At 45.7% G+C, this 288,358-nt stretch overlaps 1 protein-coding gene and 3 long non-coding RNA genes across 35 annotated transcripts; all 4 read right to left on the bottom strand.

Moving 5' to 3' along the window:
* Positions 1–73,431: 73,431 nt before the first annotated feature.
* Positions 73,432–125,273, bottom strand: LOC137759777 (uncharacterized). Of its 10 annotated transcripts, none has more exons than XR_011073177.1 (7): positions 125,053–125,273; positions 100,227–100,356; positions 99,709–99,840; positions 94,814–97,589; positions 78,252–78,468; positions 77,490–77,524; positions 73,432–77,395 (listed from the first exon to the last, which is right to left on the bottom strand). It is a non-coding gene; the product is annotated as an uncharacterized lncRNA (long non-coding RNA). The 10 variants fall into 10 exon arrangements; XR_011073180.1 differs by lacking the exon at positions 77,490–77,524 and having other exon boundaries at positions 94,814–94,898; positions 95,278–97,589; XR_011073175.1 differs by lacking the exon at positions 77,490–77,524.
* Positions 125,274–133,489: 8,216 nt separating this feature from the next.
* LOC137759776 (uncharacterized) lies at positions 133,490–185,864 on the bottom strand. Of its 10 annotated transcripts, none has more exons than XR_011073167.1 (7): positions 185,644–185,864; positions 160,285–160,414; positions 159,767–159,898; positions 154,872–157,647; positions 138,310–138,526; positions 137,548–137,582; positions 133,490–137,453 (listed from the first exon to the last, which is right to left on the bottom strand). It is a non-coding gene; the product is annotated as an uncharacterized lncRNA (long non-coding RNA). The 10 variants fall into 10 exon arrangements; XR_011073170.1 differs by lacking the exon at positions 137,548–137,582 and having other exon boundaries at positions 154,872–154,956; positions 155,336–157,647; XR_011073165.1 differs by lacking the exon at positions 137,548–137,582.
* An 8,217-nt stretch (positions 185,865–194,081) lies between these two features.
* On the bottom strand, positions 194,082–245,924 carry LOC137759774 (uncharacterized). 7 transcript variants are annotated; one of them, XR_011073160.1, is made up of 7 exons: positions 245,704–245,924; positions 220,879–221,008; positions 220,361–220,492; positions 215,930–218,241; positions 215,466–215,550; positions 198,902–199,118; positions 194,082–198,045 (listed from the first exon to the last, which is right to left on the bottom strand). It is a non-coding gene; the product is annotated as an uncharacterized lncRNA (long non-coding RNA). The 7 variants fall into 7 exon arrangements; XR_011073162.1 differs by lacking the exon at positions 215,466–215,550 and adding an exon at positions 198,140–198,174; XR_011073159.1 differs by lacking the exon at positions 215,466–215,550.
* Positions 245,925–254,139: 8,215 nt separating this feature from the next.
* Positions 254,140–281,059, bottom strand: LOC137759773 (uncharacterized). Of its 8 annotated transcripts, XR_011073155.1 has the most exons (6): positions 280,933–281,059; positions 280,415–280,546; positions 275,984–278,295; positions 275,520–275,604; positions 258,959–259,175; positions 254,140–258,102 (listed from the first exon to the last, which is right to left on the bottom strand). XR_011073155.1 is itself a non-coding variant. In XM_068536388.1 (5 exons), the coding sequence occupies exons 1-3, from the start codon at positions 280,995–280,997 to the stop codon at positions 258,962–258,964; spliced, it is 411 nt and encodes a 136-aa protein (XP_068392489.1). In that variant the 5' UTR covers positions 280,998–281,059; the 3' UTR covers positions 254,140–258,102; positions 258,197–258,231; positions 258,959–258,961. The 8 variants fall into 8 exon arrangements, 3 of the variants coding, with proteins under 3 accessions (XP_068392489.1, XP_068392488.1, XP_068392487.1); XR_011073154.1 differs by lacking the exon at positions 275,520–275,604; XM_068536388.1 differs by lacking the exons at positions 275,520–275,604; positions 275,984–278,295 and adding an exon at positions 258,197–258,231.
* Between the last annotated feature and the right edge of the window lie 7,299 nt (positions 281,060–288,358).

Genomic DNA, 288,358 nt, shown 5'->3' with positions numbered 1-288,358 from the left:
AAGCACAATAGGTACCATAAAGATTAAAAGAAAGTAACTGCATTAAAAATACTTCAGTTTATTAAAAGGAACGGTTCCTATTTTATATGTATACACATCTATTTTTATAGAAAAGAACACATCTATTTTTATTCTAATTTCCATGACTCACTCCCCACCCATTCACCGATGAGATAGATAACAGTTGATCCTATTTTTCACCTTTTAATTTATTCTACCTGGAGAAATAAAATTCATCACTGTCCCATGTTATTTTCCCTCCCCTTTGGACATTTATCCACTAAATAAACATCTACTACCCACTGCTGTTAAGCAGTGTGCTGGGTCCTGGGGCTCCATCCCAGTCTCCTCCGCTGGTTTCCCCTATTTGCCCCAATTTCTAAGCGCTGAAGTGTCCCAGGACTCAGCCCTGTCTCATCCTCAAGTCAGTCTACACATGCTCACTTGGTGGTCTCAGCTAGTCTCCTGGTCTAATTAGCATCTATCCTATGCTGACCACCCCCATATTTATATATACTGCAGACCTCTTTCCTGGGCTCCAGTTTCACATATGGACTCACCAACTCATCCTCTGCCAATAGATGTTTTACAGATCTCGAACGTTTAACAGGCCCAACTAACTCCAGATCTTCTCCACCAAACCTCCTTTCAAAGGATGAACTTGATGACAACTTCGTCCTTCTAGTTAGTTAGGCTGAAATCCTTGAAATCATCCTGACACCTCTTTCTGTCATACCCCACAGCCAAGCTATCAACAAACCTCTCTTGGAAGGCTGGCCAAGGAGACACTTTGACGTAAGCTTCTGCCCAATCCTGACGCCTCTGCCTCCCTCCCACTATGTTGTTCCCAAGGGCACATGCTTACAAGTATTCTACACACTAAACCCTATCTGAGTCTACTTCCCAAATGATCCAAATGCTTCAAGTCTTCACTACAAACATCCATTACAATATTGTGCATACAACAGCTTATCCCTACTAGAAATAAAACAAAGGATGATTTTAGCTGATCTATGTGTAGAATCTTATAGTTATAGATTCAGAGATTAAGGATATTTCTTGTCTTCTTTACAAGGACACTGAATGCCTCATGCTGCCTTACTACTCTTTTTGTTTATCCTCCATGCAGCAATGAAAGGCTTTAAATAAATCTTATCCATTCAAGTCCAACTGGTACTTTTTCTTTCTCTTCCCTGAGGAGCATCTTTTTTCTACACTACCACTTCTCTATTACTTCAGTTATTCACTGCATTTAGTTGTTTATCTTATTTTTTTCAGAAGTATTCCTTCATAACAAGGAGGTGCTAAAAACCTCATTTCACAAGTAGGTATGAAAAAGAAATATCTGGAACACCTTTCCTAAAAAGAAATCCAAAGGTAGCTAATTTAGTACATAAGCCTTTAGGAAAGCATTAGAAGAAAGTAAGACAAAGTCAAATATTAACAATTTACTGAACATAAATTCTCATTACACAAAATAGTATCTCTCCTTATAACTTCAAAATATTAATAGGGCAACACAGCGAAATATCAAGGGTCAGATGCAGCTAGACTACAAAATGTTATGTTTTTATTTTAGAAGTATGATTTTTATTATTGCTGAAACGAGAATTTTAGAAAAAAAACTACCATCAGTTTCTTAACATGTAATTTATTTGTAAAAGTCAACCAAAACAATCTGAATTCAATCATCAGCTCAGGAAGCAGATTCCATGACATTTTTTTCCCCTAAATGCTAAATGACACAGGCAGCGATAAAATATGCAGAGAAAGAACCATGTCACAGAAGATGTGACAATTTTGATAAATGATGATAAACTGTGATGTAGAACAGCCGTTTGTAAGCTGCTGTTTTCAAAAACATGTATTTTAATGATGATTTTTGCCAAATATCATTTTAGAGAGATAGTCTGTAATAAAACCATTGACAAACAAAATTGGTACCTTATTATAAATTAGAACAGAAATGTATTTAAGTTTTCAGCAAACTTGTAATTTTGCTTTAAATGAGAATGCATTTTAGATCCAGTCAGTTCCTTACAATGTTAAACACAGTCATCATCTGACCCAGAAATCCCACTCCGAGGTATAAAACAGAAATTAAAACATACTTTCACACAAACCCTTGAACATGAATGTTCATACATGCAACATTATTCATAAAAGACAAGAAGTGCAAACAACCCAAATGTCCATCAAGTGACATATAATATCAATAGAACAGAATATTATTCAGCAATAAGAAGGAATAAAGTACTGATACATGCTACAATACGGATGAACCTTGAAAATATTATATTAAGGAAGCCAGTCACAGGAGGCTACATATCATTATGTTTATATGAAATATAAATTCTATTGATATGAAATGCCCAGAATAGGCAAATCCATAGAAATAAGATGTAGATAAGTGGTTGCCTAGGGTTGAGAGTGTAGAGGGAATGGAGAATAATTGCTAATGGATATAGGGTTGCTTTCTGGGGTAATGAAATGTTCTAGAATTGTGCACCGTGATGGCTGCACAACTCTCTGGCTATACACAACCTCTGAATTGTACACTTTAAGTGGGTGAACTGTATGTGAACTACATCTCAAAAAAGCTATTTAAAATGCCAGTTAAAAAGGCCAGTCATGGGCGTTCCTGGTGGCGCAGTGGTATAGAATCCACTTGCCAATGCAGGGGACACGGGTTCGAGCCCTGGTCCAGGAAGATCTCACATGCTGCGGAGCAACTAAGCCCACGAGCCACAACTACTGAGCCCAAGTGCCACAACTACTGAAGCCCGCGCGCCTAGAGCCCACGCACCGCAATGAAGAGTAGTCCCCGCTCGCCGCAACTAGAGAAAGCCCACGCACAGCAACAAAGACCCAACGCAGCCAAAAATAAATAAATAAATAAATTTACTTTTTAACAAAAGGGCCGGTCATGTTGTAGGTGTTTATAACTTGTATAGACTTTTCAAAGTCTAAATCCCTAATTATCAAAATATGTTTCTTACTGTCCACAAACCTCATTTCATTTCCTTACATAAAACCACCTGCCTATTCCACTATAAATACTACACGTAGTGAAAGAAAGTGCTTCTAAAATTAAATCATGTTTTCAAAACAGATTTCTCCTTAATATATTTAATTTTAATGATTCGCATGTGCATTATCCACACTTTCCATTAACTATGGTTAAATTTTCAATCTCAGATAAGTATCCCCCAATACAAAAGCACAGTAACAGGCCATTCCTCTCCCAACACAAGCTGTGTGGACTAAACTTTTAACGTATTAGCTTGAATTTTAAAAAGCAAAATTAAGGAGGCAGATCTGTAAGAAAAGCAAGCATATGAAGTCTCAGAATTTTAGAATGGAAAATATTTTCAAGATTGATCCTCTTCAGGACTACCGAAACTTTAGTATCTAAGAACTAACCCCAGGAATTTTGTGATATTCTCATATCACCTTACTTTTTAAATTTTTATTGGAGTATAGTTGATTTACAATGCTGTGTTACTTTCTGCTATACATACCTTACTATTTTGCCTTATTATTTATATTTACATTAAGTTGATTCCTTTCCTTTTTTTTTTTTTTTTTAAACTTAGCAATGTATGACACAACATCAGTGACCTTAGGGGTTTGGTAAGCTATCTGTACTAGTCTAACAAACATTACAATAAATAAAATTTTAAATGGTGATGTGTCTATCACTTAAAAACATCTTGCACATGATCAGTACTACATCTACCACACTTTGGGAAACACTGATCTAGTTTTAGCTTCTAATTTTATGGGTGAGAAAGTTGAACTTCCTGGTGACTCTCAAAAGTCTGTGCACATCAGAACCTCCTGGAGGGTTTGTGTTAAAATAGAGAGTGCCGGGCTCTTCCCCAAGAGCGTAGGTCTGGGGTAAGGTCTGAGAATTTACGTTTCTAACAAATATCTAAGTGGTACTAATGCTGCTGGCCCAGAGACCGCCCTTCAAAAACCACTGACCAAAACCTACTAACCCCAAATTAGTCAGACCAGAATTTAAACTAGAACCCAATCTTCTCTTAGATGCTCTTATAATTATATGCTCTATCAAACATGTTTAATGTTGCTGAATTTTATTCACCTTTCACTTAATTTTACTCTTTTCAATAAAGGTGATTATTAAATGCTAAAGATCAGGTTTATACATTTTTAAGACTTCAGAGTTGTTATAAAATAGTGATTAATAAAAATTTAAGGAAAAGAACATTACAATCACCTTTGAGGACCCTGAATCCCTTTTCTTGGTCACATACCCTCCGTTAGTCCTTTGAGATAAACATTATCTTCAAGTTTGTGTCTCATCATCCACTTGCTTTTCTTGTTAGTTTTCTCATAGCTGTATCTCTAAATAACATATTGTTTAGGGTGTATGTTCTGAGCTTTATACTATATCTTTTTATGCTATTTGCTTTTTTATTCAATATGATGTTTTTGAGATGTAGCCCTCGGTTTTTATCAGTAATTCATTGCTTTCATGGCGGGACACTATTTCATCTACAAGAAAACAGCACTAAAATTGTTGACTTTTTTTTTCATTTTGAAAAAATCAGAGGTAAAAAAGAAGTTGCAAAAATAGTACACAGAAGTCCTATGTATGCTTCATCCAGTTTCCTCCAATGGTTACATCTTACCTAACTATATTACAGTATCAAAACCAGCAAACTGGTTTTGGGACAATGCTTGTGTATAGTTTCATGCCATTTTATTATACATGCAACTCTCAATTTTTAAGTTCTTTTTTTTTTTCTCGCGGGCCGCCCAGGCCGCGAGACCAAGGGCCGCGGGGGCCGGGCCGGCGCGCCGCCCCCGCCCCGCCTCAGGCCGCCCGCGCTTGGGCCGCCGCCCGGCGACGCGAGGCCAGTCCCACCCCGCCCCCACCCCCGCCGCCGGCCCGGGGGCCGCTCACCTTCCGCGTTGCCCCAGACCACCATGCCCGGGCACAGCCGCCTCCTCCGGCCTCGCTGGCCCCGCCGCCGCCACACGGTGCCCTCGCCTGGGGCGGGGAGAAGGGCCGGGGAAGGAGTCGCACCGCCGCGCCGCGGTCCACGCTCGCCCCACACTCGCAGCGGCCACCCTGAGCGCGCCCAATGGCTGCTCTGTCCCTCCCCCTCCGACGGGCGCGCGCGCCGCGGCTCCGCCCCACCCCTCCCCCTGCGGGGGCCGGCGCGCTCCCAGGCTCCTCCCCGCCCTTCCCCACCCGCGGCGGTTCCGGCCCCGGCTCGCACTCCGCCCCGCGCTGCGCAAGTGCCTGCCTCGCGCCTAGCCTCGGGCGACCCTGAACCACCGGCGCGGCGCCCCTCCCAGGCCCGCCCGCGGAGGTCAGCCCCTCCGCTGCACGTGACCGTCTCGCTCGCGGGGGCGGAGAGGAGCGCGGCGCCGGCCCGCCTTCCGCATCCCGAGACCTGCGCGCCTCCCGCTGGGGTTGATGCGCTGTTCTCCTCTCTGCGAGTCCCCGCCCCGCGCTGCACTCCCCAGTCCGGGAGGACACTAGTTCAGGGACTGACCATGCTTAATCAAGATCATTCTAGTGATATTAATGAATATCTGAGTTACTTCCTTTATTCCCCCCCCACCCCCCGCCAATTAAAGACAATGCTCCTACCTATTAGAAAAATGAAAATCCAAACACTGACAGCCCCAAATACTTGCAAGAATGTGAAGTAATAGGAACGCTCGTTCATTGCTGGTGGGAATGCAAAATAGTACAGCCATTCTGGAAGAGAGTTTGGCAGTGTCTTACAAAACTAAACATACTCTTACTATACGATCCAGCAATCGGACTCCTTGGTATTTACACAAAGGAGTTGAAAAATTATGTCCACATAAAAAACCTGGACACAGATGTTTCATAGCAGCTTTATTCATAATTGCCAAAACTTGGAAGCCACCAAGATGCCCTTCGGTAGATGAATGGGTAAACAAACTGGTGCATCCAGATAATGGAATATTATTCAGCACTAAAAAGAAATAAGCCATCAACCCATGAAAAGATATGCAAGAACTTTAAATGCTTATTACTAAGTGAAAGAAGCCAATCTGAAAGGCTACATACTCTTTGATTCCAACTAAGTGATACCATAATGGTGGATAATGTCATTAGTCAAAACCCATAGAACATACAACACCAAGCGTGAATCCTAATGTAAACTATGGACTTTGGGTGCTAATGAAGTGTAAATGTAGATTCATCAGTTGTAACAAATATACTTCTCTGCTGAGTAGTTGATAATGGTGGAGGCTATACATATGTGGGAACAGGGGGTACATGGGAAATCCCTGTACCTTTCACTCAATGGTGTTGTGAACATAAAACTGCTCTAAAAAAATAAAGTCTACAAACTTTAAGCTATAAGATGAATAAGTTCTGAGGTTCTAATGTATAGCATGGTGACTAGTTGATAACACTGCAATGTATAACTATAATTTGCTAAGAGAACTTAAAAGTTGACCCCCAAAACATACACATATATATTTATATATTCCTCTTTACCATAAATGTACGGCTGTGCTCCTGGCTTCTCTAATCTCTTCCAATCATCTATTTTTATTTCTGCTCAGTACCATGCTGTCTTAATTGGTAGAGTTTTATAATAGCGAGTCTTAATATCTAGTAGGTCAAAAATCCCCAATTCACTCTTCCATTTGCTGTTAAGAATCAGCTCGCATGTTCTATGTGGGGGAGGGAGGTGAAGGAAATTCATTTTAGTTTCCTAAAATCTCTAAAACAATTTGGGGAGAATCACATCTTCTGTAGATTGAAATTTTCTATTGAAATAAGATTTATTTCTCCATTCCTTTAGTTTTTCTTAGGTGTCTTTGTTCTATAATTTTCTCCATATAGTTGTTGCCTATTCTTGCTAGAGTTATTCCTAGGTACTTTATAATTGTGATAATATTATAAGTGGTATCTCATTGCCTTTTCTAAATAGTTGTAGCAGAGTACAGAAATGCAATTGATTTTGTATATTGATTTTGTTTGCAGTATACTTGCTAACCACTTTTATTCATTCGAATACCTCATCTGTGGATTCTTTTGGTTTTTCTACAGGGACAAGATATCCTCAATGACTAGTGATAGCAGTTTCTTCTTCTCCAATGCTAAGAATTCTTCTTTTTCTTCCTGTGTAAGACTTCCTATATAATGCTGCAAAGAAGGATTATCTTATCTTGTTGGTGAAAGGTGTCTTATCTTGTTCCCAATATTAAAAAAGAATGTTTTCAATGTTTCACCATTAAATATCACATCTGCTGAATATTTATACCTTCTAATGATAGTCTGTTCATTTTGTATCATGAATAGATACTGAATGTTATGGAATGCATTTTCTACATCTCCTGAGATTAAATTTTTTTTAGATCAAGAATTCAGTGGGGGACAGATGGATTGAGAGTTTGGGGTTAGCAGACGCAAACTATTACATATAGGATGGATAAACAACAAGGTCCTACTATACAGCACAGGGAACTAAATTCAATATCCTGTGATAAACCATAATGGAAAAGTATGAGAAAGAATGCATATATACGCAACTGAGTCTCTTTGCTGTACAGCAGAAATTAACATTGTAAATCAACTGTACTTCAATAAAAAACTTACTCTGCATCCATAATGTGTCACACTGTTCTAGACAGTAGAGGTAAAGCAGTGACCAAACAGATGAAAACACTTGCCCTCAGGGAGTTCACCTTGTATTAAAGGAGAACAAACACAATGAATAAATAAAATGCATAGTTTGTTACATATTGATCAACACAAAAGACAAAAATGAAGTAGAGAGGGGAACAGGTAGTGTGGGGAAGGAGGTCTGCAACTTCAAATGCAGTGGTAGGAATGGGTGTCATTGACAAAATGACATCTGGCAAGAGCCTGCAAGCAGAAACAAGAGCATAGCTTGTATGCAGTAAGCACTGCAAGGCAATATGAAGTTCTGTTACAAATTCTGTGAAGGAAAAGTGAATTTCTGAGTAGGTTCACTGGAAAAGATAAATGTTAACATACTATTTTAGTTGCTAATTCCCTATCACAAGCAATGAAGCTTAAAAATCTTACATCAACTATTAAGTAAATTAAAAAAACCGCTGAAACCATTATAACCACCAGTAGTACCAAAGTAGCATTCTTATTAAAAGTATGAAAATAACCATTTCAATATAGAATACAGAAAGATAACAAAAATCACTCTGTTGTTCAAAGTAAATTATTATAAAATTTCAACTTGGGTCACAGAAGCCTATCAAAAAAATAAGTATGGGAAAAGCATAAATGGAAAAAAGACATATTCACAGGTACAAGACCTAAAACTCATTGTAAGTACTCCCCATAAGTTATCTGACCCAATCCAGGGCTAACACTCTAAAGAAACATGAAAACAAACAGACAATCACTCAGAGACCAGATGACAGAAAGAGGAAAGGAATCGTTTCAAAGATGTGTTACAGAAAGTTCAAGTACAAAATTTTCAAATTAATATTGAGAATGCAAAAGGAAAAAAGACCCAGCAAGTCTAACTAGCAATGAAATAAATAAGCAAAGACAAAAAGAGAAGTACATCTAAACACACAAAGACTGACCAAAAGAGAATAAGGAAACTCCTAAACCAAAAGGTCACAGAGGTGTCCTATCCAACATTAGCTCATGGGATGATGATAGGTGTTTATGCGGGGGGGGGGAATAGGTCAAAGTTAATCTATTAGATTCTTTATGCAGTACATCTCAGAATCTTTCAAAATGCCACTGTGAATTATGAATCACTAACCTACTTTGGGGGTAGGGTATGGGGGGCACAGAGTAAGTACGCATGAGAATGTAGTCTTTCCCATGCCAGCTCACCACGGAACCCTTTATTTTGGCCAAAAACAAAAGTCTGTGAGAAAAATGTTGTCCTAAAGGATGGTAAGACAGATGAAATTCATAAATCGCTTTGTAGAGTTAAAGGAATGCTAAAAAAAAAATTTAAGGACTTTCCGGTTGTTGTTTTTTTCTTTTAGTATTGGTAGAAAGCCAGCCAAGAATCAGTTGGACTTACAAACATGAGTACATGGATGAATAAAAGATAGAAAAGAGAATAAATCAAAATTCTGATATATTTTACTGAAGAGGATATTTGGATACAAATGTTGTTATGAAGCAGTCCAACTATGCTAAAGTAAAGAAAGAAAAATGCAAGGGTTGTACTCGTCCTAACTGACAAAAGTGAAATAAATCACCAGGATGGAATGGTATCCAACCAGAGTTCTGGATGCTCTTGAGGACGACTATGAATTTGTAGGCAAAGTTAGATAGAATCATCCAAATAGCCCCAAATTTGGCTCCTACAAAGGCTCTGGAGAAGACCCAATAAAATAAGATTCATTGTGGATTTGTTGGAAGTATAGGGTAGGTTGATGGAATTTTTAATTAAGAATAGACTCAGACACTGAAGTAAAAATAACCTAATGGAAGAAACACCGTAAAGTGATAGAATCTATAGATATCTGTATTAATTCTATATCTATAGGTAGATTCTGTATCTATAAAGAGAAATAGATATAAAACACCTGAAATTTTTTGAAGTGGTAAATAAACTGAGGCAGGAAATAATGTTTATTTAGACTTTCGACACATCTTAGACAACATTCTTCAACAAAGGCTTAAAATATTAAATCACTATCAAAAGAAATATTCTGCCCCAGATAGGAAAGTGGCTTGGTGGCAGAAAACAAAAGGAAGAAATAAGCAAAATTTCAAATACAGTTTATCTCGGGATATTAGTGAAAACTAGTCTCATTTGTATAATATTGAAAAATGGAGCACACGGCAAATGTTCAGGTTTAGAAATGAGCAGTGAAATGCCAAGCGCCAGAGATAACCGATGGAGAGTTATTTATTTATTTAGTACAGTCCTGGCAATGACAAGGGTCATAGCCAGTATGATCCACGACATTCAAGGAAGCTCTCCACGTGCCAAACACCACCTGAGTCACTGTATGTGCATCACTTTGTTTAGTCTTCACAACTTCCTACAGAAGTAATTGCCATTTTATTCCATGAGTTTACAAGCTAGACAGTAAAGGCTCAGAGAGGAAAGTAACTTCCCCAAAGATCACTAAGGTAAGTAGGTGGCAGTAATAGTAGCTACTAAGTGATAGAGCTAAAATTTGAAACCTGGCAACTGACCCCAGAATCCTCACCTACTTTGGGGGTAGGGTATGGGGGGCACAGAGTAAGGATGCATAAGAATGTAGTCTTTCCCATGCCAGCTGACCACGGAACCCTTTATTTTGGCCAAAAACAAAGCACTGCGAGAAAAATGCTGTCCTAAAGGGTGGTAAGTCAGATGAAATTCATAAATCACTTTGAAAGGTTAAAGGAATGCTAAAAAAAAAAAAAAAAAAAAATTAACTACTGCACCAATGGTTCTCAAACTTGAGCATGCATCAGAATCACCTGGAAGGTGTGTCAAAGACAGACTGCTGGGCCCCATCCCCTCGAGTTTCTGACTAAGCAGATTTTGTGGGTTCCGAATTTCTATTTCTAACAAACTGATGTTTCTGCTCAAGGGCCCACACTTGGAGAAATATGGTCCTAAGCCACAGGTGGTGAAACAAAGAAAGCAAGAGATCACGATAAGAATGGTCTCGGGAAAAGGAGAAAACCTAGGTGAAGAAAGCTGGCGTGGAATTAAGGAAAGGAGGGATGAATCATCCAGTAAATGGGGTCAAGCTAAAATCACATGGAAATTTTCCTGGGCCTTTTGCTCCCTGGGTGGGCAAAGAGTCTTCCTGGGACCTCAAACAGCCTAAAACTATTCAACCCAGCTTCGGGCACAGTATAAATTTAATGGCAAAAGGACGTCCCCACGTTCAGGATCTCTGTACTCTGGCTACCACCACAAACCTTACCCACTGACAATGCCTAGAACTCCTTTAACAGGAAACAAAACGTTTTACTTTGTAGCAAGAAATAGAAGCTTGAGAAGGAAATAAGTCCTAAAAAGTGAATATATATCGCTGTCTACAGATCTCATTCAAAATGTAAATGACTGCTTATAGATTAACCATAGGTCTAATATAACATGGCATGTCTAATATTCTTAAAATTACAAAAATTCAGTGTTATTACTTTGGAGAGGAAGCATGATGCTACATGAAAGGCATCAAATTTGGTGTTAGAAATCCTATATTTGGGGATAAATGACTTCTGACAAGTCTTTTTTTGTTTCTTTGTTTATATTTTATTTTTGGCTGCGTTGGGTCATCGTTGCTGCACGTGGGCTTTCTCTAGTTGCGGCGGGCGGGGGCTACTCCTCGTTGCGGTGCACGGGCTTCTCATTGCAGTGGCTTCTCTTGTTGCAGAGCACAGGCTCTAGGCACGTGGGCTCAGTAGTTGTGGCTCGCGGGCTCTAGAGCGCAGGCTCAGTAGTTGTGGCGCATGGGCTCAGTGGCTCCGCGGCATGTGGGATCTTCCCGGACCAGGGCTCGAACCCGTGTCTCCTGCATTGGCAGGCGATTCCTAACCACTATACCACCAGGGAAGTCCAGACATTTTCTTCATACGTAAAAAAGGAGCAGTAGGGACTTCCCTGGTGGCACAGTGGTTAGGAATCGCCTGCCAATGCAGGAGACACGGGTTCGAGCCCTGGTCCGGGAAGATCCCACATGCCGCGGAGCCACTGAGCCCATGCGCCACAACTACTGAGCCTGTGTGCCACAACCACGGAAGCCCGCGCGCCTAGAGCCCGTGCTCCGCAACAAGAGAAGCCAGCGCAATGAGAAGCCCGCGCACCACAAGAAGAGTAGCCCCCAGCCGCCTCAACTAGAGAAAGCCCACGCGCAGCAACGACCCAACGCAGCCAAAAATAAATAAATATAAAATTAATTTATTTTTTTAAAAAAAGGAGCAGTAATTCCCCACAGAGATGTGAGGATCAAAAGGGATCATATTTGTGAAAGCATTTGGTCAATTATAACTCACTTTTTCAATTATAAGGTGTTAGTTAGGACTACTTCGGGGAGTAACACGTTTTATACAAGCTGTTACTAGATGTGCACTGTATTCAAGTTCAGGGTGCATATTAACGTCCAGTGTCATTTATACACAAGAGATGCCTTCTAGGCTCAAGAGACAAAAGTTACAAGTGATAATCAGGCATTCATGACGCTGGGATTTGATAACGTTTCTCCCAGTCTAAACGCAGTGGGAAAAATCCAGAACTGAAAGTGGACACAAACTACTTAGTATTTTAGGAAAGCAGGAGAGACACAACAGGATTGGGGAGAAGTATCAAGTCTATCAGAAGCTCTCAGGGACGCCTGGTGTCTACCTACAGAGGCTGCAAACAGCATACTCTTAGGACAAAACCCTAAGGCAGTGGGTGGTTTTTTGTTTGGTTTTTTGTTGCCTGAGAGTGAGCTACTGTCCCGCTATCTCACTCTAAAACCTATAAAAAGAGAAGGGCTGTGTTCCTCCAGCTGTGGCACCTCAGGGTAGGGTCCTCTACCTAAGGCTCTGAAAAAGTAAGGAGGGCACAGTGCTACCTCATAGTACAAAAAGGTACATGAAAGACCTATGTTCTCCTTCCTCTGCTGCTGGCAGGCACTAAGATGAGGAAGAGATGCTAAGAAGGCCATGGCATGGTGATGGAGGAGTCCAGTCTGGCTGCGGCACCTTCACGCCCTTAGGAAAACTGTCGGCAAGCTTTCATTAGAGTAGGTTCAGGCCACAACGTGAATATTCATCTTTCATCTGTTTAAACAAGGCACTAAATAGTAGGTGTCACTGGTCACTTCCTATTGAACAGAGCCTACAAGATTTTAGGTAAGCATCAAGACACTGATGTTGGGTCAGGCGAAGATTTCCTAGCTATGACACCAAAAAGTATATTGATAAAAGAAAAAAATAAGCTGGGCTTCATTCAGATAAAAAATAATGCATTTCAAAAGACACCATTAAAAAAGTAAAGACGTGCCATGAACTAGGAAAAAATATTTGAAAATCATATATCCAATAAAGGACTTGTATCCAATAATAACAAGTGTTGGCAAGGATATGGAGAAACTGGAACCCTCATGCATTGCTGGTGGAATTGTCAAATTCGAAACTGCTACTTTGAAACACTGATTCATCATATGACCCAGGTAATTACCCCTGGGTAACCACCCAAGTGAAATTAAAACTACATGCACACATCAGCCAGAGCGGCGAAAACGCGGAAACAAACCAAATGTCCATTAATTGGTGGATGGATAAATAAAATGTAGTATATATCCATACTATAGAATATTCTTTGGCAATATGATACATGCTACTGCATAACCTCAAAAACATTACGCTAAATAAAAGAAGCTAGACACAAGAGACCACATACAGTATGATCCCATTTATATGAAATGTCTACAAAAGGCAAATCTATAGAGGTAAGAAGTAAATTATCGGTTGAATGGGTCTGGGGGTGGGAATGAGAGTGATTCCAAATAGGCACAAGGTTTCTTTTGGAGGGTGATGGAAATGTTCAAAAATTAGATTACATGATAGGTGCATACAACTCTATAAATTCACAGATTTTACTAAAAACCACTGAATTGCATATACTTCAAAAGAGTCAATTGTATGGCATGTGAATTATACATCAATAAAACTGTTTAAAAAATAAAGAAATTTAAAAGAGAAGTCAGGGACAGCCCTGACCCCAAACCTCACTATGAAATGTTAACATATTTACACAGAAATCTGCCACTTATCCTGATGTCGCCCTTCCAGAAACTTGACTCTTAGGATGACAAAGAACACGAACAAAGAGTAAGAGACCTCCAAACAGGGTCTAAGATAGCCGTGGCTCATTTATGCACTTTAGACTACAGGAGAAAATGGAAGTCCTCCCCTCGCCCCTACCCAGCCTGAGATGAAAACTTAATGACTCATAGGTACAAATGCAGGGCACCTAATTTTAAGCTCGATTATCTGGTTTTCCTCAGCAGCTACATTAACTAAGTGACAGTTAATACTGAGGATGGGATCAGAAGCAAACTCTCAAAGCACAGGCCTCTGGGTCTGGTCAGCCCCTTACAACTTCACACCACTGAGGGCAGGGCAGCAACGGTACCCTGGTGGCCAAAAATGGTTACGACATCTGTTATCTGAGGCTGGAAAGAGAATCAGTTTCTCAAAATGAGGTCATCAAAATGGCCATGGGTATGCACCCATTTATGATACAGGTTCTCTTGCCTCACTCAAACCAACTGAATCAGAACCTCCAACAATGATACCTAAGAATCTGCATTTTTAACAAGCCCCTTGATGATTCTTATGTTTTAAATTTTATTGTGCACAAGAGCCCTTTACTTAGAGAATATTAGCGATGGAAGGAACCTTGATGATCATCTAACCCAAAGTTCACATACTGTAGATGAAAACACTGGGGACCAACGATGTAACATGATTTTCAAAGATCAAATAGTTCTTTAAACTCTTTAAAAAAAAAAAACAAAACTATGTCTCTAGTCCTAAAAATTGTCAAGAATACTACTGACAAAAGAGAATATAAAATGTACCTTGGAAATATTTTCTTCAAAGATTGATGAAGATAACATGCTTAATCATTTAAAGGGATATGTTTCTGCTCTCAGGAAAATTCATCCAGAGCACCTCATTACCTGAAGCTGCCAACGAAATGAGTCATCATAACAGTTAAATTATTTTTTCCTTGTTGGTATGTTCAGTTTAATTATTGCCTTTTTTCCCCAAACCTACCTCCCTTGAGAAAATGCATAGGTTATTTGACCCAAAACACCAACATTCTTACAGATCACAAGCATTAAGTCATCATTTCCTCTGAAGCCACATCTCCAGGGCTGCAAGTCATATTTTTATATTAATGCAGCCTGAATTCTCCTGTGCGTGGGTCCTAAATCATGAGCTAGCAAGAGGGAGGAGATATGGGGATATATGTATATGTATAGCTGATTCACTTTGTTATAAAGCAGAAACTAACACCATTGTAAAGCAATTATACTCCAATAAAGATGTTAAAAAAAAAAAAAAGATTACATTCTATTGGAGGAAAACAGTCAATAAACAAATATACAAATTAACTAAAAAAAAAAAAAAAAGTGGGTCTGTTTCCAGGGGCCTATTTAGCCAGTGGGTTCATCACCCGAAACCTCAGGCTCCCTTTCATTATTCCTGCTTGATCCTGCCTTTTGATAATTTCCAGTAAAGCACTGTTGTCTTATTTTCTGCTTTAGACAAGCTTAAGGGAGAGTTTCTTAAGTCACTTGACCAAAATATATTTTGGAGCATGGAAAGAACATAGTTTCTTTGTTTTTGGGGGGGTTTTGTTTTCACAAAAGGATTACTTGGATTCAAAATCTTGTTCACTGACTTGTTAATCGTGATGTAGTGACATGACAAATTTCTCAGCCTGTTAGAGGCTTTAATTTCTTTTTCACAAAATGTAAAGAATAACACCTACCTTGCAAGGTTTTTTGCAAAGATTCTAAAAAACACGTAGTACGTAAAATAGATAATATATGCAACACGAACAGTGTCTATTGTATATATATAATTGTCAATGAAAAAGTGTTGCCTGCCATATCAGTAAACAAAGGATGTTGCAGCCATCAAGCCATCACATTATAGCCGCCCCAAGAGTGAACCCTGAGGAAACTCAGGATGGAAACAGGATGCCCACCATCTAGCAGTCAACTGCCACAGCCTCCCCTGATGGTGCACCCCGAGGGAACTCAGGATGAGAAAGCACAGGATACTGGCCCACATAGCTGAGGTGCATATCAAAGGAAGGATTTCAGTGAGCCCAGACTTTTGCATCTTCCCATACACAGAAAAACACTAAAAATTCATTAACTCGAGATGTCTGGTTTTCTTTAATTAACAGGAATCTTTCGATGTTCCGATTTACCTGGTCTTTGTTGCAAAAACTCCTATAGTTGATGGCGCCTCCCTCTCCTTTTTGGATCAGTCCCTCAGAGAGAGCTGAGAGGCTGTGTCCCAGGCTTAAGTCCTCAGTTTTGCCCACCAAATAAAACATATTTCTCAACTTTGAGGTTGTGCATTTTTTTCAGTCAACATCATATATATGTTAAATATACATATATAGAATATATATACACAAATATACATATATATTAGTGTAGGGGGTAAAAACATGGACTTTTCCTTGTTATTTAACCACTCTGAACCTCAGTTTCCATTTCAGCAAAATAGACATATTAACAGGTCCTAAATCACAGTGTTGTCAGAAGGGCTAAACACACATAAAGCATGTACCCACTGTCTGGCAAACAGTAGGAGCTCAACAAATGTTGTCCAATGGCAAGGCAGCCCTCAAGAGACCAGCGGTCAGTACGTGGTGGGTATTATGATTATTGTTCATTTCTTTCAGGGGCAATCTGGAAGCGCAGAGGCAGAGGTTTGGAGGAATTTTAGGGGTCCACACAATACACCCAGGGGGGAACAACACAGATCCCCTGAGTGGGGTTCAGGGAGCACCTCAGCAGCCCTGGCCCTTCCTGCTCTCTCAGTTGGGAGGGTCTCAATGCTGGACTTTGTATTTTCAAAAGATGGCCCGGGCCTTCTTCAGAGAAGAGGAGGTGACAGACAGCATGATGATGGCTGATGAAGGTGTGGGATGATGAGCGGAGAGTCAGCTTGTACCAGAAACATCAACACTCAACCAACGCCTGGCTCTACTTCCTCACCTGTTGATTGATGGCTAGGCTTTATCTAGTTTCAGGACGAGAGTAAAACACAAGGATTCGAAATAGAGTCACAGGTGTAGAAAACAAACTTATGGTTACCAGGGGGGGAAAGTGGGGAGGGGAGAGGGATAAGTTGGGAGATTGGGATTGACATATACACAACACTACCTATAAACTAGATTACTAATCAGGACCTACTGTATAGCACAGGGAACTCTACTCAGTACTCTGTAATGACCTGTATGGGAAAAGAGTCTAAAAAAGAGTGGATTATATGTATATGTATAACTGCTTCACTTTGCTGTACACCCGGAACTAACACAACATTGTAAATCAACTATACTCCAATAAAAATTTAAAAAAACACACGCAAGGATTCTCCAAAGATCTTATGTTTGGACCTGATTCCTAGATCTTCTTCTGGGAATTGGGGGTGGGAGGAGAGAGAGTAAAGGAAACAGTGGGGTGGGGCGGGGGGATGTGCATAGGGAAATGAGCGCTTCATGGCGGAAGCACTGAAGCACCACAAAAGGAGTTCCATCGATCCTGGAGAAATCCCCTCAAGTCCCCTCCAGGAAAACTTCAAAACTCAGGACTGTCGATTCAGCGCACCTGAAAAAAACAGAGCAGATGGACGTCAGGACCCTGTTGGGATCCTGCAGCTCCATGGCTGCGGCCCCAGCAGTTTTGAGGGCAAACAGCTTACTCCAGAGTATTGATCCAGCCACAGCAAGGTGCAATCTGCTTAAAAAAAAAAAAAGTCTGTTTGAGAAATAGACCCACAGACACAGAAAACAAAATTTCCGTTACCGAAGGGGAAAGGGTGAGGGGAGGGATAAATTAGGAGTGTGGGATTAACAGAGACACACAGATATATGATATACGTAAAATAGATGAACAACAGGGTCCTACTGTAGAGCACAGTATTACTGTGTTCAATATTACTCAATATCTTGCAATAAACGATAATGAAAAAGAATCTGGAAAACAACATATATATGTATGTATGTATACGTATGTATGTGTGTATGCATAACTGAATCACTTTGCTGTACACCTGAAACCACCAACAATGTAAATCAACCATTCTTCAGTTTAAAAAAATAATTTAAAAATAATTTTAAAGTCTGTGTATGTACAGCAACCCTACCCCGTCAAGCCGGGAAGACGAACAGCAGTTACGTGTAGACAGAGGCAACCCACCACATTGTCCCCAGCACGCAACTCCAGACATGGTCAGAAGCCTTTTACTGCCTGAGAGTTTTAGCACATGAGGGGGAAGCTTTTCAACTCAATTAGCATTCAGTGGTCCTGATGCTCAATCACAGGGATCAGCTGGGAAGTTACTAAAGCCATTACCAGGGGCTGGAGTCGCCAGCTGAGTTTGAAATGTCAGTGCCTTTCCCCTGACACCACCTCCCCTCTTCCCACTGTCCCTCCCAATCAGAGGTCCTGATAATTTGGTAACCTTTCACAACAGCAGGCAGTCATCCTTCAGTCTTGGGATCAGGGACTTTGAAATACCCAAGGAGTCAATTACAGCTTGGCTCTGTCCCTGGGAAAAGAAAGCAGCATCCGAGAGGTGGAAGGAATTGGGGTCCTGGGCAACGCGGGCAGGTGAGTTCCGAGGCGCCTTCTCCCAGATGCCGCCTGCATCCCACCAAAGCTTCCGAGGAGACCACAGCCTGTAGGGGTAGAAAGAAGAGCCTGGGAAGACCCAGCTCAAGGTTGCTATAAGCAAAAGAGAATATGAAGGGAGAATTGTCTCGAATTAGAGGAGGATTGCAGGAATGTAACCCTTTGTATTCTAAAGATCTGACAGTGAATTGGTAGGTAGGTAGGACCTTGGCTAGTTGTTAATCAATACTCATTGGCCCTTTCTCTTTGCTGCATCCAGATTCCCTTCGACAGCCCCCTTGCCTCTGGGTGGGGCCCTGGGACGAGCCCTGACCGGTGGACCATGCGCAGAAGCGGCTCTGTCCTCTCTGGGCAGAAGAGGCCAAGAGCGTGCGTGCCTTCTCCAAGCTCCCTTCTTCCAGCGCGGGGCTCTGAGGACCTGAGGAAGGTGACGCCACAATGTTGAAGGACCCTGAGTCCCTCACATCTGCAAAGAACAGAGTCTCCCACTCCAACCCTAGCCAGTAAATCGAGCAAGAAAGAAAACTTGAACCTGTATGGACGAAGAATGTCGCCTGCCCTATCAGTCAACAGAGTGTTGCAGCCATCAAGCCATCATCAGCCATGGCAGCCATCCCCGATGGTGCACCCGGAGGGGATTCAGGATGGAGAAAAGCAGGATGCTGGCTCTAGATAGTTCAAATGCACATCAAAGGAAGGATTCCAATGAGCCCAGACTCCTGCCTCTTCCCATACCTAGAAAAATGCTAAATTCGTTAACTTGAGATGTCTGGTTTTTCTTTAATTAACAGTAATCTTTTGATGTTCCGACTACCTGGTTGTTTTGGGGTTTAATGTTTTGTTTTGTTTTGTTTTTGCAAAACTCCTATATGTCCTGGTTCCTCCCTTCCCTCTTCAGTGCAATCTCTCAGAGCGATCTGACACTGCCTCCCGGGCTTAAGTCCTCAGCAAGTCCACCAAAAAAAAGATGATTCTCAACTTTTAGTTGTGCATTTTTTTCAGTCAACACCTGCTAAGCCACTGAGGTTTTAGGTTGTTTGTTAGTACAGCTACCATCAGTTATCCTGACTGACAAAATGACATAATCAGAATTACAAACAAAAATATCCATCATATATACATATATATATATATATATATATATATATATATTTATAAACAACAAAATAACTGAATTAACTGTCCAAAAAAGGGAGCTGGTTAAATAAAGGATGGTACACGATACAGCCGTTAAGACACGTCTTTAAAATGATGCTAATGACATAGGGATACGATAAAAAGTGAACTTATTGTTTTTTCTACTGCAGAGTAGTAACCAAAAAGTAATTGTAAAATAATTTAAGTACTTTGCTTAGAGTCTTTGAAGGGGATTTATGGATCACAGATTTTTTTTTTTAAATTCTCCCTTTCCCGTCTTACCACAGCACTTGCTCCCACACTTCCTTCTTCAAATATTCTTGCACAAAATCCCCGCCACTAGCCTACTTACCTCTAGCCTCCCCTTCCTTTTTTCCCCAATACTGTACCCCCAAAACTAAAGGACAGTCCACCATGCAGAAAAGGAAGAATAGGTGGAAGGAGGGTAAGCCTGCTAACAGTCATACATCAACGATGCTCACCCAGAACCTCTGGCAAAAGGAACTTCATTTTCCTACATCTTTCCAGAATCAGAATCTTGCTCACCTCTGGCCCAGGCTCAAAGGGAGCTCTTGTCGTCAGAGAAAAATTAAGGAGTTCTCCACTGCCTGTGAAAGTAACTGAGGATGCTTTCTGATACATTGCAGGCACGGAGAGAGAGCATGTTTAGCTTAGTCAAGGCCTCTTTCATGACATGGAAAGAAAAGAGGTCAAAGTTACATTAAAATGAAGAATCAAAGAGTTCTTTGATTTTTGAAAGAAATCATTAATTGCATGACTTTTGATCAGACTGCATGTCTTATCAAATCTGGAGCTCATCCTTGCACGTGGATGAATAATACAAGAGTCCCCACAAGATCCCTCTTCCTCTGCAGCCCCATGTTTTTCTCCCTTTGGCTGGTGACAGTGGTTTTTGTCCTCTACGTGAGTTGGATGGGTTGGGAATGTGTCACTTTGAAAAGAAGATGCCCTAACACCTGTCCATAAAAAAGGCAGAGTTCTGGTTACCTCAGCCCTCCCATCCATTCTGGGCACCCACTCAGGGCTCCAAAATGATCTTGTTGGCTGGACCTTCACAGTAGATAGGTGTGAATTAAATGACGAAGCTCTGGGCTGCGTCAGACAGAGGGGGCAAATCATAGTGTCTGATAGGACAGGTATTTTGCCTGTTTTTAAATTTCTACACAATGGGGGATCCTTTTCTAGGCTGACCCATCTGGAAGTTGCTTCCCCCCCCGCCCCCCCCAGGTATCAAATTCAGCCTCAACAGAACATGGGCCCTCAGAGATGCCACAAACATAGAGACCCCAGAATGAGAAAAAGGAGACCGCTGTAAACCTGGATCTCAAGGAGGACAGAAACAGGCATTTTGCAGACAGCATGAAAGGAAAGCACAGAAAATGACTCCACTTAAAACAGAATTTTGAGCTACAACAGCTCCGGGGACTTGAATTCTCTCCAGTTAGTAAATACATAGTTTGCACCATCTTACCACAGAATAATCTGAGATAAGACGAGAGACGGGGTACTAAAGATCGACAAAACCTAGATTTTGAGTGAGGAGGACTCTGAAATGGGCAAGAATAGAGACATTTGCACTCAATACAAAAAGCTGAGAGCTTTGTCCACCCTTGTGAGGAAGGTGAGTATTAAGAACCTCAGTAAAGGGGCTTCCCTGGTGGCGCAGTGGTTGAGAATCTGCCTGCCAATGCAGGGGACACGGGTTCGAGCCCTGGTCTGGGAAGATCCCACATGCCGCGGAGCAACTGGGCCCGTGAGCCACAACTACTGAGCCTGAGCGTCTGGAGCCTCTGCTCTGCAACAAGAGAGGCCGCGATAGTGAGAGGCCCGCGCACCGCGATGAAGAGTGGCCCCCACTCGCCGCAACTGGAGAAAGCCCTCGCACAGAAACGAAGACCCAACACAGCCAAAAATAAAAATAATAAATAAATAATAAATTAAAAAGTTTAAAACAAAACCAAAAACATAAAATCTGGAAAAAAGTTGAACACCTATATACCCACTGCAGACTTTACAATTAGTATTTTGGAAAAAAAAAAAAAAAAAAAAAAAAAAAAGAACCTCAGTAAAAATGACTTAGAGTCTTCAATTAATCCTTTTCTTAGTAAAATTGGAGGGAGATAAACAACCTTAGTAATCGTTACGGATAATATCCGGACTATGGGTGTGTCATTGGCAATGATATTAGAACCATTCCTGGAGTATTACAATGGGCTGGTCATTGTCAAGGGCACTTTCAAATATTGTGCTGCTCTGCCCGAGCGCACTGCAGTGTAGATGTGATGAGTCCCACTTCACAGAACATAAACTGAGACTCAGACAGGATATATGATGCTTTATAACACCAAATACAGAAAAACTTAAAGAAAAAAATGTCCCGTAGTCAAATCAGTACTGTTATTTTAATCACTTTTTCTGCACTTGTATTATTAAAATTTTAACAAAATGAAATACTCCATCTAGTATTTTGTACCCTGCTTGTACACTACATCTTCCCACCATTAAATATTCTTGGAGAAAATCATTTGTAATGAATGAACTGTTTTCCATCCTTTTTTTAAAAAAAATCTTTATTGGAGTATAATTGCTTTACAATGGTGTGTTAGTTTCTGCTTTATAACAAAGTGAATCAGCTATACATACACATATATCCCCATATCTCCTCCCTCTTGCGTCTCCCTCCCACCCTCCCTATCCCACCCCTCTAGGTGGTCACAAAGCACCGAGCTGATCTCCCTGTGCTACGCGGCTGCTTCCCACTAGCGACCTATTTTACATTTGGTAGTATATATAAGTCCATGCCACTCTCTCACTTCGTCCCAGCTTCCCCTTCCCCTTCCCCGTGTCCTCAAGTCCATTTTCTACGTCTGCGTCTTTATTTTCCATTCTTAAGTTGGGCCATCCGTTATTTAACCACCCCCTATTGTGGGATTTTTAGGTAGCTTCTACTATTTTTTCTATTACACTACTGGCTGAGATGAATATTCTTGAACATAAGTCTTGCACATAAATTTGACTTTCACCTTAGGATAAGATCCTAAAAGCAAAATTACTGGCTCCAAGTGTATGAACATTTTAAGGCTGTTGATACACAAATTGCCAAATTACCCTCCAGAGGCTTCGCACCAATTTCCATCCCCATCAGCAGCAACAGATGAAAACGGCCTTTTCCTTACATCCTTAGCGGCCAATTTTGTGCGTTCTTAAAACTTTCTACCGATTAGATGAGCAAAAAAGAAATAGATTTATAACTTGCATTTCTTTGTTAGGTAGTGAAGTTGAACATCTTTCCATATTTATTGGGGATAAGCTTGTGTTCTATGGTGAATGCCCTGTCGCATCTTCTGCCCGTGTATCTATCACTGTGTTGGGAGATGCTGGGATGCAGAACCTTCTTCGGTGCCTGGTGTGGTTCTGCTCCTGCTGACACAGAGTCCTCTCTCCGTGGAAGATGGCTGCTCCATAGCACTGAGAAAAGTCAGCACCCCTACAGCCTGCCATGGGCCTGGAAGTGATGTCTCAGTGGCTCTGGAGGAATTACATTCAGGTCCCTGGATTTAGCAACTCACCAGCAACCAGAACTGGTACTTCAGGACTAAATGACTCTGCAGTGTATCAGTTCGCATGAACTTGACCTTCTTCCCACCTTTTCACCCAAGTGACTGAATCAGGCCAAGCTGCGGTGGAGACACAGCTTCGTCTCTCTTCTCCCGGGAGTGGGACTGAAAAGCCAGTACAGAGCAGATCATCCCTGCAGACACTCGCTGGGTGACCCCGGGGCACAGCAGGAGGAAAGAAGGGTGATCATCCTCACCCTTCTTGGAGGGTGGAGCCACGTTCCAAAAACAGATGCAGTAAGCACGAACCACACAACCACCCAGATGAACTTGAACTCAGCAGTTGGAATGAATAACCCCTCCTTTCTGCAAGTCACTGCTCACCCTGTGCCTCTCTCCATTGGTGAGTGGTTCCTTCTGGCTTGAAATCACTACTGGTGACTTACCACTGCTGGTGCTTTACATTGTTGTTTCCCCCACGAGAATGTCAAGTTCAGGGCATCCAGTTCCTCCGCGTGAAACCCTTTGTAGTTGCTATGGGTGAACGGATGAGTGAGTGATAAATGAACAAAACAATTTTTCCCTAGCACTTCCATGCTGTTTCTAAATGACAGATTTCCACAGCTCCCTCCCCGATACAACCACAGACTCTTTGAAGACATTTCTCTCTCTCCCCGCATGCCTGGCACAAAGGGGGATAAATGCTAATCGAGGGAATGAATGAAACAAACCTTATCTGGACCACAAGAACGCACGCCTACTTGAGCTCATCTTTTTTTTTTTTGATGTTTTACTTTAAATTTTATTTCCTGCCCCCAAACATCCGTTAAGCGCCCAGGAGAAGGAAAAGGGGATGTGACTAGCAATAGAGAGAAATCTTCTTCACAACAATGGCCATGGCAAGCTTAGGCACTTTTGGTGAAATCTCTCTGGGAAGTACTGGCAGAGGAATAAAAGGCAAACTGACACAGAAGTATTGCTTGGTGTGCATTTCCAGGCTCTGCCTTCTTTCTCATCTCTTGGTGGCAGGCGGAGGAAGAGGAGAAAAGGTTAAACTTTTTTATAAACCGGCAGAATAAGCTTATCACATCCTCTCACTATCTCTGCATAGGTTCTAGTCTCTGCAGCATTATATAAGCTTTGCCCAAAGTAATGAACAGTTGAAAGTCAAATGTAATACTTCACCAAACAACTTAAAAATGCTTGCACACCGGAAAGGATTAAGTTGCAGAGAACACAAATGGACCCAGAGCAACCTTTGCCAAAAGAGAATATTGTGCTAAATGGACAGCCATAGCTCTTTTCCATATGAAGAAACAGTCAGAAGGATACAAGAACTTGGTCAAAATCACACAAGTAAGTAGGACAGAATCTGGTCTGTCTGTCCCAAGGGTTGTGTTCTTTAACCACCAGGCTAGCTTTTCTCGAATCTGATTCATGCATAGCATAACTCTACACCTCTGTTTGCCTTGAATATTCCCTGTTTATACGTATGCCTGCTGCAGTTTTTCACATTGCCCACTTTGACTCCCAAAAGCAACCGAGAATACACAATAATTTGGTCACTCTATCCATGGACCACTGTGGTGGGACTACCCAGGAAGCTCATTAAAAGTGCAGCTTCCAGAGCCCTACTCCAGATCTAGATAAGTTTTCTGAGGGTTGGCTCAAGAATCCAGGTACAAGTCTTTTTAAGTGGTTTTGTGGAACCCCCCAGGTGAGTCTCTCGCTCTCTTAAGTTAATAAACCATTTATTCTGCCTCCCGCAGATGCCCAGCCAGGTCCTGTTGAGGTAGGAGTCCCCGCACCACATCAGAGGGATGCTCCCAGCCAAGTCATCTCTGGAGCCTTGGAGAATCTGAATGGTCTCGTGCTGGCCCACCTGCCATGACAAACCTCTTCCAGAGCATTCCCCTTCACATTTTACCTTCTACCACTCCCAAAGGCAGTCTGCTCCAATGAGGCCTGACTTCGTCTGTCCTAACGAGCACCCGCTCATTCAAGCAGTTTAGGAATGCAAGGTGCTGTGGTTCTCAACCAGGGTGGCCCAACCTCTAAAATAGTAGTCCAAGCAGTCTCTACCTCCTGGGCACATCCCCTCTGCAACAGCCCCAGTAAACGAATGTCCCATCCTTGCTTTTTCAAGGTCGGCAACAGGGAGTCCCCTCCTAAAGAAGGTTCTCTCGCATTGCCACACTCTCAAAGGCTGCCCCCAGTGTGCTTCCTTCCTGTGGGCCTGATCAGGCTAAGGGCAGAGTTGTCTCTTTCCTTCTCTGAGTCGGACCAAATCGTCTTAGTAACACCTCCTCACAGTGGTGACCATGTGTTTCACGGGGGCTGCTGCTGAGCCTTTATCTCATCCTTTCATGGTGGAGAGAGAGAGGATTATAATGATTTTTACTTCTAGGGGAGAGGGGAGTGTAATGATTATGTTGTCATTTTGTATCATGTCCTTTGGTCATGAACTTGTTTTGAATTTCATATGAAAATGGGCCCACCATTCCCACTTTGTGAGGTCATTCAGCACCCTCATTTTGCACCTTTAACATCTCTCTCAGTATCACTTGGAAATGTTTGAAATGGCATGAGCTTGTCCTCACATTCCTATCAGCTGTAAATCCGGAGCCCCAACATGAACCTAACCATTGAGCAGAACACCTCTCCACTACCGTGTAACACTGGGTAGGCCCCTTCGCCTCTTGGTTTTCTTCAGTCCTCAGTTGTGAAAATGTGAGGGTTCTATGAATTTACATTTGGGGCAGGACAAGGTCGAGGAGAGTGTGTCTTTGCTTTTATTCTTCCAAACTGGAATGTCTTCCCTCTCCTCCCCATGGGTCCAAATCTCACTTGTCCTTCAGGCCCACTGCCAAGGAGCCTTCCCTGATTCCCCAGTCCACACAAACCTCTGCCTCTTAGGGTCAGTGCCATACAACCTAGCTGTCTCTTACGTTAATCTTGCCTCTCAAGCCAGTCTCAGAAAGTGGGTCTCTCTTGCCCTCCTGGGGCCCCTGGGGCTGTGCCAGCCCACCGGCACGCCCCACGTGGGGTGTCTGCTAGAGTAGGGCATGGGTGGGGAGGCCCAGGTGTGAGGGGCCAGGCAGAGTACCTCTGCCTCCCCCCCTGCTCTCCTCCACAAAACTGCCCCTCCTCCTGAAGCCTGACCCCCAAGTCACACGTTCCTTATCATGACCTCACTGGGTAGTGATGACCTCACCGGCCTTCTAACAGTTTCCATGGCAGCGTAACTGCCAACGTGCTGCCCTCAGAGAAACTTCCCTGACAGTTCTCCACCAGATACCAATCTCTTTGGTTGTCTGAGAGAGAATGTGTGACCGGATCCTCTATCTTTACTCGAACCTGTGCTCTGTTCCATGGGTGGGCAGTGCGGCAGGTACACCGAGACCGGGCATCTCTACAGGAGGCATGGTGTCCATGCAACCTCACCTGGCTGCCTCATGTTCCTGTGGGGCTTGCCCACTACGTATACCTGAGCGCGGCCCCAGCTGTAAGTAATACCAGTGACCTGGGACACCTTCAGGGACCCACAGTGCTCACTGCTGAGGACAAGTGAAAGGTCATCCCCGGACAAGTGTGCAGGATGGTCCTGATCTTTATAAATGTAGCTTTCCCCTTTGGGCTACAGGATGCTTCCATTCAGACCCTTTCCTGATTGGCCTCTTAGCAAAAGACAAGTGCATTTTTGTTGGCAAATGGTAAATGGAGCAGTTTGAGGAAGAGGGCCACTCCTGAAACACACCTTCAAACCCAGGCACCTCTGTGCTGTCATGTAGACATCTATATCGGTGCCCTCAGACACATCCCATCCTGACCTGCTGAGTACTAGGGGAGAGGGTGGTGCCATATTGATGGGAAGACCGGAAGAACCAAGAGGGCTGTTGAAGTGCTAATGAGACTGGAGGGCTGAGGAGATGGTGTCCCAGGAGGCTGGGTTGATGTGAGCCTAGACTTGGTACCCAGAACGCGGTTCTCAGTCTCCTGATCACTCTGCCTCAGTATTTGGCCTTGTTCTAATCTACATAAGAGTATCAGAGGGCTAGAGTTCAGTGTGGTCGAAACAGGCAGTATAAATGGGGCCCAAGAGGGGTTGCCAAGGTGGGCGGGGTTCTTAACCAATTTATATTAGATTATTTTTTTCCAAAACTTGAAAGACATTTCCATTAAAGCCTCAGAAGTGACAGACTGCAAGAAATGTTTTCTCTGTTGTGGAAGGGAGAGATGGAGAGGCTCATGGTTGCAATGACTTTCGGGTTCTACTGTTTACCCTGGAAACGGTGAAGAGACTTCCTCATGTGCTGCAGCCGTAGGCTCTAGGAATTGCTTTTGCAGCCAGTGTCCCTTCTCTAGGGACCCATAGAGGTGATGGGCCAAGGCTGTGTTTTGGATGTCAAGTCGATTAAAGGTCTTCAGCCAGAAACTGGGAGAGACATGAGAGAGGGAAATTCTGGCAGGAGGCTGTGTACAGCAGAAGTGACTGATCAGTTCTGATTTTCTTTGCAGCAGCAGTGGCTCCCGTTTCTCCCCCTACCCCTGGTCACTACCATGTCCTCTACCGAGGGTGTGGAGAAACGCAGTTGGGCTGGCATGGGGAGACATACTGCCTGGTTGGTGGCTATCGGGCCTACGGGGATGTTCCTTTGGCCACGCCAGCAAAGGTGGAAGCAGAGAAGCCAGTCCCCAGACATGCTCCCAAGAGAAAGCACGCTCCGGAAGAGTCAGACGAAGACCTGGGTTGCCCCAGACCCAAAATCCGGCGATGGGAGCATTCAAGCAGCTTCGGACTACAAGGTGCTTTGATTCTCAAGCAGGGTGGCCCAACCTCTGGGCACATCCCCTCTGCAACAGCCCCAGTAAACGAATGTCCCATCCTTACTTTCTCAAGGTCGGCAACAGGGAGTCCCCTCCTAAAGAAGGTTCTCTCGCATTGCCACACTCTCAAAGGCTGCCCCCAGTGTGCTTCCTTCCTGTGGGCCTGATCAGGCTAAGGGCAGAGTTGTCTCTTTCCTTCTCTGAGTCGGACCAAATCGTCTTAGTAACACCTCCTCACAGTGGTGACCATGTGTTTCACGGGGGCTGCTGCTGAGCCTTTATCTCATCCTTTCATGGTGGAGAGAGGGAGGATTATAATGATTTTTACTTCTAGGGGAGAGGGTGGTGCCATATTCATGGGAAGACCGGAAGAACCAAGAGGGCTGTTGAAGTGCTAATGAGACTGGAGGGCTGAGGAGATGGTGTCCCAGGAGGCTGGGTTGATGTGAGCCTAGACTTGGTACCCAGAACGCGGTTCTCAGTCTCCTGATCACTCTGCCTCAGTATTTGGCCTTGCTCTAATCTACATAAAAGTATCAGAGGGCTAGAGTTCAGTGTGGTCGAAACAGGCAGTATAAATGGGGCCCAAGAGGGGTTGCCAAGGTGGGCGGGGTTCTTAACCAATTTATATTAGATTTTTTTTTTCCAAAACTTGAAAGACATTTCCATTAAAGCCTCAGAAGTGACAGACTGCAAGAAATGTTTTCTCTGTTGTGGAAGGGAGAGATGGAGAGGCTCATGGTTGCAATGACTTTCGGGTTCTACTGTTTTCCCTGGAAACGGTGAAGAGACTTCCTCATGTGCTGCAGCCGTAGGCTCTAGGAATTGCTTTTGCGGCCAGTGTCCCTTCTCTAGGGACTCATAGAGGTGATGGGCCAAGGCTGTGTTTTGGATGTCAAGTCGATTAAAGGTCTTCAGCCAGAAACTGGGAGAGACATGAGAGAGGGAAATTCTGGCAGGAGACTGTATACAGCAGAAGTGACTGACCAGTTCTGATTTTCCTTGCAGCAGCAGTTCCTTTGGCCAGGCCAGCAAAGGTGGAAGCAGAGAAGCCAGTCCCTAGACGTGCTCCCAAGAGAAAGCGCGCTCCGGAAGAGTCAGACGAAGACCTGGGTTGCCCTAGACCCAAAATCCGGCGATTGGAGCATTCATGCAGCTTCGGACTGCAAGGTGCTTTCATTCTCAAGCAGGGTGGCCCAACCTCTGGGCACATCCCCTCTGCAACAGCCCCAGTAAACGAATGTCCCATCCTTACTTTCTCAAGGTCGGCAACAGGGAGTCCCCTCCTAAAGAAGGTTCTCTCGCATTGCCACACTCTCAAAGGCTGCCCCCAGTGTGCTTCCTTCCTGTGGGCCTGATCAGCCTAAGGGCAGAGTTGTCTCTTTCCTTCTCCGAGTCGGACCAAATCGTCTTAGTAACACCTCCTCACAGTGGTGACCATGTGTTTCACGGGGGCTGCTGCTGAGCCTTTATCTCATCCTTTCATGGTGGAGAGAGGGAGGATTATAATGATTTTTACTTCTAGGGGAGAGGGTGGTGCCATATTGATGGGAAGACCGGAAGAACCAAGAGGGCTGTTGAAGTGCTAATGAGACTGGAGGGCTGAGGAGATGGTGTCCCAGGAGGCTGGGTTGATGTGAGCCTAGACTTGGTACCCAGAACGCGGTTCTCAGTCTCCTGATCACTCTGCCTCAGTATTTGGCCTTGCTCTAATCTACATAAAAGTATCAGAGGGCTAGAGTTCAGTGTGGTCGAAACAGGCAGTATAAATGGGGCCCAAGAGGGGTTGCCAAGGTGGGCGGGGTTCTTAACCAATTTATATTAGATTTTTTTTTTCCAAAACTTGAAAGACATTTCCCTTAAAGCCTCAGAAGTGACAGACTGCAAGAAATGTTTTCTCTGTTGTGGAAGGGAGAGATGGAGAGGCTCATGGTTGCAATGACTTTCGGGTTCTACTGTTTACCCTGGAAACGGTGAAGAGACTTCCTCATGTGCTGCAGCCGTAGGCTCTAGGAATTGCTTTTGCAGCCAGTGTCCCTTCTCTAGGGACCCATAGAGGTGATGGGCCAAGGCTGTGTTTTGGATGTCAAGTCGATTAAAGGTCTTCAGCCAGAAACTTGGGAGAGACATGAGAGAGGGAAATTCTGGCAGGAGACTGTACAGCAGAAGTGACTGATCAGTTCTGATTTTCTTTGCAGCAGCAGTTCCTTTGGCCACGCCAGCAAAGGTGCAGGCAGTGAAGCCAGTCCCCAGACGTGCTCCCAAGAGAAAGCACTCTCCGGAAAAGCCGCACAAAGATCTGGGTTGCCCCAGACCCAAAATCCGGCGATTGGAGCATGGTGCCAGGAGGTAGACCCCACAGCATCTTGCTGGCTGAGGCACTCTGAAGAGAGGGCAATGGTTTAACTGCCTAAGGCAGCGAATGCCTCTTCCTGCAGTGACCCACCCCGTCCCCCCACTGCCCACTGCCACAGATCACAACCTGCGTCGTTCTGTTTGAGCCTTCCTCAGCCAGGAGCCTCCTGCCACACTAAATGGCCAAAAGCAAGGAGCCTCAGAAACTGAGGTTTGAAATGAGAGTCTGCCCTGAACATCCCAGGGCTGAAGCTGGCCTGGAAGAAAACGTGACGTTCCTCTGCTCAATCCTCAGGGGCCCCTTTGTCAGCTGAAGACAGAAAAGTCTGCACTCTGCGAGCCGAGAAGAATGCAGGAGCAGAGACAGGGTGCAGAGAAGCCTTAGCAGTCTACCACATGGGCTCCTGCTCTGAGCCATTGTCAGCGGCCACCACCACAAACCAGGGGGGAGCTGGGTTCTTTGAAACTGAAAGCAGCAATCTGTGGCTTCCCAAAGAGCCTCCTGCCTGGGGTCTCAGGAGGCAGGATAGAGAGACCCAGGAAGACCTGCTCCCTGAAGCAAGAACAGGATGGAGAGTCAAGCAGCACGCACCCTGCCCCGAGGTTCACATGCTCCTTTATTCCCAGCCCTTTCTGTCCCCAGGGGGGGTCCCTTACTGCTCAATGTTTTTCTGTAACAGACTTCTAGGGTCGCCAGTGCTCACACTTAGGTCACTACCCCTGCGCTAGGCACTCCTGCTACCCGGGAAAGGTTCCAAAGGTGGAACAGCTCCAGGGGGTGCCAGGGATCAGAGCAAAAACTTGAGAGGCTGGGGATGAAGGAGTTTGGGCACAGTCCCTAAAGCATCTCAGTGGTTGAGCTTCTGTGAGAAGGCACATCCCCTCTGTGTGTGTGTGTGTGCTGGGGGGAGGGGGTCCCCAGAGGAGGCCGCTAGGGGGAGGGCCTGAGGCTGGAAATGGAGAATGGCGTGCGGCCTCTGAGCAAGCACAGGCACTTAGCCCTTGAGGTTTCTGGGAAAGGTAGAGCCACAAGGGCCTCGAGATAAGGCAAGTGTAGCAGCAGAACCCAGGTGCCAGGTCTTTCCTCAGAACCTACACTTCTTCACGAGGCCAGGCCTTCCATGCTGAGGTAGGAGGGATCCTGGCCAGAAGGTCGGCCAGCAGCCCTGGGAGGAAGGTTGCTGCAATGGGGGCTCTGCTGCCATGGAAATGACTTCATTTCCTTCCACTCAAATAGCCTACTGACTGGGTTCCTGCTCTGTTGAGGAAAAGGGTCGTTGACTCTCCCCAGAAGGTGTTCAGTTCACATCCCAAAAGTCCCTCTCTTCAGGCCCTGGGGAGGTGTAGCAGCTCCTGAGGGCGCTCTTTCCTGAGGCTGGCTGACAGAAGTGGGCGGGGGGGGGGTTTCCTGAGAGTTCCCGGGTGCTGGTTGAAGTCCCCAGAGAATGGTCATGCAGGTTGGGGAGTCAAGTAGGTGGAGAGAGAAGGTCGGAGGCAGAGGGCCCCTTCCTGAATCCAGAGCTCACAAGGTTCCCCCCCCCATTTCCAGAAACTCTCTCTTCCCCCACACCAGCCCACATGGCCCCGTACCGGGAGACCGGGAGCCCAGAGCACCTGTGGCCGCAGAGACACTGGCACGCAGCCCTCGGAGTGGGCGGGGCCGGCTGCAGGCAGATGGGGACGCGGTGTGCTCCCGGGAGGCCTCGGGCTGAAGGTGGCCCTCTGAGAGAAGCGGCCCAGCTTGGCCAGGAAGGTTAGAGGCGGGGGAGAGCAGCCTAGGGCGCCCCCTCGGAGCAGTGGGAGTGGGAAGAGGCGCAGGGGCGGAGGGAAGCCGCGACGGGAGGCGAGTGGGCTCTCAGCAGAGGCCAGCTTAGCCCGCGGGAGCTGCCTCTGAGCAGGGGGCGGGAGGGCAGTGCCGCCCCGGGGCTGCCGGGCTTCGCGGATCGCGGCTCTCCGCACACGGCTCGCAGGGCCCTGTGACTCTGTATCCCCTCCCTCACCCCGCCCCCCTCGCGAGGCCGCGCCGCTGGGTGGCCTGTGTGGACGGGCACAACCCCATCGCCCGCCCCTCTCACACCCGCCTCTGCCCACCTGCCTGGCCCTGCGCAGCTTGCGGCCCGGGGGCCTCGAAGGTCCCCGCGCTCTCAGCCAGCGGCCTCTGCTGTGTCTGCTGCTGCTGCTGCTGCTGCGTCTGCTGCTGCGGCCGGGAACCCGCGTCCAGACCACGCCGGGCACCTCCAGCACCCCGAGTCCGCGGGAGCGCACGCGGGCCCTGAGGCGGGACTTCCCGCTTGTGGACGGGGGGGCTGCAGTGTGTGCGGGCTGGTGGGGGCCGGTGGGGGCCTAGCCTGGCCCTGGGCAGGGGAGGAGGTCCGGAGCATGCACAGCTAGTGGGGAGGCTCCCTCACACCACCCCTGGACGTCCTCTCCATCATCTGTGGATGCCCTTCCCCTTCTCTGTCATCCCCTCCCTGGTGGGAACCCCTCAGCCCAGGCCTCAGCTGCTCCTAGTATAGTCTGTGTGACAGTGTGAGGTGGGGGACCCCCCGGCTGGCCCAGGCCAGGCAATGTGTCCTGCCTGATCCCAAGACCTAAGGAGCCCACCCATTTGCCTTGACCTCCCTCCAGCCACAACGACATGCCCCTGGTCCTGAGGCAGTTTTACCACAATGGGCTCCAGGATGTTAATCTGTGCAATTTCAGCCATGGCCAGACCAGCCTGGACAGGCTGAAAGACGGTCTCGTGGGTGCCCAGGTACCAAAGGGACACACAAGGTGCCACCGCGGCTGCTGGGGAATGTGGGGCAGTTTGGGGGCCTCAGAGACCACAGGTGAGTCGCACTGGAACTAAGTTACCATAGTGGCCTAGAAAGTGCCATGCCATGGATGCTGGGGGCTACAGGGGTCACAGCGAGCCAACCTGACGGGCATCCAAGTACCACAGAAAAAGCAACGCATTCCATGTGACTTCTGGGCACAGTGAGTGCTGTGCCAGCTGAGGAGGCTATGAGAAGCCCAAGGAGTTCCAAAGCCCAAACCAAGCCCTGGCCTTCCCTCAGTTCCGGTCAGCCTACGTCCCATGCCAGACCCACGAACGGGATGCTGTGCGCCTCACCCTGGAGCAAATTGACCTCATCCGCCTCATGTGTGCCTCCTATTCTGAGCTGGAGCTTGTGACCTCACTTAAAGGTAGACGGGGGACTTGCCTGGTAGTCCAGAGGTTAAGACTCTACGCTTCCACTGCAGGGGGCTCGGGTTTGATCCCCGGTGGGGGAACTAAGAGCCCTCATGCTGCGCGGCACGACCAAAAAAAAAAAAAAAAAAGGTAAACAGACTGGTGGTGGTAGGTGTTAGGGACTTCAGTAAGCTACCCCTGCCTCTGAAAATGATCATCTGACCTACCTGCCCCCAGCTCTCAACAATACCCGGAAGTTGGCTTGCCTCATTGGTGTGGAGGGCGGCCACTCACTGGACAGTAGCCTCTCCATCCTGCGTACCTTCTATGCGCTGGGTGTGCGCTACGTGACACTCGCCCACACCTGCAACACGCCCTGGTGAGCGCAGTGCAGATGGTAAGGGCCCAGTGAGGCAGGGATCTGCCCAAGATCACGCTGGGGCCCAAAGCAAGTTTACCCCTGGGATCCGGCCCTGAACCTGGGGTGGGGAGGGGAATGGAGGTTCGCAGAACAAGACTGAATCCCCAGAAGGGCCCTCCTACTGCCAGGCACAGCCCAGTTTGGGTCCCTCCTCTTGCACCAGGGAGTTGCAGGTGTAGACGGTTCGACAGAACCTCTTTCTAGGCTCTTGTAGCCAAGTCATGGCCACCAGTCAGACTGCCTCCTGGCCATCCTGCAGGGCACAGAGCTCAGCAAAGGGTATCCACCCCTTCTACAGCAATGTCAGTCGGCTGACCGGCTTGGGCGAGGTAAGGACCCGGGTTCCATACCCTGCCCCACATGAATGTACAGACCCGCCTGTTCCCTACAGATAAATGCACACAAGGTAAATGCAGCCTTGATGCCCTCTCCCCATCCTGTCCCTGCAGAAGGTGGTGGCAGAAATGAACCGCCTGGGCATGATGGTGGACTTGTCCCATGTCTCGATGCTGTGGCACGGCGAGCCCTAGAAGTGTCACCGGCACCTGTCATCTTCTCCCACTCAGCCGCCCGGGGTGTGTGCAAGAACACTCGGAATGATCCTGATGATATCCTGCAGCTTCTGGTGAGAGACTGCCCTGGCCCTCAAACCTAAAGCAAGAGGTTCAAACCGGGAGCCCTTGAACCTGAGCCTCTTCTCCCTCAATTTCCTCAAACCCCAGGTTAAATATCTTCTGCCCCCAAAACCCACGGTCCACAGCCCCTGAACTCTTGAGCCCTAGGTGGGGGTCTAGGTGGTAAGATACTCCACCAAACCCGGAAACCCAGGGCCAAGACACCACCCAGACCAGGGCTGCGGCTCCTCCATTCACACAAACCCAGAGAGGAGACGACTCTGACCTCAACACCTTCCTCACAGGGGCCGAGAGAGTGAACAGGCAGGTGGCTGTGCTGGGGGCCAAGCTGACTGTCCACCGGTCCGCCCCTGCAGAAGAAGAACGGTGGCATCGTGACGGTGCCCTTGTCCGTGCGGGTGCTGCAGTGCAACCCGTTAGCCAACGTGCCTACTGTGGCAGGTGAGCCTCACCCTGGGCTCTCTGAAAACTCTGATTTGGAGCTGAAGCTGGGTCCAAACTTGGGGAGGACTTCAGAAGAGCCCCAGTGGTTTGACCCACCTGTTGGCAATAGGTACAGCTCCCAAAAACCCAATAATGGACGGTACACAGCACCTTGGTGCCATGTGGAACTGGAGCCACGGAATCAAAACTGCGGTACTGATGGGTATCAGGGAGGCTGTCAGACACAGAGCCCGGGTGCTGCCCATCTGTGCCTCTGCAGGGGCTCCTAAAGCGCACTGCCCCTACCTCTGGCCAAGGGACTGGACAGCTCCTTAGGTCTCTGGGGTCTTCATCAGTTGTACTCCTGTTCCTCTCTCATCCTCCACACCCGGGGAAAGGAGCCCCCACAGGTTCTCAAGGAGACTGGGAGGCAGGGTGAATCGTGGGTGGGAAATGGCCCAAACAGGGGGCTCTGGGGTCCACTCCAAATCTGAAGTCCAGTCTAGAGCCAGCTGGGATCACTTCAGACCAAACCTCAGGGCCCTCGAGCTGGTACTCTCGGTGCCAGGCCACGAAGGAACTGGACTGTTTGGCCTACAGGCTGCAAAAAGGGGAATCAACAGAGGCCAGTCATCACCCCCACCCCTGCCCTGGAAGCCCCACACTGCTGACTTCCCATTCTTCAGATCACTTCGACCACATCAGGGCAGTCACTGGATGCAAGTTCATCGGGATTGGCGGAGATTGTGACGGGGCTGGCCGGTGAGTGCTTCCCCATGGCTTGTCTCAGGCTGGCTGGGCAGCAGTGCGGCTTTCACAGCCACCGTGCCCACCACACTGTGGTCCTCATGGCCTTGACCATAGCCTCAGGTGTGCTGGCCCAACTGGTATCTCCCCTCTCCCAGGGTCTGCTTCCTGGGCTCTCCTGTCTGTTTGGCCCTACTCTAGGTCATCATATTTGTCTACAACACCACACAGAGCTCATCTGCCCAGCATCTGCGCCCATCCAGTGCCAGCAGACCCCACGGCCTCTGAGCAGACTCTTAGCAAGGTCTGGGCTGGGCTGACCATCTTCTCTGCCTGCAGCTGGGTCTGTGCATGCAGGGGGGTCAACCCAGTTCTTAAAAAGCTTTTCTTCTCTTTATAAATGGAGGCAAAAATTGCATTCAGTGAAAGGCATAGATCTTAACAGTACAATTCAATGAGTTTTGACGAATAGTCGAGGCGCTTTTGGGGCCTTCCTTTGAAGGATGAAGAGCAGGAGTGAATCATTTACTCTCTCCAAGTCTCCATTTTCCATATCTGACCAGGGCTGGGGTTCAGTGGACCCTGGACACATAGGGCTCTGGTTCTGACTCAGGACCAGGGAACAGGTCTGAGGCCCAATAGCTGGCTGGCTGGCGGCCACACAGGTTCCCACAGGGGCTGGAGGACGTGTCCATATAGCCGGTACTGATAGAGGAGTTGCTGAGGCGTGGCTGGAGTGACGAAGAGCTCTGGGGTGTGCTTCGAGGAAACGTGCGGCGGGTCTTCAGACAGGTGGAACAGGCATGCTGGGCTGGGCAAAAGAGGAGCTCTGAGCAGGTGGTCTGAGCAGGTGTACGTGGGGGTGCTGTGAGAGGTGCTGCCCGCTGAGTGCCGCCTCCAGGTACGGGAGGAGAACGAGGGACAGAGTCCCTTGGAGGATGAGTTCCCAGATGAGCAGCTGGGCAGCTCTTGCCGCTCCGTCCTCCCACGTCTGCATCAGAGAGAGGATCTGGCTCCAGACCAGAAACTAACCAGAGCTGCGGTTCGTGGGAATCCCATTTTGTCACCTAAGTGGGCATTCTCAAAATCTTGCCCCCACATGGGCCCAGGCCTCACAGTTATTGCTGCCTTCCCAGTCCTCATTGTTTGGCTCTGGTGATCCAGTTAATCCTGCCAGATGTCACTTTGGCAGCCACAGATACCCCCCCAAAGTTTCCTTGCATGCGAGCACAAACATTTCCTATGTATTATTCTCTTCTGATAATTCCTTCAATGTATCCCTTCTGGCTTTGTGCAAAGCGATCCTTTGTTTTGTACACGGGGACCACATCTGGGAAAACATCGCCGCACCCTCATAAGTGACAGGGGGAGACCCGAACTGGCCAAGCCATGACAGGAGCTCGCCGCTGCTGAGCTCTACAGATCCCGCCCCTTCCACACAGTTCGCCAATTCCGCGGCGAGCTCATCTTTCTTGATGTTCTTCCCTTAGGAGACGTGTACAATGCAGCAGGATTCTCAACCCGTTCCCCGTGGTCACTTGTGCTAGATGGAGCTTTGCAGTGTTCTGTGCCGGCCGTGGGCCGCTGGTGGAACACTGTGTGACAACTGCCTGCACAGGACTTCAGGGTTAATGAAATGTCTGTCTTCCCAGCCTGACGCTGCTGAAAACCACGCTTCCCAGAGAAGGAGAGAGATCCAGCTGGTCCACACCTGCATACACATTTGTTGACATGTGCAGATGACAGCAGGCTCTAGCAGGACCCACATCAGCCTAAATTCAAGAACTCCGGTGCCAGCCCTTGACAGCAGCTGAAGCGGGGGTTTACAAGGGATGCAACCTCGAACCATACCCTAGGCTGAATCAGAGGTGCTGTTGGAAGAAATAGGCCGTTGTGTCACTTTCCCGAAGAGTTCGGCCACGAGAAAAGTCCCCCAGAGCCCAGCACTGTGGGAGAGGCCTCACCCACAGGGCAGGGCAAGTGTCCCAGGCAGGGTGCCCCGCGCCCGCCACCCCGCCAACGCAGCAGGAAGGTGCCCCCGCTACGCCCCAGACAACGGGAGCTCTCCCTTCCTGAATAATTGAGCTTCTCATCCAAAAGAGGTTCTCTTCCCACCCAAACATTAGAGCTTCTAAATATTTCAGGATCCCTGGGTTGTAGAGGGTCACTCGCCGTGCCCTTTGGATAAAGGAAGCCAACGTCAGCTGCTTCTGGGCTGGCCTTGAACAAAACCATCAAGATGGAAAATCTCTGCTCCTGCCCTTCCTCCCGTCACCCCCCCTCAAGCCTTTCCTGCTGCGTGCAATGACCCGGCTCTTTTGTGAGCAGGTGAAGAACACCCACGGTGCGTGCAGTTCTGTGGTCCCTGCAGAGATGAGGTGGGTGCGGGGGACCCTCAACCATGCTGGCCTCTGCTGCCGTCCCCAGGGCCCTTGATACGGGCTTCAGCACAGCACAGCCAGCCTCAGGAGGCCTGTGGGACCACTGGGGCCCCGGTGGCGATCCCCTGGATGTTCCTGGGAACGCTCCCACGGCTCCAAGGCGAGCTCTGCCAGCACCCAACTCCACCAAGCTGGCACTCCTTACCTTTTCCGGATTCCGTTCGCAGCTCCCTCCTCATACGCATTCTCAAAGCTTCCAAGAGGGGTGACCCCACTTCTCTGCTACAACTCCACCCTGAAGGCAGCCCCCGCCTGACAGCACCGCCCGCCCCCCCGGCAGGGCAGCCCTGAGTAGCTGCCCCTCCACGTGGACTGTCCGTTCCCAGGTCCCACGCCAGCCCGCCGAGGGGTGGAGCCTCCAGGAGAGCCACTGTCCGCTCGCACTGCCCCAGCATCACCACCGCCACTTGCCGCCACTCTGCACTTGCCTCCTGTGTGCTTCCCCACCCCGGTCCCCTGCGTGGGTCCCCCGCTGCGCGTACACAAGCCTGTGCAGAGACAGAGCACAGCCACCAAGTCTGAGCCTCGCCGCTGACGTCTGTGCTTGGAGAGGCTGGAGGAAGCTGCTCCCCAGTCGCCTTCACCGCAGGGTCCTGGTACCCAGTCTGCCTCCAGCAGGGAGGTGATGGGACCCCACGGAAGGATGCCCAGAAGCTCTCCCGGCCTGCGGGGTCTGGGGCTGTTCAGCTCTCTAATGCTGGGTCCTTCGGAGATAAAGTCTTCAGTCACCTGCCTGGGCACCCCATCCCCTCTGAAGATACAAACTAAACCTCCTCCAGGGTCTTGGCCTGGAGGGAGGAGCCGCCCAGGGTCAAAGCCCATCCCTCTCTCTTCCCACCTCTAGACCTGTGGGAAGGGCTCAGGCTAAACTCCCGGTGCCTCTTCTCTCAAACCCTCAAATGATAAGAGAAGAGATATGTCTGTCCACCTTGCAGGGTCCTTACTCCGCCTGCCAGTAGGTGACATGGTCCTGGAGGTGCTTCTTAACTGCCAGTCTCACTGTCTTAGCCTCAGAGTTACACACGCCCAGGAAGGACCCCGGGTACACGGCGTCCCGTTACTCCCAACTCTACTCCTGAGCGTCAGGGTTAGCTGACAGCAGGGGACAACCCATTTCAGGGATTTCTCATTTCCAAGGGCTCTTGAATGCAGAAAGAGCCCTAAGAGTCAAAGGAATTTGGCTCCAGTGGTGAAGTTACAAGTCATCTGGCAAACACTTACAGCTGGAGGGCCAACTAAGCACCCCCTTAAATCTCACCACACAAGACTCTGCTGATCCGGGCTGGCCGGTGTGGTTCTCCTAAGGTTGCTTGTGATATCGATCATCTTGCTGTACCTCCCAGTTAAAGATACAGCCTTAGGAAGATGGCTGGACCCAGACCATCAGGCAATCATATTTACCCATTGACCTACCCTCTTCCTCCCTCCTTCCTCCCTCACTTTGGAAGCTTTAGCGAAACATATTTCACTTCCCACTTTAAAATGAAATCATTAGCCTCTAAATAATGCACCTTGCATGGATAGGAGGGCAGGCAGTCTGCACACACACCTGTGCTGGTCGCTCTGCCCAGTGAAAGGGAGGAGCAGAGTATTCCCCAAGGGGCTTTCTCGGAGCTTCGGAGGCTGAAATTTGAGGGTTGACGGGGTGTACGCGTCAGGAAGTGAAAGAGAGAGACTCCAGCTGCGGGGGAGAAGGGGAGAGACTCTCAGTGGTCTTCCTAGGTAGTGAGCTGTCGGAGCGAGTGGCATTCCTCCCCACCTCGCCCATGAAACTGTAAACACAGCACATGTCTCTGTGTCCTTTTCCTAACAATGAATTATTTTTTAAAATATTTTAACTCTGTGTGTTGTTGTACAGGAGGGTCACTGAGGGATATATTTGAGACTAGGACCCCTAACTCCATGAATTAGTTAAAAAGTTAATATCTGATGCAAAGTTAATATCTGATGCAGCCAGGACGTTGCAAAGCCTCTTGGGACCCCAGGCACCCAGGATCGCTGTGCACGGAAGAGCCAGCTGCCCATTCGCTGCTCATCCCCCTGCAGGCTCCCCTGTCACTTGCTTACCTGGCCTCCTGTCTGTATGTTCCCTGTTGCAGCTCACGGTGCTTGACTAACTGAGCCCGAAGCATTCAGAGCCTCTTCTGCTGGGTGCTCAGAGCACTGATCCCAAGAGCTGCACCACCAAAACAGGATTCTAAGGGTCGACAAAATGGGAAATCTTGCAGTTTATCCTCTTTCTAAGGATCCACTGTACTTTTGGTTAGTAAAGCCTCTTAGGTAACCTTTAAGAAAGACACCTGGGTTTTTTTCCAAACTCACTCAACTTTTCCCATAATGAAATTTTTATTAATATCCTGCAGACTTGTGCTTCACAAAAACACTCAGGAAGTCTTTTCCAGAAGCGTATAGGTCGTGTCTGCAACAGTAGTTCTCGTGCAAATGCAGCAGTGAACTTTGCATGACTGTTTCAAGGATGTTTAATGAAAGCCAAGGGCATGATTCCTAAAATGCAATTCAGTGAAGATAATTATAAATAAACTAATACGGTTCAAGTAACTGGCCTTCTGGTAGACCAGTGAGAGGCATCTGCCTCAGAATGCCTACAGGGGTGGATGGGGCGGGGGACCTTGGATGGTCACTCCTAGAGGGCACTCCTCTCCCAGACTTTGTAAGTACTAAACAGCCCACAATTCGAGGTTAGACTCTCAGAGGGAAATCAAAAGCACTGTTATCTTGCTTTAATAATTGAGGATAGGATCTATATGCTTTGGAGAGGAGAAAAGCAAATGGCAGAGATGCCATCCAAGTAGGAAACTTGGTGAGCTAATCAGTATTCTCCCCTGAATGGAAGTCTCTATCCTCCTCCAGGACTGAGGCAGGGACGGACTTGCCTGAGGTCATATAGTGAGTTGGTAAGAGGAGAAAGTCACATCCAGTTCCCTGACTCTGTTCAGTGATTACTCACCCTACCAACAACCCAAAGACCTCAGCTCTTCTTGACTATCTTGAACTGAGTTGTGGGCTTGTAAGGTGCCCAGAAGTTTTGTATGGTTTTGTGTTATTTCTAGTAAGTAGCTGGAAGTCTGAGACCACGGTTGATGCACAACCAGAGGAAAGGGAAGGAAAAGAGGAAAAAGTAGATGAAGTGCGTCCTCCTGAACTCTTGCTATTTTGGTTTCAAACTTCACTTCTCCGTACTCTAACCATGAAAATACCGATGGTCATGGTGATGGCAGTGGCTGTGCTTTACTGAGCACCCACTCTGTACTATGTCCCGTCTTAAGCAGGCTCTCTTGACTCTCATGCTGGTTCTGTCTCATTTTTCTGACTTTTAAACCTTGGAATGTCCCACCCACTCCTCTTCTCCGTCCTCACTCACTCCCTTGATGATCTCATGCAGCCCCAAGATTGTTAATGAACTACACACTGATGAGCGTATCCCAGCCCCGGCCTCTCCCGGGGCCCCGGATGCTCACACGCCTCTGTCTACCCATCACCTCCACTTGGGTATCCAAGAGACTACTGCTGCTTAATGCGCCTGAAGCCAAATTCTTGGTTCCTGCACCCCACAACCAAAGGGTTCTCCTTTCACCCACTTCTCCGTTTCAATATGTGACAACTCCAGGTTACCCATCGTTCAGGACAAAATCTTTTTTTTTATTGCAAAAGTGTTGTTTCTTTTTTCTTAAATTTTTATTGGAGTAGAGTTGATTTACAATGTTGTGTTAGTTTCAGGCTTACAGCAAAGTGAATCAGTTATACAGATACGTATATCTGCTCTTTCTTAGACTCGTTTCCCGTACAGCCCATTATAGAGTATTGAGTAGAGTTCCCTGTGCTATACAGTATGTACAGTGTGTATGTGTCAATCCCAATCTCAGGACAAAATCTCGAGGTGTCTCTTTGTGTCTCACTATTCACCCAACCCACCCCTCATACTAGCTCATCCTACAGGTTCTACCTACAGAATATTTCCAGATTCTGACGGTCACTTATCACCACGACCACTGCTGAAATCCAAGCTCTCTTCCTCTCTCACCTGGAGATGCAGTCACCTCCGACCTGGTCTTTTGGCTTCTCCACTTACAGTGTTGTTGTTGTTTTTATTGGAGTATAATTGCTTTACAATGGTGTGTTAGTTTCTGCTGTACAATGAAGTGAATCAGCTATAGGTATACATATATCCCCTCCCTCTTGGACCTCCCTCCTCCCCCCCATCCCACCCTTCTAGGTGGTCACAGAGCACCGAGCTTACAGTCTTAAAAGCTACTTTCCACTGAACAACCAGAGTGGTCTTTCTAAAATATACATCAGGTCATTTCTCTGCTCAAGGCCACCAGTTGTTTCCCATCTCACTTAGAGTAACCCTGCCAGGCTGTATGATCCAACCAGCCCCTGCGTGCACACACACACACACACACACACCCTCTCTGCCCTCTTCTCCTTGACCCCCACTTTCCCATCCCTCCAGCCACACAGAGCTTCTTCATGCTCCTTGAACTTGCCAAGCACTCTCCCACTCCAGCACCTTTGAACTAGCTCTTTGCCATACCTGGACATCTATATGGCACCTCATTTTCTTCCAGGTTCTGTTTAAGTATCATCTTATCAAAGATGCCTTCCTTGACTGTCCTTTAAGAAAAGTCACCCCCACACGCATACACTGTCTCCCCTACCCCTCAGCCCGGTCTTTATTTTTCTTCTAAGTATCATAACCACCTGACACAGATGTCATTGCCGTTTTCCATCTTCCCATGTTAGACTATTAACATCCGAAGAGGAGGGACTGTTCTGTTTACTGCTTGATTTCCAGCACCTAGAATACGCCAGAGTATGGGTTTATATGTTTATATTATTTGTTAAATCAATGAGTGCAGGTACCGTGATCCAATTTTACAGATGAAGAAACAGAGACTCTTAGAAGCTGATTACCTGCCAAAGACCAGTAAGCGGTAAGTTCAACCAGTACGTTCATCAGACACTGGAGTCTTTGCCTTGGTGTCCAGTCCCCTGTGGTGCCACCACGTCCATCACATTCACAACAATAAGGCATCTCCTTCTCCCGACCTCTCTTCTGCTGCTTCCGGGAAACAAACTGCTCTCGGGAGGTGTGGTGGGGAAATGCACAAACCAGCAACAGGCAGAGAGAAGTACAGGGTGTGTGCGGTTTTACTGGTGCCACACACCCGGCCTCTTCTGTCTCTTGTAATCGAGTTGCTGAGATGTGTACGGCTGGCCCAGATTCCAGGGCACCTACTCCACAGGAAAAGCGGGGCTTCCAAAGGAGGCTGGAGATGCCCACAGCCACTTTGCTGAGCCTCATCACACGCACTGCTCAGGCTTCTGGGTTAATCATGAGATGTGGAAAAGAGCAGGAAATCTACCTCCGTAACTGCAGCTCAGCTGGGTTCCTTAGGACATTTCCCAGCAGGCAGAGTGATCCCCGCTTTGCCAGTACTGCAGGCCCATCATTAAGCCCAAGATCCGCCATCCCCTCCTGGGAACAGAGTGCCTGACTCGCCCTCCCACCAAGACCTGCCGGGGGAGCCAGTGGACGCCCCTGACCCAGAGCTGCCAACAGATGCCGCCGCCCACCTGGCTGCCACAGGATGGGGCCGGGAGGGACAGGGCAGCTGGCCCCAGTCCGGCTTCCCGCTCCCCCTCCCCCGCCCCTCCCCCCCAGCGCTGACTCCCCCCAGCTCTTGTCAAACAGAACCAGCTCTGCTACTTACCAACTGTATCACCTTGGGCACGTTATTTAATCCAAGCCTCGGTTTCTGTGTGTAAAGTGGGGGTCAAGATCACGCTTACCTCCTAGGGTGGCCGTGAGACTGACTGAGATGAGGTCTACATTGCAGCCAGCACAGTGCTTGACCCGTAATGGAGCTGGGTAGGTGGTAGCTGTCATCAACACAGACTCAGAGGGCTGGCAGGGGTATCAGAAACCTTTCAGCCAGTGGGAGGCACTGCCAACTACACCCCTGGTAGGCAGGGAGAGCTGGACCAGTTGCCAGCCAGCCCATCCCTCAGTCTCTGGGGCAACTGCAGGGGTTCCTACCAGCCCCTCCCTCCTTCCTGCATCTGATTCCGATGCCATCAGCAGTCAGTGAGCCCAGAGGGACTCTCCAAAGCTCCCCTGGGTTTCCAGTTTCTAATTTCTACCATGATAACCTACCGTGGGTCCAGAGAAAGGCAAACTCTTGGCCACCTGAGGGACAGGGAGGCAAGATACCCAGTCTCGCTGTGGCTGATGGTAGAAAGCACGATGGCAACTCAGGTTTCTAAGCTTCCAAAGACAGTGGGGCCAGGCATGTGCCTACCAGCTTGGCTGAGTCTATTGCTACATCTTGGGGAACTGTGTTAGCCGCCTGGCATCTTGTTGGTGACATGACCTGGCTCACAGTGAGAGTGCTAACACACAGAAATCAGCAGATGTTGCCAGTCAAGGTGCCTCCCTTACCCCTACCCTCAAGAGCTGGTGAACGTTTATCAGCCCACCACCCAGCAAGACTGTTCTCGCTCCCCACCCCTGCCTTGGTTGCTTGTAACTATTCCCCTCACACTACACACCCATCTCAAGTGTTCCTGAAATAAACCGCCAGAGACAGGTGATGAGAAGCCACTGGGGACGCGGGCAGGGGGGCTGACCCCCTGAGCCAGCATTAAGGCTCCGCCTCCCTCCTTTCACTGTGCTCCTTCTCGGAAGAAAGTTCACCAGCAGGTATTTGGATGCAAAGACTCATCACCAAGATCTTTGCACCAGTGCTCCGAGGTGCATGTGGAGCAAAGAGGCAACCAGAAAAATGACTCAGAGCCCCGGAACTCTGACCTCTAGGGGACCACCTAGGGTCACAGAGACTTGTGGACTCCGCCCAGACCCCATGGAGAGCCTTGTGAGGAAGAGCTTGTGGGGCCGGTGGAAAAGGAGGGCTATCCAGTGTCAGCCAGCATCAGCGAGCTCAGCACAGACCTCAGCTTCTCTGGGGTCACGTCTGCATCGCCCCTTGAGGAAGCTGAAAGGAATCCAGGGCAGCAGCCTTGAGGCTGAGGGAGACAGAGCATCTCTGCCCCCATGCCCTTCACCAAATGGACACTGGCCGTTCTGTTCCATCAGGAGCATCGCTGAGCAGCAGCAGCTTCTCCAAGGACCCGGGGGCCCCGGATACTGGGAGTGGCACCGCGGGACCCCCGATGGGCATCCCCCTCCCTCCCCCTCTCTCCCCCACGGAACCCCTTTCCTCCGCAGCAGTAGGTTTCTCCCTGAACTTTACCCTTAAGGGAATCTGGTGCATTCTCTCCTACAATATTTATGACCCACATCAATTTTTCATTCATCCCATCACTCAGCTTCTCAGGCGAGTTTGGAAACTTTCCCTCTGAGTTCTCCTTCTGCTGAGGGTGAGATGGGGACCGGAGTAAAGCCCCAGGGACCTGCTGCACCATCCGCCCCGCCATCCTCCTGCCCGGAGAGCCAGTGTCTGCCACGTTAACTGCCAGCCCCTCCGCCCCTCTTTCTAAGCCGCTCACAATCTGATTACACCTCAACGTCCAACCTTACACCCCACCTCTGCGGCCCCTGCCCCCCCCCCCCCCACCTTCTCACTGTGATCTGCAAACACAAAGCTTCCCCTCCCTCTCTGGGTGGGGAAAGGGGTTCCTATTGCTTCTGACCCTGTCCTTCCTTTGGTGCATCTGGCCCTGCCTCATCCTCCAAGCCCAGACTAATTCCACATCTTCCCCCAAGCCACATTTCCCCTCATCTAACCCCCATACCATCTCCTTGCTCATCCCTGTTTCACTTCAGCCAGTAATTAATGACTCAGTATTTAGCTGTTCTTTAACTATTCTCTCTGGCTGAAATGTAAGCTCCCTAAAGACAGAGTCTGCACTTTCACACTTCTGTGGCCTGGTTCCCATGGGGCTTACGGTATATAGCACCAGCTACGTAGCAGGTGCTTCATAAATAACTAGATACAGAAATAAATAGCAAAGAATAAAATAACATAATAAAATGATAAATAATAATATAATTATAAATAAACGATTTAATACATAACTTGGTGGAAATCATTTGGACTTTTCTCTAATTTCTACCATGGGTCTTGGTAGAAGACCCATGGTAGAAATTATTATAATTGGGTCTTGTTTTTATCTGGTCTAATCTCAGATGTAATGATGATAATACAGAGATGTTCTTATCTCTGAGAAATACGATAGTATGTTAATTATATTAATAATAATAACGATTGCTCCAATTTATTGAGCCCTTACTCTGTGCTGGAAGCAGCAAAGTGTTTTGCAGGCACTATCTAGCTGACCTTTCAGGTAAGTGTTGTTATAACCCCCATTTCACAGGTGAAACACAGAGAGGTTGTGACTTGTCCAAGGACACACAGCTAATACGCGTTAGAGCAAATGCTCAACAGCTGTAGCTCAGACCAGGGCCCATGCTTAAACGTCGCCTCGTTCCTGCCACAGCTAGTATCCCTGCATCCCTACATCCCTGCGCACAGTCTCCAGGAGGGCAGCCTGAGGTGTGGACAATGCAGTAGCCACCAAAGGCCGGTGCAACCAGCCCAGCAAAAGAGGAGAACCTTCAGGTAAATATGGGGAATGAGCATAAACACTTATATCTGCTCCCGCCTGAAATACCAGAAATGTTATGTAAAGGAATAACAAAAGGGTCGCTCCCCAAAGACAGGGAGAGGAGGGGAAGCCACAGCATCAACACGACACAACAACGAAGACCCAACACGGCCAAAATTAAATAAATAAAATAAATTTAAAAAAAATTATATCAGAAACGAAAGTACTTCTATTTAGAGACAGATTCAGCAGTAAGGATACTGACAGCAACAGAGAAAAAACAAAAGAAAAAACACATTAAAAATTAGAGAGTACAAAACAATGAGAAAGACACAGCCCAGGTTCATTTAATACAGGGACAACTAGTCCTTAATACCTTACCTGTCTAGTAGAAATCACTACAATGCAACTTATTTTTACTGTGTATAATGTCACTCTAATTTATCTAGAAAGGATTAAATTGTGTTCAGCATTTTCTTTTTAAGAAGCATGAACTCGTTAAATTTAAAAGTTTTTTAGTTAAAATGTTTATAACATAGAATCCTAAAATAGTTTTCTCCTGATAGTCTGCCTTCCTCTATATGTACAAGCAGTCATATGTGATGATCTGACTGGACCTGTTTAGAAAGAAAAGGCAACTTTGCCCAAGAAGCTACTTTGCATGAACCTGAGATGAGGTGGAAGAAGGAAAATCACTGGACTGACTGAAGCAGAGTGATGATTAGGGATCAATGAAAATAGAACAGTAAACTGAGGGCCATGAATCCTGGCACAGCAAACAGGAGTAAATGAAAGTTTTCAGGAAAATAGTTATGTGGGATGCATATGCAGTCAACTAACCTTTGACCATGGTGCCCAAAACACAAAATGGGGAAAGGATAGTCTATTCAATAACTGGTGTTAGGAAAATTGATACCCACATGCGAAAGAATACCATAGACAAAACTTAACTTGAAATGGATTAAGGACTTAAATGTAAGACCTGAAACCATAAAACTTCTAGAAGAAAACATAGGTGGTAAGCTATTTGACATAGGTCTTCGCCATATCTTTCTGGATTTGACACCAAAAGCACAAGCAATAAAAGTAAAAATAAACAAGTAGAACTACATCAAACTAAAAAGTTTCTGCACAGCAAAGGAAACAACAAACAAAATGAAAAGGCAACCTATAGAATGTGAGAAAACATTTGCAAACTACCTATCAGATAAGGGATTAATATCCAAAGCATGCAAAGAACTCATATGCCTCAATAGCAAAATAAAAAAAAAAAAAATCCAATTAAAAAGTGGGCAGAGGACCTGAATAGACAGTTCCCCAAAGAAGACATACAAATGACCAACGGATATATGAAAAGGTGCTCAACATCACTAATCATCAGGGAAATGCAAGTCAAAACCACAATGAGATATGACCTCACTACCTATTATAATGTTTATTATGAAAAAAGACAAGAGATAACAAATCTTGGTGAGGATATGAATAAAGGGAACCCTTGTACATTGTTGGTGAGAATGTGAATTGGTGCAGTCACTATGGAAAACAGTATGGCAGTTACTCAAAAAGTTAAACATAGAACTACCGAATGATCCGGCAATCCCACTTCTGGATACATATCCAAAGGAAATGAAATCAGTATCCCAAAGAGATATCTGCATTCCCATGTTCATTGCAGCATTATTGACAATAGCCAAGATAAGGAAACCTGTGTCCATCAATGAACGAAGAAAGAATATGTGGTATATATATTCAATGGAATATTATTTAGCTATAAAAAAGAAGGAAATCCTGTCATTTGTGACAACATGAATGAACTCGGAGGGCATTATGTTAAATGGAAAAAGTCAGACTGAGAAAGACAAATGCTACATGGTATCACTTACATGTGCAATCTTAAAAAAAAAAAAAAAAAAATTGAACTAATAGAAACAGAATAGAAGGGTCCTTGCCAGGGTCTGGGAGATGAGGCAATCAGGAAAACGTTGGTCAAACGTACAAACTTTCAGTTTTAAGAAGAATATGAATAAGTTCTGAGGATCCAATGTACAACATGGTTACAGTAGTTAATAATACTGTCTTGTATACTTGAAATTTGCTGAAATAGACTTTAAGCATTCTCACCACCAAAAAAAAAAAAAAAAAAAAACAAGGGTATGGGGGTAGAGGGGAACCATGTGAGGTGATGAAAATGTTAATTAACTTCATCAGGACAAGTATTTCCCAATGTCTAGGTGTATCAAATCAGTTTGTACACTTTAAATATATACAATTTTATTTGTCAATTATACCTCAAGAAAGCTGGGAAAACAAGAACTAAATAAATATTTAGTAAATGAAAAAAAGTTATGAGGTAGGTGTTTAGGAAATATTAATTAGGAAACACTGTACAGACAGGACTAGAGCAGACAGGTACTGCAAACAAGGAAGTAATCTCTCTCTTCTTCTATGGCAATAAACTAAGAGTACCCATGCCTGACAGCAATTCATCAGCAATGTCCCAAAATTCAGATTCCCAAGAGAAAGAACAAACGAATAGGAGAGAAGAGATGCTACGTATATCCTCAGCCCATAGCTTTATCTGTTTTCAGTCTACAAACCAGTTTCTTACAGTCCCCTGGGAACAGGAACATGAAACTGCAGGAGGATAATGGCTGCTTTAACATCTCTCTCTAAGCTCATCAACGATGTGCTAATAGTCCATACATTTAAGCCAGACACTTGTAACTCATTTTCAGTGGTGCAATTGTCTAATAAATTGTTTGAAACTTTAAAAAATCTTCAGTGTTCCATAGAAATGGAAGCCTTTTCACAATAATTGAAACCAGTAATGCAAAACAAATGTATTTCCTTGATAAATTTAGTTTTAAGTAAGCTTTAATTTATATGTTAAATTTTTAAATTTAGTTCAAGTTTTGGCAGAGACATGTTTATTTTAATTGTTGGCCTTCAAAACTCTAGCTTAGGAATAAGCATCTGCCTCTTTTCAATTTTCCGCATAAACTGGGTAAATTTCTTCAAGTTGCAAATGAGGGGTGAACATACACTGTATTGCTTCTGGAAAGGTTACAAAATTGCAGCACTTTTTGTGAATCCTTTATGAGAGATCTTACAGCATTACCCTTAAATCTTCACTAGGGTTCTTATAATGTACTTATATTTAAGCTGTTTTCAAAGAACATAATACATTAGCATCTAGACCTTGTGCCCAAATATCGCTCTTTGGGGCACTTGTCGAATACTCTAATAAATTTTGAACTCCTCTCATTGCTTTATAGAGATTCACAAAACACATGGATCCTTTCTCTAAGATGAAAAACCTCCCAGAGGAAAAGCACAAACCCAGCCTCAGCCCACCTATATTGGAGACCCTGTAACCAATCTGACAAATAATAACATACAGTGCGTATTTCTCCAGCTATAGCCTTTGGAGGAAATCAATAAAACTTTCAGAAAATTAAAGTTAGAGCTCTTGAAACACTGTAGGAGGTAACATTCATCCTTTGCAAATACCTTAAGAAAACTGACTTCTGAGAGAATCCAATCCCTATTATAAAATATTCTTCCTTCACCAGTAATGGCAACACTGGTAAAGGCACTGCTAAGCATGGTTGCACCCATCTGAACCAAGCAGGCATAGAATCTAGGTAACAACGCCCACTGGCTATTAATATGATGGAAACTATCTGTGAATTGGGACTCAGTTGATATTAACATGTAAAACCCCTGAAAATCTACAAGAGCATTTTCTTCTGGGGTGTTTTATTTCGTCGGTTTCTTTTTCAGTCTACCTTTTAAGGTATTACCCAATCGCCATGTTACGTATGGTGTCTAGCCATGGTACTGATGTTCATGATTCCATGAAATGGCATCTTTGCTTTACAAAGTATCAGGGTTATAACAGAGAGAGTGGTGAAGGACTAAGAAACATACTTTAATAGAGCCAGTTAACTTGCTGGACACTAACATCCAGTCAGGAGCCTCAAGTAACATCTCTGCCCAAAAGTTTCAATTGCTAAATAGCAAGGGAATAATACCAAGGCCCAATCACAGAGTAGCAAATACCAGAGGCCTGGGAAAATCCCAAGAGAATAGCTTCAATGGCAGTGATTCTCAAATGTTCAAGGTACACAAGAATCACCTGGTGAATGTGTAAAAACAGTTTCTGAGGCCGATCCTCTGAGATTTTAATTCAGCAGGTCAGGCGAGGTCCATGAATTTATAGTTCTAACACGGCTGGCGGAACCAGAGCTGCTGCTCTGAGGAACACACTTTGAGAACCACTGCCCCACCACTATTAAATCAGAGTCAGCAGTCTTGTAAAATGCAAGGTGATTTGCATGTTCATTAAAGTTTGAGAATCACTGCTTTAGGAGATGAGGCAACAGGTTTGTTTGGTTTTTTCCTTCCTCCTGTGATATCAGGATAGGGAGATGGTGAAAAGAGAGGTTTTCAAAAGAAAGTAAGTGCTTAAATCACACTCTTTGTCATGAAACAAACCTATCTGGCCACCTTGCTCACCTTCCTCAATGAAGCATCACTCACTCCTTCCTTTATCCACCTCTCCATCCTCACTGTACCTTACCTAGGGCTCACGAGGAGACAGAGGTCCCATATGAACTTCAGATCGGCATGTTATAGATTTCCCGGGAAAATCCAGAATTCATATAATTGTTTTTCTAGTCAATAAAAATTACACTGGCATTAAACAAAGAATCAAGTTTGAATTACATACGTTTAGAAAACTTTTCATGTAAATAACTTCACAAGAAATTCACAGAAAAATATTTTTTTAGACTGATTGGCAACAGGGCCACGACAAGAGCAAGAAATGTCAACAGAGTGGCCTCCTGTGGTCACCCATGTCTCAGAGATGGAGGAAGGAAAGATAGCCTCTTGACTGATTTGCACTGTATGTAATTTTACATTACATGTAATTACGTGGACTAAACCAAGTGTAACACAGAAGACTAAACATGCTATCGTTCCATGTGATGAGCCTCTACAAAGAGGAAAAAACAGAAGATGTGAAAAAAAAACCACTTTTTTTCTACTTTAATTTTGTACCTATATGAGATGATGAATGGTCACTAAACTTACTGTGATAATCATTTCATGATGTATGCAAGTCAAAGCACTACGCTATATACCTTAAACTTTTACAGTGCTGTATGTCAATTATATCTCAGTAAAACCGGAAGGAAAAAAAAAAGTGGAAGATGTGAATATATCAAGCCTTGGCAATGGGAAAGGCCTAAGTCCACGTGACTCATCACACCTCCTTCTTGCTGATTCATGCTATTGTAGATTCAGCAGCTCCAGCAGCGAAACAGCTTATCTGTTAATAAGCTACAGAAAGAAGAGCCCCAAGTCCCATCACGCACTGCAGAAATGTGATTTGAACTGGCAAACATCTCCCAATCCACCACAACAACCCCTTGCCTCGCTTACCTGAAACTTTCACACATACCACATCTCCCCAATTATTTCCATAATCAGTGAGCCTATTGCTGATCTAAAACCTGACACATACATGAGTAGATTCCAGGTCTGTTAAGTACCAGGAGCAAAGGAGGACACAGAAAAACACCGCATTTAGTCTCATTTTCTCTGAGAAATTCAGTGCACTGCAAGACAGCACTGGACTGAGAACACGGAACCAAGGTTCTAACACCAGTTTTTCTACCAGATACCTTGAAGCAAGTCACTTGGCCTCTTTCATTTCATTTCTTTCGAAATTAGACTACATTATCATTCAGATACTTCCATATCTAGGAGTCTGTGATTATGCTGAGTATCCATGCTATTAGAAAGCCAAAGAAACAGCTACTCAGAAGCACATGGAAAATAACCATCTTGGATGAGACTTAAGAGCTGCAGTGGCACTAGCTCCACACAAGGCATCCTAATCCCAGGTCAGAACTCGGTACTGCAGGCTGCCCAGAAACTGGGGCATATAATAAGGTTTATTCATATGAGCATCCTTCCTAACTTATTCAACCAGAAGTCTTTCATGAATACCACCCAGATGCTGAAATTAGGATCGCCATCCTTAGGTATCAGGGATTAAAGTATGATCCAAAGAGTTCAAGTTGCCTCCAAAATGTCTACAACTGCATGGAAGTTGAAGGCCTCACTCACCTCGTTCCCGCCACATCCTGCAAATCCTTTTCTTAGAAGGAAATCACAAACTCCCTTTCTTGAAGACAGATGGGTAATTCATGTACAACCATCTGTGAGACTGCCTGCATGGGGCCTCCTTGTTTGAAGACTACAGAGATTTTAAATTAAAAGAACCATCTATGTCAACTCTGTCTAGATGATGTGTTCAAAGGGAAGACTCAAAGCAGCAAACTAGAGGGAACTTTTCGTTTACTTATTTCTAAAAAGCCAAATAAACCCTCTAGGAATGGTTATCTGTCATTTCCTTTCTCAGCACCCACTGTTCCTTCTTCTGGCTGCAGTCACAATTTTTATTTGCAAACCATGACTACCGCCCTCAGTGGACCCATGTCTTCTGTCCCAGGCTTCCTTTTCCTCTAAGAATTTTATGATCTGCATGAATCACTTTGCATAGATAACTAAAATTGATCATTAAAATCTGAAATTAAAAAACAAAAAAAGAGCATGCAACACCCTGTTCTTATTTTGCTTCAAGGATACTCCTACTGAGCTCATGGAGCTGAAAGCTGCAAAAACTTGAAGGATCCTCCTCTCAGGTTGAAAGACTAGGACATGAAGTACCCAAGTATGCCACACAGAGTTCAAGAAAAGGAATACAGCCAGATCTTCCATCTAAGTACCAGGAAGAAATCGGAGGTAGGGAAAAGAATTGGGGTAGCTCAGCAGTAGCCTTTTTCTTAACGTCAGAAGCCTGATTTTTATTCCGAAACAAGACTATAAAACAGCATTTCCCAGACATTGTCGCATGCAGGTGTAATCATGTGACTGTGTCTGGGCCAATGACCTGCAAGAACAAGTGTTATGCTGGCTTCCAGAAGGCTCTGGCAAAAGTCCAACTTAATGAAATGAAAATGTCTGATTAGACCTTGACTTGTCCTGACAACTCTGGTCACAGGGAAAGCAGTCTTATTGACTCATCATGTCATTTCGCTCAACTATTGATGCAAGGAGTATCATGAGGAAGAAAGAACTGCTTGCAAATGTACAAAGTAAGCAACAAATACCCCTGTCAACAGTATTAAATTATTTATCAATCACACACTACAGGTTATATCACAGTAGTTACAATGATGGAGGCCACTGGGTCCTCACCAACAAAAAGACTGGCTCTTCCACTTTTAGGACAGTTATTTAGAGCAGGGGTCCCCAACCCCCCAGGAACCTGGCCGCACAGCAAGAGGTGAGTGGCGGGGAGCCAGCGAAGCTTCATCTGCCGCTTCCCATCACTCACATTACCAGCTGAACCATACCCCCAATCCCCCGTCCGTGGAAAAACTGTCTTCCACGAAACTGGTCCCTGGTGCCAAAAAGGTTAGGGACCGCTGATCTAGAGGACTACAGGGCACTCAGCGTTTATCAGGAGTCTGTGCTTTCACAGAATCTACTCTTCAGTAAGTCTACAAATCTTTTATCCTTGGCCCTAAAAGCCAAAATCAGGGTTGTACTTTATTATAATCAAGGTGTTTAGGAATTTCTGGTGAAAATAAAAGTTTACACTCAAAAGTGAATAAATGTTCCTGAATCTACCTTTCATCTTTGGTTAATACGTTTCTTGCTAAACAAGCCAAATTCATAAAGGAAAAGACAGGTTACCTCATAACACTTTCTTTTCAACTAAAGCAGTAAAGACCCACACTAACGCTGCATTTTTTTACTTCCAAATTCTATACATCAGGCTTCTCACAGAAACTTTCACTTCAGCCAGTGGAATACCTTGCAGGAGGCAGGCACTCAAGAAATATTTGTTAAGGTGACTTGAACATAGTAACACATTAGGTGAACATTATAGGAAGTTAGCCTAAGGGCTCTTCACTGAGAAGAAAACAGTTTTTTACCATGTTCTTTATTGCCAAGTGAAAGGATATACATATATAGCCTTCTTCGCTCAAAATGTACCCTCTCCACATCACTGACATCCTGTAAATGGCCATAAATCACAACTGGTCCTTGTCATGAGAAAAAACTGTGTGTGTCAACTTGAGTTTGTCTGCCTTAAAAGACAGGTGCAAGGGTAAAATCAAACATATTTAAGTGCTTGGGAAAGCAACACTGCTCTACAGAAGCAAGGGAATATTAGGGGCAGGAATTACAAACATATACACCTTTTATAGCAATAGACTCCAGACAGGAAATCAGGATGAGACTGGTCTATCCTGGCATTCATTTCATAGAGTTTAGTTTCGTCTGATGAATATTTAAACCCAAAGCACTGCAGTGGTAGTGCCAATATATGTCATATTTTCAGTTGCATCTCCTTTCTGGACTAGGAGCGCCCCTAACTATTCATAAGCCTTAAAATCCTAATTATTGGGTAGACCAGCGGCAGACTGGAGTGACACGAAATTAAGGTTGACTTTTAAGAAAATAGGCACACGTCTTGTACTGCTCTATTAGATACACTTTGGCATTTTGCAGAGCCCAAATGAATTACAGAAGAGACACAGGTACTGTTAATACATCACATGCCTTCTAAAAATTCTGGAAGACGTGGGGAGTCCCACATCATTTCTTTGGGACTAGAGACGTTGCCAAGGACTGAAATTGATGATGCATAGAAGGAGAACCCTCCAAAACTAACTCCTCTGCTTTGCTGACCCAAAGGAAGCCAAAGGAAAGAGACTCTCTCACTCCAAGTAACTCCCTAAACTAACAATGTTTAGAAAAAACAAGTATTTTCAAGATGGTTCAGAGTTGGAGGATAGCAGGCAGAGAGTAGAAACTGACTTGGATTTGATTATGGGGTCACGAGAAAGGATCAGAAATGTTCATTTTTAGTTATTACTGAAGTTTTTATAAAATCCCAAGACATTCACTAGAACTTTACTAATTAAGACACGTAACCCACACACAACTAGACTACAAGTACTTATAATACATGTTTTTGTTTTTTGTTTTTTGAGAAAGAAATCTCAACTACCAAAGGTTCACCAGCTGCAGGACTTCAAAGGCAGTAATAGGAGCAATGGTCTCCAATGACTCAATTTGGAAAGAAAAATCTCTCACACAACCCACGCATTAGACAAGATGACATATACATCTACTTCAGGACACCTTACATTTTGGATGAATAGCCTTGAATTTACTTCACAGCCAATAGCTTGCCAGAGAAAACTTAGAGTTGGATCCTATTACTTAATACACTAAATCCACAGCTCAAAGTCCATCTCACTGGATAATTGAATATAACTAGCGATGGGAATTAAAACTGAGGATGCTAGCAGCCCTGATTTCACTGTTATTATTTGTACTGTGTGAAATGATTTTCGTATTGGCAAGTATGGGATCTCTGAAACTGTGCACTCTTCCTATCTACCATGGTACATACGATTATTTGCCCATGCACGCTCTGAGGGGCAATGCGGTACAATGAAAGGAGCCCTGAGCTTGAGTCAAAACCAGTTCTAGTGCCAGCTCTGCCACTATCTGGCTGAAGACCTTGGACCACACTTTAGGTCTAAGTTTACTCATTAATTTATTTAATAACCATGATTTGATCACAGACCTAAAAGAACACAACATTGCTCAGCTGTAAAAGGGGGGAAACTAGACCTAGTTTATAGAACTGGTGTTAGACTTAAATGAGATAATGGGTGTACTTTGCATCCAAGACACATTGGTGCTAGTCTTCTTCTACCGCAACTATCAGGCACTGTGTTCAGTCTAAAACACCATTGCAGGGAGCACACTGGAAGCCCTCATCTCGTTTGTCATCACTGGGTAAAGCCTCTTGCCTCTTAGTCGGTAAAATCCATGAAGGCCAGGATTTTCTTCTTTCTAATACACAGACGCATCCTCTGAACCTGCATGTGCCTCAGCATCTAGTAAGCACTTAATAAATAATTGTTGAATGAATAAATTCTCTTTTACTCCTTAAAATAACTCTGGATCAACTAATATTTTTACCATTTTACAGTGAGGAGGCTGAATAATGAGATAAACTGTCTATACAATCAGGTGATAAGGCCCTTCCAATTCCACAATGCTATCTATAGTTGTTATATTTTCCAATAGTTCATCATTATATCATTCTTCCTAAATAATTGCTACTTACTCACATTTATTTATTGGTTATTGCTTAAATAATAGCAAGAGTCTCAAACTATAAAATCTACTCCTATCTTTAAAGAAAATAAAATATTTGAACCATAAAAAAAATCATTTGTTTATAAGAAAACTTTATTCTCACATCTACACACGAACTATCTAATGAGGTTATTCTTTTTTTTTTTTTTCTTTTTTTTTTTAATGAGGTTATTCTTAAGAAACTCTTCCGGGCTTCCCTGGTGGCGCAGTGGTTGAGAATCTGCCTGCTAATGCAGGGGACGCGGGTTCGAGCCCTGGTCTGGGAAGATCCCACATGCCATGGAGCAACTGGGCCTGTGAGCCACAATTACCGAGCCTGCGCGTCTGGAGCCTGTTCGTCTGGAGCCTGTTCTCCGCAACAAGAGAGGCCGCGATAGTGTAAGGCCCGCGCACCGCGATGAGGAGTGGCCCCCGCTTGCCGCAACTAGAGAAAGCCCTCGCACAGAAACGAAGACCCAACACAGCCATAAATAAATAAATAAATAAATAAATAAATAAATAAATAAATAACTGATTGAAGGACTTAAAAAAAAAAAAGAAACTCTTCCAAGTAGTTTTCCCAACCTAAACTTCCATATACTTTTCCCCAAATAAGAAGCGAAATAAACAATCAGTCAAGAGTGATATTAAAAACATGGGGGCAATCCTGTCCCTAAAACATTTCTTCACCAAAATTTGGATTCTTTCACTTTAAGAGCAGCAAGATCATCTTTTTTACTATCTTTCAGAAGATAACTGTAGCTTCCCTAGTCTGGGGCCCTAAATGAGAAAGACCTCGGTTAGATGCAGCCAATGTCACAGGGTCTCCTGGCTCTGAATCAGTATTTTCACACACTCCCAATCATAAATGCCCCAGAGACCTCCTATCCCCAAAACTGACACTGCTGTATCTCAAGTTCAGGTTTACAGAATGATGGCCTCCTCCAAGGCCTTCCTTAGAAAACGTATTCCCAAATTTGCCATCTCACCTCATGCTTCCTTCTCCAAAAGCAGCCTACTCTTTACCACTCATAAGTCTTCTCCTCTAAAGGGCTCAACGTACATTGGGGCACTCAGCAGATATTACACTCTACTCCATCAAAAGGATCTCATAAATTTGTTTTAATTTAGTAATTAACATTCCTCTAGACTCGCAGAAGTGTTGAGGGCAAAGTCATAACGCTTTTAATGGCAAAATCAAACTGTAAGCCCAGGTCAGACTTCACATCTAATGCTGTTGCTGGCAGACCCAGTGATTTTGAGACCGAGCAAGATGATTTTATCATTAAGGCATCACCACTGCTGTGCAGGGAATTTCTCTTTCATTACACCTCAGCTCCCTCCCACCTCAAAACGCTGCGTAGAGTTCTAACGTACTCTGAAACCACAGTAACTTATGACAGAGCAGCCATTATGATGACCTGTAAGTCATCAAGATACATATCAACCACTGGCTATGTTATTAATACTTGAAGTATCAAATTTGCTAAGGAAGCAAAAAGGAGCTTCGTTCTTCCTCAAGGGGAATCAGAAACCAGTATGTTCAAGAGAGGATTTCCATAGGAAAACCGCCCCTGCCTCAGACAGCACCTACCATCAACATGTTTATGGGCAAACACAGTATCAGAAAAACATGCTGTGAGTCTTAGAAACAGCATATGCCACATTTCATACGGGCTGCTATGGTGCTAGGCATTGTTTTTTGGTTTTGTTTTTTTTACTGCATTTCAGAGAAATAACCGTAAAATGAAGGTCTATAACCAGCATATAACACAATAAACAACAGCATCAACTTCTGCACCCTTTTTGTGAATGGTTTCCCTATGCTTTAATTGAAAATGTAAGTTTTAATATGCTTTGTGTTTTCTCTCAAAATAGTTTGGGACCAATTCTATTCTAAGACTTCTGTATTTACCATCTCCATCCAAGGTCCAAAGATTACAGAATTTACAAATGAAGGACACCCCCTACACACACACACACACACACACACACACACACACACACACACACACACACGTCAGTCATAGAGGAGCTATGACAACAAAATTCCTGAATGACAGAAAGAAACACAGAGGACAGTGGCTTGAAACAGCAATGGTGGTCACCACAAGCTTTGTCCTAGAGTTCAGCTCAGGTCTTTCTGAAAGCCTGGACCAAAAATTCACAAAAACAAGAAGCAGTAACACAGTTCACATAACTTTCCTGAGCTTAAATGTATAATAGATCCGGGTAACTGTCCAATCTAGGTTGTATCTTCAGGGAATCTCAAACTCTCATAAAAAACCAAGGTTTCTGGCTCAAGGAAAGGCTTAAAGTTAGAGATGAGCATTGTTAAATCACTGGTTCCTATTCACATTTCAACCAACGCTTCACTACTTGTCTCAGTCACCAGCGACTCTAGTCTGTCTTGAGAAAGCTCACACGCCTCCCTGGACTCAGCCATCTCCTTCTCACCGACAGGTCAGGTCCAATACAACCAAAGCTTAATTCACTTTAAAAGATATGTGAACTATTATTCAAGGACAGTAGCTGTCTGTTTACAGAAGCTTCATCCACATCAAGGCAGCTGAGTTTGTGAGCTTGATTTTTGTATTCTTCTTTCATTCTGTCAAAATTCAAGCTTACAGATATTTCTGCTTTCAGTCTATTCTTTAATAAATGTCCCGCTCAGTGTAAGACAGGACTCAGAGTTTCAATGACATAACTGTATATTTTCCCAAGAAAATTGTTTATGTACCTTTCCATAAATGTTTTAACTTTTTCACCTAGAATATAAAATCCTTGAAGAAAATGTCTGTCTTCTATAGTTTAGCAAGATACATGCTCAACACAATTTCCAAATCACCTTTAGTACCAATTTTAACCATGAAGAACACTGAAAATTCTACTGTAAATTATCAAATATATGGTAGCAAATATATAAATGAAATTCTTCTGTCATTTAGTACAAAGAAGAGAGATACAAATATAGGATAATTTCTCAAATGAGTTTCAACTACTTAATGTGCTACTTTAAAGCATATTCACAAACAACAGAAATAATCAATCTGAAGAACTGGATTCATCTCTATACACAGGGGACATTTTTATACAGTTTCTCGAAGAATTAGCCACACACAAGCACAATAGGTACCATAAAGATTAAAAGAAAGTAACTGCATTAAAAATACTTGTTTATTAAAAGGAACGGTTCCTATTTTATATGTATACACATCTATTTTTATAGAAAAGAACACATCTATTTTTATTCTAATTTCCATGACTCACTCCCCACCCATTCACCGATGAGATAGATAACAGTTGATCCTATTTTTCACCTTTTAATTTATTCTACCTGGAGAAATAAAATTCATCACTGTCCCATGTTATTTTCCCTCCCCTTTGGACATTTATCCACTAAATAAACATCTACTACCCACTGCTGTTAAGCAGTGTGCTGGGTCCTGGGGCTCCATCCCAGTCTCCTCCGCTGGTTTCCCCTATTTGCCCCAATTTCTAAGCGCTGAAGTGTCCCAGGACTCAGCCCTGTCTCATCCTCAAGTCAGTCTACACATGCTCACTTGGTGGTCTCAGCTAGTCTCCTGGTCTAATTAGCATCTATCCTATGCTGACCACCCCCATATTTATATATACTGCAGACCTCTTTCCTGGGCTCCAGTTTCACATATGGACTCACCAACTCATCCTCTGCCAATAGATGTTTTACAGATCTCGAACGTTTAACAGGCCCAACTAACTCCAGATCTTCTCCACCAAACCTCCTTTCAAAGGATGAACTTGATGACAACTTCGTCCTTCTAGTTAGTTAGGCTGAAATCCTTGAAATCATCCTGACACCTCTTTCTGTCATACCCCACAGCCAAGCTATCAACAAACCTCTCTTGGAAGGCTGGCCAAGGAGACACTTTGACGTAAGCTTCTGCCCAATCCTGACGCCTCTGCCTCCCTCCCACTATGTTGTTCCCAAGGGCACATGCTTACAAGTATTCTACACACTAAACCCTATCTGAGTCTACTTCCCAAATGATCCAAATGCTTCAAGTCTTCACTACAAACATCCATTACAATATTGTGCATACAACAGCTTATCCCTACTAGAAATAAAACAAAGGATGATTTTAGCTGATCTATGTGTAGAATCTTATAGTTATAGATTCAGAGATTAAGGATATTTCTTGTCTTCTTTACAAGGACACTGAATGCCTCATGCTGCCTTACTACTCTTTTTGTTTATCCTCCATGCAGCAATGAAAGGCTTTAAATAAATCTTATCCATTCAAGTCCAACTGGTATTTTTTCTTTCTCTTCCCTGAGGAGCATCTTTTTTCTACACTACCACTTCTCTATTACTTCAGTTATTCACTGCATTTAGTTGTTTATCTTATTTTTTTCAGAAGTATTCCTTCATAACAAGGAGGTGCTAAAAACCTCATTTCACAAGTAGGTATGAAAAAGAAATATCTGGAACACCTTTCCTAAAAAGAAATCCAAAGGTAGCTAATTTAGTACATAAGCCTTTAGGAAAGCATTAGAAGAAAGTAAGACAAAGTCAAATATTAACAATTTACTGAACATAAATTCTCATTACACAAAATAGTATCTCTCCTTATAACTTCAAAATATTAATAGGGCAACACAGCGAAATATCAAGGGTCAGATGCAGCTAGACTACAAAATGTTATGTTTTTATTTTAGAAGTATGATTTTTATTATTGCTGAAACGAGAATTTTAGAAAAAAAACTACCATCAGTTTCTTAACATGTAATTTATTTGTAAAAGTCAACCAAAACAATCTGAATTCAATCATCAGCTCAGGAAGCAGATTCCATGACATTTTTTTCCCCTAAATGCTAAATGACACAGGCAGCGATAAAATATGCAGAGAAAGAACCATGTCACAGAAGATGTGACAATTTTGATAAATGATGATAAACTGTGATGTAGAACAGCCGTTTGTAAGCTGCTGTTTTCAAAAACATGTATTTTAATGATGATTTTTGCCAAATATCATTTTAGAGAGATAGTCTGTAATAAAACCATTGACAAACAAAATTGGTACCTTATTATAAATTAGAACAGAAATGTATTTAAGTTTTCAGCAAACTTGTAATTTTGCTTTAAATGAGAATGCATTTTAGATCCAGTCAGTTCCTTACAATGTTAAACACAGTCATCATCTGACCCAGAAATCCCACTCCGAGGTATAAAACAGAAATTAAAACATACTTTCACACAAACCCTTGAACATGAATGTTCATACATGCAACATTATTCATAAAAGACAAGAAGTGCAAACAACCCAAATGTCCATCAAGTGACATATAATATCAATAGAACAGAATATTATTCAGCAATAAGAAGGAATAAAGTACTGATACATGCTACAATACGGATGAACCTTGAAAATATTATATTAAGGAAGCCAGTCACAGGAGGCTACATATCATTATGTTTATATGAAATATAAATTCTATTGATATGCAATGCCCAGAATAGGCAAATCCATAGAAATAAGATGTAGATAAGTGGTTGCCTAGGGTTGAGAGTGTAGAGGGAATGGAGAATAATTGCTAATGGATATAGGGTTGCTTTCTGGGGTAATGAAATGTTCTAGAATTGTGCACCGTGATGGCTGCACAACTCTCTGACTATACACAACCTCTGAATTGTACACTTTAAGTGGGTGAACTGTATGTGAACTACATCTCAAAAAAGCTATTTAAAATGCCAGTTAAAAAGGCCAGTCATGGGCGTTCCTGGTGGCGCAGTGGTATAGAATCCACTTGCCAATGCAGGGGACACGGGTTCGAGCCCTGGTCCAGGAAGATCTCACATGCTGCGGAGCAACTAAGCCCACGAGCCACAACTACTGAGCCCAAGTGCCACAACTACTGAAGCCCGCGCGCCTAGAGCCCACGCACCGCAATGAAGAGTAGTCCCCGCTCGCCGCAACTAGAGAAAGCCCACGCACAGCAACAAAGACCCAACGCAGCCAAAAATAAATAAATAAATAAATTTACTTTTTAACAAAAGGGCCGGTCATGTTGTAGGTGTTTATAACTTGTATAGACTTTTCAAAGTCTAAATCCCTAATTATCAAAATATGTTTCTTACTGTCCACAAACCTCATTTCATTTCCTTACATAAAACCACCTGCCTATTCCACTATAAATACTACACGTAGTGAAAGAAAGTGCTTCTAAAATTAAATCATGTTTTCAAAACAGATTTCTCCTTAATATATTTAATTTTAATGATTCGCATGTGCATTATCCACACTTTCCATTAACTATGGTTAAATTTTCAATCTCAGATAAGTATCCCCCAATACAAAAGCACAGTAACAGGCCATTCCTCTCCCAACACAAGCTGTGTGGACTAAACTTTTAACGTATTAGCTTGAATTTTAAAAAGCAAAATTAAGGAGGCAGATCTGTAAGAAAAGCAAGCATATGAAGTCTCAGAATTTTAGAATGGAAAATATTTTCAAGATTGATCCTCTTCAGGACTACCGAAACTTTAGTATCTAAGAACTAACCCCAGGAATTTTGTGATATTCTCATATCACCTTACTTTTTAAATTTTTATTGGAGTATAGTTGATTTACAATGCTGTGTTACTTTCTGCTATACATACCTTACTATTTTGCCTTATTATTTATATTTACATTAAGTTGATTCCTTTCCTTTTTTTTTTTTTTTTTAAACTTAGCAATGTATGACACAACATCAGTGACCTTAGGGGTTTGGTAAGCTATCTGTACTAGTCTAACAAACATTACAATAAATAAAATTTTAAATGGTGATGTGTCTATCACTTAAAAACATCTTGCACATGATCAGTACTACATCTACCACACTTTGGGAAACACTGATCTAGTTTTAGCTTCTAATTTTATGGGTGAGAAAGTTGAACTTCCTGGTGACTCTCAAAAGTCTGTGCACATCAGAACCTCCTGGAGGGTTTGTGTTAAAATAGAGAGTGCCGGGCTCTTCCCCAAGAGCGTAGGTCTGGGGTAAGGTCTGAGAATTTACGTTTCTAACAAATATCTAAGTGGTACTAATGCTGCTGGCCCAGGGACCGCCCTTCAAAAACCACTGACCAAAACCTACTAACCCCAAATTAGTCAGACCAGAATTTAAACTAGAACCCAATCTTCTCTTAGATGCTCTTATAATTATATGCTCTATCAAACATGTTTAATGTTGCTGAATTTTATTCACCTTTCACTTAATTTTACTCTTTTCAATAAAGGTGATTATTAAATGCTAAAGATCAGGTTTATACATTTTTAAGACTTCAGAGTTGTTATAAAATAGTGATTAATAAAAATTTAAGGAAAAGAACATTACAATCACCTTTGAGGACCCTGAATCCCTTTTCTTGGTCACATACCCTCCGTTAGTCCTTTGAGATAAACATTATCTTCAAGTTTGTGTCTTATCATCCACTTGCTTTTCTTGTTAGTTTTCTCATAGCTGTATCTCTAAATAACATATTGTTTAGGGTGTATGTTCTGAGCTTTATACTATATCTTTTTATGCTATTTGCTTTTTTATTCAATATGATGTTTTTGAGATGTAGCCCTCGGTTTTTATCAGTAATTCATTGCTTTCATGGCGGGACACTATTTCATCTACAAGAAAACAGCACTAAAATTGTTGACTTTTTTTTTCATTTTGAAAAAATCAGAGGTAAAAAAGAAGTTGCAAAAATAGTACACAGAAGTCCTATGTATGCTTCATCCAGTTTCCTCCAATGGTTACATCTTACCTAACTATATTACAGTATCAAAACCAGCAAACTGGTTTTGGGACAATGCTTGTGTATAGTTTCATGCCATTTTATTATACATGCAACTCTCAATTTTTAAGTTCTTTTTTTTTTTCTCGCGGGCCGCCCAGGCCGCGAGACCAAGGGCCGCGGGGGCCGGGCCGGCGCGCCGCCCCCGCCCCGCCTCAGGCCGCCCGCGCTTGGGCCGCCGCCCGGCGACGCGAGGCCAGTCCCACCCCGCCCCCACCCCCGCCGCCGGCCCGGGGGCCGCTCACCTTCCGCGTTGCCCCAGACCACCATGCCCGGGCACAGCCGCCTCCTCCGGCCTCGCTGGCCCCGCCGCCGCCACACGGTGCCCTCGCCTGGGGCGGGGAGAAGGGCCGGGGAAGGAGTCGCACCGCCGCGCCGCGGTCCACGCTCGCCCCACACTCGCAGCGGCCACCCTGAGCGCGCCCAATGGCTGCTCTGTCCCTCCCCCTCCGACGGGCGCGCGCGCCGCGGCTCCGCCCCACCCCTCCCCCTGCGGGGGCCGGCGCGCTCCCAGGCTCCTCCCCGCCCTTCCCCACCCGCGGCGGTTCCGGCCCCGGCTCGCACTCCGCCCCGCGCTGCGCAAGTGCCTGCCTCGCGCCTAGCCTCGGGCGACCCTGAACCACCGGCGCGGCGCCCCTCCCAGGCCCGCCCGCGGAGGTCAGCCCCTCCGCTGCACGTGACCGTCTCGCTCGCGGGGGCGGAGAGGAGCGCGGCGCCGGCCCGCCTTCCGCATCCCGAGACCTGCGCGCCTCCCGCTGCGCCTCCCGCTGGGGTTGATGCGCTGTTCTCCTCTCTGCGAGTCCCCGCCCCGCGCTGCACTCCCCAGTCCGGGAGGACACTAGTTCAGGGACTGACCATGCTTAATCAAGATCATTCTAGTGATATTAATGAATATCTGAGTTACTTCCTTTATTCCCCCCCCACCCCCCGCCAATTAAAGACAATGCTCCTACCTATTAGAAAAATGAAAATCCAAACACTGACAGCCCCAAATACTTGCAAGAATGTGAAGTAATAGGAACGCTCGTTCATTGCTGGTGGGAATGCAAAATAGTACAGCCATTCTGGAAGAGAGTTTGGCAGTGTCTTACAAAACTAAACATACTCTTACTATACGATCCAGCAATCGGACTCCTTGGTATTTACACAAAGGAGTTGAAAAATTATGTCCACATAAAAAACCTGGACACAGATGTTTCATAGCAGCTTTATTCATAATTGCCAAAACTTGGAAGCCACCAAGATGCCCTTCGGTAGATGAATGGGTAAACAAACTGGTGCATCCAGATAATGGAATATTATTCAGCACTAAAAAGAAATAAGCCATCAACCCATGAAAAGATATGCAAGAACTTTAAATGCTTATTACTAAGTGAAAGAAGCCAATCTGAAAGGCTACATACTCTTTGATTCCAACTAAGTGATACCATAATGGTGGATAATGTCATTAGTCAAAACCCATAGAACATACAACACCAAGCGTGAATCCTAATGTAAACTATGGACTTTGGGTGCTAATGAAGTGTAAATGTAGATTCATCAGTTGTAACAAATATACTTCTCTGCTGAGTAGTTGATAATGGTGGAGGCTATACATATGTGGGAACAGGGGGTACATGGGAAATCCCTGTACCTTTCACTCAATGGTGTTGTGAACATAAAACTGCTCTAAAAAAATAAAGTCTACAAACTTTAAGCTATAAGATGAATAAGTTCTGAGGTTCTAATGTATAGCATGGTGACTAGTTGATAACACTGCAATGTATAACTATAATTTGCTAAGAGAACTTAAAAGTTGACCCCCAAAACATACACATATATATTTATATATTCCTCTTTACCATAAATGTACGGCTGTGCTCCTGGCTTCTCTAATCTCTTCCAATCATCTATTTTTATTTCTGCTCAGTACCATGCTGTCTTAATTGGTAGAGTTTTATAATAGCGAGTCTTAATATCTAGTAGGTCAAAAATCCCCAATTCACTCTTCCATTTGCTGTTAAGAATCAGCTCGCATGTTCTATGTGGGGGAGGGAGGTGAAGGAAATTCATTTTAGTTTCCTAAAATCTCTAAAACAATTTGGGGAGAATCACATCTTCTGTAGATTGAAATTTTCTATTGAAATAAGATTTATTTCTCCATTCCTTTAGTTTTTCTTAGGTGTCTTTGTTCTATAATTTTCTCCATATAGTTGTTGCCTATTCTTGCTAGAGTTATTCCTAGGTACTTTATAATTGTGATAATATTATAAGTGGTATCTCATTGCCTTTTCTAAATAGTTGTAGCAGAGTACAGAAATGCAATTGATTTTGTATATTGATTTTGTTTGCAGTATACTTGCTAACCACTTTTATTCATTCGAATACCTCATCTGTGGATTCTTTTGGTTTTTCTACAGGGACAAGATATCCTCAATGACTAGTGATAGCAGTTTCTTCTTCTCCAATGCTAAGAATTCTTCTTTTTCTTCCTGTGTAAGACTTCCTATATAATGCTGCAAAGAAGGATTATCTTATCTTGTTGGTGAAAGGTGTCTTATCTTGTTCCCAATATTAAAAAAGAATGTTTTCAATGTTTCACCATTAAATATCACATCTGCTGAATATTTATACCTTCTAATGATAGTCTGTTCATTTTGTATCATGAATAGATACTGAATGTTATGGAATGCATTTTCTACATCTCCTGAGATTAAATTTTTTTTAGATCAAGAATTCAGTGGGGGACAGATGGATTGAGAGTTTGGGGTTAGCAGACGCAAACTATTACATATAGGATGGATAAACAACAAGGTCCTACTATACAGCACAGGGAACTAAATTCAATATCCTGTGATAAACCATAATGGAAAAGTATGAGAAAGAATGCATATATACGGAACTGAGTCTCTTTGCTGTACAGCAGAAATTAACATTGTAAATCAACTGTACTTCAATAAAAAACTTACTCTGCATCCATAATGTGTCACACTGTTCTAGACAGTAGAGGTAAAGCAGTGACCAAACAGATGAAAACACTTGCCCTCAGGGAGTTCACCTTGTATTAAAGGAGAACAAACACAATGAATAAATAAAATGCATAGTTTGTTACATATTGATCAACACAAAAGACAAAAATGAAGTAGAGAGGGGAACAGGTAGTGTGGGGAAGGAGGTCTGCAACTTCAAATGCAGTGGTAGGAATGGGTGTCATTGACAAAATGACATCTGGCAAGAGCCTGCAAGCAGAAACAAGAGCATAGCTTGTATGCAGTAAGCACTGCAAGGCAATATGAAGTTCTGTTACAAATTCTGTGAAGGAAAAGTGAATTTCTGAGTAGGTTCACTGGAAAAGATAAATGTTAACATACTATTTTAGTTGCTAATTCCCTATCACAAGCAATGAAGCTTAAAAATCTTACATCAACTATTAAGTAAATTAAAAAAACCGCTGAAACCATTATAACCACCAGTAGTACCAAAGTAGCATTCTTATTAAAAGTATGAAAATAACCATTTCAATATAGAATACAGAAAGATAACAAAAATCACTCTGTTGTTCAAAGTAAATTATTATAAAATTTCAACTTGGGTCACAGAAGCCTATCAAAAAAATAAGTATGGGAAAAGCATAAATGGAAAAAAGACATATTCACAGGTACAAGACCTAAAACTCATTGTAAGTACTCCCCATAAGTTATCTGACCCAATCCAGGGCTAACACTCTAAAGAAACATGAAAACAAACAGACAATCACTCAGAGACCAGATGACAGAAAGAGGAAAGGAATCGTTTCAAAGATGTGTTACAGAAAGTTCAAGTACAAAATTTTCAAATTAATATTGAGAATGCAAAAGGAAAAAAGACCCAGCAAGTCTAACTAGCAATGAAATAAATAAGCAAAGACAAAAAGAGAAGTACATCTAAACACACAAAGACTGACCAAAAGAGAATAAGGAAACTCCTAAACCAAAAGGTCACAGAGGTGTCCTATCCAACATTAGCTCATGGGATGATGATAGGTGTTTATGCGGGGGGGGGGAATAGGTCAAAGTTAATCTATTAGATTCTTTATGCAGTACATCTCAGAATCTTTCAAAATGCCACTGTGAATTATGAATCACTAACCTACTTTGGGGGTAGGGTATGGGGGGCACAGAGTAAGTACGCATGAGAATGTAGTCTTTCCCATGCCAGCTCACCACGGAACCCTTTATTTTGGCCAAAAACAAAAGTCTGTGAGAAAAATGTTGTCCTAAAGGATGGTAAGACAGATGAAATTCATAAATCGCTTTGTAGAGTTAAAGGAATGCTAAAAAAAAAATTTAAGGACTTTCCGGTTGTTGTTTTTTTCTTTTAGTATTGGTAGAAAGCCAGCCAAGAATCAGTTGGACTTACAAACATGAGTACATGGATGAATAAAAGATAGAAAAGAGAATAAATCAAAATTCTGATATATTTTACTGAAGAGGATATTTGGATACAAATGTTGTTATGAAGCAGTCCAACTATGCTAAAGTAAAGAAAGAAAAATGCAAGGGTTGTACTCGTCCTAACTGACAAAAGTGAAATAAATCACCAGGATGGAATGGTATCCAACCAGAGTTCTGGATGCTCTTGAGGACGACTATGAATTTGTAGGCAAAGTTAGATAGAATCATCCAAATAGCCCCAAATTTGGCTCCTACAAAGGCTCTGGAGAAGACCCAATAAAATAAGATTCATTGTGGATTTGTTGGAAGTATAGGGTAGGTTGATGGAATTTTTAATTAAGAATAGACTCAGACACTGAAGTAAAAATAACCTAATGGAAGAAACACCGTAAAGTGATAGAATCTATAGATATCTGTATTAATTCTATATCTATAGGTAGATTCTGTATCTATAAAGAGAAATAGATATAAAACACCTGAAATTTTTTGAAGTGGTAAATAAACTGAGGCAGGAAATAATGTTTATTTAGACTTTCGACACATCTTAGACAACATTCTTCAACAAAGGCTTAAAATATTAAATCACTATCAAAAGAAATATTCTGCCCCAGATAGGAAAGTGGCTTGGTGGCAGAAAACAAAAGGAAGAAATAAGCAAAATTTCAAATACAGTTTATCTCGGGATATTAGTGAAAACTAGTCTCATTTGTATAATATTGAAAAATGGAGCACACGGCAAATGTTCAGGTTTAGAAATGAGCAGTGAAATGCCAAGCGCCAGAGATAACCGATGGAGAGTTATTTATTTATTTAGTACAGTCCTGGCAATGACAAGGGTCATAGCCAGTATGATCCACGACATTCAAGGAAGCTCTCCACGTGCCAAACACCACCTGAGTCACTGTATGTGCATCACTTTGTTTAGTCTTCACAACTTCCTACAGAAGTAATTGCCATTTTATTCCATGAGTTTACAAGCTAGACAGTAAAGGCTCAGAGAGGAAAGTAACTTCCCCAAAGATCACTAAGGTAAGTAGGTGGCAGTAATAGTAGCTACTAAGTGATAGAGCTAAAATTTGAAACCTGGCAACTGACCCCAGAATCCTCACCTACTTTGGGGGTAGGGTATGGGGGGCACAGAGTAAGGATGCATAAGAATGTAGTCTTTCCCATGCCAGCTGACCACGGAACCCTTTATTTTGGCCAAAAACAAAGCACTGCGAGAAAAATGCTGTCCTAAAGGGTGGTAAGTCAGATGAAATTCATAAATCACTTTGAAAGGTTAAAGGAATGCTAAAAAAAAAAAAAAAAAAAAATTAACTACTGCACCAATGGTTCTCAAACTTGAGCATGCATCAGAATCACCTGGAAGGTGTGTCAAAGACAGACTGCTGGGCCCCATCCCCTCGAGTTTCTGACTAAGCAGATTTTGTGGGTTCCGAATTTCTATTTCTAACAAACTGATGTTTCTGCTCAAGGGCCCACACTTGGAGAAATATGGTCCTAAGCCACAGGTGGTGAAACAAAGAAAGCAAGAGATCACGATAAGAATGGTCTCGGGAAAAGGAGAAAACCTAGGTGAAGAAAGCTGGCGTGGAATTAAGGAAAGGAGGGATGAATCATCCAGTAAATGGGGTCAAGCTAAAATCACATGGAAATTTTCCTGGGCCTTTTGCTCCCTGGGTGGGCAAAGAGTCTTCCTGGGACCTCAAACAGCCTAAAACTATTCAACCCAGCTTCGGGCACAGTATAAATTTAATGGCAAAAGGACGTCCCCACGTTCAGGATCTCTGTACTCTGGCTACCACCACAAACCTTACCCACTGACAATGCCTAGAACTCCTTTAACAGGAAACAAAACGTTTTACTTTGTAGCAAGAAATAGAAGCTTGAGAAGGAAATAAGTCCTAAAAAGTGAATATATATCGCTGTCTACAGATCTCATTCAAAATGTAAATGACTGCTTATAGATTAACCATAGGTCTAATATAACATGGCATGTCTAATATTCTTAAAATTACAAAAATTCAGTGTTATTACTTTGGAGAGGAAGCATGATGCTACATGAAAGGCATCAAATTTGGTGTTAGAAATCCTATATTTGGGGATAAATGACTTCTGACAAGTCTTTTTTTGTTTCTTTGTTTATATTTTATTTTTGGCTGCGTTGGGTCATCGTTGCTGCACGTGGGCTTTCTCTAGTTGCGGCGGGCGGGGGCTACTCCTCGTTGCGGTGCACGGGCTTCTCATTGCAGTGGCTTCTCTTGTTGCAGAGCACAGGCTCTAGGCACGTGGGCTCAGTAGTTGTGGCTCGCGGGCTCTAGAGCGCAGGCTCAGTAGTTGTGGCGCATGGGCTCAGTGGCTCCGCGGCATGTGGGATCTTCCCGGACCAGGGCTCGAACCCGTGTCTCCTGCATTGGCAGGCGATTCCTAACCACTATACCACCAGGGAAGTCCAGACATTTTCTTCATACGTAAAAAAGGAGCAGTAGGGACTTCCCTGGTGGCACAGTGGTTAGGAATCGCCTGCCAATGCAGGAGACACGGGTTCGAGCCCTGGTCCGGGAAGATCCCACATGCCGCGGAGCCACTGAGCCCATGCGCCACAACTACTGAGCCTGTGTGCCACAACCACGGAAGCCCGCGCGCCTAGAGCCCGTGCTCCGCAACAAGAGAAGCCAGCGCAATGAGAAGCCCGCGCACCACAAGAAGAGTAGCCCCCAGCCGCCTCAACTAGAGAAAGCCCACGCGCAGCAACGACCCAACGCAGCCAAAAATAAATAAATATAAAATTAATTTATTTTTTTAAAAAAAGGAGCAGTAATTCCCCACAGAGATGTGAGGATCAAAAGGGATCATATTTGTGAAAGCATTTGGTCAATTATAACTCACTTTTTCAATTATAAGGTGTTAGTTAGGACTACTTCGGGGAGTAACACGTTTTATACAAGCTGTTACTAGATGTGCACTGTATTCAAGTTCAGGGTGCATATTAACGTCCAGTGTCATTTATACACAAGAGATGCCTTCTAGGCTCAAGAGACAAAAGTTACAAGTGATAATCAGGCATTCATGACGCTGGGATTTGATAACGTTTCTCCCAGTCTAAACGCAGTGGGAAAAATCCAGAACTGAAAGTGGACACAAACTACTTAGTATTTTAGGAAAGCAGGAGAGACACAACAGGATTGGGGAGAAGTATCAAGTCTATCAGAAGCTCTCAGGGACGCCTGGTGTCTACCTACAGAGGCTGCAAACAGCATACTCTTAGGACAAAACCCTAAGGCAGTGGGTGGTTTTTTGTTTGGTTTTTTGTTGCCTGAGAGTGAGCTACTGTCCCGCTATCTCACTCTAAAACCTATAAAAAGAGAAGGGCTGTGTTCCTCCAGCTGTGGCACCTCAGGGTAGGGTCCTCTACCTAAGGCTCTGAAAAAGTAAGGAGGGCACAGTGCTACCTCATAGTACAAAAAGGTACATGAAAGACCTATGTTCTCCTTCCTCTGCTGCTGGCAGGCACTAAGATGAGGAAGAGATGCTAAGAAGGCCATGGCATGGTGATGGAGGAGTCCAGTCTGGCTGCGGCACCTTCACGCCCTTAGGAAAACTGTCGGCAAGCTTTCATTAGAGTAGGTTCAGGCCACAACGTGAATATTCATCTTTCATCTGTTTAAACAAGGCACTAAATAGTAGGTGTCACTGGTCACTTCCTATTGAACAGAGCCTACAAGATTTTAGGTAAGCATCAAGACACTGATGTTGGGTCAGGCGAAGATTTCCTAGCTATGACACCAAAAAGTATATTGATAAAAGAAAAAAATAAGCTGGGCTTCATTCAGATAAAAAATAATGCATTTCAAAAGACACCATTAAAAAAGTAAAGACGTGCCATGAACTAGGAAAAAATATTTGAAAATCATATATCCAATAAAGGACTTGTATCCAATAATAACAAGTGTTGGCAAGGATATGGAGAAACTGGAACCCTCATGCATTGCTGGTGGAATTGTCAAATTCGAAACTGCTACTTTGAAACACTGATTCATCATATGACCCAGGTAATTACCCCTGGGTAACCACCCAAGTGAAATTAAAACTACATGCACACATCAGCCAGAGCGGCGAAAACGCGGAAACAAACCAAATGTCCATTAATTGGTGGATGGATAAATAAAATGTAGTATATATCCATACTATAGAATATTCTTTGGCAATATGATACATGCTACTGCATAACCTCAAAAACATTACGCTAAATAAAAGAAGCTAGACACAAGAGACCACATACAGTATGATCCCATTTATATGAAATGTCTACAAAAGGCAAATCTATAGAGGTAAGAAGTAAATTATCGGTTGAATGGGTCTGGGGGTGGGAATGAGAGTGATTCCAAATAGGCACAAGGTTTCTTTTGGAGGGTGATGGAAATGTTCAAAAATTAGATTACATGATAGGTGCATACAACTCTATAAATTCACAGATTTTACTAAAAACCACTGAATTGCATATACTTCAAAAGAGTCAATTGTATGGCATGTGAATTATACATCAATAAAACTGTTTAAAAAATAAAGAAATTTAAAAGAGAAGTCAGGGACAGCCCTGACCCCAAACCTCACTATGAAATGTTAACATATTTACACAGAAATCTGCCACTTATCCTGATGTCGCCCTTCCAGAAACTTGACTCTTAGGATGACAAAGAACACGAACAAAGAGTAAGAGACCTCCAAACAGGGTCTAAGATAGCCGTGGCTCATTTATGCACTTTAGACTACAGGAGAAAATGGAAGTCCTCCCCTCGCCCCTACCCAGCCTGAGATGAAAACTTAATGACTCATAGGTACAAATGCAGGGCACCTAATTTTAAGCTCGATTATCTGGTTTTCCTCAGCAGCTACATTAACTAAGTGACAGTTAATACTGAGGATGGGATCAGAAGCAAACTCTCAAAGCACAGGCCTCTGGGTCTGGTCAGCCCCTTACAACTTCACACCACTGAGGGCAGGGCAGCAACGGTACCCTGGTGGCCAAAAATGGTTACGACATCTGTTATCTGAGGCTGGAAAGAGAATCAGTTTCTCAAAATGAGGTCATCAAAATGGCCATGGGTATGCACCCATTTATGATACAGGTTCTCTTGCCTCACTCAAACCAACTGAATCAGAACCTCCAACAATGATACCTAAGAATCTGCATTTTTAACAAGCCCCTTGATGATTCTTATGTTTTAAATTTTATTGTGCACAAGAGCCCTTTACTTAGAGAATATTAGCGATGGAAGGAACCTTGATGATCATCTAACCCAAAGTTCACATACTGTAGATGAAAACACTGGGGACCAACGATGTAACATGATTTTCAAAGATCAAATAGTTCTTTAAACTCTTTAAAAAAAAAAAACAAAACTATGTCTCTAGTCCTAAAAATTGTCAAGAATACTACTGACAAAAGAGAATATAAAATGTACCTTGGAAATATTTTCTTCAAAGATTGATGAAGATAACATGCTTAATCATTTAAAGGGATATGTTTCTGCTCTCAGGAAAATTCATCCAGAGCACCTCATTACCTGAAGCTGCCAACGAAATGAGTCATCATAACAGTTAAATTATTTTTTCCTTGTTGGTATGTTCAGTTTAATTATTGCCTTTTTTCCCCAAACCTACCTCCCTTGAGAAAATGCATAGGTTATTTGACCCAAAACACCAACATTCTTACAGATCACAAGCATTAAGTCATCATTTCCTCTGAAGCCACATCTCCAGGGCTGCAAGTCATATTTTTATATTAATGCAGCCTGAATTCTCCTGTGCGTGGGTCCTAAATCATGAGCTAGCAAGAGGGAGGAGATATGGGGATATATGTATATGTATAGCTGATTCACTTTGTTATAAAGCAGAAACTAACACCATTGTAAAGCAATTATACTCCAATAAAGATGTTAAAAAAAAAAAAAAGATTACATTCTATTGGAGGAAAACAGTCAATAAACAAATATACAAATTAACTAAAAAAAAAAAAAAAAGTGGGTCTGTTTCCAGGGGCCTATTTAGCCAGTGGGTTCATCACCCGAAACCTCAGGCTCCCTTTCATTATTCCTGCTTGATCCTGCCTTTTGATAATTTCCAGTAAAGCACTGTTGTCTTATTTTCTGCTTTAGACAAGCTTAAGGGAGAGTTTCTTAAGTCACTTGACCAAAATATATTTTGGAGCATGGAAAGAACATAGTTTCTTTGTTTTTGGGGGGGTTTTGTTTTCACAAAAGGATTACTTGGATTCAAAATCTTGTTCACTGACTTGTTAATCGTGATGTAGTGACATGACAAATTTCTCAGCCTGTTAGAGGCTTTAATTTCTTTTTCACAAAATGTAAAGAATAACACCTACCTTGCAAGGTTTTTTGCAAAGATTCTAAAAAACACGTAGTACGTAAAATAGATAATATATGCAACACGAACAGTGTCTATTGTATATATATAATTGTCAATGAAAAAGTGTTGCCTGCCATATCAGTAAACAAAGGATGTTGCAGCCATCAAGCCATCACATTATAGCCGCCCCAAGAGTGAACCCTGAGGAAACTCAGGATGGAAACAGGATGCCCACCATCTAGCAGTCAACTGCCACAGCCTCCCCTGATGGTGCACCCCGAGGGAACTCAGGATGAGAAAGCACAGGATACTGGCCCACATAGCTGAGGTGCATATCAAAGGAAGGATTTCAGTGAGCCCAGACTTTTGCATCTTCCCATACACAGAAAAACACTAAAAATTCATTAACTCGAGATGTCTGGTTTTCTTTAATTAACAGGAATCTTTCGATGTTCCGATTTACCTGGTCTTTGTTGCAAAAACTCCTATAGTTGATGGCGCCTCCCTCTCCTTTTTGGATCAGTCCCTCAGAGAGAGCTGAGAGGCTGTGTCCCAGGCTTAAGTCCTCAGTTTTGCCCACCAAATAAAACATATTTCTCAACTTTGAGGTTGTGCATTTTTTTCAGTCAACATCATATATATGTTAAATATACATATATAGAATATATATACACAAATATACATATATATTAGTGTAGGGGGTAAAAACATGGACTTTTCCTTGTTATTTAACCACTCTGAACCTCAGTTTCCATTTCAGCAAAATAGACATATTAACAGGTCCTAAATCACAGTGTTGTCAGAAGGGCTAAACACACATAAAGCATGTACCCACTGTCTGGCAAACAGTAGGAGCTCAACAAATGTTGTCCAATGGCAAGGCAGCCCTCAAGAGACCAGCGGTCAGTACGTGGTGGGTATTATGATTATTGTTCATTTCTTTCAGGGGCAATCTGGAAGCGCAGAGGCAGAGGTTTGGAGGAATTTTAGGGGTCCACACAATACACCCAGGGGGGAACAACACAGATCCCCTGAGTGGGGTTCAGGGAGCACCTCAGCAGCCCTGGCCCTTCCTGCTCTCTCAGTTGGGAGGGTCTCAATGCTGGACTTTGTATTTTCAAAAGATGGCCCGGGCCTTCTTCAGAGAAGAGGAGGTGACAGACAGCATGATGATGGCTGATGAAGGTGTGGGATGATGAGCGGAGAGTCAGCTTGTACCAGAAACATCAACACTCAACCAACGCCTGGCTCTACTTCCTCACCTGTTGATTGATGGCTAGGCTTTATCTAGTTTCAGGACGAGAGTAAAACACAAGGATTCGAAATAGAGTCACAGGTGTAGAAAACAAACTTATGGTTACCAGGGGGGGAAAGTGGGGAGGGGAGAGGGATAAGTTGGGAGATTGGGATTGACATATACACAACACTACCTATAAACTAGATTACTAATCAGGACCTACTGTATAGCACAGGGAACTCTACTCAGTACTCTGTAATGACCTGTATGGGAAAAGAGTCTAAAAAAGAGTGGATTATATGTATATGTATAACTGCTTCACTTTGCTGTACACCCGGAACTAACACAACATTGTAAATCAACTATACTCCAATAAAAATTTAAAAAAACACACGCAAGGATTCTCCAAAGATCTTATGTTTGGACCTGATTCCTAGATCTTCTTCTGGGAATTGGGGGTGGGAGGAGAGAGAGTAAAGGAAACAGTGGGGTGGGGCGGGGGGATGTGCATAGGGAAATGAGCGCTTCATGGCGGAAGCACTGAAGCACCACAAAAGGAGTTCCATCGATCCTGGAGAAATCCCCTCAAGTCCCCTCCAGGAAAACTTCAAAACTCAGGACTGTCGATTCAGCGCACCTGAAAAAAACAGAGCAGATGGACGTCAGGACCCTGTTGGGATCCTGCAGCTCCATGGCTGCGGCCCCAGCAGTTTTGAGGGCAAACAGCTTACTCCAGAGTATTGATCCAGCCACAGCAAGGTGCAATCTGCTTAAAAAAAAAAAAAGTCTGTTTGAGAAATAGACCCACAGACACAGAAAACAAAATTTCCGTTACCGAAGGGGAAAGGGTGAGGGGAGGGATAAATTAGGAGTGTGGGATTAACAGAGACACACAGATATATGATATACGTAAAATAGATGAACAACAGGGTCCTACTGTAGAGCACAGTATTACTGTGTTCAATATTACTCAATATCTTGCAATAAACGATAATGAAAAAGAATCTGGAAAACAACATATATATGTATGTATGTATACGTATGTATGTGTGTATGCATAACTGAATCACTTTGCTGTACACCTGAAACCACCAACAATGTAAATCAACCATTCTTCAGTTTAAAAAAATAATTTAAAAATAATTTTAAAGTCTGTGTATGTACAGCAACCCTACCCCGTCAAGCCGGGAAGACGAACAGCAGTTACGTGTAGACAGAGGCAACCCACCACATTGTCCCCAGCACGCAACTCCAGACATGGTCAGAAGCCTTTTACTGCCTGAGAGTTTTAGCACATGAGGGGGAAGCTTTTCAACTCAATTAGCATTCAGTGGTCCTGATGCTCAATCACAGGGATCAGCTGGGAAGTTACTAAAGCCATTACCAGGGGCTGGAGTCGCCAGCTGAGTTTGAAATGTCAGTGCCTTTCCCCTGACACCACCTCCCCTCTTCCCACTGTCCCTCCCAATCAGAGGTCCTGATAATTTGGTAACCTTTCACAACAGCAGGCAGTCATCCTTCAGTCTTGGGATCAGGGACTTTGAAATACCCAAGGAGTCAATTACAGCTTGGCTCTGTCCCTGGGAAAAGAAAGCAGCATCCGAGAGGTGGAAGGAATTGGGGTCCTGGGCAACGCGGGCAGGTGAGTTCCGAGGCGCCTTCTCCCAGATGCCGCCTGCATCCCACCAAAGCTTCCGAGGAGACCACAGCCTGTAGGGGTAGAAAGAAGAGCCTGGGAAGACCCAGCTCAAGGTTGCTATAAGCAAAAGAGAATATGAAGGGAGAATTGTCTCGAATTAGAGGAGGATTGCAGGAATGTAACCCTTTGTATTCTAAAGATCTGACAGTGAATTGGTAGGTAGGTAGGACCTTGGCTAGTTGTTAATCAATACTCATTGGCCCTTTCTCTTTGCTGCATCCAGATTCCCTTCGACAGCCCCCTTGCCTCTGGGTGGGGCCCTGGGACGAGCCCTGACCGGTGGACCATGCGCAGAAGCGGCTCTGTCCTCTCTGGGCAGAAGAGGCCAAGAGCGTGCGTGCCTTCTCCAAGCTCCCTTCTTCCAGCGCGGGGCTCTGAGGACCTGAGGAAGGTGACGCCACAATGTTGAAGGACCCTGAGTCCCTCACATCTGCAAAGAACAGAGTCTCCCACTCCAACCCTAGCCAGTAAATCGAGCAAGAAAGAAAACTTGAACCTGTATGGACGAAGAATGTCGCCTGCCCTATCAGTCAACAGAGTGTTGCAGCCATCAAGCCATCATCAGCCATGGCAGCCATCCCCGATGGTGCACCCGGAGGGGATTCAGGATGGAGAAAAGCAGGATGCTGGCTCTAGATAGTTCAAATGCACATCAAAGGAAGGATTCCAATGAGCCCAGACTCCTGCCTCTTCCCATACCTAGAAAAATGCTAAATTCGTTAACTTGAGATGTCTGGTTTTTCTTTAATTAACAGTAATCTTTTGATGTTCCGACTACCTGGTTGTTTTGGGGTTTAATGTTTTGTTTTGTTTTGTTTTTGCAAAACTCCTATATGTCCTGGTTCCTCCCTTCCCTCTTCAGTGCAATCTCTCAGAGCGATCTGACACTGCCTCCCGGGCTTAAGTCCTCAGCAAGTCCACCAAAAAAAAGATGATTCTCAACTTTTAGTTGTGCATTTTTTTCAGTCAACACCTGCTAAGCCACTGAGGTTTTAGGTTGTTTGTTAGTACAGCTACCATCAGTTATCCTGACTGACAAAATGACATAATCAGAATTACAAACAAAAATATCCATCATATATACATATATATATATATATATATATATATATATATTTATAAACAACAAAATAACTGAATTAACTGTCCAAAAAAGGGAGCTGGTTAAATAAAGGATGGTACACGATACAGCCGTTAAGACACGTCTTTAAAATGATGCTAATGACATAGGGATACGATAAAAAGTGAACTTATTGTTTTTTCTACTGCAGAGTAGTAACCAAAAAGTAATTGTAAAATAATTTAAGTACTTTGCTTAGAGTCTTTGAAGGGGATTTATGGATCACAGATTTTTTTTTTTAAATTCTCCCTTTCCCGTCTTACCACAGCACTTGCTCCCACACTTCCTTCTTCAAATATTCTTGCACAAAATCCCCGCCACTAGCCTACTTACCTCTAGCCTCCCCTTCCTTTTTTCCCCAATACTGTACCCCCAAAACTAAAGGACAGTCCACCATGCAGAAAAGGAAGAATAGGTGGAAGGAGGGTAAGCCTGCTAACAGTCATACATCAACGATGCTCACCCAGAACCTCTGGCAAAAGGAACTTCATTTTCCTACATCTTTCCAGAATCAGAATCTTGCTCACCTCTGGCCCAGGCTCAAAGGGAGCTCTTGTCGTCAGAGAAAAATTAAGGAGTTCTCCACTGCCTGTGAAAGTAACTGAGGATGCTTTCTGATACATTGCAGGCACGGAGAGAGAGCATGTTTAGCTTAGTCAAGGCCTCTTTCATGACATGGAAAGAAAAGAGGTCAAAGTTACATTAAAATGAAGAATCAAAGAGTTCTTTGATTTTTGAAAGAAATCATTAATTGCATGACTTTTGATCAGACTGCATGTCTTATCAAATCTGGAGCTCATCCTTGCACGTGGATGAATAATACAAGAGTCCCCACAAGATCCCTCTTCCTCTGCAGCCCCATGTTTTTCTCCCTTTGGCTGGTGACAGTGGTTTTTGTCCTCTACGTGAGTTGGATGGGTTGGGAATGTGTCACTTTGAAAAGAAGATGCCCTAACACCTGTCCATAAAAAAGGCAGAGTTCTGGTTACCTCAGCCCTCCCATCCATTCTGGGCACCCACTCAGGGCTCCAAAATGATCTTGTTGGCTGGACCTTCACAGTAGATAGGTGTGAATTAAATGACGAAGCTCTGGGCTGCGTCAGACAGAGGGGGCAAATCATAGTGTCTGATAGGACAGGTATTTTGCCTGTTTTTAAATTTCTACACAATGGGGGATCCTTTTCTAGGCTGACCCATCTGGAAGTTGCTTCCCCCCCCGCCCCCCCCAGGTATCAAATTCAGCCTCAACAGAACATGGGCCCTCAGAGATGCCACAAACATAGAGACCCCAGAATGAGAAAAAGGAGACCGCTGTAAACCTGGATCTCAAGGAGGACAGAAACAGGCATTTTGCAGACAGCATGAAAGGAAAGCACAGAAAATGACTCCACTTAAAACAGAATTTTGAGCTACAACAGCTCCGGGGACTTGAATTCTCTCCAGTTAGTAAATACATAGTTTGCACCATCTTACCACAGAATAATCTGAGATAAGACGAGAGACGGGGTACTAAAGATCGACAAAACCTAGATTTTGAGTGAGGAGGACTCTGAAATGGGCAAGAATAGAGACATTTGCACTCAATACAAAAAGCTGAGAGCTTTGTCCACCCTTGTGAGGAAGGTGAGTATTAAGAACCTCAGTAAAGGGGCTTCCCTGGTGGCGCAGTGGTTGAGAATCTGCCTGCCAATGCAGGGGACACGGGTTCGAGCCCTGGTCTGGGAAGATCCCACATGCCGCGGAGCAACTGGGCCCGTGAGCCACAACTACTGAGCCTGAGCGTCTGGAGCCTCTGCTCTGCAACAAGAGAGGCCGCGATAGTGAGAGGCCCGCGCACCGCGATGAAGAGTGGCCCCCACTCGCCGCAACTGGAGAAAGCCCTCGCACAGAAACGAAGACCCAACACAGCCAAAAATAAAAATAATAAATAAATAATAAATTAAAAAGTTTAAAACAAAACCAAAAACATAAAATCTGGAAAAAAGTTGAACACCTATATACCCACTGCAGACTTTACAATTAGTATTTTGGAAAAAAAAAAAAAAAAAAAAAAAAAAAAGAACCTCAGTAAAAATGACTTAGAGTCTTCAATTAATCCTTTTCTTAGTAAAATTGGAGGGAGATAAACAACCTTAGTAATCGTTACGGATAATATCCGGACTATGGGTGTGTCATTGGCAATGATATTAGAACCATTCCTGGAGTATTACAATGGGCTGGTCATTGTCAAGGGCACTTTCAAATATTGTGCTGCTCTGCCCGAGCGCACTGCAGTGTAGATGTGATGAGTCCCACTTCACAGAACATAAACTGAGACTCAGACAGGATATATGATGCTTTATAACACCAAATACAGAAAAACTTAAAGAAAAAAATGTCCCGTAGTCAAATCAGTACTGTTATTTTAATCACTTTTTCTGCACTTGTATTATTAAAATTTTAACAAAATGAAATACTCCATCTAGTATTTTGTACCCTGCTTGTACACTACATCTTCCCACCATTAAATATTCTTGGAGAAAATCATTTGTAATGAATGAACTGTTTTCCATCCTTTTTTTAAAAAAAATCTTTATTGGAGTATAATTGCTTTACAATGGTGTGTTAGTTTCTGCTTTATAACAAAGTGAATCAGCTATACATACACATATATCCCCATATCTCCTCCCTCTTGCGTCTCCCTCCCACCCTCCCTATCCCACCCCTCTAGGTGGTCACAAAGCACCGAGCTGATCTCCCTGTGCTACGCGGCTGCTTCCCACTAGCGACCTATTTTACATTTGGTAGTATATATAAGTCCATGCCACTCTCTCACTTCGTCCCAGCTTCCCCTTCCCCTTCCCCGTGTCCTCAAGTCCATTTTCTACGTCTGCGTCTTTATTTTCCATTCTTAAGTTGGGCCATCCGTTATTTAACCACCCCCTATTGTGGGATTTTTAGGTAGCTTCTACTATTTTTTCTATTACACTACTGGCTGAGATGAATATTCTTGAACATAAGTCTTGCACATAAATTTGACTTTCACCTTAGGATAAGATCCTAAAAGCAAAATTACTGGCTCCAAGTGTATGAACATTTTAAGGCTGTTGATACACAAATTGCCAAATTACCCTCCAGAGGCTTCGCACCAATTTCCATCCCCATCAGCAGCAACAGATGAAAACGGCCTTTTCCTTACATCCTTAGCGGCCAATTTTGTGCGTTCTTAAAACTTTCTACCGATTAGATGAGCAAAAAAGAAATAGATTTATAACTTGCATTTCTTTGTTAGGTAGTGAAGTTGAACATCTTTCCATATTTATTGGGGATAAGCTTGTGTTCTATGGTGAATGCCCTGTCGCATCTTCTGCCCGTGTATCTATCACTGTGTTGGGAGATGCTGGGATGCAGAACCTTCTTCGGTGCCTGGTGTGGTTCTGCTCCTGCTGACACAGAGTCCTCTCTCCGTGGAAGATGGCTGCTCCATAGCACTGAGAAAAGTCAGCACCCCTACAGCCTGCCATGGGCCTGGAAGTGATGTCTCAGTGGCTCTGGAGGAATTACATTCAGGTCCCTGGATTTAGCAACTCACCAGCAACCAGAACTGGTACTTCAGGACTAAATGACTCTGCAGTGTATCAGTTCGCATGAACTTGACCTTCTTCCCACCTTTTCACCCAAGTGACTGAATCAGGCCAAGCTGCGGTGGAGACACAGCTTCGTCTCTCTTCTCCCGGGAGTGGGACTGAAAAGCCAGTACAGAGCAGATCATCCCTGCAGACACTCGCTGGGTGACCCCGGGGCACAGCAGGAGGAAAGAAGGGTGATCATCCTCACCCTTCTTGGAGGGTGGAGCCACGTTCCAAAAACAGATGCAGTAAGCACGAACCACACAACCACCCAGATGAACTTGAACTCAGCAGTTGGAATGAATAACCCCTCCTTTCTGCAAGTCACTGCTCACCCTGTGCCTCTCTCCATTGGTGAGTGGTTCCTTCTGGCTTGAAATCACTACTGGTGACTTACCACTGCTGGTGCTTTACATTGTTGTTTCCCCCACGAGAATGTCAAGTTCAGGGCATCCAGTTCCTCCGCGTGAAACCCTTTGTAGTTGCTATGGGTGAACGGATGAGTGAGTGATAAATGAACAAAACAATTTTTCCCTAGCACTTCCATGCTGTTTCTAAATGACAGATTTCCACAGCTCCCTCCCCGATACAACCACAGACTCTTTGAAGACATTTCTCTCTCTCCCCGCATGCCTGGCACAAAGGGGGATAAATGCTAATCGAGGGAATGAATGAAACAAACCTTATCTGGACCACAAGAACGCACGCCTACTTGAGCTCATCTTTTTTTTTTTTGATGTTTTACTTTAAATTTTATTTCCTGCCCCCAAACATCCGTTAAGCGCCCAGGAGAAGGAAAAGGGGATGTGACTAGCAATAGAGAGAAATCTTCTTCACAACAATGGCCATGGCAAGCTTAGGCACTTTTGGTGAAATCTCTCTGGGAAGTACTGGCAGAGGAATAAAAGGCAAACTGACACAGAAGTATTGCTTGGTGTGCATTTCCAGGCTCTGCCTTCTTTCTCATCTCTTGGTGGCAGGCGGAGGAAGAGGAGAAAAGGTTAAACTTTTTTATAAACCGGCAGAATAAGCTTATCACATCCTCTCACTATCTCTGCATAGGTTCTAGTCTCTGCAGCATTATATAAGCTTTGCCCAAAGTAATGAACAGTTGAAAGTCAAATGTAATACTTCACCAAACAACTTAAAAATGCTTGCACACCGGAAAGGATTAAGTTGCAGAGAACACAAATGGACCCAGAGCAACCTTTGCCAAAAGAGAATATTGTGCTAAATGGACAGCCATAGCTCTTTTCCATATGAAGAAACAGTCAGAAGGATACAAGAACTTGGTCAAAATCACACAAGTAAGTAGGACAGAATCTGGTCTGTCTGTCCCAAGGGTTGTGTTCTTTAACCACCAGGCTAGCTTTTCTCGAATCTGATTCATGCATAGCATAACTCTACACCTCTGTTTGCCTTGAATATTCCCTGTTTATACGTATGCCTGCTGCAGTTTTTCACATTGCCCACTTTGACTCCCAAAAGCAACCGAGAATACACAATAATTTGGTCACTCTATCCATGGACCACTGTGGTGGGACTACCCAGGAAGCTCATTAAAAGTGCAGCTTCCAGAGCCCTACTCCAGATCTAGATAAGTTTTCTGAGGGTTGGCTCAAGAATCCAGGTACAAGTCTTTTTAAGTGGTTTTGTGGAACCCCCCAGGTGAGTCTCTCGCTCTCTTAAGTTAATAAACCATTTATTCTGCCTCCCGCAGATGCCCAGCCAGGTCCTGTTGAGGTAGGAGTCCCCGCACCACATCAGAGGGATGCTCCCAGCCAAGTCATCTCTGGAGCCTTGGAGAATCTGAATGGTCTCGTGCTGGCCCACCTGCCATGACAAACCTCTTCCAGAGCATTCCCCTTCACATTTTACCTTCTACCACTCCCAAAGGCAGTCTGCTCCAATGAGGCCTGACTTCGTCTGTCCTAACGAGCACCCGCTCATTCAAGCAGTTTAGGAATGCAAGGTGCTGTGGTTCTCAACCAGGGTGGCCCAACCTCTAAAATAGTAGTCCAAGCAGTCTCTACCTCCTGGGCACATCCCCTCTGCAACAGCCCCAGTAAACGAATGTCCCATCCTTGCTTTTTCAAGGTCGGCAACAGGGAGTCCCCTCCTAAAGAAGGTTCTCTCGCATTGCCACACTCTCAAAGGCTGCCCCCAGTGTGCTTCCTTCCTGTGGGCCTGATCAGGCTAAGGGCAGAGTTGTCTCTTTCCTTCTCTGAGTCGGACCAAATCGTCTTAGTAACACCTCCTCACAGTGGTGACCATGTGTTTCACGGGGGCTGCTGCTGAGCCTTTATCTCATCCTTTCATGGTGGAGAGAGAGAGGATTATAATGATTTTTACTTCTAGGGGAGAGGGGAGTGTAATGATTATGTTGTCATTTTGTATCATGTCCTTTGGTCATGAACTTGTTTTGAATTTCATATGAAAATGGGCCCACCATTCCCACTTTGTGAGGTCATTCAGCACCCTCATTTTGCACCTTTAACATCTCTCTCAGTATCACTTGGAAATGTTTGAAATGGCATGAGCTTGTCCTCACATTCCTATCAGCTGTAAATCCGGAGCCCCAACATGAACCTAACCATTGAGCAGAACACCTCTCCACTACCGTGTAACACTGGGTAGGCCCCTTCGCCTCTTGGTTTTCTTCAGTCCTCAGTTGTGAAAATGTGAGGGTTCTATGAATTTACATTTGGGGCAGGACAAGGTCGAGGAGAGTGTGTCTTTGCTTTTATTCTTCCAAACTGGAATGTCTTCCCTCTCCTCCCCATGGGTCCAAATCTCACTTGTCCTTCAGGCCCACTGCCAAGGAGCCTTCCCTGATTCCCCAGTCCACACAAACCTCTGCCTCTTAGGGTCAGTGCCATACAACCTAGCTGTCTCTTACGTTAATCTTGCCTCTCAAGCCAGTCTCAGAAAGTGGGTCTCTCTTGCCCTCCTGGGGCCCCTGGGGCTGTGCCAGCCCACCGGCACGCCCCACGTGGGGTGTCTGCTAGAGTAGGGCATGGGTGGGGAGGCCCAGGTGTGAGGGGCCAGGCAGAGTACCTCTGCCTCCCCCCCTGCTCTCCTCCACAAAACTGCCCCTCCTCCTGAAGCCTGACCCCCAAGTCACACGTTCCTTATCATGACCTCACTGGGTAGTGATGACCTCACCGGCCTTCTAACAGTTTCCATGGCAGCGTAACTGCCAACGTGCTGCCCTCAGAGAAACTTCCCTGACAGTTCTCCACCAGATACCAATCTCTTTGGTTGTCTGAGAGAGAATGTGTGACCGGATCCTCTATCTTTACTCGAACCTGTGCTCTGTTCCATGGGTGGGCAGTGCGGCAGGTACACCGAGACCGGGCATCTCTACAGGAGGCATGGTGTCCATGCAACCTCACCTGGCTGCCTCATGTTCCTGTGGGGCTTGCCCACTACGTATACCTGAGCGCGGCCCCAGCTGTAAGTAATACCAGTGACCTGGGACACCTTCAGGGACCCACAGTGCTCACTGCTGAGGACAAGTGAAAGGTCATCCCCGGACAAGTGTGCAGGATGGTCCTGATCTTTATAAATGTAGCTTTCCCCTTTGGGCTACAGGATGCTTCCATTCAGACCCTTTCCTGATTGGCCTCTTAGCAAAAGACAAGTGCATTTTTGTTGGCAAATGGTAAATGGAGCAGTTTGAGGAAGAGGGCCACTCCTGAAACACACCTTCAAACCCAGGCACCTCTGTGCTGTCATGTAGACATCTATATCGGTGCCCTCAGACACATCCCATCCTGACCTGCTGAGTACTAGGGGAGAGGGTGGTGCCATATTGATGGGAAGACCGGAAGAACCAAGAGGGCTGTTGAAGTGCTAATGAGACTGGAGGGCTGAGGAGATGGTGTCCCAGGAGGCTGGGTTGATGTGAGCCTAGACTTGGTACCCAGAACGCGGTTCTCAGTCTCCTGATCACTCTGCCTCAGTATTTGGCCTTGTTCTAATCTACATAAGAGTATCAGAGGGCTAGAGTTCAGTGTGGTCGAAACAGGCAGTATAAATGGGGCCCAAGAGGGGTTGCCAAGGTGGGCGGGGTTCTTAACCAATTTATATTAGATTATTTTTTTCCAAAACTTGAAAGACATTTCCATTAAAGCCTCAGAAGTGACAGACTGCAAGAAATGTTTTCTCTGTTGTGGAAGGGAGAGATGGAGAGGCTCATGGTTGCAATGACTTTCGGGTTCTACTGTTTACCCTGGAAACGGTGAAGAGACTTCCTCATGTGCTGCAGCCGTAGGCTCTAGGAATTGCTTTTGCAGCCAGTGTCCCTTCTCTAGGGACCCATAGAGGTGATGGGCCAAGGCTGTGTTTTGGATGTCAAGTCGATTAAAGGTCTTCAGCCAGAAACTGGGAGAGACATGAGAGAGGGAAATTCTGGCAGGAGGCTGTGTACAGCAGAAGTGACTGATCAGTTCTGATTTTCTTTGCAGCAGCAGTGGCTCCCGTTTCTCCCCCTACCCCTGGTCACTACCATGTCCTCTACCGAGGGTGTGGAGAAACGCAGTTGGGCTGGCATGGGGAGACATACTGCCTGGTTGGTGGCTATCGGGCCTACGGGGATGTTCCTTTGGCCACGCCAGCAAAGGTGGAAGCAGAGAAGCCAGTCCCCAGACATGCTCCCAAGAGAAAGCACGCTCCGGAAGAGTCAGACGAAGACCTGGGTTGCCCCAGACCCAAAATCCGGCGATGGGAGCATTCAAGCAGCTTCGGACTACAAGGTGCTTTGATTCTCAAGCAGGGTGGCCCAACCTCTGGGCACATCCCCTCTGCAACAGCCCCAGTAAACGAATGTCCCATCCTTACTTTCTCAAGGTCGGCAACAGGGAGTCCCCTCCTAAAGAAGGTTCTCTCGCATTGCCACACTCTCAAAGGCTGCCCCCAGTGTGCTTCCTTCCTGTGGGCCTGATCAGGCTAAGGGCAGAGTTGTCTCTTTCCTTCTCTGAGTCGGACCAAATCGTCTTAGTAACACCTCCTCACAGTGGTGACCATGTGTTTCACGGGGGCTGCTGCTGAGCCTTTATCTCATCCTTTCATGGTGGAGAGAGGGAGGATTATAATGATTTTTACTTCTAGGGGAGAGGGTGGTGCCATATTCATGGGAAGACCGGAAGAACCAAGAGGGCTGTTGAAGTGCTAATGAGACTGGAGGGCTGAGGAGATGGTGTCCCAGGAGGCTGGGTTGATGTGAGCCTAGACTTGGTACCCAGAACGCGGTTCTCAGTCTCCTGATCACTCTGCCTCAGTATTTGGCCTTGCTCTAATCTACATAAAAGTATCAGAGGGCTAGAGTTCAGTGTGGTCGAAACAGGCAGTATAAATGGGGCCCAAGAGGGGTTGCCAAGGTGGGCGGGGTTCTTAACCAATTTATATTAGATTTTTTTTTTCCAAAACTTGAAAGACATTTCCATTAAAGCCTCAGAAGTGACAGACTGCAAGAAATGTTTTCTCTGTTGTGGAAGGGAGAGATGGAGAGGCTCATGGTTGCAATGACTTTCGGGTTCTACTGTTTTCCCTGGAAACGGTGAAGAGACTTCCTCATGTGCTGCAGCCGTAGGCTCTAGGAATTGCTTTTGCGGCCAGTGTCCCTTCTCTAGGGACTCATAGAGGTGATGGGCCAAGGCTGTGTTTTGGATGTCAAGTCGATTAAAGGTCTTCAGCCAGAAACTGGGAGAGACATGAGAGAGGGAAATTCTGGCAGGAGACTGTATACAGCAGAAGTGACTGACCAGTTCTGATTTTCCTTGCAGCAGCAGTTCCTTTGGCCAGGCCAGCAAAGGTGGAAGCAGAGAAGCCAGTCCCTAGACGTGCTCCCAAGAGAAAGCGCGCTCCGGAAGAGTCAGACGAAGACCTGGGTTGCCCTAGACCCAAAATCCGGCGATTGGAGCATTCATGCAGCTTCGGACTGCAAGGTGCTTTCATTCTCAAGCAGGGTGGCCCAACCTCTGGGCACATCCCCTCTGCAACAGCCCCAGTAAACGAATGTCCCATCCTTACTTTCTCAAGGTCGGCAACAGGGAGTCCCCTCCTAAAGAAGGTTCTCTCGCATTGCCACACTCTCAAAGGCTGCCCCCAGTGTGCTTCCTTCCTGTGGGCCTGATCAGCCTAAGGGCAGAGTTGTCTCTTTCCTTCTCCGAGTCGGACCAAATCGTCTTAGTAACACCTCCTCACAGTGGTGACCATGTGTTTCACGGGGGCTGCTGCTGAGCCTTTATCTCATCCTTTCATGGTGGAGAGAGGGAGGATTATAATGATTTTTACTTCTAGGGGAGAGGGTGGTGCCATATTGATGGGAAGACCGGAAGAACCAAGAGGGCTGTTGAAGTGCTAATGAGACTGGAGGGCTGAGGAGATGGTGTCCCAGGAGGCTGGGTTGATGTGAGCCTAGACTTGGTACCCAGAACGCGGTTCTCAGTCTCCTGATCACTCTGCCTCAGTATTTGGCCTTGCTCTAATCTACATAAAAGTATCAGAGGGCTAGAGTTCAGTGTGGTCGAAACAGGCAGTATAAATGGGGCCCAAGAGGGGTTGCCAAGGTGGGCGGGGTTCTTAACCAATTTATATTAGATTTTTTTTTTCCAAAACTTGAAAGACATTTCCCTTAAAGCCTCAGAAGTGACAGACTGCAAGAAATGTTTTCTCTGTTGTGGAAGGGAGAGATGGAGAGGCTCATGGTTGCAATGACTTTCGGGTTCTACTGTTTACCCTGGAAACGGTGAAGAGACTTCCTCATGTGCTGCAGCCGTAGGCTCTAGGAATTGCTTTTGCAGCCAGTGTCCCTTCTCTAGGGACCCATAGAGGTGATGGGCCAAGGCTGTGTTTTGGATGTCAAGTCGATTAAAGGTCTTCAGCCAGAAACTTGGGAGAGACATGAGAGAGGGAAATTCTGGCAGGAGACTGTACAGCAGAAGTGACTGATCAGTTCTGATTTTCTTTGCAGCAGCAGTTCCTTTGGCCACGCCAGCAAAGGTGCAGGCAGTGAAGCCAGTCCCCAGACGTGCTCCCAAGAGAAAGCACTCTCCGGAAAAGCCGCACAAAGATCTGGGTTGCCCCAGACCCAAAATCCGGCGATTGGAGCATGGTGCCAGGAGGTAGACCCCACAGCATCTTGCTGGCTGAGGCACTCTGAAGAGAGGGCAATGGTTTAACTGCCTAAGGCAGCGAATGCCTCTTCCTGCAGTGACCCACCCCGTCCCCCCACTGCCCACTGCCACAGATCACAACCTGCGTCGTTCTGTTTGAGCCTTCCTCAGCCAGGAGCCTCCTGCCACACTAAATGGCCAAAAGCAAGGAGCCTCAGAAACTGAGGTTTGAAATGAGAGTCTGCCCTGAACATCCCAGGGCTGAAGCTGGCCTGGAAGAAAACGTGACGTTCCTCTGCTCAATCCTCAGGGGCCCCTTTGTCAGCTGAAGACAGAAAAGTCTGCACTCTGCGAGCCGAGAAGAATGCAGGAGCAGAGACAGGGTGCAGAGAAGCCTTAGCAGTCTACCACATGGGCTCCTGCTCTGAGCCATTGTCAGCGGCCACCACCACAAACCAGGGGGGAGCTGGGTTCTTTGAAACTGAAAGCAGCAATCTGTGGCTTCCCAAAGAGCCTCCTGCCTGGGGTCTCAGGAGGCAGGATAGAGAGACCCAGGAAGACCTGCTCCCTGAAGCAAGAACAGGATGGAGAGTCAAGCAGCACGCACCCTGCCCCGAGGTTCACATGCTCCTTTATTCCCAGCCCTTTCTGTCCCCAGGGGGGGTCCCTTACTGCTCAATGTTTTTCTGTAACAGACTTCTAGGGTCGCCAGTGCTCACACTTAGGTCACTACCCCTGCGCTAGGCACTCCTGCTACCCGGGAAAGGTTCCAAAGGTGGAACAGCTCCAGGGGGTGCCAGGGATCAGAGCAAAAACTTGAGAGGCTGGGGATGAAGGAGTTTGGGCACAGTCCCTAAAGCATCTCAGTGGTTGAGCTTCTGTGAGAAGGCACATCCCCTCTGTGTGTGTGTGTGTGCTGGGGGGAGGGGGTCCCCAGAGGAGGCCGCTAGGGGGAGGGCCTGAGGCTGGAAATGGAGAATGGCGTGCGGCCTCTGAGCAAGCACAGGCACTTAGCCCTTGAGGTTTCTGGGAAAGGTAGAGCCACAAGGGCCTCGAGATAAGGCAAGTGTAGCAGCAGAACCCAGGTGCCAGGTCTTTCCTCAGAACCTACACTTCTTCACGAGGCCAGGCCTTCCATGCTGAGGTAGGAGGGATCCTGGCCAGAAGGTCGGCCAGCAGCCCTGGGAGGAAGGTTGCTGCGATGGGGGCTCTGCTGCCATGGAAATGACTTCATTTCCTTCCACTCAAATAGCCTACTGACTGGGTTCCTGCTCTGTTGAGGAAAAGGGTCGTTGACTCTCCCCAGAAGGTGTTCAGTTCACATCCCAAAAGTCCCTCTCTTCAGGCCCTGGGGAGGTGTAGCAGCTCCTGAGGGCGCTCTTTCCTGAGGCTGGCTGACAGAAGTGGGCGGGGGGGGGTTTCCTGAGAGTTCCCGGGTGCTGGTTGAAGTCCCCAGAGAATGGTCATGCAGGTTGGGGAGTCAAGTAGGTGGAGAGAGAAGGTCGGAGGCAGAGGGCCCCTTCCTGAATCCAGAGCTCACAAGGTTCCCCCCCCCATTTCCAGAAACTCTCTCTTCCCCCACACCAGCCCACATGGCCCCGTACCGGGAGACCGGGAGCCCAGAGCACCTGTGGCCGCAGAGACACTGGCACGCAGCCCTCGGAGTGGGCGGGGCCGGCTGCAGGCAGATGGGGACGCGGTGTGCTCCCGGGAGGCCTCGGGCTGAAGGTGGCCCTCTGAGAGAAGCGGCCCAGCTTGGCCAGGAAGGTTAGAGGCGGGGGAGAGCAGCCTAGGGCGCCCCCTCGGAGCAGTGGGAGTGGGAAGAGGCGCAGGGGCGGAGGGAAGCCGCGACGGGAGGCGAGTGGGCTCTCAGCAGAGGCCAGCTTAGCCCGCGGGAGCTGCCTCTGAGCAGGGGGCGGGAGGGCAGTGCCGCCCCGGGGCTGCCGGGCTTCGCGGATCGCGGCTCTCCGCACACGGCTCGCAGGGCCCTGTGACTCTGTATCCCCTCCCTCACCCCGCCCCCCTCGCGAGGCCGCGCCGCTGGGTGGCCTGTGTGGACGGGCACAACCCCATCGCCCGCCCCTCTCACACCCGCCTCTGCCCACCTGCCTGGCCCTGCGCAGCTTGCGGCCCGGGGGCCTCGAAGGTCCCCGCGCTCTCAGCCAGCGGCCTCTGCTGTGTCTGCTGCTGCTGCTGCTGCTGCGTCTGCTGCTGCGGCCGGGAACCCGCGTCCAGACCACGCCGGGCACCTCCAGCACCCCGAGTCCGCGGGAGCGCACGCGGGCCCTGAGGCGGGACTTCCCGCTTGTGGACGGGGGGGCTGCAGTGTGTGCGGGCTGGTGGGGGCCGGTGGGGGCCTAGCCTGGCCCTGGGCAGGGGAGGAGGTCCGGAGCATGCACAGCTAGTGGGGAGGCTCCCTCACACCACCCCTGGACGTCCTCTCCATCATCTGTGGATGCCCTTCCCCTTCTCTGTCATCCCCTCCCTGGTGGGAACCCCTCAGCCCAGGCCTCAGCTGCTCCTAGTATAGTCTGTGTGACAGTGTGAGGTGGGGGACCCCCCGGCTGGCCCAGGCCAGGCAATGTGTCCTGCCTGATCCCAAGACCTAAGGAGCCCACCCATTTGCCTTGACCTCCCTCCAGCCACAACGACATGCCCCTGGTCCTGAGGCAGTTTTACCACAATGGGCTCCAGGATGTTAATCTGTGCAATTTCAGCCATGGCCAGACCAGCCTGGACAGGCTGAAAGACGGTCTCGTGGGTGCCCAGGTACCAAAGGGACACACAAGGTGCCACCGCGGCTGCTGGGGAATGTGGGGCAGTTTGGGGGCCTCAGAGACCACAGGTGAGTCGCACTGGAACTAAGTTACCATAGTGGCCTAGAAAGTGCCATGCCATGGATGCTGGGGGCTACAGGGGTCACAGCGAGCCAACCTGACGGGCATCCAAGTACCACAGAAAAAGCAACGCATTCCATGTGACTTCTGGGCACAGTGAGTGCTGTGCCAGCTGAGGAGGCTATGAGAAGCCCAAGGAGTTCCAAAGCCCAAACCAAGCCCTGGCCTTCCCTCAGTTCCGGTCAGCCTACGTCCCATGCCAGACCCACGAACGGGATGCTGTGCGCCTCACCCTGGAGCAAATTGACCTCATCCGCCTCATGTGTGCCTCCTATTCTGAGCTGGAGCTTGTGACCTCACTTAAAGGTAGACGGGGGACTTGCCTGGTAGTCCAGAGGTTAAGACTCTACGCTTCCACTGCAGGGGGCTCGGGTTTGATCCCCGGTGGGGGAACTAAGAGCCCTCATGCTGCGCGGCACGACCAAAAAAAAAAAAAAAAAAGGTAAACAGACTGGTGGTGGTAGGTGTTAGGGACTTCAGTAAGCTACCCCTGCCTCTGAAAATGATCATCTGACCTACCTGCCCCCAGCTCTCAACAATACCCGGAAGTTGGCTTGCCTCATTGGTGTGGAGGGCGGCCACTCACTGGACAGTAGCCTCTCCATCCTGCGTACCTTCTATGCGCTGGGTGTGCGCTACGTGACACTCGCCCACACCTGCAACACGCCCTGGTGAGCGCAGTGCAGATGGTAAGGGCCCAGTGAGGCAGGGATCTGCCCAAGATCACGCTGGGGCCCAAAGCAAGTTTACCCCTGGGATCCGGCCCTGAACCTGGGGTGGGGAGGGGAATGGAGGTTCGCAGAACAAGACTGAATCCCCAGAAGGGCCCTCCTACTGCCAGGCACAGCCCAGTTTGGGTCCCTCCTCTTGCACCAGGGAGTTGCAGGTGTAGACGGTTCGACAGAACCTCTTTCTAGGCTCTTGTAGCCAAGTCATGGCCACCAGTCAGACTGCCTCCTGGCCATCCTGCAGGGCACAGAGCTCAGCAAAGGGTATCCACCCCTTCTACAGCAATGTCAGTCGGCTGACCGGCTTGGGCGAGGTAAGGACCCGGGTTCCATACCCTGCCCCACATGAATGTACAGACCCGCCTGTTCCCTACAGATAAATGCACACAAGGTAAATGCAGCCTTGATGCCCTCTCCCCATCCTGTCCCTGCAGAAGGTGGTGGCAGAAATGAACCGCCTGGGCATGATGGTGGACTTGTCCCATGTCTCGATGCTGTGGCACGGCGAGCCCTAGAAGTGTCACCGGCACCTGTCATCTTCTCCCACTCAGCCGCCCGGGGTGTGTGCAAGAACACTCGGAATGATCCTGATGATATCCTGCAGCTTCTGGTGAGAGACTGCCCTGGCCCTCAAACCTAAAGCAAGAGGTTCAAACCGGGAGCCCTTGAACCTGAGCCTCTTCTCCCTCAATTTCCTCAAACCCCAGGTTAAATATCTTCTGCCCCCAAAACCCACGGTCCACAGCCCCTGAACTCTTGAGCCCTAGGTGGGGGTCTAGGTGGTAAGATACTCCACCAAACCCGGAAACCCAGGGCCAAGACACCACCCAGACCAGGGCTGCGGCTCCTCCATTCACACAAACCCAGAGAGGAGACGACTCTGACCTCAACACCTTCCTCACAGGGGCCGAGAGAGTGAACAGGCAGGTGGCTGTGCTGGGGGCCAAGCTGACTGTCCACCGGTCCGCCCCTGCAGAAGAAGAACGGTGGCATCGTGACGGTGCCCTTGTCCGTGCGGGTGCTGCAGTGCAACCCGTTAGCCAACGTGCCTACTGTGGCAGGTGAGCCTCACCCTGGGCTCTCTGAAAACTCTGATTTGGAGCTGAAGCTGGGTCCAAACTTGGGGAGGACTTCAGAAGAGCCCCAGTGGTTTGACCCACCTGTTGGCAATAGGTACAGCTCCCAAAAACCCAATAATGGACGGTACACAGCACCTTGGTGCCATGTGGAACTGGAGCCACGGAATCAAAACTGCGGTACTGATGGGTATCAGGGAGGCTGTCAGACACAGAGCCCGGGTGCTGCCCATCTGTGCCTCTGCAGGGGCTCCTAAAGCGCACTGCCCCTACCTCTGGCCAAGGGACTGGACAGCTCCTTAGGTCTCTGGGGTCTTCATCAGTTGTACTCCTGTTCCTCTCTCATCCTCCACACCCGGGGAAAGGAGCCCCCACAGGTTCTCAAGGAGACTGGGAGGCAGGGTGAATCGTGGGTGGGAAATGGCCCAAACAGGGGGCTCTGGGGTCCACTCCAAATCTGAAGTCCAGTCTAGAGCCAGCTGGGATCACTTCAGACCAAACCTCAGGGCCCTCGAGCTGGTACTCTCGGTGCCAGGCCACGAAGGAACTGGACTGTTTGGCCTACAGGCTGCAAAAAGGGGAATCAACAGAGGCCAGTCATCACCCCCACCCCTGCCCTGGAAGCCCCACACTGCTGACTTCCCATTCTTCAGATCACTTCGACCACATCAGGGCAGTCACTGGATGCAAGTTCATCGGGATTGGCGGAGATTGTGACGGGGCTGGCCGGTGAGTGCTTCCCCATGGCTTGTCTCAGGCTGGCTGGGCAGCAGTGCGGCTTTCACAGCCACCGTGCCCACCACACTGTGGTCCTCATGGCCTTGACCATAGCCTCAGGTGTGCTGGCCCAACTGGTATCTCCCCTCTCCCAGGGTCTGCTTCCTGGGCTCTCCTGTCTGTTTGGCCCTACTCTAGGTCATCATATTTGTCTACAACACCACACAGAGCTCATCTGCCCAGCATCTGCGCCCATCCAGTGCCAGCAGACCCCACGGCCTCTGAGCAGACTCTTAGCAAGGTCTGGGCTGGGCTGACCATCTTCTCTGCCTGCAGCTGGGTCTGTGCATGCAGGGGGGTCAACCCAGTTCTTAAAAAGCTTTTCTTCTCTTTATAAATGGAGGCAAAAATTGCATTCAGTGAAAGGCATAGATCTTAACAGTACAATTCAATGAGTTTTGACGAATAGTCGAGGCGCTTTTGGGGCCTTCCTTTGAAGGATGAAGAGCAGGAGTGAATCATTTACTCTCTCCAAGTCTCCATTTTCCATATCTGACCAGGGCTGGGGTTCAGTGGACCCTGGACACATAGGGCTCTGGTTCTGACTCAGGACCAGGGAACAGGTCTGAGGCCCAATAGCTGGCTGGCTGGCGGCCACACAGGTTCCCACAGGGGCTGGAGGACGTGTCCATATAGCCGGTACTGATAGAGGAGTTGCTGAGGCGTGGCTGGAGTGACGAAGAGCTCTGGGGTGTGCTTCGAGGAAACGTGCGGCGGGTCTTCAGACAGGTGGAACAGGCATGCTGGGCTGGGCAAAAGAGGAGCTCTGAGCAGGTGGTCTGAGCAGGTGTACGTGGGGGTGCTGTGAGAGGTGCTGCCCGCTGAGTGCCGCCTCCAGGTACGGGAGGAGAACGAGGGACAGAGTCCCTTGGAGGATGAGTTCCCAGATGAGCAGCTGGGCAGCTCTTGCCGCTCCGTCCTCCCACGTCTGCATCAGAGAGAGGATCTGGCTCCAGACCAGAAACTAACCAGAGCTGCGGTTCGTGGGAATCCCATTTTGTCACCTAAGTGGGCATTCTCAAAATCTTGCCCCCACATGGGCCCAGGCCTCACAGTTATTGCTGCCTTCCCAGTCCTCATTGTTTGGCTCTGGTGATCCAGTTAATCCTGCCAGATGTCACTTTGGCAGCCACAGATACCCCCCCAAAGTTTCCTTGCATGCGAGCACAAACATTTCCTATGTATTATTCTCTTCTGATAATTCCTTCAATGTATCCCTTCTGGCTTTGTGCAAAGCGATCCTTTGTTTTGTACACGGGGACCACATCTGGGAAAACATCGCCGCACCCTCATAAGTGACAGGGGGAGACCCGAACTGGCCAAGCCATGACAGGAGCTCGCCGCTGCTGAGCTCTACAGATCCCGCCCCTTCCACACAGTTCGCCAATTCCGCGGCGAGCTCATCTTTCTTGATGTTCTTCCCTTAGGAGACGTGTACAATGCAGCAGGATTCTCAACCCGTTCCCCGTGGTCACTTGTGCTAGATGGAGCTTTGCAGTGTTCTGTGCCGGCCGTGGGCCGCTGGTGGAACACTGTGTGACAACTGCCTGCACAGGACTTCAGGGTTAATGAAATGTCTGTCTTCCCAGCCTGACGCTGCTGAAAACCACGCTTCCCAGAGAAGGAGAGAGATCCAGCTGGTCCACACCTGCATACACATTTGTTGACATGTGCAGATGACAGCAGGCTCTAGCAGGACCCACATCAGCCTAAATTCAAGAACTCCGGTGCCAGCCCTTGACAGCAGCTGAAGCGGGGGTTTACAAGGGATGCAACCTCGAACCATACCCTAGGCTGAATCAGAGGTGCTGTTGGAAGAAATAGGCCGTTGTGTCACTTTCCCGAAGAGTTCGGCCACGAGAAAAGTCCCCCAGAGCCCAGCACTGTGGGAGAGGCCTCACCCACAGGGCAGGGCAAGTGTCCCAGGCAGGGTGCCCCGCGCCCGCCACCCCGCCAACGCAGCAGGAAGGTGCCCCCGCTACGCCCCAGACAACGGGAGCTCTCCCTTCCTGAATAATTGAGCTTCTCATCCAAAAGAGGTTCTCTTCCCACCCAAACATTAGAGCTTCTAAATATTTCAGGATCCCTGGGTTGTAGAGGGTCACTCGCCGTGCCCTTTGGATAAAGGAAGCCAACGTCAGCTGCTTCTGGGCTGGCCTTGAACAAAACCATCAAGATGGAAAATCTCTGCTCCTGCCCTTCCTCCCGTCACCCCCCCTCAAGCCTTTCCTGCTGCGTGCAATGACCCGGCTCTTTTGTGAGCAGGTGAAGAACACCCACGGTGCGTGCAGTTCTGTGGTCCCTGCAGAGATGAGGTGGGTGCGGGGGACCCTCAACCATGCTGGCCTCTGCTGCCGTCCCCAGGGCCCTTGATACGGGCTTCAGCACAGCACAGCCAGCCTCAGGAGGCCTGTGGGACCACTGGGGCCCCGGTGGCGATCCCCTGGATGTTCCTGGGAACGCTCCCACGGCTCCAAGGCGAGCTCTGCCAGCACCCAACTCCACCAAGCTGGCACTCCTTACCTTTTCCGGATTCCGTTCGCAGCTCCCTCCTCATACGCATTCTCAAAGCTTCCAAGAGGGGTGACCCCACTTCTCTGCTACAACTCCACCCTGAAGGCAGCCCCCGCCTGACAGCACCGCCCGCCCCCCCGGCAGGGCAGCCCTGAGTAGCTGCCCCTCCACGTGGACTGTCCGTTCCCAGGTCCCACGCCAGCCCGCCGAGGGGTGGAGCCTCCAGGAGAGCCACTGTCCGCTCGCACTGCCCCAGCATCACCACCGCCACTTGCCGCCACTCTGCACTTGCCTCCTGTGTGCTTCCCCACCCCGGTCCCCTGCGTGGGTCCCCCGCTGCGCGTACACAAGCCTGTGCAGAGACAGAGCACAGCCACCAAGTCTGAGCCTCGCCGCTGACGTCTGTGCTTGGAGAGGCTGGAGGAAGCTGCTCCCCAGTCGCCTTCACCGCAGGGTCCTGGTACCCAGTCTGCCTCCAGCAGGGAGGTGATGGGACCCCACGGAAGGATGCCCAGAAGCTCTCCCGGCCTGCGGGGTCTGGGGCTGTTCAGCTCTCTAATGCTGGGTCCTTCGGAGATAAAGTCTTCAGTCACCTGCCTGGGCACCCCATCCCCTCTGAAGATACAAACTAAACCTCCTCCAGGGTCTTGGCCTGGAGGGAGGAGCCGCCCAGGGTCAAAGCCCATCCCTCTCTCTTCCCACCTCTAGACCTGTGGGAAGGGCTCAGGCTAAACTCCCGGTGCCTCTTCTCTCAAACCCTCAAATGATAAGAGAAGAGATATGTCTGTCCACCTTGCAGGGTCCTTACTCCGCCTGCCAGTAGGTGACATGGTCCTGGAGGTGCTTCTTAACTGCCAGTCTCACTGTCTTAGCCTCAGAGTTACACACGCCCAGGAAGGACCCCGGGTACACGGCGTCCCGTTACTCCCAACTCTACTCCTGAGCGTCAGGGTTAGCTGACAGCAGGGGACAACCCATTTCAGGGATTTCTCATTTCCAAGGGCTCTTGAATGCAGAAAGAGCCCTAAGAGTCAAAGGAATTTGGCTCCAGTGGTGAAGTTACAAGTCATCTGGCAAACACTTACAGCTGGAGGGCCAACTAAGCACCCCCTTAAATCTCACCACACAAGACTCTGCTGATCCGGGCTGGCCGGTGTGGTTCTCCTAAGGTTGCTTGTGATATCGATCATCTTGCTGTACCTCCCAGTTAAAGATACAGCCTTAGGAAGATGGCTGGACCCAGACCATCAGGCAATCATATTTACCCATTGACCTACCCTCTTCCTCCCTCCTTCCTCCCTCACTTTGGAAGCTTTAGCGAAACATATTTCACTTCCCACTTTAAAATGAAATCATTAGCCTCTAAATAATGCACCTTGCATGGATAGGAGGGCAGGCAGTCTGCACACACACCTGTGCTGGTCGCTCTGCCCAGTGAAAGGGAGGAGCAGAGTATTCCCCAAGGGGCTTTCTCGGAGCTTCGGAGGCTGAAATTTGAGGGTTGACGGGGTGTACGCGTCAGGAAGTGAAAGAGAGAGACTCCAGCTGCGGGGGAGAAGGGGAGAGACTCTCAGTGGTCTTCCTAGGTAGTGAGCTGTCGGAGCGAGTGGCATTCCTCCCCACCTCGCCCATGAAACTGTAAACACAGCACATGTCTCTGTGTCCTTTTCCTAACAATGAATTATTTTTTAAAATATTTTAACTCTGTGTGTTGTTGTACAGGAGGGTCACTGAGGGATATATTTGAGACTAGGACCCCTAACTCCATGAATTAGTTAAAAAGTTAATATCTGATGCAAAGTTAATATCTGATGCAGCCAGGACGTTGCAAAGCCTCTTGGGACCCCAGGCACCCAGGATCGCTGTGCACGGAAGAGCCAGCTGCCCATTCGCTGCTCATCCCCCTGCAGGCTCCCCTGTCACTTGCTTACCTGGCCTCCTGTCTGTATGTTCCCTGTTGCAGCTCACGGTGCTTGACTAACTGAGCCCGAAGCATTCAGAGCCTCTTCTGCTGGGTGCTCAGAGCACTGATCCCAAGAGCTGCACCACCAAAACAGGATTCTAAGGGTCGACAAAATGGGAAATCTTGCAGTTTATCCTCTTTCTAAGGATCCACTGTACTTTTGGTTAGTAAAGCCTCTTAGGTAACCTTTAAGAAAGACACCTGGGTTTTTTTCCAAACTCACTCAACTTTTCCCATAATGAAATTTTTATTAATATCCTGCAGACTTGTGCTTCACAAAAACACTCAGGAAGTCTTTTCCAGAAGCGTATAGGTCGTGTCTGCAACAGTAGTTCTCGTGCAAATGCAGCAGTGAACTTTGCATGACTGTTTCAAGGATGTTTAATGAAAGCCAAGGGCATGATTCCTAAAATGCAATTCAGTGAAGATAATTATAAATAAACTAATACGGTTCAAGTAACTGGCCTTCTGGTAGACCAGTGAGAGGCATCTGCCTCAGAATGCCTACAGGGGTGGATGGGGCGGGGGACCTTGGATGGTCACTCCTAGAGGGCACTCCTCTCCCAGACTTTGTAAGTACTAAACAGCCCACAATTCGAGGTTAGACTCTCAGAGGGAAATCAAAAGCACTGTTATCTTGCTTTAATAATTGAGGATAGGATCTATATGCTTTGGAGAGGAGAAAAGCAAATGGCAGAGATGCCATCCAAGTAGGAAACTTGGTGAGCTAATCAGTATTCTCCCCTGAATGGAAGTCTCTATCCTCCTCCAGGACTGAGGCAGGGACGGACTTGCCTGAGGTCATATAGTGAGTTGGTAAGAGGAGAAAGTCACATCCAGTTCCCTGACTCTGTTCAGTGATTACTCACCCTACCAACAACCCAAAGACCTCAGCTCTTCTTGACTATCTTGAACTGAGTTGTGGGCTTGTAAGGTGCCCAGAAGTTTTGTATGGTTTTGTGTTATTTCTAGTAAGTAGCTGGAAGTCTGAGACCACGGTTGATGCACAACCAGAGGAAAGGGAAGGAAAAGAGGAAAAAGTAGATGAAGTGCGTCCTCCTGAACTCTTGCTATTTTGGTTTCAAACTTCACTTCTCCGTACTCTAACCATGAAAATACCGATGGTCATGGTGATGGCAGTGGCTGTGCTTTACTGAGCACCCACTCTGTACTATGTCCCGTCTTAAGCAGGCTCTCTTGACTCTCATGCTGGTTCTGTCTCATTTTTCTGACTTTTAAACCTTGGAATGTCCCACCCACTCCTCTTCTCCGTCCTCACTCACTCCCTTGATGATCTCATGCAGCCCCAAGATTGTTAATGAACTACACACTGATGAGCGTATCCCAGCCCCGGCCTCTCCCGGGGCCCCGGATGCTCACACGCCTCTGTCTACCCATCACCTCCACTTGGGTATCCAAGAGACTACTGCTGCTTAATGCGCCTGAAGCCAAATTCTTGGTTCCTGCACCCCACAACCAAAGGGTTCTCCTTTCACCCACTTCTCCGTTTCAATATGTGACAACTCCAGGTTACCCATCGTTCAGGACAAAATCTTTTTTTTTATTGCAAAAGTGTTGTTTCTTTTTTCTTAAATTTTTATTGGAGTAGAGTTGATTTACAATGTTGTGTTAGTTTCAGGCTTACAGCAAAGTGAATCAGTTATACAGATACGTATATCTGCTCTTTCTTAGACTCGTTTCCCGTACAGCCCATTATAGAGTATTGAGTAGAGTTCCCTGTGCTATACAGTATGTACAGTGTGTATGTGTCAATCCCAATCTCAGGACAAAATCTCGAGGTGTCTCTTTGTGTCTCACTATTCACCCAACCCACCCCTCATACTAGCTCATCCTACAGGTTCTACCTACAGAATATTTCCAGATTCTGACGGTCACTTATCACCACGACCACTGCTGAAATCCAAGCTCTCTTCCTCTCTCACCTGGAGATGCAGTCACCTCCGACCTGGTCTTTTGGCTTCTCCACTTACAGTGTTGTTGTTGTTTTTATTGGAGTATAATTGCTTTACAATGGTGTGTTAGTTTCTGCTGTACAATGAAGTGAATCAGCTATAGGTATACATATATCCCCTCCCTCTTGGACCTCCCTCCTCCCCCCCATCCCACCCTTCTAGGTGGTCACAGAGCACCGAGCTTACAGTCTTAAAAGCTACTTTCCACTGAACAACCAGAGTGGTCTTTCTAAAATATACATCAGGTCATTTCTCTGCTCAAGGCCACCAGTTGTTTCCCATCTCACTTAGAGTAACCCTGCCAGGCTGTATGATCCAACCAGCCCCTGCGTGCACACACACACACACACACACACCCTCTCTGCCCTCTTCTCCTTGACCCCCACTTTCCCATCCCTCCAGCCACACAGAGCTTCTTCATGCTCCTTGAACTTGCCAAGCACTCTCCCACTCCAGCACCTTTGAACTAGCTCTTTGCCGTACCTGGACATCTATATGGCACCTCATTTTCTTCCAGGTTCTGTTTAAGTATCATCTTATCAAAGATGCCTTCCTTGACTGTCCTTTAAGAAAAGTCACCCCCACACGCATACACTGTCTCCCCTACCCCTCAGCCCGGTCTTTATTTTTCTTCTAAGTATCATAACCACCTGACACAGATGTCATTGCCGTTTTCCATCTTCCCATGTTAGACTATTAACATCCGAAGAGGAGGGACTGTTCTGTTTACTGCTTGATTTCCAGCACCTAGAATACGCCAGAGTATGGGTTTATATGTTTATATTATTTGTTAAATCAATGAGTGCAGGTACCGTGATCCAATTTTACAGATGAAGAAACAGAGACTCTTAGAAGCTGATTACCTGCCAAAGACCAGTAAGCGGTAAGTTCAACCAGTACGTTCATCAGACACTGGAGTCTTTGCCTTGGTGTCCAGTCCCCTGTGGTGCCACCACGTCCATCACATTCACAACAATAAGGCATCTCCTTCTCCCGACCTCTCTTCTGCTGCTTCCGGGAAACAAACTGCTCTCGGGAGGTGTGGTGGGGAAATGCACAAACCAGCAACAGGCAGAGAGAAGTACAGGGTGTGTGCGGTTTTACTGGTGCCACACACCCGGCCTCTTCTGTCTCTTGTAATCGAGTTGCTGAGATGTGTACGGCTGGCCCAGATTCCAGGGCACCTACTCCACAGGAAAAGCGGGGCTTCCAAAGGAGGCTGGAGATGCCCACAGCCACTTTGCTGAGCCTCATCACACGCACTGCTCAGGCTTCTGGGTTAATCATGAGATGTGGAAAAGAGCAGGAAATCTACCTCCGTAACTGCAGCTCAGCTGGGTTCCTTAGGACATTTCCCAGCAGGCAGAGTGATCCCCGCTTTGCCAGTACTGCAGGCCCATCATTAAGCCCAAGATCCGCCATCCCCTCCTGGGAACAGAGTGCCTGACTCGCCCTCCCACCAAGACCTGCCGGGGGAGCCAGTGGACGCCCCTGACCCAGAGCTGCCAACAGATGCCGCCGCCCACCTGGCTGCCACAGGATGGGGCCGGGAGGGACAGGGCAGCTGGCCCCAGTCCGGCTTCCCGCTCCCCCTCCCCCGCCCCTCCCCCCCAGCGCTGACTCCCCCCAGCTCTTGTCAAACAGAACCAGCTCTGCTACTTACCAACTGTATCACCTTGGGCACGTTATTTAATCCAAGCCTCGGTTTCTGTGTGTAAAGTGGGGGTCAAGATCACGCTTACCTCCTAGGGTGGCCGTGAGACTGACTGAGATGAGGTCTACATTGCAGCCAGCACAGTGCTTGACCCGTAATGGAGCTGGGTAGGTGGTAGCTGTCATCAACACAGACTCAGAGGGCTGGCAGGGGTATCAGAAACCTTTCAGCCAGTGGGAGGCACTGCCAACTACACCCCTGGTAGGCAGGGAGAGCTGGACCAGTTGCCAGCCAGCCCATCCCTCAGTCTCTGGGGCAACTGCAGGGGTTCCTACCAGCCCCTCCCTCCTTCCTGCATCTGATTCCGATGCCATCAGCAGTCAGTGAGCCCAGAGGGACTCTCCAAAGCTCCCCTGGGTTTCCAGTTTCTAATTTCTACCATGATAACCTACCGTGGGTCCAGAGAAAGGCAAACTCTTGGCCACCTGAGGGACAGGGAGGCAAGATACCCAGTCTCGCTGTGGCTGATGGTAGAAAGCACGATGGCAACTCAGGTTTCTAAGCTTCCAAAGACAGTGGGGCCAGGCATGTGCCTACCAGCTTGGCTGAGTCTATTGCTACATCTTGGGGAACTGTGTTAGCCGCCTGGCATCTTGTTGGTGACATGACCTGGCTCACAGTGAGAGTGCTAACACACAGAAATCAGCAGATGTTGCCAGTCAAGGTGCCTCCCTTACCCCTACCCTCAAGAGCTGGTGAACGTTTATCAGCCCACCACCCAGCAAGACTGTTCTCGCTCCCCACCCCTGCCTTGGTTGCTTGTAACTATTCCCCTCACACTACACACCCATCTCAAGTGTTCCTGAAATAAACCGCCAGAGACAGGTGATGAGAAGCCACTGGGGACGCGGGCAGGGGGGCTGACCCCCTGAGCCAGCATTAAGGCTCCGCCTCCCTCCTTTCACTGTGCTCCTTCTCGGAAGAAAGTTCACCAGCAGGTATTTGGATGCAAAGACCCATCACCAAGATCTTTGCACCAGTGCTCCGAGGTGCATGTGGAGCAAAGAGGCAACCAGAAAAATGACTCAGAGCCCCGGAACTCTGACCTCTAGGGGACCACCTAGGGTCACAGAGACTTGTGGACTCCGCCCAGACCCCATGGAGAGCCTTGTGAGGAAGAGCTTGTGGGGCCGGTGGAAAAGGAGGGCTATCCAGTGTCAGCCAGCATCAGCGAGCTCAGCACAGACCTCAGCTTCTCTGGGGTCACGTCTGCATCGCCCCTTGAGGAAGCTGAAAGGAATCCAGGGCAGCAGCCTTGAGGCTGAGGGAGACAGAGCATCTCTGCCCCCATGCCCTTCACCAAATGGACACTGGCCGTTCTGTTCCATCAGGAGCATCGCTGAGCAGCAGCAGCTTCTCCAAGGACCCGGGGGCCCCGGATACTGGGAGTGGCACCGCGGGACCCCCGATGGGCATCCCCCTCCCTCCCCCTCTCTCCCCCACGGAACCCCTTTCCTCCGCAGCAGTAGGTTTCTCCCTGAACTTTACCCTTAAGGGAATCTGGTGCATTCTCTCCTACAATATTTATGACCCACATCAATTTTTCATTCATCCCATCACTCAGCTTCTCAGGCGAGTTTGGAAACTTTCCCTCTGAGTTCTCCTTCTGCTGAGGGTGAGATGGGGACCGGAGTAAAGCCCCAGGGACCTGCTGCACCATCCGCCCCGCCATCCTCCTGCCCGGAGAGCCAGTGTCTGCCACGTTAACTGCCAGCCCCTCCGCCCCTCTTTCTAAGCCGCTCACAATCTGATTACACCTCAACGTCCAACCTTACACCCCACCTCTGCGGCCCCTGCCCCCCCCCCCCACCTTCTCACTGTGATCTGCAAACACAAAGCTTCCCCTCCCTCTCTGGGTGGGGAAAGGGGTTCCTATTGCTTCTGACCCTGTCCTTCCTTTGGTGCATCTGGCCCTGCCTCATCCTCCAAGCCCAGACTAATTCCACATCTTCCCCCAAGCCACATTTCCCCTCATCTAACCCCCATACCATCTCCTTGCTCATCCCTGTTTCACTTCAGCCAGTAATTAATGACTCAGTATTTAGCTGTTCTTTAACTATTCTCTCTGGCTGAAATGTAAGCTCCCTAAAGACAGAGTCTGCACTTTCACACTTCTGTGGCCTGGTTCCCATGGGGCTTACGGTATATAGCACCAGCTACGTAGCAGGTGCTTCATAAATAACTAGATACAGAAATAAATAGCAAAGAATAAAATAACATAATAAAATGATAAATAATAATATAATTATAAATAAACGATTTAATACATAACTTGGTGGAAATCATTTGGACTTTTCTCTAATTTCTACCATGGGTCTTGGTAGAAGACCCATGGTAGAAATTATTATAATTGGGTCTTGTTTTTATCTGGTCTAATCTCAGATGTAATGATGATAATACAGAGATGTTCTTATCTCTGAGAAATACGATAGTATGTTAATTATATTAATAATAATAACGATTGCTCCAATTTATTGAGCCCTTACTCTGTGCTGGAAGCAGCAAAGTGTTTTGCAGGCACTATCTAGCTGACCTTTCAGGTAAGTGTTGTTATAACCCCCATTTCACAGGTGAAACACAGAGAGGTTGTGACTTGTCCAAGGACACACAGCTAATACGCGTTAGAGCAAATGCTCAACAGCTGTAGCTCAGACCAGGGCCCATGCTTAAACGTCGCCTCGTTCCTGCCACAGCTAGTATCCCTGCATCCCTACATCCCTGCGCACAGTCTCCAGGAGGGCAGCCTGAGGTGTGGACAATGCAGTAGCCACCAAAGGCCGGTGCAACCAGCCCAGCAAAAGAGGAGAACCTTCAGGTAAATATGGGGAATGAGCATAAACACTTATATCTGCTCCCGCCTGAAATACCAGAAATGTTATGTAAAGGAATAACAAAAGGGTCGCTCCCCAAAGACAGGGAGAGGAGGGGAAGCCACAGCATCAACACGACACAACAACGAAGACCCAACACGGCCAAAATTAAATAAATAAAATAAATTTAAAAAAAATTATATCAGAAACGAAAGTACTTCTATTTAGAGACAGATTCAGCAGTAAGGATACTGACAGCAACAGAGAAAAAACAAAAGAAAAAACACATTAAAAATTAGAGAGTACAAAACAATGAGAAAGACACAGCCCAGGTTCATTTAATACAGGGACAACTAGTCCTTAATACCTTACCTGTCTAGTAGAAATCACTACAATGCAACTTATTTTTACTGTGTATAATGTCACTCTAATTTATCTAGAAAGGATTAAATTGTGTTCAGCATTTTCTTTTTAAGAAGCATGAACTCGTTAAATTTAAAAGTTTTTTAGTTAAAATGTTTATAACATAGAATCCTAAAATAGTTTTCTCCTGATAGTCTGCCTTCCTCTATATGTACAAGCAGTCATATGTGATGATCTGACTGGACCTGTTTAGAAAGAAAAGGCAACTTTGCCCAAGAAGCTACTTTGCATGAACCTGAGATGAGGTGGAAGAAGGAAAATCACTGGACTGACTGAAGCAGAGTGATGATTAGGGATCAATGAAAATAGAACAGTAAACTGAGGGCCATGAATCCTGGCACAGCAAACAGGAGTAAATGAAAGTTTTCAGGAAAATAGTTATGTGGGATGCATATGCAGTCAACTAACCTTTGACCATGGTGCCCAAAACACAAAATGGGGAAAGGATAGTCTATTCAATAACTGGTGTTAGGAAAATTGATACCCACATGCGAAAGAATACCATAGACAAAAATTAACTTGAAATGGATTAAGGACTTAAATGTAAGACCTGAAACCATAAAACTTCTAGAAGAAAACATAGGTGGTAAGCTATTTGACATAGGTCTTCGCCATATCTTTCTGGATTTGACACCAAAAGCACAAGCAATAAAAGTAAAAATAAACAAGTAGAACTACATCAAACTAAAAAGTTTCTGCACAGCAAAGGAAACAACAAACAAAATGAAAAGGCAACCTATAGAATGTGAGAAAACATTTGCAAACTACCTATCAGATAAGGGATTAATATCCAAAGCATGCAAAGAACTCATATGCCTCAATAGCAAAATAAAAAAAAAAAAAATCCAATTAAAAAGTGGGCAGAGGACCTGAATAGACAGTTCCCCAAAGAAGACATACAAATGACCAACGGATATATGAAAAGGTGCTCAACATCACTAATCATCAGGGAAATGCAAGTCAAAACCACAATGAGATATGACCTCACTACCTATTATAATGTTTATTATGAAAAAAGACAAGAGATAACAAATCTTGGTGAGGATATGAATAAAGGGAACCCTTGTACATTGTTGGTGAGAATGTGAATTGGTGCAGTCACTATGGAAAACAGTATGGCAGTTACTCAAAAAGTTAAACATAGAACTACCGAATGATCCGGCAATCCCACTTCTGGATACATATCCAAAGGAAATGAAATCAGTATCCCAAAGAGATATCTGCATTCCCATGTTCATTGCAGCATTATTGACAATAGCCAAGATAAGGAAACCTGTGTCCATCAATGAACGAAGAAAGAATATGTGGTATATATATTCAATGGAATATTATTTAGCTATAAAAAAGAAGGAAATCCTGTCATTTGTGACAACATGAATGAACTCGGAGGGCATTATGTTAAATGGAAAAAGTCAGACTGAGAAAGACAAATGCTACATGGTATCACTTACATGTGCAATCTTAAAAAAAAAAAAAAAAAAATTGAACTAATAGAAACAGAATAGAAGGGTCCTTGCCAGGGTCTGGGAGATGAGGCAATCAGGAAAACGTTGGTCAAACGTACAAACTTTCAGTTTTAAGAAGAATATGAATAAGTTCTGAGGATCCAATGTACAACATGGTTACAGTAGTTAATAATACTGTCTTGTATACTTGAAATTTGCTGAAATAGACTTTAAGCATTCTCACCACCAAAAAAAAAAAAAAAAAAAAAACAAGGGTATGGGGGTAGAGGGGAACCATGTGAGGTGATGAAAATGTTAATTAACTTCATCAGGACAAGTATTTCCCAATGTCTAGGTGTATCAAATCAGTTTGTACACTTTAAATATATACAATTTTATTTGTCAATTATACCTCAAGAAAGCTGGGAAAACAAGAACTAAATAAATATTTAGTAAATGAAAAAAAGTTATGAGGTAGGTGTTTAGGAAATATTAATTAGGAAACACTGTACAGACAGGACTAGAGCAGACAGGTACTGCAAACAAGGAAGTAATCTCTCTCTTCTTCTATGGCAATAAACTAAGAGTACCCATGCCTGACAGCAATTCATCAGCAATGTCCCAAAATTCAGATTCCCAAGAGAAAGAACAAACGAATAGGAGAGAAGAGATGCTACGTATATCCTCAGCCCATAGCTTTATCTGTTTTCAGTCTACAAACCAGTTTCTTACAGTCCCCTGGGAACAGGAACATGAAACTGCAGGAGGATAATGGCTGCTTTAACATCTCTCTCTAAGCTCATCAACGATGTGCTAATAGTTCATACATTTAAGCCAGACACTTGTAACTCATTTTCAGTGGTGCAATTGTCTAATAAATTGTTTGAAACTTTAAAAAATCTTCAGTGTTCCATAGAAATGGAAGCCTTTTCACAATAATTGAAACCAGTAATGCAAAACAAATGTATTTCCTTGATAAATTTAGTTTTAAGTAAGCTTTAATTTATATGTTAAATTTTTAAATTTAGTTCAAGTTTTGGCAGAGACATGTTTATTTTAATTGTTGGCCTTCAAAACTCTAGCTTAGGAATAAGCATCTGCCTCTTTTCAATTTTCCGCATAAACTGGGTAAATTTCTTCAAGTTGCAAATGAGGGGTGAACATACACTGTATTGCTTCTGGAAAGGTTACAAAATTGCAGCACTTTTTGTGAATCCTTTATGAGAGATCTTACAGCATTACCCTTAAATCTTCACTAGGGTTCTTATAATGTACTTATATTTAAGCTGTTTTCAAAGAACATAATACATTAGCATCTAGACCTTGTGCCCAAATATCGCTCTTTGGGGCACTTGTCGAATACTCTAATAAATTTTGAACTCCTCTCATTGCTTTATAGAGATTCACAAAACACATGGATCCTTTCTCTAAGATGAAAAACCTCCCAGAGGATAAGCACAAACCCAGCCTCAGCCCACCTATATTGGAGACCCTGTAACCAATCTGACAAATAATAACATACAGTGCGTATTTCTCCAGCTATAGCCTTTGGAGGAAATCAATAAAACTTTCAGAAAATTAAAGTTAGAGCTCTTGAAACACTGTAGGAGGTAACATTCATCCTTTGCAAATACCTTAAGAAAACTGACTTCTGAGAGAATCCAATCCCTATTATAAAATATTCTTCCTTCACCAGTAATGGCAACACTGGTAAAGGCACTGCTAAGCATGGTTGCACCCATCTGAACCAAGCAGGCATAGAATCTAGGTAACAACGCCCACTGGCTATTAATATGATGGAAACTATCTGTGAATTGGGACTCAGTTGATATTAACATGTAAAACCCCTGAAAATCTACAAGAGCATTTTCTTCTGGGGTGTTTTATTTCGTCGGTTTCTTTTTCAGTCTACCTTTTAAGGTATTACCCAATCGCCATGTTACGTATGGTGTCTAGCCATGGTACTGATGTTCATGATTCCATGAAATGGCATCTTTGCTTTACAAAGTATCAGGGTTATAACAGAGAGAGTGGTGAAGGACTAAGAAACATACTTTAATAGAGCCAGTTAACTTGCTGGACACTAACATCCAGTCAGGAGCCTCAAGTAACATCTCTGCCCAAAAGTTTCAATTGCTAAATAGCAAGGGAATAATACCAAGGCCCAATCACAGAGTAGCAAATACCAGAGGCCTGGGAAAATCCCAAGAGAATAGCTTCAATGGCAGTGATTCTCAAATGTTCAAGGTACACAAGAATCACCTGGTGAATGTGTAAAAACAGTTTCTGAGGCCGATCCTCTGAGATTTTAATTCAGCAGGTCAGGCGAGGTCCATGAATTTATAGTTCTAACACGGCTGGCGGAACCAGAGCTGCTGCTCTGAGGAACACACTTTGAGAACCACTGCCCCACCACTATTAAATCAGAGTCAGCAGTCTTGTAAAATGCAAGGTGATTTGCATGTTCATTAAAGTTTGAGAATCACTGCTTTAGGAAATGAGGCAACAGGTTTGTTTGGTTTTTTCCTTCCTCCTGTGATATCAGGATAGGGAGATGGTGAAAAGAGAGGTTTTCAAAAGAAAGTAAGTGCTTAAATCACACTCTTTGTCATGAAACAAACCTATCTGGCCACCTTGCTCACCTTCCTCAATGAAGCATCACTCACTCCTTCCTTTATCCACCTCTCCATCCTCACTGTACCTTACCTAGGGCTCACGAGGAGACAGAGGTCCCATATGAACTTCAGATCGGCATGTTATAGATTTCCCGGGAAAATCCAGAATTCATATAATTGTTTTTCTAGTCAATAAAAATTACACTGGCATTAAACAAAGAATCAAGTTTGAATTACATACGTTTAGAAAACTTTTCATGTAAATAACTTCACAAGAAATTCACAGAAAAATATTTTTTTAGACTGATTGGCAACAGGGCCACGACAAGAGCAAGAAATGTCAACAGAGTGGCCTCCTGTGGTCACCCATGTCTCAGAGATGGAGGAAGGAAAGATAGCCTCTTGACTGATTTGCACTGTATGTAATTTTACATTACATGTAATTACGTGGACTAAACCAAGTGTAACACAGAAGACTAAACATGCTATCGTTCCATGTGATGAGCCTCTACAAAGAGGAAAAAACAGAAGATGTGAAAAAAAAACCACTTTTTTTCTACTTTAATTTTGTACCTATATGAGATGATGAATGGTCACTAAACTTACTGTGATAATCATTTCATGATGTATGCAAGTCAAAGCACTACGCTATATACCTTAAACTTTTACAGTGCTGTATGTCAATTATATCTCAGTAAAACCGGAAGGAAAAAAAAAAGTGGAAGATGTGAATATATCAAGCCTTGGCAATGGGAAAGGCCTAAGTCCACGTGACTCATCACACCTCCTTCTTGCTGATTCATGCTATTGTAGATTCAGCAGCTCCAGCAGCGAAACAGCTTATCTGTTAATAAGCTACAGAAAGAAGAGCCCCAAGTCCCATCACGCACTGCAGAAATGTGATTTGAACTGGCAAACATCTCCCAATCCACCACAACAACCCCTTGCCTCGCTTACCTGAAACTTTCACACATACCACATCTCCCCAATTATTTCCATAATCAGTGAGCCTATTGCTGATCTAAAACCTGACACATACATGAGTAGATTCCAGGTCTGTTAAGTACCAGGAGCAAAGGAGGACACAGAAAAACACCGCATTTAGTCTCATTTTCTCTGAGAAATTCAGTGCACTGCAAGACAGCACTGGACTGAGAACACGGAACCAAGGTTCTAACACCAGTTTTTCTACCAGATACCTTGAAGCAAGTCACTTGGCCTCTTTCATTTCATTTCTTTCGAAATTAGACTACATTATCATTCAGATACTTCCATATCTAGGAGTCTGTGATTATGCTGAGTATCCATGCTATTAGAAAGCCAAAGAAACAGCTACTCAGAAGCACATGGAAAATAACCATCTTGGATGAGACTTAAGAGCTGCAGTGGCACTAGCTCCACACAAGGCATCCTAATCCCAGGTCAGAACTCGGTACTGCAGGCTGCCCAGAAACTGGGGCATATAATAAGGTTTATTCATATGAGCATCCTTCCTAACTTATTCAACCAGAAGTCTTTCATGAATACCACCCAGATGCTGAAATTAGGATCGCCATCCTTAGGTATCAGGGATTAAAGTATGATCCAAAGAGTTCAAGTTGCCTCCAAAATGTCTACAACTGCATGGAAGTTGAAGGCCTCACTCACCTCGTTCCCGCCACATCCTGCAAATCCTTTTCTTAGAAGGAAATCACAAACTCCCTTTCTTGAAGACAGATGGGTAATTCATGTACAACCATCTGTGAGACTGCCTGCATGGGGCCTCCTTGTTTGAAGACTACAGAGATTTTAAATTAAAAGAACCATCTATGTCAACTCTGTCTAGATGATGTGTTCAAAGGGAAGACTCAAAGCAGCAAACTAGAGGGAACTTTTCGTTTACTTATTTCTAAAAAGCCAAATAAACCCTCTAGGAATGGTTATCTGTCATTTCCTTTCTCAGCACCCACTGTTCCTTCTTCTGGCTGCAGTCACAATTTTTATTTGCAAACCATGACTACCGCCCTCAGTGGACCCATGTCTTCTGTCCCAGGCTTCCTTTTCCTCTAAGAATTTTATGATCTGCATGAATCACTTTGCATAGATAACTAAAATTGATCATTAAAATCTGAAATTAAAAAACAAAAAAAGAGCATGCAACACCCTGTTCTTATTTTGCTTCAAGGATACTCCTACTGAGCTCATGGAGCTGAAAGCTGCAAAAACTTGAAGGATCCTCCTCTCAGGTTGAAAGACTAGGACATGAAGTACCCAAGTATGCCACACAGAGTTCAAGAAAAGGAATACAGCCAGATCTTCCATCTAAGTACCAGGAAGAAATCGGAGGTAGGGAAAAGAATTGGGGTAGCTCAGCAGTAGCCTTTTTCTTAACGTCAGAAGCCTGATTTTTATTCCGAAACAAGACTATAAAACAGCATTTCCCAGACATTGTCGCATGCAGGTGTAATCATGTGACTGTGTCTGGGCCAATGACCTGCAAGAACAAGTGTTATGCTGGCTTCCAGAAGGCTCTGGCAAAAGTCCAACTTAATGAAATGAAAATGTCTGATTAGACCTTGACTTGTCCTGACAACTCTGGTCACAGGGAAAGCAGTCTTATTGACTCATCATGTCATTTCGCTCAACTATTGATGCAAGGAGTATCATGAGGAAGAAAGAACTGCTTGCAAATGTACAAAGTAAGCAACAAATACCCCTGTCAACAGTATTAAATTATTTATCAATCACACACTACAGGTTATATCACAGTAGTTACAATGATGGAGGCCACTGGGTCCTCACCAACAAAAAGACTGGCTCTTCCACTTTTAGGACAGTTATTTAGAGCAGGGGTCCCCAACCCCCCAGGAACCTGGCCGCACAGCAAGAGGTGAGTGGCGGGGAGCCAGCGAAGCTTCATCTGCCGCTTCCCATCACTCACATTACCAGCTGAACCATACCCCCAATCCCCCGTCCGTGGAAAAACTGTCTTCCACGAAACTGGTCCCTGGTGCCAAAAAGGTTAGGGACCGCTGATCTAGAGGACTACAGGGCACTCAGCGTTTATCAGGAGTCTGTGCTTTCACAGAATCTACTCTTCAGTAAGTCTACAAATCTTTTATCCTTGGCCCTAAAAGCCAAAATCAGGGTTGTACTTTATTATAATCAAGGTGTTTAGGAATTTCTGGTGAAAATAAAAGTTTACACTCAAAAGTGAATAAATGTTCCTGAATCTACCTTTCATCTTTGGTTAATACGTTTCTTGCTAAACAAGCCAAATTCATAAAGGAAAAGACAGGTTACCTCATAACACTTTCTTTTCAACTAAAGCAGTAAAGACCCACACTAACGCTGCATTTTTTTACTTCCAAATTCTATACATCAGGCTTCTCACAGAAACTTTCACTTCAGCCAGTGGAATACCTTGCAGGAGGCAGGCACTCAAGAAATATTTGTTAAGGTGACTTGAACATAGTAACACATTAGGTGAACATTATAGGAAGTTAGCCTAAGGGCTCTTCACTGAGAAGAAAACAGTTTTTTACCATGTTCTTTATTGCCAAGTGAAAGGATATACATATATAGCCTTCTTCGCTCAAAATGTACCCTCTCCACATCACTGACATCCTGTAAATGGCCATAAATCACAACTGGTCCTTGTCATGAGAAAAAACTGTGTGTGTCAACTTGAGTTTGTCTGCCTTAAAAGACAGGTGCAAGGGTAAAATCAAACATATTTAAGTGCTTGGGAAAGCAACACTGCTCTACAGAAGCAAGGGAATATTAGGGGCAGGAATTACAAACATATACACCTTTTATAGCAATAGACTCCAGACAGGAAATCAGGATGAGACTGGTCTATCCTGGCATTCATTTCATAGAGTTTAGTTTCGTCTGATGAATATTTAAACCCAAAGCACTGCAGTGGTAGTGCCAATATATGTCATATTTTCAGTTGCATCTCCTTTCTGGACTAGGAGCGCCCCTAACTATTCATAAGCCTTAAAATCCTAATTATTGGGTAGACCAGCGGCAGACTGGAGTGACACGAAATTAAGGTTGACTTTTAAGAAAATAGGCACACGTCTTGTACTGCTCTATTAGATACACTTTGGCATTTTGCAGAGCCCAAATGAATTACAGAAGAGACACAGGTACTGTTAATACATCACATGCCTTCTAAAAATTCTGGAAGACGTGGGGAGTCCCACATCATTTCTTTGGGACTAGAGACGTTGCCAAGGACTGAAATTGATGATGCATAGAAGGAGAACCCTCCAAAACTAACTCCTCTGCTTTGCTGACCCAAAGGAAGCCAAAGGAAAGAGACTCTCTCACTCCAAGTAACTCCCTAAACTAACAATGTTTAGAAAAAACAAGTATTTTCAAGATGGTTCAGAGTTGGAGGATAGCAGGCAGAGAGTAGAAACTGACTTGGATTTGATTATGGGGTCACGAGAAAGGATCAGAAATGTTCATTTTTAGTTATTACTGAAGTTTTTATAAAATCCCAAGACATTCACTAGAACTTTACTAATTAAGACACGTAACCCACACACAACTAGACTACAAGTACTTATAATACATGTTTTTGTTTTTTGTTTTTTGAGAAAGAAATCTCAACTACCAAAGGTTCACCAGCTGCAGGACTTCAAAGGCAGTAATAGGAGCAATGGTCTCCAATGACTCAATTTGGAAAGAAAAATCTCTCACACAACCCACGCATTAGACAAGATGACATATACATCTACTTCAGGACACCTTACATTTTGGATGAATAGCCTTGAATTTACTTCACAGCCAATAGCTTGCCAGAGAAAACTTAGAGTTGGATCCTATTACTTAATACACTAAATCCACAGCTCAAAGTCCATCTCACTGGATAATTGAATATAACTAGCGATGGGAATTAAAACTGAGGATGCTAGCAGCCCTGATTTCACTGTTATTATTTGTACTGTGTGAAATGATTTTCGTATTGGCAAGTATGGGATCTCTGAAACTGTGCACTCTTCCTATCTACCATGGTACATACGATTATTTGCCCATGCACGCTCTGAGGGGCAATGCGGTACAATGAAAGGAGCCCTGAGCTTGAGTCAAAACCAGTTCTAGTGCCAGCTCTGCCACTATCTGGCTGAAGACCTTGGACCACACTTTAGGTCTAAGTTTACTCATTAATTTATTTAATAACCATGATTTGATCACAGACCTAAAAGAACACAACATTGCTCAGCTGTAAAAGGGGGGAAACTAGACCTAGTTTATAGAACTGGTGTTAGACTTAAATGAGATAATGGGTGTACTTTGCATCCAAGACACATTGGTGCTAGTCTTCTTCTACCGCAACTATCAGGCACTGTGTTCAGTCTAAAACACCATTGCAGGGAGCACACTGGAAGCCCTCATCTCGTTTGTCATCACTGGGTAAAGCCTCTTGCCTCTTAGTCGGTAAAATCCATGAAGGCCAGGATTTTCTTCTTTCTAATACACAGACGCATCCTCTGAACCTGCATGTGCCTCAGCATCTAGTAAGCACTTAATAAATAATTGTTGAATGAATAAATTCTCTTTTACTCCTTAAAATAACTCTGGATCAACTAATATTTTTACCATTTTACAGTGAGGAGGCTGAATAATGAGATAAACTGTCTATACAATCAGGTGATAAGGCCCTTCCAATTCCACAATGCTATCTATAGTTGTTATATTTTCCAATAGTTCATCATTATATCATTCTTCCTAAATAATTGCTACTTACTCACATTTATTTATTGGTTATTGCTTAAATAATAGCAAGAGTCTCAAACTATAAAATCTACTCCTATCTTTAAAGAAAATAAAATATTTGAACCATAAAAAAAATCATTTGTTTATAAGAAAACTTTATTCTCACATCTACACACGAACTATCTAATGAGGTTATTCTTTTTTTTTTTTTTTCTTTTTTTTTTTAATGAGGTTATTCTTAAGAAACTCTTCCGGGCTTCCCTGGTGGCGCAGTGGTTGAGAATCTGCCTGCTAATGCAGGGGACGCGGGTTCGAGCCCTGGTCTGGGAAGATCCCACATGCCATGGAGCAACTGGGCCTGTGAGCCACAATTACCGAGCCTGCGCGTCTGGAGCCTGTTCGTCTGGAGCCTGTTCTCCGCAACAAGAGAGGCCGCGATAGTGTAAGGCCCGCGCACCGCGATGAGGAGTGGCCCCCGCTTGCCGCAACTAGAGAAAGCCCTCGCACAGAAACGAAGACCCAACACAGCCATAAATAAATAAATAAATAAATAAATAAATAAATAAATAAATAACTGATTGAAGGACTTAAAAAAAAAAAAGAAACTCTTCCAAGTAGTTTTCCCAACCTAAACTTCCATATACTTTTCCCCAAATAAGAAGCGAAATAAACAATCAGTCAAGAGTGATATTAAAAACATGGGGGCAATCCTGTCCCTAAAACATTTCTTCACCAAAATTTGGATTCTTTCACTTTAAGAGCAGCAAGATCATCTTTTTTACTATCTTTCAGAAGATAACTGTAGCTTCCCTAGTCTGGGGCCCTAAATGAGAAAGACCTCGGTTAGATGCAGCCAATGTCACAGGGTCTCCTGGCTCTGAATCAGTATTTTCACACACTCCCAATCATAAATGCCCCAGAGACCTCCTATCCCCAAAACTGACACTGCTGTATCTCAAGTTCAGGTTTACAGAATGATGGCCTCCTCCAAGGCCTTCCTTAGAAAACGTATTCCCAAATTTGCCATCTCACCTCATGCTTCCTTCTCCAAAAGCAGCCTACTCTTTACCACTCATAAGTCTTCTCCTCTAAAGGGCTCAACGTACATTGGGGCACTCAGCAGATATTACACTCTACTCCATCAAAAGGATCTCATAAATTTGTTTTAATTTAGTAATTAACATTCCTCTAGACTCGCAGAAGTGTTGAGGGCAAAGTCATAACGCTTTTAATGGCAAAATCAAACTGTAAGCCCAGGTCAGACTTCACATCTAATGCTGTTGCTGGCAGACCCAGTGATTTTGAGACCGAGCAAGATGATTTTATCATTAAGGCATCACCACTGCTGTGCAGGGAATTTCTCTTTCATTACACCTCAGCTCCCTCCCACCTCAAAACGCTGCGTAGAGTTCTAACGTACTCTGAAACCACAGTAACTTATGACAGAGCAGCCATTATGATGACCTGTAAGTCATCAAGATACATATCAACCACTGGCTATGTTATTAATACTTGAAGTATCAAATTTGCTAAGGAAGCAAAAAGGAGCTTCGTTCTTCCTCAAGGGGAATCAGAAACCAGTATGTTCAAGAGAGGATTTCCATAGGAAAACCGCCCCTGCCTCAGACAGCACCTACCATCAACATGTTTATGGGCAAACACAGTATCAGAAAAACATGCTGTGAGTCTTAGAAACAGCATATGCCTCATTTCATACGGGCTGCTATGGTGCTAGGCATTGTTTTTTGGTTTTGTTTTTTTTACTGCATTTCAGAGAAATAACCGTAAAATGAAGGTCTATAACCAGCATATAACACAATAAACAACAGCATCAACTTCTGCACCCTTTTTGTGAATGGTTTCCCTATGCTTTAATTGAAAATGTAAGTTTTAATATGCTTTGTGTTTTCTCTCAAAATAGTTTGGGACCAATTCTATTCTAAGACTTCTGTATTTACCATCTCCATCCAAGGTCCAAAGATTACAGAATTTACAAATGAAGGACACCCCCTACACACACACACACACACACACACACACACACACACACACACACACACACGTCAGTCATAGAGGAGCTATGACAACAAAATTCCTGAATGACAGAAAGAAACACAGAGGACAGTGGCTTGAAACAGCAATGGTGGTCACCACAAGCTTTGTCCTAGAGTTCAGCTCAGGTCTTTCTGAAAGCCTGGACCAAAAATTCACAAAAACAAGAAGCAGTAACACAGTTCACATAACTTTCCTGAGCTTAAATGTATAATAGATCCGGGTAACTGTCCAATCTAGGTTGTATCTTCAGGGAATCTCAAACTCTCATAAAAAACCAAGGTTTCTGGCTCAAGGAAAGGCTTAAAGTTAGAGATGAGCATTGTTAAATCACTGGTTCCTATTCACATTTCAACCCTTGAAATAACGCTTCACTACTTGTCTCAGTCACCAGCGACTCTAGTCTGTCTTGAGAAAGCTCACACGCCTCCCTGGACTCAGCCATCTCCTTCTCACCGACAGGTCAGGTCCAATACAACCAAAGCTTAATTCACTTTAAAAGATATGTGAACTATTATTCAAGGACAGTAGCTGTCTGTTTACAGAAGCTTCATCCACATCAAGGCAGCTGAGTTTGTGAGCTTGATTTTTGTATTCTTCTTTCATTCTGTCAAAATTCAAGCTTACAGATATTTCTGCTTTCAGTCTATTCTTTAATAAATGTCCCGCTCAGTGTAAGACAGGACTCAGAGTTTCAATGACATAACTGTATATTTTCCCAAGAAAATTGTTTATGTACCTTTCCATAAATGTTTTAACTTTTTCACCTAGAATATAAAATCCTTGAAGAAAATGTCTGTCTTCTATAGTTTAGCAAGATACATGCTCAACACAATTTCCAAATCACCTTTAGTACCAATTTTAACCATGAAGAACACTGAAAATTCTACTGTAAATTATCAAATATATGGTAGCAAATATATAAATGAAATTCTTCTGTCATTTAGTACAAAGAAGAGAGATACAAATATAGGATAATTTCTCAAATGAGTTTCAACTACTTAATGTGCTACTTTAAAGCATATTCACAAACAACAGAAATAATCAATCTGAAGAACTGGATTCATCTCTATACACAGGGGACATTTTTATACAGTTTCTCGAAGAATTAGCCACACACAAGCACAATAGGTACCATAAAGATTAAAAGAAAGTAACTGCATTAAAAATACTTCAGTTTATTAAAAGGAACGGTTCCTATTTTATATGTATACACATCTATTTTTATAGAAAAGAACACATCTATTTTTATTCTAATTTCCATGACTCACTCCCCACCCATTCACCGATGAGATAGATAACAGTTGATCCTATTTTTCACCTTTTAATTTATTCTACCTGGAGAAATAAAATTCATCACTGTCCCATGTTATTTTCCCTCCCCTTTGGACATTTATCCACTAAATAAACATCTACTACCCACTGCTGTTAAGCAGTGTGCTGGGTCCTGGGGCTCCATCCCAGTCTCCTCCGCTGGTTTCCCCTATTTGCCCCAATTTCTAAGCGCTGAAGTGTCCCAGGACTCAGCCCTGTCTCATCCTCAAGTCAGTCTACACATGCTCACTTGGTGGTCTCAGCTAGTCTCCTGGTCTAATTAGCATCTATCCTATGCTGACCACCCCCATATTTATATATACTGCAGACCTCTTTCCTGGGCTCCAGTTTCACATATGGACTCACCAACTCATCCTCTGCCAATAGATGTTTTACAGATCTCGAACGTTTAACAGGCCCAACTAACTCCAGATCTTCTCCACCAAACCTCCTTTCAAAGGATGAACTTGATGACAACTTCGTCCTTCTAGTTAGTTAGGCTGAAATCCTTGAAATCATCCTGACACCTCTTTCTGTCATACCCCACAGCCAAGCTATCAACAAACCTCTCTTGGAAGGCTGGCCAAGGAGACACTTTGACGTAAGCTTCTGCCCAATCCTGACGCCTCTGCCTCCCTCCCACTATGTTGTTCCCAAGGGCACATGCTTACAAGTATTCTACACACTAAACCCTATCTGAGTCTACTTCCCAAATGATCCAAATGCTTCAAGTCTTCACTACAAACATCCATTACAATATTGTGCATACAACAGCTTATCCCTACTAGAAATAAAACAAAGGATGATTTTAGCTGATCTATGTGTAGAATCTTATAGTTATAGATTCAGAGATTAAGGATATTTCTTGTCTTCTTTACAAGGACACTGAATGCCTCATGCTGCCTTACTACTCTTTTTGTTTATCCTCCATGCAGCAATGAAAGGCTTTAAATAAATCTTATCCATTCAAGTCCAACTGGTACTTTTTCTTTCTCTTCCCTGAGGAGCATCTTTTTTCTACACTACCACTTCTCTATTACTTCAGTTATTCACTGCATTTAGTTGTTTATCTTATTTTTTTCAGAAGTATTCCTTCATAACAAGGAGGTGCTAAAAACCTCATTTCACAAGTAGGTATGAAAAAGAAATATCTGGAACACCTTTCCTAAAAAGAAATCCAAAGGTAGCTAATTTAGTACATAAGCCTTTAGGAAAGCATTAGAAGAAAGTAAGACAAAGTCAAATATTAACAATTTACTGAACATAAATTCTCATTACACAAAATAGTATCTCTCCTTATAACTTCAAAATATTAATAGGGCAACACAGCGAAATATCAAGGGTCAGATGCAGCTAGACTACAAAATGTTATGTTTTTATTTTAGAAGTATGATTTTTATTATTGCTGAAACGAGAATTTTAGAAAAAAAACTACCATCAGTTTCTTAACATGTAATTTATTTGTAAAAGTCAACCAAAACAATCTGAATTCAATCATCAGCTCAGGAAGCAGATTCCATGACATTTTTTTCCCCTAAATGCTAAATGACACAGGCAGCGATAAAATATGCAGAGAAAGAACCATGTCACAGAAGATGTGACAATTTTGATAAATGATGATAAACTGTGATGTAGAACAGCCGTTTGTAAGCTGCTGTTTTCAAAAACATGTATTTTAATGATGATTTTTGCCAAATATCATTTTAGAGAGATAGTCTGTAATAAAACCATTGACAAACAAAATTGGTACCTTATTATAAATTAGAACAGAAATGTATTTAAGTTTTCAGCAAACTTGTAATTTTGCTTTAAATGAGAATGCATTTTAGATCCAGTCAGTTCCTTACAATGTTAAACACAGTCATCATCTGACCCAGAAATCCCACTCCGAGGTATAAAACAGAAATTAAAACATACTTTCACACAAACCCTTGAACATGAATGTTCATACATGCAACATTATTCATAAAAGACAAGAAGTGCAAACAACCCAAATGTCCATCAAGTGACATATAATATCAATAGAACAGAATATTATTCAGCAATAAGAAGGAATAAAGTACTGATACATGCTACAATACGGATGAACCTTGAAAATATTATATTAAGGAAGCCAGTCACAGGAGGCTACATATCATTATGTTTATATGAAATATAAATTCTATTGATATGAAATGCCCAGAATAGGCAAATCCATAGAAATAAGATGTAGATAAGTGGTTGCCTAGGGTTGAGAGTGTAGAGGGAATGGAGAATAATTGCTAATGGATATAGGGTTGCTTTCTGGGGTAATGAAATGTTCTAGAATTGTGCACCGTGATGGCTGCACAACTCTCTGGCTATACACAACCTCTGAATTGTACACTTTAAGTGGGTGAACTGTATGTGAACTACATCTCAAAAAAGCTATTTAAAATGCCAGTTAAAAAGGCCAGTCATGGGCGTTCCTGGTGGCGCAGTGGTATAGAATCCACTTGCCAATGCAGGGGACACGGGTTCGAGCCCTGGTCCAGGAAGATCTCACATGCTGCGGAGCAACTAAGCCCACGAGCCACAACTACTGAGCCCAAGTGCCACAACTACTGAAGCCCGCGCGCCTAGAGCCCACGCACCGCAATGAAGAGTAGTCCCCGCTCGCCGCAACTAGAGAAAGCCCACGCACAGCAACAAAGACCCAACGCAGCCAAAAATAAATAAATAAATAAATTTACTTTTTAACAAAAGGGCCGGTCATGTTGTAGGTGTTTATAACTTGTATAGACTTTTCAAAGTCTAAATCCCTAATTATCAAAATATGTTTCTTACTGTCCACAAACCTCATTTCATTTCCTTACATAAAACCACCTGCCTATTCCACTATAAATACTACACGTAGTGAAAGAAAGTGCTTCTAAAATTAAATCATGTTTTCAAAACAGATTTCTCCTTAATATATTTAATTTTAATGATTCGCATGTGCATTATCCACACTTTCCATTAACTATGGTTAAATTTTCAATCTCAGATAAGTATCCCCCAATACAAAAGCACAGTAACAGGCCATTCCTCTCCCAACACAAGCTGTGTGGACTAAACTTTTAACGTATTAGCTTGAATTTTAAAAAGCAAAATTAAGGAGGCAGATCTGTAAGAAAAGCAAGCATATGAAGTCTCAGAATTTTAGAATGGAAAATATTTTCAAGATTGATCCTCTTCAGGACTACCGAAACTTTAGTATCTAAGAACTAACCCCAGGAATTTTGTGATATTCTCATATCACCTTACTTTTTAAATTTTTATTGGAGTATAGTTGATTTACAATGCTGTGTTACTTTCTGCTATACATACCTTACTATTTTGCCTTATTATTTATATTTACATTAAGTTGATTCCTTTCCTTTTTTTTTTTTTTTTTAAACTTAGCAATGTATGACACAACATCAGTGACCTTAGGGGTTTGGTAAGCTATCTGTACTAGTCTAACAAACATTACAATAAATAAAATTTTAAATGGTGATGTGTCTATCACTTAAAAACATCTTGCACATGATCAGTACTACATCTACCACACTTTGGGAAACACTGATCTAGTTTTAGCTTCTAATTTTATGGGTGAGAAAGTTGAACTTCCTGGTGACTCTCAAAAGTCTGTGCACATCAGAACCTCCTGGAGGGTTTGTGTTAAAATAGAGAGTGCCGGGCTCTTCCCCAAGAGCGTAGGTCTGGGGTAAGGTCTGAGAATTTACGTTTCTAACAAATATCTAAGTGGTACTAATGCTGCTGGCCCAGAGACCGCCCTTCAAAAACCACTGACCAAAACCTACTAACCCCAAATTAGTCAGACCAGAATTTAAACTAGAACCCAATCTTCTCTTAGATGCTCTTATAATTATATGCTCTATCAAACATGTTTAATGTTGCTGAATTTTATTCACCTTTCACTTAATTTTACTCTTTTCAATAAAGGTGATTATTAAATGCTAAAGATCAGGTTTATACATTTTTAAGACTTCAGAGTTGTTATAAAATAGTGATTAATAAAAATTTAAGGAAAAGAACATTACAATCACCTTTGAGGACCCTGAATCCCTTTTCTTGGTCACATACCCTCCGTTAGTCCTTTGAGATAAACATTATCTTCAAGTTTGTGTCTCATCATCCACTTGCTTTTCTTGTTAGTTTTCTCATAGCTGTATCTCTAAATAACATATTGTTTAGGGTGTATGTTCTGAGCTTTATACTATATCTTTTTATGCTATTTGCTTTTTTATTCAATATGATGTTTTTGAGATGTAGCCCTCGGTTTTTATCAGTAATTCATTGCTTTCATGGCGGGACACTATTTCATCTACAAGAAAACAGCACTAAAATTGTTGACTTTTTTTTTCATTTTGAAAAAATCAGAGGTAAAAAAGAAGTTGCAAAAATAGTACACAGAAGTCCTATGTATGCTTCATCCAGTTTCCTCCAATGGTTACATCTTACCTAACTATATTACAGTATCAAAACCAGCAAACTGGTTTTGGGACAATGCTTGTGTATAGTTTCATGCCATTTTATTATACATGCAACTCTCAATTTTTAAGTTCTTTTTTTTTTTCTCGCGGGCCGCCCAGGCCGCGAGACCAAGGGCCGCGGGGGCCGGGCCGGCGCGCCGCCCCCGCCCCGCCTCAGGCCGCCCGCGCTTGGGCCGCCGCCCGGCGACGCGAGGCCAGTCCCACCCCGCCCCCACCCCCGCCGCCGGCCCGGGGGCCGCTCACCTTCCGCGTTGCCCCAGACCACCATGCCCGGGCACAGCCGCCTCCTCCGGCCTCGCTGGCCCCGCCGCCGCCACACGGTGCCCTCGCCTGGGGCGGGGAGAAGGGCCGGGGAAGGAGTCGCACCGCCGCGCCGCGGTCCACGCTCGCCCCACACTCGCAGCGGCCACCCTGAGCGCGCCCAATGGCTGCTCTGTCCCTCCCCCTCCGACGGGCGCGCGCGCCGCGGCTCCGCCCCACCCCTCCCCCTGCGGGGGCCGGCGCGCTCCCAGGCTCCTCCCCGCCCTTCCCCACCCGCGGCGGTTCCGGCCCCGGCTCGCACTCCGCCCCGCGCTGCGCAAGTGCCTGCCTCGCGCCTAGCCTCGGGCGACCCTGAACCACCGGCGCGGCGCCCCTCCCAGGCCCGCCCGCGGAGGTCAGCCCCTCCGCTGCACGTGACCGTCTCGCTCGCGGGGGCGGAGAGGAGCGCGGCGCCGGCCCGCCTTCCGCATCCCGAGACCTGCGCGCCTCCCGCTGGGGTTGATGCGCTGTTCTCCTCTCTGCGAGTCCCCGCCCCGCGCTGCACTCCCCAGTCCGGGAGGACACTAGTTCAGGGACTGACCATGCTTAATCAAGATCATTCTAGTGATATTAATGAATATCTGAGTTACTTCCTTTATTCCCCCCCCACCCCCCGCCAATTAAAGACAATGCTCCTACCTATTAGAAAAATGAAAATCCAAACACTGACAGCCCCAAATACTTGCAAGAATGTGAAGTAATAGGAACGCTCGTTCATTGCTGGTGGGAATGCAAAATAGTACAGCCATTCTGGAAGAGAGTTTGGCAGTGTCTTACAAAACTAAACATACTCTTACTATACGATCCAGCAATCGGACTCCTTGGTATTTACACAAAGGAGTTGAAAAATTATGTCCACATAAAAAACCTGGACACAGATGTTTCATAGCAGCTTTATTCATAATTGCCAAAACTTGGAAGCCACCAAGATGCCCTTCGGTAGATGAATGGGTAAACAAACTGGTGCATCCAGATAATGGAATATTATTCAGCACTAAAAAGAAATAAGCCATCAACCCATGAAAAGATATGCAAGAACTTTAAATGCTTATTACTAAGTGAAAGAAGCCAATCTGAAAGGCTACATACTCTTTGATTCCAACTAAGTGATACCATAATGGTGGATAATGTCATTAGTCAAAACCCATAGAACATACAACACCAAGCGTGAATCCTAATGTAAACTATGGACTTTGGGTGCTAATGAAGTGTAAATGTAGATTCATCAGTTGTAACAAATATACTTCTCTGCTGAGTAGTTGATAATGGTGGAGGCTATACATATGTGGGAACAGGGGGTACATGGGAAATCCCTGTACCTTTCACTCAATGGTGTTGTGAACATAAAACTGCTCTAAAAAAATAAAGTCTACAAACTTTAAGCTATAAGATGAATAAGTTCTGAGGTTCTAATGTATAGCATGGTGACTAGTTGATAACACTGCAATGTATAACTATAATTTGCTAAGAGAACTTAAAAGTTGACCCCCAAAACATACACATATATATTTATATATTCCTCTTTACCATAAATGTACGGCTGTGCTCCTGGCTTCTCTAATCTCTTCCAATCATCTATTTTTATTTCTGCTCAGTACCATGCTGTCTTAATTGGTAGAGTTTTATAATAGCGAGTCTTAATATCTAGTAGGTCAAAAATCCCCAATTCACTCTTCCATTTGCTGTTAAGAAGCAGCTCGCATGTTCTATGTGGGGGAGGGAGGTGAAGGAAATTCATTTTAGTTTCCTAAAATCTCTAAAACAATTTGGGGAGAATCACATCTTCTGTAGATTGAAATTTTCTATTGAAATAAGATTTATTTCTCCATTCCTTTAGTTTTTCTTAGGTGTCTTTGTTCTATAATTTTCTCCATATAGTTGTTGCCTATTCTTGCTAGAGTTATTCCTAGGTACTTTATAATTGTGATAATATTATAAGTGGTATCTCATTGCCTTTTCTAAATAGTTGTAGCAGAGTACAGAAATGCAATTGATTTTGTATATTGATTTTGTTTGCAGTATACTTGCTAACCACTTTTATTCATTCGAATACCTCATCTGTGGATTCTTTTGGTTTTTCTACAGGGACAAGATATCCTCAATGACTAGTGATAGCAGTTTCTTCTTCTCCAATGCTAAGAATTCTTCTTTTTCTTCCTGTGTAAGACTTCCTATATAATGCTGCAAAGAAGGATTATCTTATCTTGTTGGTGAAAGGTGTCTTATCTTGTTCCCAATATTAAAAAAGAATGTTTTCAATGTTTCACCATTAAATATCACATCTGCTGAATATTTATACCTTCTAATGATAGTCTGTTCATTTTGTATCATGAATAGATACTGAATGTTATGGAATGCATTTTCTACATCTCCTGAGATTAAATTTTTTTTAGATCAAGAATTCAGTGGGGGACAGATGGATTGAGAGTTTGGGGTTAGCAGACGCAAACTATTACATATAGGATGGATAAACAACAAGGTCCTACTATACAGCACAGGGAACTAAATTCAATATCCTGTGATAAACCATAATGGAAAAGTATGAGAAAGAATGCATATATACGCAACTGAGTCTCTTTGCTGTACAGCAGAAATTAACATTGTAAATCAACTGTACTTCAATAAAAAACTTACTCTGCATCCATAATGTGTCACACTGTTCTAGACAGTAGAGGTAAAGCAGTGACCAAACAGATGAAAACACTTGCCCTCAGGGAGTTCACCTTGTATTAAAGGAGAACAAACACAATGAATAAATAAAATGCATAGTTTGTTACATATTGATCAACACAAAAGACAAAAATGAAGTAGAGAGGGGAACAGGTAGTGTGGGGAAGGAGGTCTGCAACTTCAAATGCAGTGGTAGGAATGGGTGTCATTGACAAAATGACATCTGGCAAGAGCCTGCAAGCAGAAACAAGAGCATAGCTTGTATGCAGTAAGCACTGCAAGGCAATATGAAGTTCTGTTACAAATTCTGTGAAGGAAAAGTGAATTTCTGAGTAGGTTCACTGGAAAAGATAAATGTTAACATACTATTTTAGTTGCTAATTCCCTATCACAAGCAATGAAGCTTAAAAATCTTACATCAACTATTAAGTAAATTAAAAAAACCGCTGAAACCATTATAACCACCAGTAGTACCAAAGTAGCATTCTTATTAAAAGTATGAAAATAACCATTTCAATATAGAATACAGAAAGATAACAAAAATCACTCTGTTGTTCAAAGTAAATTATTATAAAATTTCAACTTGGGTCACAGAAGCCTATCAAAAAAATAAGTATGGGAAAAGCATAAATGGAAAAAAGACATATTCACAGGTACAAGACCTAAAACTCATTGTAAGTACTCCCCATAAGTTATCTGACCCAATCCAGGGCTAACACTCTAAAGAAACATGAAAACAAACAGACAATCACTCAGAGACCAGATGACAGAAAGAGGAAAGGAATCGTTTCAAAGATGTGTTACAGAAAGTTCAAGTACAAAATTTTCAAATTAATATTGAGAATGCAAAAGGAAAAAAGACCCAGCAAGTCTAACTAGCAATGAAATAAATAAGCAAAGACAAAAAGAGAAGTACATCTAAACACACAAAGACTGACCAAAAGAGAATAAGGAAACTCCTAAACCAAAAGGTCACAGAGGTGTCCTATCCAACATTAGCTCATGGGATGATGATAGGTGTTTATGCGGGGGGGGGGAATAGGTCAAAGTTAATCTATTAGATTCTTTATGCAGTACATCTCAGAATCTTTCAAAATGCCACTGTGAATTATGAATCACTAACCTACTTTGGGGGTAGGGTATGGGGGGCACAGAGTAAGTACGCATGAGAATGTAGTCTTTCCCATGCCAGCTCACCACGGAACCCTTTATTTTGGCCAAAAACAAAAGTCTGTGAGAAAAATGTTGTCCTAAAGGATGGTAAGACAGATGAAATTCATAAATCGCTTTGTAGAGTTAAAGGAATGCTAAAAAAAAAATTTAAGGACTTTCCGGTTGTTGTTTTTTTCTTTTAGTATTGGTAGAAAGCCAGCCAAGAATCAGTTGGACTTACAAACATGAGTACATGGATGAATAAAAGATAGAAAAGAGAATAAATCAAAATTCTGATATATTTTACTGAAGAGGATATTTGGATACAAATGTTGTTATGAAGCAGTCCAACTATGCTAAAGTAAAGAAAGAAAAATGCAAGGGTTGTACTCGTCCTAACTGACAAAAGTGAAATAAATCACCAGGATGGAATGGTATCCAACCAGAGTTCTGGATGCTCTTGAGGACGACTATGAATTTGTAGGCAAAGTTAGATAGAATCATCCAAATAGCCCCAAATTTGGCTCCTACAAAGGCTCTGGAGAAGACCCAATAAAATAAGATTCATTGTGGATTTGTTGGAAGTATAGGGTAGGTTGATGGAATTTTTAATTAAGAATAGACTCAGACACTGAAGTAAAAATAACCTAATGGAAGAAACACCGTAAAGTGATAGAATCTATAGATATCTGTATTAATTCTATATCTATAGGTAGATTCTGTATCTATAAAGAGAAATAGATATAAAACACCTGAAATTTTTTGAAGTGGTAAATAAACTGAGGCAGGAAATAATGTTTATTTAGACTTTCGACACATCTTAGACAACATTCTTCAACAAAGGCTTAAAATATTAAATCACTATCAAAAGAAATATTCTGCCCCAGATAGGAAAGTGGCTTGGTGGCAGAAAACAAAAGGAAGAAATAAGCAAAATTTCAAATACAGTTTATCTCGGGATATTAGTGAAAACTAGTCTCATTTGTATAATATTGAAAAATGGAGCACACGGCAAATGTTCAGGTTTAGAAATGAGCAGTGAAATGCCAAGCGCCAGAGATAACCGATGGAGAGTTATTTATTTATTTAGTACAGTCCTGGCAATGACAAGGGTCATAGCCAGTATGATCCACGACATTCAAGGAAGCTCTCCACGTGCCAAACACCACCTGAGTCACTGTATGTGCATCACTTTGTTTAGTCTTCACAACTTCCTACAGAAGTAATTGCCATTTTATTCCATGAGTTTACAAGCTAGACAGTAAAGGCTCAGAGAGGAAAGTAACTTCCCCAAAGATCACTAAGGTAAGTAGGTGGCAGTAATAGTAGCTACTAAGTGATAGAGCTAAAATTTGAAACCTGGCAACTGACCCCAGAATCCTCACCTACTTTGGGGGTAGGGTATGGGGGGCACAGAGTAAGGATGCATAAGAATGTAGTCTTTCCCATGCCAGCTGACCACGGAACCCTTTATTTTGGCCAAAAACAAAGCACTGCGAGAAAAATGCTGTCCTAAAGGGTGGTAAGTCAGATGAAATTCATAAATCACTTTGAAAGGTTAAAGGAATGCTAAAAAAAAAAAAAAAAAAAAATTAACTACTGCACCAATGGTTCTCAAACTTGAGCATGCATCAGAATCACCTGGAAGGTGTGTCAAAGACAGACTGCTGGGCCCCATCCCCTCGAGTTTCTGACTAAGCAGATTTTGTGGGTTCCGAATTTCTATTTCTAACAAACTGATGTTTCTGCTCAAGGGCCCACACTTGGAGAAATATGGTCCTAAGCCACAGGTGGTGAAACAAAGAAAGCAAGAGATCACGATAAGAATGGTCTCGGGAAAAGGAGAAAACCTAGGTGAAGAAAGCTGGCGTGGAATTAAGGAAAGGAGGGATGAATCATCCAGTAAATGGGGTCAAGCTAAAATCACATGGAAATTTTCCTGGGCCTTTTGCTCCCTGGGTGGGCAAAGAGTCTTCCTGGGACCTCAAACAGCCTAAAACTATTCAACCCAGCTTCGGGCACAGTATAAATTTAATGGCAAAAGGACGTCCCCACGTTCAGGATCTCTGTACTCTGGCTACCACCACAAACCTTACCCACTGACAATGCCTAGAACTCCTTTAACAGGAAACAAAACGTTTTACTTTGTAGCAAGAAATAGAAGCTTGAGAAGGAAATAAGTCCTAAAAAGTGAATATATATCGCTGTCTACAGATCTCATTCAAAATGTAAATGACTGCTTATAGATTAACCATAGGTCTAATATAACATGGCATGTCTAATATTCTTAAAATTACAAAAATTCAGTGTTATTACTTTGGAGAGGAAGCATGATGCTACATGAAAGGCATCAAATTTGGTGTTAGAAATCCTATATTTGGGGATAAATGACTTCTGACAAGTCTTTTTTTGTTTCTTTGTTTATATTTTATTTTTGGCTGCGTTGGGTCATCGTTGCTGCACGTGGGCTTTCTCTAGTTGCGGCGGGCGGGGGCTACTCCTCGTTGCGGTGCACGGGCTTCTCATTGCAGTGGCTTCTCTTGTTGCAGAGCACAGGCTCTAGGCACGTGGGCTCAGTAGTTGTGGCTCGCGGGCTCTAGAGCGCAGGCTCAGTAGTTGTGGCGCATGGGCTCAGTGGCTCCGCGGCATGTGGGATCTTCCCGGACCAGGGCTCGAACCCGTGTCTCCTGCATTGGCAGGCGATTCCTAACCACTATACCACCAGGGAAGTCCAGACATTTTCTTCATACGTAAAAAAGGAGCAGTAGGGACTTCCCTGGTGGCACAGTGGTTAGGAATCGCCTGCCAATGCAGGAGACACGGGTTCGAGCCCTGGTCCGGGAAGATCCCACATGCCGCGGAGCCACTGAGCCCATGCGCCACAACTACTGAGCCTGTGTGCCACAACCACGGAAGCCCGCGCGCCTAGAGCCCGTGCTCCGCAACAAGAGAAGCCAGCGCAATGAGAAGCCCGCGCACCACAAGAAGAGTAGCCCCCAGCCGCCTCAACTAGAGAAAGCCCACGCGCAGCAACGACCCAACGCAGCCAAAAATAAATAAATATAAAATTAATTTATTTTTTTAAAAAAAGGAGCAGTAATTCCCCACAGAGATGTGAGGATCAAAAGGGATCATATTTGTGAAAGCATTTGGTCAATTATAACTCACTTTTTCAATTATAAGGTGTTAGTTAGGACTACTTCGGGGAGTAACACGTTTTATACAAGCTGTTACTAGATGTGCACTGTATTCAAGTTCAGGGTGCATATTAACGTCCAGTGTCATTTATACACAAGAGATGCCTTCTAGGCTCAAGAGACAAAAGTTACAAGTGATAATCAGGCATTCATGACGCTGGGATTTGATAACGTTTCTCCCAGTCTAAACGCAGTGGGAAAAATCCAGAACTGAAAGTGGACACAAACTACTTAGTATTTTAGGAAAGCAGGAGAGACACAACAGGATTGGGGAGAAGTATCAAGTCTATCAGAAGCTCTCAGGGACGCCTGGTGTCTACCTACAGAGGCTGCAAACAGCATACTCTTAGGACAAAACCCTAAGGCAGTGGGTGGTTTTTTGTTTGGTTTTTTGTTGCCTGAGAGTGAGCTACTGTCCCGCTATCTCACTCTAAAACCTATAAAAAGAGAAGGGCTGTGTTCCTCCAGCTGTGGCACCTCAGGGTAGGGTCCTCTACCTAAGGCTCTGAAAAAGTAAGGAGGGCACAGTGCTACCTCATAGTACAAAAAGGTACATGAAAGACCTATGTTCTCCTTCCTCTGCTGCTGGCAGGCACTAAGATGAGGAAGAGATGCTAAGAAGGCCATGGCATGGTGATGGAGGAGTCCAGTCTGGCTGCGGCACCTTCACGCCCTTAGGAAAACTGTCGGCAAGCTTTCATTAGAGTAGGTTCAGGCCACAACGTGAATATTCATCTTTCATCTGTTTAAACAAGGCACTAAATAGTAGGTGTCACTGGTCACTTCCTATTGAACAGAGCCTACAAGATTTTAGGTAAGCATCAAGACACTGATGTTGGGTCAGGCGAAGATTTCCTAGCTATGACACCAAAAAGTATATTGATAAAAGAAAAAAATAAGCTGGGCTTCATTCAGATAAAAAATAATGCATTTCAAAAGACACCATTAAAAAAGTAAAGACGTGCCATGAACTAGGAAAAAATATTTGAAAATCATATATCCAATAAAGGACTTGTATCCAATAATAACAAGTGTTGGCAAGGATATGGAGAAACTGGAACCCTCATGCATTGCTGGTGGAATTGTCAAATTCGAAACTGCTACTTTGAAACACTGATTCATCATATGACCCAGGTAATTACCCCTGGGTAACCACCCAAGTGAAATTAAAACTACATGCACACATCAGCCAGAGCGGCGAAAACGCGGAAACAAACCAAATGTCCATTAATTGGTGGATGGATAAATAAAATGTAGTATATATCCATACTATAGAATATTCTTTGGCAATATGATACATGCTACTGCATAACCTCAAAAACATTACGCTAAATAAAAGAAGCTAGACACAAGAGACCACATACAGTATGATCCCATTTATATGAAATGTCTACAAAAGGCAAATCTATAGAGGTAAGAAGTAAATTATCGGTTGAATGGGTCTGGGGGTGGGAATGAGAGTGATTCCAAATAGGCACAAGGTTTCTTTTGGAGGGTGATGGAAATGTTCAAAAATTAGATTACATGATAGGTGCATACAACTCTATAAATTCACAGATTTTACTAAAAACCACTGAATTGCATATACTTCAAAAGAGTCAATTGTATGGCATGTGAATTATACATCAATAAAACTGTTTAAAAAATAAAGAAATTTAAAAGAGAAGTCAGGGACAGCCCTGACCCCAAACCTCACTATGAAATGTTAACATATTTACACAGAAATCTGCCACTTATCCTGATGTCGCCCTTCCAGAAACTTGACTCTTAGGATGACAAAGAACACGAACAAAGAGTAAGAGACCTCCAAACAGGGTCTAAGATAGCCGTGGCTCATTTATGCACTTTAGACTACAGGAGAAAATGGAAGTCCTCCCCTCGCCCCTACCCAGCCTGAGATGAAAACTTAATGACTCATAGGTACAAATGCAGGGCACCTAATTTTAAGCTCGATTATCTGGTTTTCCTCAGCAGCTACATTAACTAAGTGACAGTTAATACTGAGGATGGGATCAGAAGCAAACTCTCAAAGCACAGGCCTCTGGGTCTGGTCAGCCCCTTACAACTTCACACCACTGAGGGCAGGGCAGCAACGGTACCCTGGTGGCCAAAAATGGTTACGACATCTGTTATCTGAGGCTGGAAAGAGAATCAGTTTCTCAAAATGAGGTCATCAAAATGGCCATGGGTATGCACCCATTTATGATACAGGTTCTCTTGCCTCACTCAAACCAACTGAATCAGAACCTCCAACAATGATACCTAAGAATCTGCATTTTTAACAAGCCCCTTGATGATTCTTATGTTTTAAATTTTATTGTGCACAAGAGCCCTTTACTTAGAGAATATTAGCGATGGAAGGAACCTTGATGATCATCTAACCCAAAGTTCACATACTGTAGATGAAAACACTGGGGACCAACGATGTAACATGATTTTCAAAGATCAAATAGTTCTTTAAACTCTTTAAAAAAAAAAAACAAAACTATGTCTCTAGTCCTAAAAATTGTCAAGAATACTACTGACAAAAGAGAATATAAAATGTACCTTGGAAATATTTTCTTCAAAGATTGATGAAGATAACATGCTTAATCATTTAAAGGGATATGTTTCTGCTCTCAGGAAAATTCATCCAGAGCACCTCATTACCTGAAGCTGCCAACGAAATGAGTCATCATAACAGTTAAATTATTTTTTCCTTGTTGGTATGTTCAGTTTAATTATTGCCTTTTTTCCCCAAACCTACCTCCCTTGAGAAAATGCATAGGTTATTTGACCCAAAACACCAACATTCTTACAGATCACAAGCATTAAGTCATCATTTCCTCTGAAGCCACATCTCCAGGGCTGCAAGTCATATTTTTATATTAATGCAGCCTGAATTCTCCTGTGCGTGGGTCCTAAATCATGAGCTAGCAAGAGGGAGGAGATATGGGGATATATGTATATGTATAGCTGATTCACTTTGTTATAAAGCAGAAACTAACACCATTGTAAAGCAATTATACTCCAATAAAGATGTTAAAAAAAAAAAAAAGATTACATTCTATTGGAGGAAAACAGTCAATAAACAAATATACAAATTAACTAAAAAAAAAAAAAAAAGTGGGTCTGTTTCCAGGGGCCTATTTAGCCAGTGGGTTCATCACCCGAAACCTCAGGCTCCCTTTCATTATTCCTGCTTGATCCTGCCTTTTGATAATTTCCAGTAAAGCACTGTTGTCTTATTTTCTGCTTTAGACAAGCTTAAGGGAGAGTTTCTTAAGTCACTTGACCAAAATATATTTTGGAGCATGGAAAGAACATAGTTTCTTTGTTTTTGGGGGGGTTTTGTTTTCACAAAAGGATTACTTGGATTCAAAATCTTGTTCACTGACTTGTTAATCGTGATGTAGTGACATGACAAATTTCTCAGCCTGTTAGAGGCTTTAATTTCTTTTTCACAAAATGTAAAGAATAACACCTACCTTGCAAGGTTTTTTGCAAAGATTCTAAAAAACACGTAGTACGTAAAATAGATAATATATGCAACACGAACAGTGTCTATTGTATATATATAATTGTCAATGAAAAAGTGTTGCCTGCCATATCAGTAAACAAAGGATGTTGCAGCCATCAAGCCATCACATTATAGCCGCCCCAAGAGTGAACCCTGAGGAAACTCAGGATGGAAACAGGATGCCCACCATCTAGCAGTCAACTGCCACAGCCTCCCCTGATGGTGCACCCCGAGGGAACTCAGGATGAGAAAGCACAGGATACTGGCCCACATAGCTGAGGTGCATATCAAAGGAAGGATTTCAGTGAGCCCAGACTTTTGCATCTTCCCATACACAGAAAAACACTAAAAATTCATTAACTCGAGATGTCTGGTTTTCTTTAATTAACAGGAATCTTTCGATGTTCCGATTTACCTGGTCTTTGTTGCAAAAACTCCTATAGTTGATGGCGCCTCCCTCTCCTTTTTGGATCAGTCCCTCAGAGAGAGCTGAGAGGCTGTGTCCCAGGCTTAAGTCCTCAGTTTTGCCCACCAAATAAAACATATTTCTCAACTTTGAGGTTGTGCATTTTTTTCAGTCAACATCATATATATGTTAAATATACATATATAGAATATATATACACAAATATACATATATATTAGTGTAGGGGGTAAAAACATGGACTTTTCCTTGTTATTTAACCACTCTGAACCTCAGTTTCCATTTCAGCAAAATAGACATATTAACAGGTCCTAAATCACAGTGTTGTCAGAAGGGCTAAACACACATAAAGCATGTACCCACTGTCTGGCAAACAGTAGGAGCTCAACAAATGTTGTCCAATGGCAAGGCAGCCCTCAAGAGACCAGCGGTCAGTACGTGGTGGGTATTATGATTATTGTTCATTTCTTTCAGGGGCAATCTGGAAGCGCAGAGGCAGAGGTTTGGAGGAATTTTAGGGGTCCACACAATACACCCAGGGGGGAACAACACAGATCCCCTGAGTGGGGTTCAGGGAGCACCTCAGCAGCCCTGGCCCTTCCTGCTCTCTCAGTTGGGAGGGTCTCAATGCTGGACTTTGTATTTTCAAAAGATGGCCCGGGCCTTCTTCAGAGAAGAGGAGGTGACAGACAGCATGATGATGGCTGATGAAGGTGTGGGATGATGAGCGGAGAGTCAGCTTGTACCAGAAACATCAACACTCAACCAACGCCTGGCTCTACTTCCTCACCTGTTGATTGATGGCTAGGCTTTATCTAGTTTCAGGACGAGAGTAAAACACAAGGATTCGAAATAGAGTCACAGGTGTAGAAAACAAACTTATGGTTACCAGGGGGGGAAAGTGGGGAGGGGAGAGGGATAAGTTGGGAGATTGGGATTGACATATACACAACACTACCTATAAACTAGATTACTAATCAGGACCTACTGTATAGCACAGGGAACTCTACTCAGTACTCTGTAATGACCTGTATGGGAAAAGAGTCTAAAAAAGAGTGGATTATATGTATATGTATAACTGCTTCACTTTGCTGTACACCCGGAACTAACACAACATTGTAAATCAACTATACTCCAATAAAAATTTAAAAAAACACACGCAAGGATTCTCCAAAGATCTTATGTTTGGACCTGATTCCTAGATCTTCTTCTGGGAATTGGGGGTGGGAGGAGAGAGAGTAAAGGAAACAGTGGGGTGGGGCGGGGGGATGTGCATAGGGAAATGAGCGCTTCATGGCGGAAGCACTGAAGCACCACAAAAGGAGTTCCATCGATCCTGGAGAAATCCCCTCAAGTCCCCTCCAGGAAAACTTCAAAACTCAGGACTGTCGATTCAGCGCACCTGAAAAAAACAGAGCAGATGGACGTCAGGACCCTGTTGGGATCCTGCAGCTCCATGGCTGCGGCCCCAGCAGTTTTGAGGGCAAACAGCTTACTCCAGAGTATTGATCCAGCCACAGCAAGGTGCAATCTGCTTAAAAAAAAAAAAAGTCTGTTTGAGAAATAGACCCACAGACACAGAAAACAAAATTTCCGTTACCGAAGGGGAAAGGGTGAGGGGAGGGATAAATTAGGAGTGTGGGATTAACAGAGACACACAGATATATGATATACGTAAAATAGATGAACAACAGGGTCCTACTGTAGAGCACAGTATTACTGTGTTCAATATTACTCAATATCTTGCAATAAACGATAATGAAAAAGAATCTGGAAAACAACATATATATGTATGTATGTATACGTATGTATGTGTGTATGCATAACTGAATCACTTTGCTGTACACCTGAAACCACCAACAATGTAAATCAACCATTCTTCAGTTTAAAAAAATAATTTAAAAATAATTTTAAAGTCTGTGTATGTACAGCAACCCTACCCCGTCAAGCCGGGAAGACGAACAGCAGTTACGTGTAGACAGAGGCAACCCACCACATTGTCCCCAGCACGCAACTCCAGACATGGTCAGAAGCCTTTTACTGCCTGAGAGTTTTAGCACATGAGGGGGAAGCTTTTCAACTCAATTAGCATTCAGTGGTCCTGATGCTCAATCACAGGGATCAGCTGGGAAGTTACTAAAGCCATTACCAGGGGCTGGAGTCGCCAGCTGAGTTTGAAATGTCAGTGCCTTTCCCCTGACACCACCTCCCCTCTTCCCACTGTCCCTCCCAATCAGAGGTCCTGATAATTTGGTAACCTTTCACAACAGCAGGCAGTCATCCTTCAGTCTTGGGATCAGGGACTTTGAAATACCCAAGGAGTCAATTACAGCTTGGCTCTGTCCCTGGGAAAAGAAAGCAGCATCCGAGAGGTGGAAGGAATTGGGGTCCTGGGCAACGCGGGCAGGTGAGTTCCGAGGCGCCTTCTCCCAGATGCCGCCTGCATCCCACCAAAGCTTCCGAGGAGACCACAGCCTGTAGGGGTAGAAAGAAGAGCCTGGGAAGACCCAGCTCAAGGTTGCTATAAGCAAAAGAGAATATGAAGGGAGAATTGTCTCGAATTAGAGGAGGATTGCAGGAATGTAACCCTTTGTATTCTAAAGATCTGACAGTGAATTGGTAGGTAGGTAGGACCTTGGCTAGTTGTTAATCAATACTCATTGGCCCTTTCTCTTTGCTGCATCCAGATTCCCTTCGACAGCCCCCTTGCCTCTGGGTGGGGCCCTGGGACGAGCCCTGACCGGTGGACCATGCGCAGAAGCGGCTCTGTCCTCTCTGGGCAGAAGAGGCCAAGAGCGTGCGTGCCTTCTCCAAGCTCCCTTCTTCCAGCGCGGGGCTCTGAGGACCTGAGGAAGGTGACGCCACAATGTTGAAGGACCCTGAGTCCCTCACATCTGCAAAGAACAGAGTCTCCCACTCCAACCCTAGCCAGTAAATCGAGCAAGAAAGAAAACTTGAACCTGTATGGACGAAGAATGTCGCCTGCCCTATCAGTCAACAGAGTGTTGCAGCCATCAAGCCATCATCAGCCATGGCAGCCATCCCCGATGGTGCACCCGGAGGGGATTCAGGATGGAGAAAAGCAGGATGCTGGCTCTAGATAGTTCAAATGCACATCAAAGGAAGGATTCCAATGAGCCCAGACTCCTGCCTCTTCCCATACCTAGAAAAATGCTAAATTCGTTAACTTGAGATGTCTGGTTTTTCTTTAATTAACAGTAATCTTTTGATGTTCCGACTACCTGGTTGTTTTGGGGTTTAATGTTTTGTTTTGTTTTGTTTTTGCAAAACTCCTATATGTCCTGGTTCCTCCCTTCCCTCTTCAGTGCAATCTCTCAGAGCGATCTGACACTGCCTCCCGGGCTTAAGTCCTCAGCAAGTCCACCAAAAAAAAGATGATTCTCAACTTTTAGTTGTGCATTTTTTTCAGTCAACACCTGCTAAGCCACTGAGGTTTTAGGTTGTTTGTTAGTACAGCTACCATCAGTTATCCTGACTGACAAAATGACATAATCAGAATTACAAACAAAAATATCCATCATATATACATATATATATATATATATATATATATATATATTTATAAACAACAAAATAACTGAATTAACTGTCCAAAAAAGGGAGCTGGTTAAATAAAGGATGGTACACGATACAGCCGTTAAGACACGTCTTTAAAATGATGCTAATGACATAGGGATACGATAAAAAGTGAACTTATTGTTTTTTCTACTGCAGAGTAGTAACCAAAAAGTAATTGTAAAATAATTTAAGTACTTTGCTTAGAGTCTTTGAAGGGGATTTATGGATCACAGATTTTTTTTTTTAAATTCTCCCTTTCCCGTCTTACCACAGCACTTGCTCCCACACTTCCTTCTTCAAATATTCTTGCACAAAATCCCCGCCACTAGCCTACTTACCTCTAGCCTCCCCTTCCTTTTTTCCCCAATACTGTACCCCCAAAACTAAAGGACAGTCCACCATGCAGAAAAGGAAGAATAGGTGGAAGGAGGGTAAGCCTGCTAACAGTCATACATCAACGATGCTCACCCAGAACCTCTGGCAAAAGGAACTTCATTTTCCTACATCTTTCCAGAATCAGAATCTTGCTCACCTCTGGCCCAGGCTCAAAGGGAGCTCTTGTCGTCAGAGAAAAATTAAGGAGTTCTCCACTGCCTGTGAAAGTAACTGAGGATGCTTTCTGATACATTGCAGGCACGGAGAGAGAGCATGTTTAGCTTAGTCAAGGCCTCTTTCATGACATGGAAAGAAAAGAGGTCAAAGTTACATTAAAATGAAGAATCAAAGAGTTCTTTGATTTTTGAAAGAAATCATTAATTGCATGACTTTTGATCAGACTGCATGTCTTATCAAATCTGGAGCTCATCCTTGCACGTGGATGAATAATACAAGAGTCCCCACAAGATCCCTCTTCCTCTGCAGCCCCATGTTTTTCTCCCTTTGGCTGGTGACAGTGGTTTTTGTCCTCTACGTGAGTTGGATGGGTTGGGAATGTGTCACTTTGAAAAGAAGATGCCCTAACACCTGTCCATAAAAAAGGCAGAGTTCTGGTTACCTCAGCCCTCCCATCCATTCTGGGCACCCACTCAGGGCTCCAAAATGATCTTGTTGGCTGGACCTTCACAGTAGATAGGTGTGAATTAAATGACGAAGCTCTGGGCTGCGTCAGACAGAGGGGGCAAATCATAGTGTCTGATAGGACAGGTATTTTGCCTGTTTTTAAATTTCTACACAATGGGGGATCCTTTTCTAGGCTGACCCATCTGGAAGTTGCTTCCCCCCCCGCCCCCCCCAGGTATCAAATTCAGCCTCAACAGAACATGGGCCCTCAGAGATGCCACAAACATAGAGACCCCAGAATGAGAAAAAGGAGACCGCTGTAAACCTGGATCTCAAGGAGGACAGAAACAGGCATTTTGCAGACAGCATGAAAGGAAAGCACAGAAAATGACTCCACTTAAAACAGAATTTTGAGCTACAACAGCTCCGGGGACTTGAATTCTCTCCAGTTAGTAAATACATAGTTTGCACCATCTTACCACAGAATAATCTGAGATAAGACGAGAGACGGGGTACTAAAGATCGACAAAACCTAGATTTTGAGTGAGGAGGACTCTGAAATGGGCAAGAATAGAGACATTTGCACTCAATACAAAAAGCTGAGAGCTTTGTCCACCCTTGTGAGGAAGGTGAGTATTAAGAACCTCAGTAAAGGGGCTTCCCTGGTGGCGCAGTGGTTGAGAATCTGCCTGCCAATGCAGGGGACACGGGTTCGAGCCCTGGTCTGGGAAGATCCCACATGCCGCGGAGCAACTGGGCCCGTGAGCCACAACTACTGAGCCTGAGCGTCTGGAGCCTCTGCTCTGCAACAAGAGAGGCCGCGATAGTGAGAGGCCCGCGCACCGCGATGAAGAGTGGCCCCCACTCGCCGCAACTGGAGAAAGCCCTCGCACAGAAACGAAGACCCAACACAGCCAAAAATAAAAATAATAAATAAATAATAAATTAAAAAGTTTAAAACAAAACCAAAAACATAAAATCTGGAAAAAAGTTGAACACCTATATACCCACTGCAGACTTTACAATTAGTATTTTGGAAAAAAAAAAAAAAAAAAAAAAAAAAAAGAACCTCAGTAAAAATGACTTAGAGTCTTCAATTAATCCTTTTCTTAGTAAAATTGGAGGGAGATAAACAACCTTAGTAATCGTTACGGATAATATCCGGACTATGGGTGTGTCATTGGCAATGATATTAGAACCATTCCTGGAGTATTACAATGGGCTGGTCATTGTCAAGGGCACTTTCAAATATTGTGCTGCTCTGCCCGAGCGCACTGCAGTGTAGATGTGATGAGTCCCACTTCACAGAACATAAACTGAGACTCAGACAGGATATATGATGCTTTATAACACCAAATACAGAAAAACTTAAAGAAAAAAATGTCCCGTAGTCAAATCAGTACTGTTATTTTAATCACTTTTTCTGCACTTGTATTATTAAAATTTTAACAAAATGAAATACTCCATCTAGTATTTTGTACCCTGCTTGTACACTACATCTTCCCACCATTAAATATTCTTGGAGAAAATCATTTGTAATGAATGAACTGTTTTCCATCCTTTTTTTAAAAAAAATCTTTATTGGAGTATAATTGCTTTACAATGGTGTGTTAGTTTCTGCTTTATAACAAAGTGAATCAGCTATACATACACATATATCCCCATATCTCCTCCCTCTTGCGTCTCCCTCCCACCCTCCCTATCCCACCCCTCTAGGTGGTCACAAAGCACCGAGCTGATCTCCCTGTGCTACGCGGCTGCTTCCCACTAGCGACCTATTTTACATTTGGTAGTATATATAAGTCCATGCCACTCTCTCACTTCGTCCCAGCTTCCCCTTCCCCTTCCCCGTGTCCTCAAGTCCATTTTCTACGTCTGCGTCTTTATTTTCCATTCTTAAGTTGGGCCATCCGTTATTTAACCACCCCCTATTGTGGGATTTTTAGGTAGCTTCTACTATTTTTTCTATTACACTACTGGCTGAGATGAATATTCTTGAACATAAGTCTTGCACATAAATTTGACTTTCACCTTAGGATAAGATCCTAAAAGCAAAATTACTGGCTCCAAGTGTATGAACATTTTAAGGCTGTTGATACACAAATTGCCAAATTACCCTCCAGAGGCTTCGCACCAATTTCCATCCCCATCAGCAGCAACAGATGAAAACGGCCTTTTCCTTACATCCTTAGCGGCCAATTTTGTGCGTTCTTAAAACTTTCTACCGATTAGATGAGCAAAAAAGAAATAGATTTATAACTTGCATTTCTTTGTTAGGTAGTGAAGTTGAACATCTTTCCATATTTATTGGGGATAAGCTTGTGTTCTATGGTGAATGCCCTGTCGCATCTTCTGCCCGTGTATCTATCACTGTGTTGGGAGATGCTGGGATGCAGAACCTTCTTCGGTGCCTGGTGTGGTTCTGCTCCTGCTGACACAGAGTCCTCTCTCCGTGGAAGATGGCTGCTCCATAGCACTGAGAAAAGTCAGCACCCCTACAGCCTGCCATGGGCCTGGAAGTGATGTCTCAGTGGCTCTGGAGGAATTACATTCAGGTCCCTGGATTTAGCAACTCACCAGCAACCAGAACTGGTACTTCAGGACTAAATGACTCTGCAGTGTATCAGTTCGCATGAACTTGACCTTCTTCCCACCTTTTCACCCAAGTGACTGAATCAGGCCAAGCTGCGGTGGAGACACAGCTTCGTCTCTCTTCTCCCGGGAGTGGGACTGAAAAGCCAGTACAGAGCAGATCATCCCTGCAGACACTCGCTGGGTGACCCCGGGGCACAGCAGGAGGAAAGAAGGGTGATCATCCTCACCCTTCTTGGAGGGTGGAGCCACGTTCCAAAAACAGATGCAGTAAGCACGAACCACACAACCACCCAGATGAACTTGAACTCAGCAGTTGGAATGAATAACCCCTCCTTTCTGCAAGTCACTGCTCACCCTGTGCCTCTCTCCATTGGTGAGTGGTTCCTTCTGGCTTGAAATCACTACTGGTGACTTACCACTGCTGGTGCTTTACATTGTTGTTTCCCCCACGAGAATGTCAAGTTCAGGGCATCCAGTTCCTCCGCGTGAAACCCTTTGTAGTTGCTATGGGTGAACGGATGAGTGAGTGATAAATGAACAAAACAATTTTTCCCTAGCACTTCCATGCTGTTTCTAAATGACAGATTTCCACAGCTCCCTCCCCGATACAACCACAGACTCTTTGAAGACATTTCTCTCTCTCCCCGCATGCCTGGCACAAAGGGGGATAAATGCTAATCGAGGGAATGAATGAAACAAACCTTATCTGGACCACAAGAACGCACGCCTACTTGAGCTCATCTTTTTTTTTTTTGATGTTTTACTTTAAATTTTATTTCCTGCCCCCAAACATCCGTTAAGCGCCCAGGAGAAGGAAAAGGGGATGTGACTAGCAATAGAGAGAAATCTTCTTCACAACAATGGCCATGGCAAGCTTAGGCACTTTTGGTGAAATCTCTCTGGGAAGTACTGGCAGAGGAATAAAAGGCAAACTGACACAGAAGTATTGCTTGGTGTGCATTTCCAGGCTCTGCCTTCTTTCTCATCTCTTGGTGGCAGGCGGAGGAAGAGGAGAAAAGGTTAAACTTTTTTATAAACCGGCAGAATAAGCTTATCACATCCTCTCACTATCTCTGCATAGGTTCTAGTCTCTGCAGCATTATATAAGCTTTGCCCAAAGTAATGAACAGTTGAAAGTCAAATGTAATACTTCACCAAACAACTTAAAAATGCTTGCACACCGGAAAGGATTAAGTTGCAGAGAACACAAATGGACCCAGAGCAACCTTTGCCAAAAGAGAATATTGTGCTAAATGGACAGCCATAGCTCTTTTCCATATGAAGAAACAGTCAGAAGGATACAAGAACTTGGTCAAAATCACACAAGTAAGTAGGACAGAATCTGGTCTGTCTGTCCCAAGGGTTGTGTTCTTTAACCACCAGGCTAGCTTTTCTCGAATCTGATTCATGCATAGCATAACTCTACACCTCTGTTTGCCTTGAATATTCCCTGTTTATACGTATGCCTGCTGCAGTTTTTCACATTGCCCACTTTGACTCCCAAAAGCAACCGAGAATACACAATAATTTGGTCACTCTATCCATGGACCACTGTGGTGGGACTACCCAGGAAGCTCATTAAAAGTGCAGCTTCCAGAGCCCTACTCCAGATCTAGATAAGTTTTCTGAGGGTTGGCTCAAGAATCCAGGTACAAGTCTTTTTAAGTGGTTTTGTGGAACCCCCCAGGTGAGTCTCTCGCTCTCTTAAGTTAATAAACCATTTATTCTGCCTCCCGCAGATGCCCAGCCAGGTCCTGTTGAGGTAGGAGTCCCCGCACCACATCAGAGGGATGCTCCCAGCCAAGTCATCTCTGGAGCCTTGGAGAATCTGAATGGTCTCGTGCTGGCCCACCTGCCATGACAAACCTCTTCCAGAGCATTCCCCTTCACATTTTACCTTCTACCACTCCCAAAGGCAGTCTGCTCCAATGAGGCCTGACTTCGTCTGTCCTAACGAGCACCCGCTCATTCAAGCAGTTTAGGAATGCAAGGTGCTGTGGTTCTCAACCAGGGTGGCCCAACCTCTAAAATAGTAGTCCAAGCAGTCTCTACCTCCTGGGCACATCCCCTCTGCAACAGCCCCAGTAAACGAATGTCCCATCCTTGCTTTTTCAAGGTCGGCAACAGGGAGTCCCCTCCTAAAGAAGGTTCTCTCGCATTGCCACACTCTCAAAGGCTGCCCCCAGTGTGCTTCCTTCCTGTGGGCCTGATCAGGCTAAGGGCAGAGTTGTCTCTTTCCTTCTCTGAGTCGGACCAAATCGTCTTAGTAACACCTCCTCACAGTGGTGACCATGTGTTTCACGGGGGCTGCTGCTGAGCCTTTATCTCATCCTTTCATGGTGGAGAGAGAGAGGATTATAATGATTTTTACTTCTAGGGGAGAGGGGAGTGTAATGATTATGTTGTCATTTTGTATCATGTCCTTTGGTCATGAACTTGTTTTGAATTTCATATGAAAATGGGCCCACCATTCCCACTTTGTGAGGTCATTCAGCACCCTCATTTTGCACCTTTAACATCTCTCTCAGTATCACTTGGAAATGTTTGAAATGGCATGAGCTTGTCCTCACATTCCTATCAGCTGTAAATCCGGAGCCCCAACATGAACCTAACCATTGAGCAGAACACCTCTCCACTACCGTGTAACACTGGGTAGGCCCCTTCGCCTCTTGGTTTTCTTCAGTCCTCAGTTGTGAAAATGTGAGGGTTCTATGAATTTACATTTGGGGCAGGACAAGGTCGAGGAGAGTGTGTCTTTGCTTTTATTCTTCCAAACTGGAATGTCTTCCCTCTCCTCCCCATGGGTCCAAATCTCACTTGTCCTTCAGGCCCACTGCCAAGGAGCCTTCCCTGATTCCCCAGTCCACACAAACCTCTGCCTCTTAGGGTCAGTGCCATACAACCTAGCTGTCTCTTACGTTAATCTTGCCTCTCAAGCCAGTCTCAGAAAGTGGGTCTCTCTTGCCCTCCTGGGGCCCCTGGGGCTGTGCCAGCCCACCGGCACGCCCCACGTGGGGTGTCTGCTAGAGTAGGGCATGGGTGGGGAGGCCCAGGTGTGAGGGGCCAGGCAGAGTACCTCTGCCTCCCCCCCTGCTCTCCTCCACAAAACTGCCCCTCCTCCTGAAGCCTGACCCCCAAGTCACACGTTCCTTATCATGACCTCACTGGGTAGTGATGACCTCACCGGCCTTCTAACAGTTTCCATGGCAGCGTAACTGCCAACGTGCTGCCCTCAGAGAAACTTCCCTGACAGTTCTCCACCAGATACCAATCTCTTTGGTTGTCTGAGAGAGAATGTGTGACCGGATCCTCTATCTTTACTCGAACCTGTGCTCTGTTCCATGGGTGGGCAGTGCGGCAGGTACACCGAGACCGGGCATCTCTACAGGAGGCATGGTGTCCATGCAACCTCACCTGGCTGCCTCATGTTCCTGTGGGGCTTGCCCACTACGTATACCTGAGCGCGGCCCCAGCTGTAAGTAATACCAGTGACCTGGGACACCTTCAGGGACCCACAGTGCTCACTGCTGAGGACAAGTGAAAGGTCATCCCCGGACAAGTGTGCAGGATGGTCCTGATCTTTATAAATGTAGCTTTCCCCTTTGGGCTACAGGATGCTTCCATTCAGACCCTTTCCTGATTGGCCTCTTAGCAAAAGACAAGTGCATTTTTGTTGGCAAATGGTAAATGGAGCAGTTTGAGGAAGAGGGCCACTCCTGAAACACACCTTCAAACCCAGGCACCTCTGTGCTGTCATGTAGACATCTATATCGGTGCCCTCAGACACATCCCATCCTGACCTGCTGAGTACTAGGGGAGAGGGTGGTGCCATATTGATGGGAAGACCGGAAGAACCAAGAGGGCTGTTGAAGTGCTAATGAGACTGGAGGGCTGAGGAGATGGTGTCCCAGGAGGCTGGGTTGATGTGAGCCTAGACTTGGTACCCAGAACGCGGTTCTCAGTCTCCTGATCACTCTGCCTCAGTATTTGGCCTTGTTCTAATCTACATAAGAGTATCAGAGGGCTAGAGTTCAGTGTGGTCGAAACAGGCAGTATAAATGGGGCCCAAGAGCGGTTGCCAAGGTGGGCGGGGTTCTTAACCAATTTATATTAGATTATTTTTTTCCAAAACTTGAAAGACATTTCCATTAAAGCCTCAGAAGTGACAGACTGCAAGAAATGTTTTCTCTGTTGTGGAAGGGAGAGATGGAGAGGCTCATGGTTGCAATGACTTTCGGGTTCTACTGTTTACCCTGGAAACGGTGAAGAGACTTCCTCATGTGCTGCAGCCGTAGGCTCTAGGAATTGCTTTTGCAGCCAGTGTCCCTTCTCTAGGGACCCATAGAGGTGATGGGCCAAGGCTGTGTTTTGGATGTCAAGTCGATTAAAGGTCTTCAGCCAGAAACTGGGAGAGACATGAGAGAGGGAAATTCTGGCAGGAGGCTGTGTACAGCAGAAGTGACTGATCAGTTCTGATTTTCTTTGCAGCAGCAGTGGCTCCCGTTTCTCCCCCTACCCCTGGTCACTACCATGTCCTCTACCGAGGGTGTGGAGAAACGCAGTTGGGCTGGCATGGGGAGACATACTGCCTGGTTGGTGGCTATCGGGCCTACGGGGATGTTCCTTTGGCCACGCCAGCAAAGGTGGAAGCAGAGAAGCCAGTCCCCAGACATGCTCCCAAGAGAAAGCACGCTCCGGAAGAGTCAGACGAAGACCTGGGTTGCCCCAGACCCAAAATCCGGCGATGGGAGCATTCAAGCAGCTTCGGACTACAAGGTGCTTTGATTCTCAAGCAGGGTGGCCCAACCTCTGGGCACATCCCCTCTGCAACAGCCCCAGTAAACGAATGTCCCATCCTTACTTTCTCAAGGTCGGCAACAGGGAGTCCCCTCCTAAAGAAGGTTCTCTCGCATTGCCACACTCTCAAAGGCTGCCCCCAGTGTGCTTCCTTCCTGTGGGCCTGATCAGGCTAAGGGCAGAGTTGTCTCTTTCCTTCTCTGAGTCGGACCAAATCGTCTTAGTAACACCTCCTCACAGTGGTGACCATGTGTTTCACGGGGGCTGCTGCTGAGCCTTTATCTCATCCTTTCATGGTGGAGAGAGGGAGGATTATAATGATTTTTACTTCTAGGGGAGAGGGTGGTGCCATATTCATGGGAAGACCGGAAGAACCAAGAGGGCTGTTGAAGTGCTAATGAGACTGGAGGGCTGAGGAGATGGTGTCCCAGGAGGCTGGGTTGATGTGAGCCTAGACTTGGTACCCAGAACGCGGTTCTCAGTCTCCTGATCACTCTGCCTCAGTATTTGGCCTTGCTCTAATCTACATAAAAGTATCAGAGGGCTAGAGTTCAGTGTGGTCGAAACAGGCAGTATAAATGGGGCCCAAGAGGGGTTGCCAAGGTGGGCGGGGTTCTTAACCAATTTATATTAGATTTTTTTTTTCCAAAACTTGAAAGACATTTCCATTAAAGCCTCAGAAGTGACAGACTGCAAGAAATGTTTTCTCTGTTGTGGAAGGGAGAGATGGAGAGGCTCATGGTTGCAATGACTTTCGGGTTCTACTGTTTTCCCTGGAAACGGTGAAGAGACTTCCTCATGTGCTGCAGCCGTAGGCTCTAGGAATTGCTTTTGCGGCCAGTGTCCCTTCTCTAGGGACTCATAGAGGTGATGGGCCAAGGCTGTGTTTTGGATGTCAAGTCGATTAAAGGTCTTCAGCCAGAAACTGGGAGAGACATGAGAGAGGGAAATTCTGGCAGGAGACTGTATACAGCAGAAGTGACTGACCAGTTCTGATTTTCCTTGCAGCAGCAGTTCCTTTGGCCAGGCCAGCAAAGGTGGAAGCAGAGAAGCCAGTCCCTAGACGTGCTCCCAAGAGAAAGCGCGCTCCGGAAGAGTCAGACGAAGACCTGGGTTGCCCTAGACCCAAAATCCGGCGATTGGAGCATTCATGCAGCTTCGGACTGCAAGGTGCTTTCATTCTCAAGCAGGGTGGCCCAACCTCTGGGCACATCCCCTCTGCAACAGCCCCAGTAAACGAATGTCCCATCCTTACTTTCTCAAGGTCGGCAACAGGGAGTCCCCTCCTAAAGAAGGTTCTCTCGCATTGCCACACTCTCAAAGGCTGCCCCCAGTGTGCTTCCTTCCTGTGGGCCTGATCAGCCTAAGGGCAGAGTTGTCTCTTTCCTTCTCCGAGTCGGACCAAATCGTCTTAGTAACACCTCGTCACAGTGGTGACCATGTGTTTCACGGGGGCTGCTGCTGAGCCTTTATCTCATCCTTTCATGGTGGAGAGAGGGAGGATTATAATGATTTTTACTTCTAGGGGAGAGGGTGGTGCCATATTGATGGGAAGACCGGAAGAACCAAGAGGGCTGTTGAAGTGCTAATGAGACTGGAGGGCTGAGGAGATGGTGTCCCAGGAGGCTGGGTTGATGTGAGCCTAGACTTGGTACCCAGAACGCGGTTCTCAGTCTCCTGATCACTCTGCCTCAGTATTTGGCCTTGCTCTAATCTACATAAAAGTATCAGAGGGCTAGAGTTCAGTGTGGTCGAAACAGGCAGTATAAATGGGGCCCAAGAGGGGTTGCCAAGGTGGGCGGGGTTCTTAACCAATTTATATTAGATTTTTTTTTTCCAAAACTTGAAAGACATTTCCCTTAAAGCCTCAGAAGTGACAGACTGCAAGAAATGTTTTCTCTGTTGTGGAAGGGAGAGATGGAGAGGCTCATGGTTGCAATGACTTTCGGGTTCTACTGTTTACCCTGGAAACGGTGAAGAGACTTCCTCATGTGCTGCAGCCGTAGGCTCTAGGAATTGCTTTTGCAGCCAGTGTCCCTTCTCTAGGGACCCATAGAGGTGATGGGCCAAGGCTGTGTTTTGGATGTCAAGTCGATTAAAGGTCTTCAGCCAGAAACTTGGGAGAGACATGAGAGAGGGAAATTCTGGCAGGAGACTGTACAGCAGAAGTGACTGATCAGTTCTGATTTTCTTTGCAGCAGCAGTTCCTTTGGCCACGCCAGCAAAGGTGCAGGCAGTGAAGCCAGTCCCCAGACGTGCTCCCAAGAGAAAGCACTCTCCGGAAAAGCCGCACAAAGATCTGGGTTGCCCCAGACCCAAAATCCGGCGATTGGAGCATGGTGCCAGGAGGTAGACCCCACAGCATCTTGCTGGCTGAGGCACTCTGAAGAGAGGGCAATGGTTTAACTGCCTAAGGCAGCGAATGCCTCTTCCTGCAGTGACCCACCCCGTCCCCCCACTGCCCACTGCCACAGATCACAACCTGCGTCGTTCTGTTTGAGCCTTCCTCAGCCAGGAGCCTCCTGCCACACTAAATGGCCAAAAGCAAGGAGCCTCAGAAACTGAGGTTTGAAATGAGAGTCTGCCCTGAACATCCCAGGGCTGAAGCTGGCCTGGAAGAAAACGTGACGTTCCTCTGCTCAATCCTCAGGGGCCCCTTTGTCAGCTGAAGACAGAAAAGTCTGCACTCTGCGAGCCGAGAAGAATGCAGGAGCAGAGACAGGGTGCAGAGAAGCCTTAGCAGTCTACCACATGGGCTCCTGCTCTGAGCCATTGTCAGCGGCCACCACCACAAACCAGGGGGGAGCTGGGTTCTTTGAAACTGAAAGCAGCAATCTGTGGCTTCCCAAAGAGCCTCCTGCCTGGGGTCTCAGGAGGCAGGATAGAGAGACCCAGGAAGACCTGCTCCCTGAAGCAAGAACAGGATGGAGAGTCAAGCAGCACGCACCCTGCCCCGAGGTTCACATGCTCCTTTATTCCCAGCCCTTTCTGTCCCCAGGGGGGGTCCCTTACTGCTCAATGTTTTTCTGTAACAGACTTCTAGGGTCGCCAGTGCTCACACTTAGGTCACTACCCCTGCGCTAGGCACTCCTGCTACCCGGGAAAGGTTCCAAAGGTGGAACAGCTCCAGGGGGTGCCAGGGATCAGAGCAAAAACTTGAGAGGCTGGGGATGAAGGAGTTTGGGCACAGTCCCTAAAGCATCTCAGTGGTTGAGCTTCTGTGAGAAGGCACATCCCCTCTGTGTGTGTGTGTGTGCTGGGGGGAGGGGGTCCCCAGAGGAGGCCGCTAGGGGGAGGGCCTGAGGCTGGAAATGGAGAATGGCGTGCGGCCTCTGAGCAAGCACAGGCACTTAGCCCTTGAGGTTTCTGGGAAAGGTAGAGCCACAAGGGCCTCGAGATAAGGCAAGTGTAGCAGCAGAACCCAGGTGCCAGGTCTTTCCTCAGAACCTACACTTCTTCACGAGGCCAGGCCTTCCATGCTGAGGTAGGAGGGATCCTGGCCAGAAGGTCGGCCAGCAGCCCTGGGAGGAAGGTTGCTGCGATGGGGGCTCTGCTGCCATGGAAATGACTTCATTTCCTTCCACTCAAATAGCCTACTGACTGGGTTCCTGCTCTGTTGAGGAAAAGGGTCGTTGACTCTCCCCAGAAGGTGTTCAGTTCACATCCCAAAAGTCCCTCTCTTCAGGCCCTGGGGAGGTGTAGCAGCTCCTGAGGGCGCTCTTTCCTGAGGCTGGCTGACAGAAGTGGGCGGGGGGGGGTTTCCTGAGAGTTCCCGGGTGCTGGTTGAAGTCCCCAGAGAATGGTCATGCAGGTTGGGGAGTCAAGTAGGTGGAGAGAGAAGGTCGGAGGCAGAGGGCCCCTTCCTGAATCCAGAGCTCACAAGGTTCCCCCCCCCATTTCCAGAAACTCTCTCTTCCCCCACACCAGCCCACATGGCCCCGTACCGGGAGACCGGGAGCCCAGAGCACCTGTGGCCGCAGAGACACTGGCACGCAGCCCTCGGAGTGGGCGGGGCCGGCTGCAGGCAGATGGGGACGCGGTGTGCTCCCGGGAGGCCTCGGGCTGAAGGTGGCCCTCTGAGAGAAGCGGCCCAGCTTGGCCAGGAAGGTTAGAGGCGGGGGAGAGCAGCCTAGGGCGCCCCCTCGGAGCAGTGGGAGTGGGAAGAGGCGCAGGGGCGGAGGGAAGCCGCGACGGGAGGCGAGTGGGCTCTCAGCAGAGGCCAGCTTAGCCCGCGGGAGCTGCCTCTGAGCAGGGGGCGGGAGGGCAGTGCCGCCCCGGGGCTGCCGGGCTTCGCGGATCGCGGCTCTCCGCACACGGCTCGCAGGGCCCTGTGACTCTGTATCCCCTCCCTCACCCCGCCCCCCTCGCGAGGCCGCGCCGCTGGGTGGCCTGTGTGGACGGGCACAACCCCATCGCCCGCCCCTCTCACACCCGCCTCTGCCCACCTGCCTGGCCCTGCGCAGCTTGCGGCCCGGGGGCCTCGAAGGTCCCCGCGCTCTCAGCCAGCGGCCTCTGCTGTGTCTGCTGCTGCTGCTGCTGCTGCGTCTGCTGCTGCGGCCGGGAACCCGCGTCCAGACCACGCCGGGCACCTCCAGCACCCCGAGTCCGCGGGAGCGCACGCGGGCCCTGAGGCGGGACTTCCCGCTTGTGGACGGGGGGGCTGCAGTGTGTGCGGGCTGGTGGGGGCCGGTGGGGGCCTAGCCTGGCCCTGGGCAGGGGAGGAGGTCCGGAGCATGCACAGCTAGTGGGGAGGCTCCCTCACACCACCCCTGGACGTCCTCTCCATCATCTGTGGATGCCCTTCCCCTTCTCTGTCATCCCCTCCCTGGTGGGAACCCCTCAGCCCAGGCCTCAGCTGCTCCTAGTATAGTCTGTGTGACAGTGTGAGGTGGGGGACCCCCCGGCTGGCCCAGGCCAGGCAATGTGTCCTGCCTGATCCCAAGACCTAAGGAGCCCACCCATTTGCCTTGACCTCCCTCCAGCCACAACGACATGCCCCTGGTCCTGAGGCAGTTTTACCACAATGGGCTCCAGGATGTTAATCTGTGCAATTTCAGCCATGGCCAGACCAGCCTGGACAGGCTGAAAGACGGTCTCGTGGGTGCCCAGGTACCAAAGGGACACACAAGGTGCCACCGCGGCTGCTGGGGAATGTGGGGCAGTTTGGGGGCCTCAGAGACCACAGGTGAGTCGCACTGGAACTAAGTTACCATAGTGGCCTAGAAAGTGCCATGCCATGGATGCTGGGGGCTACAGGGGTCACAGCGAGCCAACCTGACGGGCATCCAAGTACCACAGAAAAAGCAACGCATTCCATGTGACTTCTGGGCACAGTGAGTGCTGTGCCAGCTGAGGAGGCTATGAGAAGCCCAAGGAGTTCCAAAGCCCAAACCAAGCCCTGGCCTTCCCTCAGTTCCGGTCAGCCTACGTCCCATGCCAGACCCACGAACGGGATGCTGTGCGCCTCACCCTGGAGCAAATTGACCTCATCCGCCTCATGTGTGCCTCCTATTCTGAGCTGGAGCTTGTGACCTCACTTAAAGGTAGACGGGGGACTTGCCTGGTAGTCCAGAGGTTAAGACTCTACGCTTCCACTGCAGGGGGCTCGGGTTTGATCCCCGGTGGGGGAACTAAGAGCCCTCATGCTGCGCGGCACGACCAAAAAAAAAAAAAAAAAAGGTAAACAGACTGGTGGTGGTAGGTGTTAGGGACTTCAGTAAGCTACCCCTGCCTCTGAAAATGATCATCTGACCTACGTGCCCCCAGCTCTCAACAATACCCGGAAGTTGGCTTGCCTCATTGGTGTGGAGGGCGGCCACTCACTGGACAGTAGCCTCTCCATCCTGCGTACCTTCTATGCGCTGGGTGTGCGCTACGTGACACTCGCCCACACCTGCAACACGCCCTGGTGAGCGCAGTGCAGATGGTAAGGGCCCAGTGAGGCAGGGATCTGCCCAAGATCACGCTGGGGCCCAAAGCAAGTTTACCCCTGGGATCCGGCCCTGAACCTGGGGTGGGGAGGGGAATGGAGGTTCGCAGAACAAGACTGAATCCCCAGAAGGGCCCTCCTACTGCCAGGCACAGCCCAGTTTGGGTCCCTCCTCTTGCACCAGGGAGTTGCAGGTGTAGACGGTTCGACAGAACCTCTTTCTAGGCTCTTGTAGCCAAGTCATGGCCACCAGTCAGACTGCCTCCTGGCCATCCTGCAGGGCACAGAGCTCAGCAAAGGGTATCCACCCCTTCTACAGCAATGTCAGTCGGCTGACCGGCTTGGGCGAGGTAAGGACCCGGGTTCCATACCCTGCCCCACATGAATGTACAGACCCGCCTGTTCCCTACAGATAAATGCACACAAGGTAAATGCAGCCTTGATGCCCTCTCCCCATCCTGTCCCTGCAGAAGGTGGTGGCAGAAATGAACCGCCTGGGCATGATGGTGGACTTGTCCCATGTCTCGATGCTGTGGCACGGCGAGCCCTAGAAGTGTCACCGGCACCTGTCATCTTCTCCCACTCAGCCGCCCGGGGTGTGTGCAAGAACACTCGGAATGATCCTGATGATATCCTGCAGCTTCTGGTGAGAGACTGCCCTGGCCCTCAAACCTAAAGCAAGAGGTTCAAACCGGGAGCCCTTGAACCTGAGCCTCTTCTCCCTCAATTTCCTCAAACCCCAGGTTAAATATCTTCTGCCCCCAAAACCCACGGTCCACAGCCCCTGAACTCTTGAGCCCTAGGTGGGGGTCTAGGTGGTAAGATACTCCACCAAACCCGGAAACCCAGGGCCAAGACACCACCCAGACCAGGGCTGCGGCTCCTCCATTCACACAAACCCAGAGAGGAGACGACTCTGACCTCAACACCTTCCTCACAGGGGCCGAGAGAGTGAACAGGCAGGTGGCTGTGCTGGGGGCCAAGCTGACTGTCCACCGGTCCGCCCCTGCAGAAGAAGAACGGTGGCATCGTGACGGTGCCCTTGTCCGTGCGGGTGCTGCAGTGCAACCCGTTAGCCAACGTGCCTACTGTGGCAGGTGAGCCTCACCCTGGGCTCTCTGAAAACTCTGATTTGGAGCTGAAGCTGGGTCCAAACTTGGGGAGGACTTCAGAAGAGCCCCAGTGGTTTGACCCACCTGTTGGCAATAGGTACAGCTCCCAAAAACCCAATAATGGACGGTACACAGCACCTTGGTGCCATGTGGAACTGGAGCCACGGAATCAAAACTGCGGTACTGATGGGTATCAGGGAGGCTGTCAGACACAGAGCCCGGGTGCTGCCCATCTGTGCCTCTGCAGGGGCTCCTAAAGCGCACTGCCCCTACCTCTGGCCAAGGGACTGGACAGCTCCTTAGGTCTCTGGGGTCTTCATCAGTTGTACTCCTGTTCCTCTCTCATCCTCCACACCCGGGGAAAGGAGCCCCCACAGGTTCTCAAGGAGACTGGGAGGCAGGGTGAATCGTGGGTGGGAAATGGCCCAAACAGGGGGCTCTGGGGTCCACTCCAAATCTGAAGTCCAGTCTAGAGCCAGCTGGGATCACTTCAGACCAAACCTCAGGGCCCTCGAGCTGGTACTCTCGGTGCCAGGCCACGAAGGAACTGGACTGTTTGGCCTACAGGCTGCAAAAAGGGGAATCAACAGAGGCCAGTCATCACCCCCACCCCTGCCCTGGAAGCCCCACACTGCTGACTTCCCATTCTTCAGATCACTTCGACCACATCAGGGCAGTCACTGGATGCAAGTTCATCGGGATTGGCGGAGATTGTGACGGGGCTGGCCGGTGAGTGCTTCCCCATGGCTTGTCTCAGGCTGGCTGGGCAGCAGTGCGGCTTTCACAGCCACCGTGCCCACCACACTGTGGTCCTCATGGCCTTGACCATAGCCTCAGGTGTGCTGGCCCAACTGGTATCTCCCCTCTCCCAGGGTCTGCTTCCTGGGCTCTCCTGTCTGTTTGGCCCTACTCTAGGTCATCATATTTGTCTACAACACCACACAGAGCTCATCTGCCCAGCATCTGCGCCCATCCAGTGCCAGCAGACCCCACGGCCTCTGAGCAGACTCTTAGCAAGGTCTGGGCTGGGCTGACCATCTTCTCTGCCTGCAGCTGGGTCTGTGCATGCAGGGGGGTCAACCCAGTTCTTAAAAAGCTTTTCTTCTCTTTATAAATGGAGGCAAAAATTGCATTCAGTGAAAGGCATAGATCTTAACAGTACAATTCAATGAGTTTTGACGAATAGTCGAGGCGCTTTTGGGGCCTTCCTTTGAAGGATGAAGAGCAGGAGTGAATCATTTACTCTCTCCAAGTCTCCATTTTCCATATCTGACCAGGGCTGGGGTTCAGTGGACCCTGGACACATAGGGCTCTGGTTCTGACTCAGGACCAGGGAACAGGTCTGAGGCCCAATAGCTGGCTGGCTGGCGGCCACACAGGTTCCCACAGGGGCTGGAGGACGTGTCCATATAGCCGGTACTGATAGAGGAGTTGCTGAGGCGTGGCTGGAGTGACGAAGAGCTCTGGGGTGTGCTTCGAGGAAACGTGCGGCGGGTCTTCAGACAGGTGGAACAGGCATGCTGGGCTGGGCAAAAGAGGAGCTCTGAGCAGGTGGTCTGAGCAGGTGTACGTGGGGGTGCTGTGAGAGGTGCTGCCCGCTGAGTGCCGCCTCCAGGTACGGGAGGAGAACGAGGGACAGAGTCCCTTGGAGGATGAGTTCCCAGATGAGCAGCTGGGCAGCTCTTGCCGCTCCGTCCTCCCACGTCTGCATCAGAGAGAGGATCTGGCTCCAGACCAGAAACTAACCAGAGCTGCGGTTCGTGGGAATCCCATTTTGTCACCTAAGTGGGCATTCTCAAAATCTTGCCCCCACATGGGCCCAGGCCTCACAGTTATTGCTGCCTTCCCAGTCCTCATTGTTTGGCTCTGGTGATCCAGTTAATCCTGCCAGATGTCACTTTGGCAGCCACAGATACCCCCCCAAAGTTTCCTTGCATGCGAGCACAAACATTTCCTATGTATTATTCTCTTCTGATAATTCCTTCAATGTATCCCTTCTGGCTTTGTGCAAAGCGATCCTTTGTTTTGTACACGGGGACCACATCTGGGAAAACATCGCCGCACCCTCATAAGTGACAGGGGGAGACCCGAACTGGCCAAGCCATGACAGGAGCTCGCCGCTGCTGAGCTCTACAGATCCCGCCCCTTCCACACAGTTCGCCAATTCCGCGGCGAGCTCATCTTTCTTGATGTTCTTCCCTTAGGAGACGTGTACAATGCAGCAGGATTCTCAACCCGTTCCCCGTGGTCACTTGTGCTAGATGGAGCTTTGCAGTGTTCTGTGCCGGCCGTGGGCCGCTGGTGGAACACTGTGTGACAACTGCCTGCACAGGACTTCAGGGTTAATGAAATGTCTGTCTTCCCAGCCTGACGCTGCTGAAAACCACGCTTCCCAGAGAAGGAGAGAGATCCAGCTGGTCCACACCTGCATACACATTTGTTGACATGTGCAGATGACAGCAGGCTCTAGCAGGACCCACATCAGCCTAAATTCAAGAACTCCGGTGCCAGCCCTTGACAGCAGCTGAAGCGGGGGTTTACAAGGGATGCAACCTCGAACCATACCCTAGGCTGAATCAGAGGTGCTGTTGGAAGAAATAGGCCGTTGTGTCACTTTCCCGAAGAGTTCGGCCACGAGAAAAGTCCCCCAGAGCCCAGCACTGTGGGAGAGGCCTCACCCACAGGGCAGGGCAAGTGTCCCAGGCAGGGTGCCCCGCGCCCGCCACCCCGCCAACGCAGCAGGAAGGTGCCCCCGCTACGCCCCAGACAACGGGAGCTCTCCCTTCCTGAATAATTGAGCTTCTCATCCAAAAGAGGTTCTCTTCCCACCCAAACATTAGAGCTTCTAAATATTTCAGGATCCCTGGGTTGTAGAGGGTCACTCGCCGTGCCCTTTGGATAAAGGAAGCCAACGTCAGCTGCTTCTGGGCTGGCCTTGAACAAAACCATCAAGATGGAAAATCTCTGCTCCTGCCCTTCCTCCCGTCACCCCCCCTCAAGCCTTTCCTGCTGCGTGCAATGACCCGGCTCTTTTGTGAGCAGGTGAAGAACACCCACGGTGCGTGCAGTTCTGTGGTCCCTGCAGAGATGAGGTGGGTGCGGGGGACCCTCAACCATGCTGGCCTCTGCTGCCGTCCCCAGGGCCCTTGATACGGGCTTCAGCACAGCACAGCCAGCCTCAGGAGGCCTGTGGGACCACTGGGGCCCCGGTGGCGATCCCCTGGATGTTCCTGGGAACGCTCCCACGGCTCCAAGGCGAGCTCTGCCAGCACCCAACTCCACCAAGCTGGCACTCCTTACCTTTTCCGGATTCCGTTCGCAGCTCCCTCCTCATACGCATTCTCAAAGCTTCCAAGAGGGGTGACCCCACTTCTCTGCTACAACTCCACCCTGAAGGCAGCCCCCGCCTGACAGCACCGCCCGCCCCCCCGGCAGGGCAGCCCTGAGTAGCTGCCCCTCCACGTGGACTGTCCGTTCCCAGGTCCCACGCCAGCCCGCCGAGGGGTGGAGCCTCCAGGAGAGCCACTGTCCGCTCGCACTGCCCCAGCATCACCACCGCCACTTGCCGCCACTCTGCACTTGCCTCCTGTGTGCTTCCCCACCCCGGTCCCCTGCGTGGGTCCCCCGCTGCGCGTACACAAGCCTGTGCAGAGACAGAGCACAGCCACCAAGTCTGAGCCTCGCCGCTGACGTCTGTGCTTGGAGAGGCTGGAGGAAGCTGCTCCCCAGTCGCCTTCACCGCAGGGTCCTGGTACCCAGTCTGCCTCCAGCAGGGAGGTGATGGGACCCCACGGAAGGATGCCCAGAAGCTCTCCCGGCCTGCGGGGTCTGGGGCTGTTCAGCTCTCTAATGCTGGGTCCTTCGGAGATAAAGTCTTCAGTCACCTGCCTGGGCACCCCATCCCCTCTGAAGATACAAACTAAACCTCCTCCAGGGTCTTGGCCTGGAGGGAGGAGCCGCCCAGGGTCAAAGCCCATCCCTCTCTCTTCCCACCTCTAGACCTGTGGGAAGGGCTCAGGCTAAACTCCCGGTGCCTCTTCTCTCAAACCCTCAAATGATAAGAGAAGAGATATGTCTGTCCACCTTGCAGGGTCCTTACTCCGCCTGCCAGTAGGTGACATGGTCCTGGAGGTGCTTCTTAACTGCCAGTCTCACTGTCTTAGCCTCAGAGTTACACACGCCCAGGAAGGACCCCGGGTACACGGCGTCCCGTTACTCCCAACTCTACTCCTGAGCGTCAGGGTTAGCTGACAGCAGGGGACAACCCATTTCAGGGATTTCTCATTTCCAAGGGCTCTTGAATGCAGAAAGAGCCCTAAGAGTCAAAGGAATTTGGCTCCAGTGGTGAAGTTACAAGTCATCTGGCAAACACTTACAGCTGGAGGGCCAACTAAGCACCCCCTTAAATCTCACCACACAAGACTCTGCTGATCCGGGCTGGCCGGTGTGGTTCTCCTAAGGTTGCTTGTGATATCGATCATCTTGCTGTACCTCCCAGTTAAAGATACAGCCTTAGGAAGATGGCTGGACCCAGACCATCAGGCAATCATATTTACCCATTGACCTACCCTCTTCCTCCCTCCTTCCTCCCTCACTTTGGAAGCTTTAGCGAAACATATTTCACTTCCCACTTTAAAATGAAATCATTAGCCTCTAAATAATGCACCTTGCATGGATAGGAGGGCAGGCAGTCTGCACACACACCTGTGCTGGTCGCTCTGCCCAGTGAAAGGGAGGAGCAGAGTATTCCCCAAGGGGCTTTCTCGGAGCTTCGGAGGCTGAAATTTGAGGGTTGACGGGGTGTACGCGTCAGGAAGTGAAAGAGAGAGACTCCAGCTGCGGGGGAGAAGGGGAGAGACTCTCAGTGGTCTTCCTAGGTAGTGAGCTGTCGGAGCGAGTGGCATTCCTCCCCACCTCGCCCATGAAACTGTAAACACAGCACATGTCTCTGTGTCCTTTTCCTAACAATGAATTATTTTTTAAAATATTTTAACTCTGTGTGTTGTTGTACAGGAGGGTCACTGAGGGATATATTTGAGACTAGGACCCCTAACTCCATGAATTAGTTAAAAAGTTAATATCTGATGCAAAGTTAATATCTGATGCAGCCAGGACGTTGCAAAGCCTCTTGGGACCCCAGGCACCCAGGATCGCTGTGCACGGAAGAGCCAGCTGCCCATTCGCTGCTCATCCCCCTGCAGGCTCCCCTGTCACTTGCTTACCTGGCCTCCTGTCTGTATGTTCCCTGTTGCAGCTCACGGTGCTTGACTAACTGAGCCCGAAGCATTCAGAGCCTCTTCTGCTGGGTGCTCAGAGCACTGATCCCAAGAGCTGCACCACCAAAACAGGATTCTAAGGGTCGACAAAATGGGAAATCTTGCAGTTTATCCTCTTTCTAAGGATCCACTGTACTTTTGGTTAGTAAAGCCTCTTAGGTAACCTTTAAGAAAGACACCTGGGTTTTTTTCCAAACTCACTCAACTTTTCCCATAATGAAATTTTTATTAATATCCTGCAGACTTGTGCTTCACAAAAACACTCAGGAAGTCTTTTCCAGAAGCGTATAGGTCGTGTCTGCAACAGTAGTTCTCGTGCAAATGCAGCAGTGAACTTTGCATGACTGTTTCAAGGATGTTTAATGAAAGCCAAGGGCATGATTCCTAAAATGCAATTCAGTGAAGATAATTATAAATAAACTAATACGGTTCAAGTAACTGGCCTTCTGGTAGACCAGTGAGAGGCATCTGCCTCAGAATGCCTACAGGGGTGGATGGGGCGGGGGACCTTGGATGGTCACTCCTAGAGGGCACTCCTCTCCCAGACTTTGTAAGTACTAAACAGCCCACAATTCGAGGTTAGACTCTCAGAGGGAAATCAAAAGCACTGTTATCTTGCTTTAATAATTGAGGATAGGATCTATATGCTTTGGAGAGGAGAAAAGCAAATGGCAGAGATGCCATCCAAGTAGGAAACTTGGTGAGCTAATCAGTATTCTCCCCTGAATGGAAGTCTCTATCCTCCTCCAGGACTGAGGCAGGGACGGACTTGCCTGAGGTCATATAGTGAGTTGGTAAGAGGAGAAAGTCACATCCAGTTCCCTGACTCTGTTCAGTGATTACTCACCCTACCAACAACCCAAAGACCTCAGCTCTTCTTGACTATCTTGAACTGAGTTGTGGGCTTGTAAGGTGCCCAGAAGTTTTGTATGGTTTTGTGTTATTTCTAGTAAGTAGCTGGAAGTCTGAGACCACGGTTGATGCACAACCAGAGGAAAGGGAAGGAAAAGAGGAAAAAGTAGATGAAGTGCGTCCTCCTGAACTCTTGCTATTTTGGTTTCAAACTTCACTTCTCCGTACTCTAACCATGAAAATACCGATGGTCATGGTGATGGCAGTGGCTGTGCTTTACTGAGCACCCACTCTGTACTATGTCCCGTCTTAAGCAGGCTCTCTTGACTCTCATGCTGGTTCTGTCTCATTTTTCTGACTTTTAAACCTTGGAATGTCCCACCCACTCCTCTTCTCCGTCCTCACTCACTCCCTTGATGATCTCATGCAGCCCCAAGATTGTTAATGAACTACACACTGATGAGCGTATCCCAGCCCCGGCCTCTCCCGGGGCCCCGGATGCTCACACGCCTCTGTCTACCCATCACCTCCACTTGGGTATCCAAGAGACTACTGCTGCTTAATGCGCCTGAAGCCAAATTCTTGGTTCCTGCACCCCACAACCAAAGGGTTCTCCTTTCACCCACTTCTCCGTTTCAATATGTGACAACTCCAGGTTACCCATCGTTCAGGACAAAATCTTTTTTTTTATTGCAAAAGTGTTGTTTCTTTTTTCTTAAATTTTTATTGGAGTAGAGTTGATTTACAATGTTGTGTTAGTTTCAGGCTTACAGCAAAGTGAATCAGTTATACAGATACGTATATCTGCTCTTTCTTAGACTCTTTTCCCGTACAGCCCATTATAGAGTATTGAGTAGAGTTCCCTGTGCTATACAGTATGTACAGTGTGTATGTGTCAATCCCAATCTCAGGACAAAATCTCGAGGTGTCTCTTTGTGTCTCACTATTCACCCAACCCACCCCTCATACTAGCTCATCCTACAGGTTCTACCTACAGAATATTTCCAGATTCTGACGGTCACTTATCACCACGACCACTGCTGAAATCCAAGCTCTCTTCCTCTCTCACCTGGAGATGCAGTCACCTCCGACCTGGTCTTTTGGCTTCTCCACTTACAGTGTTGTTGTTGTTTTTATTGGAGTATAATTGCTTTACAATGGTGTGTTAGTTTCTGCTGTACAATGAAGTGAATCAGCTATAGGTATACATATATCCCCTCCCTCTTGGACCTCCCTCCTCCCCCCCATCCCACCCTTCTAGGTGGTCACAGAGCACCGAGCTTACAGTCTTAAAAGCTACTTTCCACTGAACAACCAGAGTGGTCTTTCTAAAATATACATCAGGTCATTTCTCTGCTCAAGGCCACCAGTTGTTTCCCATCTCACTTAGAGTAACCCTGCCAGGCTGTATGATCCAACCAGCCCCTGCGTGCACACACACACACACACACACACCCTCTCTGCCCTCTTCTCCTTGACCCCCACTTTCCCATCCCTCCAGCCACACAGAGCTTCTTCATGCTCCTTGAACTTGCCAAGCACTCTCCCACTCCAGCACCTTTGAACTAGCTCTTTGCCGTACCTGGACATCTATATGGCACCTCATTTTCTTCCAGGTTCTGTTTAAGTATCATCTTATCAAAGATGCCTTCCTTGACTGTCCTTTAAGAAAAGTCACCCCCACACGCATACACTGTCTCCCCTACCCCTCAGCCCGGTCTTTATTTTTCTTCTAAGTATCATAACCACCTGACACAGATGTCATTGCCGTTTTCCATCTTCCCATGTTAGACTATTAACATCCGAAGAGGAGGGACTGTTCTGTTTACTGCTTGATTTCCAGCACCTAGAATACGCCAGAGTATGGGTTTATATGTTTATATTATTTGTTAAATCAATGAGTGCAGGTACCGTGATCCAATTTTACAGATGAAGAAACAGAGACTCTTAGAAGCTGATTACCTGCCAAAGACCAGTAAGCGGTAAGTTCAACCAGTACGTTCATCAGACACTGGAGTCTTTGCCTTGGTGTCCAGTCCCCTGTGGTGCCACCACGTCCATCACATTCACAACAATAAGGCATCTCCTTCTCCCGACCTCTCTTCTGCTGCTTCCGGGAAACAAACTGCTCTCGGGAGGTGTGGTGGGGAAATGCACAAACCAGCAACAGGCAGAGAGAAGTACAGGGTGTGTGCGGTTTTACTGGTGCCACACACCCGGCCTCTTCTGTCTCTTGTAATCGAGTTGCTGAGATGTGTACGGCTGGCCCAGATTCCAGGGCACCTACTCCACAGGAAAAGCGGGGCTTCCAAAGGAGGCTGGAGATGCCCACAGCCACTTTGCTGAGCCTCATCACACGCACTGCTCAGGCTTCTGGGTTAATCATGAGATGTGGAAAAGAGCAGGAAATCTACCTCCGTAACTGCAGCTCAGCTGGGTTCCTTAGGACATTTCCCAGCAGGCAGAGTGATCCCCGCTTTGCCAGTACTGCAGGCCCATCATTAAGCCCAAGATCCGCCATCCCCTCCTGGGAACAGAGTGCCTGACTCGCCCTCCCACCAAGACCTGCCGGGGGAGCCAGTGGACGCCCCTGACCCAGAGCTGCCAACAGATGCCGCCGCCCACCTGGCTGCCACAGGATGGGGCCGGGAGGGACAGGGCAGCTGGCCCCAGTCCGGCTTCCCGCTCCCCCTCCCCCGCCCCTCCCCCCCAGCGCTGACTCCCCCCAGCTCTTGTCAAACAGAACCAGCTCTGCTACTTACCAACTGTATCACCTTGGGCACGTTATTTAATCCAAGCCTCGGTTTCTGTGTGTAAAGTGGGGGTCAAGATCACGCTTACCTCCTAGGGTGGCCGTGAGACTGACTGAGATGAGGTCTACATTGCAGCCAGCACAGTGCTTGACCCGTAATGGAGCTGGGTAGGTGGTAGCTGTCATCAACACAGACTCAGAGGGCTGGCAGGGGTATCAGAAACCTTTCAGCCAGTGGGAGGCACTGCCAACTACACCCCTGGTAGGCAGGGAGAGCTGGACCAGTTGCCAGCCAGCCCATCCCTCAGTCTCTGGGGCAACTGCAGGGGTTCCTACCAGCCCCTCCCTCCTTCCTGCATCTGATTCCGATGCCATCAGCAGTCAGTGAGCCCAGAGGGACTCTCCAAAGCTCCCCTGGGTTTCCAGTTTCTAATTTCTACCATGATAACCTACCGTGGGTCCAGAGAAAGGCAAACTCTTGGCCACCTGAGGGACAGGGAGGCAAGATACCCAGTCTCGCTGTGGCTGATGGTAGAAAGCACGATGGCAACTCAGGTTTCTAAGCTTCCAAAGACAGTGGGGCCAGGCATGTGCCTACCAGCTTGGCTGAGTCTATTGCTACATCTTGGGGAACTGTGTTAGCCGCCTGGCATCTTGTTGGTGACATGACCTGGCTCACAGTGAGAGTGCTAACACACAGAAATCAGCAGATGTTGCCAGTCAAGGTGCCTCCCTTACCCCTACCCTCAAGAGCTGGTGAACGTTTATCAGCCCACCACCCAGCAAGACTGTTCTCGCTCCCCACCCCTGCCTTGGTTGCTTGTAACTATTCCCCTCACACTACACACCCATCTCAAGTGTTCCTGAAATAAACCGCCAGAGACAGGTGATGAGAAGCCACTGGGGACGCGGGCAGGGGGGCTGACCCCCTGAGCCAGCATTAAGGCTCCGCCTCCCTCCTTTCACTGTGCTCCTTCTCGGAAGAAAGTTCACCAGCAGGTATTTGGATGCAAAGACTCATCACCAAGATCTTTGCACCAGTGCTCCGAGGTGCATGTGGAGCAAAGAGGCAACCAGAAAAATGACTCAGAGCCCCGGAACTCTGACCTCTAGGGGACCACCTAGGGTCACAGAGACTTGTGGACTCCGCCCAGACCCCATGGAGAGCCTTGTGAGGAAGAGCTTGTGGGGCCGGTGGAAAAGGAGGGCTATCCAGTGTCAGCCAGCATCAGCGAGCTCAGCACAGACCTCAGCTTCTCTGGGGTCACGTCTGCATCGCCCCTTGAGGAAGCTGAAAGGAATCCAGGGCAGCAGCCTTGAGGCTGAGGGAGACAGAGCATCTCTGCCCCCATGCCCTTCACCAAATGGACACTGGCCGTTCTGTTCCATCAGGAGCATCGCTGAGCAGCAGCAGCTTCTCCAAGGACCCGGGGGCCCCGGATACTGGGAGTGGCACCGCGGGACCCCCGATGGGCATCCCCCTCCCTCCCCCTCTCTCCCCCACGGAACCCCTTTCCTCCGCAGCAGTAGGTTTCTCCCTGAACTTTACCCTTAAGGGAATCTGGTGCATTCTCTCCTACAATATTTATGACCCACATCAATTTTTCATTCATCCCATCACTCAGCTTCTCAGGCGAGTTTGGAAACTTTCCCTCTGAGTTCTCCTTCTGCTGAGGGTGAGATGGGGACCGGAGTAAAGCCCCAGGGACCTGCTGCACCATCCGCCCCGCCATCCTCCTGCCCGGAGAGCCAGTGTCTGCCACGTTAACTGCCAGCCCCTCCGCCCCTCTTTCTAAGCCGCTCACAATCTGATTACACCTCAACGTCCAACCTTACACCCCACCTCTGCGGCCCCTGCCCCCCCCCCCCACCTTCTCACTGTGATCTGCAAACACAAAGCTTCCCCTCCCTCTCTGGGTGGGGAAAGGGGTTCCTATTGCTTCTGACCCTGTCCTTCCTTTGGTGCATCTGGCCCTGCCTCATCCTCCAAGCCCAGACTAATTCCACATCTTCCCCCAAGCCACATTTCCCCTCATCTAACCCCCATACCATCTCCTTGCTCATCCCTGTTTCACTTCAGCCAGTAATTAATGACTCAGTATTTAGCTGTTCTTTAACTATTCTCTCTGGCTGAAATGTAAGCTCCCTAAAGACAGAGTCTGCACTTTCACACTTCTGTGGCCTGGTTCCCATGGGGCTTACGGTATATAGCACCAGCTACGTAGCAGGTGCTTCATAAATAACTAGATACAGAAATAAATAGCAAAGAATAAAATAACATAATAAAATGATAAATAATAATATAATTATAAATAAACGATTTAATACATAACTTGGTGGAAATCATTTGGACTTTTCTCTAATTTCTACCATGGGTCTTGGTAGAAGACCCATGGTAGAAATTATTATAATTGGGTCTTGTTTTTATCTGGTCTAATCTCAGATGTAATGATGATAATACAGAGATGTTCTTATCTCTGAGAAATACGATAGTATGTTAATTATATTAATAATAATAACGATTGCTCCAATTTATTGAGCCCTTACTCTGTGCTGGAAGCAGCAAAGTGTTTTGCAGGCACTATCTAGCTGACCTTTCAGGTAAGTGTTGTTATAACCCCCATTTCACAGGTGAAACACAGAGAGGTTGTGACTTGTCCAAGGACACACAGCTAATACGCGTTAGAGCAAATGCTCAACAGCTGTAGCTCAGACCAGGGCCCATGCTTAAACGTCGCCTCGTTCCTGCCACAGCTAGTATCCCTGCATCCCTACATCCCTGCGCACAGTCTCCAGGAGGGCAGCCTGAGGTGTGGACAATGCAGTAGCCACCAAAGGCCGGTGCAACCAGCCCAGCAAAAGAGGAGAACCTTCAGGTAAATATGGGGAATGAGCATAAACACTTATATCTGCTCCCGCCTGAAATACCAGAAATGTTATGTAAAGGAATAACAAAAGGGTCGCTCCCCAAAGACAGGGAGAGGAGGGGAAGCCACAGCATCAACACGACACAACAACGAAGACCCAACACGGCCAAAATTAAATAAATAAAATAAATTTAAAAAAAATTATATCAGAAACGAAAGTACTTCTATTTAGAGACAGATTCAGCAGTAAGGATACTGACAGCAACAGAGAAAAAACAAAAGAAAAAACACATTAAAAATTAGAGAGTACAAAACAATGAGAAAGACACAGCCCAGGTTCATTTAATACAGGGACAACTAGTCCTTAATACCTTACCTGTCTAGTAGAAATCACTACAATGCAACTTATTTTTACTGTGTATAATGTCACTCTAATTTATCTAGAAAGGATTAAATTGTGTTCAGCATTTTCTTTTTAAGAAGCATGAACTCGTTAAATTTAAAAGTTTTTTAGTTAAAATGTTTATAACATAGAATCCTAAAATAGTTTTCTCCTGATAGTCTGCCTTCCTCTATATGTACAAGCAGTCATATGTGATGATCTGACTGGACCTGTTTAGAAAGAAAAGGCAACTTTGCCCAAGAAGCTACTTTGCATGAACCTGAGATGAGGTGGAAGAAGGAAAATCACTGGACTGACTGAAGCAGAGTGATGATTAGGGATCAATGAAAATAGAACAGTAAACTGAGGGCCATGAATCCTGGCACAGCAAACAGGAGTAAATGAAAGTTTTCAGGAAAATAGTTATGTGGGATGCATATGCAGTCAACTAACCTTTGACCATGGTGCCCAAAACACAAAATGGGGAAAGGATAGTCTATTCAATAACTGGTGTTAGGAAAATTGATACCCACATGCGAAAGAATACCATAGACAAAAATTAACTTGAAATGGATTAAGGACTTAAATGTAAGACCTGAAACCATAAAACTTCTAGAAGAAAACATAGGTGGTAAGCTATTTGACATAGGTCTTCGCCATATCTTTCTGGATTTGACACCAAAAGCACAAGCAATAAAAGTAAAAATAAACAAGTAGAACTACATCAAACTAAAAAGTTTCTGCACAGCAAAGGAAACAACAAACAAAATGAAAAGGCAACCTATAGAATGTGAGAAAACATTTGCAAACTACCTATCAGATAAGGGATTAATATCCAAAGCATGCAAAGAACTCATATGCCTCAATAGCAAAATAAAAAAAAAAAAATCCAATTAAAAAGTGGGCAGAGGACCTGAATAGACAGTTCCCCAAAGAAGACATACAAATGACCAACGGATATATGAAAAGGTGCTCAACATCACTAATCATCAGGGAAATGCAAGTCAAAACCACAATGAGATATGACCTCACTACCTATTATAATGTTTATTATGAAAAAAGACAAGAGATAACAAATCTTGGTGAGGATATGAATAAAGGGAACCCTTGTACATTGTTGGTGAGAATGTGAATTGGTGCAGTCACTATGGAAAACAGTATGGCAGTTACTCAAAAAGTTAAACATAGAACTACCGAATGATCCGGCAATCCCACTTCTGGATACATATCCAAAGGGAATGAAATCAGTATCCCAAAGAGATATCTGCATTCCCATGTTCATTGCAGCATTATTGACAATAGCCAAGATAAGGAAACCTGTGTCCATCAATGAACGAAGAAAGAATATGTGGTATATATATTCAATGGAATATTATTTAGCTATAAAAAAGAAGGAAATCCTGTCATTTGTGACAACATGAATGAACTCGGAGGGCATTATGTTAAATGGAAAAAGTCAGACTGAGAAAGACAAATGCTACATGGTATCACTTACATGTGCAATCTTAAAAAAAAAAAAAAAAAAATTGAACTAATAGAAACAGAATAGAAGGGTCCTTGCCAGGGTCTGGGAGATGAGGCAATCAGGAAAACGTTGGTCAAACGTACAAACTTTCAGTTTTAAGAAGAATATGAATAAGTTCTGAGGATCCAATGTACAACATGGTTACAGTAGTTAATAATACTGTCTTGTATACTTGAAATTTGCTGAAATAGACTTTAAGCATTCTCACCACCAAAAAAAAAAAAAAAAAAAACAAGGGTATGGGGGTAGAGGGGAACCATGTGAGGTGATGAAAATGTTAATTAACTTCATCAGGACAAGTATTTCCCAATGTCTAGGTGTATCAAATCAGTTTGTACACTTTAAATATATACAATTTTATTTGTCAATTATACCTCAAGAAAGCTGGGAAAACAAGAACTAAATAAATATTTAGTAAATGAAAAAAAGTTATGAGGTAGGTGTTTAGGAAATATTAATTAGGAAACACTGTACAGACAGGACTAGAGCAGACAGGTACTGCAAACAAGGAAGTAATCTCTCTCTTCTTCTATGGCAATAAACTAAGAGTACCCATGCCTGACAGCAATTCATCAGCAATGTCCCAAAATTCAGATTCCCAAGAGAAAGAACAAACGAATAGGAGAGAAGAGATGCTACGTATATCCTCAGCCCATAGCTTTATCTGTTTTCAGTCTACAAACCAGTTTCTTACAGTCCCCTGGGAACAGGAACATGAAACTGCAGGAGGATAATGGCTGCTTTAACATCTCTCTCTAAGCTCATCAACGATGTGCTAATAGTTCATACATTTAAGCCAGACACTTGTAACTCATTTTCAGTGGTGCAATTGTCTAATAAATTGTTTGAAACTTTAAAAAATCTTCAGTGTTCCATAGAAATGGAAGCCTTTTCACAATAATTGAAACCAGTAATGCAAAACAAATGTATTTCCTTGATAAATTTAGTTTTAAGTAAGCTTTAATTTATATGTTAAATTTTTAAATTTAGTTCAAGTTTTGGCAGAGACATGTTTATTTTAATTGTTGGCCTTCAAAACTCTAGCTTAGGAATAAGCATCTGCCTCTTTTCAATTTTCCGCATAAACTGGGTAAATTTCTTCAAGTTGCAAATGAGGGGTGAACATACACTGTATTGCTTCTGGAAAGGTTACAAAATTGCAGCACTTTTTGTGAATCCTTTATGAGAGATCTTACAGCATTACCCTTAAATCTTCACTAGGGTTCTTATAATGTACTTATATTTAAGCTGTTTTCAAAGAACATAATACATTAGCATCTAGACCTTGTGCCCAAATATCGCTCTTTGGGGCACTTGTCGAATACTCTAATAAATTTTGAACTCCTCTCACTGCTTTATAGAGATTCACAAAACACATGGATCCTTTCTCTAAGATGAAAAACCTCCCAGAGGATAAGCACAAACCCAGCCTCAGCCCACCTATATTGGAGACCCTGTAACCAATCTGACAAATAATAACATACAGTGCGTATTTCTCCAGCTATAGCCTTTGGAGGAAATCAATAAAACTTTCAGAAAATTAAAGTTAGAGCTCTTGAAACACTGTAGGAGGTAACATTCATCCTTTGCAAATACCTTAAGAAAACTGACTTCTGAGAGAATCCAATCCCTATTATAAAATATTCTTCCTTCACCAGTAATGGCAACACTGGTAAAGGCACTGCTAAGCATGGTTGCACCCATCTGAACCAAGCAGGCATAGAATCTAGGTAACAACGCCCACTGGCTATTAATATGATGGAAACTATCTGTGAATTGGGACTCAGTTGATATTAACATGTAAAACCCCTGAAAATCTACAAGAGCATTTTCTTCTGGGGTGTTTTATTTCGTCGGTTTCTTTTTCAGTCTACCTTTTAAGGTATTACCCAATCGCCATGTTACGTATGGTGTCTAGCCATGGTACTGATGTTCATGATTCCATGAAATGGCATCTTTGCTTTACAAAGTATCAGGGTTATAACAGAGAGAGTGGTGAAGGACTAAGAAACATACTTTAATAGAGCCAGTTAACTTGCTGGACACTAACATCCAGTCAGGAGCCTCAAGTAACATCTCTGCCCAAAAGTTTCAATTGCTAAATAGCAAGGGAATAATACCAAGGCCCAATCACAGAGTAGCAAATACCAGAGGCCTGGGAAAATCCCAAGAGAATAGCTTCAATGGCAGTGATTCTCAAATGTTCAAGGTACACAAGAATCACCTGGTGAATGTGTAAAAACAGTTTCTGAGGCCGATCCTCTGAGATTTTAATTCAGCAGGTCAGGCGAGGTCCATGAATTTATAGTTCTAACACGGCTGGCGGAACCAGAGCTGCTGCTCTGAGGAACACACTTTGAGAACCACTGCCCCACCACTATTAAATCAGAGTCAGCAGTCTTGTAAAATGCAAGGTGATTTGCATGTTCATTAAAGTTTGAGAATCACTGCTTTAGGAGATGAGGCAACAGGTTTGTTTGGTTTTTTCCTTCCTCCTGTGATATCAGGATAGGGAGATGGTGAAAAGAGAGGTTTTCAAAAGAAAGTAAGTGCTTAAATCACACTCTTTGTCATGAAACAAACCTATCTGGCCACCTTGCTCACCTTCCTCAATGAAGCATCACTCACTCCTTCCTTTATCCACCTCTCCATCCTCACTGTACCTTACCTAGGGCTCACGAGGAGACAGAGGTCCCATATGAACTTCAGATCGGCATGTTATAGATTTCCCGGGAAAATCCAGAATTCATATAATTGTTTTTCTAGTCAATAAAAATTACACTGGCATTAAACAAAGAATCAAGTTTGAATTACATACGTTTAGAAAACTTTTCATGTAAATAACTTCACAAGAAATTCACAGAAAAATATTTTTTTAGACTGATTGGCAACAGGGCCACGACAAGAGCAAGAAATGTCAACAGAGTGGCCTCCTGTGGTCACCCATGTCTCAGAGATGGAGGAAGGAAAGATAGCCTCTTGACTGATTTGCACTGTATGTAATTTTACATTACATGTAATTACGTGGACTAAACCAAGTGTAACACAGAAGACTAAACATGCTATCGTTCCATGTGATGAGCCTCTACAAAGAGGAAAAAACAGAAGATGTGAAAAAAAAACCACTTTTTTTCTACTTTAATTTTGTACCTATATGAGATGATGAATGGTCACTAAACTTACTGTGATAATCATTTCATGATGTATGCAAGTCAAAGCACTACGCTATATACCTTAAACTTTTACAGTGCTGTATGTCAATTATATCTCAGTAAAACCGGAAGGAAAAAAAAAAGTGGAAGATGTGAATATATCAAGCCTTGGCAATGGGAAAGGCCTAAGTCCACGTGACTCATCACACCTCCTTCTTGCTGATTCATGCTATTGTAGATTCAGCAGCTCCAGCAGCGAAACAGCTTATCTGTTAATAAGCTACAGAAAGAAGAGCCCCAAGTCCCATCACGCACTGCAGAAATGTGATTTGAACTGGCAAACATCTCCCAATCCACCACAACAACCCCTTGCCTCGCTTACCTGAAACTTTCACACATACCACATCTCCCCAATTATTTCCATAATCAGTGAGCCTATTGCTGATCTAAAACCTGACACATACATGAGTAGATTCCAGGTCTGTTAAGTACCAGGAGCAAAGGAGGACACAGAAAAACACCGCATTTAGTCTCATTTTCTCTGAGAAATTCAGTGCACTGCAAGACAGCACTGGACTGAGAACACGGAACCAAGGTTCTAACACCAGTTTTTCTACCAGATACCTTGAAGCAAGTCACTTGGCCTCTTTCATTTCATTTCTTTCGAAATTAGACTACATTATCATTCAGATACTTCCATATCTAGGAGTCTGTGATTATGCTGAGTATCCATGCTATTAGAAAGCCAAAGAAACAGCTACTCAGAAGCACATGGAAAATAACCATCTTGGATGAGACTTAAGAGCTGCAGTGGCACTAGCTCCACACAAGGCATCCTAATCCCAGGTCAGAACTCGGTACTGCAGGCTGCCCAGAAACTGGGGCATATAATAAGGTTTATTCATATGAGCATCCTTCCTAACTTATTCAACCAGAAGTCTTTCATGAATACCACCCAGATGCTGAAATTAGGATCGCCATCCTTAGGTACCAGGGATTAAAGTATGATCCAAAGAGTTCAAGTTGCCTCCAAAATGTCTACAACTGCATGGAAGTTGAAGGCCTCACTCACCTCGTTCCCGCCACATCCTGCAAATCCTTTTCTTAGAAGGAAATCACAAACTCCCTTTCTTGAAGACAGATGGGTAATTCATGTACAACCATCTGTGAGACTGCCTGCATGGGGCCTCCTTGTTTGAAGACTACAGAGATTTTAAATTAAAAGGACCATCTATGTCAACTCTGTCTAGATGATGTGTTCAAAGGGAAGACTCAAAGCAGCAAACTAGAGGGAACTTTTCGTTTACTTATTTCTAAAAAGCCAAATAAACCCTCTAGGAATGGTTATCTGTCATTTCCTTTCTCAGCACCCACTGTTCCTTCTTCTGGCTGCAGTCACAATTTTTATTTGCAAACCATGACTACCGCCCTCAGTGGACCCATGTCTTCTGTCCCAGGCTTCCTTTTCCTCTAAGAATTTTATGATCTGCATGAATCACTTTGCATAGATAACTAAAATTGATCATTAAAATCTGAAATTAAAAAACAAAAAAAGAGCATGCAACACCCTGTTCTTATTTTGCTTCAAGGATACTCCTACTGAGCTCATGGAGCTGAAAGCTGCAAAAACTTGAAGGATCCTCCTCTCAGGTTGAAAGACTAGGACATGAAGTACCCAAGTATGCCACACAGAGTTCAAGAAAAGGAATACAGCCAGATCTTCCATCTAAGTACCAGGAAGAAATCGGAGGTAGGGAAAAGAATTGGGGTAGCTCAGCAGTAGCCTTTTTCTTAACGTCAGAAGCCTGATTTTTATTCCGAAACAAGACTATAAAACAGCATTTCCCAGACATTGTCGCATGCAGGTGTAATCATGTGACTGTGTCTGGGCCAATGACCTGCAAGAACAAGTGTTATGCTGGCTTCCAGAAGGCTCTGGCAAAAGTCCAACTTAATGAAATGAAAATGTCTGATTAGACCTTGACTTGTCCTGACAACTCTGGTCACAGGGAAAGCAGTCTTATTGACTCATCATGTCATTTCGCTCAACTATTGATGCAAGGAGTATCATGAGGAAGAAAGAACTGCTTGCAAATGTACAAAGTAAGCAACAAATACCCCTGTCAACAGTATTAAATTATTTATCAATCACACACTACAGGTTATATCACAGTAGTTACAATGATGGAGGCCACTGGGTCCTCACCAACAAAAAGACTGGCTCTTCCACTTTTAGGACAGTTATTTAGAGCAGGGGTCCCCAACCCCCCAGGAACCTGGCCGCACAGCAAGAGGTGAGTGGCGGGGAGCCAGCGAAGCTTCATCTGCCGCTTCCCATCACTCACATTACCAGCTGAACCATACCCCCAATCCCCCGTCCGTGGAAAAACTGTCTTCCACGAAACTGGTCCCTGGTGCCAAAAAGGTTAGGGACCGCTGATCTAGAGGACTACAGGGCACTCAGCGTTTATCAGGAGTCTGTGCTTTCACAGAATCTACTCTTCAGTAAGTCTACAAATCTTTTATCCTTGGCCCTAAAAGCCAAAATCAGGGTTGTACTTTATTATAATCAAGGTGTTTAGGAATTTCTGGTGAAAATAAAAGTTTACACTCAAAAGTGAATAAATGTTCCTGAATCTACCTTTCATCTTTGGTTAATACGTTTCTTGCTAAACAAGCCAAATTCATAAAGGAAAAGACAGGTTACCTCATAACACTTTCTTTTCAACTAAAGCAGTAAAGACCCACACTAACGCTGCATTTTTTTACTTCCAAATTCTATACATCAGGCTTCTCACAGAAACTTTCACTTCAGCCAGTGGAATACCTTGCAGGAGGCAGGCACTCAAGAAATATTTGTTAAGGTGACTTGAACATAGTAACACATTAGGTGAACATTATAGGAAGTTAGCCTAAGGGCTCTTCACTGAGAAGAAAACAGTTTTTTACCATGTTCTTTATTGCCAAGTGAAAGGATATACATATATAGCCTTCTTCGCTCAAAATGTACCCTCTCCACATCACTGACATCCTGTAAATGGCCATAAATCACAACTGGTCCTTGTCATGAGAAAAAACTGTGTGTGTCAACTTGAGTTTGTCTGCCTTAAAAGACAGGTGCAAGGGTAAAATCAAACATATTTAAGTGCTTGGGAAAGCAACACTGCTCTACAGAAGCAAGGGAATATTAGGGGCAGGAATTACAAACATATACACCTTTTATAGCAATAGACTCCAGACAGGAAATCAGGATGAGACTGGTCTATCCTGGCATTCATTTCATAGAGTTTAGTTTCGTCTGATGAATATTTAAACCCAAAGCACTGCAGTGGTAGTGCCAATATATGTCATATTTTCAGTTGCATCTCCTTTCTGGACTAGGAGCGCCCCTAACTATTCATAAGCCTTAAAATCCTAATTATTGGGTAGACCAGCGGCAGACTGGAGTGACACGAAATTAAGGTTGACTTTTAAGAAAATAGGCACACGTCTTGTACTGCTCTATTAGATACACTTTGGCATTTTGCAGAGCCCAAATGAATTACAGAAGAGACACAGGTACTGTTAATACATCACATGCCTTCTAAAAATTCTGGAAGACGTGGGGAGTCCCACATCATTTCTTTGGGACTAGAGACGTTGCCAAGGACTGAAATTGATGATGCATAGAAGGAGAACCCTCCAAAACTAACTCCTCTGCTTTGCTGACCCAAAGGAAGCCAAAGGAAAGAGACTCTCTCACTCCAAGTAACTCCCTAAACTAACAATGTTTAGAAAAAACAAGTATTTTCAAGATGGTTCAGAGTTGGAGGATAGCAGGCAGAGAGTAGAAACTGACTTGGATTTGATTATGGGGTCACGAGAAAGGATCAGAAATGTTCATTTTTAGTTATTACTGAAGTTTTTATAAAATCCCAAGACATTCACTAGAACTTTACTAATTAAGACACGTAACCCACACACAACTAGACTACAAGTACTTATAATACATGTTTTTGTTTTTTGTTTTTTGAGAAAGAAATCTCAACTACCAAAGGTTCACCAGCTGCAGGACTTCAAAGGCAGTAATAGGAGCAATGGTCTCCAATGACTCAATTTGGAAAGAAAAATCTCTCACACAACCCACGCATTAGACAAGATGACATATACATCTACTTCAGGACACCTTACATTTTGGATGAATAGCCTTGAATTTACTTCACAGCCAATAGCTTGCCAGAGAAAACTTAGAGTTGGATCCTATTACTTAATACACTAAATCCACAGCTCAAAGTCCATCTCACTGGATAATTGAATATAACTAGCGATGGGAATTAAAACTGAGGATGCTAGCAGCCCTGATTTCACTGTTATTATTTGTACTGTGTGAAATGATTTTCGTATTGGCAAGTATGGGATCTCTGAAACTGTGCACTCTTCCTATCTACCATGGTACATACGATTATTTGCCCATGCACGCTCTGAGGGGCAATGCGGTACAATGAAAGGAGCCCTGAGCTTGAGTCAAAACCAGTTCTAGTGCCAGCTCTGCCACTATCTGGCTGAAGACCTTGGACCACACTTTAGGTCTAAGTTTACTCATTAATTTATTTAATAACCATGATTTGATCACAGACCTAAAAGAACACAACATTGCTCAGCTGTAAAAGGGGGGAAACTAGACCTAGTTTATAGAACTGGTGTTAGACTTAAATGAGATAATGGGTGTACTTTGCATCCAAGACACATTGGTGCTAGTCTTCTTCTACCGCAACTATCAGGCACTGTGTTCAGTCTAAAACACCATTGCAGGGAGCACACTGGAAGCCCTCATCTCGTTTGTCATCACTGGGTAAAGCCTCTTGCCTCTTAGTCGGTAAAATCCATGAAGGCCAGGATTTTCTTCTTTCTAATACACAGACGCATCCTCTGAACCTGCATGTGCCTCAGCATCTAGTAAGCACTTAATAAATAATTGTTGAATGAATAAATTCTCTTTTACTCCTTAAAATAACTCTGGATCAACTAATATTTTTACCATTTTACAGTGAGGAGGCTGAATAATGAGATAAACTGTCTATACAATCAGGTGATAAGGCCCTTCCAATTCCACAATGCTATCTATAGTTGTTATATTTTCCAATAGTTCATCATTATATCATTCTTCCTAAATAATTGCTACTTACTCACATTTATTTATTGGTTATTGCTTAAATAATAGCAAGAGTCTCAAACTATAAAATCTACTCCTATCTTTAAAGAAAATAAAATATTTGAACCATAAAAAAAATCATTTGTTTATAAGAAAACTTTATTCTCACATCTACACACGAACTATCTAATGAGGTTATTCTTTTTTTTTTTTTTCTTTTTTTTTTTAATGAGGTTATTCTTTTTTTTTTTTTTTTTTTTTTTTTTTTTTTTAAACATCTTTATTGAAGTATAATTGCCTTACAATGGTGTGTTAGCTTCTGCTTTATAACAAAGTGAATCAGTTATACATATACAATATGTTCCCATTTCTCTTCCCTCTTGCATCTCCCTCCCTCCCACCCTCCCCATCCCACCCCTCTAGGTGGTCAAAAAGCACCGAGCTGATCTCCGTGTGCTATGCGCCTGCTTCCCACTAGTTATCTATTTTACATTTGGTAGTGTATATATGTCCATGACACTCTCTTACCCTGTCACATCTCACCCCACCCCCTCCCCATATCCTCAAGTCCATTCTCTAGTAGGTCTGTGTCTTTATTCCCGTCTTGCCACTAGGTTCTTCATGGCCTTTTTTTTTTTTTTTTTTTTCCTTAGATTCCGTATATATGTGTTAGCATACTGTATTTGTTTTTCTCTTTCTGACTTACTTCACTCTGTATGACAGACTCTAACTCCATCCACCTCATTACAAATACCTCCATTTCATTTCTTAATGAGGTTATTCTTAAGAAACTCTTCCGGGCTTCCCTGGTGGCGCAGTGGTTGAGAATCTGCCTGCTAATGCAGGGGACGCGGGTTCGAGCCCTGGTCTGGGAAGATCCCACATGCCATGGAGCAACTGGGCCTGTGAGCCACAATTACCGAGCCTGCGCGTCTGGAGCCTGTTCGTCTGGAGCCTGTTCTCCGCAACAAGAGAGGCCGCGATAGTGTAAGGCCCGCGCACCGCGATGAGGAGTGGCCCCCGCTTGCCGCAACTAGAGAAAGCCCTCGCACAGAAACGAAGACCCAACACAGCCATAAATAAATAAATAAATAAATAAATAAATAAATAAATAAATAAATAACTGATTGAAGGACTTAAAAAAAAAAAAGAAACTCTTCCAAGTAGTTTTCCCAACCTAAACTTCCATATACTTTTCCCCAAATAAGAAGCGAAATAAACAATCAGTCAAGAGTGATATTAAAAACATGGGGGCAATCCTGTCCCTAAAACATTTCTTCACCAAAATTTGGATTCTTTCACTTTAAGAGCAGCAAGATCATCTTTTTTACTATCTTTCAGAAGATAACTGTAGCTTCCCTAGTCTGGGGCCCTAAATGAGAAAGACCTCGGTTAGATGCAGCCAATGTCACAGGGTCTCCTGGCTCTGAATCAGTATTTTCACACACTCCCAATCATAAATGCCCCAGAGACCTCCTATCCCCAAAACTGACACTGCTGTATCTCAAGTTCAGGTTTACAGAATGATGGCCTCCTCCAAGGCCTTCCTTAGAAAACGTATTCCCAAATTTGCCATCTCACCTCATGCTTCCTTCTCCAAAAGCAGCCTACTCTTTACCACTCATAAGTCTTCTCCTCTAAAGGGCTCAACGTACATTGGGGCACTCAGCAGATATTACACTCTACTCCATCAAAAGGATCTCATAAATTTGTTTTAATTTAGTAATTAACATTCCTCTAGACTCGCAGAAGTGTTGAGGGCAAAGTCATAACGCTTTTAATGGCAAAATCAAACTGTAAGCCCAGGTCAGACTTCACATCTAATGCTGTTGCTGGCAGACCCAGTGATTTTGAGACCGAGCAAGATGATTTTATCATTAAGGCATCACCACTGCTGTGCAGGGAATTTCTCTTTCATTACACCTCAGCTCCCTCCCACCTCAAAACGCTGCGTAGAGTTCTAACGTACTCTGAAACCACAGTAACTTATGACAGAGCAGCCATTATGATGACCTGTAAGTCATCAAGATACATATCAACCACTGGCTATGTTATTAATACTTGAAGTATCAAATTTGCTAAGGAAGCAAAAAGGAGCTTCGTTCTTCCTCAAGGGGAATCAGAAACCAGTATGTTCAAGAGAGGATTTCCATAGGAAAACCGCCCCTGCCTCAGACAGCACCTACCATCAACATGTTTATGGGCAAACACAGTATCAGAAAAACATGCTGTGAGTCTTAGAAACAGCATATGCCTCATTTCATACGGGCTGCTATGGTGCTAGGCATTGTTTTTTGGTTTTGTTTTTTTTACTGCATTTCAGAGAAATAACCGTAAAATGAAGGTCTATAACCAGCATATAACACAATAAACAACAGCATCAACTTCTGCACCCTTTTTGTGAATGGTTTCCCTATGCTTTAATTGAAAATGTAAGTTTTAATATGCTTTGTGTTTTCTCTCAAAATAGTTTGGGACCAATTCTATTCTAAGACTTCTGTATTTACCATCTCCATCCAAGGTCCAAAGATTACAGAATTTACAAATGAAGGACACCCCCTACACACACACACACACACACACACACACACACACACACACACGTCAGTCATAGAGGAGCTATGACAACAAAATTCCTGAATGACAGAAAGAAACACAGAGGACAGTGGCTTGAAACAGCAATGGTGGTCACCACAAGCTTTGTCCTAGAGTTCAGCTCAGGTCTTTCTGAAAGCCTGGACCAAAAATTCACAAAAACAAGAAGCAGTAACACAGTTCACATAACTTTCCTGAGCTTAAATGTATAATAGATCCGGGTAACTGTCCAATCTAGGTTGTATCTTCAGGGAATCTCAAACTCTCATAAAAAACCAAGGTTTCTGGCTCAAGGAAAGGCTTAAAGTTAGAGATGAGCATTGTTAAATCACTGGTTCCTATTCACATTTCAACCCTTGAAATAACGCTTCACTACTTGTCTCAGTCACCAGCGACTCTAGTCTGTCTTGAGAAAGCTCACACGCCTCCCTGGACTCAGCCATCTCCTTCTCACCGACAGGTCAGGTCCAATACAACCAAAGCTTAATTCACTTTAAAAGATATGTGAACTATTATTCAAGGACAGTAGCTGTCTGTTTACAGAAGCTTCATCCACATCAAGGCAGCTGAGTTTGTGAGCTTGATTTTTGTATTCTTCTTTCATTCTGTCAAAATTCAAGCTTACAGATATTTCTGCTTTCAGTCTATTCTTTAATAAATGTCCCGCTCAGTGTAAGACAGGACTCAGAGTTTCAATGACATAACTGTATATTTTCCCAAGAAAATTGTTTATGTACCTTTCCATAAATGTTTTAACTTTTTCACCTAGAATATAAAATCCTTGAAGAAAATGTCTGTCTTCTATAGTTTAGCAAGATACATGCTCAACACAATTTCCAAATCACCTTTAGTACCAATTTTAACCATGAAGAACACTGAAAATTCTACTGTAAATTATCAAATATATGGTAGCAAATATATAAATGAAATTCTTCTGTCATTTAGTACAAAGAAGAGAGATACAAATATAGGATAATTTCTCAAATGAGTTTCAACTACTTAATGTGCTACTTTAAAGCATATTCACAAACAACAGAAATAATCAATCTGAAGAACTGGATTCATCTCTATACACAGGGGACATTTTTATACAGTTTCTCGAAGAATTAGCCACACACAAGCACAATAGGTACCATAAAGATTAAAAGAAAGTAACTGCATTAAAAATACTTGTTTATTAAAAGGAACGGTTCCTATTTTATATGTATACACATCTATTTTTATAGAAAAGAACACATCTATTTTTATTCTAATTTCCATGACTCACTCCCCACCCATTCACCGATGAGATAGATAACAGTTGATCCTATTTTTCACCTTTTAATTTATTCTACCTGGAGAAATAAAATTCATCACTGTCCCATGTTATTTTCCCTCCCCTTTGGACATTTATCCACTAAATAAACATCTACTACCCACTGCTGTTAAGCAGTGTGCTGGGTCCTGGGGCTCCATCCCAGTCTCCTCCGCTGGTTTCCCCTATTTGCCCCAATTTCTAAGCGCTGAAGTGTCCCAGGACTCAGCCCTGTCTCATCCTCAAGTCAGTCTACACATGCTCACTTGGTGGTCTCAGCTAGTCTCCTGGTCTAATTAGCATCTATCCTATGCTGACCACCCCCATATTTATATATACTGCAGACCTCTTTCCTGGGCTCCAGTTTCACATATGGACTCACCAACTCATCCTCTGCCAATAGATGTTTTACAGATCTCGAACGTTTAACAGGCCCAACTAACTCCAGATCTTCTCCACCAAACCTCCTTTCAAAGGATGAACTTGATGACAACTTCGTCCTTCTAGTTAGTTAGGCTGAAATCCTTGAAATCATCCTGACACCTCTTTCTGTCATACCCCACAGCCAAGCTATCAACAAACCTCTCTTGGAAGGCTGGCCAAGGAGACACTTTGACGTAAGCTTCTGCCCAATCCTGACGCCTCTGCCTCCCTCCCACTATGTTGTTCCCAAGGGCACATGCTTACAAGTATTCTACACACTAAACCCTATCTGAGTCTACTTCCCAAATGATCCAAATGCTTCAAGTCTTCACTACAAACATCCATTACAATATTGTGCATACAACAGCTTATCCCTACTAGAAATAAAACAAAGGATGATTTTAGCTGATCTATGTGTAGAATCTTATAGTTATAGATTCAGAGATTAAGGATATTTCTTGTCTTCTTTACAAGGACACTGAATGCCTCATGCTGCCTTACTACTCTTTTTGTTTATCCTCCATGCAGCAATGAAAGGCTTTAAATAAATCTTATCCATTCAAGTCCAACTGGTACTTTTTCTTTCTCTTCCCTGAGGAGCATCTTTTTTCTACACTACCACTTCTCTATTACTTCAGTTATTCACTGCATTTAGTTGTTTATCTTATTTTTTTCAGAAGTATTCCTTCATAACAAGGAGGTGCTAAAAACCTCATTTCACAAGTAGGTATGAAAAAGAAATATCTGGAACACCTTTCCTAAAAAGAAATCCAAAGGTAGCTAATTTAGTACATAAGCCTTTAGGAAAGCATTAGAAGAAAGTAAGACAAAGTCAAATATTAACAATTTACTGAACATAAATTCTCATTACACAAAATAGTATCTCTCCTTATAACTTCAAAATATTAATAGGGCAACACAGCGAAATATCAAGGGTCAGATGCAGCTAGACTACAAAATGTTATGTTTTTATTTTAGAAGTATGATTTTTATTATTGCTGAAACGAGAATTTTAGAAAAAAAACTACCATCAGTTTCTTAACATGTAATTTATTTGTAAAAGTCAACCAAAACAATCTGAATTCAATCATCAGCTCAGGAAGCAGATTCCATGACATTTTTTTCCCCTAAATGCTAAATGACACAGGCAGCGATAAAATATGCAGAGAAAGAACCATGTCACAGAAGATGTGACAATTTTGATAAATGATGATAAACTGTGATGTAGAACAGCCGTTTGTAAGCTGCTGTTTTCAAAAACATGTATTTTAATGATGATTTTTGCCAAATATCATTTTAGAGAGATAGTCTGTAATAAAACCATTGACAAACAAAATTGGTACCTTATTATAAATTAGAACAGAAATGTATTTAAGTTTTCAGCAAACTTGTAATTTTGCTTTAAATGAGAATGCATTTTAGATCCAGTCAGTTCCTTACAATGTTAAACACAGTCATCATCTGACCCAGAAATCCCACTCCGAGGTATAAAACAGAAATTAAAACATACTTTCACACAAACCCTTGAACATGAATGTTCATACATGCAACATTATTCATAAAAGACAAGAAGTGCAAACAACCCAAATGTCCATCAAGTGACATATAATATCAATAGAACAGAATATTATTCAGCAATAAGAAGGAATAAAGTACTGATACATGCTACAATACGGATGAACCTTGAAAATATTATATTAAGGAAGCCAGTCACAGGAGGCTACATATCATTATGTTTATATGAAATATAAATTCTATTGATATGAAATGCCCAGAATAGGCAAATCCATAGAAATAAGATGTAGATAAGTGGTTGCCTAGGGTTGAGAGTGTAGAGGGAATGGAGAATAATTGCTAATGGATATAGGGTTGCTTTCTGGGGTAATGAAATGTTCTAGAATTGTGCACCGTGATGGCTGCACAACTCTCTGGCTATACACAACCTCTGAATTGTACACTTTAAGTGGGTGAACTGTATGTGAACTACATCTCAGAAAAGCTATTTAAAATGCCAGTTAAAAAGGCCAGTCATGGGCGTTCCTGGTGGCGCAGTGGTATAGAATCCACTTGCCAATGCAGGGGACACGGGTTCGAGCCCTGGTCCAGGAAGATCTCACATGCTGCGGAGCAACTAAGCCCACGAGCCACAACTACTGAGCCCAAGTGCCACAACTACTGAAGCCCGCGCGCCTAGAGCCCACGCACCGCAATGAAGAGTAGTCCCCGCTCGCCGCAACTAGAGAAAGCCCACGCACAGCAACAAAGACCCAACGCAGCCAAAAATAAATAAATAAATAAATTTACTTTTTAACAAAAGGGCCGGTCATGTTGTAGGTGTTTATAACTTGTATAGACTTTTCAAAGTCTAAATCCCTAATTATCAAAATATGTTTCTTACTGTCCACAAACCTCATTTCATTTCCTTACATAAAACCACCTGCCTATTCCACTATAAATACTACACGTAGTGAAAGAAAGTGCTTCTAAAATTAAATCATGTTTTCAAAACAGATTTCTCCTTAATATATTTAATTTTAATGATTCGCATGTGCATTATCCACACTTTCCATTAACTATGGTTAAATTTTCAATCTCAGATAAGTATCCCCCAATACAAAAGCACAGTAACAGGCCATTCCTCTCCCAACACAAGCTGTGTGGACTAAACTTTTAACGTATTAGCTTGAATTTTAAAAAGCAAAATTAAGGAGGCAGATCTGTAAGAAAAGCAAGCATATGAAGTCTCAGAATTTTAGAATGGAAAATATTTTCAAGATTGATCCTCTTCAGGACTACCGAAACTTTAGTATCTAAGAACTAACCCCAGGAATTTTGTGATATTCTCATATCACCTTACTTTTTAAATTTTTATTGGAGTATAGTTGATTTACAATGCTGTGTTACTTTCTGCTATACATACCTTACTATTTTGCCTTATTATTTATATTTACATTAAGTTGATTCCTTTCCTTTTTTTTTTTTTTTTTAAACTTAGCAATGTATGACACAACATCAGTGACCTTAGGGGTTTGGTAAGCTATCTGTACTAGTCTAACAAACATTACAATAAATAAAATTTTAAATGGTGATGTGTCTATCACTTAAAAACATCTTGCACATGATCAGTACTACATCTACCACACTTTGGGAAACACTGATCTAGTTTTAGCTTCTAATTTTATGGGTGAGAAAGTTGAACTTCCTGGTGACTCTCAAAAGTCTGTGCACATCAGAACCTCCTGGAGGGTTTGTGTTAAAATAGAGAGTGCCGGGCTCTTCCCCAAGAGCGTAGGTCTGGGGTAAGGTCTGAGAATTTACGTTTCTAACAAATATCTAAGTGGTACTAATGCTGCTGGCCCAGGGACCGCCCTTCAAAAACCACTGACCAAAACCTACTAACCCCAAATTAGTCAGACCAGAATTTAAACTAGAACCCAATCTTCTCTTAGATGCTCTTATAATTATATGCTCTATCAAACATGTTTAATGTTGCTGAATTTTATTCACCTTTCACTTAATTTTACTCTTTTCAATAAAGGTGATTATTAAATGCCAAAGATCAGGTTTATACATTTTTAAGACTTCAGAGTTGTTATAAAATAGTGATTAATAAAAATTTAAGGAAAAGAACATTACAATCACCTTTGAGGACCCTGAATCCCTTTTCTTGGTCACATACCCTCCGTTAGTCCTTTGAGATAAACATTATCTTCAAGTTTGTGTCTTATCATCCACTTGCTTTTCTTGTTAGTTTTCTCATAGCTGTATCTCTAAATAACATATTGTTTAGGGTGTATGTTCTGAGCTTTATACTATATCTTTTTATGCTATTTGCTTTTTTATTCAATATGATGTTTTTGAGATGTAGCCCTCGGTTTTTATCAGTAATTCATTGCTTTCATGGCGGGACACTATTTCATCTACAAGAAAACAGCACTAAAATTGTTGACTTTTTTTTTCATTTTGAAAAAATCAGAGGTAAAAAAGAAGTTGCAAAAATAGTACACAGAAGTCCTATGTATGCTTCATCCAGTTTCCTCCAATGGTTACATCTTACCTAACTATATTACAGTATCAAAACCAGCAAACTGGTTTTGGGACAATGCTTGTGTATAGTTTCATGCCATTTTATTATACATGCAACTCTCAATTTTTAAGTTCTTTTTTTTTTTCTCGCGGGCCGCCCAGGCCGCGAGACCAAGGGCCGCGGGGGCCGGGCCGGCGCGCCGCCCCCGCCCCGCCTCAGGCCGCCCGCGCTTGGGCCGCCGCCCGGCGACGCGAGGCCAGTCCCACCCCGCCCCCACCCCCGCCGCCGGCCCGGGGGCCGCTCACCTTCCGCGTTGCCCCAGACCACCATGCCCGGGCACAGCCGCCTCCTCCGGCCTCGCTGGCCCCGCCGCCGCCACACGGTGCCCTCGCCTGGGGCGGGGAGAAGGGCCGGGGAAGGAGTCGCACCGCCGCGCCGCGGTCCACGCTCGCCCCACACTCGCAGCGGCCACCCTGAGCGCGCCCAATGGCTGCTCTGTCCCTCCCCCTCCGACGGGCGCGCGCGCCGCGGCTCCGCCCCACCCCTCCCCCTGCGGGGGCCGGCGCGCTCCCAGGCTCCTCCCCGCCCTTCCCCACCCGCGGCGGTTCCGGCCCCGGCTCGCACTCCGCCCCGCGCTGCGCAAGTGCCCGCCTCGCGCCTAGCCTCGGGCGACCCTGAACCACCGGCGCGGCGCCCCTCCCAGGCCCGCCCGCGGAGGTCAGCCCCTCCGCTGCACGTGACCGTCTCGCTCGCGGGGGCGGAGAGGAGCGCGGCGCCGGCCCGCCTTCCGCATCCCGAGACCTGCGCGCCTCCCGCTGGGGTTGATGCGCTGTTCTCCTCTCTGCGAGTCCCCGCCCCGCGCTGCACTCCCCAGTCCGGGAGGACACTAGTTCAGGGACTGACCATGCTTAATCAAGATCATTCTAGTGATATTAATGAATATCTGAGTTACTTCCTTTATTCCCCCCCCACCCCCCGCCAATTAAAGACAATGCTCCTACCTATTAGAAAAATGAAAATCCAAACACTGACAGCCCCAAATACTTGCAAGAATGTGAAGTAATAGGAACGCTCGTTCATTGCTGGTGGGAATGCAAAATAGTACAGCCATTCTGGAAGAGAGTTTGGCAGTGTCTTACAAAACTAAACATACTCTTACTATACGATCCAGCAATCGGACTCCTTGGTATTTACACAAAGGAGTTGAAAAATTATGTCCACATAAAAAACCTGGACACAGATGTTTCATAGCAGCTTTATTCATAATTGCCAAAACTTGGAAGCCACCAAGATGCCCTTCGGTAGATGAATGGGTAAACAAACTGGTGCATCCAGATAATGGAATATTATTCAGCACTAAAAAGAAATAAGCCATCAACCCATGAAAAGATATGCAAGAACTTTAAATGCTTATTACTAAGTGAAAGAAGCCAATCTGAAAGGCTACATACTCTTTGATTCCAACTAAGTGATACCATAATGGTGGATAATGTCATTAGTCAAAACCCATAGAACATACAACACCAAGCGTGAATCCTAATGTAAACTATGGACTTTGGGTGCTAATGAAGTGTAAATGTAGATTCATCAGTTGTAACAAATATACTTCTCTGCTGAGTAGTTGATAATGGTGGAGGCTATACATATGTGGGAACAGGGGGTACATGGGAAATCCCTGTACCTTTCACTCAATGGTGTTGTGAACATAAAACTGCTCTAAAAAAATAAAGTCTACAAACTTTAAGCTATAAGATGAATAAGTTCTGAGGTTCTAATGTATAGCATGGTGACTAGTTGATAACACTGCAATGTATAACTATAATTTGCTAAGAGAACTTAAAAGTTGACCCCCAAAACATACACATATATATTTATATATTCCTCTTTACCATAAATGTACGGCTGTGCTCCTGGCTTCTCTAATCTCTTCCAATCATCTATTTTTATTTCTGCTCAGTACCATGCTGTCTTAATTGGTAGAGTTTTATAATAGCGAGTCTTAATATCTAGTAGGTCAAAAATCCCCAATTCACTCTTCCATTTGCTGTTAAGAATCAGCTCGCATGTTCTATGTGGGGGAGGGAGGTGAAGGAAATTCATTTTAGTTTCCTAAAATCTCTAAAACAATTTGGGGAGAATCACATCTTCTGTAGATTGAAATTTTCTATTGAAATAAGATTTATTTCTCCATTCCTTTAGTTTTTCTTAGGTGTCTTTGTTCTATAATTTTCTCCATATAGTTGTTGCCTATTCTTGCTAGAGTTATTCCTAGGTACTTTATAATTGTGATAATATTATAAGTGGTATCTCATTGCCTTTTCTAAATAGTTGTAGCAGAGTACAGAAATGCAATTGATTTTGTATATTGATTTTGTTTGCAGTATACTTGCTAACCACTTTTATTCATTCGAATACCTCATCTGTGGATTCTTTTGGTTTTTCTACAGGGACAAGATATCCTCAATGACTAGTGATAGCAGTTTCTTCTTCTCCAATGCTAAGAATTCTTCTTTTTCTTCCTGTGTAAGACTTCCTATATAATGCTGCAAAGAAGGATTATCTTATCTTGTTGGTGAAAGGTGTCTTATCTTGTTCCCAATATTAAAAAAGAGTGTTTTCAATGTTTCACCATTAAATATCACATCTGCTGAATATTTATACCTTCTAATGATAGTCTGTTCATTTTGTATCATGAATAGATACTGAATGTTATGGAATGCATTTTCTACATCTCCTGAGATTAAATTTTTTTTAGATCAAGAATTCAGTGGGGGACAGATGGATTGAGAGTTTGGGGTTAGCAGACGCAAACTATTACATATAGGATGGATAAACAACAAGGTCCTACTATACAGCACAGGGAACTAAATTCAATATCCTGTGATAAACCATAATGGAAAAGTATGAGAAAGAATGCATATATACGGAACTGAGTCTCTTTGCTGTACAGCAGAAATTAACATTGTAAATCAACTGTACTTCAATAAAAAACTTACTCTGCATCCATAATGTGTCACACTGTTCTAGACAGTAGAGGTAAAGCAGTGACCAAACAGATGAAAACACTTGCCCTCAGGGAGTTCACCTTGTATTAAAGGAGAACAAACACAATGAATAAATAAAATGCATAGTTTGTTACATATTGATCAACACAAAAGACAAAAATGAAGTAGAGAGGGGAACAGGTAGTGTGGGGAAGGAGGTCTGCAACTTCAAATGCAGTGGTAGGAATGGGTGTCATTGACAAAATGACATCTGGCAAGAGCCTGCAAGCAGAAACAAGAGCATAGCTTGTATGCAGTAAGCACTGCAAGGCAATATGAAGTTCTGTTACAAATTCTGTGAAGGAAAAGTGAATTTCTGAGTAGGTTCACTGGAAAAGATAAATGTTAACATACTATTTTAGTTGCTAATTCCCTATCACAAGCAATGAAGCTTAAAAATCTTACATCAACTATTAAGTAAATTAAAAAAACCGCTGAAACCATTATAACCACCAGTAGTACCAAAGTAGCATTCTTATTAAAAGTATGAAAATAACCATTTCAATATAGAATACAGAAAGATAACAAAAATTACTCTGTTGTTCAAAGTAAATTATTATAAAATTTCAACTTGGGTCACAGAAGCCTATCAAAAAAATAAGTATGGGAAAAGCATAAATGGAAAAAAGACATATTCACAGGTACAAGACCTAAAACTCATTGTAAGTACTCCCCATAAGTTATCTGACCCAATCCAGGGCTAACACTCTAAAGAAACATGAAAACAAACAGACAATCACTCAGAGACCAGATGACAGAAAGAGGAAAGGAATCGTTTCAAAGATGTGTTACAGAAAGTTCAAGTACAAAATTTTCAAATTAATATTGAGAATGCAAAAGGAAAAAAGACCCAGCAAGTCTAACTAGCAATGAAATAAATAAGCAAAGACAAAAAGAGAAGTACATCTAAACACACAAAGACTGACCAAAAGAGAATAAGGAAACTCCTAAACCAAAAGATCACAGAGGTGTCCTATCCAACATTAGCTCATGGGATGATGATAGGTGTTTATGCGGGGGGGGGGGAATAGGTCAAAGTTAATCTATTAGATTCTTTATGCAGTACATCTCAGAATCTTTCAAAATGCCACTGTGAATTATGAATCACTAACCTACTTTGGGGGTAGGGTATGGGGGGCACAGAGTAAGTACGCATGAGAATGTAGTCTTTCCCATGCCAGCTCACCACGGAACCCTTTATTTTGGCCAAAAACAAAAGTCTGTGAGAAAAATGTTGTCCTAAAGGATGGTAAGACAGATGAAATTCATAAATCGCTTTGTAGAGTTAAAGGAATGCTAAAAAAAAAATTTAAGGACTTTCCGGTTGTTGTTTTTTTCTTTTAGTATTGGTAGAAAGCCAGCCAAGAATCAGTTGGACTTACAAACATGAGTACATGGATGAATAAAAGATAGAAAAGAGAATAAATCAAAATTCTGATATATTTTACTGAAGAGGATATTTGGATACAAATGTTGTTATGAAGCAGTCCAACTATGCTAAAGTAAAGAAAGAAAAATGCAAGGGTTGTACTCGTCCTAACTGACAAAAGTGAAATAAATCACCAGGATGGAATGGTATCCAACCAGAGTTCTGGATGCTCTTGAGGACGACTATGAATTTGTAGGCAAAGTTAGATAGAATCATCCAAATAGCCCCAAATTTGGCTCCTACAAAGGCTCTGGAGAAGACCCAATAAAATAAGATTCATTGTGGATTTGTTGGAAGTATAGGGTAGGTTGATGGAATTTTTAATTAAGAATAGACTCAGACACTGAAGTAAAAATAACCTAATGGAAGAAACACCGTAAAGTGATAGAATCTATAGATATCTGTATTAATTCTATATCTATAGGTAGATTCTGTATCTATAAAGAGAAATAGATATAAAACACCTGAAATTTTTTGAAGTGGTAAATAAACTGAGGCAGGAAATAATGTTTATTTAGACTTTCGACACATCTTAGACAACATTCTTCAACAAAGGCTTAAAATATTAAATCACTATCAAAAGAAATATTCTGCCCCAGATAGGAAAGTGGCTTGGTGGCAGAAAACAAAAGGAAGAAATAAGCAAAATTTCAAATACAGTTTATCTCGGGATATTAGTGAAAACTAGTCTCATTTGTATAATATTGAAAAATGGAGCACACGGCAAATGTTCAGGTTTAGAAATGAGCAGTGAAATGCCAAGCGCCAGAGATAACCGATGGAGAGTTATTTATTTATTTAGTACAGTCCTGGCAATGACAAGGGTCATAGCCAGTATGATCCACGACATTCAAGGAAGCTCTCCACGTGCCAAACACCACCTGAGTCACTGTATGTGCATCACTTTGTTTAGTCTTCACAACTTCCTACAGAAGTAATTGCCATTTTATTCCATGAGTTTACAAGCTAGACAGTAAAGGCTCAGAGAGGAAAGTAACTTCCCCAAAGATCACTAAGGTAAGTAGGTGGCAGTAATAGTAGCTACTAAGTGATAGAGCTAAAATTTGAAACCTGGCAACTGACCCCAGAATCCTCACCTACTTTGGGGGTAGGGTATGGGGGGCACAGAGTAAGGATGCATAAGAATGTAGTCTTTCCCATGCCAGCTGACCACGGAACCCTTTATTTTGGCCAAAAACAAAGCACTGCGAGAAAAATGCTGTCCTAAAGGGTGGTAAGTCAGATGAAATTCATAAATCACTTTGAAAGGTTAAAGGAATGCTAAAAAAAAAAAAAAAAAAAAATTAACTACTGCACCAATGGTTCTCAAACTTGAGCATGCATCAGAATCACCTGGAAGGTGTGTCAAAGACAGACTGCTGGGCCCCATCCCCTCGAGTTTCTGACTAAGCAGATTTTGTGGGTTCCGAATTTCTATTTCTAACAAACTGATGTTTCTGCTCAAGGGCCCACACTTGGAGAAATATGGTCCTAAGCCACAGGTGGTGAAACAAAGAAAGCAAGAGATCACGATAAGAATGGTCTCGGGAAAAGGAGAAAACCTAGGTGAAGAAAGCTGGCGTGGAATTAAGGAAAGGAGGGATGAATCATCCAGTAAATGGGGTCAAGCTAAAATCACATGGAAATTTTCCTGGGCCTTTTGCTCCCTGGGTGGGCAAAGAGTCTTCCTGGGACCTCAAACAGCCTAAAACTATTCAACCCAGCTTCGGGCACAGTATAAATTTAATGGCAAAAGGACGTCCCCACGTTCAGGATCTCTGTACTCTGGCTACCACCACAAACCTTACCCACTGACAATGCCTAGAACTCCTTTAACAGGAAACAAAACGTTTTACTTTGTAGCAAGAAATAGAAGCTTGAGAAGGAAATAAGTCCTAAAAAGTGAATATATATCGCTGTCTACAGATCTCATTCAAAATGTAAATGACTGCTTATAGATTAACCATAGGTCTAATATAACATGGCATGTCTAATATTCTTAAAATTACAAAAATTCAGTGTTATTACTTTGGAGAGGAAGCATGATGCTACATGAAAGGCATCAAATTTGGTGTTAGAAATCCTATATTTGGGGATAAATGACTTCTGACAAGTCTTTTTTTGTTTCTTTGTTTATATTTTATTTTTGGCTGCGTTGGGTCATCGTTGCTGCACGTGGGCTTTCTCTAGTTGCGGCGGGCGGGGGCTACTCCTCGTTGCGGTGCACGGGCTTCTCATTGCAGTGGCTTCTCTTGTTGCAGAGCACAGGCTCTAGGCACGTGGGCTCAGTAGTTGTGGCTCGCGGGCTCTAGAGCGCAGGCTCAGTAGTTGTGGCGCATGGGCTCAGTGGCTCCGCGGCATGTGGGATCTTCCCGGACCAGGGCTCGAACCCGTGTCTCCTGCATTGGCAGGCGATTCCTAACCACTATACCACCAGGGAAGTCCAGACATTTTCTTCATACGTAAAAAAGGAGCAGTAGGGACTTCCCTGGTGGCACAGTGGTTAGGAATCGCCTGCCAATGCAGGAGACACGGGTTCGAGCCCTGGTCCGGGAAGATCCCACATGCCGCGGAGCCACTGAGCCCATGCGCCACAACTACTGAGCCTGTGTGCCACAACCACGGAAGCCCGCGCGCCTAGAGCCCGTGCTCCGCAACAAGAGAAGCCAGCGCAATGAGAAGCCCGCGCACCACAAGAAGAGTAGCCCCCAGCCGCCTCAACTAGAGAAAGCCCACGCGCAGCAACGACCCAACGCAGCCAAAAATAAATAAATATAAAATTAATTTATTTTTTTAAAAAAAGGAGCAGTAATTCCCCACAGAGATGTGAGGATCAAAAGGGATCATATTTGTGAAAGCATTTGGTCAATTATAACTCACTTTTTCAATTATAAGGTGTTAGTTAGGACTACTTCGGGGAGTAACACGTTTTATACAAGCTGTTACTAGATGTGCACTGTATTCAAGTTCAGGGTGCATATTAACGTCCAGTGTCATTTATACACAAGAGATGCCTTCTAGGCTCAAGAGACAAAAGTTACAAGTGATAATCAGGCATTCATGACGCTGGGATTTGATAACGTTTCTCCCAGTCTAAACGCAGTGGGAAAAATCCAGAACTGAAAGTGGACACAAACTACTTAGTATTTTAGGAAAGCAGGAGAGACACAACAGGATTGGGGAGAAGTATCAAGTCTATCAGAAGCTCTCAGGGACGCCTGGTGTCTACCTACAGAGGCTGCAAACAGCATACTCTTAGGACAAAACCCTAAGGCAGTGGGTGGTTTTTTGTTTGGTTTTTTGTTGCCTGAGAGTGAGCTACTGTCCCGCTATCTCACTCTAAAACCTATAAAAAGAGAAGGGCTGTGTTCCTCCAGCTGTGGCACCTCAGGGTAGGGTCCTCTACCTAAGGCTCTGAAAAAGTAAGGAGGGCACAGTGCTACCTCATAGTACAAAAAGGTACATGAAAGACCTATGTTCTCCTTCCTCTGCTGCTGGCAGGCACTAAGATGAGGAAGAGATGCTAAGAAGGCCATGGCATGGTGATGGAGGAGTCCAGTCTGGCTGCGGCACCTTCACGCCCTTAGGAAAACTGTCGGCAAGCTTTCATTAGAGTAGGTTCAGGCCACAACGTGAATATTCATCTTTCATCTGTTTAAACAAGGCACTAAATAGTAGGTGTCACTGGTCACTTCCTATTGAACAGAGCCTACAAGATTTTAGGTAAGCATCAAGACACTGATGTTGGGTCAGGCGAAGATTTCCTAGCTATGACACCAAAAAGTATATTGATAAAAGAAAAAAATAAGCTGGGCTTCATTCAGATAAAAAATAATGCATTTCAAAAGACACCATTAAAAAAGTAAAGACGTGCCATGAACTAGGAAAAAATATTTGAAAATCATATATCCAATAAAGCACTTGTATCCAATAATAACAAGTGTTGGCAAGGATATGGAGAAACTGGAACCCTCATGCATTGCTGGTGGAATTGTCAAATTCGAAACTGCTACTTTGAAACACTGATTCATCATATGACCCAGGTAATTACCCCTGGGTAACCACCCAAGTGAAATTAAAACTACATGCACACATCAGCCAGAGCGGCGAAAACGCGGAAACAAACCAAATGTCCATTAATTGGTGGATGGATAAATAAAATGTAGTATATATCCATACTATAGAATATTCTTTGGCAATATGATACATGCTACTGCATAACCTCAAAAACATTACGCTAAATAAAAGAAGCTAGACACAAGAGACCACATACAGTATGATCCCATTTATATGAAATGTCTACAAAAGGCAAATCTATAGAGGTAAGAAGTAAATTATCGGTTGAATGGGTCTGGGGGTGGGAATGAGAGTGATTCCAAATAGGCACAAGGTTTCTTTTGGAGGGTGATGGAAATGTTCAAAAATTAGATTACATGATAGGTGCATACAACTCTATAAATTCACAGATTTTACTAAAAACCACTGAATTGCATATACTTCAAAAGAGTCAATTGTATGGCATGTGAATTATACATCAATAAAACTGTTTAAAAAATAAAGAAATTTAAAAGAGAAGTCAGGGACAGCCCTGACCCCAAACCTCACTATGAAATGTTAACATATTTACACAGAAATCTGCCACTTATCCTGATGTCGCCCTTCCAGAAACTTGACTCTTAGGATGACAAAGAACACGAACAAAGAGTAAGAGACCTCCAAACAGGGTCTAAGATAGCCGTGGCTCATTTATGCACTTTAGACTACAGGAGAAAATGGAAGTCCTCCCCTCGCCCCTACCCAGCCTGAGATGAAAACTTAATGACTCATAGGTACAAATGCAGGGCACCTAATTTTAAGCTCGATTATCTGGTTTTCCTCAGCAGCTACATTAACTAAGTGACAGTTAATACTGAGGATGGGATCAGAAGCAAACTCTCAAAGCACAGGCCTCTGGGTCTGGTCAGCCCCTTACAACTTCACACCACTGAGGGCAGGGCAGCAACGGTACCCTGGTGGCCAAAAATGGTTACGACATCTGTTATCTGAGGCTGGAAAGAGAATCAGTTTCTCAAAATGAGGTCATCAAAATGGCCATGGGTATGCACCCATTTATGATACAGGTTCTCTTGCCTCACTCAAACCAACTGAATCAGAACCTCCAACAATGATACCTAAGAATCTGCATTTTTAACAAGCCCCTTGATGATTCTTATGTTTTAAATTTTATTGTGCACAAGAGCCCTTTACTTAGAGAATATTAGCGATGGAAGGAACCTTGATGATCATCTAACCCAAAGTTCACATACTGTAGATGAAAACACTGGGGACCAACGATGTAACATGATTTTCAAAGATCAAATAGTTCTTTAAACTCTTTAAAAAAAAAAAACAAAACTATGTCTCTAGTCCTAAAAATTGTCAAGAATACTACTGACAAAAGAGAATATAAAATGTACCTTGGAAATATTTTCTTCAAAGATTGATGAAGATAACATGCTTAATCATTTAAAGGGATATGTTTCTGCTCTCAGGAAAATTCATCCAGAGCACCTCATTACCTGAAGCTGCCAACGAAATGAGTCATCATAACAGTTAAATTATTTTTTCCTTGTTGGTATGTTCAGTTTAATTATTGCCTTTTTTCCCCAAACCTACCTCCCTTGAGAAAATGCATAGGTTATTTGACCCAAAACACCAACATTCTTACAGATCACAAGCATTAAGTCATCATTTCCTCTGAAGCCACATCTCCAGGGCTGCAAGTCATATTTTTATATTAATGCAGCCTGAATTCTCCTGTGCGTGGGTCCTAAATCATGAGCTAGCAAGAGGGAGGAGATATGGGGATATATGTATATGTATAGCTGATTCACTTTGTTATAAAGCAGAAACTAACACCATTGGAAAGCAATTATACTCCAATAAAGATGTTAAAAAAAAAAAAAAGATTACATTCTATTGGAGGAAAACAGTCAATAAACAAATATACAAATTAACTAAAAAAAAAAAAAAAAGTGGGTCTGTTTCCAGGGGCCTATTTAGCCAGTGGGTTCATCACCCGAAACCTCAGGCTCCCTTTCATTATTCCTGCTTGATCCTGCCTTTTGATAATTTCCAGTAAAGCACTGTTGTCTTATTTTCTGCTTTAGACAAGCTTAAGGGAGAGTTTCTTAAGTCACTTGACCAAAATATATTTTGGAGCATGGAAAGAACATAGTTTCTTTGTTTTTGGGGGGGTTTTGTTTTCACAAAAGGATTACTTGGATTCAAAATCTTGTTCACTGACTTGTTAATCGTGATGTAGTGACATGACAAATTTCTCAGCCTGTTAGAGGCTTTAATTTCTTTTTCACAAAATGTAAAGAATAACACCTACCTTGCAAGGTTTTTTGCAAAGATTCTAAAAAACACGTAGTACGTAAAATAGATAATATATGCAACACGAACAGTGTCTATTGTATATATATAATTGTCAATGAAAAAGTGTTGCCTGCCATATCAGTAAACAAAGGATGTTGCAGCCATCAAGCCATCACATTATAGCCGCCCCAAGAGTGAACCCTGAGGAAACTCAGGATGGAAACAGGATGCCCACCATCTAGCAGTCAACTGCCACAGCCTCCCCTGATGGTGCACCCCGAGGGAACTCAGGATGAGAAAGCACAGGATACTGGCCCACATAGCTGAGGTGCATATCAAAGGAAGGATTTCAGTGAGCCCAGACTTTTGCATCTTCCCATACACAGAAAAACACTAAAAATTCATTAACTCGAGATGTCTGGTTTTCTTTAATTAACAGGAATCTTTCGATGTTCCGATTTACCTGGTCTTTGTTGCAAAAACTCCTATAGTTGATGGCGCCTCCCTCTCCTTTTTGGATCAGTCCCTCAGAGAGAGCTGAGAGGCTGTGTCCCAGGCTTAAGTCCTCAGTTTTGCCCACCAAATAAAACATATTTCTCAACTTTGAGGTTGTGCATTTTTTTCAGTCAACATCATATATATGTTAAATATACATATATAGAATATATATACACAAATATACATATATATTAGTGTAGGGGGTAAAAACATGGACTTTTCCTTGTTATTTAACCACTCTGAACCTCAGTTTCCATTTCAGCAAAATAGACATATTAACAGGTCCTAAATCACAGTGTTGTCAGAAGGGCTAAACACACATAAAGCATGTACCCACTGTCTGGCAAACAGTAGGAGCTCAACAAATGTTGTCCAATGGCAAGGCAGCCCTCAAGAGACCAGCGGTCAGTACGTGGTGGGTATTATGATTATTGTTCATTTCTTTCAGGGGCAATCTGGAAGCGCAGAGGCAGAGGTTTGGAGGAATTTTAGGGGTCCACACAATACACCCAGGGGGGAACAACACAGATCCCCTGAGTGGGGTTCAGGGAGCACCTCAGCAGCCCTGGCCCTTCCTGCTCTCTCAGTTGGGAGGGTCTCAATGCTGGACTTTGTATTTTCAAAAGATGGCCCGGGCCTTCTTCAGAGAAGAGGAGGTGACAGACAGCATGATGATGGCTGATGAAGGTGTGGGATGATGAGCGGAGAGTCAGCTTGTACCAGAAACATCAACACTCAACCAACGCCTGGCTCTACTTCCTCACCTGTTGATTGATGGCTAGGCTTTATCTAGTTTCAGGACGAGAGTAAAACACAAGGATTCGAAATAGAGTCACAGGTGTAGAAAACAAACTTATGGTTACCAGGGGGGGAAAGTGGGGAGGGGAGAGGGATAAGTTGGGAGATTGGGATTGACATATACACAACACTACCTATAAACTAGATTACTAATCAGGACCTACTGTATAGCACAGGGAACTCTACTCAGTACTCTGTAATGACCTGTATGGGAAAAGAGTCTAAAAAAGAGTGGATTATATGTATATGTATAACTGCTTCACTTTGCTGTACACCCGGAACTAACACAACATTGTAAATCAACTATACTCCAATAAAAATTTAAAAAAACACACGCAAGGATTCTCCAAAGATCTTATGTTTGGACCTGATTCCTAGATCTTCTTCTGGGAATTGGGGGTGGGAGGAGAGAGAGTAAAGGAAACAGTGGGGTGGGGCGGGGGGATGTGCATAGGGAAATGAGCGCTTCATGGCGGAAGCACTGAAGCACCACAAAAGGAGTTCCATCGATCCTGGAGAAATCCCCTCAAGTCCCCTCCAGGAAAACTTCAAAACTCAGGACTGTCGATTCAGCGCACCTGAAAAAAACAGAGCAGATGGACGTCAGGACCCCGTTGGGATCCTGCAGCTCCATGGCTGCGGCCCCAGCAGTTTTGAGGGCAAACAGCTTACTCCAGAGTATTGATCCAGCCACAGCAAGGTGCAATCTGCTTAAAAAAAAAAAAAGTCTGTTTGAGAAATAGACCCACAGACACAGAAAACAAAATTTCCGTTACCGAAGGGGAAAGGGTGAGGGGAGGGATAAATTAGGAGTGTGGGATTAACAGAGACACACAGATATATGATATACGTAAAATAGATGAACAACAGGGTCCTACTGTAGAGCACAGTATTACTGTGTTCAATATTACTCAATATCTTGCAATAAACGATAATGAAAAAGAATCTGGAAAACAACATATATATGTATGTATGTATACGTATGTATGTGTGTATGCATAACTGAATCACTTTGCTGTACACCTGAAACCACCAACAATGTAAATCAACCATTCTTCAGTTTAAAAAAATAATTTAAAAATAATTTTAAAGTCTGTGTATGTACAGCAACCCTACCCCGTCAAGCCGGGAAGACGAACAGCAGTTACGTGTAGACAGAGGCAACCCACCACATTGTCCCCAGCACGCAACTCCAGACATGGTCAGAAGCCTTTTACTGCCTGAGAGTTTTAGCACATGAGGGGGAAGCTTTTCAACTCAATTAGCATTCAGTGGTCCTGATGCTCAATCACAGGGATCAGCTGGGAAGTTACTAAAGCCATTACCAGGGGCTGGAGTCGCCAGCTGAGTTTGAAATGTCAGTGCCTTTCCCCTGACACCACCTCCCCTCTTCCCACTGTCCCTCCCAATCAGAGGTCCTGATAATTTGGTAACCTTTCACAACAGCAGGCAGTCATCCTTCAGTCTTGGGATCAGGGACTTTGAAATACCCAAGGAGTCAATTACAGCTTGGCTCTGTCCCTGGGAAAAGAAAGCAGCATCCGAGAGGTGGAAGGAATTGGGGTCCTGGGCAACGCGGGCAGGTGAGTTCCGAGGCGCCTTCTCCCAGATGCCGCCTGCATCCCACCAAAGCTTCCGAGGAGACCACAGCCTGTAGGGGTAGAAAGAAGAGCCTGGGAAGACCCAGCTCAAGGTTGCTATAAGCAAAAGAGAATATGAAGGGAGAATTGTCTCGAATTAGAGGAGGATTGCAGGAATGTAACCCTTTGTATTCTAAAGATCTGACAGTGAATTGGTAGGTAGGTAGGACCTTGGCTAGTTGTTAATCAATACTCATTGGCCCTTTCTCTTTGCTGCATCCAGATTCCCTTCGACAGCCCCCTTGCCTCTGGGTGGGGCCCTGGGACGAGCCCTGACCGGTGGACCATGCGCAGAAGCGGCTCTGTCCTCTCTGGGCAGAAGAGGCCAAGAGCGTGCGTGCCTTCTCCAAGCTCCCTTCTTCCAGCGCGGGGCTCTGAGGACCTGAGGAAGGTGACGCCACAATGTTGAAGGACCCTGAGTCCCTCACATCTGCAAAGAACAGAGTCTCCCACTCCAACCCTAGCCAGTAAATCGAGCAAGAAAGAAAACTTGAACCTGTATGGACGAAGAATGTCGCCTGCCCTATCAGTCAACAGAGTGTTGCAGCCATCAAGCCATCATCAGCCATGGCAGCCATCCCCGATGGTGCACCCGGAGGGGATTCAGGATGGAGAAAAGCAGGATGCTGGCTCTAGATAGTTCAAATGCACATCAAAGGAAGGATTCCAATGAGCCCAGACTCCTGCCTCTTCCCATACCTAGAAAAATGCTAAATTCGTTAACTTGAGATGTCTGGTTTTTCTTTAATTAACAGTAATCTTTTGATGTTCCGACTACCTGGTTGTTTTGGGGTTTAATGTTTTGTTTTGTTTTGTTTTTGCAAAACTCCTATATGTCCTGGTTCCTCCCTTCCCTCTTCAGTGCAATCTCTCAGAGCGATCTGACACTGCCTCCCGGGCTTAAGTCCTCAGCAAGTCCACCAAAAAAAAGATGATTCTCAACTTTTAGTTGTGCATTTTTTTCAGTCAACACCTGCTAAGCCACTGAGGTTTTAGGTTGTTTGTTAGTACAGCTACCATCAGTTATCCTGACTGACAAAATGACATAATCAGAATTACAAACAAAAATATCCATCATATATACATATATATATATATATATATATATATATATTTATAAACAACAAAATAACTGAATTAACTGTCCAAAAAAGGGAGCTGGTTAAATAAAGGATGGTACACGATACAGCCGTTAAGACACGTCTTTAAAATGATGCTAATGACATAGGGATACGATAAAAAGTGAACTTATTGTTTTTTCTACTGCAGAGTAGTAACCAAAAAGTAATTGTAAAATAATTTAAGTACTTTGCTTAGAGTCTTTGAAGGGGATTTATGGATCACAGATTTTTTTTTTTAAATTCTCCCTTTCCCGTCTTACCACAGCACTTGCTCCCACACTTCCTTCTTCAAATATTCTTGCACAAAATCCCCGCCACTAGCCTACTTACCTCTAGCCTCCCCTTCCTTTTTTCCCCAATACTGTACCCCCAAAACTAAAGGACAGTCCACCATGCAGAAAAGGAAGAATAGGTGGAAGGAGGGTAAGCCTGCTAACAGTCATACATCAACGATGCTCACCCAGAACCTCTGGCAAAAGGAACTTCATTTTCCTACATCTTTCCAGAATCAGAATCTTGCTCACCTCTGGCCCAGGCTCAAAGGGAGCTCTTGTCGTCAGAGAAAAATTAAGGAGTTCTCCACTGCCTGTGAAAGTAACTGAGGATGCTTTCTGATACATTGCAGGCACGGAGAGAGAGCATGTTTAGCTTAGTCAAGGCCTCTTTCATGACATGGAAAGAAAAGAGGTCAAAGTTACATTAAAATGAAGAATCAAAGAGTTCTTTGATTTTTGAAAGAAATCATTAATTGCATGACTTTTGATCAGACTGCATGTCTTATCAAATCTGGAGCTCATCCTTGCACGTGGATGAATAATACAAGAGTCCCCACAAGATCCCTCTTCCTCTGCAGCCCCATGTTTTTCTCCCTTTGGCTGGTGACAGTGGTTTTTGTCCTCTACGTGAGTTGGATGGGTTGGGAATGTGTCACTTTGAAAAGAAGATGCCCTAACACCTGTCCATAAAAAAGGCAGAGTTCTGGTTACCTCAGCCCTCCCATCCATTCTGGGCACCCACTCAGGGCTCCAAAATGATCTTGTTGGCTGGACCTTCACAGTAGATAGGTGTGAATTAAATGACGAAGCTCTGGGCTGCGTCAGACAGAGGGGGCAAATCATAGTGTCTGATAGGACAGGTATTTTGCCTGTTTTTAAATTTCTACACAATGGGGGATCCTTTTCTAGGCTGACCCATCTGGAAGTTGCTTCCCCCCCCGCCCCCCCCAGGTATCAAATTCAGCCTCAACAGAACATGGGCCCTCAGAGATGCCACAAACATAGAGACCCCAGAATGAGAAAAAGGAGACCGCTGTAAACCTGGATCTCAAGGAGGACAGAAACAGGCATTTTGCAGACAGCATGAAAGGAAAGCACAGAAAATGACTCCACTTAAAACAGAATTTTGAGCTACAACAGCTCCGGGGACTTGAATTCTCTCCAGTTAGTAAATACATAGTTTGCACCATCTTACCACAGAATAATCTGAGATAAGACGAGAGACGGGGTACTAAAGATCGACAAAACCTAGATTTTGAGTGAGGAGGACTCTGAAATGGGCAAGAATAGAGACATTTGCACTCAATACAAAAAGCTGAGAGCTTTGTCCACCCTTGTGAGGAAGGTGAGTATTAAGAACCTCAGTAAAGGGGCTTCCCTGGTGGCGCAGTGGTTGAGAATCTGCCTGCCAATGCAGGGGACACGGGTTCGAGCCCTGGTCTGGGAAGATCCCACATGCCGCGGAGCAACTGGGCCCGTGAGCCACAACTACTGAGCCTGAGCGTCTGGAGCCTCTGCTCTGCAACAAGAGAGGCCGCGATAGTGAGAGGCCCGCGCACCGCGATGAAGAGTGGCCCCCACTCGCCGCAACTGGAGAAAGCCCTCGCACAGAAACGAAGACCCAACACAGCCAAAAATAAAAATAATAAATAAATAATAAATTAAAAAGTTTAAAACAAAACCAAAAACATAAAATCTGGAAAAAAGTTGAACACCTATATACCCACTGCAGACTTTACAATTAGTATTTTGGAAAAAAAAAAAAAAAAAAAAAAAAAAAGAACCTCAGTAAAAATGACTTAGAGTCTTCAATTAATCCTTTTCTTAGTAAAATTGGAGGGAGATAAACAACCTTAGTAATCGTTACGGATAATATCCGGACTATGGGTGTGTCATTGGCAATGATATTAGAACCATTCCTGGAGTATTACAATGGGCTGGTCATTGTCAAGGGCACTTTCAAATATTGTGCTGCTCTGCCCGAGCGCACTGCAGTGTAGATGTGATGAGTCCCACTTCACAGAACATAAACTGAGACTCAGACAGGATATATGATGCTTTATAACACCAAATACAGAAAAACTTAAAGAAAAAAATGTCCCGTAGTCAAATCAGTACTGTTATTTTAATCACTTTTTCTGCACTTGTATTATTAAAATTTTAACAAAATGAAATACTCCATCTAGTATTTTGTACCCTGCTTGTACACTACATCTTCCCACCATTAAATATTCTTGGAGAAAATCATTTGTAATGAATGAACTGTTTTCCATCCTTTTTTTAAAAAAAATCTTTATTGGAGTATAATTGCTTTACAATGGTGTGTTAGTTTCTGCTTTATAACAAAGTGAATCAGCTATACATACACATATATCCCCATATCTCCTCCCTCTTGCGTCTCCCTCCCACCCTCCCTATCCCACCCCTCTAGGTGGTCACAAAGCACCGAGCTGATCTCCCTGTGCTACGCGGCTGCTTCCCACTAGCGACCTATTTTACATTTGGTAGTATATATAAGTCCATGCCACTCTCTCACTTCGTCCCAGCTTCCCCTTCCCCTTCCCCGTGTCCTCAAGTCCATTTTCTACGTCTGCGTCTTTATTTTCCATTCTTAAGTTGGGCCATCCGTTATTTAACCACCCCCTATTGTGGGATTTTTAGGTAGCTTCTACTATTTTTTCTATTACACTACTGGCTGAGATGAATATTCTTGAACATAAGTCTTGCACATAAATTTGACTTTCACCTTAGGATAAGATCCTAAAAGCAAAATTACTGGCTCCAAGTGTATGAACATTTTAAGGCTGTTGATACACAAATTGCCAAATTACCCTCCAGAGGCTTCGCACCAATTTCCATCCCCATCAGCAGCAACAGATGAAAACGGCCTTTTCCTTACATCCTTAGCGGCCAATTTTGTGCGTTCTTAAAACTTTCTACCGATTAGATGAGCAAAAAAGAAATAGATTTATAACTTGCATTTCTTTGTTAGGTAGTGAAGTTGAACATCTTTCCATATTTATTGGGGATAAGCTTGTGTTCTATGGTGAATGCCCTGTCGCATCTTCTGCCCGTGTATCTATCACTGTGTTGGGAGATGCTGGGATGCAGAACCTTCTTCGGTGCCTGGTGTGGTTCTGCTCCTGCTGACACAGAGTCCTCTCTCCGTGGAAGATGGCTGCTCCATAGCACTGAGAAAAGTCAGCACCCCTACAGCCTGCCATGGGCCTGGAAGTGATGTCTCAGTGGCTCTGGAGGAATTACATTCAGGTCCCTGGATTTAGCAACTCACCAGCAACCAGAACTGGTACTTCAGGACTAAATGACTCTGCAGTGTATCAGTTCGCATGAACTTGACCTTCTTCCCACCTTTTCACCCAAGTGACTGAATCAGGCCAAGCTGCGGTGGAGACACAGCTTCGTCTCTCTTCTCCCGGGAGTGGGACTGAAAAGCCAGTACAGAGCAGATCATCCCTGCAGACACTCGCTGGGTGACCCCGGGGCACAGCAGGAGGAAAGAAGGGTGATCATCCTCACCCTTCTTGGAGGGTGGAGCCACGTTCCAAAAACAGATGCAGTAAGCACGAACCACACAACCACCCAGATGAACTTGAACTCAGCAGTTGGAATGAATAACCCCTCCTTTCTGCAAGTCACTGCTCACCCTGTGCCTCTCTCCATTGGTGAGTGGTTCCTTCTGGCTTGAAATCACTACTGGTGACTTACCACTGCTGGTGCTTTACATTGTTGTTTCCCCCACGAGAATGTCAAGTTCAGGGCATCCAGTTCCTCCGCGTGAAACCCTTTGTAGTTGCTATGGGTGAACGGATGAGTGAGTGATAAATGAACAAAACAATTTTTCCCTAGCACTTCCATGCTGTTTCTAAATGACAGATTTCCACAGCTCCCTCCCCGATACAACCACAGACTCTTTGAAGACATTTCTCTCTCTCCCCGCATGCCTGGCACAAAGGGGGATAAATGCTAATCGAGGGAATGAATGAAACAAACCTTATCTGGACCACAAGAACGCACGCCTACTTGAGCTCATCTTTTTTTTTGTTGATGTTTTACTTTAAATTTTATTTCCTGCCCCCAAACATCCGTTAAGCGCCCAGGAGAAGGAAAAGGGGATGTGACTAGCAATAGAGAGAAATCTTCTTCACAACAATGGCCATGGCAAGCTTAGGCACTTTTGGTGAAATCTCTCTGGGAAGTACTGGCAGAGGAATAAAAGGCAAACTGACACAGAAGTATTGCTTGGTGTGCATTTCCAGGCTCTGCCTTCTTTCTCATCTCTTGGTGGCAGGCGGAGGAAGAGGAGAAAAGGTTAAACTTTTTTATAAACCGGCAGAATAAGCTTATCACATCCTCTCACTATCTCTGCATAGGTTCTAGTCTCTGCAGCATTATATAAGCTTTGCCCAAAGTAATGAACAGTTGAAAGTCAAATGTAATACTTCACCAAACAACTTAAAAATGCTTGCACACCGGAAAGGATTAAGTTGCAGAGAACACAAATGGACCCAGAGCAACCTTTGCCAAAAGAGAATATTGTGCTAAATGGACAGCCATAGCTCTTTTCCATATGAAGAAACAGTCAGAAGGATACAAGAACTTGGTCAAAATCACACAAGTAAGTAGGACAGAATCTGGTCTGTCTGTCCCAAGGGTTGTGTTCTTTAACCACCAGGCTAGCTTTTCTCGAATCTGATTCATGCATAGCATAACTCTACACCTCTGTTTGCCTTGAATATTCCCTGTTTATACGTATGCCTGCTGCAGTTTTTCACATTGCCCACTTTGACTCCCAAAAGCAACCGAGAATACACAATAATTTGGTCACTCTATCCATGGACCACTGTGGTGGGACTACCCAGGAAGCTCATTAAAAGTGCAGCTTCCAGAGCCCTACTCCAGATCTAGATAAGTTTTCTGAGGGTTGGCTCAAGAATCCAGGTACAAGTCTTTTTAAGTGGTTTTGTGGAACCCCCCAGGTGAGTCTCTCGCTCTCTTAAGTTAATAAACCATTTATTCTGCCTCCCGCAGATGCCCAGCCAGGTCCTGTTGAGGTAGGAGTCCCCGCACCACATCAGAGGGATGCTCCCAGCCAAGTCATCTCTGGAGCCTTGGAGAATCTGAATGGTCTCGTGCTGGCCCACCTGCCATGACAAACCTCTTCCAGAGCATTCCCCTTCACATTTTACCTTCTACCACTCCCAAAGGCAGTCTGCTCCAATGAGGCCTGACTTCGTCTGTCCTAACGAGCACCCGCTCATTCAAGCAGTTTAGGAATGCAAGGTGCTGTGGTTCTCAACCAGGGTGGCCCAACCTCTAAAATAGTAGTCCAAGCAGTCTCTACCTCCTGGGCACATCCCCTCTGCAACAGCCCCAGTAAACGAATGTCCCATCCTTGCTTTTTCAAGGTCGGCAACAGGGAGTCCCCTCCTAAAGAAGGTTCTCTCGCATTGCCACACTCTCAAAGGCTGCCCCCAGTGTGCTTCCTTCCTGTGGGCCTGATCAGGCTAAGGGCAGAGTTGTCTCTTTCCTTCTCTGAGTCGGACCAAATCGTCTTAGTAACACCTCCTCACAGTGGTGACCATGTGTTTCACGGGGGCTGCTGCTGAGCCTTTATCTCATCCTTTCATGGTGGAGAGAGAGAGGATTATAATGATTTTTACTTCTAGGGGAGAGGGGAGTGTAATGATTATGTTGTCATTTTGTATCATGTCCTTTGGTCATGAACTTGTTTTGAATTTCATATGAAAATGGGCCCACCATTCCCACTTTGTGAGGTCATTCAGCACCCTCATTTTGCACCTTTAACATCTCTCTCAGTATCACTTGGAAATGTTTGAAATGGCATGAGCTTGTCCTCACATTCCTATCAGCTGTAAATCCGGAGCCCCAACATGAACCTAACCATTGAGCAGAACACCTCTCCACTACCGTGTAACACTGGGTAGGCCCCTTCGCCTCTTGGTTTTCTTCAGTCCTCAGTTGTGAAAATGTGAGGGTTCTATGAATTTACATTTGGGGCAGGACAAGGTCGAGGAGAGTGTGTCTTTGCTTTTATTCTTCCAAACTGGAATGTCTTCCCTCTCCTCCCCATGGGTCCAAATCTCACTTGTCCTTCAGGCCCACTGCCAAGGAGCCTTCCCTGATTCCCCAGTCCACACAAACCTCTGCCTCTTAGGGTCAGTGCCATACAACCTAGCTGTCTCTTACGTTAATCTTGCCTCTCAAGCCAGTCTCAGAAAGTGGGTCTCTCTTGCCCTCCTGGGGCCCCTGGGGCTGTGCCAGCCCACCGGCACGCCCCACGTGGGGTGTCTGCTAGAGTAGGGCATGGGTGGGGAGGCCCAGGTGTGAGGGGCCAGGCAGAGTACCTCTGCCTCCCCCCCTGCTCTCCTCCACAAAACTGCCCCTCCTCCTGAAGCCTGACCCCCAAGTCACACGTTCCTTATCATGACCTCACTGGGTAGTGATGACCTCACCGGCCTTCTAACAGTTTCCATGGCAGCGTAACTGCCAACGTGCTGCCCTCAGAGAAACTTCCCTGACAGTTCTCCACCAGATACCAATCTCTTTGGTTGTCTGAGAGAGAATGTGTGACCGGATCCTCTATCTTTACTCGAACCTGTGCTCTGTTCCATGGGTGGGCAGTGCGGCAGGTACACCGAGACCGGGCATCTCTACAGGAGGCATGGTGTCCATGCAACCTCACCTGGCTGCCTCATGTTCCTGTGGGGCTTGCCCACTACGTATACCTGAGCGCGGCCCCAGCTGTAAGTAATACCAGTGACCTGGGACACCTTCAGGGACCCACAGTGCTCACTGCTGAGGACAAGTGAAAGGTCATCCCCGGACAAGTGTGCAGGATGGTCCTGATCTTTATAAATGTAGCTTTCCCCTTTGGGCTACAGGATGCTTCCATTCAGACCCTTTCCTGATTGGCCTCTTAGCAAAAGACAAGTGCATTTTTGTTGGCAAATGGTAAATGGAGCAGTTTGAGGAAGAGGGCCACTCCTGAAACACACCTTCAAACCCAGGCACCTCTGTGCTGTCATGTAGACATCTATATCGGTGCCCTCAGACACATCCCATCCTGACCTGCTGAGTACTAGGGGAGAGGGTGGTGCCATATTGATGGGAAGACCGGAAGAACCAAGAGGGCTGTTGAAGTGCTAATGAGACTGGAGGGCTGAGGAGATGGTGTCCCAGGAGGCTGGGTTGATGTGAGCCTAGACTTGGTACCCAGAACGCGGTTCTCAGTCTCCTGATCACTCTGCCTCAGTATTTGGCCTTGTTCTAATCTACATAAGAGTATCAGAGGGCTAGAGTTCAGTGTGGTCGAAACAGGCAGTATAAATGGGGCCCAAGAGGGGTTGCCAAGGTGGGCGGGGTTCTTAACCAATTTATATTAGATTATTTTTTTCCAAAACTTGAAAGACATTTCCATTAAAGCCTCAGAAGTGACAGACTGCAAGAAATGTTTTCTCTGTTGTGGAAGGGAGAGATGGAGAGGCTCATGGTTGCAATGACTTTCGGGTTCTACTGTTTACCCTGGAAACGGTGAAGAGACTTCCTCATGTGCTGCAGCCGTAGGCTCTAGGAATTGCTTTTGCAGCCAGTGTCCCTTCTCTAGGGACCCATAGAGGTGATGGGCCAAGGCTGTGTTTTGGATGTCAAGTCGATTAAAGGTCTTCAGCCAGAAACTGGGAGAGACATGAGAGAGGGAAATTCTGGCAGGAGGCTGTGTACAGCAGAAGTGACTGATCAGTTCTGATTTTCTTTGCAGCAGCAGTGGCTCCCGTTTCTCCCCCTACCCCTGGTCACTACCATGTCCTCTACCGAGGGTGTGGAGAAACGCAGTTGGGCTGGCATGGGGAGACATACTGCCTGGTTGGTGGCTATCGGGCCTACGGGGATGTTCCTTTGGCCACGCCAGCAAAGGTGGAAGCAGAGAAGCCAGTCCCCAGACATGCTCCCAAGAGAAAGCACGCTCCGGAAGAGTCAGACGAAGACCTGGGTTGCCCCAGACCCAAAATCCGGCGATGGGAGCATTCAAGCAGCTTCGGACTACAAGGTGCTTTGATTCTCAAGCAGGGTGGCCCAACCTCTGGGCACATCCCCTCTGCAACAGCCCCAGTAAACGAATGTCCCATCCTTACTTTCTCAAGGTCGGCAACAGGGAGTCCCCTCCTAAAGAAGGTTCTCTCGCATTGCCACACTCTCAAAGGCTGCCCCCAGTGTGCTTCCTTCCTGTGGGCCTGATCAGGCTAAGGGCAGAGTTGTCTCTTTCCTTCTCTGAGTCGGACCAAATCGTCTTAGTAACACCTCCTCACAGTGGTGACCATGTGTTTCACGGGGGCTGCTGCTGAGCCTTTATCTCATCCTTTCATGGTGGAGAGAGGGAGGATTATAATGATTTTTACTTCTAGGGGAGAGGGTGGTGCCATATTCATGGGAAGACCGGAAGAACCAAGAGGGCTGTTGAAGTGCTAATGAGACTGGAGGGCTGAGGAGATGGTGTCCCAGGAGGCTGGGTTGATGTGAGCCTAGACTTGGTACCCAGAACGCGGTTCTCAGTCTCCTGATCACTCTGCCTCAGTATTTGGCCTTGCTCTAATCTACATAAAAGTATCAGAGGGCTAGAGTTCAGTGTGGTCGAAACAGGCAGTATAAATGGGGCCCAAGAGGGGTTGCCAAGGTGGGCGGGGTTCTTAACCAATTTATATTAGATTTTTTTTTTCCAAAACTTGAAAGACATTTCCATTAAAGCCTCAGAAGTGACAGACTGCAAGAAATGTTTTCTCTGTTGTGGAAGGGAGAGATGGAGAGGCTCATGGTTGCAATGACTTTCGGGTTCTACTGTTTTCCCTGGAAACGGTGAAGAGACTTCCTCATGTGCTGCAGCCGTAGGCTCTAGGAATTGCTTTTGCAGCCAGTGTCCCTTCTCTAGGGACTCATAGAGGTGATGGGCCAAGGCTGTGTTTTGGATGTCAAGTCGATTAAAGGTCTTCAGCCAGAAACTGGGAGAGACATGAGAGAGGGAAATTCTGGCAGGAGACTGTATACAGCAGAAGTGACTGACCAGTTCTGATTTTCCTTGCAGCAGCAGTTCCTTTGGCCAGGCCAGCAAAGGTGGAAGCAGAGAAGCCAGTCCCTAGACGTGCTCCCAAGAGAAAGCGCGCTCCGGAAGAGTCAGACGAAGACCTGGGTTGCCCTAGACCCAAAATCCGGCGATTGGAGCATTCATGCAGCTTCGGACTGCAAGGTGCTTTCATTCTCAAGCAGGGTGGCCCAACCTCTGGGCACATCCCCTCTGCAACAGCCCCAGTAAACGAATGTCCCATCCTTACTTTCTCAAGGTCGGCAACAGGGAGTCCCCTCCTAAAGAAGGTTCTCTCGCATTGCCACACTCTCAAAGGCTGCCCCCAGTGTGCTTCCTTCCTGTGGGCCTGATCAGCCTAAGGGCAGAGTTGTCTCTTTCCTTCTCCGAGTCGGACCAAATCGTCTTAGTAACACCTCGTCACAGTGGTGACCATGTGTTTCACGGGGGCTGCTGCTGAGCCTTTATCTCATCCTTTCATGGTGGAGAGAGGGAGGATTATAATGATTTTTACTTCTAGGGGAGAGGGTGGTGCCATATTGATGGGAAGACCGGAAGAACCAAGAGGGCTGTTGAAGTGCTAATGAGACTGGAGGGCTGAGGAGATGGTGTCCCAGGAGGCTGGGTTGATGTGAGCCTAGACTTGGTACCCAGAACGCGGTTCTCAGTCTCCTGATCACTCTGCCTCAGTATTTGGCCTTGCTCTAATCTACATAAAAGTATCAGAGGGCTAGAGTTCAGTGTGGTCGAAACAGGCAGTATAAATGGGGCCCAAGAGGGGTTGCCAAGGTGGGCGGGGTTCTTAACCAATTTATATTAGATTTTTTTTTTCCAAAACTTGAAAGACATTTCCCTTAAAGCCTCAGAAGTGACAGACTGCAAGAAATGTTTTCTCTGTTGTGGAAGGGAGAGATGGAGAGGCTCATGGTTGCAATGACTTTCGGGTTCTACTGTTTACCCTGGAAACGGTGAAGAGACTTCCTCATGTGCTGCAGCCGTAGGCTCTAGGAATTGCTTTTGCAGCCAGTGTCCCTTCTCTAGGGACCCATAGAGGTGATGGGCCAAGGCTGTGTTTTGGATGTCAAGTCGATTAAAGGTCTTCAGCCAGAAACTTGGGAGAGACATGAGAGAGGGAAATTCTGGCAGGAGACTGTACAGCAGAAGTGACTGATCAGTTCTGATTTTCTTTGCAGCAGCAGTTCCTTTGGCCACGCCAGCAAAGGTGCAGGCAGTGAAGCCAGTCCCCAGACGTGCTCCCAAGAGAAAGCACTCTCCGGAAAAGCCGCACAAAGATCTGGGTTGCCCCAGACCCAAAATCCGGCGATTGGAGCATGGTGCCAGGAGGTAGACCCCACAGCATCTTGCTGGCTGAGGCACTCTGAAGAGAGGGCAATGGTTTAACTGCCTAAGGCAGCGAATGCCTCTTCCTGCAGTGACCCACCCCGTCCCCCCACTGCCCACTGCCACAGATCACAACCTGCGTCGTTCTGTTTGAGCCTTCCTCAGCCAGGAGCCTCCTGCCACACTAAATGGCCAAAAGCAAGGAGCCTCAGAAACTGAGGTTTGAAATGAGAGTCTGCCCTGAACATCCCAGGGCTGAAGCTGGCCTGGAAGAAAACGTGACGTTCCTCTGCTCAATCCTCAGGGGCCCCTTTGTCAGCTGAAGACAGAAAAGTCTGCACTCTGCGAGCCGAGAAGAATGCAGGAGCAGAGACAGGGTGCAGAGAAGCCTTAGCAGTCTACCACATGGGCTCCTGCTCTGAGCCATTGTCAGCGGCCACCACCACAAACCAGGGGGGAGCTGGGTTCTTTGAAACTGAAAGCAGCAATCTGTGGCTTCCCAAAGAGCCTCCTGCCTGGGGTCTCAGGAGGCAGGATAGAGAGACCCAGGAAGACCTGCTCCCTGAAGCAAGAACAGGATGGAGAGTCAAGCAGCACGCACCCTGCCCCGAGGTTCACATGCTCCTTTATTCCCAGCCCTTTCTGTCCCCAGGGGGGGTCCCTTACTGCTCAATGTTTTTCTGTAACAGACTTCTAGGGTCGCCAGTGCTCACACTTAGGTCACTACCCCTGCGCTAGGCACTCCTGCTACCCGGGAAAGGTTCCAAAGGTGGAACAGCTCCAGGGGGTGCCAGGGATCAGAGCAAAAACTTGAGAGGCTGGGGATGAAGGAGTTTGGGCACAGTCCCTAAAGCATCTCAGTGGTTGAGCTTCTGTGAGAAGGCACATCCCCTCTGTGTGTGTGTGTGTGTGTTGGGGGGAGGGGGTCCCCAGAGGAGGCCGCTAGGGGGAGGGCCTGAGGCTGGAAATGGAGAATGGCGTGCGGCCTCTGAGCAAGCACAGGCACTTAGCCCTTGAGGTTTCTGGGAAAGGTAGAGCCACAAGGGCCTCGAGATAAGGCAAGTGTAGCAGCAGAACCCAGGTGCCAGGTCTTTCCTCAGAACCTACACTTCTTCACGAGGCCAGGCCTTCCATGCTGAGGTAGGAGGGATCCTGGCCAGAAGGTCGGCCAGCAGCCCTGGGAGGAAGGTTGCTGCGATGGGGGCTCTGCTGCCATGGAAATGACTTCATTTCCTTCCACTCAAATAGCCTACTGACTGGGTTCCTGCTCTGTTGAGGAAAAGGGTCGTTGACTCTCCCCAGAAGGTGTTCAGTTCACATCCCAAAAGTCCCTCTCTTCAGGCCCTGGGGAGGTGTAGCAGCTCCTGAGGGCGCTCTTTCCTGAGGCTGGCTGACAGAAGTGGGCGGGGGGGGGTTTCCTGAGAGTTCCCGGGTGCTGGTTGAAGTCCCCAGAGAATGGTCATGCAGGTTGGGGAGTCAAGTAGGTGGAGAGAGAAGGTCGGAGGCAGAGGGCCCCTTCCTGAATCCAGAGCTCACAAGGTTCCCCCCCCCATTTCCAGAAACTCTCTCTTCCCCCACACCAGCCCACATGGCCCCGTACCGGGAGACCGGGAGCCCAGAGCACCTGTGGCCGCAGAGACACTGGCACGCAGCCCTCGGAGTGGGCGGGGCCGGCTGCAGGCAGATGGGGACGCGGTGTGCTCCCGGGAGGCCTCGGGCTGAAGGTGGCCCTCTGAGAGAAGCGGCCCAGCTTGGCCAGGAAGGTTAGAGGCGGGGGAGAGCAGCCTAGGGCGCCCCCTCGGAGCAGTGGGAGTGGGAAGAGGCGCAGGGGCGGAGGGAAGCCGCGACGGGAGGCGAGTGGGCTCTCAGCAGAGGCCAGCTTAGCCCGCGGGAGCTGCCTCTGAGCAGGGGGCGGGAGGGCAGTGCCGCCCCGGGGCTGCCGGGCTTCGCGGATCGCGGCTCTCCGCACACGGCTCGCAGGGCCCTGTGACTCTGTATCCCCTCCCTCACCCCGCCCCCCTCGCGAGGCCGCGCCGCTGGGTGGCCTGTGTGGACGGGCACAACCCCATCGCCCGCCCCTCTCACACCCGCCTCTGCCCACCTGCCTGGCCCTGCGCAGCTTGCGGCCCGGGGGCCTCGAAGGTCCCCGCACTCTCAGCCAGCGGCCTCTGCTGTGTCTGCTGCTGCTGCTGCTGCTGCTGTGTCTGCTGCTGCGGCCGGGAACCCGCGTCCAGACCACGCCGGGCACCTCCAGCACCCCGAGTCCGCGGGAGCGCACGCGGGCCCTGAGGCGGGACTTCCCGCTTGTGGACGGGGGGGCTGCAGTGTGTGCGGGCTGGTGGGGGCCGGTGGGGGCCTAGCCTGGCCCTGGGCAGGGGAGGAGGTCCGGAGCATGCACAGCTAGTGGGGAGGCTCCCTCACACCACCCCTGGACGTCCTCTCCATCATCTGTGGATGCCCTTCCCCTTCTCTGTCATCCCCTCCCTGGTGGGAACCCCTCAGCCCAGGCCTCAGCTGCTCCTAGTATAGTCTGTGTGACAGTGTGAGGTGGGGGACCCCCCGGCTGGCCCAGGCCAGGCAATGTGTCCTGCCTGATCCCAAGACCTAAGGAGCCCACCCATTTGCCTTGACCTCCCTCCAGCCACAACGACATGCCCCTGGTCCTGAGGCAGTTTTACCACAATGGGCTCCAGGATGTTAATCTGTGCAATTTCAGCCATGGCCAGACCAGCTTGGACAGGCTGAAAGACGGTCTCGTGGGTGCCCAGGTACCAAAGGGACACACAAGGTGCCACCGCGGCTGCTGGGGAATGTGGGGCAGTTTGGGGGCCTCAGAGACCACAGGTGAGTCGCACTGGAACTAAGTTACCATAGTGGCCTAGAAAGTGCCATGCCATGGATGCTGGGGGCTACAGGGGTCACAGCGAGCCAACCTGACGGGCATCCAAGTACCACAGAAAAAGCAACGCATTCCATGTGACTTCTGGGCACAGTGAGTGCTGTGCCAGCTGAGGAGGCTATGAGAAGCCCAAGGAGTTCCAAAGCCCAAACCAAGCCCTGGCCTTCCCTCAGTTCCGGTCAGCCTACGTCCCATGCCAGACCCACGAACGGGATGCTGTGCGCCTCACCCTGGAGCAAATTGACCTCATCCGCCTCATGTGTGCCTCCTATTCTGAGCTGGAGCTTGTGACCTCACTTAAAGGTAGACGGGGGACTTGCCTGGTAGTCCAGAGGTTAAGACTCTACGCTTCCACTGCAGGGGGCTCGGGTTTGATCCCCGGTGGGGGAACTAAGAGCCCTCATGCTGCGCGGCACGACCAAAAAAAAAAAAAAAAAAGGTAAACAGACTGGTGGTGGTAGGTGTTAGGGACTTCAGTAAGCTACCCCTGCCTCTGAAAATGATCATCTGACCTACCTGCCCCCAGCTCTCAACAATACCCGGAAGTTGGCTTGCCTCATTGGTGTGGAGGGCGGCCACTCACTGGACAGTAGCCTCTCCATCCTGCGTACCTTCTATGCGCTGGGTGTGCGCTACGTGACACTCGCCCACACCTGCAACACGCCCTGGTGAGCGCAGTGCAGATGGTAAGGGCCCAGTGAGGCAGGGATCTGCCCAAGATCACGCTGGGGCCCAAAGCAAGTTTACCCCTGGGATCCGGCCCTGAACCTGGGGTGGGGAGGGGAATGGAGGTTCGCAGAACAAGACTGAATCCCCAGAAGGGCCCTCCTACTGCCAGGCACAGCCCAGTTTGGGTCCCTCCTCTTGCACCAGGGAGTTGCAGGTGTAGACGGTTCGACAGAACCTCTTTCTAGGCTCTTGTAGCCAAGTCATGGCCACCAGTCAGACTGCCTCCTGGCCATCCTGCAGGGCACAGAGCTCAGCAAAGGGTATCCACCCCTTCTACAGCAATGTCAGTCGGCTGACCGGCTTGGGCGAGGTAAGGACCCGGGTTCCATACCCTGCCCCACATGAATGTACAGACCCGCCTGTTCCCTACAGATAAATGCACACAAGGTAAATGCAGCCTTGATGCCCTCTCCCCATCCTGTCCCTGCAGAAGGTGGTGGCAGAAATGAACCGCCTGGGCATGATGGTGGACTTGTCCCATGTCTCGATGCTGTGGCACGGCGAGCCCTAGAAGTGTCACCGGCACCTGTCATCTTCTCCCACTCAGCCGCCCGGGGTGTGTGCAAGAACACTCGGAATGATCCTGATGATATCCTGCAGCTTCTGGTGAGAGACTGCCCTGGCCCTCAAACCTAAAGCAAGAGGTTCAAACCGGGAGCCCTTGAACCTGAGCCTCTTCTCCCTCAATTTCCTCAAACCCCAGGTTAAATATCTTCTGCCCCCAAAACCCACGGTCCACAGCCCCTGAACTCTTGAGCCCTAGGTGGGGGTCTAGGTGGTAAGATACTCCACCAAACCCGGAAACCCAGGGCCAAGACACCACCCAGACCAGGGCTGCGGCTCCTCCATTCACACAAACCCAGAGAGGAGACGACTCTGACCTCAACACCTTCCTCACAGGGGCCGAGAGAGTGAACAGGCAGGTGGCTGTGCTGGGGGCCAAGCTGACTGTCCACCGGTCCGCCCCTGCAGAAGAAGAACGGTGGCATCGTGACGGTGCCCTTGTCCGTGCGGGTGCTGCAGTGCAACCCGTTAGCCAACGTGCCTACTGTGGCAGGTGAGCCTCACCCTGGGCTCTCTGAAAACTCTGATTTGGAGCTGAAGCTGGGTCCAAACTTGGGGAGGACTTCAGAAGAGCCCCAGTGGTTTGACCCACCTGTTGGCAATAGGTACAGCTCCCAAAAACCCAATAATGGACGGTACACAGCACCTTGGTGCCATGTGGAACTGGAGCCACGGAATCAAAACTGCGGTACTGATGGGTATCAGGGAGGCTGTCAGACACAGAGCCCGGGTGCTGCCCATCTGTGCCTCTGCAGGGGCTCCTAAAGCGCACTGCCCCTACCTCTGGCCAAGGGACTGGACAGCTCCTTAGGTCTCTGGGGTCTTCATCAGTTGTACTCCTGTTCCTCTCTCATCCTCCACACCCGGGGAAAGGAGCCCCCACAGGTTCTCAAGGAGACTGGGAGGCAGGGTGAATCGTGGGTGGGAAATGGCCCAAACAGGGGGCTCTGGGGTCCACTCCAAATCTGAAGTCCAGTCTAGAGCCAGCTGGGATCACTTCAGACCAAACCTCAGGGCCCTCGAGCTGGTACTCTCGGTGCCAGGCCACGAAGGAACTGGACTGTTTGGCCTACAGGCTGCAAAAAGGGGAATCAACAGAGGCCAGTCATCACCCCCACCCCTGCCCTGGAAGCCCCACACTGCTGACTTCCCATTCTTCAGATCACTTCGACCACATCAGGGCAGTCACTGGATGCAAGTTCATCGGGATTGGCGGAGATTGTGACGGGGCTGGCCGGTGAGTGCTTCCCCATGGCTTGTCTCAGGCTGGCTGGGCAGCAGTGCGGCTTTCACAGCCACCGTGCCCACCACACTGTGGTCCTCATGGCCTTGACCATAGCCTCAGGTGTGCTGGCCCAACTGGTATCTCCCCTCTCCCAGGGTCTGCTTCCTGGGCTCTCCTGTCTGTTTGGCCCTACTCTAGGTCATCATATTTGTCTACAACACCACACAGAGCTCATCTGCCCAGCATCTGCGCCCATCCAGTGCCAGCAGACCCCACGGCCTCTGAGCAGACTCTTAGCAAGGTCTGGGCTGGGCTGACCATCTTCTCTGCCTGCAGCTGGGTCTGTGCATGCAGGGGGGTCAACCCAGTTCTTAAAAAGCTTTTCTTCTCTTTATAAATGGAGGCAAAAATTGCATTCAGTGAAAGGCATAGATCTTAACAGTACAATTCAATGAGTTTTGACGAATAGTCGAGGCGCTTTTGGGGCCTTCCTTTGAAGGATGAAGAGCAGGAGTGAATCATTTACTCTCTCCAAGTCTCCATTTTCCATATCTGACCAGGGCTGGGGTTCAGTGGACCCTGGACACATAGGGCTCTGGTTCTGACTCAGGACCAGGGAACAGGTCTGAGGCCCAATAGCTGGCTGGCTGGCGGCCACACAGGTTCCCACAGGGGCTGGAGGACGTGTCCATATAGCCGGTACTGATAGAGGAGTTGCTGAGGCGTGGCTGGAGTGACGAAGAGCTCTGGGGTGTGCTTCGAGGAAACGTGCGGCGGGTCTTCAGACAGGTGGAACAGGCATGCTGGGCTGGGCAAAAGAGGAGCTCTGAGCAGGTGGTCTGAGCAGGTGTACGTGGGGGTGCTGTGAGAGGTGCTGCCCGCTGAGTGCCGCCTCCAGGTACGGGAGGAGAACGAGGGACAGAGTCCCTTGGAGGATGAGTTCCCAGATGAGCAGCTGGGCAGCTCTTGCCGCTCCGTCCTCCCACGTCTGCATCAGAGAGAGGATCTGGCTCCAGACCAGAAACTAACCAGAGCTGCGGTTCGTGGGAATCCCATTTTGTCACCTAAGTGGGCATTCTCAAAATCTTGCCCCCACATGGGCCCAGGCCTCACAGTTATTGCTGCCTTCCCAGTCCTCATTGTTTGGCTCTGGTGATCCAGTTAATCCTGCCAGATGTCACTTTGGCAGCCACAGATACCCCCCCAAAGTTTCCTTGCATGCGAGCACAAACATTTCCTATGTATTATTCTCTTCTGATAATTCCTTCAATGTATCCCTTCTGGCTTTGTGCAAAGCGATCCTTTGTTTTGTACACGGGGACCACATCTGGGAAAACATCGCCGCACCCTCATAAGTGACAGGGGGAGACCCGAACTGGCCAAGCCATGACAGGAGCTCGCCGCTGCTGAGCTCTACAGATCCCGCCCCTTCCACACAGTTCGCCAATTCCGCGGCGAGCTCATCTTTCTTGATGTTCTTCCCTTAGGAGACGTGTACAATGCAGCAGGATTCTCAACCCGTTCCCCGTGGTCACTTGTGCTAGATGGAGCTTTGCAGTGTTCTGTGCCGGCCGTGGGCCGCTGGTGGAACACTGTGTGACAACTGCCTGCACAGGACTTCAGGGTTAATGAAATGTCTGTCTTCCCAGCCTGACGCTGCTGAAAACCACGCTTCCCAGAGAAGGAGAGAGATCCAGCTGGTCCACACCTGCATACACATTTGTTGACATGTGCAGATGACAGCAGGCTCTAGCAGGACCCACATCAGCCTAAATTCAAGAACTCCGGTGCCAGCCCTTGACAGCAGCTGAAGCGGGGGTTTACAAGGGATGCAACCTCGAACCATACCCTAGGCTGAATCAGAGGTGCTGTTGGAAGAAATAGGCCGTTGTGTCACTTTCCCGAAGAGTTCGGCCACGAGAAAAGTCCCCCAGAGCCCAGCACTGTGGGAGAGGCCTCACCCACAGGGCAGGGCAAGTGTCCCAGGCAGGGTGCCCCGCGCCCGCCACCCCGCCAACGCAGCAGGAAGGTGCCCCCGCTACGCCCCAGACAACGGGAGCTCTCCCTTCCTGAATAATTGAGCTTCTCATCCAAAAGAGGTTCTCTTCCCACCCAAACATTAGAGCTTCTAAATATTTCAGGATCCCTGGGTTGTAGAGGGTCACTCGCCGTGCCCTTTGGATAAAGGAAGCCAACGTCAGCTGCTTCTGGGCTGGCCTTGAACAAAACCATCAAGATGGAAAATCTCTGCTCCTGCCCTTCCTCCCGTCACCCCCCCTCAAGCCTTTCCTGCTGCGTGCAATGACCCGGCTCTTTTGTGAGCAGGTGAAGAACACCCACGGTGCGTGCAGTTCTGTGGTCCCTGCAGAGATGAGGTGGGTGCGGGGGACCCTCAACCATGCTGGCCTCTGCTGCCGTCCCCAGGGCCCTTGATACGGGCTTCAGCACAGCACAGCCAGCCTCAGGAGGCCTGTGGGACCACTGGGGCCCCGGTGGCGATCCCCTGGATGTTCCTGGGAACGCTCCCACGGCTCCAAGGCGAGCTCTGCCAGCACCCAACTCCACCAAGCTGGCACTCCTTACCTTTTCCGGATTCCGTTCGCAGCTCCCTCCTCATACGCATTCTCAAAGCTTCCAAGAGGGGTGACCCCACTTCTCTGCTACAACTCCACCCTGAAGGCAGCCCCCGCCTGACAGCACCGCCCGCCCCCCCGGCAGGGCAGCCCTGAGTAGCTGCCCCTCCACGTGGACTGTCCGTTCCCAGGTCCCACGCCAGCCCGCCGAGGGGTGGAGCCTCCAGGAGAGCCACTGTCCGCTCGCACTGCCCCAGCATCACCACCGCCACTTGCCGCCACTCTGCACTTGCCTCCTGTGTGCTTCCCCACCCCGGTCCCCTGCGTGGGTCCCCCGCTGCGCGTACACAAGCCTGTGCAGAGACAGAGCACAGCCACCAAGTCTGAGCCTCGCCGCTGACGTCTGTGCTTGGAGAGGCTGGAGGAAGCTGCTCCCCAGTCGCCTTCACCGCAGGGTCCTGGTACCCAGTCTGCCTCCAGCAGGGAGGTGATGGGACCCCACGGAAGGATGCCCAGAAGCTCTCCCGGCCTGCGGGGTCTGGGGCTGTTCAGCTCTCTAATGCTGGGTCCTTCGGAGATAAAGTCTTCAGTCACCTGCCTGGGCACCCCATCCCCTCTGAAGATACAAACTAAACCTCCTCCAGGGTCTTGGCCTGGAGGGAGGAGCCGCCCAGGGTCAAAGCCCATCCCTCTCTCTTCCCACCTCTAGACCTGTGGGAAGGGCTCAGGCTAAACTCCCGGTGCCTCTTCTCTCAAACCCTCAAATGATAAGAGAAGAGATATGTCTGTCCACCTTGCAGGGTCCTTACTCCGCCTGCCAGTAGGTGACATGGTCCTGGAGGTGCTTCTTAACTGCCAGTCTCACTGTCTTAGCCTCAGAGTTACACACGCCCAGGAAGGACCCCGGGTACACGGCGTCCCGTTACTCCCAACTCTACTCCTGAGCGTCAGGGTTAGCTGACAGCAGGGGACAACCCATTTCAGGGATTTCTCATTTCCAAGGGCTCTTGAATGCAGAAAGAGCCCTAAGAGTCAAAGGAATTTGGCTCCAGTGGTGAAGTTACAAGTCATCTGGCAAACACTTACAGCTGGAGGGCCAACTAAGCACCCCCTTAAATCTCACCACACAAGACTCTGCTGATCCGGGCTGGCCGGTGTGGTTCTCCTAAGGTTGCTTGTGATATCGATCATCTTGCTGTACCTCCCAGTTAAAGATACAGCCTTAGGAAGATGGCTGGACCCAGACCATCAGGCAATCATATTTACCCATTGACCTACCCTCTTCCTCCCTCCTTCCTCCCTCACTTTGGAAGCTTTAGCGAAACATATTTCACTTCCCACTTTAAAATGAAATCATTAGCCTCTAAATAATGCACCTTGCATGGATAGGAGGGCAGGCAGTCTGCACACACACCTGTGCTGGTCGCTCTGCCCAGTGAAAGGGAGGAGCAGAGTATTCCCCAAGGGGCTTTCTCGGAGCTTCGGAGGCTGAAATTTGAGGGTTGACGGGGTGTACGCGTCAGGAAGTGAAAGAGAGAGACTCCAGCTGCGGGGGAGAAGGGGAGAGACTCTCAGTGGTCTTCCTAGGTAGTGAGCTGTCGGAGCGAGTGGCATTCCTCCCCACCTCGCCCATGAAACTGTAAACACAGCACATGTCTCTGTGTCCTTTTCCTAACAATGAATTATTTTTTAAAATATTTTAACTCTGTGTGTTGTTGTACAGGAGGGTCACTGAGGGATATATTTGAGACTAGGACCCCTAACTCCATGAATTAGTTAAAAAGTTAATATCTGATGCAAAGTTAATATCTGATGCAGCCAGGACGTTGCAAAGCCTCTTGGGACCCCAGGCACCCAGGATCGCTGTGCACGGAAGAGCCAGCTGCCCATTCGCTGCTCATCCCCCTGCAGGCTCCCCTGTCACTTGCTTACCTGGCCTCCTGTCTGTATGTTCCCTGTTGCAGCTCACGGTGCTTGACTAACTGAGCCCGAAGCATTCAGAGCCTCTTCTGCTGGGTGCTCAGAGCACTGATCCCAAGAGCTGCACCACCAAAACAGGATTCTAAGGGTCGACAAAATGGGAAATCTTGCAGTTTATCCTCTTTCTAAGGATCCACTGTACTTTTGGTTAGTAAAGCCTCTTAGGTAACCTTTAAGAAAGACACCTGGGTTTTTTTCCAAACTCACTCAACTTTTCCCATAATGAAATTTTTATTAATATCCTGCAGACTTGTGCTTCACAAAAACACTCAGGAAGTCTTTTCCAGAAGCGTATAGGTCGTGTCTGCAACAGTAGTTCTCGTGCAAATGCAGCAGTGAACTTTGCATGACTGTTTCAAGGATGTTTAATGAAAGCCAAGGGCATGATTCCTAAAATGCAATTCAGTGAAGATAATTATAAATAAACTAATACGGTTCAAGTAACTGGCCTTCTGGTAGACCAGTGAGAGGCATCTGCCTCAGAATGCCTACAGGGGTGGATGGGGCGGGGGACCTTGGATGGTCACTCCTAGAGGGCACTCCTCTCCCAGACTTTGTAAGTACTAAACAGCCCACAATTCGAGGTTAGACTCTCAGAGGGAAATCAAAAGCACTGTTATCTTGCTTTAATAATTGAGGATAGGATCTATATGCTTTGGAGAGGAGAAAAGCAAATGGCAGAGATGCCATCCAAGTAGGAAACTTGGTGAGCTAATCAGTATTCTCCCCTGAATGGAAGTCTCTATCCTCCTCCAGGACTGAGGCAGGGACGGACTTGCCTGAGGTCATATAGTGAGTTGGTAAGAGGAGAAAGTCACATCCAGTTCCCTGACTCTGTTCAGTGATTACTCACCCTACCAACAACCCAAAGACCTCAGCTCTTCTTGACTATCTTGAACTGAGTTGTGGGCTTGTAAGGTGCCCAGAAGTTTTGTATGGTTTTGTGTTATTTCTAGTAAGTAGCTGGAAGTCTGAGACCACGGTTGATGCACAACCAGAGGAAAGGGAAGGAAAAGAGGAAAAAGTAGATGAAGTGCGTCCTCCTGAACTCTTGCTATTTTGGTTTCAAACTTCACTTCTCCGTACTCTAACCATGAAAATACCGATGGTCATGGTGATGGCAGTGGCTGTGCTTTACTGAGCACCCACTCTGTACTATGTCCCGTCTTAAGCAGGCTCTCTTGACTCTCATGCTGGTTCTGTCTCATTTTTCTGACTTTTAAACCTTGGAATGTCCCACCCACTCCTCTTCTCCGTCCTCACTCACTCCCTTGATGATCTCATGCAGCCCCAAGATTGTTAATGAACTACACACTGATGAGCGTATCCCAGCCCCGGCCTCTCCCGGGGCCCCGGATGCTCACACGCCTCTGTCTACCCATCACCTCCACTTGGGTATCCAAGAGACTACTGCTGCTTAATGCGCCTGAAGCCAAATTCTTGGTTCCTGCACCCCACAACCAAAGGGTTCTCCTTTCACCCACTTCTCCGTTTCAATATGTGACAACTCCAGGTTACCCATCGTTCAGGACAAAATCTTTTTTTTTATTGCAAAAGTGTTGTTTCTTTTTTCTTAAATTTTTATTGGAGTAGAGTTGATTTACAATGTTGTGTTAGTTTCAGGCTTACAGCAAAGTGAATCAGTTATACAGATACGTATATCTGCTCTTTCTTAGACTCTTTTCCCGTACAGCCCATTATAGAGTATTGAGTAGAGTTCCCTGTGCTATACAGTATGTACAGTGTGTATGTGTCAATCCCAATCTCAGGACAAAATCTCGAGGTGTCTCTTTGTGTCTCACTATTCACCCAACCCACCCCTCATACTAGCTCATCCTACAGGTTCTACCTACAGAATATTTCCAGATTCTGACGGTCACTTATCACCACGACCACTGCTGAAATCCAAGCTCTCTTCCTCTCTCACCTGGAGATGCAGTCACCTCCGACCTGGTCTTTTGGCTTCTCCACTTACAGTGTTGTTGTTGTTTTTATTGGAGTATAATTGCTTTACAATGGTGTGTTAGTTTCTGCTGTACAATGAAGTGAATCAGCTATAGGTATACATATATCCCCTCCCTCTTGGACCTCCCTCCTCCCCCCCATCCCACCCTTCTAGGTGGTCACAGAGCACCGAGCTTACAGTCTTAAAAGCTACTTTCCACTGAACAACCAGAGTGGTCTTTCTAAAATATACATCAGGTCATTTCTCTGCTCAAGGCCACCAGTTGTTTCCCATCTCACTTAGAGTAACCCTGCCAGGCTGTATGATCCAACCAGCCCCTGCGTGCACACACACACACACACACACACCCTCTCTGCCCTCTTCTCCTTGACCCCCACTTTCCCATCCCTCCAGCCACACAGAGCTTCTTCATGCTCCTTGAACTTGCCAAGCACTCTCCCACTCCAGCACCTTTGAACTAGCTCTTTGCCGTACCTGGACATCTATATGGCACCTCATTTTCTTCCAGGTTCTGTTTAAGTATCATCTTATCAAAGATGCCTTCCTTGACTGTCCTTTAAGAAAAGTCACCCCCACACGCATACACTGTCTCCCCTACCCCTCAGCCCGGTCTTTATTTTTCTTCTAAGTATCATAACCACCTGACACAGATGTCATTGCCGTTTTCCATCTTCCCATGTTAGACTATTAACATCCGAAGAGGAGGGACTGTTCTGTTTACTGCTTGATTTCCAGCACCTAGAATACGCCAGAGTATGGGTTTATATGTTTATATTATTTGTTAAATCAATGAGTGCAGGTACCGTGATCCAATTTTACAGATGAAGAAACAGAGACTCTTAGAAGCTGATTACCTGCCAAAGACCAGTAAGCGGTAAGTTCAACCAGTACGTTCATCAGACACTGGAGTCTTTGCCTTGGTGTCCAGTCCCCTGTGGTGCCACCACGTCCATCACATTCACAACAATAAGGCATCTCCTTCTCCCGACCTCTCTTCTGCTGCTTCCGGGAAACAAACTGCTCTCGGGAGGTGTGGTGGGGAAATGCACAAACCAGCAACAGGCAGAGAGAAGTACAGGGTGTGTGCGGTTTTACTGGTGCCACACACCCGGCCTCTTCTGTCTCTTGTAATCGAGTTGCTGAGATGTGTACGGCTGGCCCAGATTCCAGGGCACCTACTCCACAGGAAAAGCGGGGCTTCCAAAGGAGGCTGGAGATGCCCACAGCCACTTTGCTGAGCCTCATCACACGCACTGCTCAGGCTTCTGGGTTAATCATGAGATGTGGAAAAGAGCAGGAAATCTACCTCCGTAACTGCAGCTCAGCTGGGTTCCTTAGGACATTTCCCAGCAGGCAGAGTGATCCCCGCTTTGCCAGTACTGCAGGCCCATCATTAAGCCCAAGATCCGCCATCCCCTCCTGGGAACAGAGTGCCTGACTCGCCCTCCCACCAAGACCTGCCGGGGGAGCCAGTGGACGCCCCTGACCCAGAGCTGCCAACAGATGCCGCCGCCCACCTGGCTGCCACAGGATGGGGCCGGGAGGGACAGGGCAGCTGGCCCCAGTCCGGCTTCCCGCTCCCCCTCCCCCGCCCCTCCCCCCCAGCGCTGACTCCCCCCAGCTCTTGTCAAACAGAACCAGCTCTGCTACTTACCAACTGTATCACCTTGGGCACGTTATTTAATCCAAGCCTCGGTTTCTGTGTGTAAAGTGGGGGTCAAGATCACGCTTACCTCCTAGGGTGGCCGTGAGACTGACTGAGATGAGGTCTACATTGCAGCCAGCACAGTGCTTGACCCGTAATGGAGCTGGGTAGGTGGTAGCTGTCATCAACACAGACTCAGAGGGCTGGCAGGGGTATCAGAAACCTTTCAGCCAGTGGGAGGCACTGCCAACTACACCCCTGGTAGGCAGGGAGAGCTGGACCAGTTGCCAGCCAGCCCATCCCTCAGTCTCTGGGGCAACTGCAGGGGTTCCTACCAGCCCCTCCCTCCTTCCTGCATCTGATTCCGATGCCATCAGCAGTCAGTGAGCCCAGAGGGACTCTCCAAAGCTCCCCTGGGTTTCCAGTTTCTAATTTCTACCATGATAACCTACCGTGGGTCCAGAGAAAGGCAAACTCTTGGCCACCTGAGGGACAGGGAGGCAAGATACCCAGTCTCGCTGTGGCTGATGGTAGAAAGCACGATGGCAACTCAGGTTTCTAAGCTTCCAAAGACAGTGGGGCCAGGCATGTGCCTACCAGCTTGGCTGAGTCTATTGCTACATCTTGGGGAACTGTGTTAGCCGCCTGGCATCTTGTTGGTGACATGACCTGGCTCACAGTGAGAGTGCTAACACACAGAAATCAGCAGATGTTGCCAGTCAAGGTGCCTCCCTTACCCCTACCCTCAAGAGCTGGTGAACGTTTATCAGCCCACCACCCAGCAAGACTGTTCTCGCTCCCCACCCCTGCCTTGGTTGCTTGTAACTATTCCCCTCACACTACACACCCATCTCAAGTGTTCCTGAAATAAACCGCCAGAGACAGGTGATGAGAAGCCACTGGGGACGCGGGCAGGGGGGCTGACCCCCTGAGCCAGCATTAAGGCTCCGCCTCCCTCCTTTCACTGTGCTCCTTCTCGGAAGAAAGTTCACCAGCAGGTATTTGGATGCAAAGACTCATCACCAAGATCTTTGCACCAGTGCTCCGAGGTGCATGTGGAGCAAAGAGGCAACCAGAAAAATGACTCAGAGCCCCGGAACTCTGACCTCTAGGGGACCACCTAGGGTCACAGAGACTTGTGGACTCCGCCCAGACCCCATGGAGAGCCTTGTGAGGAAGAGCTTGTGGGGCCGGTGGAAAAGGAGGGCTATCCAGTGTCAGCCAGCATCAGCGAGCTCAGCACAGACCTCAGCTTCTCTGGGGTCACGTCTGCATCGCCCCTTGAGGAAGCTGAAAGGAATCCAGGGCAGCAGCCTTGAGGCTGAGGGAGACAGAGCATCTCTGCCCCCATGCCCTTCACCAAATGGACACTGGCCGTTCTGTTCCATCAGGAGCATCGCTGAGCAGCAGCAGCTTCTCCAAGGACCCGGGGGCCCCGGATACTGGGAGTGGCACCGCGGGACCCCCGATGGGCATCCCCCTCCCTCCCCCTCTCTCCCCCACGGAACCCCTTTCCTCCGCAGCAGTAGGTTTCTCCCTGAACTTTACCCTTAAGGGAATCTGGTGCATTCTCTCCTACAATATTTATGACCCACATCAATTTTTCATTCATCCCATCACTCAGCTTCTCAGGCGAGTTTGGAAACTTTCCCTCTGAGTTCTCCTTCTGCTGAGGGTGAGATGGGGACCGGAGTAAAGCCCCAGGGACCTGCTGCACCATCCGCCCCGCCATCCTCCTGCCCGGAGAGCCAGTGTCTGCCACGTTAACTGCCAGCCCCTCCGCCCCTCTTTCTAAGCCGCTCACAATCTGATTACACCTCAACGTCCAACCTTACACCCCACCTCTGCGGCCCCTGCCCCCCCCCCCCACCTTCTCACTGTGATCTGCAAACACAAAGCTTCCCCTCCCTCTCTGGGTGGGGAAAGGGGTTCCTATTGCTTCTGACCCTGTCCTTCCTTTGGTGCATCTGGCCCTGCCTCATCCTCCAAGCCCAGACTAATTCCACATCTTCCCCCAAGCCACATTTCCCCTCATCTAACCCCCATACCATCTCCTTGCTCATCCCTGTTTCACTTCAGCCAGTAATTAATGACTCAGTATTTAGCTGTTCTTTAACTATTCTCTCTGGCTGAAATGTAAGCTCCCTAAAGACAGAGTCTGCACTTTCACACTTCTGTGGCCTGGTTCCCATGGGGCTTACGGTATATAGCACCAGCTACGTAGCAGGTGCTTCATAAATAACTAGATACAGAAATAAATAGCAAAGAATAAAATAACATAATAAAATGATAAATAATAATATAATTATAAATAAACGATTTAATACATAACTTGGTGGAAATCATTTGGACTTTTCTCTAATTTCTACCATGGGTCTTGGTAGAAGACCCATGGTAGAAATTATTATAATTGGGTCTTGTTTTTATCTGGTCTAATCTCAGATGTAATGATGATAATACAGAGATGTTCTTATCTCTGAGAAATACGATAGTATGTTAATTATATTAATAATAATAACGATTGCTCCAATTTATTGAGCCCTTACTCTGTGCTGGAAGCAGCAAAGTGTTTTGCAGGCACTATCTAGCTGACCTTTCAGGTAAGTGTTGTTATAACCCCCATTTCACAGGTGAAACACAGAGAGGTTGTGACTTGTCCAAGGACACACAGCTAATACGCGTTAGAGCAAATGCTCAACAGCTGTAGCTCAGACCAGGGCCCATGCTTAAACGTCGCCTCGTTCCTGCCACAGCTAGTATCCCTGCATCCCTACATCCCTGCGCACAGTCTCCAGGAGGGCAGCCTGAGGTGTGGACAATGCAGTAGCCACCAAAGGCCGGTGCAACCAGCCCAGCAAAAGAGGAGAACCTTCAGGTAAATATGGGGAATGAGCATAAACACTTATATCTGCTCCCGCCTGAAATACCAGAAATGTTATGTAAAGGAATAACAAAAGGGTCGCTCCCCAAAGACAGGGAGAGGAGGGGAAGCCACAGCATCAACACGACACAACAACGAAGACCCAACACGGCCAAAATTAAATAAATAAAATAAATTTAAAAAAAATTATATCAGAAACGAAAGTACTTCTATTTAGAGACAGATTCAGCAGTAAGGATACTGACAGCAACAGAGAAAAAACAAAAGAAAAAACACATTAAAAATTAGAGAGTACAAAACAATGAGAAAGACACAGCCCAGGTTCATTTAATACAGGGACAACTAGTCCTTAATACCTTACCTGTCTAGTAGAAATCACTACAATGCAACTTATTTTTACTGTGTATAATGTCACTCTAATTTATCTAGAAAGGATTAAATTGTGTTCAGCATTTTCTTTTTAAGAAGCATGAACTCGTTAAATTTAAAAGTTTTTTAGTTAAAATGTTTATAACATAGAATCCTAAAATAGTTTTCTCCTGATAGTCTGCCTTCCTCTATATGTACAAGCAGTCATATGTGATGATCTGACTGGACCTGTTTAGAAAGAAAAGGCAACTTTGCCCAAGAAGCTACTTTGCATGAACCTGAGATGAGGTGGAAGAAGGAAAATCACTGGACTGACTGAAGCAGAGTGATGATTAGGGATCAATGAAAATAGAACAGTAAACTGAGGGCCATGAATCCTGGCACAGCAAACAGGAGTAAATGAAAGTTTTCAGGAAAATAGTTATGTGGGATGCATATGCAGTCAACTAACCTTTGACCATGGTGCCCAAAACACAAAATGGGGAAAGGATAGTCTATTCAATAACTGGTGTTAGGAAAATTGATACCCACATGCGAAAGAATACCATAGACAAAAATTAACTTGAAATGGATTAAGGACTTAAATGTAAGACCTGAAACCATAAAACTTCTAGAAGAAAACATAGGTGGTAAGCTATTTGACATAGGTCTTCGCCATATCTTTCTGGATTTGACACCAAAAGCACAAGCAATAAAAGTAAAAATAAACAAGTAGAACTACATCAAACTAAAAAGTTTCTGCACAGCAAAGGAAACAACAAACAAAATGAAAAGGCAACCTATAGAATGTGAGAAAACATTTGCAAACTACCTATCAGATAAGGGATTAATATCCAAAGCATGCAAAGAACTCATATGCCTCAATAGCAAAATAAAAAAAAAAAAAATCCAATTAAAAAGTGGGCAGAGGACCTGAATAGACAGTTCCCCAAAGAAGACATACAAATGACCAACGGATATATGAAAAGGTGCTCAACATCACTAATCATCAGGGAAATGCAAGTCAAAACCACAATGAGATATGACCTCACTACCTATTATAATGTTTATTATGAAAAAAGACAAGAGATAACAAATCTTGGTGAGGATATGAATAAAGGGAACCCTTGTACATTGTTGGTGAGAATGTGAATTGGTGCAGTCACTATGGAAAACAGTATGGCAGTTACTCAAAAAGTTAAACATAGAACTACCGAATGATCCGGCAATCCCACTTCTGGATACATATCCAAAGGAAATGAAATCAGTATCCCAAAGAGATATCTGCATTCCCATGTTCATTGCAGCATTATTGACAATAGCCAAGATAAGGAAACCTGTGTCCATCAATGAACGAAGAAAGAATATGTGGTATATATATTCAATGGAATATTATTTAGCTATAAAAAAGAAGGAAATCCTGTCATTTGTGACAACATGAATGAACTCGGAGGGCATTATGTTAAATGGAAAAAGTCAGACTGAGAAAGACAAATGCTACATGGTATCACTTACATGTGCAATCTTAAAAAAAAAAAAAAAAAAATTGAACTAATAGAAACAGAATAGAAGGGTCCTTGCCAGGGTCTGGGAGATGAGGCAATCAGGAAAACGTTGGTCAAACGTACAAACTTTCAGTTTTAAGAAGAATATGAATAAGTTCTGAGGATCCAATGTACAACATGGTTACAGTAGTTAATAATACTGTCTTGTATACTTGAAATTTGCTGAAATAGACTTTAAGCATTCTCACCACCAAAAAAAAAAAAAAAAAAAACAAGGGTATGGGGGTAGAGGGGAACCATGTGAGGTGATGAAAATGTTAATTAACTTCATCAGGACAAGTATTTCCCAATGTCTAGGTGTATCAAATCAGTTTGTACACTTTAAATATATACAATTTTATTTGTCAATTATACCTCAAGAAAGCTGGGAAAACAAGAACTAAATAAATATTTAGTAAATGAAAAAAAGTTATGAGGTAGGTGTTTAGGAAATATTAATTAGGAAACACTGTACAGACAGGACTAGAGCAGACAGGTACTGCAAACAAGGAAGTAATCTCTCTCTTCTTCTATGGCAATAAACTAAGAGTACCCATGCCTGACAGCAATTCATCAGCAATGTCCCAAAATTCAGATTCCCAAGAGAAAGAACAAACGAATAGGAGAGAAGAGATGCTACGTATATCCTCAGCCCATAGCTTTATCTGTTTTCAGTCTACAAACCAGTTTCTTACAGTCCCCTGGGAACAGGAACATGAAACTGCAGGAGGATAATGGCTGCTTTAACATCTCTCTCTAAGCTCATCAACGATGTGCTAATAGTTCATACATTTAAGCCAGACACTTGTAACTCATTTTCAGTGGTGCAATTGTCTAATAAATTGTTTGAAACTTTAAAAAATCTTCAGTGTTCCATAGAAATGGAAGCCTTTTCACAATAATTGAAACCAGTAATGCAAAACAAATGTATTTCCTTGATAAATTTAGTTTTAAGTAAGCTTTAATTTATATGTTAAATTTTTAAATTTAGTTCAAGTTTTGGCAGAGACATGTTTATTTTAATTGTTGGCCTTCAAAACTCTAGCTTAGGAATAAGCATCTGCCTCTTTTCAATTTTCCGCATAAACTGGGTAAATTTCTTCAAGTTGCAAATGAGGGGTGAACATACACTGTATTGCTTCTGGAAAGGTTACAAAATTGCAGCACTTTTTGTGAATCCTTTATGAGAGATCTTACAGCATTACCCTTAAATCTTCACTAGGGTTCTTATAATGTACTTATATTTAAGCTGTTTTCAAAGAACATAATACATTAGCATCTAGACCTTGTGCCCAAATATCGCTCTTTGGGGCACTTGTCGAATACTCTAATAAATTTTGAACTCCTCTCACTGCTTTATAGAGATTCACAAAACACATGGATCCTTTCTCTAAGATGAAAAACCTCCCAGAGGATAAGCACAAACCCAGCCTCAGCCCACCTATATTGGAGACCCTGTAACCAATCTGACAAATAATAACATACAGTGCGTATTTCTCCAGCTATAGCCTTTGGAGGAAATCAATAAAACTTTCAGAAAATTAAAGTTAGAGCTCTTGAAACACTGTAGGAGGTAACATTCATCCTTTGCAAATACCTTAAGAAAACTGACTTCTGAGAGAATCCAATCCCTATTATAAAATATTCTTCCTTCACCAGTAATGGCAACACTGGTAAAGGCACTGCTAAGCATGGTTGCACCCATCTGAACCAAGCAGGCATAGAATCTAGGTAACAACGCCCACTGGCTATTAATATGATGGAAACTATCTGTGAATTGGGACTCAGTTGATATTAACATGTAAAACCCCTGAAAATCTACAAGAGCATTTTCTTCTGGGGTGTTTTATTTCGTCGGTTTCTTTTTCAGTCTACCTTTTAAGGTATTACCCAATCGCCATGTTACGTATGGTGTCTAGCCATGGTACTGATGTTCATGATTCCATGAAATGGCATCTTTGCTTTACAAAGTATCAGGGTTATAACAGAGAGAGTGGTGAAGGACTAAGAAACATACTTTAATAGAGCCAGTTAACTTGCTGGACACTAACATCCAGTCAGGAGCCTCAAGTAACATCTCTGCCCAAAAGTTTCAATTGCTAAATAGCAAGGGAATAATACCAAGGCCCAATCACAGAGTAGCAAATACCAGAGGCCTGGGAAAATCCCAAGAGAATAGCTTCAATGGCAGTGATTCTCAAATGTTCAAGGTACACAAGAATCACCTGGTGAATGTGTAAAAACAGTTTCTGAGGCCGATCCTCTGAGATTTTAATTCAGCAGGTCAGGCGAGGTCCATGAATTTATAGTTCTAACACGGCTGGCGGAACCAGAGCTGCTGCTCTGAGGAACACACTTTGAGAACCACTGCCCCACCACTATTAAATCAGAGTCAGCAGTCTTGTAAAATGCAAGGTGATTTGCATGTTCATTAAAGTTTGAGAATCACTGCTTTAGGAGATGAGGCAACAGGTTTGTTTGGTTTTTTCCTTCCTCCTGTGATATCAGGATAGGGAGATGGTGAAAAGAGAGGTTTTCAAAAGAAAGTAAGTGCTTAAATCACACTCTTTGTCATGAAACAAACCTATCTGGCCACCTTGCTCACCTTCCTCAATGAAGCATCACTCACTCCTTCCTTTATCCACCTCTCCATCCTCACTGTACCTTACCTAGGGCTCACGAGGAGACAGAGGTCCCATATGAACTTCAGATCGGCATGTTATAGATTTCCCGGGAAAATCCAGAATTCATATAATTGTTTTTCTAGTCAATAAAAATTACACTGGCATTAAACAAAGAATCAAGTTTGAATTACATACGTTTAGAAAACTTTTCATGTAAATAACTTCACAAGAAATTCACAGAAAAATATTTTTTTAGACTGATTGGCAACAGGGCCACGACAAGAGCAAGAAATGTCAACAGAGTGGCCTCCTGTGGTCACCCATGTCTCAGAGATGGAGGAAGGAAAGATAGCCTCTTGACTGATTTGCACTGTATGTAATTTTACATTACATGTAATTACGTGGACTAAACCAAGTGTAACACAGAAGACTAAACATGCTATCGTTCCATGTGATGAGCCTCTACAAAGAGGAAAAAACAGAAGATGTGAAAAAAAAACCACTTTTTTTCTACTTTAATTTTGTACCTATATGAGATGATGAATGGTCACTAAACTTACTGTGATAATCATTTCATGATGTATGCAAGTCAAAGCACTACGCTATATACCTTAAACTTTTACAGTGCTGTATGTCAATTATATCTCAGTAAAACCGGAAGGAAAAAAAAAAGTGGAAGATGTGAATATATCAAGCCTTGGCAATGGGAAAGGCCTAAGTCCACGTGACTCATCACACCTCCTTCTTGCTGATTCATGCTATTGTAGATTCAGCAGCTCCAGCAGCGAAACAGCTTATCTGTTAATAAGCTACAGAAAGAAGAGCCCCAAGTCCCATCACGCACTGCAGAAATGTGATTTGAACTGGCAAACATCTCCCAATCCACCACAACAACCCCTTGCCTCGCTTACCTGAAACTTTCACACATACCACATCTCCCCAATTATTTCCATAATCAGTGAGCCTATTGCTGATCTAAAACCTGACACATACATGAGTAGATTCCAGGTCTGTTAAGTACCAGGAGCAAAGGAGGACACAGAAAAACACCGCATTTAGTCTCATTTTCTCTGAGAAATTCAGTGCACTGCAAGACAGCACTGGACTGAGAACACGGAACCAAGGTTCTAACACCAGTTTTTCTACCAGATACCTTGAAGCAAGTCACTTGGCCTCTTTCATTTCATTTCTTTCGAAATTAGACTACATTATCATTCAGATACTTCCATATCTAGGAGTCTGTGATTATGCTGAGTATCCATGCTATTAGAAAGCCAAAGAAACAGCTACTCAGAAGCACATGGAAAATAACCATCTTGGATGAGACTTAAGAGCTGCAGTGGCACTAGCTCCACACAAGGCATCCTAATCCCAGGTCAGAACTCGGTACTGCAGGCTGCCCAGAAACTGGGGCATATAATAAGGTTTATTCATATGAGCATCCTTCCTAACTTATTCAACCAGAAGTCTTTCATGAATACCACCCAGATGCTGAAATTAGGATCGCCATCCTTAGGTACCAGGGATTAAAGTATGATCCAAAGAGTTCAAGTTGCCTCCAAAATGTCTACAACTGCATGGAAGTTGAAGGCCTCACTCACCTCGTTCCCGCCACATCCTGCAAATCCTTTTCTTAGAAGGAAATCACAAACTCCCTTTCTTGAAGACAGATGGGTAATTCATGTACAACCATCTGTGAGACTGCCTGCATGGGGCCTCCTTGTTTGAAGACTACAGAGATTTTAAATTAAAAGAACCATCTATGTCAACTCTGTCTAGATGATGTGTTCAAAGGGAAGACTCAAAGCAGCAAACTAGAGGGAACTTTTCGTTTACTTATTTCTAAAAAGCCAAATAAACCCTCTAGGAATGGTTATCTGTCATTTCCTTTCTCAGCACCCACTGTTCCTTCTTCTGGCTGCAGTCACAATTTTTATTTGCAAACCATGACTACCGCCCTCAGTGGACCCATGTCTTCTGTCCCAGGCTTCCTTTTCCTCTAAGAATTTTATGATCTGCATGAATCACTTTGCATAGATAACTAAAATTGATCATTAAAATCTGAAATTAAAAAACAAAAAAAGAGCATGCAACACCCTGTTCTTATTTTGCTTCAAGGATACTCCTACTGAGCTCATGGAGCTGAAAGCTGCAAAAACTTGAAGGATCCTCCTCTCAGGTTGAAAGACTAGGACATGAAGTACCCAAGTATGCCACACAGAGTTCAAGAAAAGGAATACAGCCAGATCTTCCATCTAAGTACCAGGAAGAAATCGGAGGTAGGGAAAAGAATTGGGGTAGCTCAGCAGTAGCCTTTTTCTTAACGTCAGAAGCCTGATTTTTATTCCGAAACAAGACTATAAAACAGCATTTCCCAGACATTGTCGCATGCAGGTGTAATCATGTGACTGTGTCTGGGCCAATGACCTGCAAGAACAAGTGTTATGCTGGCTTCCAGAAGGCTCTGGCAAAAGTCCAACTTAATGAAATGAAAATGTCTGATTAGACCTTGACTTGTCCTGACAACTCTGGTCACAGGGAAAGCAGTCTTATTGACTCATCATGTCATTTCGCTCAACTATTGATGCAAGGAGTATCATGAGGAAGAAAGAACTGCTTGCAAATGTACAAAGTAAGCAACAAATACCCCTGTCAACAGTATTAAATTATTTATCAATCACACACTACAGGTTATATCACAGTAGTTACAATGATGGAGGCCACTGGGTCCTCACCAACAAAAAGACTGGCTCTTCCACTTTTAGGACAGTTATTTAGAGCAGGGGTCCCCAACCCCCCAGGAACCTGGCCGCACAGCAAGAGGTGAGTGGCGGGGAGCCAGCGAAGCTTCATCTGCCGCTTCCCATCACTCACATTACCAGCTGAACCATACCCCCAATCCCCCGTCCGTGGAAAAACTGTCTTCCACGAAACTGGTCCCTGGTGCCAAAAAGGTTAGGGACCGCTGATCTAGAGGACTACAGGGCACTCAGCGTTTATCAGGAGTCTGTGCTTTCACAGAATCTACTCTTCAGTAAGTCTACAAATCTTTTATCCTTGGCCCTAAAAGCCAAAATCAGGGTTGTACTTTATTATAATCAAGGTGTTTAGGAATTTCTGGTGAAAATAAAAGTTTACACTCAAAAGTGAATAAATGTTCCTGAATCTACCTTTCATCTTTGGTTAATACGTTTCTTGCTAAACAAGCCAAATTCATAAAGGAAAAGACAGGTTACCTCATAACACTTTCTTTTCAACTAAAGCAGTAAAGACCCACACTAACGCTGCATTTTTTTACTTCCAAATTCTATACATCAGGCTTCTCACAGAAACTTTCACTTCAGCCAGTGGAATACCTTGCAGGAGGCAGGCACTCAAGAAATATTTGTTAAGGTGACTTGAACATAGTAACACATTAGGTGAACATTATAGGAAGTTAGCCTAAGGGCTCTTCACTGAGAAGAAAACAGTTTTTTACCATGTTCTTTATTGCCAAGTGAAAGGATATACATATATAGCCTTCTTCGCTCAAAATGTACCCTCTCCACATCACTGACATCCTGTAAATGGCCATAAATCACAACTGGTCCTTGTCATGAGAAAAAACTGTGTGTGTCAACTTGAGTTTGTCTGCCTTAAAAGACAGGTGCAAGGGTAAAATCAAACATATTTAAGTGCTTGGGAAAGCAACACTGCTCTACAGAAGCAAGGGAATATTAGGGGCAGGAATTACAAACATATACACCTTTTATAGCAATAGACTCCAGACAGGAAATCAGGATGAGACTGGTCTATCCTGGCATTCATTTCATAGAGTTTAGTTTCGTCTGATGAATATTTAAACCCAAAGCACTGCAGTGGTAGTGCCAATATATGTCATATTTTCAGTTGCATCTCCTTTCTGGACTAGGAGCGCCCCTAACTATTCATAAGCCTTAAAATCCTAATTATTGGGTAGACCAGCGGCAGACTGGAGTGACACGAAATTAAGGTTGACTTTTAAGAAAATAGGCACACGTCTTGTACTGCTCTATTAGATACACTTTGGCATTTTGCAGAGCCCAAATGAATTACAGAAGAGACACAGGTACTGTTAATACATCACATGCCTTCTAAAAATTCTGGAAGACGTGGGGAGTCCCACATCATTTCTTTGGGACTAGAGACGTTGCCAAGGACTGAAATTGATGATGCATAGAAGGAGAACCCTCCAAAACTAACTCCTCTGCTTTGCTGACCCAAAGGAAGCCAAAGGAAAGAGACTCTCTCACTCCAAGTAACTCCCTAAACTAACAATGTTTAGAAAAAACAAGTATTTTCAAGATGGTTCAGAGTTGGAGGATAGCAGGCAGAGAGTAGAAACTGACTTGGATTTGATTATGGGGTCACGAGAAAGGATCAGAAATGTTCATTTTTAGTTATTACTGAAGTTTTTATAAAATCCCAAGACATTCACTAGAACTTTACTAATTAAGACACGTAACCCACACACAACTAGACTACAAGTACTTATAATACATGTTTTTGTTTTTTGTTTTTTGAGAAAGAAATCTCAACTACCAAAGGTTCACCAGCTGCAGGACTTCAAAGGCAGTAATAGGAGCAATGGTCTCCAATGACTCAATTTGGAAAGAAAAATCTCTCACACAACCCACGCATTAGACAAGATGACATATACATCTACTTCAGGACACCTTACATTTTGGATGAATAGCCTTGAATTTACTTCACAGCCAATAGCTTGCCAGAGAAAACTTAGAGTTGGATCCTATTACTTAATACACTAAATCCACAGCTCAAAGTCCATCTCACTGGATAATTGAATATAACTAGCGATGGGAATTAAAACTGAGGATGCTAGCAGCCCTGATTTCACTGTTATTATTTGTACTGTGTGAAATGATTTTCGTATTGGCAAGTATGGGATCTCTGAAACTGTGCACTCTTCCTATCTACCATGGTACATACGATTATTTGCCCATGCACGCTCTGAGGGGCAATGCGGTACAATGAAAGGAGCCCTGAGCTTGAGTCAAAACCAGTTCTAGTGCCAGCTCTGCCACTATCTGGCTGAAGACCTTGGACCACACTTTAGGTCTAAGTTTACTCATTAATTTATTTAATAACCATGATTTGATCACAGACCTAAAAGAACACAACATTGCTCAGCTGTAAAAGGGGGGAAACTAGACCTAGTTTATAGAACTGGTGTTAGACTTAAATGAGATAATGGGTGTACTTTGCATCCAAGACACATTGGTGCTAGTCTTCTTCTACCGCAACTATCAGGCACTGTGTTCAGTCTAAAACACCATTGCAGGGAGCACACTGGAAGCCCTCATCTCGTTTGTCATCACTGGGTAAAGCCTCTTGCCTCTTAGTCGGTAAAATCCATGAAGGCCAGGATTTTCTTCTTTCTAATACACAGACGCATCCTCTGAACCTGCATGTGCCTCAGCATCTAGTAAGCACTTAATAAATAATTGTTGAATGAATAAATTCTCTTTTACTCCTTAAAATAACTCTGGATCAACTAATATTTTTACCATTTTACAGTGAGGAGGCTGAATAATGAGATAAACTGTCTATACAATCAGGTGATAAGGCCCTTCCAATTCCACAATGCTATCTATAGTTGTTATATTTTCCAATAGTTCATCATTATATCATTCTTCCTAAATAATTGCTACTTACTCACATTTATTTATTGGTTATTGCTTAAATAATAGCAAGAGTCTCAAACTATAAAATCTACTCCTATCTTTAAAGAAAATAAAATATTTGAACCATAAAAAAAATCATTTGTTTATAAGAAAACTTTATTCTCACATCTACACACGAACTATCTAATGAGGTTATTCTTTTTTTTTTTTTTCTTTTTTTTTTTAATGAGGTTATTCTTAAGAAACTCTTCCGGGCTTCCCTGGTGGCGCAGTGGTTGAGAATCTGCCTGCTAATGCAGGGGACGCGGGTTCGAGCCCTGGTCTGGGAAGATCCCACATGCCATGGAGCAACTGGGCCTGTGAGCCACAATTACCGAGCCTGCGCGTCTGGAGCCTGTTCGTCTGGAGCCTGTTCTCCGCAACAAGAGAGGCCGCGATAGTGTAAGGCCCGCGCACCGCGATGAGGAGTGGCCCCCGCTTGCCGCAACTAGAGAAAGCCCTCGCACAGAAACGAAGACCCAACACAGCCATAAATAAATAAATAAATAAATAAATAAATAAATAAATAAATAAATAAATAACTGATTGAAGGACTTAAAAAAAAAAAAGAAACTCTTCCAAGTAGTTTTCCCAACCTAAACTTCCATATACTTTTCCCCAAATAAGAAGCGAAATAAACAATCAGTCAAGAGTGATATTAAAAACATGGGGGCAATCCTGTCCCTAAAACATTTCTTCACCAAAATTTGGATTCTTTCACTTTAAGAGCAGCAAGATCATCTTTTTTACTATCTTTCAGAAGATAACTGTAGCTTCCCTAGTCTGGGGCCCTAAATGAGAAAGACCTCGGTTAGATGCAGCCAATGTCACAGGGTCTCCTGGCTCTGAATCAGTATTTTCACACACTCCCAATCATAAATGCCCCAGAGACCTCCTATCCCCAAAACTGACACTGCTGTATCTCAAGTTCAGGTTTACAGAATGATGGCCTCCTCCAAGGCCTTCCTTAGAAAACGTATTCCCAAATTTGCCATCTCACCTCATGCTTCCTTCTCCAAAAGCAGCCTACTCTTTACCACTCATAAGTCTTCTCCTCTAAAGGGCTCAACGTACATTGGGGCACTCAGCAGATATTACACTCTACTCCATCAAAAGGATCTCATAAATTTGTTTTAATTTAGTAATTAACATTCCTCTAGACTCGCAGAAGTGTTGAGGGCAAAGTCATAACGCTTTTAATGGCAAAATCAAACTGTAAGCCCAGGTCAGACTTCACATCTAATGCTGTTGCTGGCAGACCCAGTGATTTTGAGACCGAGCAAGATGATTTTATCATTAAGGCATCACCACTGCTGTGCAGGGAATTTCTCTTTCATTACACCTCAGCTCCCTCCCACCTCAAAACGCTGCGTAGAGTTCTAACGTACTCTGAAACCACAGTAACTTATGACAGAGCAGCCATTATGATGACCTGTAAGTCATCAAGATACATATCAACCACTGGCTATGTTATTAATACTTGAAGTATCAAATTTGCTAAGGAAGCAAAAAGGAGCTTCGTTCTTCCTCAAGGGGAATCAGAAACCAGTATGTTCAAGAGAGGATTTCCATAGGAAAACCGCCCCTGCCTCAGACAGCACCTACCATCAACATGTTTATGGGCAAACACAGTATCAGAAAAACATGCTGTGAGTCTTAGAAACAGCATATGCCTCATTTCATACGGGCTGCTATGGTGCTAGGCATTGTTTTTTGGTTTTGTTTTTTTTACTGCATTTCAGAGAAATAACCGTAAAATGAAGGTCTATAACCAGCATATAACACAATAAACAACAGCATCAACTTCTGCACCCTTTTTGTGAATGGTTTCCCTATGCTTTAATTGAAAATGTAAGTTTTAATATGCTTTGTGTTTTCTCTCAAAATAGTTTGGGACCAATTCTATTCTAAGACTTCTGTATTTACCATCTCCATCCAAGGTCCAAAGATTACAGAATTTACAAATGAAGGACACCCCCTACACACACACACACACACACACACACACACACACACACACACACACGTCAGTCATAGAGGAGCTATGACAACAAAATTCCTGAATGACAGAAAGAAACACAGAGGACAGTGGCTTGAAACAGCAATGGTGGTCACCACAAGCTTTGTCCTAGAGTTCAGCTCAGGTCTTTCTGAAAGCCTGGACCAAAAATTCACAAAAACAAGAAGCAGTAACACAGTTCACATAACTTTCCTGAGCTTAAATGTATAATAGATCCGGGTAACTGTCCAATCTAGGTTGTATCTTCAGGGAATCTCAAACTCTCATAAAAAACCAAGGTTTCTGGCTCAAGGAAAGGCTTAAAGTTAGAGATGAGCATTGTTAAATCACTGGTTCCTATTCACATTTCAACCCTTGAAATAACGCTTCACTACTTGTCTCAGTCACCAGCGACTCTAGTCTGTCTTGAGAAAGCTCACACGCCTCCCTGGACTCAGCCATCTCCTTCTCACCGACAGGTCAGGTCCAATACAACCAAAGCTTAATTCACTTTAAAAGATATGTGAACTATTATTCAAGGACAGTAGCTGTCTGTTTACAGAAGCTTCATCCACATCAAGGCAGCTGAGTTTGTGAGCTTGATTTTTGTATTCTTCTTTCATTCTGTCAAAATTCAAGCTTACAGATATTTCTGCTTTCAGTCTATTCTTTAATAAATGTCCCGCTCAGTGTAAGACAGGACTCAGAGTTTCAATGACATAACTGTATATTTTCCCAAGAAAATTGTTTATGTACCTTTCCATAAATGTTTTAACTTTTTCACCTAGAATATAAAATCCTTGAAGAAAATGTCTGTCTTCTATAGTTTAGCAAGATACATGCTCAACACAATTTCCAAATCACCTTTAGTACCAATTTTAACCATGAAGAACACTGAAAATTCTACTGTAAATTATCAAATATATGGTAGCAAATATATAAATGAAATTCTTCTGTCATTTAGTACAAAGAAGAGAGATACAAATATAGGATAATTTCTCAAATGAGTTTCAACTACTTAATGTGCTACTTTAAAGCATATTCACAAACAACAGAAATAATCAATCTGAAGAACTGGATTCATCTCTATACACAGGGGACATTTTTATACAGTTTCTCGAAGAATTAGCCACACACAAGCACAATAGGTACCATAAAGATTAAAAGAAAGTAACTGCATTAAAAATACTTGTTTATTAAAAGGAACGGTTCCTATTTTATATGTATACACATCTATTTTTATAGAAAAGAACACATCTATTTTTATTCTAATTTCCATGACTCACTCCCCACCCATTCACCGATGAGATAGATAACAGTTGATCCTATTTTTCACCTTTTAATTTATTCTACCTGGAGAAATAAAATTCATCACTGTCCCATGTTATTTTCCCTCCCCTTTGGACATTTATCCACTAAATAAACATCTACTACCCACTGCTGTTAAGCAGTGTGCTGGGTCCTGGGGCTCCATCCCAGTCTCCTCCGCTGGTTTCCCCTATTTGCCCCAATTTCTAAGCGCTGAAGTGTCCCAGGACTCAGCCCTGTCTCATCCTCAAGTCAGTCTACACATGCTCACTTGGTGGTCTCAGCTAGTCTCCTGGTCTAATTAGCATCTATCCTATGCTGACCACCCCCATATTTATATATACTGCAGACCTCTTTCCTGGGCTCCAGTTTCACATATGGACTCACCAACTCATCCTCTGCCAATAGATGTTTTACAGATCTCGAACGTTTAACAGGCCCAACTAACTCCAGATCTTCTCCACCAAACCTCCTTTCAAAGGATGAACTTGATGACAACTTCGTCCTTCTAGTTAGTTAGGCTGAAATCCTTGAAATCATCCTGACACCTCTTTCTGTCATACCCCACAGCCAAGCTATCAACAAACCTCTCTTAGAAGGCTGGCCAAGGAGACACTTTGACGTAAGCTTCTGCCCAATCCTGACGCCTCTGCCTCCCTCCCACTATGTTGTTCCCAAGGGCACATGCTTACAAGTATTCTACACACTAAACCCTGTCTGAGTCTACTTCCCAAATGATCCAAATGCTTCAAGTCTTCACTACAAACATCCATTACAATATTGTGCATACAACAGCTTATCCCTACTAGAAATAAAACAAAGGATGATTTTAGCTGATCTATGTGTAGAATCTTATAGTTATAGATTCAGAGATTAAGGATATTTCTTGTCTTCTTTACAAGGACACTGAATGCCTCATGCTGCCTTACTACTCTTTTTGTTTATCCTCCATGCAGCAATGAAAGGCTTTAAATAAATCTTATCCATTCAAGTCCAACTGGTATTTTTTCTTTCTCTTCCCTGAGGAGCATCTTTTTTCTACACTACCACTTCTCTATTACTTCAGTTATTCACTGCATTTAGTTGTTTATCTTATTTTTTTCAGAAGTATTCCTTCATAACAAGGAGGTGCTAAAAACCTCATTTCACAAGTAGGTATGAAAAAGAAATATCTGGAACACCTTTCCTAAAAAGAAATCCAAAGGTAGCTAATTTAGTACATAAGCCTTTAGGAAAGCATTAGAAGAAAGTAAGACAAAGTCAAATATTAACAATTTACTGAACATAAATTCTCATTACACAAAATAGTATCTCTCCTTATAACTTCAAAATATTAATAGGGCAACACAGCGAAATATCAAGGGTCAGATGCAGCTAGACTACAAAATGTTATGTTTTTATTTTAGAAGTATGATTTTTATTATTGCTGAAACGAGAATTTTAGAAAAAAAACTACCATCAGTTTCTTAACATGTAATTTATTTGTAAAAGTCAACCAAAACAATCTGAATTCAATCATCAGCTCAGGAAGCAGATTCCATGACATTTTTTTCCCCTAAATGCTAAATGACACAGGCAGCGATAAAATATGCAGAGAAAGAACCATGTCACAGAAGATGTGACAATTTTGATAAATGATGATAAACTGTGATGTAGAACAGCCGTTTGTAAGCTGCTGTTTTCAAAAACATGTATTTTAATGATGATTTTTGCCAAATATCATTTTAGAGAGATAGTCTGTAATAAAACCATTGACAAACAAAATTGGTACCTTATTATAAATTAGAACAGAAATGTATTTAAGTTTTCAGCAAACTTGTAATTTTGCTTTAAATGAGAATGCATTTTAGATCCAGTCAGTTCCTTACAATGTTAAACACAGTCATCATCTGACCCAGAAATCCCACTCCGAGGTATAAAACAGAAATTAAAACATACTTTCACACAAACCCTTGAACATGAATGTTCATACATGCAACATTATTCATAAAAGACAAGAAGTGCAAACAACCCAAATGTCCATCAAGTGACATATAATATCAATAGAACAGAATATTATTCAGCAATAAGAAGGAATAAAGTACTGATACATGCTACAATACGGATGAACCTTGAAAATATTATATTAAGGAAGCCAGTCACAGGAGGCTACATATCATTATGTTTATATGAAATATAAATTCTATTGATATGAAATGCCCAGAATAGGCAAATCCATAGAAATAAGATGTAGATAAGTGGTTGCCTAGGGTTGAGAGTGTAGAGGGAATGGAGAATAATTGCTAATGGATATAGGGTTGCTTTCTGGGGTAATGAAATGTTCTAGAATTGTGCACCGTGATGGCTGCACAACTCTCTGGCTATACACCACCTCTGAATTGTACACTTTAAGTGGGTGAACTGTATGTGAACTACATCTCAAAAAAGCTATTTAAAATGCCAGTTAAAAAGGCCAGTCATGGGCGTTCCTGGTGGCGCAGTGGTATAGAATCCACTTGCCAATGCAGGGGACACGGGTTCGAGCCCTGGTCCAGGAAGATCTCACATGCTGCGGAGCAACTAAGCCCACGAGCCACAACTACTGAGCCCAAGTGCCACAACTACTGAAGCCCGCGCGCCTAGAGCCCACGCACCGCAATGAAGAGTAGTCCCCGCTCGCCGCAACTAGAGAAAGCCCACGCACAGCAACAAAGACCCAACGCAGCCAAAAATAAATAAATAAATAAATTTACTTTTTAACAAAAGGGCCGGTCATGTTGTAGGTGTTTATAACTTGTATAGACTTTTCAAAGTCTAAATCCCTAATTATCAAAATATGTTTCTTACTGTCCACAAACCTCATTTCATTTCCTTACATAAAACCACCTGCCTATTCCACTATAAATACTACACGTAGTGAAAGAAAGTGCTTCTAAAATTAAATCATGTTTTCAAAACAGATTTCTCCTTAATATATTTAATTTTAATGATTCGCATGTGCATTATCCACACTTTCCATTAACTATGGTTAAATTTTCAATCTCAGATAAGTATCCCCCAATACAAAAGCACAGTAACAGGCCATTCCTCTCCCAACACAAGCTGTGTGGACTAAACTTTTAACGTATTAGCTTGAATTTTAAAAAGCAAAATTAAGGAGGCAGATCTGTAAGAAAAGCAAGCATATGAAGTCTCAGAATTTTAGAATGGAAAATATTTTCAAGATTGATCCTCTTCAGGACTACCGAAACTTTAGTATCTAAGAACTAACCCCAGGAATTTTGTGATATTCTCATATCACCTTACTTTTTAAATTTTTATTGGAGTATAGTTGATTTACAATGCTGTGTTACTTTCTGCTATACATACCTTACTATTTTGCCTTATTATTTATATTTACATTAAGTTGATTCCTTTCCTTTTTTTTTTTTTTTTTAAACTTAGCAATGTATGACACAACATCAGTGACCTTAGGGGTTTGGTAAGCTATCTGTACTAGTCTAACAAACATTACAATAAATAAAATTTTAAATGGTGATGTGTCTATCACTTAAAAACATCTTGCACATGATCAGTACTACATCTACCACACTTTGGGAAACACTGATCTAGTTTTAGCTTCTAATTTTATGGGTGAGAAAGTTGAACTTCCTGGTGACTCTCAAAAGTCTGTGCACATCAGAACCTCCTGGAGGGTTTGTGTTAAAATAGAGAGTGCCGGGCTCTTCCCCAAGAGCGTAGGTCTGGGGTAAGGTCTGAGAATTTACGTTTCTAACAAATATCTAAGTGGTACTAATGCTGCTGGCCCAGGGACCGCCCTTCAAAAACCACTGACCAAAACCTACTAACCCCAAATTAGTCAGACCAGAATTTAAACTAGAACCCAATCTTCTCTTAGATGCTCTTATAATTATATGCTCTATCAAACATGTTTAATGTTGCTGAATTTTATTCACCTTTCACTTAATTTTACTCTTTTCAATAAAGGTGATTATTAAATGCTAAAGATCAGGTTTATACATTTTTAAGACTTCAGAGTTGTTATAAAATAGTGATTAATAAAAATTTAAGGAAAAGAACATTACAATCACCTTTGAGGACCCTGAATCCCTTTTCTTGGTCACATACCCTCCGTTAGTCCTTTGAGATAAACATTATCTTCAAGTTTGTGTCTTATCATCCACTTGCTTTTCTTGTTAGTTTTCTCATAGCTGTATCTCTAAATAACATATTGTTTAGGGTGTATGTTCTGAGCTTTATACTATATCTTTTTATGCTATTTGCTTTTTTATTCAATATGATGTTTTTGAGATGTAGCCCTCGGTTTTTATCAGTAATTCACTGCTTTCATGGCGGGACACTATTTCATCTACAAGAAAACAGCACTAAAATTGTTGACTTTTTTTTTCATTTTGAAAAAATCAGAGGTAAAAAAGAAGTTGCAAAAATAGTACACAGAAGTCCTATGTATGCTTCATCCAGTTTCCTCCAATGGTTACATCTTACCTAACTATATTACAGTATCAAAACCAGCAAACTGGTTTTGGGACAATGCTTGTGTATAGTTTCATGCCATTTTATTATACATGCAACTCTCAATTTTTAAGTTCTTTTTTTTTTTCTCGCGGGCCGCCCAGGCCGCGAGACCAAGGGCCGCGGGGGCCGGGCCGGCGCGCCGCCCCCGCCCCGCCTCAGGCCGCCCGCGCTTGGGCCGCCGCCCGGCGACGCGAGGCCAGTCCCACCCCGCCCCCACCCCCGCCGCCGGCCCGGGGGCCGCTCACCTTCCGCGTTGCCCCAGACCACCATGCCCGGGCACAGCCGCCTCCTCCGGCCTCGCTGGCCCCGCCGCCGCCACACGGTGCCCTCGCCTGGGGCGGGGAGAAGGGCCGGGGAAGGAGTCGCACCGCCGCGCCGCGGTCCACGCTCGCCCCACACTCGCAGCGGCCACCCTGAGCGCGCCCAATGGCTGCTCTGTCCCTCCCCCTCCGACGGGCGCGCGCGCCGCGGCTCCGCCCCACCCCTCCCCCTGCGGGGGCCGGCGCGCTCCCAGGCTCCTCCCCGCCCTTCCCCACCCGCGGCGGTTCCGGCCCCGGCTCGCACTCCGCCCCGCGCTGCGCAAGTGCCCGCCTCGCGCCTAGCCTCGGGCGACCCTGAACCACCGGCGCGGCGCCCCTCCCAGGCCCGCCCGCGGAGGTCAGCCCCTCCGCTGCACGTGACCGTCTCGCTCGCGGGGGCGGAGAGGAGCGCGGCGCCGGCCCGCCTTCCGCATCCCGAGACCTGCGCGCCTCCCGCTGGGGTTGATGCGCTGTTCTCCTCTCTGCGAGTCCCCGCCCCGCGCTGCACTCCCCAGTCCGGGAGGACACTAGTTCAGGGACTGACCATGCTTAATCAAGATCATTCTAGTGATATTAATGAATATCTGAGTTACTTCCTTTATTCCCCCCCCACCCCCCGCCAATTAAAGACAATGCTCCTACCTATTAGAAAAATGAAAATCCAAACACTGACAGCCCCAAATACTTGCAAGAATGTGAAGTAATAGGAACGCTCGTTCATTGCTGGTGGGAATGCAAAATAGTACAGCCATTCTGGAAGAGAGTTTGGCAGTGTCTTACAAAACTAAACATACTCTTACTATACGATCCAGCAATCGGACTCCTTGGTATTTACACAAAGGAGTTGAAAAATTATGTCCACATAAAAAACCTGGACACAGATGTTTCATAGCAGCTTTATTCATAATTGCCAAAACTTGGAAGCCACCAAGATGCCCTTCGGTAGATGAATGGGTAAACAAACTGGTGCATCCAGATAATGGAATATTATTCAGCACTAAAAAGAAATAAGCCATCAACCCATGAAAAGATATGCAAGAACTTTAAATGCTTATTACTAAGTGAAAGAAGCCAATCTGAAAGGCTACATACTCTTTGATTCCAACTAAGTGATACCATAATGGTGGATAATGTCATTAGTCAAAACCCATAGAACATACAACACCAAGCGTGAATCCTAATGTAAACTATGGACTTTGGGTGCTAATGAAGTGTAAATGTAGATTCATCAGTTGTAACAAATATACTTCTCTGCTGAGTAGTTGATAATGGTGGAGGCTATACATATGTGGGAACAGGGGGTACATGGGAAATCCCTGTACCTTTCACTCAATGGTGTTGTGAACATAAAACTGCTCTAAAAAAATAAAGTCTACAAACTTTAAGCTATAAGATGAATAAGTTCTGAGGTTCTAATGTATAGCATGGTGACTAGTTGATAACACTGCAATGTATAACTATAATTTGCTAAGAGAACTTAAAAGTTGACCCCCAAAACATATACATATATATTTATATATTCCTCTTTACCATAAATGTACGGCTGTGCTCCTGGCTTCTCTAATCTCTTCCAATCATCTATTTTTATTTCTGCTCAGTACCATGCTGTCTTAATTGGTAGAGTTTTATAATAGCGAGTCTTAATATCTAGTAGGTCAAAAATCCCCAATTCACTCTTCCATTTGCTGTTAAGAATCAGCTCGCATGTTCTATGTGGGGGAGGGAGGTGAAGGAAATTCATTTTAGTTTCCTAAAATCTCTAAAACAATTTGGGGAGAATCACATCTTCTGTAGATTGAAATTTTCTATTGAAATAAGATTTATTTCTCCATTCCTTTAGTTTTTCTTAGGTGTCTTTGTTCTATAATTTTCTCCATATAGTTGTTGCCTATTCTTGCTAGAGTTATTCCTAGGTACTTTATAATTGTGATAATATTATAAGTGGTATCTCATTGCCTTTTCTAAATAGTTGTAGCAGAGTACAGAAATGCAATTGATTTTGTATATTGATTTTGTTTGCAGTATACTTGCTAACCACTTTTATTCATTCGAATACCTCATCTGTGGATTCTTTTGGTTTTTCTACAGGGACAAGATATCCTCAATGACTAGTGATAGCAGTTTCTTCTTCTCCAATGCTAAGAATTCTTCTTTTTCTTCCTGTGTAAGACTTCCTATATAATGCTGCAAAGAAGGATTATCTTATCTTGTTGGTGAAAGGTGTCTTATCTTGTTCCCAATATTAAAAAAGAATGTTTTCAATGTTTCACCATTAAATATCACATCTGCTGAATATTTATACCTTCTAATGATAGTCTGTTCATTTTGTATCATGAATAGATACTGAATGTTATGGAATGCATTTTCTACATCTCCTGAGATTAAATTTTTTTTAGATCAAGAATTCAGTGGGGGACAGATGGATTGAGAGTTTGGGGTTAGCAGACGCAAACTATTACATATAGGATGGATAAACAACAAGGTCCTACTATACAGCACAGGGAACTAAATTCAATATCCTGTGATAAACCATAATGGAAAAGTATGAGAAAGAATGCATATATACGGAACTGAGTCTCTTTGCTGTACAGCAGAAATTAACATTGTAAATCAACTGTACTTCAATAAAAAACTTACTCTGCATCCATAATGTGTCACACTGTTCTAGACAGTAGAGGTAAAGCAGTGACCAAACAGATGAAAACACTTGCCCTCAGGGAGTTCACCTTGTATTAAAGGAGAACAAACACAATGAATAAATAAAATGCATAGTTTGTTACATATTGATCAACACAAAAGACAAAAATGAAGTAGAGAGGGGAACAGGTAGTGTGGGGAAGGAGGTCTGCAACTTCAAATGCAGTGGTAGGAATGGGTGTCATTGACAAAATGACATCTGGCAAGAGCCTGCAAGCAGAAACAAGAGCATAGCTTGTATGCAGTAAGCACTGCAAGGCAATATGAAGTTCTGTTACAAATTCTGTGAAGGAAAAGTGAATTTCTGAGTAGGTTCACTGGAAAAGATAAATGTTAACATACTATTTTAGTTGCTAATTCCCTATCACAAGCAATGAAGCTTAAAAATCTTACATCAACTATTAAGTAAATTAAAAAAACCGCTGAAACCATTATAACCACCAGTAGTACCAAAGTAGCATTCTTATTAAAAGTATGAAAATAACCATTTCAATATAGAATACAGAAAGATAACAAAAATTACTCTGTTGTTCAAAGTAAATTATTATAAAATTTCAACTTGGGTCACAGAAGCCTATCAAAAAAATAAGTATGGGAAAAGCATAAATGGAAAAAAGACATATTCACAGGTACAAGACCTAAAACTCATTGTAAGTACTCCCCATAAGTTATCTGACCCAATCCAGGGCTAACACTCTAAAGAAACATGAAAACAAACAGACAATCACTCAGAGACCAGATGACAGAAAGAGGAAAGGAATCGTTTCAAAGATGTGTTACAGAAAGTTCAAGTACAAAATTTTCAAATTAATATTGAGAATGCAAAAGGAAAAAAGACCCAGCAAGTCTAACTAGCAATGAAATAAATAAGCAAAGACAAAAAGAGAAGTACATCTAAACACACAAAGACTGACCAAAAGAGAATAAGGAAACTCCTAAACCAAAAGATCACAGAGGTGTCCTATCCAACATTAGCTCATGGGATGATGATAGGTGTTTATGCGGGGGGGGGGGAATAGGTCAAAGTTAATCTATTAGATTCTTTATGCAGTACATCTCAGAATCTTTCAAAATGCCACTGTGAATTATGAATCACTAACCTACTTTGGGGGTAGGGTATGGGGGGCACAGAGTAAGTACGCATGAGAATGTAGTCTTTCCCATGCCAGCTCACCACGGAACCCTTTATTTTGGCCAAAAACAAAAGTCTGTGAGAAAAATGTTGTCCTAAAGGATGGTAAGACAGATGAAATTCATAAATCGCTTTGTAGAGTTAAAGGAATGCTAAAAAAAAAATTTAAGGACTTTCCGGTTGTTGTTTTTTTCTTTTAGTATTGGTAGAAAGCCAGCCAAGAATCAGTTGGACTTACAAACATGAGTACATGGATGAATAAAAGATAGAAAAGAGAATAAATCAAAATTCTGATATATTTTACTGAAGAGGATATTTGGATACAAATGTTGTTATGAAGCAGTCCAACTATGCTAAAGTAAAGAAAGAAAAATGCAAGGGTTGTACTCGTCCTAACTGACAAAAGTGAAATAAATCACCAGGATGGAATGGTATCCAACCAGAGTTCTGGATGCTCTTGAGGACGACTATGAATTTGTAGGCAAAGTTAGATAGAATCATCCAAATAGCCCCAAATTTGGCTCCTACAAAGGCTCTGGAGAAGACCCAATAAAATAAGATTCATTGTGGATTTGTTGGAAGTATAGGGTAGGTTGATGGAATTTTTAATTAAGAATAGACTCAGACACTGAAGTAAAAATAACCTAATGGAAGAAACACCGTAAAGTGATAGAATCTATAGATATCTGTATTAATTCTATATCTATAGGTAGATTCTGTATCTATAAAGAGAAATAGATATAAAACACCTGAAATTTTTTGAAGTGGTAAATAAACTGAGGCAGGAAATAATGTTTATTTAGACTTTCGACACATCTTAGACAACATTCTTCAACAAAGGCTTAAAATATTAAATCACTATCAAAAGAAATATTCTGCCCCAGATAGGAAAGTGGCTTGGTGGCAGAAAACAAAAGGAAGAAATAAGCAAAATTTCAAATACAGTTTATCTCGGGATATTAGTGAAAACTAGTCTCATTTGTATAATATTGAAAAATGGAGCACACGGCAAATGTTCAGGTTTAGAAATGAGCAGTGAAATGCCAAGCGCCAGAGATAACCGATGGAGAGTTATTTATTTATTTAGTACAGTCCTGGCAATGACAAGGGTCATAGCCAGTATGATCCACGACATTCAAGGAAGCTCTCCACGTGCCAAACACCACCTGAGTCACTGTATGTGCATCACTTTGTTTAGTCTTCACAACTTCCTACAGAAGTAATTGCCATTTTATTCCATGAGTTTACAAGCTAGACAGTAAAGGCTCAGAGAGGAAAGTAACTTCCCCAAAGATCACTAAGGTAAGTAGGTGGCAGTAATAGTAGCTACTAAGTGATAGAGCTAAAATTTGAAACCTGGCAACTGACCCCAGAATCCTCACCTACTTTGGGGGTAGGGTATGGGGGGCACAGAGTAAGGATGCATAAGAATGTAGTCTTTCCCATGCCAGCTGACCACGGAACCCTTTATTTTGGCCAAAAACAAAGCACTGCGAGAAAAATGCTGTCCTAAAGGGTGGTAAGTCAGATGAAATTCATAAATCACTTTGAAAGGTTAAAGGAATGCTAAAAAAAAAAAAAAAAAAATTAACTACTGCACCAATGGTTCTCAAACTTGAGCATGCATCAGAATCACCTGGAAGGTGTGTCAAAGACAGACTGCTGGGCCCCATCCCCTCGAGTTTCTGACTAAGCAGATTTTGTGGGTTCCGAATTTCTATTTCTAACAAACTGATGTTTCTGCTCAAGGGCCCACACTTGGAGAAATATGGTCCTAAGCCACAGGTGGTGAAACAAAGAAAGCAAGAGATCACGATAAGAATGGTCTCGGGAAAAGGAGAAAACCTAGGTGAAGAAAGCTGGCGTGGAATTAAGGAAAGGAGGGATGAATCATCCAGTAAATGGGGTCAAGCTAAAATCACATGGAAATTTTCCTGGGCCTTTTGCTCCCTGGGTGGGCAAAGAGTCTTCCTGGGACCTCAAACAGCCTAAAACTATTCAACCCAGCTTCGGGCACAGTATAAATTTAATGGCAAAAGGACGTCCCCACGTTCAGGATCTCTGTACTCTGGCTACCACCACAAACCTTACCCACTGACAATGCCTAGAACTCCTTTAACAGGAAACAAAACGTTTTACTTTGTAGCAAGAAATAGAAGCTTGAGAAGGAAATAAGTCCTAAAAAGTGAATATATATCGCTGTCTACAGATCTCATTCAAAATGTAAATGACTGCTTATAGATTAACCATAGGTCTAATATAACATGGCATGTCTAATATTCTTAAAATTACAAAAATTCAGTGTTATTACTTTGGAGAGGAAGCATGATGCTACATGAAAGGCATCAAATTTGGTGTTAGAAATCCTATATTTGGGGATAAATGACTTCTGACAAGTCTTTTTTTGTTTCTTTGTTTATATTTTATTTTTGGCTGCGTTGGGTCATCGTTGCTGCACGTGGGCTTTCTCTAGTTGCGGCGGGCGGGGGCTACTCCTCGTTGCGGTGCACGGGCTTCTCATTGCAGTGGCTTCTCTTGTTGCAGAGCACAGGCTCTAGGCACGTGGGCTCAGTAGTTGTGGCTCGCGGGCTCTAGAGCGCAGGCTCAGTAGTTGTGGCGCATGGGCTCAGTGGCTCCGCGGCATGTGGGATCTTCCCGGACCAGGGCTCGAACCCGTGTCTCCTGCATTGGCAGGCGATTCCTAACCACTATACCACCAGGGAAGTCCAGACATTTTCTTCATACGTAAAAAAGGAGCAGTAGGGACTTCCCTGGTGGCACAGTGGTTAGGAATCGCCTGCCAATGCAGGAGACACGGGTTCGAGCCCTGGTCCGGGAAGATCCCACATGCCGCGGAGCCACTGAGCCCATGCGCCACAACTACTGAGCCTGTGTGCCACAACCACGGAAGCCCGCGCGCCTAGAGCCCGTGCTCCGCAACAAGAGAAGCCAGCGCAATGAGAAGCCCGCGCACCACAAGAAGAGTAGCCCCCAGCCGCCTCAACTAGAGAAAGCCCACGCGCAGCAACGACCCAACGCAGCCAAAAATAAATAAATATAAAATTAATTTATTTTTTTAAAAAAAGGAGCAGTAATTCCCCACAGAGATGTGAGGATCAAAAGGGATCATATTTGTGAAAGCATTTGGTCAATTATAACTCACTTTTTCAATTATAAGGTGTTAGTTAGGACTACTTCGGGGAGTAACACGTTTTATACAAGCTGTTACTAGATGTGCACTGTATTCAAGTTCAGGGTGCATATTAACGTCCAGTGTCATTTATACACAAGAGATGCCTTCTAGGCTCAAGAGACAAAAGTTACAAGTGATAATCAGGCATTCATGACGCTGGGATTTGATAACGTTTCTCCCAGTCTAAACGCAGTGGGAAAAATCCAGAACTGAAAGTGGACACAAACTACTTAGTATTTTAGGAAAGCAGGAGAGACACAACAGGATTGGGGAGAAGTATCAAGTCTATCAGAAGCTCTCAGGGACGCCTGGTGTCTACCTACAGAGGCTGCAAACAGCATACTCTTAGGACAAAACCCTAAGGCAGTGGGTGGTTTTTTGTTTGGTTTTTTGTTGCCTGAGAGTGAGCTACTGTCCCGCTATCTCACTCTAAAACCTATAAAAAGAGAAGGGCTGTGTTCCTCCAGCTGTGGCACCTCAGGGTAGGGTCCTCTACCTAAGGCTCTGAAAAAGTAAGGAGGGCACAGTGCTACCTCATAGTACAAAAAGGTACATGAAAGACCTATGTTCTCCTTCCTCTGCTGCTGGCAGGCACTAAGATGAGGAAGAGATGCTAAGAAGGCCATGGCATGGTGATGGAGGAGTCCAGTCTGGCTGCGGCACCTTCACGCCCTTAGGAAAACTGTCGGCAAGCTTTCATTAGAGTAGGTTCAGGCCACAACGTGAATATTCATCTTTCATCTGTTTAAACAAGGCACTAAATAGTAGGTGTCACTGGTCACTTCCTATTGAACAGAGCCTACAAGATTTTAGGTAAGCATCAAGACACTGATGTTGGGTCAGGCGAAGATTTCCTAGCTATGACACCAAAAAGTATATTGATAAAAGAAAAAAATAAGCTGGGCTTCATTCAGATAAAAAATAATGCATTTCAAAAGACACCATTAAAAAAGTAAAGACGTGCCATGAACTAGGAAAAAATATTTGAAAATCATATATCCAATAAAGGACTTGTATCCAATAATAACAAGTGTTGGCAAGGATATGGAGAAACTGGAACCCTCATGCATTGCTGGTGGAATTGTCAAATTCGAAACTGCTACTTTGAAACACTGATTCATCATATGACCCAGGTAATTACCCCTGGGTAACCACCCAAGTGAAATTAAAACTACATGCACACATCAGCCAGAGCGGCGAAAACGCGGAAACAAACCAAATGTCCATTAATTGGTGGATGGATAAATAAAATGTAGTATATATCCATACTATAGAATATTCTTTGGCAATATGATACATGCTACTGCATAACCTCAAAAACATTACGCTAAATAAAAGAAGCTAGACACAAGAGACCACATACAGTATGATCCCATTTATATGAAATGTCTACAAAAGGCAAATCTATAGAGGTAAGAAGTAAATTATCGGTTGAATGGGTCTGGGGGTGGGAATGAGAGTGATTCCAAATAGGCACAAGGTTTCTTTTGGAGGGTGATGGAAATGTTCAAAAATTAGATTACATGATAGGTGCATACAACTCTATAAATTCACAGATTTTACTAAAAACCACTGAATTGCATATACTTCAAAAGAGTCAATTGTATGGCATGTGAATTATACATCAATAAAACTGTTTAAAAAATAAAGAAATTTAAAAGAGAAGTCAGGGACAGCCCTGACCCCAAACCTCACTATGAAATGTTAACATATTTACACAGAAATCTGCCACTTATCCTGATGTCGCCCTTCCAGAAACTTGACTCTTAGGATGACAAAGAACACGAACAAAGAGTAAGAGACCTCCAAACAGGGTCTAAGATAGCCGTGGCTCATTTATGCACTTTAGACTACAGGAGAAAATGGAAGTCCTCCCCTCGCCCCTACCCAGCCTGAGATGAAAACTTAATGACTCACAGGTACAAATGCAGGGCACCTAATTTTAAGCTCGATTATCTGGTTTTCCTCAGCAGCTACATTAACTAAGTGACAGTTAATACTGAGGATGGGATCAGAAGCAAACTCTCAAAGCACAGGCCTCTGGGTCTGGTCAGCCCCTTACAACTTCACACCACTGAGGGCAGGGCAGCAACGGTACCCTGGTGGCCAAAAATGGTTACGACATCTGTTATCTGAGGCTGGAAAGAGAATCAGTTTCTCAAAATGAGGTCATCAAAATGGCCATGGGTATGCACCCATTTATGATACAGGTTCTCTTGCCTCACTCAAACCAACTGAATCAGAACCTCCAACAATGATACCTAAGAATCTGCATTTTTAACAAGCCCCTTGATGATTCTTATGTTTTAAATTTTATTGTGCACAAGAGCCCTTTACTTAGAGAATATTAGCGATGGAAGGAACCTTGATGATCATCTAACCCAAAGTTCACATACTGTAGATGAAAACACTGGGGACCAACGATGTAACATGATTTTCAAAGATCAAATAGTTCTTTAAACTCTTTAAAAAAAAAAAACAAAACTATGTCTCTAGTCCTAAAAATTGTCAAGAATACTACTGACAAAAGAGAATATAAAATGTACCTTGGAAATATTTTCTTCAAAGATTGATGAAGATAACATGCTTAATCATTTAAAGGGATATGTTTCTGCTCTCAGGAAAATTCATCCAGAGCACCTCATTACCTGAAGCTGCCAACGAAATGAGTCATCATAACAGTTAAATTATTTTTTCCTTGTTGGTATGTTCAGTTTAATTATTGCCTTTTTTCCCCAAACCTACCTCCCTTGAGAAAATGCATAGGTTATTTGACCCAAAACACCAACATTCTTACAGATCACAAGCATTAAGTCATCATTTCCTCTGAAGCCACATCTCCAGGGCTGCAAGTCATATTTTTATATTAATGCAGCCTGAATTCTCCTGTGCGTGGGTCCTAAATCATGAGCTAGCAAGAGGGAGGAGATATGGGGATATATGTATATGTATAGCTGATTCACTTTGTTATAAAGCAGAAACTAACACCATTGTAAAGCAATTATACTCCAATAAAGATGTTAAAAAAAAAAAAAAGATTACATTCTATTGGAGGAAAACAGTCAATAAACAAATATACAAATTAACTAAAAAAAAAAAAAAAGTGGGTCTGTTTCCAGGGGCCTATTTAGCCAGTGGGTTCATCACCCGAAACCTCAGGCTCCCTTTCATTATTCCTGCTTGATCCTGCCTTTTGGTAATTTCCAGTAAAGCACTGTTGTCTTATTTTCTGCTTTAGACAAGCTTAAGGGAGAGTTTCTTAAGTCACTTGACCAAAATATATTTTGGAGCATGGAAAGAACATAGTTTCTTTGTTTTTGGGGGGGTTTTGTTTTCACAAAAGGATTACTTGGATTCAAAATCTTGTTCACTGACTTGTTAATCGTGATGTAGTGACATGACAAATTTCTCAGCCTGTTAGAGGCTTTAATTTCTTTTTCACAAAATGTAAAGAATAACACCTACCTTGCAAGGTTTTTTGCAAAGATTCTAAAAAACACGTAGTACGTAAAATAGATAATATATGCAACACGAACAGTGTCTATTGTATATATATAATTGTCAATGAAAAAGTGTTGCCTGCCATATCAGTAAACAAAGGATGTTGCAGCCATCAAGCCATCACATTATAGCCGCCCCAAGAGTGAACCCTGAGGAAACTCAGGATGGAAACAGGATGCCCACCATCTAGCAGTCAACTGCCACAGCCTCCCCTGATGGTGCACCCCGAGGGAACTCAGGATGAGAAAGCACAGGATACTGGCCCACATAGCTGAGGTGCATATCAAAGGAAGGATTTCAGTGAGCCCAGACTTTTGCATCTTCCCATACACAGAAAAACACTAAAAATTCATTAACTCGAGATGTCTGGTTTTCTTTAATTAACAGGAATCTTTCGATGTTCCGATTTACCTGGTCTTTGTTGCAAAAACTCCTATAGTTGATGGCGCCTCCCTCTCCTTTTTGGATCAGTCCCTCAGAGAGAGCTGAGAGGCTGTGTCCCAGGCTTAAGTCCTCAGTTTTGCCCACCAAATAAAACATATTTCTCAACTTTGAGGTTGTGCATTTTTTTCAGTCAACATCATATATATGTTAAATATACATATATAGAATATATATACACAAATATACATATATATTAGTGTAGGGGGTAAAAACATGGACTTTTCCTTGTTATTTAACCACTCTGAACCTCAGTTTCCATTTCAGCAAAATAGACATATTAACAGGTCCTAAATCACAGTGTTGTCAGAAGGGCTAAACACACATAAAGCATGTACCCACTGTCTGGCAAACAGTAGGAGCTCAACAAATGTTGTCCAATGGCAAGGCAGCCCTCAAGAGACCAGCGGTCAGTACGTGGTGGGTATTATGATTATTGTTCATTTCTTTCAGGGGCAATCTGGAAGCGCAGAGGCAGAGGTTTGGAGGAATTTTAGGGGTCCACACAATACACCCAGGGGGGAACAACACAGATCCCCTGAGTGGGGTTCAGGGAGCACCTCAGCAGCCCTGGCCCTTCCTGCTCTCTCAGTTGGGAGGGTCTCAATGCTGGACTTTGTATTTTCAAAAGATGGCCCGGGCCTTCTTCAGAGAAGAGGAGGTGACAGACAGCATGATGATGGCTGATGAAGGTGTGGGATGATGAGCGGAGAGTCAGCTTGTACCAGAAACATCAACACTCAACCAACGCCTGGCTCTACTTCCTCACCTGTTGATTGATGGCTAGGCTTTATCTAGTTTCAGGACGAGAGTAAAACACAAGGATTCGAAATAGAGTCACAGGTGTAGAAAACAAACTTATGGTTACCAGGGGGGGAAAGTGGGGAGGGGAGAGGGATAAGTTGGGAGATTGGGATTGACATATACACAACACTACCTATAAACTAGATTACTAATCAGGACCTACTGTATAGCACAGGGAACTCTACTCAGTACTCTGTAATGACCTGTATGGGAAAAGAGTCTAAAAAAGAGTGGATTATATGTATATGTATAACTGCTTCACTTTGCTGTACACCCGGAACTAACACAACATTGTAAATCAACTATACTCCAATAAAAATTTAAAAAAACACACGCAAGGATTCTCCAAAGATCTTATGTTTGGACCTGATTCCTAGATCTTCTTCTGGGAATTGGGGGTGGGAGGAGAGAGAGTAAAGGAAACAGTGGGGTGGGGCGGGGGGATGTGCATAGGGAAATGAGCGCTTCATGGCGGAAGCACTGAAGCACCACAAAAGGAGTTCCATCGATCCTGGAGAAATCCCCTCAAGTCCCCTCCAGGAAAACTTCAAAACTCAGGACTGTCGATTCAGCGCACCTGAAAAAAACAGAGCAGATGGACGTCAGGACCCCGTTGGGATCCTGCAGCTCCATGGCTGCGGCCCCAGCAGTTTTGAGGGCAAACAGCTTACTCCAGAGTATTGATCCAGCCACAGCAAGGTGCAATCTGCTTAAAAAAAAAAAAAGTCTGTTTGAGAAATAGACCCACAGACACAGAAAACAAAATTTCCGTTACCGAAGGGGAAAGGGTGAGGGGAGGGATAAATTAGGAGTGTGGGATTAACAGAGACACACAGATATATGATATACGTAAAATAGATGAACAACAGGGTCCTACTGTAGAGCACAGTATTACTGTGTTCAATATTACTCAATATCTTGCAATAAACGATAATGAAAAAGAATCTGGAAAACAACATATATATGTATGTATGTATACGTATGTATGTGTGTATGCATAACTGAATCACTTTGCTGTACACCTGAAACCACCAACAATGTAAATCAACCATTCTTCAGTTTAAAAAAATAATTTAAAAATAATTTTAAAGTCTGTGTATGTACAGCAACCCTACCCCGTCAAGCCGGGAAGACGAACAGCAGTTACGTGTAGACAGAGGCAACCCACCACATTGTCCCCAGCACGCAACTCCAGACATGGTCAGAAGCCTTTTACTGCCTGAGAGTTTTAGCACATGAGGGGGAAGCTTTTCAACTCAATTAGCATTCAGTGGTCCTGATGCTCAATCACAGGGATCAGCTGGGAAGTTACTAAAGCCATTACCAGGGGCTGGAGTCGCCAGCTGAGTTTGAAATGTCAGTGCCTTTCCCCTGACACCACCTCCCCTCTTCCCACTGTCCCTCCCAATCAGAGGTCCTGATAATTTGGTAACCTTTCACAACAGCAGGCAGTCATCCTTCAGTCTTGGGATCAGGGACTTTGAAATACCCAAGGAGTCAATTACAGCTTGGCTCTGTCCCTGGGAAAAGAAAGCAGCATCCGAGAGGTGGAAGGAATTGGGGTCCTGGGCAACGCGGGCAGGTGAGTTCCGAGGCGCCTTCTCCCAGATGCCGCCTGCATCCCACCAAAGCTTCCGAGGAGACCACAGCCTGTAGGGGTAGAAAGAAGAGCCTGGGAAGACCCAGCTCAAGGTTGCTATAAGCAAAAGAGAATATGAAGGGAGAATTGTCTCGAATTAGAGGAGGATTGCAGGAATGTAACCCTTTGTATTCTAAAGATCTGACAGTGAATTGGTAGGTAGGTAGGACCTTGGCTAGTTGTTAATCAATACTCATTGGCCCTTTCTCTTTGCTGCATCCAGATTCCCTTCGACAGCCCCCTTGCCTCTGGGTGGGGCCCTGGGACGAGCCCTGACCGGTGGACCATGCGCAGAAGCGGCTCTGTCCTCTCTGGGCAGAAGAGGCCAAGAGCGTGCGTGCCTTCTCCAAGCTCCCTTCTTCCAGCGCGGGGCTCTGAGGACCTGAGGAAGGTGACGCCACAATGTTGAAGGACCCTGAGTCCCTCACATCTGCAAAGAACAGAGTCTCCCACTCCAACCCTAGCCAGTAAATCGAGCAAGAAAGAAAACTTGAACCTGTATGGACGAAGAATGTCGCCTGCCCTATCAGTCAACAGAGTGTTGCAGCCATCAAGCCATCATCAGCCATGGCAGCCATCCCCGATGGTGCACCCGGAGGGGATTCAGGATGGAGAAAAGCAGGATGCTGGCTCTAGATAGTTCAAATGCACATCAAAGGAAGGATTCCAATGAGCCCAGACTCCTGCCTCTTCCCATACCTAGAAAAATGCTAAATTCGTTAACTTGAGATGTCTGGTTTTTCTTTAATTAACAGTAATCTTTTGATGTTCCGACTACCTGGTTGTTTTGGGGTTTAATGTTTTGTTTTGTTTTGTTTTTGCAAAACTCCTATATGTCCTGGTTCCTCCCTTCCCTCTTCAGTGCAATCTCTCAGAGCGATCTGACACTGCCTCCCGGGCTTAAGTCCTCAGCAAGTCCACCAAAAAAAAGATGATTCTCAACTTTTAGTTGTGCATTTTTTTCAGTCAACACCTGCTAAGCCACTGAGGTTTTAGGTTGTTTGTTAGTACAGCTACCATCAGTTATCCTGACTGACAAAATGACATAATCAGAATTACAAACAAAAATATCCATCATATATACATATATATATATATATATATATATATATATATAAACAACAAAATAACTGAATTAACTGTCCAAAAAAGGGAGCTGGTTAAATAAAGGATGGTACACGATACAGCCGTTAAGACACGTCTTTAAAATGATGCTAATGACATAGGGATACGATAAAAAGTGAACTTATTGTTTTTTCTACTGCAGAGTAGTAACCAAAAAGTAATTGTAAAATAATTTAAGTACTTTGCTTAGAGTCTTTGAAGGGGATTTATGGATCACAGATTTTTTTTTTTAAATTCTCCCTTTCCCGTCTTACCACAGCACTTGCTCCCACACTTCCTTCTTCAAATATTCTTGCACAAAATCCCCGCCACTAGCCTACTTACCTCTAGCCTCCCCTTCCTTTTTTCCCCAATACTGTACCCCCAAAACTAAAGGACAGTCCACCATGCAGAAAAGGAAGAATAGGTGGAAGGAGGGTAAGCCTGCTAACAGTCATACATCAACGATGCTCACCCAGAACCTCTGGCAAAAGGAACTTCATTTTCCTACATCTTTCCAGAATCAGAATCTTGCTCACCTCTGGCCCAGGCTCAAAGGGAGCTCTTGTCGTCAGAGAAAAATTAAGGAGTTCTCCACTGCCTGTGAAAGTAACTGAGGATGCTTTCTGATACATTGCAGGCACGGAGAGAGAGCATGTTTAGCTTAGTCAAGGCCTCTTTCATGACATGGAAAGAAAAGAGGTCAAAGTTACATTAAAATGAAGAATCAAAGAGTTCTTTGATTTTTGAAAGAAATCATTAATTGCATGACTTTTGATCAGACTGCATGTCTTATCAAATCTGGAGCTCATCCTTGCACGTGGATGAATAATACAAGAGTCCCCACAAGATCCCTCTTCCTCTGCAGCCCCATGTTTTTCTCCCTTTGGCTGGTGACAGTGGTTTTTGTCCTCTACGTGAGTTGGATGGGTTGGGAATGTGTCACTTTGAAAAGAAGATGCCCTAACACCTGTCCATAAAAAAGGCAGAGTTCTGGTTACCTCAGCCCTCCCATCCATTCTGGGCACCCACTCAGGGCTCCAAAATGATCTTGTTGGCTGGACCTTCACAGTAGATAGGTGTGAATTAAATGACGAAGCTCTGGGCTGCGTCAGACAGAGGGGGCAAATCATAGTGTCTGATAGGACAGGTATTTTGCCTGTTTTTAAATTTCTACACAATGGGGGATCCTTTTCTAGGCTGACCCATCTGGAAGTTGCTTCCCCCCCCGCCCCCCCCAGGTATCAAATTCAGCCTCAACAGAACATGGGCCCTCAGAGATGCCACAAACATAGAGACCCCAGAATGAGAAAAAGGAGACCGCTGTAAACCTGGATCTCAAGGAGGACAGAAACAGGCATTTTGCAGACAGCATGAAAGGAAAGCACAGAAAATGACTCCACTTAAAACAGAATTTTGAGCTACAACAGCTCCGGGGACTTGAATTCTCTCCAGTTAGTAAATACATAGTTTGCACCATCTTACCACAGAATAATCTGAGATAAGACGAGAGACGGGGTACTAAAGATCGACAAAACCTAGATTTTGAGTGAGGAGGACTCTGAAATGGGCAAGAATAGAGACATTTGCACTCAATACAAAAAGCTGAGAGCTTTGTCCACCCTTGTGAGGAAGGTGAGTATTAAGAACCTCAGTAAAGGGGCTTCCCTGGTGGCGCAGTGGTTGAGAATCTGCCTGCCAATGCAGGGGACACGGGTTCGAGCCCTGGTCTGGGAAGATCCCACATGCCGCGGAGCAACTGGGCCCGTGAGCCACAACTACTGAGCCTGAGCGTCTGGAGCCTCTGCTCTGCAACAAGAGAGGCCGCGATAGTGAGAGGCCCGCGCACCGCGATGAAGAGTGGCCCCCACTCGCCGCAACTGGAGAAAGCCCTCGCACAGAAACGAAGACCCAACACAGCCAAAAATAAAAATAATAAATAAATAATAAATTAAAAAGTTTAAAACAAAACCAAAAACATAAAATCTGGAAAAAAGTTGAACACCTATATACCCACTGCAGACTTTACAATTAGTATTTTGGAAAAAAAAAAAAAAAAAAAAAAAAAAAGAACCTCAGTAAAAATGACTTAGAGTCTTCAATTAATCCTTTTCTTAGTAAAATTGGAGGGAGATAAACAACCTTAGTAATCGTTACGGATAATATCCGGACTATGGGTGTGTCATTGGCAATGATATTAGAACCATTCCTGGAGTATTACAATGGGCTGGTCATTGTCAAGGGCACTTTCAAATATTGTGCTGCTCTGCCCGAGCGCACTGCAGTGTAGATGTGATGAGTCCCACTTCACAGAACATAAACTGAGACTCAGACAGGATATATGATGCTTTATAACACCAAATACAGAAAAACTTAAAGAAAAAAATGTCCCGTAGTCAAATCAGTACTGTTATTTTAATCACTTTTTCTGCACTTGTATTATTAAAATTTTAACAAAATGAAATACTCCATCTAGTATTTTGTACCCTGCTTGTACACTACATCTTCCCACCATTAAATATTCTTGGAGAAAATCATTTGTAATGAATGAACTGTTTTCCATCCTTTTTTTAAAAAAAATCTTTATTGGAGTATAATTGCTTTACAATGGTGTGTTAGTTTCTGCTTTATAACAAAGTGAATCAGCTATACATACACATATATCCCCATATCTCCTCCCTCTTGCGTCTCCCTCCCACCCTCCCTATCCCACCCCTCTAGGTGGTCACAAAGCACCGAGCTGATCTCCCTGTGCTACGCGGCTGCTTCCCACTAGCGACCTATTTTACATTTGGTAGTATATATAAGTCCATGCCACTCTCTCACTTCGTCCCAGCTTCCCCTTCCCCTTCCCCGTGTCCTCAAGTCCATTTTCTACGTCTGCGTCTTTATTTTCCATTCTTAAGTTGGGCCATCCGTTATTTAACCACCCCCTATTGTGGGATTTTTAGGTAGCTTCTACTATTTTTTCTATTACACTACTGGCTGAGATGAATATTCTTGAACATAAGTCTTGCACATAAATTTGACTTTCACCTTAGGATAAGATCCTAAAAGCAAAATTACTGGCTCCAAGTGTATGAACATTTTAAGGCTGTTGATACACAAATTGCCAAATTACCCTCCAGAGGCTTCGCACCAATTTCCATCCCCATCAGCAGCAACAGATGAAAACGGCCTTTTCCTTACATCCTTAGCGGCCAATTTTGTGCGTTCTTAAAACTTTCTACCGATTAGATGAGCAAAAAAGAAATAGATTTATAACTTGCATTTCTTTGTTAGGTAGTGAAGTTGAACATCTTTCCATATTTATTGGGGATAAGCTTGTGTTCTATGGTGAATGCCCTGTCGCATCTTCTGCCCGTGTATCTATCACTGTGTTGGGAGATGCTGGGATGCAGAACCTTCTTCGGTGCCTGGTGTGGTTCTGCTCCTGCTGACACAGAGTCCTCTCTCCGTGGAAGATGGCTGCTCCATAGCACTGAGAAAAGTCAGCACCCCTACAGCCTGCCATGGGCCTGGAAGTGATGTCTCAGTGGCTCTGGAGGAATTACATTCAGGTCCCTGGATTTAGCAACTCACCAGCAACCAGAACTGGTACTTCAGGACTAAATGACTCTGCAGTGTATCAGTTCGCATGAACTTGACCTTCTTCCCACCTTTTCACCCAAGTGACTGAATCAGGCCAAGCTGCGGTGGAGACACAGCTTCGTCTCTCTTCTCCCGGGAGTGGGACTGAAAAGCCAGTACAGAGCAGATCATCCCTGCAGACACTCGCTGGGTGACCCCGGGGCACAGCAGGAGGAAAGAAGGGTGATCATCCTCACCCTTCTTGGAGGGTGGAGCCACGTTCCAAAAACAGATGCAGTAAGCACGAACCACACAACCACCCAGATGAACTTGAACTCAGCAGTTGGAATGAATAACCCCTCCTTTCTGCAAGTCACTGCTCACCCTGTGCCTCTCTCCATTGGTGAGTGGTTCCTTCTGGCTTGAAATCACTACTGGTGACTTACCACTGCTGGTGCTTTACATTGTTGTTTCCCCCACGAGAATGTCAAGTTCAGGGCATCCAGTTCCTCCGCGTGAAACCCTTTGTAGTTGCTATGGGTGAACGGATGAGTGAGTGATAAATGAACAAAACAATTTTTCCCTAGCACTTCCATGCTGTTTCTAAATGACAGATTTCCACAGCTCCCTCCCCGATACAACCACAGACTCTTTGAAGACATTTCTCTCTCTCCCCGCATGCCTGGCACAAAGGGGGATAAATGCTAATCGAGGGAATGAATGAAACAAACCTTATCTGGACCACAAGAACGCACGCCTACTTGAGCTCATCTTTTTTTTTGTTGATGTTTTACTTTAAATTTTATTTCCTGCCCCCAAACATCCGTTAAGCGCCCAGGAGAAGGAAAAGGGGATGTGACTAGCAATAGAGAGAAATCTTCTTCACAACAATGGCCATGGCAAGCTTAGGCACTTTTGGTGAAATCTCTCTGGGAAGTACTGGCAGAGGAATAAAAGGCAAACTGACACAGAAGTATTGCTTGGTGTGCATTTCCAGGCTCTGCCTTCTTTCTCATCTCTTGGTGGCAGGCGGAGGAAGAGGAGAAAAGGTTAAACTTTTTTATAAACCGGCAGAATAAGCTTATCACATCCTCTCACTATCTCTGCATAGGTTCTAGTCTCTGCAGCATTATATAAGCTTTGCCCAAAGTAATGAACAGTTGAAAGTCAAATGTAATACTTCACCAAACAACTTAAAAATGCTTGCACACCGGAAAGGATTAAGTTGCAGAGAACACAAATGGACCCAGAGCAACCTTTGCCAAAAGAGAATATTGTGCTAAATGGACAGCCATAGCTCTTTTCCATATGAAGAAACAGTCAGAAGGATACAAGAACTTGGTCAAAATCACACAAGTAAGTAGGACAGAATCTGGTCTGTCTGTCCCAAGGGTTGTGTTCTTTAACCACCAGGCTAGCTTTTCTCGAATCTGATTCATGCATAGCATAACTCTACACCTCTGTTTGCCTTGAATATTCCCTGTTTATACGTATGCCTGCTGCAGTTTTTCACATTGCCCACTTTGACTCCCAAAAGCAACCGAGAATACACAATAATTTGGTCACTCTATCCATGGACCACTGTGGTGGGACTACCCAGGAAGCTCATTAAAAGTGCAGCTTCCAGAGCCCTACTCCAGATCTAGATAAGTTTTCTGAGGGTTGGCTCAAGAATCCAGGTACAAGTCTTTTTAAGTGGTTTTGTGGAACCCCCCAGGTGAGTCTCTCGCTCTCTTAAGTTAATAAACCATTTATTCTGCCTCCCGCAGATGCCCAGCCAGGTCCTGTTGAGGTAGGAGTCCCCGCACCACATCAGAGGGATGCTCCCAGCCAAGTCATCTCTGGAGCCTTGGAGAATCTGAATGGTCTCGTGCTGGCCCACCTGCCATGACAAACCTCTTCCAGAGCATTCCCCTTCACATTTTACCTTCTACCACTCCCAAAGGCAGTCTGCTCCAATGAGGCCTGACTTCGTCTGTCCTAACGAGCACCCGCTCATTCAAGCAGTTTAGGAATGCAAGGTGCTGTGGTTCTCAACCAGGGTGGCCCAACCTCTAAAATAGTAGTCCCAGCAGTCTCTACCTCCTGGGCACATCCCCTCTGCAACAGCCCCAGTAAACGAATGTCCCATCCTTGCTTTTTCAAGGTCGGCAACAGGGAGTCCCCTCCTAAAGAAGGTTCTCTCGCATTGCCACACTCTCAAAGGCTGCCCCCAGTGTGCTTCCTTCCTGTGGGCCTGATCAGGCTAAGGGCAGAGTTGTCTCTTTCCTTCTCTGAGTCGGACCAAATCGTCTTAGTAACACCTCCTCACAGTGGTGACCATGTGTTTCACGGGGGCTGCTGCTGAGCCTTTATCTCATCCTTTCATGGTGGAGAGAGAGAGGATTATAATGATTTTTACTTCTAGGGGAGAGGGGAGTGTAATGATTATGTTGTCATTTTGTATCATGTCCTTTGGTCATGAACTTGTTTTGAATTTCATATGAAAATGGGCCCACCATTCCCACTTTGTGAGGTCATTCAGCACCCTCATTTTGCACCTTTAACATCTCTCTCAGTATCACTTGGAAATGTTTGAAATGGCATGAGCTTGTCCTCACATTCCTATCAGCTGTAAATCCGGAGCCCCAACATGAACCTAACCATTGAGCAGAACACCTCTCCACTACCGTGTAACACTGGGTAGGCCCCTTCGCCTCTTGGTTTTCTTCAGTCCTCAGTTGTGAAAATGTGAGGGTTCTATGAATTTACATTTGGGGCAGGACAAGGTCGAGGAGAGTGCGTCTTTGCTTTTATTCTTCCAAACTGGAATGTCTTCCCTCTCCTCCCCATGGGTCCAAATCTCACTTGTCCTTCAGGCCCACTGCCAAGGAGCCTTCCCTGATTCCCCAGTCCACACAAACCTCTGCCTCTTAGGGTCAGTGCCATACAACCTAGCTGTCTCTTACGTTAATCTTGCCTCTCAAGCCAGTCTCAGAAAGTGGGTCTCTCTTGCCCTCCTGGGGCCCCTGGGGCTGTGCCAGCCCACCGGCACGCCCCACGTGGGGTGTCTGCTAGAGTAGGGCATGGGTGGGGAGGCCCAGGTGTGAGGGGCCAGGCAGAGTACCTCTGCCTCCCCCCCTGCTCTCCTCCACAAAACTGCCCCTCCTCCTGAAGCCTGACCCCCAAGTCACACGTTCCTTATCATGACCTCACTGGGTAGTGATGACCTCACCGGCCTTCTAACAGTTTCCATGGCAGCGTAACTGCCAACGTGCTGCCCTCAGAGAAACTTCCCTGACAGTTCTCCACCAGATACCAATCTCTTTGGTTGTCTGAGAGAGAATGTGTGACCGGATCCTCTATCTTTACTCGAACCTGTGCTCTGTTCCATGGGTGGGCAGTGCGGCAGGTACACCGAGACCGGGCATCTCTACAGGAGGCATGGTGTCCATGCAACCTCACCTGGCTGCCTCATGTTCCTGTGGGGCTTGCCCACTACGTATACCTGAGCGCGGCCCCAGCTGTAAGTAATACCAGTGACCTGGGACACCTTCAGGGACCCACAGTGCTCACTGCTGAGGACAAGTGAAAGGTCATCCCCGGACAAGTGTGCAGGATGGTCCTGATCTTTATAAATGTAGCTTTCCCCTTTGGGCTACAGGATGCTTCCATTCAGACCCTTTCCTGATTGGCCTCTTAGCAAAAGACAAGTGCATTTTTGTTGGCAAATGGTAAATGGAGCAGTTTGAGGAAGAGGGCCACTCCTGAAACACACCTTCAAACCCAGGCACCTCTGTGCTGTCATGTAGACATCTATATCGGTGCCCTCAGACACATCCCATCCTGACCTGCTGAGTACTAGGGGAGAGGGTGGTGCCATATTGATGGGAAGACCGGAAGAACCAAGAGGGCTGTTGAAGTGCTAATGAGACTGGAGGGCTGAGGAGATGGTGTCCCAGGAGGCTGGGTTGATGTGAGCCTAGACTTGGTACCCAGAACGCGGTTCTCAGTCTCCTGATCACTCTGCCTCAGTATTTGGCCTTGTTCTAATCTACATAAGAGTATCAGAGGGCTAGAGTTCAGTGTGGTCGAAACAGGCAGTATAAATGGGGCCCAAGAGGGGTTGCCAAGGTGGGCGGGGTTCTTAACCAATTTATATTAGATTATTTTTTTCCAAAACTTGAAAGACATTTCCATTAAAGCCTCAGAAGTGACAGACTGCAAGAAATGTTTTCTCTGTTGTGGAAGGGAGAGATGGAGAGGCTCATGGTTGCAATGACTTTCGGGTTCTACTGTTTACCCTGGAAACGGTGAAGAGACTTCCTCATGTGCTGCAGCCGTAGGCTCTAGGAATTGCTTTTGCAGCCAGTGTCCCTTCTCTAGGGACCCATAGAGGTGATGGGCCAAGGCTGTGTTTTGGATGTCAAGTCGATTAAAGGTCTTCAGCCAGAAACTGGGAGAGACATGAGAGAGGGAAATTCTGGCAGGAGGCTGTGTACAGCAGAAGTGACTGATCAGTTCTGATTTTCTTTGCAGCAGCAGTGGCTCCCGTTTCTCCCCCTACCCCTGGTCACTACCATGTCCTCTACCGAGGGTGTGGAGAAACGCAGTTGGGCTGGCATGGGGAGACATACTGCCTGGTTGGTGGCTATCGGGCCTACGGGGATGTTCCTTTGGCCACGCCAGCAAAGGTGGAAGCAGAGAAGCCAGTCCCCAGACATGCTCCCAAGAGAAAGCACGCTCCGGAAGAGTCAGACGAAGACCTGGGTTGCCCCAGACCCAAAATCCGGCGATGGGAGCATTCAAGCAGCTTCGGACTACAAGGTGCTTTGATTCTCAAGCAGGGTGGCCCAACCTCTGGGCACATCCCCTCTGCAACAGCCCCAGTAAACGAATGTCCCATCCTTACTTTCTCAAGGTCGGCAACAGGGAGTCCCCTCCTAAAGAAGGTTCTCTCGCATTGCCACACTCTCAAAGGCTGCCCCCAGTGTGCTTCCTTCCTGTGGGCCTGATCAGGCTAAGGGCAGAGTTGTCTCTTTCCTTCTCTGAGTCGGACCAAATCGTCTTAGTAACACCTCCTCACAGTGGTGACCATGTGTTTCACGGGGGCTGCTGCTGAGCCTTTATCTCATCCTTTCATGGTGGAGAGAGGGAGGATTATAATGATTTTTACTTCTAGGGGAGAGGGTGGTGCCATATTCATGGGAAGACCGGAAGAACCAAGAGGGCTGTTGAAGTGCTAATGAGACTGGAGGGCTGAGGAGATGGTGTCCCAGGAGGCTGGGTTGATGTGAGCCTAGACTTGGTACCCAGAACGCGGTTCTCAGTCTCCTGATCACTCTGCCTCAGTATTTGGCCTTGCTCTAATCTACATAAAAGTATCAGAGGGCTAGAGTTCAGTGTGGTCGAAACAGGCAGTATAAATGGGGCCCAAGAGGGGTTGCCAAGGTGGGCGGGGTTCTTAACCAATTTATATTAGATTTTTTTTTTCCAAAACTTGAAAGACATTTCCATTAAAGCCTCAGAAGTGACAGACTGCAAGAAATGTTTTCTCTGTTGTGGAAGGGAGAGATGGAGAGGCTCATGGTTGCAATGACTTTCGGGTTCTACTGTTTTCCCTGGAAACGGTGAAGAGACTTCCTCATGTGCTGCAGCCGTAGGCTCTAGGAATTGCTTTTGCAGCCAGTGTCCCTTCTCTAGGGACTCATAGAGGTGATGGGCCAAGGCTGTGTTTTGGATGTCAAGTCGATTAAAGGTCTTCAGCCAGAAACTGGGAGAGACATGAGAGAGGGAAATTCTGGCAGGAGACTGTATACAGCAGAAGTGACTGACCAGTTCTGATTTTCCTTGCAGCAGCAGTTCCTTTGGCCAGGCCAGCAAAGGTGGAAGCAGAGAAGCCAGTCCCTAGACGTGCTCCCAAGAGAAAGCGCGCTCCGGAAGAGTCAGACGAAGACCTGGGTTGCCCTAGACCCAAAATCCGGCGATTGGAGCATTCATGCAGCTTCGGACTGCAAGGTGCTTTCATTCTCAAGCAGGGTGGCCCAACCTCTGGGCACATCCCCTCTGCAACAGCCCCAGTAAACGAATGTCCCATCCTTACTTTCTCAAGGTCGGCAACAGGGAGTCCCCTCCTAAAGAAGGTTCTCTCGCATTGCCACACTCTCAAAGGCTGCCCCCAGTGTGCTTCCTTCCTGTGGGCCTGATCAGCCTAAGGGCAGAGTTGTCTCTTTCCTTCTCCGAGTCGGACCAAATCGTCTTAGTAACACCTCGTCACAGTGGTGACCATGTGTTTCACGGGGGCTGCTGCTGAGCCTTTATCTCATCCTTTCATGGTGGAGAGAGGGAGGATTATAATGATTTTTACTTCTAGGGGAGAGGGTGGTGCCATATTGATGGGAAGACCGGAAGAACCAAGAGGGCTGTTGAAGTGCTAATGAGACTGGAGGGCTGAGGAGATGGTGTCCCAGGAGGCTGGGTTGATGTGAGCCTAGACTTGGTACCCAGAACGCGGTTCTCAGTCTCCTGATCACTCTGCCTCAGTATTTGGCCTTGCTCTAATCTACATAAAAGTATCAGAGGGCTAGAGTTCAGTGTGGTCGAAACAGGCAGTATAAATGGGGCCCAAGAGGGGTTGCCAAGGTGGGCGGGGTTCTTAACCAATTTATATTAGATTATTTTTTTCCAAAACTTGAAAGACATTTCCCTTAAAGCCTCAGAAGTGACAGACTGCAAGAAATGTTTTCTCTGTTGTGGAAGGGAGAGATGGAGAGGCTCATGGTTGCAATGACTTTCGGGTTCTACTGTTTACCCTGGAAACGGTGAAGAGACTTCCTCATGTGCTGCAGCCGTAGGCTCTAGGAATTGCTTTTGCAGCCAGTGTCCCTTCTCTAGGGACCCATAGAGGTGATGGGCCAAGGCTGTGTTTTGGATGTCAAGTCGATTAAAGGTCTTCAGCCAGAAACTTGGGAGAGACATGAGAGAGGGAAATTCTGGCAGGAGACTGTACAGCAGAAGTGACTGATCAGTTCTGATTTTCTTTGCAGCAGCAGTTCCTTTGGCCACGCCAGCAAAGGTGCAGGCAGTGAAGCCAGTCCCCAGACGTGCTCCCAAGAGAAAGCACTCTCCGGAAAAGCCGCACAAAGATCTGGGTTGCCCCAGACCCAAAATCCGGCGATTGGAGCATGGTGCCAGGAGGTAGACCCCACAGCATCTTGCTGGCTGAGGCACTCTGAAGAGAGGGCAATGGTTTAACTGCCTAAGGCAGCGAATGCCTCTTCCTGCAGTGACCCACCCCGTCCCCCCACTGCCCACTGCCACAGATCACAACCTGCGTCGTTCTGTTTGAGCCTTCCTCAGCCAGGAGCCTCCTGCCACACTAAATGGCCAAAAGCAAGGAGCCTCAGAAACTGAGGTTTGAAATGAGAGTCTGCCCTGAACATCCCAGGGCTGAAGCTGGCCTGGAAGAAAACGTGACGTTCCTCTGCTCAATCCTCAGGGGCCCCTTTGTCAGCTGAAGACAGAAAAGTCTGCACTCTGCGAGCCGAGAAGAATGCAGGAGCAGAGACAGGGTGCAGAGAAGCCTTAGCAGTCTACCACATGGGCTCCTGCTCTGAGCCATTGTCAGCGGCCACCACCACAAACCAGGGGGGAGCTGGGTTCTTTGAAACTGAAAGCAGCAATCTGTGGCTTCCCAAAGAGCCTCCTGCCTGGGGTCTCAGGAGGCAGGATAGAGAGACCCAGGAAGACCTGCTCCCTGAAGCAAGAACAGGATGGAGAGTCAAGCAGCACGCACCCTGCCCCGAGGTTCACATGCTCCTTTATTCCCAGCCCTTTCTGTCCCCAGGGGGGGTCCCTTACTGCTCAATGTTTTTCTGTAACAGACTTCTAGGGTCGCCAGTGCTCACACTTAGGTCACTACCCCTGCGCTAGGCACTCCTGCTACCCGGGAAAGGTTCCAAAGGTGGAACAGCTCCAGGGGGTGCCAGGGATCAGAGCAAAAACTTGAGAGGCTGGGGATGAAGGAGTTTGGGCACAGTCCCTAAAGCATCTCAGTGGTTGAGCTTCTGTGAGAAGGCACATCCCCTCTGTGTGTGTGTGTGTGTGTTGGGGGGAGGGGGTCCCCAGAGGAGGCCGCTAGGGGGAGGGCCTGAGGCTGGAAATGGAGAATGGCGTGCGGCCTCTGAGCAAGCACAGGCACTTAGCCCTTGAGGTTTCTGGGAAAGGTAGAGCCACAAGGGCCTCGAGATAAGGCAAGTGTAGCAGCAGAACCCAGGTGCCAGGTCTTTCCTCAGAACCTACACTTCTTCACGAGGCCAGGCCTTCCATGCTGAGGTAGGAGGGATCCTGGCCAGAAGGTCGGCCAGCAGCCCTGGGAGGAAGGTTGCTGCGATGGGGGCTCTGCTGCCATGGAAATGACTTCATTTCCTTCCACTCAAATAGCCTACTGACTGGGTTCCTGCTCTGTTGAGGAAAAGGGTCGTTGACTCTCCCCAGAAGGTGTTCAGTTCACATCCCAAAAGTCCCTCTCTTCAGGCCCTGGGGAGGTGTAGCAGCTCCTGAGGGCGCTCTTTCCTGAGGCTGGCTGACAGAAGTGGGGGGGGGGGTTTCCTGAGAGTTCCCGGGTGCTGGTTGAAGTCCCCAGAGAATGGTCATGCAGGTTGGGGAGTCAAGTAGGTGGAGAGAGAAGGTCGGAGGCAGAGGGCCCCTTCCTGAATCCAGAGCTCACAAGGTTCCCCCCCCCATTTCCAGAAACTCTCTCTTCCCCCACACCAGCCCACATGGCCCCGTACCGGGAGACCGGGAGCCCAGAGCACCTGTGGCCGCAGAGACACTGGCACGCAGCCCTCGGAGTGGGCGGGGCCGGCTGCAGGCAGATGGGGACGCGGTGTGCTCCCGGGAGGCCTCGGGCTGAAGGTGGCCCTCTGAGAGAAGCGGCCCAGCTTGGCCAGGAAGGTTAGAGGCGGGGGAGAGCAGCCTAGGGCGCCCCCTCGGAGCAGTGGGAGTGGGAAGAGGCGCAGGGGCGGAGGGAAGCCGCGACGGGAGGCGAGTGGGCTCTCAGCAGAGGCCAGCTTAGCCCGCGGGAGCTGCCTCTGAGCAGGGGGCGGGAGGGCAGTGCCGCCCCGGGGCTGCCGGGCTTCGCGGATCGCGGCTCTCCGCACACGGCTCGCAGGGCCCTGTGACTCTGTATCCCCTCCCTCACCCCGCCCCCCTCGCGAGGCCGCGCCGCTGGGTGGCCTGTGTGGACGGGCACAACCCCATCGCCCGCCCCTCTCACACCCGCCTCTGCCCACCTGCCTGGCCCTGCGCAGCTTGCGGCCCGGGGGCCTCGAAGGTCCCCGCGCTCTCAGCCAGCGGCCTCTGCTGTGTCTGCTGCTGCTGCTGCTGCTGCTGTGTCTGCTGCTGCGGCCGGGAACCCGCGTCCAGACCACGCCGGGCACCTCCAGCACCCCGAGTCCGCGGGAGCGCACGCGGGCCCTGAGGCGGGACTTCCCGCTTGTGGACGGGGGGGGCTGCAGTGTGTGCGGGCTGGTGGGGGCCGGTGGGGGCCTAGCCTGGCCCTGGGCAGGGGAGGAGGTCCGGAGCATGCACAGCTAGTGGGGAGGCTCCCTCACACCACCCCTGGACGTCCTCTCCATCATCTGTGGATGCCCTTCCCCTTCTCTGTCATCCCCTCCCTGGTGGGAACCCCTCAGCCCAGGCCTCAGCTGCTCCTAGTATAGTCTGTGTGACAGTGTGAGGTGGGGGACCCCCCGGCTGGCCCAGGCCAGGCAATGTGTCCTGCCTGATCCCAAGACCTAAGGAGCCCACCCATTTGCCTTGACCTCCCTCCAGCCACAACGACATGCCCCTGGTCCTGAGGCAGTTTTACCACAATGGGCTCCAGGATGTTAATCTGTGCAATTTCAGCCATGGCCAGACCAGCTTGGACAGGCTGAAAGACGGTCTCGTGGGTGCCCAGGTACCAAAGGGACACACAAGGTGCCACCGCGGCTGCTGGGGAATGTGGGGCAGTTTGGGGGCCTCAGAGACCACAGGTGAGTCGCACTGGAACTAAGTTACCATAGTGGCCTAGAAAGTGCCATGCCATGGATGCTGGGGGCTACAGGGGTCACAGCGAGCCAACCTGACGGGCATCCAAGTACCACAGAAAAAGCAACGCATTCCATGTGACTTCTGGGCACAGTGAGTGCTGTGCCAGCTGAGGAGGCTATGAGAAGCCCAAGGAGTTCCAAAGCCCAAACCAAGCCCTGGCCTTCCCTCAGTTCCGGTCAGCCTACGTCCCATGCCAGACCCACGAACGGGATGCTGTGCGCCTCACCCTGGAGCAAATTGACCTCATCCGCCTCATGTGTGCCTCCTATTCTGAGCTGGAGCTTGTGACCTCACTTAAAGGTAGACGGGGGACTTGCCTGGTAGTCCAGAGGTTAAGACTCTACGCTTCCACTGCAGGGGGCTCGGGTTTGATCCCCGGTGGGGGAACTAAGAGCCCTCATGCTGCGCGGCACGACCAAAAAAAAAAAAAAAAAAGGTAAACAGACTGGTGGTGGTAGGTGTTAGGGACTTCAGTAAGCTACCCCTGCCTCTGAAAATGATCATCTGACCTACCTGCCCCCAGCTCTCAACAATACCCGGAAGTTGGCTTGCCTCATTGGTGTGGAGGGCGGCCACTCACTGGACAGTAGCCTCTCCATCCTGCGTACCTTCTATGCGCTGGGTGTGCGCTACGTGACACTCGCCCACACCTGCAACACGCCCTGGTGAGCGCAGTGCAGATGGTAAGGGCCCAGTGAGGCAGGGATCTGCCCAAGATCACGCTGGGGCCCAAAGCAAGTTTACCCCTGGGATCCGGCCCTGAACCTGGGGTGGGGAGGGGAATGGAGGTTCGCAGAACAAGACTGAATCCCCAGAAGGGCCCTCCTACTGCCAGGCACAGCCCAGTTTGGGTCCCTCCTCTTGCACCAGGGAGTTGCAGGTGTAGACGGTTCGACAGAACCTCTTTCTAGGCTCTTGTAGCCAAGTCATGGCCACCAGTCAGACTGCCTCCTGGCCATCCTGCAGGGCACAGAGCTCAGCAAAGGGTATCCACCCCTTCTACAGCAATGTCAGTCGGCTGACCGGCTTGGGCGAGGTAAGGACCCGGGTTCCATACCCTGCCCCACATGAATGTACAGACCCGCCTGTTCCCTACAGATAAATGCACACAAGGTAAATGCAGCCTTGATGCCCTCTCCCCATCCTGTCCCTGCAGAAGGTGGTGGCAGAAATGAACCGCCTGGGCATGATGGTGGACTTGTCCCATGTCTCGATGCTGTGGCACGGCGAGCCCTAGAAGTGTCACCGGCACCTGTCATCTTCTCCCACTCAGCCGCCCGGGGTGTGTGCAAGAACACTCGGAATGATCCTGATGATATCCTGCAGCTTCTGGTGAGAGACTGCCCTGGCCCTCAAACCTAAAGCAAGAGGTTCAAACCGGGAGCCCTTGAACCTGAGCCTCTTCTCCCTCAATTTCCTCAAACCCCAGGTTAAATATCTTCTGCCCCCAAAACCCACGGTCCACAGCCCCTGAACTCTTGAGCCCTAGGTGGGGGTCTAGGTGGTAAGATACTCCACCAAACCCGGAAACCCAGGGCCAAGACACCACCCAGACCAGGGCTGCGGCTCCTCCATTCACACAAACCCAGAGAGGAGACGACTCTGACCTCAACACCTTCCTCACAGGGGCCGAGAGAGTGAACAGGCAGGTGGCTGTGCTGGGGGCCAAGCTGACTGTCCACCGGTCCGCCCCTGCAGAAGAAGAACGGTGGCATCGTGACGGTGCCCTTGTCCGTGCGGGTGCTGCAGTGCAACCCGTTAGCCAACGTGCCTACTGTGGCAGGTGAGCCTCACCCTGGGCTCTCTGAAAACTCTGATTTGGAGCTGAAGCTGGGTCCAAACTTGGGGAGGACTTCAGAAGAGCCCCAGTGGTTTGACCCACCTGTTGGCAATAGGTACAGCTCCCAAAAACCCAATAATGGACGGTACACAGCACCTTGGTGCCATGTGGAACTGGAGCCACGGAATCAAAACTGCGGTACTGATGGGTATCAGGGAGGCTGTCAGACACAGAGCCCGGGTGCTGCCCATCTGTGCCTCTGCAGGGGCTCCTAAAGCGCACTGCCCCTACCTCTGGCCAAGGGACTGGACAGCTCCTTAGGTCTCTGGGGTCTTCATCAGTTGTACTCCTGTTCCTCTCTCATCCTCCACACCCGGGGAAAGGAGCCCCCACAGGTTCTCAAGGAGACTGGGAGGCAGGGTGAATCGTGGGTGGGAAATGGCCCAAACAGGGGGCTCTGGGGTCCACTCCAAATCTGAAGTCCAGTCTAGAGCCAGCTGGGATCACTTCAGACCAAACCTCAGGGCCCTCGAGCTGGTACTCTCGGTGCCAGGCCACGAAGGAACTGGACTGTTTGGCCTACAGGCTGCAAAAAGGGGAATCAACAGAGGCCAGTCATCACCCCCACCCCTGCCCTGGAAGCCCCACACTGCTGACTTCCCATTCTTCAGATCACTTCGACCACATCAGGGCAGTCACTGGATGCAAGTTCATCGGGATTGGCGGAGATTGTGACGGGGCTGGCCGGTGAGTGCTTCCCCATGGCTTGTCTCAGGCTGGCTGGGCAGCAGTGCGGCTTTCACAGCCACCGTGCCCACCACACTGTGGTCCTCATGGCCTTGACCATAGCCTCAGGTGTGCTGGCCCAACTGGTATCTCCCCTCTCCCAGGGTCTGCTTCCTGGGCTCTCCTGTCTGTTTGGCCCTACTCTAGGTCATCATATTTGTCTACAACACCACACAGAGCTCATCTGCCCAGCATCTGCGCCCATCCAGTGCCAGCAGACCCCACGGCCTCTGAGCAGACTCTTAGCAAGGTCTGGGCTGGGCTGACCATCTTCTCTGCCTGCAGCTGGGTCTGTGCATGCAGGGGGGTCAACCCAGTTCTTAAAAAGCTTTTCTTCTCTTTATAAATGGAGGCAAAAATTGCATTCAGTGAAAGGCATAGATCTTAACAGTACAATTCAATGAGTTTTGACGAATAGTCGAGGCGCTTTTGGGGCCTTCCTTTGAAGGATGAAGAGCAGGAGTGAATCATTTACTCTCTCCAAGTCTCCATTTTCCATATCTGACCAGGGCTGGGGTTCAGTGGACCCTGGACACATAGGGCTCTGGTTCTGACTCAGGACCAGGGAACAGGTCTGAGGCCCAATAGCTGGCTGGCTGGCGGCCACACAGGTTCCCACAGGGGCTGGAGGACGTGTCCATATAGCCGGTACTGATAGAGGAGTTGCTGAGGCGTGGCTGGAGTGACGAAGAGCTCTGGGGTGTGCTTCGAGGAAACGTGCGGCGGGTCTTCAGACAGGTGGAACAGGCATGCTGGGCTGGGCAAAAGAGGAGCTCTGAGCAGGTGGTCTGAGCAGGTGTACGTGGGGGTGCTGTGAGAGGTGCTGCCCGCTGAGTGCCGCCTCCAGGTACGGGAGGAGAACGAGGGACAGAGTCCCTTGGAGGATGAGTTCCCAGATGAGCAGCTGGGCAGCTCTTGCCGCTCCGTCCTCCCACGTCTGCATCAGAGAGAGGATCTGGCTCCAGACCAGAAACTAACCAGAGCTGCGGTTCGTGGGAATCCCATTTTGTCACCTAAGTGGGCATTCTCAAAATCTTGCCCCCACATGGGCCCAGGCCTCACAGTTATTGCTGCCTTCCCAGTCCTCATTGTTTGGCTCTGGTGATCCAGTTAATCCTGCCAGATGTCACTTTGGCAGCCACAGATACCCCCCCAAAGTTTCCTTGCATGCGAGCACAAACATTTCCTATGTATTATTCTCTTCTGATAATTCCTTCAATGTATCCCTTCTGGCTTTGTGCAAAGCGATCCTTTGTTTTGTACACGGGGACCACATCTGGGAAAACATCGCCGCACCCTCATAAGTGACAGGGGGAGACCCGAACTGGCCAAGCCATGACAGGAGCTCGCCGCTGCTGAGCTCTACAGATCCCGCCCCTTCCACACAGTTCGCCAATTCCGCGGCGAGCTCATCTTTCTTGATGTTCTTCCCTTAGGAGACGTGTACAATGCAGCAGGATTCTCAACCCGTTCCCCGTGGTCACTTGTGCTAGATGGAGCTTTGCAGTGTTCTGTGCCGGCCGTGGGCTGCTGGTGGAACACTGTGTGACAACTGCCTGCACAGGACTTCAGGGTTAATGAAATGTCTGTCTTCCCAGCCTGACGCTGCTGAAAACCACGCTTCCCAGAGAAGGAGAGAGATCCAGCTGGTCCACACCTGCATACACATTTGTTGACATGTGCAGATGACAGCAGGCTCTAGCAGGACCCACATCAGCCTAAATTCAAGAACTCCGGTGCCAGCCCTTGACAGCAGCTGAAGGGGGGGTTTACAAGGGATGCAACCTCGAACCATACCCTAGGCTGAATCAGAGGTGCTGTTGGAAGAAATAGGCCGTTGTGTCACTTTCCCGAAGAGTTCGGCCACGAGAAAAGTCCCCCAGAGCCCAGCACTGTGGGAGAGGCCTCACCCACAGGGCAGGGCAAGTGTCCCAGGCAGGGTGCCCCGCGCCCGCCACCCCGCCAACGCAGCAGGAAGGTGCCCCCGCTACGCCCCAGACAACGGGAGCTCTCCCTTCCTGAATAATTGAGCTTCTCATCCAAAAGAGGTTCTCTTCCCACCCAAACATTAGAGCTTCTAAATATTTCAGGATCCCTGGGTTGTAGAGGGTCACTCGCCGTGCCCTTTGGATAAAGGAAGCCAACGTCAGCTGCTTCTGGGCTGGCCTTGAACAAAACCATCAAGATGGAAAATCTCTGCTCCTGCCCTTCCTCCCGTCACCCCCCCTCAAGCCTTTCCTGCTGCGTGCAATGACCCGGCTCTTTTGTGAGCAGGTGAAGAACACCCACGGTGCGTGCAGTTCTGTGGTCCCTGCAGAGATGAGGTGGGTGCGGGGGACCCTCAACCATGCTGGCCTCTGCTGCCGTCCCCAGGGCCCTTGATACGGGCTTCAGCACAGCACAGCCAGCCTCAGGAGGCCTGTGGGACCACTGGGGCCCCGGTGGCGATCCCCTGGATGTTCCTGGGAACGCTCCCACGGCTCCAAGGCGAGCTCTGCCAGCACCCAACTCCACCAAGCTGGCACTCCTTACCTTTTCCGGATTCCGTTCGCAGCTCCCTCCTCATACGCATTCTCAAAGCTTCCAAGAGGGGTGACCCCACTTCTCTGCTACAACTCCACCCTGAAGGCAGCCCCCGCCTGACAGCACCGCCCGCCCCCCCGGCAGGGCAGCCCTGAGTAGCTGCCCCTCCACGTGGACTGTCCGTTCCCAGGTCCCACGCCAGCCCGCCGAGGGGTGGAGCCTCCAGGAGAGCCACTGTCCGCTCGCACTGCCCCAGCATCACCACCGCCACTTGCCGCCACTCTGCACTTGCCTCCTGTGTGCTTCCCCACCCCGGTCCCCTGCGTGGGTCCCCCGCTGCGCGTACACAAGCCTGTGCAGAGACAGAGCACAGCCACCAAGTCTGAGCCTCGCCGCTGACGTCTGTGCTTGGAGAGGCTGGAGGAAGCTGCTCCCCAGTCGCCTTCACCGCAGGGTCCTGGTACCCAGTCTGCCTCCAGCAGGGAGGTGATGGGACCCCACGGAAGGATGCCCAGAAGCTCTCCCGGCCTGCGGGGTCTGGGGCTGTTCAGCTCTCTAATGCTGGGTCCTTCGGAGATAAAGTCTTCAGTCACCTGCCTGGGCACCCCATCCCCTCTGAAGATACAAACTAAACCTCCTCCAGGGTCTTGGCCTGGAGGGAGGAGCCGCCCAGGGTCAAAGCCCATCCCTCTCTCTTCCCACCTCTAGACCTGTGGGAAGGGCTCAGGCTAAACTCCCGGTGCCTCTTCTCTCAAACCCTCAAATGATAAGAGAAGAGATATGTCTGTCCACCTTGCAGGGTCCTTACTCCGCCTGCCAGTAGGTGACATGGTCCTGGAGGTGCTTCTTAACTGCCAGTCTCACTGTCTTAGCCTCAGAGTTACACACGCCCAGGAAGGACCCCGGGTACACGGCGTCCCGTTACTCCCAACTCTACTCCTGAGCGTCAGGGTTAGCTGACAGCAGGGGACAACCCATTTCAGGGATTTCTCATTTCCAAGGGCTCTTGAATGCAGAAAGAGCCCTAAGAGTCAAAGGAATTTGGCTCCAGTGGTGAAGTTACAAGTCATCTGGCAAACACTTACAGCTGGAGGGCCAACTAAGCACCCCCTTAAATCTCACCACACAAGACTCTGCTGATCCGGGCTGGCCGGTGTGGTTCTCCTAAGGTTGCTTGTGATATCGATCATCTTGCTGTACCTCCCAGTTAAAGATACAGCCTTAGGAAGATGGCTGGACCCAGACCATCAGGCAATCATATTTACCCATTGACCTACCCTCTTCCTCCCTCCTTCCTCCCTCACTTTGGAAGCTTTAGCGAAACATATTTCACTTCCCACTTTAAAATGAAATCATTAGCCTCTAAATAATGCACCTTGCATGGATAGGAGGGCAGGCAGTCTGCACACACACCTGTGCTGGTCGCTCTGCCCAGTGAAAGGGAGGAGCAGAGTATTCCCCAAGGGGCTTTCTCGGAGCTTCGGAGGCTGAAATTTGAGGGTTGACGGGGTGTACGCGTCAGGAAGTGAAAGAGAGAGACTCCAGCTGCGGGGGAGAAGGGGAGAGACTCTCAGTGGTCTTCCTAGGTAGTGAGCTGTCGGAGCGAGTGGCATTCCTCCCCACCTCGCCCATGAAACTGTAAACACAGCACATGTCTCTGTGTCCTTTTCCTAACAATGAATTATTTTTTAAAATATTTTAACTCTGTGTGTTGTTGTACAGGAGGGTCACTGAGGGATATATTTGAGACTAGGACCCCTAACTCCATGAATTAGTTAAAAAGTTAATATCTGATGCAAAGTTAATATCTGATGCAGCCAGGACGTTGCAAAGCCTCTTGGGACCCCAGGCACCCAGGATCGCTGTGCACGGAAGAGCCAGCTGCCCATTCGCTGCTCATCCCCCTGCAGGCTCCCCTGTCACTTGCTTACCTGGCCTCCTGTCTGTATGTTCCCTGTTGCAGCTCACGGTGCTTGACTAACTGAGCCCGAAGCATTCAGAGCCTCTTCTGCTGGGTGCTCAGAGCACTGATCCCAAGAGCTGCACCACCAAAACAGGATTCTAAGGGTCGACAAAATGGGAAATCTTGCAGTTTATCCTCTTTCTAAGGATCCACTGTACTTTTGGTTAGTAAAGCCTCTTAGGTAACCTTTAAGAAAGACACCTGGGTTTTTTTCCAAACTCACTCAACTTTTCCCATAATGAAATTTTTATTAATATCCTGCAGACTTGTGCTTCACAAAAACACTCAGGAAGTCTTTTCCAGAAGCGTATAGGTCGTGTCTGCAACAGTAGTTCTCGTGCAAATGCAGCAGTGAACTTTGCATGACTGTTTCAAGGATGTTTAATGAAAGCCAAGGGCATGATTCCTAAAATGCAATTCAGTGAAGATAATTATAAATAAACTAATACGGTTCAAGTAACTGGCCTTCTGGTAGACCAGTGAGAGGCATCTGCCTCAGAATGCCTACAGGGGTGGATGGGGCGGGGGACCTTGGATGGTCACTCCTAGAGGGCACTCCTCTCCCAGACTTTGTAAGTACTAAACAGCCCACAATTCGAGGTTAGACTCTCAGAGGGAAATCAAAAGCACTGTTATCTTGCTTTAATAATTGAGGATAGGATCTATATGCTTTGGAGAGGAGAAAAGCAAATGGCAGAGATGCCATCCAAGTAGGAAACTTGGTGAGCTAATCAGTATTCTCCCCTGAATGGAAGTCTCTATCCTCCTCCAGGACTGAGGCAGGGACGGACTTGCCTGAGGTCATATAGTGAGTTGGTAAGAGGAGAAAGTCACATCCAGTTCCCTGACTCTGTTCAGTGATTACTCACCCTACCAACAACCCAAAGACCTCAGCTCTTCTTGACTATCTTGAACTGAGTTGTGGGCTTGTAAGGTGCCCAGAAGTTTTGTATGGTTTTGTGTTATTTCTAGTAAGTAGCTGGAAGTCTGAGACCACGGTTGATGCACAACCAGAGGAAAGGGAAGGAAAAGAGGAAAAAGTAGATGAAGTGCGTCCTCCTGAACTCTTGCTATTTTGGTTTCAAACTTCACTTCTCCGTACTCTAACCATGAAAATACCGATGGTCATGGTGATGGCAGTGGCTGTGCTTTACTGAGCACCCACTCTGTACTATGTCCCGTCTTAAGCAGGCTCTCTTGACTCTCATGCTGGTTCTGTCTCATTTTTCTGACTTTTAAACCTTGGAATGTCCCACCCACTCCTCTTCTCCGTCCTCACTCACTCCCTTGATGATCTCATGCAGCCCCAAGATTGTTAATGAACTACACACTGATGAGCGTATCCCAGCCCCGGCCTCTCCCGGGGCCCCGGATGCTCACACGCCTCTGTCTACCCATCACCTCCACTTGGGTATCCAAGAGACTACTGCTGCTTAATGCGCCTGAAGCCAAATTCTTGGTTCCTGCACCCCACAACCAAAGGGTTCTCCTTTCACCCACTTCTCCGTTTCAATATGTGACAACTCCAGGTTACCCATCGTTCAGGACAAAATCTTTTTTTTTATTGCAAAAGTGTTGTTTCTTTTTTCTTAAATTTTTATTGGAGTAGAGTTGATTTACAATGTTGTGTTAGTTTCAGGCTTACAGCAAAGTGAATCAGTTATACAGATACGTATATCTGCTCTTTCTTAGACTCTTTTCCCGTACAGCCCATTATAGAGTATTGAGTAGAGTTCCCTGTGCTATACGGTAGGTCCTTATTAGTTACCTATTTTATACACAGTAGTCTGTATGTGTCAATCCCAATCTCAGGACAAAACCTCGAGGTGTCTCTTTGTGTCTCACTATTCACCCAACCCACCCCTCATACTAGCTCATCCTACAGGTTCTACCTACAGAATATTTCCAGATTCTGACGGTCACTTATCACCACGACCACTGCTGAAATCCAAGCTCTCTTCCTCTCTCACCTGGAGATGCAGTCACCTCCGACCTGGTCTTTTGGCTTCTCCACTTACAGTGTTGTTGTTGTTTTTATTGGAGTATAATTGCTTTACAATGGTGTGTTAGTTTCTGCTGTACAATGAAGTGAATCAGCTATAGGTATACATATATCCCCTCCCTCTTGGACCTCCCTCCTCCCCCCCATCCCACCCTTCTAGGTGGTCACAGAGCACCGAGCTTACAGTCTTAAAAGCTACTTTCCACTGAACAACCAGAGTGGTCTTTCTAAAATATACATCAGGTCATTTCTCTGCTCAAGGCCACCAGTTGTTTCCCATCTCACTTAGAGTAACCCTGCCAGGCTGTATGATCCAACCAGCCCCTGCGTGCACACACACACACACAAACACCCTCTCTGCCCTCTTCTCCTTGACCCCCACTTTCCCACCCCTCCAGCCACACAGAGCTTCTTCATGCTCCTTGAACTTGCCAAGCACTCTCCCACTCCAGCACCTTTGAACTAGCTCTTTGCCGTACCTGGACATCTATATGGCACCTCATTTTCTTCCAGGTTCTGTTTAAGTATCATCTTATCAAAGATGCCTTCCTTGACTGTCCTTTAAGAAAAGTCATCCCTGGGCTTCCCTGGTGGCGCAGTGGTTGAGAATCTGCCTGCTAATGCAGGGGACACGGGTTCGAGCCCTGGTCTGGGAAGATCCCACATGCCACGGAGCGGCTGGGCCCGTGAGCCACAACTACTGAGCCTGCGCGACTGGAGCCTGTGCCCCGCAACGGGAGGGGCCGCGATAGTGAAAGGCCCGCGCACCGCGATGAAGAGCGGTCCCCGCACCGCGATGAAGAGTGGCCCCCACTTGCCGCAACTAGAGAAAGCCCTCGCACGAACCGAAGACCCAGCACAGCCAAAAATAAATAAATAAAAAAAAATAAAAGTAGCTATAAAATTTAAAAAAAAAAAAGAAAAGAAAAGAAAAGTCATCCCCACATGCATACACTGTCTCCCCTACCCCTCAGCCCGGCTTTATTTTTCTTCTAAGTATCATAACCACCTGACACAGATGTCATTGCCGTTTTCCATCTTCCCATGTTAGACTATTAACATCCGAAGAGGAGAGACTGTTCTGTTTACTGCTTGATTTCCAGCACCTAGAATACGCCAGAGTATGGATTTATATGTTTATATTATTTGTTAAATCAATGAGTGCAGGTACCGTGATCCAATTTTACAGATGAAGAAACAGAGACTCTTAGAAGCTGATTACCTGCCAAAGACCAGTAAGCGGTAAGTTCAACCAGTACGTTCATCAGACACTGGAGTCTTTGCCTTGGTGTCCAGTCCCCTGTGGTGCCACCACGTCCATCACATTCACAACAATAAGGCATCTCCTTCTCCCGACCTCTCTTCTGCTGCTTCCGGGAAACAAACTGCTCTCGGGAGGTGTGGTGGGGAAATGCACAAACCAGCATCAGGCAGAGAGAAGTACAGGGTGTGTGCGGCTTTATTGGTGCCACACACCCGGCCTCTTCTGTCTCTTGTAATCGAGTTGCTGAGATGTGTACGGCTGGCCCAGATTCCAGGGCACCTACTCCACAGGAAAAGCGGGGCTTCCAAAGGAGGCTGGAGATGCCCACAGCCACTTTGCTGAGCCTCATCACACGCACTGCTCAGGCTTCTGGATTAATCATGAGATGTGGAAAAGAGCAGGAAATCTACCTCCGTAACTGCAGCTCAGCTGGGTTCCTTCGGACATTTCCCAGCAGGCAGAGTGATCCCCGCTTTGCCAGTACTGCAGGCCCATCACTAAGCCCAAGATCCGCCATCCCCTCCTGGGAACAGAGTGCCTGACTCGCCCTCCCACCAAGACCTGCCGGGGGAGCCAGTGGACGCCCCTGACCCAGAGCTGCCAACAGATGCCGCCGCCCACCTGGCTGCCACAGGATGGGGCCGGGAGGGACAGGGCAGCTGGCCCCAGTCCGGCTTCCCGCTCCCCCTCCCCCACCCCTCCCCCCCAGCGCTGACTCCCCCCAGCTCTTGTCAAACAGAACCAGCTCTGCTACTTACCAACTGTATCACCTTGGGCACGTTATTTAATCCAAGCCTCGGTTTCTGTGTGTAAAGTGGGGGTCAAGATCACGCTTACCTCCTAGGGTGGCTGTGAGACTGACCGAGATGAGGTCTACATTGCAGCCAGCACAGTGCTTGACCCGTAATGGAGCTGGGTAGGTGGTAGCTGTCATCAACACAGACTCAGAGGGCTGGCAGCGGTATCAGAAACCTTTCAGCCAGTGGGAGGCACTGCCAACTACACCCCTGGTAGGCAGGGAGAGCTGGACCAGTTGCCAGCCAGCCCATCCCTCAGTCTCTGGGGCAACTGCAGGGGTTCCTACCAGCCCCTCCCTCCTTCCTGCATCTGATTCCGATGCCATCAGCAGTCAGTGAGCCCAGAGGGACTCTCCAAAGCTCCCCTGGGTTTCCAGTTTCTAATTTCTACCATGATAACCTACCGTGGGTCCAGAGAAAGGCAAACTCTTGGCCACCTGAGGGACAGGGAGGCAAGATACCCAGTCTCGCTGTGGCTGATGGTAGAAAGCACGATGGCAACTCAGGTTTCTAAGCTTCCAAAGACAGTGGGGCCAGGCATGTGCCTACCAGCTTGGCTGAGTCTATTGCTACATCGTGGGGAACTGTGTTAGCCGCCTGGCATCCTGTTGGTGACATGACCTGGCTCACAGTGAGAGTGTTAACACACAGAAATCAGCAGACGTTGCCAGTCAAGGTGCCTCCCCTACCCCTACCCCCAAGAGCTGGTGAACGTTTATCAGCCCACCACCCAGTAAGACTGTTCTCGCTCCCCACCCCTGCCTTGGTTGCTTGTAACTATTCCCCTCACACTACACGCCCATCTCAAGCGTTCCTGAAATAAACCGCCAGAGACAGGTGATGAGAAGCCACTGGGGATGCGGGCAGGGGGGCTGACCCCCTGAGCCAGCATTAAGGCTCCACCTCCCTCCTTTCACTGTCTGCGCTCCTTCTCGGAAGAAAGTTCACCAGCAGGTATTTGGATGCAAAGACTCATCACCAAGATCTTTGCACCAGTGCTCCGAGGTGCATGTGGAGCAAAGAGGCAACCAGAAAAATGACTCAGAGCCCCGGAACTCTGACCTCTAGGGGACCACCTAGGGTCACAGAGACTTGTGGACTCCGCCCAGACCCCATGGAGAGCCTTGTGAGGAAGAGCTTGTGGGGCTGGTGGAAAAGGAGGGCTATCCAGTGTCAGCCAGCATCAGCGAGCTCAGCAGAGACCTCAGCTTCTCTGGGGTCACATCTGCATCGCCCCTTGAGGAAGCTGAAAGGAATCCAGGGCAGCAGCCTTGAGGCTGAGGGAGACGGAGCATCTCTGCCCCCATGCCCTTCACCAAATGGACACTGGCCGTTCTGTTCCATCAGGAGCATCGCTGAGCAGCAGCAGCTTCTCCAAGGACCCGGGGGCCCCGGATACTGGGAGTGGCACCGTGGGACCCCCGATGGGCATCCCCCTCCCTCCCCCTCTCTCCCCCACGGAACCCCTTTCCTCCGCAGCAGTAGGTTTCTCCCTGAACTTTACCCTTAAGGGAATCTGGTGCATTCTCTCCTACAATATTTATGACCCACATCAATTTTTCATTCATCCCATCACTCAGCTTCTCAGGCGAGTTTGGAAACTTTCCCTCTGAGTTCTCCTTCTGCTGAGGGTGAGATTGGGACCGGAGTAAAGCCCCAGGGACCTGCTGCACCATCCGCCCCGCCATCCTCCTGCCCAGAGAGCCAGTGTCTGCCACGTTAACTGCCAGCCCCTCCGCCCCTCTTTCTAAGCCGCTCACAATCTGATTACACCTCAACGTCCAACCTTACACCCCACCTCTGCGGCCCCTGGCCCCCCCCCTTCTCACTGTGATCTGCAAACACAAAGCTTCCCCTCCCTCTCTGGGTGGGGAAAGGGGTTCCTATTGCTTCTGACCCTGTCCTTCCTTTGGTGCATCTGGCCCTGCCTCATCCTCCAAGCCCAGACCAATTCCACATCTTCCCCCAAGCCACGTTTCCCCTCATCTAACCCCCATACCATCTCCTTGCTCATCCCTGTTTCACTTCAGCCAGTAATTAATGACTCAGTATTTAGCTGTTCTTTAACTATTCTCTCTGGCTGAAATGTAAGCTCCCTAAAGACAGAGTCTGCACTTTCACACTTCTGTGGCCTGGTTCCCATGGGGCTTACGGTATATAGCACCAGCTACGTAGTAGGTGCTTCATAAATAACTAGATACAGAAATAAATAGCAAAGAATAAAATAACATAATAAAATGATAAATAATAATATAATTATAAATAAACGATTTAATACATAACTTGGTGGAAATCATTTGGACTTTTCTCTAATTTCTACCATGGGTCTTGGTAGAAGACCCATGGTAGAAATTATTATAATTGGGTCTTGTTTTTATCTGGTTTAATCTCAGATGTAATGATGATAATACAGAGATGTTCTTATCTCTGAGAAATACGATAGTATGTTAATTATATTAATAATAATAACGATTGCTCCAATTTATTGAACCCTTACTCTGTGCTGGAAGCAGCAAAGTGTTTTACAGGCACTATCTAGCTGACCTTTCAGGTAAGTGTTGTTATAACCCCCATTTCACAGGTGAAACACAGAGAGGTTGTGACTTGTCCAAGGACACACAGCTAATATGCGTTAGCGCAAATGCTCAACAGCTGTAGCTCAGAACAGGGCTCATGCTTAAACGTCGCCTCGTTCCTGCCACAACTAGTATCCCTGCATCCCTACATCCCTGCGCACAGTCTCCAGGAGGGCAGCCTGAGGTGTGGACAATGCAGTAGCCACCAAAGGCCGGTGCAACCAGCCCAGCAAAAGAGGAGAACCTTCAGGTAAATATGGGGAATGAGCATAAACATTTATATCTGCTCCCGCCTGAAATACCAGAAATGTTACGTAAAGGAATAACAAAAGGGTCTCTCGGCAAAGACAGGGAGAGGAGGGGAAGCCACAGCATCAACACGATTCTGGAAGTCAGAGGGTGGGGAGAGGGTGGATCATTAGCATGCGGGGCCGATGAAGGACCCGCAGTCCCGGGGTGGAGGCGTTCCGTTCTGAGGAAGATAGGCAAGGGCAGAGGCTGAAAACAGAACTGTCTGGACACTTTCTACAGAATAATCAAGCCCCCAGGTCCCCTCCTCGTACCCTGCACAGGCAAAGAACAACTCCTTTTCCTAGTCAGCTCAGGCTTCTATCACAAAATACCCTAGACTGGGCGCTTCAATGGCAAACATTTCTCTCTCAGTTCTGGAGGCTGGGAAGCCCAAGATCAAGGTGTGGCCAATTCATGGTCCTATTGCAGATGGCTACCTTCTTGCTCTATCCTCACATGCCAGG

This window comes from Eschrichtius robustus, chromosome 2 (genome assembly GCF_028021215.1).
Source record: "Eschrichtius robustus isolate mEscRob2 chromosome 2, mEscRob2.pri, whole genome shotgun sequence".
In the NCBI taxonomy this organism is placed as follows: Eukaryota; Metazoa; Chordata; class Mammalia; order Artiodactyla; family Eschrichtiidae; genus Eschrichtius; species Eschrichtius robustus.
This window is presented reverse-complemented; position numbering and strand designations above follow the sequence as displayed.

Excerpts from the sequence above, each read along its gene's own strand:
- LOC137759773 (XM_068536386.1), bottom strand. The coding sequence starts at position 273,404 with ATGCTCCGGACCTCCTCCCCTGCCCAGGGCCAGGCTAGGCCCCCACCG.